Source organism: Lathyrus oleraceus, chromosome 6, assembly GCF_024323335.1.
Source record: "Lathyrus oleraceus cultivar Zhongwan6 chromosome 6, CAAS_Psat_ZW6_1.0, whole genome shotgun sequence".
In the NCBI taxonomy this organism is placed as follows: Eukaryota; Viridiplantae; Streptophyta; class Magnoliopsida; order Fabales; family Fabaceae; genus Lathyrus; species Lathyrus oleraceus.
Window position 1 is genome coordinate 490,680,541 of NC_066584.1, and position 288,358 is coordinate 490,968,898.

Genomic DNA, 288,358 nt, shown 5'->3' on the forward strand with positions numbered 1-288,358 from the left:
CGCTACGGAAGTTGAGTTGCATATCTTCAGATCTAACAGTTGATGAGCCTTTCTGGAAACCCAAACCGGTTCGGCCTTTGTTGTCGGAGACCTTTACCATGTGCCCCCATTGATCAACAACACCTTCTTCAACAATCTTCAGAGCATCTTTCAACGAGGACATAGGTTCCCCAACTCTCTTTTCAGCAGCAATAGATAAGGCTTGGAACGGAGTTCCAACCTCATCCTCAGCTTCAACATAAGAGAAAGATGACAGATGGCTAACCAACACTGCCTTCTCTCCTCCAACAATCACAAGCTAGCCATTCTGAACAAGTTTCAATTTCTGATGCAGAGTGGAGGTAACAATCCTTACCTCATGAATCCATGGCCTTCCAAATAAACAGCTGTAGGCCAGATGGATATCCATTACTTGAAAAGTAATCTGAAAGTCACTCGGACCTATCTAGACTCGAAGGTCCACTTCACCAATTACTGTCTTGCGCGAACCGTCAAAGGCTTTGACGATTACACCACTATACCTCATAGGCGCTCCTTGGTAAGATAGCTTTGACAAAGTTGACTTCGGAAGCACATTGAGTGACAAACCGGTGTCAATAAGCACATTTGACAAAGCATTTTCCTTACAGTTCATTGAAATATGCAAAGCCAGGTTATGATTTCTTCCCTCCTCAGGGAGTTCTTCATCTCAGAAGCTCAGATTATTGCATGAAGTGATGTTAGCCACAATGTGATCAAACTGATCCATAGTAACATCATGCTCTACGTATGCTTGTTAAAGAACTCTCTTGTAGTGCTTCTCTGTGCGCTTCAGAGCAGCTGCTCAACCACGTTAAACTCTCTCCTCTTTATCAATCAGAGTACCTCATCATCATCATTGGCTTTCAATTTGATGGATTCACCAGACTTATCTTCTGAACAACGAACTGGATCTACATTAGGCACCTCCGCCTTCTTACCAACAATCGTTTCTTCTTTGTTTTCTGGGAACACCAACCAAAACACTCGACCACTACGGGTCACCTTCGTAACATCAGCAATGCTCACTACTGAACTAGTCGTAGGTAACGGGACCTCTTGACCATTCTTTATCATTTTAGCATTGTATTGGTACGGTACAGCCTTATCATATGAATACGGGACATGGCCCGCTAACCGTATTACAAACGGCGATACTGATCTTTGACTAACATTATTATTATTGCTGCTGTCATATTGAATTACCAACCACTCTTGTTGTTTGAAAATGGGCACTATGACATTGACATCGTCATGTATATGATGAGATTGAATAATTTGAATCATGCCTTCATCCATCAGACAATGGATGTCCCTTTTCACTACAACATACCCTCTTAGATCCACACTACAAACAACACAACCATCATGCTCATGTTCAGAGTCACTCACCAAATAGATATCCTTGTGCATCAGCATCATGATCTTCGGATAAACCGGATGTCATAAACCTTGAAATCTCCAGGAGAACCGTCCACCATACTCACTGAAGAGTTCCCATGAGCGGGCAAAGGGTTCTCTTTTACATTTGGCGCGCAGTCCTCAAAGGACACCATACCACTCTTCATAAGCTTTTGAACCTCATACTTCAATGGATAACAGTTTTCAATATCATGTTTGGGTGCTCCTTGATGAAAGGCACAACATAGCTCAGGTTTATACCACCAGGGAAGTGGTTCTGGGATTTGCGATGGGTTCCTCGGTTGAATTAAGTTCTTGAGAACTAGCGAGGGATACAACTCTGCATATTACATAGGAATCGGGTCAAAAGAGACCTTCTTCCTCTCAAAGTTCTGCTGATGATAATTGTTGTTGGTATTGTTGTTGTAAGTGTTCGTTCTTTGTTACGGTTGTTGTTGTTGACGTTGATGTTGTTGTTGTTGTTGAATTGGTGTTGCTTGTTGATTAGAAAATACCAAAATTACTGATGACACTTGATGATGATGATGTTGACGGGGTGGTGGATTCCTTCTGATATGAGGCCTCCTCTTCCTCCCACTGATTACTGCGTTGGTCTCACTATCCTTCTTATTACCAAAGTTGCTACCATATCTCTTGCTTGTTGACGCCTCATCTCTTGACAAACGTCCCTCACGGACTCCTTCCTCAAGTCTCATCCCCATGTTTACCATTTCGGTAAAATCACTGGGGGCACTAGCGATCATGCGTTCATAATAAAATGAACTAAGAGTTTTCAAGAAGATTTTTGTCATTTCTTTCTCCTCCAAAGGAGGAGTGATCTGGGCATCCAACTCCCTCCATCTTTGCGCGTACTCTTTAAATGTCTCTTTGTCCTTCTGAGACATAGACCTTAGCTGGTCTCTATCCGGCGCCATGTCCATATTATACTTGTATTGCTTCACAAAAGCCTCTCCCAAGTCGCTGAAAGTGTGAATGCTTGCACTATCCAACCCCATGTACCAACGGAGTGCAGCACTAGTTATACTATCTCGGAAGTAGTGAATAAGCAATTGATCATTGTCGGTCTGAGTAGACATCTTACTGAGCGAACAAGAGTTCCCCTTATACTTTTCAAAGTCAGGCAGTTTGAACTTCACCAGGATTTTGACGTTGGGCACTAAGCATAACTCAGCAGCATTCTTCCCGAACAAATCTTTACCTCTCAGCGTCTTCAATTCCTTGTGCAACTCAAGAAACTGATCTTTCATCTCGTCCATCTTATCATAAATATCCGGACCCTCAGACGGCTCAGAATGATGGATGTTATCCTCTATGCGAGGCAAAGTGTGCACAACGGGAGGTGGCACGGACATGACCGGGCTAGATGCCGACATGGAAGCAAATGTAGGTGCAAAGCCTTCGGGCACAAAGTTGGGAGGCATTCCCCACGGGAATCCGGCAGGGATACTCGACGCAAAATGGGCGGTAGCAGCAGGCATGGTAGAGGTAGTCACCTCTGAAGTAACAGTCCTCGCGGGAGGAGTTATAGGTGTTGGAGAAGCTTGATTTTGAGCAGCAAGAACTGACTCCATCATGGCAGTCAGGCGGGCGATCTCGTCCTTTAGCTCTCTGTTCTCTTGCTACAGATATTCCATGATTTTCAGATGATTGGCTTGGGTATTGTACCGGTGAGTCAGCTTGGCTAAAGCACAAAAGAAACACCAATCAGACATCTGGCGAAAACCTGCTTATGCAAATGATGCATGAAATGCAATGCTTGATTATTTTTATTTTTCAAGGAACTTACTATATCATTTGCAAATATATAATATTTAAATGGTTATTGCAAAAATTTGATATGACCAAAAATATCTTTTTATTTATATAAATTGGAAGGATTACACTGAGTACAATTTCAGAAACCAAAATAAAAAGATACAAGAGAAAAGGAGACTAGTCATCCTAAGGATCCCTAACAACAATGTCAGAAGATCTGGCTGAAGGCGCGTACTTCCTTCGATTGCGACGGATCTCGGTCTCAAAAGAAGCCTTCATCTGAGTGTTCTCGAGGACAAGCTGATCAACAATCTTCTTCCAAGAAATGGTAAGCTGAGGCATGCTAGAAGATGAAACCTCTGGCTCTCTCTTTCTCTTCGTCATTCGGTCTTCAAGTAGCTTAATAAGTGGATCTTTGTCCTTAGACTCCAACTGCAACTCTTCATGCTTCTTGCTGAAAGCATGGAAATGCTCTTCCAACATGTCCTTCTCTTGCTTCATCTTGGCGAGCGCGTCTTCCAACTCCTTTACATCTTGGTTAGGGAGAGTTAATGGCTCAACAACCATATACATAGGTCTTTCGTAAGGATAAGACATCTTCAACTCCAACACTCTCTTCTTCACCCAAAGAGTGTAAGCTTCCAAAGCTACACAATTGCATAGACCAAGCTCGGATCTTCGTTTCGTATGCACATTATGTCAAGCATGCACAATCTTCTGCTTCAAATGTTGGGAATCTTTACCTTCTTGATAGAAAAGACCTTTTAACAACATGTTATTAGGTTTGTCTCTCAAGGGGAACCGAAGTTGACGATGAGCCAAAGCAGGATTGTAGTTAATTCCTCCTTGTGTACCAATGAGAGGCACATTAAAGAATTCACCACAACTATCAATAATCTCGAAACTGCTTTAAGACGGATCATACCAAACTATATCATCATTAGTGAGAGACGTAAGTCTCTGACACCACCTTAGACATTGTTTGTTCTCCACCAAAGCAGGTGTCTGAGGCAAGTGCAAAATAAACCACTTGTACAGAAAAGGAATACAACAAATAATCATTCCACCACCCTTATAATTCCTTAAATGCAAAGAGAAATAAATATCACCCAATAAAGTAGGCACATGATTCCCAATCAAGAAAAGTCTAATGGCGTTAACATCAACAAAATCGTCAATGTTAGGGAACAAAGATAATCCACATATGAGCAACACAAAGATAGCTTCAAAAGCATCCACACTACCAGCTTGAGCAAAATTAGTACCCTCCTTGATGAGGAAAACAAATGGAAACCCAAATAACCCTCCTTTCTTCACCCAATGAGCCTTTATCTCAGATTTCTTCAAGTGAAGAGCTTCAGCAACAATACTAGACCGGAGAATCTCCTCCATTCCACTAAAAGGCACTCTACTAGAAACAGGTATTCCCAAAAGATGAGAATACTCCTCCAATGTAGGCACACGCTGAAAATCTAGGAAAGTGAAACAAAGGTAAAGGGGATCATAGAACTGCACTAGCACACTCAAGAGTCCTTCAACAATATCAGCATACAAGATGGACAGAAGCTTCCCATGACGTTGTTTGAAGTCCAAGGGATCTAATTCAAAAGATGCTAGCTTCCTTAACTCTTTCAAGTCGGGACATCTGAAACCGTACTTCTTAGTGTTCCTTCATCCATAATCCGTGGTCTGAAAAATGTTTGCAAATGATACCTTAGTTCCTGGAAATTTTTGTGTGAAGAGTGTTATGATGCGCATGAATGCAATAATCACAAATAAGGGATCACACATAAGGCAAACAAAGGTCAAGGGATGAATCAAGTCATTGTCAAGATCAATCATCCATTTTGGTGGATTATGGTTTAGACCTTATTAACACCCAACTTCCATTGATATTGAAAATACTTAATTGGATCAACCAAGAATCAAGGGTTTGTTGCAAGTCACGAACATGGAGTCTGGGTAAGAACCATCCCAAAGGAGTGAACAAAGGATAAAAACCTATAGATCATGTTCTAAAAAGTTCCCAGAGTCTTAATTCCATCTATCGGATATTACAGGTTAAGATGACTGACTCATCTACCCATAATATTCTCAAGAGAAACTCGTCTGAGTGTAGTATCGCGTAACAACTTTTATCAAGTCTACACTTGAACAGTTTCCGCACTATGTCTTAAATAGGCCAAGAGGGGTTAAATGTTCTAAGGTCCTCAGCTTCTCAGACCAAATTATAAATAGTAATGTCTAACCACAAATACTTGTGTGACATTTCCAAATCCAAAGGTGTCTCCACTGAGCGGATGGATCTCAAGCCAACTTGTTAACGACTACTCCACACAAGTCAAACATGACTATACCATCCTCCTATCTTAATTGCACTCAAGTTCGGGTTAGAACTTATCTCACCACTCAGAGATCACCAAGTACAACAAGCAGATTATATCACACTACATATATACAAATATCACATATATACAAATATATACACACAAAAAGTAGGCTAAACCCACTGGAGACTACTCCCCAGCCAAGTCACCACTTAATTTTTGTAGCGGGAAATTCATGATCAGCAAGCTATTGACAATCTAGAGATCAAATAACAAGAGTCACCACCACACTTTTATTGTTTCTAAGAGAAAAGGCAAAAAGTACGAACAAAACCCAAAAGTAAGAAGTTTTCAAATCAAAACTAATAAAATGTTAGAGATTACAGGTAAGGGGGTTGGTTACGTAGAGGGAACGTGTTAGCACCCAAAGTATCCTAGGGAGCCCTTTTTGTATGCATATGTACTTCGTATAAAGTGATGTTTACAAACAAATAGAATGGGGGGATGAGAAAAGAATTCATCAATTATATTTTTGTGTTTGATAAGACCTTTAGTCGTGTGCCTACGTACCAACATAAAAATGAGGGATCAAAACCTTGTAGTTCATGATACAAATTTCAAAGTGGATGCATTACTTTTTTTAAATTATTTAAGTTTGAAAGGCACAAAGGCCTAAAATGGTTTGAATGAGTTAGTTCTTTTTTGGATTTTTTTGAATGTTTAAGTCTAGTATAGTTAAGTTTATTTACAAGTTTTATTTAAGAAAAGAAGTTTAAAAATGCAATGGCATAAGGCCAAAGTTACTATCTTTTTGCAAAAGTGGTCAAAGTTTAGAACAAAAGTAGTTCACACAAAGAAGATTTTAAAAAGGGTAGGGAGAGATTTTGAAACTAAAGAAATGGGGAGACGATGAAGAGACTATCCTATGTACAAAATTAAAAGTTTAGAGTTGAAAAGATCTGACCAAATGGGTAGCAATCCAATAGACAAGAATGTCAATAGAAACCCAGAATTCCCTTGGACTTTTAGAATCAATCAACACACAAATGCACAATTATATTATCTTAAAGATCAACGCATCAAATAAAGATGGCCACGTCCAAGCTTATCCATTCCATAGTCTTCTTCAAAGTAGCCCATGTAATAGGTGAATTCCATAAGTCACAGGTTCAAAATAACAACTTCACAATGATCATGTTGTAGATGAACTTAGAGATGTGTTCAAAGATGTATCAGATGAATTTCAAATTTCAAGCACTTGGTTTCTCAAGAAGTTGGCATTGGCCAAGTCCTTTAGCATAGGAAGGTTGCCTAGATTCTAAGTCCATTTGTCCAAGATCATGTCAACAATCCACATAAAAGTCTTTTAGGGTTTTTGTTGTTGTTATTATGTATATTAATGGTCAAAGACCACACAAACAAGCAAAGTATACACAAACAAAATATATATCACACAATATGGTCCAAATGGACAAAGTGAAAATTGCATTAACATAAAAAATTAGAATGATGTGAACAATGGCAAATGAATGAGAACAAAAATTAAATGGCATTAAAGTAAAGAGCTTGGAATTAAAAGTTAGTAGTTAATAGGTTAGAAGTTAGTATTGTTTTTATTTTGCTTTTTAATTGAAGTCATTCTTTGGAGAACAATCAATCCACTTATCACAAGCATGAATCCTTGAGACAAAACATCTTCCAAAGGAAGGAAACAAGGCCAAGTTTCCACACAATACCATGAAAGAGGGGAGACTTACGATCTCACTAACTAGAATGCTTATGCTTTTTAGGTCACAAATTTAGCGCTATGTTAAGCATTGGTAATTGGACTTATGTAGAAGTCACAACTATTTGAGGCCGAGCAATAAAATTTTGGTGTTAATGCATTTTAGAGACATAATATAATGGACTATGCTCATGAAACATACCACACACAAAAGGAATATGCAAAAGGTGTGGCCTAATTTCATCCATACTCATGTCAATTTTTCAATCAACTAGCCTTAAGATTATGAGATATCATGGGCCAAATGGAATGAATGAATGAAGAAAGGGAATAAGATGAAGTCGGAGGGGAATTGATCAAAACACAAATTGGTCAAAGGAGGACTTTTACCAAATTAATATCATCTATTCATTTTGGGCGATGGAATGTATATTCCATCAATCCCCTAAGTCCAATGATATTAATTTGACAAAGTCTAATCAACCTTGACCAAGGCCCAACAACAAGAGTTAACCATAAACAAGTCATCACAATTGCTCAACAAATTTATTTGGAATTTATTCAAATTAAAATACTAAAATAGTGCATTTAAATTAAATATGGTTTGCCCAATTCCTAAAATCTCATCAAAACACCAAATAAATGGCCATGAGATTTATCATAGGTCAAACAAGGTCAAAGCACCTTGGAGAATTTTTTTTCATAATTTTTGGAAATTTAAAAAGATTTTTAAACAATTAAAAACAAATTGAAAATCAATTAATTCATGAAAAATATTAATAATGATCCAAAAAATATTTTTAATTCAGAATATGAAAGAGAAAAATATTTGAAAATTTTGGGTGAAAGTCACATATTTTTGGGATCAATATTAAATTTAATATGAATTATTGAAAATAATGCAATTAAAATGAAAATTAAAATATCAGAAAAAACATGGACCACTTGATCTCCCTCATTAATTGAGGTGGCAGATCAAGTGGCCAGAAATACGTTATCCATGACAGACATTAGTCAGCGCGCCATAACATTGGTAATTCAAATGCACGCTCCAAATTAAAACAAATCAAGAGGCTCATGGAGCTGTGAGACATGCTTGCGCATGGTCGGAGTTGTAGCTCTGGTCTTCTTCTCCGTTGGACCTCACCAGACTGGTCCACCTTCAACCATCACCAAAATTAAAAACAAGGACATGATTTCAAAGTTAAAATGGCATTGAGTTCGAATCTGGCCTCAATTCACTCTAACTCCAAGTATATTGAAAGATACATGGAGTTGAATTTTGAGGTACATGAACTGAGTTGCTTCGATTTGGCCTCTATGCAACTCAATCTTCTTGCCTATATTGGTAGGACTTAAGACAACCAAATAATCAATAGAATTGAGCAAGAATTAGAGAGAATCAAAGAGATCAAAATTTCTGGAAAATACCTTCAATGGAGGTCTGGATTCAACTAATCTTGCTCTTGCTCGTGCTTGATCTCAGTCCAAATACTTGCAAAGGGAGGATTGAATGCTCAAAAGGCTGTGGATTCCTGGGGATTTTAATTTCAAAACAGTGGAAGTTCAAACTCAAATTCAAGTGAATTTCTCAGGTTTATCCTTTGCAATGTGAGGGTTAGATATGGGGGATCAAAGTTGGTGCGAATGTGTGTGAAATGTTGAGCAAATGAGGCTCTATTTATAGCTGAATCCATTGCTTTTTGCACACTTGAATTCACTTTCCAAATTTGGTCATTAATGATGCATGGGTGTATGGGCGTGCATAGGCCCATAAATGAGTGTGAGATAGTTTGAATTCAACTTGGATTGCAAGGCAAGTGTACATTTTGATTTGAAGTTTGATCCTTGCCAAGTGATGACACCACGTTCATGCCATGCACAACCTATGCATTACTTGTCCAAAATGAATGAATTTGAGCTCTTTGGAAAGGTCAGATTAAGAGGAATAGCTTTCATGTTCAACACTTTTCCATTTGGAGTTTGTATCATGCAAAAATTTGAGGTGGAAGTTTGGAAATTTTCGACATATCAAATTTTTTCTAAGTGTCAAGGCATATGTCTCAATATTCCACCTTGCCTAAATTTTTATATGAGAATCAAATGAGAAAATTGTCTTCATTAAAAGTTATATCTGTATCAAAGACCTTCAAAATGGTTACCAATTTCATGTCATTTGGATTTTAATTGATAGAGTTATGCATTTTTGAAGTTTGGAAAAATCACTTGATCAATTGTATAGGTCAAAAGTGACCTATAATGTAACCTCATATCACATGCTCAAAAAAGTTAAATTAGCTCCCACTCCAAACATCAAAGTTGAAGTAGACACATTGAATTTGATTTTGCAACTTGGATATCTTTCATCTCATACAAATTGAGCAAGTTATGGCCTTGGGAAGTTGACTTTCAAATTAGGGTTTAGACAAAATGACCTATAATGTTTCAACATAGAAAATGATTTTCCAAGCAAAACTAGCTCTAGGTTTCAACATGAAAGTTGTTTGGAATGTAATTTTATAGTAATTTGGCTCTTGGAATCATTTTGATATAGTGAAAATTGTAGAAGATAGGGTCATGGGAGACCCAATTTTGATCAGATGAATTCATCTGGCCAACCACCATCAACCAACTTGCTAACATCCAATTCTCTTGACTTTTTAGGCTCATGATAGATCATATATGCATAAGATGATGAATTTTGAAGTGTCCCTTGAGAAATTTGATCAATTGTGTGAGATAGCTTATTGGAGAAGTTACTCAAGATACCCAGTTAAACTAGAAGTTACTCATGGTACCATCTTCTGCTTCAAATGTTGGGGATCTTAACCCTCTTGATAGAAAAGACCTTTTAACTGAGTGTTATTAGGTTTGTCTCTCAAGGGGAACCCAAGTTGACGATGAGCCAAAGCAAGATTGTAGTTGATTCCTCCTTGTGTACCAATGAGGGGCACTGTAAGACCCCAAATTTAACCCTATGATCCCTCATCCAATCTCATCATATGCATTAGCATTGGGATTATACCTTGACATTCGCCTTACTCCTCTTTCATTGGGTTTGTTTGGGAGAGATCACCAAGCACCATGTGATTGTATCATACTTGTATATTATCATTTTTACTAACCAAAATACCCAAAAATATGTATTTGCATTTGCCTAACTCTTTTGTAGGTAGGGCATGAACCCCATTGATCTATCAAGTTCACATCTAGGGTTTAAGACCCTCATTGCTAAGAGCACAACCAAGTAATGATCCATAATCTCTCTAAGCAACATATATGATTCCCAATGATCTTTACATGTTATTTTGATTAAGATTTCTTCAATAATTTGGAATTGGTTTGGCTTGGAAACCCTTGTTTGACTAGGTATCTTGAGTAACTTCTTCAACAAGCTTCTTCACCCATTGATCAAATTTATCAAGGGACACTAAAAAATTCATCATCTTATGCATATATGATCTACCATGAGCTTAAAAAGTCAAGATAATTGCATGTTATCAAGTTGGTTAATGGTGGTTGGCCAAATGAATTCATCTGATCAAAACTAGGTCTCCCTAGACCCTATCTCCTACAATTTTCATCATATGAAAATGATTCCATGACAAAAGTTACTCTAAATTACACTCCAAACAACTTTCATGTTGAGTTCTAGAGTTGATTGTTCTTGGAAAATCATATTCCATGTTGAAACATTATAGGTCATTTTGTCTAAACCCTAATTTGAAAGTCAACTTCCCAAGGCCATAACTTGCTCAATTTTTATGAGATGAAAGATTTCCAAGTTGCACAATAAAATTCCAGATGTCTAATTTGACTTTAAGGTTTGGAGTGAGAAATGATTCAACTTTTATGAGCATGTGATATGAGGTTACATTATAGGTCATTTTAGACCTATACCATTGATCAAGTGATTTTTCCAAACTTCAAAAATGCATAACTCTATCATTTAAAATCCAAATGATATGAAATTGGTGACCATTTTTAAGGTCATTGAGAGAGCTACAACTTTTATGAAGACACATTTCTCATTTGAATCTCACATAAAAAGTTAAGCAAGGTGGAATATTGAGACATATGGCTTGACACTTAAAAAACTTTCCAATATGATAAAATTTCCAAACTTCCACCTTAAAATTCTTCAAGTTCCAAGCTCCAATTGGAAAAGTGTTGAACATGAAAGTTGTTCCTCTTGATCAAACCTTTCTAAAAAGCCCAAATTCATCCATTTTGGATAAGAAATGAATAGGCTGACCATGGCTTGAACATGGTATCATCATTTGGCAAGATTGAACTTCAAACATCCATGCACAATTGCCTAGCTTTCCAACATGACTTCAGCATTGCTTACACTCAATTATGGATCAGATAGAGTGATTTCATGGGCCTACACAAGCCCATGCACTCATGCATCACACATTGCTAATTTTGGAAGTTCATTTCAAGTGTGCAAATATCAACTGAATTGGCTATAAATAGAGCTCTATATGCTCAGAATTTCAGACACATTCGCGCCAGCTTTTATCCCAAACCTCTAACCCCCTTATTCCAAAGGATAATCCTGAGAATTTCACTTGAAATTGAGTTTGAATTCTCACTGTTTTGAGATTCAAAACTCCAGGGATCCAAGACCTTTTGAGCATTCAATTCTTCTACTGCAAGCATTTGAAGTGAGATCAAGCACGAGCCAAGGCAAGAACAGCTGAATCTAGACCTACATTGAAGGTATTTTCCAGAAGTTTTAATCTCTTTGATTCTCTCTAAATCTTGCTCAATTCTCTTGATTCCTTGGTTGTCTGAAGTCCTACCAATGTATGCAAGAAGATTGAGTTGCTTTGAGGTCAAATCGAAGCAACTCAGTTCATGTACCTCAAATTTCAACTCCATGTATCTCTCAATATACTTGGAGTTAGGATAAATTGAGGCTAAATTCATGCTCAATGCCATTTTTACTTTGAAATCATGTCCTTCTTTTTAATTCTGGTGATGGTTGAAGGTAGACCATTCAGATGAGGTCCACGGGAGAAGAAAATCGGAGCTATAGTTCTAGCGATATGTTGGCATCTCTCACAACCATAGGATCCAACTGAGATGTTTTAATCACGAGCGTACATGTTGACGACCACGCGTGTGGACAATTGACTCAAGTGTATGGTGAACCGCACGCGCTCAACCACTTGATCTGCCACCTCAATTAATCAGGCAGATCAAGTGGTCCACGTTTTTTTGATTTTCTGTTTTTATTTTATTTTATTTCCTTTGATTTTTATTAATTCATAATAATTTTAATATTGATCCAAAAAATATGAGAGTTTCACCCAAAATTTCCAAATAATTTCCTCTTTCATATTCTGAATTAAAATTATTTTTTGGATCATTATTAATATTTTTCATGATTTAATTTATTTTGCATTTGTTTTTAATTGTTTAAAAATACTTTTGAATGTCCAAAAGTTATGAAATTTTTTCTCCAAGGTCCTTTGACCTTGTTTGACCTATGATAAATCTCATGGCCATTTCTTTGGTGTTTTGATGAGGTTTTAGGAATTGGACAAACCATATTTAATTTAAATGCCTTATTTTAGTATTTTTAATTTGACTAAATGCCAAATAATTTTGTTGACCAATTGTGATGACTTGTTGGTGTTTGACTATTGTTGTCGGGCCTTGGTCAAGGTTGATTAGACTTTGTCAAATTAATATCATTGGATTTAGGAGATTGATGGAATGTACATTCCATCTCCTAAAATGAATGGATGATATTAATTTGGTAAAAGTCATCCTTTGATCAATTTGTGTTTTGATCCATTCCTCTCCCGCTTCATCTTATTCCCCTTCTTAATTCATTCATTCCATTTGGTCTATGATATCTCTAAATCATAAGGCTAGTTGATTGAAAAATTAACATGAGTATGGATGAGATTAGGCCACACCTTTTGCATATTCTTTTTGTGTGTGATATGTTTCATGAGCATAGTCTATTATACTAGGTCTCTAAGATGCATTAACACCGAAATTCTATTGCCCGATCTCAAATAGTTGTGACTTCTACATAAGTCCAATTATGATTGCTTAACATAGTGCTAAATTTGGGATACAAATGGAATAAGCATTCTAGTTAGTGAGATTGTAACTCTCCCCTCTTTCATGGTATTGTGTGGAAACTTGGCCTTTTTGCCTTCCTTTGAAAGATGTCCTGGTTCAAGGATCTATGCTTGTGATAAGTGGGTTGAGTGTTCTCCAAAGAATGTCTTCAAATGAAAAGCAAAAGCAAAACAATACTAACTTCTAACCTATTAACTACTAACATTTAAATTCAAGCCATTTACCTTAATGCAATTTACTTTTAGCATTTTATTTCATTTGCCATTGTTCATACCATTTTAATTATTTATGTTAATGCAATTTTCACTTTGTCCATTTGGACCATATTGTGTGATATATTTTGTTTGTGTATACTTTGCTTGTTTGTGTGGTCTTTGACCATTAATGTACATAATAACAACAAAAACCCTAAAAAACGTTTGTGTGGACTGTTGGCTTGATCTTGGACAAATGGACTTAGAACTTAGGCAACATTCCTATGCTAAAGGACTTGGCCAATGCCAACTTATTGAGAAACCAAGTACTTGCAATTTGAAACTTCATCTGATACATCATTCAAGATTTTTCTGAATTCATCTACAACATGATCATTATGAAGCTGTTATTTTGAACCTATGACTTGTGAAATTCATCTGTTACATTGGCTACTTTGAGGAAGATCATGGAATGGATAAGTTTGGATGTGGCCATCTTTATTTGATGCCTTGCTCTTCAAGATAATATAATTGTGAATTTGTGTGTTGCTTCATTCTAAAAGTCTAAGCGAATTCTGGGTTTCTATTGACATTTTTGTCTATTGGATTGCTACCCATTTGGTCAGATCTTTTCAACTCTAAACTTTTAATTTTGTACATAGGATAGTCTCTTCATCTGCTCCCCACTTCTTTAATTTCAAAATCTCTCCCTCCTTTTTCAAAACCTTCTTTGATTGAACTTATTTTGTTCTAAACTTTGACCACTTTTGCAAAAAATATAGAAACTTTGGCCTTATGCCATTGCATTTTCAAACTTATTTTCTTAAATTAAACTTGTAAATAAACTTAACCATACTAGACTTAAACTTAAAAAAAAAGCCAAAAAGAACTAACTCATTCAAACCATTTTTAGGCCTTCGTGCCTTTCAAACTTAATTTTTTTCTCATCCCCCCATTCTATTTGTTTGTAAACATAACTTTATACCAAGTACATATTGTAGCACCTCAAATTTGCACCCCCATTTGTACATTCATTTCATTTTTAGGTCATTAACATTGCATAGTGCATTGCCTTTCATCAGTCAAAACTGGTCAGGAGAATTCATATGTGCAAGGAGCCAAGCATTTCCATGAGAAAAAGGCCCTATGGTTGTTCTAGAGAGCTTACATGAACCATGACTCATTTTGAAGCAACTTGACCAAGTGTTGAGAGCTCAAAGTCCACAGTGCAGTTTCAGGTCATCTGGGGCCCATAAAAGTCAACTGCAAAGTCAACTGAGGGCTAGGAGGTGGAGAATTGGTTTGAGACACTTCATTCATGTCCCAAAGAGGTTTATTCAACATGTCAAACATCTACCTTGAAGATTTTGAAGCCAGATCAAAAGTTTCCCAAAATGGAAAGTGACCTGTAATTTCAAGTTTCCAAAAATGACAAGTTTTTAGACCAACTTCAACTCAACTTTCCAACATCAAAGAAGCTTGAAATGAAATTTTGTCCAACATGAAAGTTGAAGATATTTCTCTCCCATTTCCAAAAAGTCCAAGATCATGAGCATCTGATGAATGGTTGAGGAGATATGACCAAATCATTGCCAAGTGTGCATGGAACTTCAAAAGACCATAACTTTTGACTCATAACTCCAAAATGAGTGGCTCTTTTTGCAAAATTCTTCTCATGACATGAACTTCCCAAATCAATCATCACATTGCATGAAAATTCATCATATGATCATATGCATATTCATGTCCATTTTGGAGGGAAAATCATGAATTCAAAATTGGTGCATCATATGGACTTTTTAACCATTCCAACATGTTCATGACATGGTTTTAAGTGAAAATGCATGGCCATTTGCTACTGTTCACGTAGGATTGCATGCATGCGGTGAAAAAACCAAATTTGGCATAACACCTCTTTTCTCATTAAAGTTTAATTAGCCAAGCCTAAGCATGATTAGAAGATGGATTAACATGTCATATAAATAGTTAATTATAATAGAATTTTCACAATTTCACAATTCTAGATCTAGATTGAAAATTTCCATCCAAAATTTCTCTTCTTCCAAATTCAAAAATTCTTCAAAGAACACTTGATTTTTATTGCATATTCTGGATTCTTGATCATCATTTGGTACAGATCAAGCCTTGATTTGCAGAAATTGGTGAAGAATCAAGCAATTCCACTCATGAACATGAACATGGACTTTTGAAGATCTAGCTAGATCCAAGCTATTCCAAGGGTTGATTTGTGCTTAAGAGGTGTTAACAAGGTTGATAGAAGAGGTGTGGATGCTACTGGACACTTGAATCTACCACTGCCATTGTTGGAGCTTCAAGAGGTCAAAATTTCGCATCTCTTAATTCCTGTTTTTATGCACATAATCTTGTAGTTCGTTGCTTGCTGATTCCGCTGATATAAAGAACATGAAATTTGGTGCAATATTCATGGAGTTATGGCAAATTAAAGTTTATAGATCCAATACTTCTTCTCTTTGATGCTTGAAATATATGATGAATTAGAGTAAAATAATGGTAGATTTGGATTCCTCATGTTGCAAGCTTTCCATTGGTGTATGAATTTTAAAATTCTGGAAAAAAAATTTGTTGTGAACAATAACAACCACCGTCTTCATGAAGAAGACGGTGGTTTCCGCCACTAGCGTCCACCTAGCGTCAGCATAGCGTCCGATCTTGCGTTTTGGCAAGGGCACTAATGAAACGACGTTGTTTCATCAGCGAGCCTTCCCTCGCTTCGATTCCGGCTGGGCGCGTTTCCACAATTTCTTCATTTCATTTTATTTTCATGTTTTTTTTCAATTTTTATTTCATTTTTTCCATGATCTTTAAAAAATCACCAAAAATAGAATACAAGTCTAAATAATTCCAAGTTTTTTCCTATGTGATCCTATGAATGTCTAGAATTTTATGGTGTTGATTGTATGATTTTATCATTGCTGGAAATTAATTTGTGTTGCATTCTTTGAACATGTGTACATTTGGACCTTGCTTCATTCTCTCTATCATAAAATGTTCAATATTGATCCAAATGCCATGAAATTTTGCCTAATGTTTCTTAACACATTGAGGGATTGGTGTGATTTTATTTGGCATTTTTTGCTATTATCTTCACTGTTTGGGACACATGTACTTTAGGTGTGACAATTTGTGTCCCACAATTGGATGTCTTGCTTATGCATTTTCATTTCCATATCAACTGAACTTTGATGATGCTGAGTTTTGGTATGTTGATTCTATTGGTCATGTTTTATGCTCACAAAAATTTCCAGAATTTTTGAGTCATTTCTGTTTTGATGTGGAATTTTCATTCATGATGATCACTTATGAGCTTTGAATTTGCCCTTTGCCTTCTCTTGCACATGAAATGGATTTGCCTAATGCTTTTGATTTGGTCCTCTTTAGGACATGTTCATGATTGATTAAAGTTGCTTTGTGTTGAGTATTAGCTTCTGTTTTGAATTTTTTTCCCCACTTTTGACCCTAGGCTTTGACCTAGGGGTTTGAACTCACATTTGAGTTGTGCATTTCAGGTTCAAGCTTCTAGTCTTGATGGATGATGTTGATTTCATAAATTGAGATGGAAAATGATGTGCTTCACTAACATTTGTTATGTTGTAGGTTCCTTGGAGAGGTATTCACTTGATTGTTTGCCACTTGTTGGCTTGACTTGTTGTGTATATTAGTTGTCTGACTGTTGTTGTCTGTTGACTATTTGTCTGAATACCATACTGATTGGTTGGTTGTTTACACAGGTACTTTAGCCGCTTTAACTCATTATTTGAGTTGCTTTGCTTTGTTTGTGGTTGGCATACCACCTAGGTAACTTCCTTGATCTTCATGTAGTCTGGAAGACCTGTCATGTTACTTTGGCAGGCACCTATCTGAAGCCCTCCTTAAGAGGCAATGTTTGTGGTTGTTTATCTTTGTGCCTTGTACATTCAAAGACCTCCTAAGTGAAGAGGCATTGGCAGATACAAGGGATGTGCAATCCATCCCCTGCTATTCAGTTGATGTCATTCATCTTGCTCACACCATGTGTTGATGCACTTTGAATAAAAACCCAAAATCTTGTTGTGTCAGTCATTGTGGAATAGAGTCCCACATTCTGGACTCCCACACTTTCATTGTTTTAAGCTCTCCCAGGCCAGGGATAAGAGCTGTGAGGTCTTACCCTCACTTCCCATTTCATGTGCTTCACCCTAACTCTCAATGTTAGGGTTAAGAGCTCAAAACACCCTTTTCCAGTTGGCTTGTTTGTCGAGGTTGATTTGACCCCTTGACTAAAGCCTAGCCTTGTATGAGCCACTTGTTTGCATATAGTATGTGTGCTTGATTTCTTGTGGTTGTGTTGATTATGTGCCGTTTAGGCTAGCTTGCTCCCTGTGCAAGTTAGGATTAGAGACCTCAACTTAGGGATCGTCTGCATGACAACTTCTAGGCTCGAGTTGTAGTCTCCCTAGTAGCTTGTTATCTCCCTAGTCTCTAGTTAGGATAGAAGTTCTTTCCCTGTTAAGGGGAACTACGTCGCCCTGATCCTCATACCAGATGAGGTACGTAGGCAGGAGATGAGCTGATCTCTCCGGGCGCCCTTTTTCTTCCTTTTGTGTGTTTGGAGTCTGACATAAGTCCAGCGATTGGCAGTCGGTTTCCTGTGTGTTGTTTGTGTGTTGGAGTCTGACATAAGTCCAGTGATTGGCAGTCGGTTTCCTGTGTCTTATTTGTTTGTTGGAGTCTGACATATGTCCAGCGATTGGCAGTCGGTTTCCTGTGTGTGGTTGTTTGTTCGGAGTCTGACGTAAGTCCAGCGATTGGCAGTCGGTTTCCTGTGTGTGGTTGTTTGTTCGGAGTCTGACGTAAGTCCAACGATTGGCAGTTGGTTTCCTGTGTGTGGTTGTTTGTTCGGAGTCTGACGTAAGCCCATCGATTGGTAGTTGGTTTCCTGTTTGTGTTCTAATTGGCCTGCGTTAGCCGAGCTACCAGTGCTCTGATTCTTTCTCTGGTTAGAGAAGATACGTATGCATAGGATGCGATGTCCTAGCGAGCATGTTCCCCATATCCCTTCTCCCGTTCCCTCCGTCTTTCATCTGTGTTTGCTTCCAGTTTTGTGATGTTTCTGAGCAGTCTTTTTAGCAACCTTTCTTCTATTCTGTTGAGCGTGGATCCCGTCGAGTACGACGGATGCGTAGGGGTGCTAATACCTTCCCTTCGCATAACCGACTCCCGATCCTATCAATCTCCGGTCGTAAGACCATTTCCTTTCCAGGTTTACTCGAGCGTTTCCTTTCCCTCCTTCGGGATAAATAACGCACGGTGGAGGCTCTGTGTTCTTTTCCCGCTGGTTTTTTCGCATAATGCGACACATATGCATACAAAAAGGGCTCCCTAGGAGTACCTAGGATACTTTGGGTGCTAACACCTTTCCTCTGTGTAACTAACCCCCTTACCTGTAATCTCTGACATTTTATTAGTTTTGATTTGAAAGCTTCTTACTTTGGGGTTTTGTTCGTACTTTTTCCCTTTTCCCTTGGAAACAATAAAAGCGCGGTGGCGACTCTTATTATTTGATATCTAGCTTATCCATAGCTTGATGATCATGAATTTACCGCTACAGTAGGGAATGAGAAAATTTGAACTCTTTATGCTTAAGGGGATGACACTCTACAATTGAAGGAGGACAATCGCACCAAACCTGCATGGGGAAATAATATCACCGTAGCAGGGGATCAGAATAAGGGAATCAAATGCAATAACATGCATAATGAAATATATGATGCTTTGTTTTAGGTATGAATATATATATGTATATGTTTGTAATTATGCTGACAAAACAACATAAAGGATACAAATATCATAGATTTGAATCATCGCTGCAACACTCGGCTAATTTCAACAAGATGGAAACACCAACTAGAGAAAATGCTGGGGATAAACATAAGTCAATTGGCTCTAAATATCTCAAACCCGGCTGGGGAGAGAGAAAAGATCTACTGAGGATCCAAATTGTCAACTCTGCAGGGAATTTTAGGTCAACACCATATCAAACGGGAGACAACCCCGTAGGGAACCATACACTGCTCAGAATCCAAAACTACAGAGAATGAGGGATCTTCGATATCTGAAGATGAACTCCGTCGGGGAATACAAGAGATAAAACTTTGTATGGGTGATCTAAGAAAATTTCTGGAGATGTGACCTTACAACTCAACTAGGGATACCTGGTGAACTGTTGGGGAGGAAAAAGGGTCCCAAACCAACTGCTTGGGGAAGACCAATAAGGCTTCGCACTTCAAGACTTACCTGTTCTCAGACCGCTGTTGATATTCCTTGCTGAAATCAATTGTTCTTAAAGTAATCATTTTTATTATCTTTTTAAGAAAAACATTTTTTAATCTATTCCAAAATTATCATCACAAAAATTCAATTTTATTTGGCAGAAGTAAATAAGAGGAGAAACAATTGGACAAAAAGCTCAACATTATTTAATAGAATGGTAGTCTGTAAATGACAAGACTCCATAGATCATTACAAAAAGTTGAAAATTGTAATTTAAATGGAAAAGGGATACACTTAATATAATGACCAGTACTCTCCCTACCAACTTCAACATCCACTGCGCACTTGGTTTCCGTTGAGAATGATGAATCAGATTTAGATGACTTGCTAAAAACTGTCTCCATGATCAGGACCAACCTGAATGCAGTTACTTGCCATAATACCTAATTTTTTCCTAGATTATCCCAAGGTGGGGGACTCAATCTACCGGGATAAATTTCTGTTTTATGCCTCTAACTTTTGCCTGGATCTCCCTTTCGGGTTTTCAATCCACTAAGACGCTCATTTTTGCCTAAGCTTTCCTTTCAGGTTTTCAACTTAGTGAGTTGTTCTTTTCTTTTTTAGGAGAAGTATTTCTTGACTACATCGACATTCATAGGACGAGTGAACTCTTCACTATCCATAGTTGTAAGAATCAAAGCACCGCCTGAAAAGGCTCTCTTAACAACATATGGGCCTTCATAATTAGGAGTCCATTTTCCCATAGAATTAGGTTTGAAAGATAGAATCTTCTTGAGCACGAGGTCAACTTCTCTAAACACATGAGGCTGATATAACTGACCATGACACATGGCAGTCAATCTCATCTCTTCAATCAAATTGAATTGATCATATCTGGTCAGGCACCATTCAACTTCTATCAACTTGGCTGCCGTCAAGACACATGATTTCAACCTCTACTGAGAGCACAACTTCCATGCCATAACCAAGAGAGAAAGGGGTTGCCCCTGCTGAAGTGCGGACGAATCTACGATACCCCTGCAAAGCAATTGAGAGCATCTCAAGCCAATCTTTACATGTTACAACCATTTTATGAATGATCTTCTTCATGTTATTATTTGCAGCTTCAACAACCCCATTCATCTTGGGTATGTAGGTAAAAGAATTAAGATGTGTAATCTTGAAGTCTTTACAAAGAGCTTCCACCATATTATTATTCAAGTTAGATCCATAATCAGTAATGATCTTACTTGGCACACCATAATGGCTTATAATCTGATTCTTGATAAACCTCACAACAACTTGCTTGGTTACATTTGCATAAAATGCCACTTCAACCCACTTTGTGAAGTAATCAATAGCCACCAGAATGAAACAATGTTCGTTCGAAGCTTTAGGCTCGATCATGCCAATTATACCAATTCCCCACACGGAGAAGGGCCATGGAGACGAAATGACATTCACCAGTGTCGGAGGAACATGAATTTTATCTGCATAAATTTAACACTTGTGGCATTTCTTCACAAACTTGCAATAGTCAGATTCCATTATCACCCAATAGTAACCCGCTCTCAACTTCTTCTTTGTCATATCTTGTCCATTGGAATGAGTACCAAGGGAACCTTTATGGATTCAGTCATGAATAAGTATGCTTCGTGTCTACCCACGTATTTGAGAAATACCATATCGAAGTTTCTCTTATAAAGCACATCACCATTCAGGTAGAAGTTGCCAGTTAATCTTCTCAAAGTCTTCTTATCTTTCAAAGATGCCCCAGGCGGGTAAATATGACTTTGGAGGAAACACTTGATATCGTAATACCATGGCTTCTCATCTTTGACTTCTTCAACATCAAACATATGAGTTGGACTATTAAGATGCATTACAGTAAAATTGGGAACTTCATTCCAAAATTTCACCATAATCATTGAAGCCAACGTTGCAAGAGCATCTGCCATCCGATTTTCGCCTCAAGGGATATGATGAAATTCAACCTTTGTAAATCAAGTTGATATCCTCCTCGCATAGTCTCTATATGGTATCAAACCGAGTTGATTCGTCTCCCATTCACCCTTGATCTGATTTACAACCAAAGTTGAATCTCCATAGACGTCAAGATATTTGATTCCGAGATCAATGGCCTCTTCGAGCCCTATAATACAAGCTTCATACTCAGCCATATTGTTTGTACACTTGAAAGTTAATCTAGCTATAAACAGAAAGTCAGTGCCTTGAGGAGTGATAATCACTGCCCCAATGCCATTATCATATGAATTAACAACTCCATCAAATATCATGCCCCAACGGGAACCAGTTTCTGGCCCTTCTTCAAACAATGGTTTATCGCAATCTTTCATCTTTAGGTACAAAATATCTTCATCAGGAAAATCATATTGTACTAACTAGTAATCTTCAATTGGTTGGTGAGCCAAATGGTCAACAAAGACACTACCCTTGATCGATTTTTGAGATCGGTATTCAATATCATACTCAGAAAACAACATCTGCCAATGGGCAATCCTCCTAGTTAAAACAGGCTTCTCAAAAATGTATTTGATTGGATCCATTTTGGATATCAACCAAGTACTATGATTCAACATATACTGGCACAAACGCTTAGCAGCCCAAGCCAATGCGCAAAAAATGTTTTCAAGCATAGAATACCGAGTCTCACAGTCTGTGAATTTCTTACTGAGGTAGTAAATTGCGTATTCTTTGTTTCTTGATTCATCTTGCTGACCACGAACACATCCCATAATCTCTTCAAGCACAGTCAAATACATGATCAAGGGTCTTCCTTCCACAGGCGGAGACAGAATCGGAGGCTCAAGCATATACTCTTTGATACTATCAAAAGCTTTATGGCAATCTTTGGTCCACTCATAAAACTGATCTTTCCAAAGAAACTTGAATATAGGTGCACATGTGGCAGTCATATGTGATAGAAATCTTGATATATAGTTGTAGCGGGGTATTCGTTACCATTAGAGATATTGACTAAATCTAAGGTAAACCATACAAGTCGAGTCGCCACCGCACTTCTATTTATCCAAAGGAATGGTTAGAAAGCGAACAAAAACCTAAAAGTTTTATCGAATCAAAAAGTAGTAAAAATGTCAGAGATCAGGGTAAGGGGGTTGGTTATGCAATGGGAAGGTTTTAAGCACCCAAAACATCCCAGGTACTCCTAGGGAGCCCTTTTCATACTTGTTGTAAGGTTGGTTTTTTGTTTGTGAAAAATTTGTTTGTGCAAACATGATTGAAGAGATGAGAAGAGAATATACAAGTTATTTACATTTTGTGTTTAGATGGATAAACCCATTGCCTACGTACCATCTTAAAAAAGATTAGGATCAAAACCTCGTAGTTCGGGGTAAAAATATCAAAATGAGTTGGTGAATTGATTGGTAAAAAAGCCTTAAGGTCTTTTGTCATCCAAGGGAGAAAACTCAACCTAAAACCACAAATCCACCATGTGAGAATAGCTTCAACATGCTAGGGAGGGGTTAACCCTATAATAAGCATGAAAGACTCATTGTCCATCACTAAGGAAATATGTGAGTATTACATCTACCTCAAGTGTAACTCAAACCTAATAGCTAAAGGTTATGAAAAGTTTTGATTAAGGAAGTGGCCATTGAAACCACAAAAGTATTTGAATGAGTGGTATTTTCCAATGAAAAGTATGTACAAAATATGGTCAAAGTTGACTTAGAAGTTCAATTCAAAATAAGTGTTATGAAAAGAAAGTTTGAAAATCAAAAGCATAAGGCTTAGGTTTCTAATGTTTGAAAAGAAGTGTTAAATGTTTTCACAAAAGTTTTGGCTTGGGTTAGAGTGGAGGGAAGAAGAAGAATGGCTAAAGTCCTAATCAAACAAGAGATAAGGGATAAGAAACAAGACCACAAATGGAGTTCCTCTCTTGAGATCATATTGATGATCCAAGTAGCTCCCATCCTTTGGAATTAGCAAACAAAATAAGTAAGCTCAAGCAATCAACATAACCACACAAGATCCTTAGGAGATTCCCAAATGTATCTTGTATCTTTCACTTTGGATGAACATGGAAATGGCTCTTCAATTTGAGCTCTCATAGGATTCCCTAGCACAAGAGCACACACATCAAAAAGTTTTATGAAGCAAATCAAGAATGGACAAGGTTGAGTTTAGAGGTTTGGTCCTTCTAATCCATCTTCAACATTTAAAGTTCTTTTACTCCAATTTGCATAGGGAAAGTCCTAGAAACTAAGTCCATTTGTCCATTTCTTTGCAATTGGTCCACAACAATCAAAACAAAATACAAGCACAATAATATATACACAATTATGTGCTCAAGTGAGCAAAAGACAAATTGCATTAACATAAACATGTGCTCAAATGAGCAAAGGGGGAAAAGCAAATGAATAATATGTACAAGAATAGTAAATTCCATAAATGTAAAGAGCAAGAAGTAAATGTTAATGGTTAATGGTTAGTGTTAGTAGTTTGTGTGCCATAAGGAAAATTTAGCGCTATGTTAAGCAATCATAATTGGACTTATGTAGAAGTCACAACTATCTGAGGCCAGTCAATAATCATGTAGGCAACAACACAAGTTAGAGGTCTTGATTAGTGAATCAAACTCCAACAACTTGCCATGCTAAAAAGAAGATGAGAAATGATCTTGTATTGATTTAGATCCTTTGCATGATTTAGGTCACTTCAAATCAACTTTGAAAAGTCCAAGTGAATTATCCCAAGTTCAACAAGGTCAAACAATGTTTGAATTTTTTTCAGCATTTTTAAAAGTCAGAAACTATTTTTAAACAATTAAAAATGATTAAAAATAACCTAATTGAACTAAAATCTCAAATAAATCTCAAATAAATTAATAAATTGATGAGAATATTTTTCATAGATCTATCATCATTCAAAGAGGTTGAGAAAATATTTTTGTATTTTTTGAATATCAAAAACTATTTAAAGTGAATTAAAAATAACCAGAAAAGAGAAAATTATTAAAAAATAGCAAATGATAAAATAAAAAATATTAAAAATCATTTTTAGAAATTAGAAATTAAAAGAGAAATAATGCAATTGGTCCCATAATTTTTGGACCAATAATAAAAGAGATATGGATTTTAGAAATAAAATGGAATTAAAAGAAATAAAAGAAAATAGAAATCATAAATTAAAAATTAGAAAAAAGGAGAGGCGTTGGATGATGGCTCATTAACTGAGCTGGCATATCACATGGCTCTCAGCGCGCTTCCACAATACCTCCAAGTCAATGCAACCACACGCGGTTTATAAAAAAGTCATAACAATGAGTGGAGGAGATTAGATATGGAAACTGAGATGGACGACTCAGATCCAATCTGGAGACCAGACGGTGGCCAGCACCACCGTCTTCTCCGGCTAGCTCCGGCGAAGGCAAAAAATTACAGAGATTCAAATGTGCACCAAAACGCACGATCTAGGTACCGTTCAAAAGGTGAAGTGATGTACATCACTCCTATGCCACCCAATTCCACTCTAGATCTCTATTGAGAGAGAAATCAGAGATGGAACTTTGGTGGTGTTCAACTGAACTTGCTCGATTTCAAAAATTAAGAACACAACAATGATGCCTCTATGCAGAGGACTTCATATCATATAAAATCAAGGCAAATGGAACAATGTATCGGCTATTTCGAAGCAAATTGCAGTTGAGCAAAACCTTTGAATTGTGAAGAAATGAGTCACGATCTTTGATTCCTTTTGCAAATAGAAGCTTCTATGAATCAAATGAAGAAGGTCTAGGAACTTTAGATCTGAAATTTCAATCGAGGAAATCAAAATTCAGATCTGAAATTTTTAGAGAAAAATGAGATTTGTTCCTTTGGTAGGGGTGTGGATTCAATTCAGCAGAGGTTTAGGCGTCATTAGGTTGAAGAATTGTGAATCTATGGCATGGTATTTATAGATGGAGAGGGCTGAATGCTTGAGCTAACTCGTGTGCATGGGAGAAGAGGGTCTCCATGCATGGGCCTGTACAGGCGCATGGAGGGCCCAATTCTGATTGGAATTGATTGCTATACATCACCAAATAAGAAATGGACGTGCAGATTGGATGTAATCAGCTCATGCATGGCAATCAGAATGATTTTCATAAAATGCACTAATTCATTGAAGCCTTCAAAAATGCCATGTCCAAAATCCAAATGCAACCTTATGAGTAATGGTTGGAAAGCTTATTGCATAAGGAACAAATGTCATGTTGATCAAAACTAGATTTGGGCCTTGGAAATTAATGAAATTTGAGCTTGAAGTGTAGGGTGCAAAACATGCATATGTGAAATTTCCAAATTGGGCATTTGTTCAAGCCCCTCTGTCTCAATGATACAAGCTCCAAATGATAAAATATTCAACATAAAAGTTGTAGATATTTTCAAGACAATCAATTTGGACTTAAATTTTGCATCATTTGGATTTTTTATGAAGAAGTTATGGGAACTTGAAATTGGACTTTTTCACATTTCGATGCATTTGGTCCAAAGTGACCTATAATGTTTTGCATTATCACATGTATTTCTTTTGATATTTTGCAATTTTTCTCAACATAAAATTTGGAGTAGACACATTGAGCTTTCCAATTCATTAAGTCTCACCTTAAAATCATGAGAAATGAAGGAGTTATGTCCTTCGGAAGTTGACCTAAAATTAGGGTTTCAGTCAAAATGACCTATAATGTCTTGTAATGGATGATGACCTTCCAAGCTTCAAATAAATTTTTGATGAACATGAACGTTGTTCATATTGTTCTTAAGATCAAGTTTGCTCTCGGGATCATTTCCATTTGACCAACACATAAAACGTTAGTTCTCAGTGTATTTCAAAATAGTTAGATGAATTGACTGATCAACTTCTCAAGTCTAAAACTCATATCTTGATGAATTGATGATTGAGGACACTCAAATAAGTTCAAATATGCATGAAATGGTGAATTAAAGAACTTCCTTTGATTGTATTTGACCATGGGCGGAGGTTGCTTCATGAGCAAGGCATAGTTGATGAACAGATGAATTAGGGTTTCCTTGGGAAACAAGCTTCAAGCCCCTTTGATTTGCTTTGATCAAAATGATGAATTGAGATGCTTGGGAGGCATATTTGATGGATGAAAGCTTTGGGAAGAATTACCATGCTTGCTTTCATCTTCTCTTGACTATATCATTGCACAAAGGATCTCCTAGAAGCTTTGGATCTTGTGACTGATCAAGCTACAAACAAGAGATGTTAGTGACATATTTTTGTGCTTTTGGTTAGTAAATGAGATGATAAAAGCAATAATATACAATTCAAGCATGCTTGGTGATCTCAAACCACTCACAAGAGAGATCCCACCCAAAGGGTAAAGAGAACCAAGATGCTTGTGATCCTTTAGGCTATGCAAATGCCATGTTATGATGCCATGAGGGATCTTAGGGTCAAAATTGGGGTCTTACAATAGTTCAAGCGGTCGAGAAAACCTTTGGCTTGCTTCGTAGTTTTGGGTGTAGGCATTTCTTGTATTGCTTTGACCTTGGCAGGATAAACTTCAATACCCTTCTCACTGACAATAAAGCCCAACAATTTACCAGAATGAACACCCAAAGTACACTTATTGGGATTCAAGCAGAGTTTGTACTTCCTCAAACTCTGGAATAGCTTCAACAAATGCTCAACATTTTCTTCTTCATCACTTGATTTGGCAATCATCTTCACAAGTCGAACCTCACTATACCATCTTCCTATCTTAATTGCACTCAAGTTCGGGTTAGAACTTATCTCACCACTCAGAGATCACCAAGCACGATAGGCAAATTATATCACACAAACAAATATACAAACATCATATATAAAATTATATACAGATAAAAAAGTAGGCTAAACCCACTGAGGACTACTCTCCAACAGAGTCGTCACTTAATTTCTGTAGCGGTAAATTCATGACCATTAAGCTATGGGTAATCTTAACGTCAATAGAACTAGAGCCGACACTGCACTTTTATTGTTTCCAAAGGAAAAAGGAAAAGTACGAACAAAACCCAAAGATAAGAATTTTTCAAATCAAAACTAATAAAATGCTAGAGATTACAGGTAAGGGGGTTAGTTACACAGAGGGAAGGTGTTAGCACCCAAAGTGTCCTAGGTAATCCTAGGGAGCTCTTTTTTATGTGTGTATGTGTTTTTGTATAAATGATGTTTGCAATGAATAGAGTATGGGGATGAGAAAAGAATTCATTAATTATATTTTTGTGTTTGACAAGACCTTCAGACTTGTGCCTACGTACCAACATAAAAATGATGGATCAAAACCTCGTAGTTCATGGTATCAATTTCAAAGTGAGTGAATTGCTTTTAACAAAAATTTAAATTTGAAAATAGGCACAAAGGGACTTAAAGAGTTTGAATGAGTGTTAGTTTATTTTTGTCTTTTGAAATTTTAAGTCAATATGGTTAGTTTCATTTACAAGTAAGGCATCAAATAAAGATAGCCACATCCAAGCAAGCAACTTCATAGTCTTCTTCTTAATCTTCCCATGTATATGATGAACTACTCCTTGTTTGGCTCAGAATAAGACATTAGACACAAGTTCAAAGTAACAATTGCATCAAGACCATGTAGTAGATGAATTCATGTGGATCCTAGATGGAGGCTCAAATCACAATAACTTGGTCTCAGAAAAGTTGGCAAATGCCAAGTCGTTTTGCATAGGGAATGTTTCCTAATTTTAAGTCCAAAGCTTAGGTCAAATCCAACAGTCCATAAAAACATTTTTTAGGGTTTTTTGTTGTTTGTTAGGTATTTTAAGGTCCTAAGACCACAAACACAAACAGAATACACAAACAAATATATACAATCACAATCTATGGCTCAAGTGAGCAAAGTGAAAATGATATAAATATAAACAAGTTAAATGATATGTAAATGGAAGATGGAATGTTAAATGGCATAAAGTAAATGACTTGAAATTAAAAGCAAGAATAATAAAAGTTAGTCAAATGTTAGTTGATTAGATGTTATTGAATTTTGCTTTTCATGTAATTAAGTCATTCTTTGGAGAACACTCAACCCTCTATTCACAAGCATGGATCCTTGAACCAAGAGATCTTCCAAAGGAAGGAAAAAAGGCAAAGTTTCCATATAATACCATGAAATGGAGGAGACTTACAATCTCACTTACTAGAATGTTATGCCTTTGGGTCACAATTTAGCGCTATGTTACGCAATTGTAATTGGACTTATATAGAAGTCACATCTATCTGAGGTCGGGCAATAGAAATCTTGGTGTTAATTCATGTTAGAGATATGGTATAATGAACCATACTCCTAAAACATTCCACACACAAAAAGAAAATGATCAAAGGATGGACCTAATCTCATCCATAATTGTATTGGTTCATCTAACATGAAGTTATTGATGAATCAATTAGCCTTACGATATTGAGACTTCACTGGTAAATGAAAGGGATGGGATAGAATGGGATTGAAGATGAAGAGGAAGGGGAGATGATACAAACACAAATTGATCATGGGAGGAATTTTATTAAATTAAAATCATTCATTCATTTTGAGAGATGAAATGTACATTTCATCAATCCCCTAAATCAAATGACTTTAATCCAACAAAAGTCAATATAGTTTCTACATAATTAATCAATTAAAAATCAAATTAAAATGCATTAAATTAAATTATGTTTGGTCAAAATCTAAAACCTCTTCATAACATCAAATAAATTGCCAAGGGGTTTATCCTAGGTCAAACAAGGTCAGAGGACTTTAGACAGAAAATTTCATAATTTTTGAAAAGTCAGAAGTATTTTTAAACAATTAAAAATATGCACAAAAACAATTAAATCATGAAAAATATCAAAGTTAATCCAAAAAATAATGTTAATTCAGAAAATTAAAGAGGAAAATATTTGAATTTTTTGGTGAAAGTCTCATATTTTTTGGATTAAAAATGAAATTGATATGAATTAATTAAATGAAATAATCAGAATTTCGAAAAAAAGAGAGCCATCTGATCTCCCTCATTAATTGAGGTGGCAGATCATATGGTTGGAAACGCGCGCTCCACATGTTCTCAATTCAAGGTGTGTACACGTATGCTAATCAAAAGTAACCTATGAGATTAAAACAATTCAAATAGATCAGATGACCTGGATTGATCCAGCGCACCACCGGAGCCCTAGCTCTCGTCATCTTATTTGGCGAGGACCACCAAACTGGTCCTGTAAGACCCTAATTTTGACCCTAAGATCCCTCATGGCATCATGTTATTGCACAAGTGCATTGCCTCAAGGATCATAGCATGTTTGGCTCCTTAATCCTAGGGTGGAACTTGTTTGAGTGTTTTGAGACCACCAAGCATGTTTGTATTGTATATTATTTCTTTTATTATTTGATTAATAACCAAAAGCACACAAATATATCACTAACCCTGTTTGTTTTGAAGTTCAAGTGATCATGTGCTCACAATGCTCATAGGAGGCTCCTAAGCCCAATGCAATGGCTAGATGAAGATGAGAAAAAGCATGACAATGGTCCACAAAGTTCCTAATCATCATATATGCCTCCCAATTATCTCAATTTGCCAATTTGATCAATATAACCCAAAGGGCTTGAAGATTGTTTCCCAAGGAAACCCTAATTTCAATGTGCTTTGACTGTGCCTTGCTCATGAAGCAATCCCAACCTCTGATCAAATTTAATCAAGGGAAGTTATTTCATTCATAATTTTATGCATATGTGAGCCTATTTGAGGCCCCTCAATCATTTATTCATCAATATTGGAAGTTTGGCCTTGAAAAGTTGACCAGTCAAGTCATCTGACTAAGCTGAGTTGACCATTTGAAACTTGGATGGTCATCATTCATTTCAAAACATTACAGGTCATTTTGACTGAAACCTTAATTTTTGGTCAACTTACCAAGGACATAACTTTCTTAATTTGTATGATTTTTAGGTGATACAAAATGCATTGGAAAGATTGAGATGCCTACTTCAAATGTTATGTTGGATAAAATTTCATAATCCTAAAATAAATACATGTTATAATGCAAAACAGTATAGGTCATCTTGGCTCTAATTCATTGAAATTGAAAAGGTACCCAACTTCAAGTGCCCATAACTTTGTAATAGAAAATGCAAATGATGCAAAATTGGATAGTAGGTTGACTATCTTGAAAATTACTACAACTTTTAAGATGTAGATGTTTCCGTTTAAGGCTTTCATCATGAAGACAGAGGGGTTTGATTAAGCTTGCTTTTGGTGAAATTTTTCAAAGTTATTTGAATATGTTTTGTACTTGGATTTTCCATGCCAGTTTTCATCCATTTGAAAATGCCAAATTATTTTTTTCCCAACATGACTTTTGTTCCTTATTTCAAGAGCTTTCCAACCATTACTCACAATACTCTTTTGGATTCACCGATTGTGAGTTTCCAAATTATGTTCATTTAGGTGCATTTTAGATATTTCATGTTATAACTTGATATGCAAGCTTGTTCAGTCCAATGTACACGTCCAATTGCTTTTCACTTGATCTCAGCAAGCTTCTGCGTTCATCATTGGGCCTTCTACACTCTTGCACAGAGCCATGCAATTCAAATCCCATTTCCCATTGCCTCAAGGATCATAGCAACTCAATCTTCTTGCCTACATTTATAGGACTTCAGAAAACCAAAAAATCATCAAGAATGGTGAAGAGCTAAGAGAGAATCGAAGAGATGAAAATTCTGAAAAATCACCGTCATTGGAGCTTCAGATTGACACGATCTTGCTTTCAATTATGCTTGGCCTTGCTTCAAATGCTTGATGGAAGTGAAATGAGTCAAAGAAAGGGATGGAGTTTTGGAGTTTCAATCTTAAAACAATTGGAGATTTGAAACTCGACTTTCAAAGAAAATCTTCAAGCTTATCCTTGAATGGTGAGGATTTGGGGTTGCAGGTTCAAAGCTTGGGCACGAGGTCCTTAATTCTGAGCAATGAAGGTCTTATTTATAGGCCATGAGATTGATTTTTGCACACTTCCAAATTTGGCAAAATTTGAAATTCTCCTTTGCATGGTTGCATGGGCGTGTGCTAGGCCCATGAGATGATGTGATCTAATCCATAATTGAATGTACACCATGCCGAAATCATGTTAGAAGTCCATGCAAATGTGTGTGAAAAATGGAAGTTGAAACTATCCAAATGGTCCTTTAACTTACACCCATGCGCGAATCCCTCATACTTTAGCCAAATGAGATGATCTTAGACTTTTTGGAAAGGTAAGTTCTAGGGGAATAACTTTCATGTTGAACACTTTTTCATTTTAAGCTTGTATCATGATGAATTTTGAGGTGGAAGTTTGGGAAATCAAACATATTTGAAAATTTTCTAAGTCCCAAGTCAAATGTTTCCTTCTTCCACCTTGAATAAATTTTTCTATGGACTTCAAATGAGAAAATCTCCTTCATAAAAGTTGTATCTATTTAAAACCTCTACAATTTGGCCACAAATGTGACCTCATTTGGATTTTGCATGAAGGAGTTATGCATTTTAGAAGTTGAGGAAAATCACTTGTTGAATGGTATTGGCCCAAAATGACCTATAATGTTTCCTCTTGGCACATGCATTTGAAAGTTGAATTTGAACTTAATCTAAACATCAAAGTTTAAGTATACACCTTGAATTTGATCATTCAATTTTAATGGATTTGATATCATAAAAATTGAGCAAGTTATGGGCTTGGGAAGTTGACCTCCAAACTAGGGTTTAAACTAAATGACCTATAATCATTGACCATAAAAATGAATTTCCAAGCAAAACTAGCTCTAGACGTCAACATGAAAGTTGTTTGGAATGTCATTTGGAGTAAATTTACTCTTGTAATTATTTTAATATGACAAAAAGTGTTGGAGATAGGGTCTAGGGAACCCTAGTTTTGACCAATTGACTTTCTCTGATCAACCCCCATGAACCACCTTGCTAGCTTGACATTATCTTGACTTTTGGGACTCATGGAGGATCATATATGCATAAGATGATGAAATATGAAGTATACCTTGAAATATTTGATCAATGGTTGTAGAAACTTACTGAAGAAGTCACACAAGATCCCAAATAAATTAGGGTTTCCAAGGCAAACCAACTCCAAATTCTTGATGATTTCCTGATCAAAATAACATGTGAAGATCATGGGGATCCATATATGATTCTTAGAGTCAATGTGAACCAATTCTTGATTGCACTCCTTCCAGTGAGGGTCTCAAACCCTAAATATGAGCTTGATAGAGCATAGGTGAACACACACACTACCTACAAAAGTAGCAAACTATACATTGACATATTTTTTCGTATTTTGGTTAGTAGAAAAATAAAAATGAAGTATGATACAATAAAATGTGTTTGGTGATCTCTCCCAATGCAAAACAAATGGATGAGGGGTAAAGAGGATTCCAAGGTGTGATCCCAATGCTAATGCATATGATGAGATAACATGAGGGATCTTAGAGACAAAATTGGGGTCTTACAACTGACCCTATTTAAGGACATTCTAGCTGAGGAGGTGAAGGTTAAAATATTCATATCAACTCAGTAGAATGGACTTAAATAACAACATATAGAAACAAATTTTGGTCCCTAAGAGACCTCACGATGCATATTATATGAATGTTAAAAATAACCTCTGTGAGGAATATGTTGCCACTAAGGAAAAGAATCCGGAGAGACTGAAAGTCTGCAGGAGCATAATGCATTCCTTTAGGAAAACTCATTGGGGAGACAAAGACTCTGGGGGATAAAAGGTTATGCGTAGGCTAGGCTACGACTTAAAACTGCTGGGGACACGAGGGATTTCATGAAAATAAATCAATGGAAAGACTAGGCCAGGGATAAAGGGGAAAATATGCAGGGGAAACAGGTATATCAGGACAAAATTGAAATACTCGATCCAAACATGGAACGACGATTTCACTGAGGAAATACACACTAAAACTTAACTGGGGAAGAAATGAACTTCCACAAAGGAGTGACAGAAATATATTATCTATTACCAGTTACTGGGTAAGGAGATAACATAGTCTGACAGAGAGGACATCTATTACCGGTTAGGGTAAACATATCAAGGATGACTCGCTGAGGAACACAAAAGGTGTATTCATTACCGGTTACTGGGTAAGAACCACCTGCTGGGGAAAAACCAAATAGGATTTACAACTACCGATTACTGGGCAAAATACTGCAAAGAAAGAGAATATCCGTCACTGGTTAAAATGAACGTATCAAGGATAGACCCAAAGGGGAGAATATCTGTCATCATTTAAGATGAATATATCAAGGATAGACTGATGGGGAAAAGTAGGAATTGCATCTATCAATTACTAGATAGAATACCGAAAGAGAGAATATTTGTCACCGGTTAGGATGAACATATCAAGGATAGTCTCCGAGGGGAGAAATATGAATTATATATATCTGTTACTGGATAGAAAACCAAAAAGAGAGAATATCCATCATCGGCTAAGATGAGCATATCAAGGATAAACTCCGTAGGGGGAAGCATGATTTATAACTACCAGTTATTGGGCAGAAGACCGCAAAGAGGAGGAAACCCGTCATCGGTTAGGATGAACATATCAAGGATTAACCCTCTAGGGAATGAAATAGGGATTATAACTACCTTTTTACTGGGTAGAAAACCAAAACGAGAATATTCGTCATCGATTAATATGAACATATCAAGGATATACCACATCGGGAAACATAAAATGAATCCGCTGGGGAAAATATGAGGAAGTCGATTACTATTAGCGGTTATTACGTAAGAGTAAAGCACTCACAAATCGAGAAGAATATTACCATTTAATGGGTAATAGACTCTCGGTGGACCAAAAGCATCTATCTAGGTAAGAGCTAGAAAGAAACGGTAAACAAAGACTCGACCTGTTGAGGATATAACTCAAGGGGAGTGGTTCCATCCAGATAATCACTTGGGGAGGAAGCTGAAATAATAATCATCCATGATGACATAACTCAGTGGGGAATGAGAAAGGTTAAATTCTTTCTTCTTAAGGGGTTATCACTCTACAATCGAAGGAGGATAAACACACTAAATCTGTGTGGGGGAAAGGATACCACCATAGCAGAGGATCATAGAATAAGGAATTAATTGCAATAACAATGCATAATGAAATATATGAATGTATATGTATATGTATATGTATATGTATATGTATATATATGATTTATTGATGATTATCCTGACAAAACAATCATGAAGGATACAAATGTCACTGATCTGAATCATCGCTACAACACTCGGCTAATCTCGATAGAATGGAGGCATCAACTAGAGAAAAGAGTTGGGGATGGATATAAACCATCTACATCAAAGGTTCGGCCCTAGCTGGGGAAAGGGAGCATATCCACTGAGGATTTTAACCATAAACTCTGTGGGGAATTTTAGGTAAACACCATATAAAAAGGGAGACAACCTCGCAGGGGATACTACCAAAATGGCTCAAGAATCATTGCTGATGGGGGATCAAGAGTGAAATCCGCTGGTGAACTGAGGTGAAATGAAATCTTGCGCTGGAACAATTCAAACTTATGAGAATGAGTGCTTATAAATCAGCTAGGGAAACAAACTCAAACTCAACTGGGGAGACTAACCTGCTGAATCGACTGCTTGGGGAAGACCCACAATGCTTCGCATTTTGGGACCTACCTGTTCTCAAACTGCTATTAATATTCCTTATTGAAATCGATTGATTAAAATTAATTGCTTTTATTTTAAGAAAAATGATTAAATACAATGATCACTAATCCTTCCAGAAACTGCCATCTCCACTGTGCTCTTGGCTTCGGTTGAGAGTGACGAATCAGAATCGTGCTCAAGAATGTCTTCAAGACTGAAGATCAGTCGAATGCAGTTACTTGCCATAATCCCTAATTTTTGTATAAATTGCTCTAATGTGGGGTGCGCAATTTATCGGGATAAATTTTCTGTTTTATGTCTCTAATTTTTGCCTGGATCGCCCTTTCGGGTTTTCAACCAACCGAGACGCTCATTTTTGCCTAAGCTGCCCTTTCAGGTTTTCAACTTAGCGAGTTGTTCTTTTCTTTTTAGTCAAAGTATTTCTTGACTTCATCCGCGTTCACAAGACGAGTGAACTCTTCACCATCCATAGTTATAATAATTAAAGCATCGCCTGAAAAGGCTCTCTTCACAACATACGGGCCTTCATAATTAGGTGTCCATTTGCCCATAACATCAGGTTTGAAAGATAGAATCTTTTTTAGGACAAGGTCACCTTCTCTAAATACACGAGGCCTGACCTTTTTATCCAAAGCTTTCTTCATTCTCTACTGATATAACTGACTATGACACATGGCAGTCAATCTCTTCTCTTCAATTAAATTTAGTTGGTCATACCCGGTCTGACACCATTCAGCCTCAGTCAACTTTGCTTCCATCAAGACACGCAATGATGGGATCTCAACCTCTACCGGGAGCACAACTTTCATACCATAAATAAGTGAGAAATGGGTTTCCCCTGTTGAAGTGCGATGGAATGTATGGTATCCATATAAAGAATATGGGAGCATCTCATGCCAATCTTTGTATGTCACAACCATTTTCTGAATGATTCTCTTAATGTTCTTACTCGCAGCTTCAACAACCCCATTCATCTTAGGTCTGTAGGGTGAAGAATTATGATGTGCAATCTTGAAGTCTTGGTAAAGAGCTTCCACCAAATTGTTGTTCAAGTTAGTTCCATTATCAATAATGATCTTACTTGGCACACCATAACGACATATAATTTGATTCTTGATAAACCTTACAACAACTTGCTTGATGACATTTGCATATGATGCCTCTTCAACCCATTTTGTGAAGTAGTCAATGGCCACCAAAATGAAACGATGCCCATTCGAAGCATTTGGCTCAGTCATACCAATCATATCAATTCCCCACATGAGGAATGGACATGGAGAGGAAATGAAATTCAACAGTATTAGGGGAACATGAATCTTGTCTGCATATATTTGACACTTATGGAATTTCTTCACAAATTTGCAACAGTCAAATTCCGTTGTCAGCCAATAGTAACCTGCTCTTAACATCTTCTCAGTGATAGCATGTCCATTGGAATGAGTACCAAAGGAACCTTCATGGACTTCAGTCATCAATAAGTTCGCTTCGTGTCTATCCACACATCTGAGAAGAACCATATCGAAGTTTCTCTTGTACAAAACATCACCATTCAGGTAGAAGTTGTCGGCTAATCTTATCAAAGTCTTTTTATCTTTCAAAGATGCCCCGAGCAGGTAAATTTGACTTTGAAGAAAACACTTGATATCAAAATACCACGGCTTTTCATCCTTGATCTCTTCAATAACAAACACATGGGCTGGCATATCAAGACGCAGCATAATCAAATTGGGAACTTCAATCCAAAACTTCACCACAATCATTGAAGCCAACATTGCAAGAGGATTCGCCATCCGGTTTTCATCTCGAGGGATATGATGAAACTCAACCTTTGTAAAGAAATTTGAAATCCTCCTCACATAATCTCCATATGGTATCAAACCAGGTTGATTAGTTTCCCATTCACCTTTGATATGATTCACAACCAAAGCTAAATCTCCATAGACAGTAAGATACTTGATTCTGAGATCAATGGCCTCTTCAAGCCCCATAATGCAAGCTTCATACTCAACCATATTATTTGTACACTTGAAAGTCAATCTAGCTGTAAACGGAAAATGAGTGCCTTGAGGAGTAATAATCACTACCCCAATGTCATTACCATATTGATTAACAACTCCATCAAATACCATGCCCCAACGAGAACCAGGTTCTGGTCCTTCTTCAAGCAATGGTTCATCATAATCTTTCATTTTTAAGTACAAGATCTCTTCGTCAGGAAAATCAAACTACATTGACTGATAGTCTTCAATCGGTTGGTGGGCCTAATGGTCAGCCAAGACACTACCTTTAATTGCTTTTTGAGATCAGTATTCAATATCATACTCGGATGACAACATCTGCCAACGGGAAATCCTTCCAGTTAAAGAAGGCTTGTCAAAAATCTATTTGATTGGATCCATTTTGGATATCAACCAAGTAGTATGATTCAACATATAGTGGCGCAGACGCTTAGCAGCCCAAGCTAGTGCGCAACAAGTCTTTTCAAGCATCAAATACCGAGTCTCACAGTCAGTGAACTTCTTACTGAGGTAGTAAATAGCATATTCTTTTGTTCCAAATTCATCTTGCTGAACAAGAACACAACTCATACTTTCATCGAGCACAATCAAATACATGATCAACGGTCTTCCTTCGACAAGCGGAGACAGAATTGGAAGTTCAAGCAGATACTCCTTGGAATGAGAAAGGTTAAATTCTTTCTTCTTAAGGGGTTGTCACTCTACAATTGAAATAGGATAAACACACCAAATCTGTGTGGGGGAAAGGATACCACCATAGCAGAGGATCATAGAATAAGGAATTAATTGAAATAACAACGCATAATGAAATATATGAATGTATATGTATATGTATATGTATATGTATATGTATATGTATATGTATATGTATATGTATATGTATATGTATATGTATATGTATATGTATATGTATATGTATATATATGATTTATTGATGATTATCCTGACAAAACAATCATGAAGGATACAAATGTCACTGATCTGAATCATCGCTACAACACTCGGCTAATCTCGATAGAATGGAGACATCAACTGGAGAAAAGAGTTGGGGATGGATATAAACCATCTACATCAAAGGTTCGGCCCTGGCTGGGGAAAGGGAACATATCCGCGGAGGATTTTAACCATCAACTCTATGGGGAATTTTAGGTAAACACCATATAAAAAAGGGAAACAACCTCGCAGGGGATACTACCAAAACGGCTCAAGAATCAGTGCTGATGGGGGATCAAGAGTGAAATCCGCTGGTGAACTGAGGTGAAATGAAATCTTGCGCTGGAACAATTCAAACTTATGAGAATGAGTGCTTATAAATCAGCTAGGGAAACAAACTCAAACTCAACTGGGGAGACTAACTTGCTGAATCGACTGCTTGGGGAAGACCCACAATGCTTCGCATTTTGGGACCTACCTGTTCTCAAACTGCTGTTAATATTCCTTATTTAAATCGATTGATTAAAATTAATTGCTTTTATTTTAAGAAAAATGATTAAATACAATGATCACTAATCCTTCCAGAAACTGCCATCTCCATTGTGCTCTTGACTTCGGTTGAGAGTGACGAATCAGAACCGTGCTCAAGAATGTCTTCAAGACTGAAGATCAGTCGAATGCAGTTACTTGCCATAATCCCTAATTTTTGCATAAATTGCTCCAATGTGGGGTGTAACACCCTTCTACCCAAACGACATATTTAAATAGATTATCAGAGTACAACATAACAATTATCGCATCACAACATAAAACATATTGTTTATTTTATTTAAAACTTCGCAGCGGACAACAAAATTAATATTATCATTCATCATATAACAATTCATAATAATGGTTCAACATTATCTCAACAAAACATCTCACATGTTAGTCATCATAAACAACGTAAATAATAATCAATTATCTATCGAATCCCATAACCCCGGTGTCACATGACCAGAGCATTTGACTCGACTCTGTAGAATAACTCTACACTTATTCTTCAAACCTCAACAATAGCTACTCCTCTTTATCTGCACATTGCTCATCATAGATGAACATAAACACATGCAGAAGGGGTGAGAATTACATTATTAAATAATAATATAACGACAGAAATATAAACATAAATATATTTCACATATGCCAACACAGCTCATCATAATCAACATAGTCATGGACATCAACAAAACAACATATCAAATGCAATGCACACACCCATGCATGACTCAACACGACTCGGTATACCCATTTTGTGACCAACTACAGGATCACCACTCCCAGATTCACCACCATAGAATCCGAGTTCCCCGCAAGGAACCAAGCCTCTCAACAAGCCCGGAGTCAACAACATCATTGGAACTCAGTCCGTTCATCACTAGGCATCGGCCTTTCATGAATGCATACACACCAAGCATGCATCATAATCAACATAGCAACAACAGCATCATATAGTCATGTTATCATCATCATTAACACATTCTATCACAAAAGCATATCACATCATGCCACATAATCAAACACAGTATTATCACACTCTACTAATATCTGTACTACTCAAAGCAACGGGAAATGATCCCTCGTATACCATGCATCAGCTAAGTTACCTCGCTCAGCCTAAACAACCAAAACTGCACAACAACAGCCCAGGAAAGACCACAAGTCTGCCCATACGCGTATTGCCTATGCCCATACGCGTATTACCCACGCCTAACCAAATCCATACGCGTATTGCCCATGTCCATACGCGTATGCTACGCGTATCACATTCCCATACGCGTACCAACAGAGACCAAAACACGTTCAAAACATCATCTTCCTCATCCATACGCGTATTGCCTAGTGCCATACGCGTACCAGCAATCTCATACGCGTATTGCCTAGCGCCATACGCGTATGACCAGAAACCAGATTTCCAGATCTGCAATGGCTTTTTCTGCTACGAGATCTATCCAAATTCATCCTTCCACAGTCCAAATTTCACACAAAATCACTCATATCATCTAATACAAATAGTCCCCTATTCGATTTCACAAATCCTAACATCATTGCATATAATTTCTACGAATTCCTTCGATTAAAATCCCAATTTCGTTCATCCAATATTTCACCATTTTCAGCATATTATTGTTTAATAAGGTTCAGACCCCTTACCTCTTTGGATTGAAGGAAGCTCTGAGCAATCTTTGGCCTTTTCCTCTTCCTTCTCTTTCTCTTCAGCGTTTCTCCCCCCTTTCTCTGACTCTGAGGCAAAAACACGTGAAAACAAATTGAGTCTTCACTTTGGCCTCTTTTATCCAATTTCCACTTTTACCCTTCCACTCTTCATATTCCATTTATTTTATTTATTTAATTATTATTAAAATAAATAACATCTATAGTAATAATAAAAATAATCCAATAACTCAACTTTATTTAATTAAATTAATAAAATAATATTAACTCAATTAAATAATTCTCTTATTTTAATCGGGGTGTTACAACTCTCCCCCACTAAAAGAGTTTTCGTCCTCGAAAACATACCTCAAGCAAATAGAGCCGGATACGACTCCTTCATCTGATCTTCACGCTCCCAAGTCAAGCTCTCACCAGCTGGACCTCCCCAAACAACTTTCACTAGAGCAATCTTCTTACCTCTCAGGGTCTTCTCTTCTCGGTCATCTATCCGAATTGGCAACACCTCAACGGTCAAATTATCCCTCACCTGGATATCATCCAACTGAACAACATGCGAAGGATCCGCAATATATTTTCTCAACTGAGATACGTGAAACACATCATGCAGATTCGAAAGCGACGGCGGTAAAGCTATCCGATACGCCACTTCCCCAACCCTCTTCAAAATCTGATACGGACCCACAAACCTCGGAGTAAGCTTTTTAGACTTTAAAGCTCTACCCACACCTGTCGTCGGAGTAACTCTCAAGAACACATGATCTCCCTCTTGGAACTCAAGTGCCTTTCTCCTGTTATCATGATAACTCTTCTAACGACTCTGAGAAATCTTCTTTTCTCCTGAATCATCTTAACCCTTTCAGTCGTCTGCTGCACAATCTCAGGTCCGAGTACAACACTCTCACCTGATTCGTACCAACACAATGGAGTTCTACACCTCCTACCATACAATGCTTCATATGGAGCCATACCGATACTAGCATGAAAACTATTATTATAAGTAAACTCCACCAACGGCAATAACTATCCCAAGAACCACTCTGCTCCAACACACAAGCTCTCAACAAATCCTCCAAGGATTGGATAGTTCTTTCGGTCTGACCATCAGTCTGAGGATGATAAGCTGAACTCAACCTCAACTTAGTTCCCAACGCTTTCTGCAAACTTTCCCAAAATCTAGAAGTAAATCTGGGATCTCTATCAGACACAATACTGGATGGAATACCATGCAGCCTCACTATCTCCTCAATATACAACTCTGCCAACTTCTCTAAAGAGTGATTAATCTTCATCGGCAAGAAATGCGCCGACTTAGTCAATCGATCCACAATCACCCAAATAGAATCATTACCTTTCACCGTCCTCGGCAATCCCGTCACAAAATCCATGGAAATGCTATCCCACTTCCATTCAGGAATCTTCAAAGGTTGCATCATACCTGCCGGTTTCTGATGTTCAATCTTTGACATCTGACAAGTCAAACAGGCATACACAAACTTAGCAACATCTCTTTTCATACCAGCCCACCAAAACAACTTCTTCAAATCTTGATACATTTTAGTTGCACCTGGATGGATACTCAATCCACTCCTATGGCCCTCTTCAAGAATACTCTTTTTCAATTCGGACACCTCAGGAACACAAACTCTACCTTTAAATCGCAGGATGCCATTCTCATCAATCTCAAAATTACCACCATTACCCTGGTTAACCATAGTAATATGATCAACTAGAGCGACATCAACTTGCTGACCATTCCGAATATCTTTTAGAATTCCACTAGTCAACTTCAGCATACCCAACTTTACACTATCAGCGGAAACTTCACAACCCAAACTCATATCACGGAACTGTTCAATTAACTCAAGCTCCCGAACCATCATCATAGACATATGTAGAGACTTTCTACTCAGCGCATCTGCAACTACATTAGCCTTACCGGGATGATAACTCAATTCAAAGTCAAAATCCTTCAGTAATTCTAACCACCTTCTCTGCCTCATATTTAACTCTTTCTGATCAAACAGATACTTCAGACTCTTGTGATCACTGAACACTTCGAATCTGGAACCATACAGATAATGCCTCCACATTTTCAGCACAAATACAACAGCTGCAAGTTCTAGATCATGCGTAGGATAATTCCTCTCATGAACTTTCAACTGTCTAGAAGCATAAGCTACAACTTTACCATTCTGCATCAAAACACCACCAAGACCCATCAAAGAAGCATCACAATAAACAACGAAGGACTCACCAGGATTAGGCAAGATCAACACTGGAGCACTGGTCAACCGCCTCTTCAACTCAACAAAACTCGCTTCACAAGCTGCATCCCACACATACACTTGACCCTTCTTAGTCAACTGCGTCAACGGCAATGCCAACCTAGAGAAGCCCTCAATAAATCTGCGATAATAACCAGCTAACCCCAGAAAACTGCGTATCTCAGTAGCAGACTTCGGAGTCTCCCACTGTAATACAACATCAACTTTAGCAGGATCAACCGAAATCCCACCGCTCGAAATCACATGGCCAAGGAAACTCACTTCCTTCAACCAGAACTCACATTTAGATAACTTTGCATATAATTTCTTTTCTCTTAACACCTGCAAAACAATTCTCAGATGTCCTGCATGCTCTTCTTCCGTCTTAGAATATATCAATATATCATCTATGAACACCACAACAAAATTATCAAGGTACGGATGAAATATACGATTCATATATTCCATAAACACACCTGGAGCATTAGACACACCGAACGGCATCACAGTGTATTCATAATGACCATACCTCGTACGGAAAGCAGTCTTCGCAATATCATCTGACTTCACTCGGATCTGATGATAACCCGACCGCAAATCAATCTTACTGAAAACATGAGCTCCAACCAACTGGTCCATCAAATCATCAATCCTCGGCAATGGATATCGATTCTTGATAGTCACCTTATTCAACTGCCGGTAATCGACACACAACCTCATCGTACCTTCTTTCTTCTTCACTAACAATACTGGTGCACCCCAAGGAGAAACACTTGGACGCACAAACTTCTTCTCAAGCAATTCTTCAAGTTGCTTCTTCAATTCAACTAATTCAGTTGCCGACATTCTATAAGGAGACATCGACACTGGACTCGTACCTGGTACTAAGTCAATGGCAAATTCGACTTCACGTTCTGGAGGCAAATCACTTACATCCTCCGGAAACACATCCTGAAATTCACAGACAACAGGCAAATCTACACTCACCACTTTCTTATCCGCTTGCAGAGACGCAAATAAAGCGAATATCTGAGCTTCATCTTTCACAAAATCCCCCACCTGCTTAGCAGATAGAAATCTTGCCTCATCATTCTCACCAACTTCAGAAAATCGCACCGTCTTCCTATAGCAGTTGATAAACACGCCATAGAATTCTAGCCAATTCATTCCCAGAATAATATCGATTTGGTGCAAGGGTAAGCACACCAAATCAATCACGAACTCTCTCTCAAAGATCGTCAAATGACAACCTCGACAGACAACAGAAGTCTTCACAGAACCATTAGCAGGAGTATCTATCACCATACTTCCGCCTAGGGACGACATAATCACACCAATCCTGGTCGCACACTCATACGAAATAAACGAATGAGTAGCACCAGTGTCAACAATAGCAAGCAATTCAACATTATTAATCAAGCAAGTACCTTTAATCAGATTATCTTCTGTAGGAGCTTCAGCCCCACTCAGAGCAAACACCCTACCAGTAGTATGAGCTGCAGTAGCCGCCTTCTTCGGTTTCGAGCACTGCGAACTGATATGGCCTTTCTCGCCACAATTAAAACATGTCGGACCAGCATCCTTACATTCCGTAACTCTATGACCAGCCTGACCGCATCGGAAACATCTCAGCACTTTCTTGGCACAGCTATCAGCACGGTGGCCTGGCTCGCCACACTTGAAACATTTACCAGCTATGGGAGATCCTCCCCCACTTGGCTTCTTCGCATCTACCACTTTCTGCTTACCTTTACCATTCGGAGATGCATAAGGACTACCACGATCCTTATTCTTCTTCTCACTAAGACTCTTGTAGTGAGCAGTCCTAGCCTTGCTATCTTCATCAAATATCCTGCACTTGTTAACCAGTGTAGGAAACCTACGAATCTCCTGGTAACCAATGCCTTGTTTGATCTCGGGACGCAACCCGTTCTCAAACTTGACACACTTGGATTCCTCAGCATCAGCATTATTATAATGAGGACAATACTGCACCAGCTCCTCAAACTTCGAAGCGTAATCAGCAACAGACATGTTACCCTGCTTCAGTCCCAGAAATTCCATCTCCTTCTTACATCGCACATCAGCAGGAAAATATTTCTCCAGAAAGGCCGTCTTGAACCTTTCCCAAGTCATCTCAGCACCTGGTACTTCAATCCTCTGTCGAATGTTATCCCACCAGTTTTCAGCCTCTTCAGATAACATATGCGTACCAAACTGCACCTTCTGTGCTTCAGTACACGTCATCACCCGGAAAATCTTCTCAATATCCTTCAGCCAAATCTGAGCACCATCTGGATCATAGCACCCCTTGAATGTAGGAGGGTTATTCTTCAGAAACCTTCCCAAATTCCTAAACTCGTCGAACGGCGGATTCTGCTGCGCCTGCATAGCCTGCGCCATAGCAGCCAAAGCCTCAGCAATCGCACGGTCATTTTCTCCAGCCATACTCTGCACGACACAACTACAACCGTTAAATATCGACAGTGTCATTTACACTAATCGACCAACAGGGAAAACATCACATTATGACTCGACTGGACTGACCATGCTCTGATACCACTAATGTAACACCCTTCTACCCAAACGACATATTTAAATAGATTATCAGAGTACAACATGTAGAAGAGTTTACATTTCTTACAACATAACAATTATCGCATCACAACATAAAACATATTGTTTATTTTATTTAAAACTTCGCAGTGGACAACAAAATTAATATTATCATTCATCATATAACAATTCATAATAATGGTTCAACATTATCTCAACAAAACATCTCACATGTTAGTCATCATAAACAACGTAAATAATAATCAATTATCTATCGAATCCCATAACCCCGGTGTCACATGACCAGAGCGTTTGACTCGACTCTGTAGAATAACTCTACACTTATTCTTCAAACCTCAACAATAGCTACTCCTCTTTATCTGCACATTGCTCATCATAGATGAACATAAACACATGCAAAAGGGGTGAGAATTACATTATTAAATAATAATATAACGACAGAAATATAAACATAAATATATTTCACATATGCCAACACAGCTCATCATAATCAACATAGTCATGGACATCAACAAAACAACATATCAAATGCAATGCACACACCCATGCATGACTCAACACGACTCGGTATACCCATTTTGTGACCAACTACAGGATCACCACTCCCAGATTCACCACCATAGAATCCGAGTTCCCCGCAAGGAACCAAGCCTCTCAACAAGCCCGGAGTCAACAACATCATTGGAACTCAGTCCGTTCATCACTAGGCATCGACCTTTCATGAATGCATACACACCAAGCATGCATCATAATCAACATAGCAACAACAGCATCATATAGTCATGTTATCATCATCATTAACACATTCTATCACAAAAGCATATCACATCATGCCACATAATCAAACACAGTATTATCACACTCTACTAATATCTGTACTACTCAAAGCAACGGGAAATGATCCCTCGTATACCATGCATCAGCTAAGTTACCTCGCTCAGCCTAAACAACCAAAACTGCACAACAACAGCCCAGGAAAGACCACAAGTCTGCCCATACGCGTATTGCCTATGCCCATACGCGTATTACCCACGCCTAACCAAATCCATACGCGTATTGCCCATGTCCGTACGCGTATGCTACGCGTATCACATTCCCATACGCGTACCAACAGAGACCAAAACACGTTCAAAACATCATCTTCCTCATCCATACGCGTATTGCCTAGTGCCATACGCGTACCAGCAATCTCATACGCGTATTGCCTAGCGCCATACGCGTATGACCAGAAACCAGATTTCCAGATCTGCAATGGCTTTTTCTGCTACGAGATCTATCCAAATTCATCCTTCCACAGTCCAAATTTCACACAAAATCACTCATATCATCTAATACAAATAGTCCCCTATTCGATTTCACAAATCCTAACATCATTGCATATAATTTCTACGAATTCCTTCGATTAAAATCCCAATTTCGTTCATCCAATATTTCACCATTTTCAGCATATTATTGTTTAATAAGGTTCAGACCCCTTACCTCTTTGGATTGAAGGAAGCTCTGAGCAATCTTTGGCCTTTTCCTCTTCCTTCTCTTTCTCTTCAGCGTTTCTCCCCCCTTTCTCTGACTCTGAGGCAAAAACACGTGAAAACAACCTGAGTCCTCACTTTGGCCTCTTTTATCCAATTTCCACTTTTACCCTTCCACTCTTCATATTCCATTTATTTTATTTATTTATTTATTATTAAAATAAATAACATCTATAGTAATAATAAAAATAATCCAATAACTCAACTTTATTTAATTAAATTAATAAAATAATATTAACTCAATTAAATAATTCTCTTATTTTAATCGGGGTGTTACATGGGGTGCGCAATTTATCGGGATAAATTTTCTGTTTTATGTCTCTAATTTTTGCCTGGATCGCCCTTTCGGGTTTTCAACCAACTGAGACGCTCATTTTTGCCTAAGCTGCCCTTTCAGGTTTTCAACTTAGCGAGTTGTTCTTTTCTTTTTAGGCAAAGTATTTCTTGAATTCATCCGCGTTCACAAGACGAGTGAACTCTTCACCATCCTTAGTTATAATAATTAAAGCATCGCCTGAAAAGGCTCTCTTCACAACATATGGGCCTTCATAATTAGGAGTCCATTTGCCCATAACACCAGGTTTGAAAGATAGAATCTTTTTTAGGACAAGGTCACCTTCTCTAAATACACGAGGCCTGACCTTTTTATCCAAAGCTTTCTTCATTCTCTACTGATATAACTGACTATGACACATGGTAGGCAATCTCTTCTCTTCAATTAAATTTAGCTGGTCATACCCGGTCTGACACCATTCAGCCTCAGTCAACTTTGCTTCCATCAAGACGCGCAATGATGGGATCTCAACCTCTACCGGGAGCACAACTTTCATACCATAAATAAGTGAGAAATGGGTTTCCCCTATTGAAGTGCGATGGGATGTATGGTATCCATATAAAGAATATGGGAGCATCTCATGCCAATCTTTGTATGTCACAACCATTTTTTGAATGATTCTCCTAATGTTCTTACTCGCAGCTTCAACAACCCCATTCATCTTAGGTCTGTAGGGTGAAGAATTATGATGTGCAATCTTGAAGTCTTGGTAAAGAGCTTCCACCAAATTGTTGTTCAAGTTAGTTCCATTATCAGTAATGATCTTACTTGGCACACCATAACGACATATAATTTGATTCTTGATAAACCTTACAACAACTTGCTTGGTGACATTTGCATATGATGCCTCTTCAACCCATTTTGTGAAGTAGTCAATGGCCACCAAAATGAAACGATGCCCATTGGAAGCATTGGGCTCAGTCATCCCAATCATATCAATTCCCCACATGGAGAAGGGACATGGAGAGGAAATGAAATTCAACAGTGTTAGGGGAGCATGAATCTTATCTGCATATATTTGACACTTATGGAATTTCTTCACAAATTTGCAACAGTCAAATTCCATTGTCAGCCAATAGTAACCTGCTCTTAACATCTTCTCAGTGATAGCATGTCCATTGTAATGAGTACCAAAGGAACCTTCATGGACTTCAGTCATCAATAAGTTCGCTTCGTGTCTATCCACACATCTAAGAAGAACCATATAGAAGTTTCTCTTGTACAAAACATCACCATTCAGGTAGAAGTTGTCGGCTAATCTTATCAAAGTCTTTTTATCTTTCAAAGATGCCCCGAGCAGGTATATTTGACTTTGAAGAAAACACTTGATATCAAAATACCACGGCTTTTCATCCTTGATCTCTTCAATAGCAAACACATGGGCTGGCATATCAAGACGCATCATAATCAAATTGGGAACTTCAATCCAAGACTTCACCACAATCATTGAAGCCAACAATGCAAGAGCATTCGCCATCCGGTTTTCATCTCGAGGGATATGATGAAACTCAACCTTTGTAAAGAAATTTGAAATCCTCCTCACATAATCTCCATATGGTATCAAACTGGGTTGATTAGTTTCCCATTCACCTTTGATATGATTCACAACCAAAGCTAAATCTCCATAGACAGTAGGATACTTGATTCTGATATCAATGGCCTCTTCAAGTCCCATAATGCAAGCTTCATACTCAACCATATTATTTGTACACTTGAAAGTCAATCTAGCTGTAAACGGAAAATGAGTGCCTTGAGGAGTAATAATCACTGCCCCAATGTCATTACCATATTGATTAACAACTCCATCAAATACCATGCCCCAACGAGAACCAGGTTCTGGTCCTTCTTCAAGCAATGGTTCATCATAATCTTTCATTTTTAAGTACAAGATCTCTTCGTTGGGAAAATCAAACTACATTGACTGATAGTCTTCAATCGGTTGGTGGGCCAAATGGTCAGCCAAGACACTACCTTTAATTGCTTTTTGAGATCAGTATTCAATATCATACTCGGATGACAACATCTGCCAACGGGAAATCCTTCCAGTTAAAGAAGGCTTGTCAAAAATCTATTTGATTGGATCCATTTTGGATGTCAACCAAGTAGTATGATTCAACATATAGTGGCGCAGACGCTTAGCAGCCCAAGCTAGTGCGCAACAAGTCTTTTCAAGCATCAAATACCGAGTCTCACAGTCAGTGAACTTCTTACTGAGGTAGTAAATAGCATATTCTTTCGTTCCAAATTCATCTTGCTGAACAAGAACACAACTCATACTTTCATCGAGCACAATCAAATACATGATCAACGGTCTTCCTTCGACAAGCGGAGACAGAATTGGAAGTTCAAGCAGATACTCCTTGGAATGAGAAAGGTTAAATTCTTTCTTCTTAAGGGGTTGTCACTCTACAATTGAAGGAGGATAAACACACCAAATCTGTGTGGGGGAAAGGATACCACCATAGCAGAGGATCATAGAATAAGGAATTAATTGCAATAACAACGCATAATGAAATATATGAATGTATATGTATATGTATATGTATATGTATATGTATATGTATATGTATATGTATATGTATATGTATATGTATATGTATATGTATATGTATATGTATATGTATATGTATTATTTATTGATGATTATCCTGACTAAACAATCATGAAGGATACAAATGTCACTGATCTGAATCATCGCTACAACACTCGGCTAATCTCGATAGAATGGAGACATCAACTGGAGAAAAGAGTTAGGGATGGATATAAACCATCTACATCAAAGGTTCGGCCCTAGCTGGGGAAAGGGAATATATCCGCGGAGGATTTTAACCATCAACTCTGTGGGAATTTTAGGTAAACACCATATAAAAAGGGAGACAACCTCGCAGGGGATACTACCAAAACTGCTCAAGAATCATTGCTGATGGGGGATCAAGAGTGAAATCCGCTGGTGAACTAAGGTGAAATGAAATCTTGCGCTGGAACAATTCAAACTTATGAGAATGAGTGCTTATAAATCAACTAGGGAAACAAACTCAAACTCAACTGGGGAGACTAACTTGCTGAATCGACTGCTTGGGGAAGACCCACAATGCTTCGCATTTTGGGACCTACCTGTTCTCAAACTGCTGTTAATATTCCTTATTGAAATCGACTGATTAAAATTAATTGCTTTTATTTTAAGAAAAATGATTAAATACAATGATCACTAATCCTTCCAGAAACTGCCATCTCCACTGTGCTCTTGGCTTCGGTTGAGAGTGACGAATCAGAATCGTGCTCAAGAATGTCTTCAAGACTGAAGATCAGTCGAATGCAGTTACTTGCCATAATCCCTAATTTTAGCATAAATTGCTCCAATATGGGGTGCGCAATTTATCGGGATAAATTTTCTGTTTTATGTCTCTAATTTTTGCCTGGATCGCCCTTTCGGGTTTTTAACCAACCGAGACGCTCATTTTTGCCTAAGCTGCCCTTTCAGGTTTTCAACTTAGCGAGTTGTTCTTTTCTTTTTAGGCAAAGTATTTCTTGACTTCATCCGCGTTCACAAGACGAGTGAACTCTTCACCATCCATAGTTATAATAATTAAAGCATCGCCTGAAAAGGCTCTCTTCACAACATATGGGCCTTCATAATTAGGAGTCCATTTGCCCATAACACTAGGTTTGAAAGATAGAATCTTTTTTAGGACAAGGTCACCTTCTCTAAATACACGAGGCCTGACCTTTTTATCCAAAGCTTTCTTCATTCTCTACTGATATAACTGACTATGACACATGGCAGTCAATCTCTTCTCTTCAATTAAATTTAGCTGGTCATACCCGGTCTGACACCATTCAGACTCAGTCAACTTTGCTTCCATCAAGACACACAATGATGGGATCTCAACCTCTACCGGGAGCACAACTTTCATACCATAAATAAGTGAGAAATGGGTTTCCCCTGTTGAAGTGCGATAGGATGTATGTGTCGCATTACGCGAAAAACCGGCGGGAAAACGAAACAACAGAGCCGCCACCGTGCGTTATTTATCCCAAAAAAGGGAAAGGAAACGCTCGAAGTAAACCTGGAAAAGACATGGTCTTGCGACCAGAGAAAGATGGGATCGGGAGTCGGTTATGCGAAGGGAAGGTATTAGCACCCCTACGCATCCGTCGTACTCGACGGGATCCACGCACAAAAGAAAGGATAAGGTTGCTAAAAGACTGCTCAAACACTGCACAAGCTGAAAGGAAAACACAGAAAGACAAAAGAAACGAGACTCGGCAGGATATCGCATCCTGGGCCTACGTAGTCTGTCAGACATAGACATCAGAGTCGACGTAGTTCGGGACAGGGGAAACGTGCTCGCTAGGATGTCGCATCCTATGCATACATATCTTCTCTGACTGGAGAAGAATCAGAGCACTCGTAGCTCGGCTAACGCACGCCAAACAAAACCCACACAGGAAACGGACTGCCAATCGCTGGACTTACGTCAGACTCCACACAAACAGGCAAACCTGGAAACCGAATGCCAATCGCTGGACTTACATCAGACTCCGAACCAACAAACACACACAGGAAACCAACTGCCAATCGCTGGACTTACGTCAGACTCCGACAAGCAAACAAGACACAGGAAACCAACTGCCAATCGCTGGACTTATGTCGGACTCCAACACAACACAAAGGGTTGAAAAAGAAAAAGGGTGCCCGGAGAGATCAGCTCATCTCCTGCCTACGTACCTCATCTAGTATGAGGATCAGGGCGACGTAGTTCCACTATGCAGGGAAAGAACTTCTAGCCTAACCAGAGACTGGGAAATGACAAACTAGAAGGGAGCCTGACTCGAGCCTAATAGTTATCATGTAATCCACAATGGTCCTAGGTTGAGGTTTCTATCTAACTTGCACAGGGAGCAAGCTATCCTAAACAACACAGTCAAACAAACACAAGCACAATAAACTAGCACACACACTATATGCAAACAGTTTGGGCTCATACAAGGCTAGGCTGCATAAGCAGGCCAACTGGAATGGGGTGTGGTTAGCTCTTAACCCTAACATTGAGAGTTAGGGTGAAGCAGATGAAATAGGAAGTGAGGGTAAGACCTCACAGCTGTTATCCCTGGCCTGGGAGAGCTTGACTCAAAATAGAAAATGTGGGAGTTCAGAATGTAGGAACTCTTCTCCACAAGTGACTGACAAAACATGATCTTGGGTTATTATCCACTATGCATCAACACAAGGTGTGTGAGCAAAGTGAATGACACACTGAGTAGCAGGGGATGGATTGCACATCCCTTTTATCTGCCAATTGCCTCTTAAGAGGTCTTTACCTGCTTGGCACAAAAGTAAACATTCACAAGCATTGCCTCTTAAGGAGGACTTCAGACAGGTGCCTGCCCACATAACAGGACAGGTCTTCCAGACTACATGAAGTCAGAGAGTTATACCTAGGTGGTAAGCAAACCACATGCCAAGCAAAAGCAAGTTCAAAAGAACTCAAAGCAACTTAGGTATCTGTGAAAAATCTAAACCAATCAGTTCAACTGTACAGACAAACAATCAACAAGCAATAACAAACAGACAGACAATGTTCACAATGTGCAAGCCACAAGGCAAACTCAAATGAGTTAGCATCAACCTACAAAACACACAAGTGTTAGTAATCAAGAGCAAACATCAATGCTCAAATGAGGAAGCATCATCAACTATGGACTTGGATGTTTAAACCTGAAATCAAAGCCCACATGTAAGCCACAAATCACTAGGTCAAAGCCTAGGGTCAAAGGAGGGTCAAAAGTCCAAAACAGAACATGAAATTTAACATGAATCATCTTCATTCAATCAAGAACAAATCTCAAAAAGTCCCACATCAAAATCATTAATCATATTCATTTCATGAGCAAAACTTGGCAAGGCATGCACATGGTGATCACAATGAGACATCAGAAGAAACAAATGCACATCAAATCAAAAATGAATCAAATAATCTTGGCAATATTCATGAGTAAACAGGACATATAACATGATCATCACACAAAGAATTAGAGGCATTGGACATCATTTGGCATGGCAATCACATAGCATAAAACAGACAACCAAATGTGTGACACAAATTGTCACACCAAGTTAGCATGATTATAAAACAGAATGGGAGCATGGGAAAAATCTCAAACCAAAGCCAAAATATCACTCAACATGTCTAGAAATCACACACAAAATTTCATAAGCATTGGATAAGAAACAAGCATTTTATGATCAAATGAATAAGGCAATAGCACAAATGGACACATGTTCAATCACCCTAGGACAAATCAATTTTCCAGCCAAGCACAATTTGCAATTTAATGATCATAAAAAACTAGACAGAATGAGGATCATGATGCAAAAAATTGGAGATCATTTGGATTAATTTTCAATTTTATATGATTTTTGGAAGTTTAGGAAAAATTTGAAAAAATGAAATGGAGCCAAGGTATGAAATGTGGAGGGAAAGGAAGAAAATGTATTGCAATTTAAAAAAAACGTCTTCGCTCAGACTCGAACCATGCGCACTTTCAAAATTGGCGCGCTCAACAAAACGACTTCGTTTTGCCTTAACCTTAGCCATGCAGCGTGTTTCCAGATTTCGTAGCAAACGGATGAACTTTCCTAGCTAAATCCTAGCAAAACCGTGGCCAAAACTGGAACGCATGAAGCTCATGAAGATCATGAAGATCTTCATCTGGATTTTCCAGATCTCAACAAAATGTTCCAGAAATGAGAAATGAGCATAGCAATCGGTTCATCTTCACACATACATCAAGGATTCACAAACAAATCATACAAAAACAACATATCCAAGCCAAATCGAAGAAAAGAAAGATTAACATCAAAACTTCAATTGAACATATCTTTGTGAATATTGCGCCAAATCACTCCAAATTTGTACCAGAATTATCACCAATCAACGAACTACACAATTAGCATAATGAATTTGAGAATTAAAGAGGTCGAAAAACTGACCTCTTGATGAACAGAACTGGATTCAGCTTGCTTTAAGGCTTATGATGCTCCAGAACTCTTCCAATATGCTTAGTGAAGTGGATGATGATGAAATTGAAGCTCAAGGATGCACGAAACCAGCTTAATCTTCAACTGCCATGGATGCTTCACACTTTGAACCTAGCTCAATATGCCACGATTTTCTCTGAATCCACGTCCAATTCTACTCAACAATACCTCCTGAACATGAATCAACCAATAGAAAGTGCTTTTGTTTGAAGAAATTTGGAAAAAGTTTGAGAGAATTTTTTTGAGATTTTTGTGATTCTAGATCTGAAATGTTGCTAATGATCAAAAACAGTTATGATTAAGTATATATACTTACTACTAATCATGTTTAAAACCAGCTTAAGCCAAATGCAAGTGTGATTAGCAAGTTGGAAGGTGTTTGTGCAAAAATGAGATTTTCACTTCATGCACCCCATGCACGTGAACAGTGCTCTCTCAAGGCCCAAATTCACATAAAATGAGTTCATGCAAGGTTTTGAATTGATTTTGTATGCCCATGATCAACCAAAAAGATGTTATGCAATTTTCTTCCAAAAACTTCATGAATAAACCAAAGGCCATGCAAATGAAATTCATGTCAAATAATGGTATGCTTGGAAAATACATGTTATAAGGATCAAAATGCAAAAAGAACCACTCATTTTGGAGTTTTGGTTTGAAAGTTATGCTCATTTGAACTTTTGAACACACTTTACCATGATTGGACCATATCTCCTCAACCACACATGAGAAATCCATGACCTTGGACTTTTTGGAAATGGGAGAGAAAGATCTTCAACTTTCATGTTGGACAAAATTTCATTTAAAGCTTTCTTGATGATGTAATATTGAGTTGAAGTTGATCCAAAATCTTTCCATTTTTGGAAAGTTCAAATTACAGGTCACTTGCTATTTTGGGAAAGTCTTGATCTGACTTCAAATTCTTCAATGTTGATGTTTGAAATGTCAAATGAGACTTGTTTGAACATGAATGAACCATCTCTAACCACTTCCCACCTTCAAATCCACAGTTGACTTTGCAGTTGACTTCTGTTGACTTTTGTGGGCCTCAGATGATTTGCACATGGATTGATGAGTTCTGAGCCTTCAGCACTTGGCCAAACCACTTCAAAATGATCCCTGGGTCATGTGAACTCATGGGAATCACCCTAGGGCTTTGATCTCATGGAAAATGCTCTTGTTGCCTTGCACAATTGAATCTCCTAACCAGACTTGCCTGATGACATGCAATGGACTATGCAATGACAATGAAATGTTAATGACCTAGAAATGAAATGTATATACAAATAGGAGGTGCAAATTTGAGGTGCTATAGTATGGTATCCATATAAAGAATATGGGAGCATCTCATGCCAATCTTTGTATATCACAACCATTTTCTGAATGATTCTCTTAATGTTCTTACTCGCAGCTTCAACAACCCCATTCATCTTAGGTCTGTACGGTGAAGAATTATGATGTGCAATCTTGAAGTCTTGGTAAAGAGCTTCCACCAAATTATTGTTCAAGTTAGTTCCATTATCAGTAATGATCTTACTTGGCACACCATAACGACATATAATTTGATTCCTGATAAACCTTACAACAACTTGCTTGATAACATTTGCATATGATGCCTCTTCAACCCATTTTGTGAAGTAGTCAATGGCCACCAAAATGAAACGATGCCCATTCGAAGCATTAGGCTCAGTCATCCCAATCATATCAATTCCCCGCATGGAGAAGGGACATGGAGAAGAAATGAAATTCAACAGTGTTAGGGGAACATGAATCTTATCTGCATATGTTTGACACTTATGGAATTTCTTCACAAATTTGCAACAGTCAAATTCCGTTGTTAGCCAATAGTAACCTGCTCTTAACATCTTCTTAGTGATAGCATGTCCATTGGAATGAGTACCAAAGGAACCTTCATGGACTTCAGTCATCAATAAGTTCGCTTCGTGTCTATCCACACATCTGAGAAGAACCATATCGAAGTTTCTCTTGTACAAAACATCACCATTCAGGTAGAAGTTGTCGGCTAATCTTATGAAAGTCTTTTTATCTTTCAAAGATGCCCCGAGCAGGTAAATTTGACTTTGAAGAAAACACTTGATATCAAAATACTACGGCTTTTCATCCTTGATCTCTTCAATAGCAAACACATGGGTTGGCATATCAAGACGCATCATAATTAAATTGGGAACTTCAATCCAAAACTTCACCACGATCATTGAAGCTAACATTGCAAGAGCATTCGCCATCCGGTTTTCATCTCGAGGGATATGATGAAACTCAACCTTTGTAAATAATTTTGAAATCCTCCTCACATAATCTCCATATGGTATCAAACCGGGTTGATTAGTTTCCCATTCACCTTTGACATGATAACTATTAGGCTCGAGTCAGTCTCCCTTCTAGTTTGTCATTTCCCAGTCTCTGGTTAGGCTAGTCCTTTGTCCCTGCGTAGGGGAACTACGTCGCCCTGATCCTCATACCAGATGAGATACGCAGGCAGGAGATGAGCTGATCTCTCCGGGCGCCCTTTTTCTTTTCCACCCCTTTGTGTGTGTTAGGAGTCTGACGTAAGTCCAGCGATTGGCAGTTGGTTTCCTGTGTCTTGTTTGCTTGTTGGAGTCTGACATAAGTCCAGCGATTGGCAGTTAGTTTCCCGTGTCTTGTTTCTTTGTTTGGAGTCCGACATAAGTCCAGCGATTGGCAGTTGGTTTCCAGTGTGTGTTTGGTTGTTCGGAGTCCATTTGCACATAACACCAGGTTTGAAAGATAGAATCTTTTTTAGGACAAGGTCACCTTCTCTAAATACACGAGGCCTGACCTTTTTATCCAAAGCTTTCTTCATTCTCTACTGATATAATTGACTATGACACATGGCAGTCAATCTCTTCTCTTCAATTAAATTTAGCTGGTCATACCCGGTCTGACACCATTCAGCCTCAGTCAACTTTGCTTCCATCAAGACACGCAATGATGGGATCTCAACCTCTACCGGGAGCACAACTTTCATACCATAAATAAGTGAGAAATGGGTTTCCCCTGTTGAAGTGCGATGGGATGTATGGTATCCATATAAAGAATATGGGAGCATCTCATGCCAATCTTTGTATGTCACAACCATTTTCTGAATGATTCTCTTAATGTTCTTACTCGCAGCTTCAACAACCCCATTCATCTTAGGTCTGTAGGGTGAAGAATTATGATGTGCAATCTTGAAGTCTTGGTAAAGAGCTTCCACCAAATTGTTGTTCAAGTTAGTTCCATTATCAATAATGATCTTACTTGGCACACCATAACGACATATAATTTGATTCTTGATAAACCTTACAACAACTTGCTTGATGACATTTGCATATGATGCCTCTTCAACCCATTTTGTGAAGTAGTCAATGGCCACCAAAATGAAACGATGCCCATTCGAAGCATTGGGCTCAGTCATCCCAATCATATCAATTCCCCACATGGAGAAGGGACATGGAGAGGAAATGAAATTCAACAGTGTTAGGGGAACATGAATCTTATCTGCATATATTTGACACTTATGGAATTTCTTCACAAATTTGCAACAGTCAAATTCCGTTGTCAGCCAATAGTAACCTGCTCTTAACATCTTCTCAGTGATAGCATGTCCATTAGAATGAGTACCAAAGGAACCTTCATGGACTTCAGTCATCAATAAGTTCGCTTCGTGTCTATCCACACATCTGAGAAGAACCATATCGAAGTTTCTCTTGTACAAAACATCACCATTCAGGTAGAAGTTGTCGGCTAATCTTATGAAAGTCTTTTTATCTTTCAAAGATGCCCCGAGCAGGTAAATTTGACTTTGAAGAAAACACTTGATATCAAAATACCACGGCTTTTCATCCTTGATCTCTTCAATAGCAAACACATGGGCTGGCATATCAAGATGCATCATAATTAAATTGGGAACTTCAATCCAAAACTTCACCACAATCATTGAAGCCAACATTGCAAGAGCATTCGCCATCCGGTTTTCATCTCGAGGGATATGATGAAACTCAACCTTTGTAAATAAATTTGAAATCCTCCTCACATAATCTCCATATGGTATCAAACCGGGTTGATTAGTTTCCCATTCACCTTTGATATGATTCACAACCAAAGCTAAATCTCCATAGACAGTAAGATACTTGATTCTGAGATCAATGGCCTCTTCAAGCCCCATAATGCAAGCTTCATACTCAGCCATTTTATTTGTACACTTGAAAGTCAATCTAGCTGTAAACGGAAAATGAGTGCCTTGAGGAGTAATAATCACTGCCCCAATGTCATTACCATATTGATTAACAACTCCATCAAATACCATGCCCCAACGAGAACCAGGTTTTGGTCCTTCTTCATGCAATGGTTCATCATAATCTTTCATTTTTAAGTACAAGATCTCTTCGTCGGGAAAATCAAACTACATTGACTGATAGTCTTCAATCGGTTGGTGGGCCAAATGGTCAGCCAAGACACTACCTTTAATTGCTTTTTGAGATCAGTATTAAATATCATACTCGGATGACAACATCTGCCAACGGGAAATCCTTCCAGTTAAAGAAGGCTTGTCAAAAATCTATTTGATTGGATCCATTTTGGATATCAACCAAGTAGTATGATTCAACATATAGTGGCGCAGACGCTTAGCAGCCCAAGCCAGTGCGCAACAAGTCTTTTCAAGCATCAAATACCGAGTCTCACAGTCAGTGAACTTCTTACTGAGGTAGTAAATAACATATTCTTTCGTTCCAAATTCATCTTGCTGAACAAGAACACAACTCATACTTTCATCGAGCACAATCAAATACATGATCAATGGTCTTCCTTCGACAAGCGGAGACAGAATTGGAAGTTCAAGCAGATACTCCTTGATACTCTCAAAAGCTTCCTGGAAATCTTTTGTCCAATCACAAGACTTATCTTTCCGAAGAAGCTTGAATATAAGTGCACATGTGGAAGTCATTTATGATATAAATCTTGAGATATACTTCAAGCGACCGATTTTTCCTCTGACTTGCATCTCAGTTTTAGAAAACAAACATCTCTTGTATTGCTTTGACCTTGGCAGGATCAACTTCAATACCCTTCTCACTGACCATAAATCCCAACAAGTTACCAGAACGAACACAGAAGAACATTTATTAGGATTCAAGTGGAGTTTGTACTTCCTCAAACGCTGGAGTAACTTCAACAAATGCTCAACATGTTCTTTTTCATCACTCAATTTAGAAATCCTATCATCAACATACACTTCGGTCTCTTTATGCATCATATCATGAAAAAGAGTGGTCATAGGTCTCTGGTATGTTGCACCAACATTCTTTAAACCGAAAGGCATCACTCTATAACAGAATGTTCCCCAGGGTGTGATGAATATGATCTTCTCCATATCTTTGGGTGCCATCTTGATTTGATTATACCCGGAAAATCCGTCCATAAATGAAAAGACTTTGAATTTAGCTGTATTGTCTACCAACATATCAATGTGTGGCAGAGGAAAATCATCTTTTGGTCTAGCTTTGTTCAAATCTCTCTAATTGACACACATGCAGACTTTTCCATCCTTCTTCGGAACAGGTACAATATTGGCCACCCATTGCGGATACTCAGCGGTAACAAGGAAACCAACATCAATTTGCTTTTGTACTTCGTCTTTAATCTTTACTGCCATATCAGGATAAGTCCTCCTCAACTTCTGCTTGATTGGCGGACATTCAAGCTTCAACGACAATGTATGCTCCACAATCTCAGAATCCAAAACAGGCATGTCTTGATAGGACCAAGCAAACACATCTGAATACTCTCGGAGAAGATCAATCAATCCCTTCTTAGCCTCTGGACACAATTGAGACCCAATCTTGACTTCCTTCACATCATCTTTGGAACCTAAGTTGACTAGCCCAATCTGTTATTCGAATGGCTAAATGACTTTTACTTCGTGCTCAAGTAGACAAGATAATTCATCAGATACTTCTTCATTAATCTCTTCCTCAGCCTCAAACACAGGGAAATCAGAGTTTGAAGAGGGAGTAGGATCATTGTATTCAATGGGTTTAGACACCAATCTGCATAATGATTTGAAAATTTGATTTTAGAGAAATGAATTGTGACCAAATATTATACAGATGGATAATTATTTATTTATCCTTTTTGTGATTACCATTTTCAGAAAAGAAAAAAGTAACAATAAAATATCATAGATGTGGATGAAATAGAATTGCACTTTATTGATGATAATTGAGAAATGCCTAACAATGTTCACTTCTGCCTTAGGCATAGGAGAAGGATTTTCCTAAAATAATGAAAAAGGAAAATTACTTAGAATGATGGAAACTAACGGGATTGACTGCAGGTACATCAACCTTCTTACCAACAAACACATCTTCTATCACCTCTTTCAGAAAGACAGGTCCAAAAACACGACCGCTACGGGTCACTTTCGCAATATCTGCTATATTCACAATAGAATTTTTCGTAGGCAACGAAACCTCTTAACCATTCTTCATCATTGTAGCATTATACTGGTAAGGAACAACTCTATTGGTTGTACACGGGACGGGGTCCGTTAACGGTATTACTAACGACAATATCGATCTGTTGATGTTGTTACTGCTGCTGCTTTCAAACTGAATTACTACCCGCTCGGGGGTCTTGAACACTGGAACAGTCACATTCACATCATCTATATCCCTAGACTATTGAATCTGAATTACATTCTCATCCATCAACTTCTGGATATCTGTCTTGACGATCAAACACCCATGGGTGTTTACACTGCAAATTGCACAACCATCATGATCATGCTCACAATCATTAATGGTACCCAAGGTCTTATGCATCTCCACCAAGGACCTACGAATACATCGCACATTAAATATTCAAAAATTTCCTGGACAACCATCTATCATTTAATAGAGGAATTACCATGAGCGAGTAATGGGTTAGCTTTTACATTTGGCGTACGGTCCTCAAGGACACCATCCCACTTTTTACAAGCTTCTAGACCTCATATGTCAACGGGTAACAACTTTCAATATCATGGCCATGAGCTCCTTGATGAAAGGCACAACGTAGTTCGGGCTTATACCACCATGGAAGTGGTTCTGAAATTGGAGGAGGATTTCTTAGCCGGAGGAGGTTCTTGAGAACCAAAAATGGATAGAGTTCGGCGTATGACATAGGAATAGGGTCAAAAGAGACCTTCTTCCTCTCGAAATTTGGTTGTTATTGATTATTGTTGTTGTTGTTGTTGTATGTTCTTTGTTGCGGCTGTTGTTGACGTTGTTGTTGAACTGACATTAATTGATTATTTGAAAATACTGGAATAACTGATGAAACTTGGTGATGATGCTGACGCGGTTGTGGATTTCTTTTGACATGAGGCTTCCTCTGCCTCTCTACCGACACTACATTAGTTTCACCTTCCTTCTTTCTGGAGAAACTGCTTCCATATTTCTTGCTCGATGGCACCTCTTCTTTAGACAAATATCCCTCTCGAACTCCTTCCTCTAATCTCATCCCCATGTTTACCATCTTGGTAAAGTCACTGGACAAACTTGAAATCATGCATTCATAATAAAATGAACTCAGGGTCTTAAGGAAAATCTTGGTCATCTCCTTTTCTTCCAACGGAGAATTGATCTGAGCAGCTAGCTCTCTCCACCTCTGGGTATACTCTTTGAATCTCTCTTTAACTTTCTGAGACATAGACCTCAGCTAGTCTCTATCAGGCGCCATGTCCATATTGTACTTATACTGTTTAACAAAAGCTTCACCCAAATCGTTAAATGTCTGAACACTTGCACTATCTAGCCCCATGTACCACCTCAAAGCGGCATCAATCAGAATGTCTTGGAAGTAATGAATCAATAACTGATCAATATCAGTTTGCGTTGACATTTTCCTAGCATACAAAACAAGATAGCTAAGTGGACAAGTATTTCCCTTATACTTTTCAAAGTCAGGGACTTTGAACTTCATCGGGATCTTGACATTCAGCACTAAGAAAAGTTCAGTAGCACTCAGACGGCTCGGAATGATAGATCGTGTCCTCAACTCGAGGCAGAGTGGGAACGACTGGAGGTGGCATAGACATGACCAGGCTAGATGCCGACATAGAAGCAAAGGTGGGTGCAAACCCTTTAGGCATGAAATTTGGTGGCATTCCCCACGGGAATCCAGCAGGCATAGTCGGACCAGATTGAGTAGCAGCCACAGGCATAGTCGAGGCAGCAACCTCTGAGATGACAGTTCTCTGAGGGGGAGGAGTTGCGGGAGTTGGTGTAGCGGGGTATTCGTTACCATTAGAGATATTGACTAAATCCAAGTTAAACCATACAAGTTGAGTCGCCACGACACTTCTATTTATCCAAAGGAATGGTTAGAGAGTGAACAAAAACCTAAAAGTTTTATCGAATCAAAAACTAGTAAAAATGTCAGAGATCTGGGTAAGGGAGTTGGTTATGCAATGGGAAGGTTTTAAGCACCCAAAACATCCTAGGTACTCCTAGGGAGCCCTTTTCACATTTGTTGTAAGGTTGGTATTTTGTGAAAAATTGTTTGTGCAAACATGATTGAAGAGATGAGAAGAGAATATTCAAGTTATTTTCATTTTGTGTTTGGATGGATAAACAAATTGCCTACGTACCATCTTAAAAAAGATTAGGATCAAAACCTCGTAGTTCGGGGTAAAAATCTCAAAACAAGTTGGTGAATTGATTGGTCCAAAAGCCTTAAGGTCTTTTGTTATCCAAGGGAGAAAACTCAACCTAAAACCACAAATCCACCATGTGAGGATAACTTCAACATGCTAGTGAGGGGTTAACCCTATAATAAGCATGGAAGACTCATTGTCCATCACTAAGGATATATGTGAGTATTATATCTACCTCAAAGATAACTCAAACCTAATAGCTAAAGGTTATGAAAAATTTGATTATGAGAGTGGCCATTGAAACCACAAAAAAACATTTGAATGGGTTATATTTACCAATGAAAAGTATGTACAAAATATGGTCAAAGTTGACTTAGAAGTTCAATTCAAATAAGTGTTATGAAAAGAAAGTTTAAAAATCAAAAGCATAAGGCTTAGGTTTCTAGTGATTGAAAAGAAGTGTTAAATGTTTGCACAAAAAGTTCTGGCTTGGGTTAGAGTGGAGGGAAGAAGAAGAATGGCTAAGGTCCTAATCATACAAGAGATAAGGGATAAGAAACAAGACCACAAATGGAGTTCCTCTCTTGAGATCATATTGATGATCCAAGAAGCTCCCATCCTTTGGAATATGCAAGCAAAATAATTGTAAGCTCAAGCAATCAACATAATCAAACAAGCTTCTTAGAAGATCCCCAATGGCTCTTGTATCGTTCACTTTGGATGAACATGGCAATGGTTCTTCAATTTGAGCTCTCATAGGATCCTCTAGCACAAAAGCACACACACATCAAAGAGTTTTATGAAGCAAATCAAGAATGGACAAGAGTGAGTTTAGAGGTTTGGTCCTTCTAATCCATCTTCAACATTAAGGTCCTTTTACTCCAATTTTCATAGGGAATGTCCTAGAAACTAAGTCCATTTGTCCATTTCTTTGCATTTGATCCACAACAATCAAAACAAAACACAAGCACAATGATATATACACAATTATGTGCTCAAGTGAGCAAAAGGAATATTGCATTAACATAAACATGTGCTCAAGTGAGAAAAAGGAAAATTGCATTAACATAAACATGTGCTCAAGTGAGCAAAAGGAAAATTACATTAACATAAACATGTGCTCAAGTGAGCAAAGAGCAAAAGCAAATGAATAATATGTACAAGAATAGTAAATTGCATAAATGTAAAGAGCAAGAATTAAATGTTAATAGTTAATGGTTAGTGTTAGTAGTTTGTGTGCCATAAGGCAAATTTAGCGCTATGTTAAGCAAATCGTAATTGGACTTATGTAGAAGTCACAACTATCTGAGGCCGATCAATAATAATGTAGGCAACAACACAAGTTAGAGGTCTTGATTAGTGAGTCAAACTCCAACAACTTGCCATGCCAAAAAGAAGATGAAAAATGATCTTGTATTGATTTAAGTTCTTTGCATGATTTAGGAAGCAATCTATCCTTAATGCAAAGTCATCGACTTGATCCATGATCAAGATGAATTAGATTTGAATCAAGGAAGATTAAACTTCCATAATCAATGCTAACTGTAGAACCTCAAATTTTCACCTCCCATTTGTATATACATTTCATTTTAGGTCATTAACATTGCATTGTTCATTGCATAGTCCACCAAGTCATCAGGCAAGACAGGTCAAGAGATTTAACTGTGCAAGGCAACAAGAGCATTCTCCATGAGATCAAAGCCCTGGGGTTGGTACAATGAGTTCATGTGACCCAAGGATCATTTTGAAGTGGTTTGGCCAAGTATTGAAAGCTCAAGGCTCATCAGTCCATGAGCAATTCATCTGAAACCCTAAAAAGTCAACAGAAGTCTACTGTCAGTTCAACTATGGATTTGGAGGCGGGAGATGGTTAGAGAGGCCTCATTCATGTTCAAACAAGCCTCATTTGACATTTCAAACATCAACATTGAAGAATTTGAGGTCAGATCAAAACTTTCCAAAAATAGCAGGTGACCTGTAATTTGAATTTGCCAAAAATGGAAAGGTTTTTAACTCAATATTACATTATCAAGAAAGCTTCAAATGAAATTTTGTCCAACATGAAAGTTGAAGACCTTTCTCTCCCATTTCCAAAAAGTCCAAGATCATGGATTTCTCATGTGTGGTTGAAGAGATATGGATCAATCTTGGCCAAGTGTGGTTTGAACATCAAATGAGCATAACTTTCAAACCAAAAGTCCAAATTAAGTGGTTCTTTTTGCATTGTTCTTGTTTTGACCTACGCTTTCCAAATCATGCATTACATGCCATGCATTATCATCACATAATCATTTGGAAATTCACTTGATTTTTGGAGGGAAAATTAAAGTTTAAAATTGGGGCATTGTTCACACATTCTACCATGACCATTGGCTCCAAAATGACTTTTTGAGTGAAATTCAAGCCTAATTCGTGTACTGTTCATCATTATTCCATGCATAGAGGTGAAATATCCAATTTGCATATGCACCTTGTTTTGGCTAATTCCAATTATCATTGCCTAAACCTGTTTAAGAGAGTGATTAGGAGGGAGTATATAACACAAATCATAACTGTTTTCAGCTAAGGATAATCACTTTTTCAGATCTAGATCCAATTCTTGAAATTTTTTCTCTCAAATTTTCTCTCAATTTCTTCACATAACATCACATTCCATTGCCTGATTCATCACCTGGAAGCATTTTGGAGCAAGTTTGAAGGAGGAATCAAGAGATTTGGTGCAGTTTTGAAGCAGCTTGAAGCTTGAACTCAACAATGGTGGATTCAGATTTGGATGAGATCGTGTACAATTGAACCTCAATTCTTCTTCCAATCATCCATACAAGTGTTCTAGAAGAGCTTTTAAGCATTGCAAGGCCTGGATAACACGAGTTGCCAAAGCTGCTCTTCAAGAGGTCATTGAATCGAGTTTCTTATTTCTCAAAATGATTATGCTATTGTTGTTCATCTTTCAATGCTGAATATTCTGAGCTTTAGATCATAAAATTCCATGTAGAATTGAGTTAGTTAGGGTTGTTTAAAGTTTGATGTGCAAATGTTCATGGCTTCGATTCTCTTGATGTGTGTTGAATTAGCCTTAGCCATGCATGGATTTGTAACCTATGTTGGAAGATCTACATGATGATGTGTTTAATTTCCATTTTTGAGAAATTTGTTCTTGAGCATTGCACTGTTCATGCATGAACACGATGAAAATGATAAAATTTCGTTTCCAGGCACGCGTTTGATCCTTAGAAACCTTTTTCCAGCGTTTGCATGTGTTTTTCGAGAACGCGCTTCTGATTGGTCCATGCAAATGGCCATGCACGCTCCTGATTGGCTTGCCTTGACACGTCATAAATGAAACGACCGTGTTTCATTTCTCTGAGCGCGCCACATTTGAATTGCGCTTCTGTTCGATTCCCAGCTCTTCCATTTATTCAAATGCCATGCCTTATTTTCCTTTTCCCTCCATGTGCTCATGATTGCTTCACATGCATTTTTTTTATTTTTTCCTTACTTCACAAATTCATATCTAATTGAATAATGCTCCAAAAAATATGTGGTTTTTTGCATCATGTTGAATTTTTTGTCTAGTATTTTATGAGCATTTTTTCATAAATTGTGCATGGCTGGAAATTATTTTGTGCTAGGGTTTGTGTACATGTATGCATTCTTGACATTGCCTTGCCATATCTTTTGTGAAATGCTGAGATTTTATCCAATGCTCATGAAATTTTACATGTTGAAACTAGACTGTTGGCTTGACAATTTGGTGTTGATTTGGTATTTTTACCATTTGGGGTTTCTGTTTTATGATCATGTGAATTTTGGTGTGACAATTTGTGTCACACCTTTGCTTGTTCATCTTATGTGATTAATTTGCCATGCCAAATAAATTCCAATTGCTTTGATTTTTTGTATGATGCTTGATATGGATGTTGTGGTTGCTCAGGATTTTTGGTGGAATTTTTAAGATCATTTCTGACTTAATTGAGATTTTTCATTCTGGATGGTCATGTGTGAGCTTTTGAATTGCTTTGATTTTCATTTGAATGTGAAATGCTTGTGGATTATCCAATGAATGTGAAACTTTGCACACTATGTCTAGACATGTTGAATGGTGTTTTGGCTTTGGTTTGAAGTTTTTATCATGATCCATTTCTGTTTTATGCTTATGCTAAGTTGGTGTGACAATTGGTGTCACACATGTGCTTGTTATGCTTGCCTTGACTTATACAATATGATTACCATGCCTAATGTTGTCCAATGCTCCTAATTTTTTGTATGATGATCATGTTATATGTCTTGTTTACTCATGAATTTTGTTGAGATTATTTGAATCATTTTTGAATTAATGTGCATTTGTTCATTCTGATGTTACAATGTGGTCACAACTTGCATACCTTGCCATGTTTGATTCATGAAATGTTTTTGGTTAATGATATTGATATGGGACCTTTTGGATTGTGTTCTTGATTAAATGAGTTTGATTCATGTTAAATTTCATGTTCTGTTTTGAATTTTTTCTCCATCTTTGACCCTAGGCCTTGACCTAGTGGTTTGTGACTCACAGTTGAGCTTTGATTTCAGGTTTACACATCCAAGTCCATAGTTGAGGATGCTTCCTCACGTGAGCATTGATGTTTGCTTTAGATGTTGGCTAACTTTGAGTTGTTTTGTAGGCTTTGAGACCAAGTGGCTTAATAGTTTGTGCCTTGCTCACTGTTGCATTGCTTGCTTCTCTGTCTGATTGTGTGATTGACTGTCTGTTTGTTTGTTTGACTTGTATACTGATGGGGTTAGATCTTTTACAGGTACCTAAGTTGCTTTGAGTTCTTTTGAACTTGCTTTTGCTTTGCTTGGTTGCTTAACCATTTGAGGTATAAATCTCTGACTTCATGTAGTCTGGAAGACCTGTCCTGTTATGTGGGCAGGCACCTGTCTGAAGTCCTCCTTAAGAGGCAATGCTTGTGATTGTTTATCTTTTGTGCCAAGCAGGAAAAGTCCTCATATGAGGCAATTGGTAGATGAAAGAGATGTGTAGTCCATCTCCTACTATTCAGTGTGTCATCCCTTTGCTCACATAACATGTTGATGCATTGTGGATAGTAACCCAAGATCTTTGTTGTGTCAGTCATATGTGGATAGAAGAGTTCCTACTTTCCGAACTCCCACACCTTCTATTTGAGTCAAGCTCTCCCAGGCCAGGGATAAGAGCTGTGAGGTCTTACCCTCACTCCCCATTTCATCTGCTTCACCCTAACCCTCAATGTTAGGGTTAAGAGCTAACTACACCTGATTCCAGTTGGCTTGTGTTTCACAGCCTAACCTTGTATGAGCCCAATTGTGTGCATATAGTGTGTGTGCTTGCTTTTTGTGCTTGTATGTTTTTGCTTGTGCTGTTTAAGATAGCTTGCTCCCTGTGCAAGTTAGATAGAAACCTCAACCTAGGACCATGGTGAATTTACATGATAACTATTAGGCTCGAGTCAGTCTCCCTTCTAGTTTGTCATTTCCCAGTCTCTGGTTAGGTTAGTCCTTTGTCCCTGCGTAGGGGAACTACGTCGCCCTGATCCTCATACCAGATGAGGTACGTAGGCAGGAGATGAGCTGATCTCTCCGGGCGCCCTTTTTCTTTTCCACCCCTTTGTGTGTGTTAGGAGTCTGACGTAAGTCCAGCGATTAGCAGTTGGTTTCCTGTGTCTTGTTTGCTTGTTGGAGTCTGACGTAAGTCCAGCGATTGGCAGTTGGTTTCCTGTGTCTTGTTTCTTTGTTTGGAGTCCGACATAAGTCCAGCGATTGGCAGTTGGTTTCCAGTGTGTGTTTGTTGGTTCGGAGTCCGATGTAAGTCCAGCGATTGGCATTCGGTTTCCATGTTTGCCTGTTTGTGTGGAGTCTGACGTAAGTCCAATGATTGGCAGTCGGTTTCCTGTGTGGTTTTGTTTGGCGTGCGTTAGCCGAGCTACGAGTGCTCTGAATCTTCTCCAGTCAGAGAAGATACGTATGCATAGGATGCGACATCCTAGCGAGCACGTTTCCCCTGTCCCGAACTACGTCGACTCTGATGTCTGTGCCTGACAGACTACGTAAGCCCAGGATGCGATATCCTGCCGAGTCCTGTTTCACTTATCTTTTTGTGTGTTCTTTCCAGCCTTGTGTGCAGTTTGTTTGAGCAGCTTCTAGCAAACTTATCCTTCCTTTTGTGCATGGATCCCGTCGAGTACGACGGATGCGTAGGGGTGCTAATACCTTCCCTTCGCATAACCGACTCCCGATCCCATCTTTCTCTGGTCGCGAGACCATGTCTTTTCCAGGTTTACTTCGAGCGTTTCCTTTCCCTCCTTTGGGATAAATAACGCACGGTGGCGGCTCTGTTGTTTCGTTTTCCCGCCGGTTTTTCGCTTAATGCGACACTAACCAGTTGTCTTTATTTCATTGATCAAAAAAGAAAAAGAAGGAGAAGAAGAAGATGAAGAATATTAAAGTGCATTAAATGAAATGGAATGAGATAATCAACAAGCTATGACCAAAGATAGAGAAGATCAAGGTCAAACGATAGAAAACAGAAGTAAAATGAAGATTAGAAGTCAAGAAAGAAATAAAATATTTTTGGCATTTTTAATATTTAAAATAAAACTTGAATTAAAATAATAAAGAAAGGTCAATCTTCAAATTCACTTCAAATCAAACTTTGAAAAGTCCAAGTGAATTATCCCAAGTTCAACAAGGTCAAACAAAGTTTGACAAAAAATTTGAGCATTTTTAAAAGTCAGAAACTATTTTTAATCAATTAAAAATACATAAAAATAACCTAATTCAACTAAAATCTCAAATAAATCTCAAATAAATTAATAAATTTATGAGAATATTTTTCATAGATCTATCATCATTCAAAGAGGTTGAGAAAATATTTTTGTATATTTTGAATATCAAAAACTATTTAAAATGATTTAAAAATGACCAGAAAAGACAAAATTACTAAAAAATAGAAAATGATAAAATAAAAAATATTAAAAATCATTTTTAGAAACTAGAAATTAAAAGAGAAATAATGCAATTGGTCCCATAATTTTTGGACCAATAATGAGAGAGATATGAATTTTAGAAAATGAAATGGAATTAAAAAATAAAATGGAAATTAAAATCTGAGCTCAGTAATTGAGCTGGCAAATCCAAGAGTCCACAAGCGCGCGCCCAACGTGTTCCTCAATCAACTGAATCACATGGCGTATTAAAATAAGTCATAAGATTGGACAACCATGATTGAATCTAGAAAAGGAAATCCACGGTCACGATTCAATCTGGAGACCAAACGATGGCCAGCGCCACCATCTTCTCCGGCTAGCTCCGACGAAGGCCAAAAATTACAGGGAAATAAATATGCACCAAAACGCACGATCCAGGTACCAAACGAAAGGTGGAGTGATGTACATCACTCCTATGCCACTCAATTCCACTCTAGATCCCTATTGAGAGAGAAATCAGAGATGGAACTTTAGTGGTGTTCAACTGAACTTGCTAGATTTCAAAAATTCAAAGCTCAATAATGATGCCTCTATGCAGAGGACTTCAGATCAAATAAAATCAAGGCAAATGGAACAATATATGAGCTGGTTCAAAGCAAAATGCAGTTGAGGAAAACCATGGAATTATGAAGAATTGAGTCAAGCTCTTTGAGCTCTTTTGCAAACAGAAGGCTCTATGGATCAAGGTGAAGAGGTCTAGGAACTTCAGATCTGAAATTTGAGAGAAAATTGAGATTGTTCCTTTGGTGTGGGTGTGGGATTTCAGTTGCACAACATGTAGGGCGCCTTAAGGTTGAAGAAATGAGAGGGCAAGGCATTGTATTTATAGATGGAGGGAGCTGCAAGCATCATCAAACTCGTGTGCATGAGAGAAGAAGGCCTCCATGCATGGGCCTGTACAGGCGCATGGAGGGCCCAATTCTGAATGGAACTGCAAGCTATACATCACCAAATATGAATTGAACGTGCAGATTGTGATATCATGAGCTCATGCAATGTGGTTGAAATGATTTTCACAAAATGCACTATAATGTTCATGCTTTCGAAAATACCATGTCCAAACTTGAAATGCTACCTCATGAGTAATGGTTTGAAAGCTTGTTGCATAAGGAACAAATTTCATGTTGATCAAAACTTCATTTGGGCCTTGGAAATTAATGAAATTTGAGCTTGAAGTTTAGGGTGCAAAACATGCCTATGTGAAATTTCCAAATTTGGCCAATGTTCAAGCCCCTCTGTCTAAATGATGCAAGCTCCAAATGAGAAAATCTTTAACATGAAAGTTGTATATCTTTTCAAGCAAATCAATTTGGGTTTAAATTTTGCATCATTTGGATTTTCGATGGAGAAGTTATGGGCACTTGAAGTTGGATTTTTTCACATTTCAATGTATTTGGGCCAAAGTGACCTATAAATGTTTTGCATTATCACATGTATTTATTTTGGGATTTTCAAATTTTTCTCAACATAATATTTAAGGTAGACACAATAAGATTTCCAATGCATTAAGTCTCACCTCAAAATCATGAAAAATAAATGAGTTATGTTCTTGGGATGTTGACCCAAAATTAGGATTTCAGTCAAAATGACCTATAATGTTTTGGAATAGATGATGACCTTCCAAGCTTCTAATAAATTATTGATGAACATGAAAGTTGTTCATATTCACCTTAAGAACATTTTTTCTCTTGGGGTCATCTCCATTTGAGCAACACATAAAAAGTTAAGGATCAGTGTATTTCGAAATAGTTAGATGAATTGACTGATCAACTTCTCAAGTCCACACCTCATATCCTGATGAATTGATGATTGAGGGCACTCAAATAAGTTCAAATATGCACGAGATGATGAATGAAATAACTTCCCTTGATTGTATTTGACCATGGGTTGAGGTTGCTTCATGAGCAAGGCACAGTTGATGAACAGATGAATTAGGGTTTCCTTGGGAAACAAGCCTCAAGCCCCTTGATTTGCTTTGATCAAAATGATGAATTGAGATACTTGGGAGGCATATTTGATGGATGAGAGCTTTGGGAACCATTTCCATGCTTGCTTTCATCTTCTCTTGACCATATAAATGCACAAAGGATCTCTTAGAAGCTTTTGGCCTTGTGACTGCTCAAGCTACAAACAAAAAATGTTAGTGACATATTTTTGTTCTTTTAGTTAGTAAATAAAATGAGAAAATCAATAATATACAATTCAAGCATTCTTGGTGATCTCAAACCAAATCTCAAGAGATCCCACCCTAAAGGTAAGGAGCCAAGATGCTTATGATCCTTGAGGCTATGCATATGCCATGTTATGATGCCATGAGGGATCTTAGGGTCAAAATTGGGGTCATACAGATGCCCCTATTTAAGGTCATTCTAGCCGGAGAAATGAAGGTTAAAATCTTCGTCTCGACGAGGTAGAATGGGCTTAAATAATAACAAAGAGACGAATTGTGGTCCCTAAGAGACCTCATGATGCAGATGTATGTAGGAAAAAGGTAATACTCTGTGGGGATATGTGTCCACAAAGAAGAAAAGAAATCCAGAGAAACTGACAATCCATACGAGTAATTCACTACATGGGACAAAGACTCTGGGACTCTCATGGGGATGAGAAAGGAGATAAATTGCGTGAGCAGGTCACGACTTGAGATTTTACTGAGAGACACGAGAGGAATTCCATGATAATAAATCAATGGAAGGACTCGAGCTGACTCAAAGATGCATGTATTGGGGAATATGCCAACACATCCGAACTATCCACACAGGATACTTCGGATGACAATCCGGACTCAGACGGGGAAAATCCACTAAGGGACTTCGTTGAGGAATGTCCAAACAGGACTCCTCTGAGGAAACACCAGGGCGAGGTATTACCGGTTACTGGGTAATATGCTCGGAGGGGCATGTGATCAAAACACCGGTATGAGAGTGAAAGAATAACATGCCCGGGGAGAATGAATATCTAAGACCGGTATAAGGGTGAGAGATATCAAACATCCAAAATCATCTGAGGAAAACCTAAAAGGTATATTTCAACTCAGGAAAATCTGACTCCACAATGGACAAAAAGTCATAATAGGGAGCAAAGAGGAAGGAACATCAAGGATACCGGTTACTGGGCATATAATAGGTGACTGACCAAGGCATGAATTGGAGAATATTTCCAAGACACTCATCATCCAAAAGAGGGCTAAAAGGAAAACTCGATTACAGGATGTGCATTTGATTCCATAAAAGGGGATACGAATCTTACTCGACTGGGGAAGAACAAAAGACTTCAACCAAAGAGTGCATGAGATATATTATCTATTTCCGTCAGAACGTACATAACACATTCGCATGGAAGATTATCCACAACCGGTTACTGGGTTAATGAAGGATAAATTGACCAAAAGAAAAAAGGGCCATCAGGATACCAAAACTAGGTATAGAATGATGACCGATCACAAGGGAGAAACGATCATTGCTGACAAAAGGCAAATGAAAGATGATGTGCAGGGGATACATTGACAAAGGCAATGATCCAGGAGAGGTATATCACCGGTTACTGGGAGATATACTCACAAGGGTGAAGGAATATCAATACCGAATATTGGATAAAGATAACCGTCAAAGAGGGGATTACATCTACCAATACTGGGTAGAAAACCACGGAAGAGTAACCGTCATCGATTAGGATGAACCAAAAAAAGGTTAACTCTGCAAGGGGTTGAAACCGAGGTTTACAACTACCGGTATGAGGGTAGAAAACCACAGACTCCACCGGGGAAAAGATGTATAATTACTGGTTAATGAGCAATCATTCATCTAAACTACGGGGAAGTGCAAGGAAAATCGCAAAAACCACTCTAGGAACAAACTAGAGAGGCACGATGAAACAAGACTCATCCCTATGAGGATATAACTCAGGGGGAACTCCATCCCAATATATGTGTTGGGAGGAAACAGAAATAACCATCATCCACGAGGACGTAACTCAGTGGGGAATATGGAAGGAAGGATAAACACTTTCTACTTATGGGGGCTGATTCTATATGGGGAGATCAGACACCAACATCTGCTTGGGGAAATATATTACCAACTAGCAGGAGATAACAAACGAAGATATATGGCAAAGAATACAACATGAATATCTGAATGTTAAAATTATGCATATATGCGTGGTTTATGTATGATGAATGTTGACAAAACAGACATATCTAACATAAACAGGTCCAACGAATGATGAACAAACATCCGGTACTACATCTCAAGAGAGAAAGCCAGGCCCACTGGAGAACATCCAATCTGATGGGGACCATAGATACCAGGAAACAAAGATCTCTGCAGGGGAATGAACATCAGTCATCCTAGCTGGGGACAAGATCATCGCACAGATAAAATCCGCCGTAGAAACAACTCTTATGGGGAAATTATCAGAGGGGAGGATGGATCTTTGCGGGGAACAACCACCAGTCAGAAGCTTCCAAGGTCACCATCAATTACTGTACTACCAAATAGATCACATCTGCTGAGGAGGAATGATCACTACTCTACTGAAGGAAAGAGGGATGAATATCTTTACCAAATACTATGCTCGGGAGAAAAACCACAAAAGGCTCCGGAGGAAGAGGGTACAAGTATGCCATGAATATGAACAAATGTCTCACCCTGTTGGGAATCATACCATCTTCGGGAGAGCACTGAAGACATTCCAAGTATCTTTTTATCATTGTGAATGTTCACTTTGTTTAAAAACAAGTTATGAAAATTTATTTATTTAAAACAATGATATCTCTCAATTAAAACATGCAAAACATTTGTTGAATAGAAACAAATAGGAGTGCAAATAATTGGATAAATGCTCAAATTTATTTGATGGAATGGTAGTCTGCAAATGGCAAGACTCCATAGATCTTTACAAATTTGAAATTGGTGATATATATTAGAAAAGGGCTACATTGAACATAATGACCATTTCTCCACCAACTCTGAATCCGATTTATTTGATGCTTCAGTTGAAGATGACTAAGCAAGAATCTCTGACAGATGACAGTTTGCAGAACAAAGTCTTGTCCGGATGCAGTTACTTGCCAAATCCATAATTCTTGCCTAGATTGCCCCAGGGTGAGGTACTCAATCTAGCGGGATACATATTCATTTTTTATGTCTCTAACTTTTGAATTGATCGCCCTTTCGGGTTTTCAATCCACCGAGACGCTCATTTTTGCCTAAGTCGCCCTTTCGGGTTTTCAACTTAGCGAGCTATTTTGTTTTTATTTTAGGGCGAAGTATTTCTTGACTGCATCTGAATTCACAGGACGAGTGAAATCCTCCCCATCCATAGTTGTAAGTATCAAAGCACCTCCTGAGAAGGCTCTCTTAACAACGTACGGACCTTCATAGTTTAGAGTCCACTTGCCCCTGGAATCGGACGTGAAAGACAAAATTTTCTTGAGCACAAGGTCACCTTCTCGAAACACACGAGGTTTGACCTTCTTATCAAAGGCTTTCTTCATGCTTTGCTTATATAACTGACCATGGCACATGGCAGTCAATCTCTTCTCTTCTATTAAGTTCAATTGGTCATAACGACTCTGAACCCATTCAACATCAGTCAACTTGGCTTCCATAAAGACTCTCATTGATGGGATCTCCACCTCTACTGGGAGTACAGCCTCCGTGCCGTAAACAAGAGAGAAAGGGGTTGCCCCTGTTGAAGTGCGGACAAATGTACGGTATCCATGCAAGGCAAATGGCAGCATCTCATGCCAATCCTTATACATAACAACCATCTTCTGGATAATCTTCTTGATATTTTTATTAGCCGCTTCAATAGCCCCATTCATCTAGGGTCTGTAAGGAGAAGAGTTATGATGTGCAATCTTGAACTCACTACACAGCTCTTTCATCATCTTGTTATTCATATTAGATCCATTATCAGTAATGATCTTATCCGACACACCATAACGGAATATGAGTTGATTCTTGATAAACTTCACGACCACCTGCCTGGTCACATTTGCATATGACGCCGCTTCAACCCACTTGGTGAAGTAATGAATTGCTACGAGAATGAATCTGTGACCATTGGACACTTTCGGCTCTATCATGCCAATCATGTCAATTCCCCACATGGAGAAGGGCCATGGTGATGAAATCACATTCATAAGTGTCACGGGAATATGAATCTTATCCGCATAAATCTGACACATATGGCATTTCTTCACGTATTTGCAGCAGTCAGACTCCATTGTTAGCCAATAGTAGCCTGCTCTCAACATCTTTCTAGCCATGGCATGTCCATTGGAATGAGTACCACATGAACCCTCATGGACCTCAGTCATTAACAGGTCTGCTTTGTGTCTATCCACGCATCTGAGCAGAACCATGTCAAAGTTTCTCTTATAAAGCACATCGCCATTGAGGTAGAAACTGCCTGACAATCTCCTCAAAGTCTTCCTATCTTTCACAGATGCCCCAGGCGGGTAAATCTGACTCTGAAGGAAACACTTGATATCATAATACCATGGCTTATCATCTTGCACCTCCTCTACTGCAAATACATGAGTTGGTCTGTCCAAGCGCATCACAGTGATATTGGGCACTTCATTCCAAAGTCTAACCACGATCAATGAAACAAGTGTAGCAAGCGCATCTGCCATCTGATTCTCATCTCGAGGAAAATGGTGGAAGTCAACCTCAGTAAAGAATGTTGAAATCCTCCTCGCATAAAATCTCTATACGGGATGAGTTCGGGCTGATTTGTTTCCCATTCACCCTTAATCTGATTAACAACAAGGGCCGAATCACCATAAACATCAAGATGCTTGATCCTAAGATCAATACATTCTTCCAATCCCAAAATACAGGCCTCATACTCAGCCATATTATTCGTGCATTTGAAAGTTAGCCTTGCTGTAAAAGGAAAATGTGTGCCCTGAGGAGTAATAATCACTGCCCCAATACCATTTCCATATTGATTTACAGCGCCATCAAACACCATGCTCCATCTGGAACCAGGTTCTGGCCCTTCATCAAGCGTAGGCTCATCGCAATCTTTCATTTTCAAATACAAAATCTCCTCATCTAGGAAGTCATACTGAACATACTGATAATCTTCAATTGGTTGATGTGCCAAGTGGTCAGCCAAGATACTACCTTTAATAGCCTTCTGAGCTCGATACTCGATATCATACTCAGATAACAACATCTGCCAACGGGCAATCCTTCCAATTAAAGCAGGCTTCTCAAAGATATACTTGATTGGATCCATTTTGGATATCAACCAAGTCGTATGATTCAACATATACTGGCATAAGCGCTTAGCAGCCCAAGCTAAAGCACATCATGTTTTCTCAAGCATCGAGTATCGAGACTCATATTCAGTAAACTTCTTACTCAAGAAGTAGATGGCATATTCCTTCTTCCCCGACTCATCTTCCTGACCAAGAACACAACCCATTGAGTCTTCAAGAACTGTTAAATACATAATCAACGGTCTTCCTTCCACAGACGGAGACAGAATCGGAGGCTCAGACAAATACTCTTGAATACTGTCAAAGGCCTTTTGGAAATCCGCGGTCCAATCATGAGACGGATCTTTCCGGAGGAGCATGAATATCAGTGCACATGTGGCAGTCATGTGGGATATAAACTGGAAATATAATTCAAGCGGCCAAGAAAACCTCGGACTTGCTTCTCAGTTTTGGGCGCAAGCATATCTTGTATTGCTTTGACCTTTGCAGAATGAACCTCAATACCTCTTTCACTGACAATGAAGCCCAATAACTTATTGGAACGGACTCCAAATGTACACTTGTTCGGATTCAGACGAAGCTTATACTTCCTCAAATGCTGAAAAAGCTTCAACAAGTGCTCTACATGTTCAACTTCCGTTCTTGACTTTGCAATCATATCATCAACATATACCTCGATCTCTTTGTGCATCATATAATGAAACAAGGTAGTCATAGCTCGTTGATACGTGGCTCCGGCGTTCTTCAAACCGAAGGGGATCACTCGATAACAGAATGTTCCCCAAGGTGTGATGAATGTTGTCTTCTCCATATCCTCGGGTGCCATTTTAATCTGATTATATCCGGAAAATCCGTCCATAAATGAGAAGACATTGAATTTAGCTGTATTATCTACCAACATATCAATATGTGGTAGAGGAAAATCATCTTTCGGACTAGCTTTATTCAAGTCTCTATAGTCCACACACATTCGGACTTTTCCATCTTTCTTAGGCACAGGCACAATATTGGCCACCCATTGAGGATATGTAGAAGTCACCAGAAACCCCGCATCAATTTGCTTTTGAACTTCCTCTTTGATCTTCACTGCCATATCAGGATGAGTTCTTCTGAGCTCCTGCTTCACAGGCACGCACTCAGGCTTCAAAGGCAAGAAATGTTGCACGCTATCTGTATCCAGACCAGGCATGTCTTCATATGACCAGGAAAAGACGTCGACATACTCTCGTAGCAACTCAATCAACCCCTTTCTAACAGACTCTTCCAAGAGTGCCCCGATCTTCACTTCTCGCACGTAGTCTTCAAACCTCAAGTTGATTGTTTCCAGATTCTCAAGATGTGGCTGAATGATCTTCTCTTCACGCTCAAGTAGACAGGTAATCTCGTCAGAAATCTCTTAAACATCGTCTTCTTCCGCCTTAAATACAGGGAATTCAAAGTTGGGAGATGGTGTTGGATCATCATGTTCAATAGGTTTGATCAACCTGCATAATGATTTTGGATATAAAGAGATTGTAGAATTCAAACAAGACAAATCATTATGCAGATGAAAGATTAATTTTATTCTTATTTGTAGGGTTTTATGTGATCACCAATTTCATGCAAAAGCGAAAAGGGAAAATAATTGGAAAAACAAACATTTAACATGAATTTATTGAATGAAAATATCATTGTATTTATGCGCCAACAATGTCATCACTCCTCCTTTTGGCATGGGAGGAGGGTTTTCAAACACAATGAACATTACTTTGACTTATGGATCACAGTTGGAATATCCACAGCGACCCAATTATTGCAGACCCCTCCAAGGATGACGAAGTTGCCATAATCCTCTGTATCCTCTTCCAAAATGGCAGCAGTCTCTTCATCTTGACCAGTGTGGATGAATCCACCACTCTTGAACAACCCTTGCTTGTTGAATACACCAGAAGAATACCCTATGCCAGCCCGGGAGTTATTGTCTTCCAGCTTAATCATTTGCCCCAATCCAGCAGTTGCACCACATTCAATGGCCAACTTTGCATCTTTATAGGAAGCAAATGAAGAAGTTCCCTTAACAGGTTCAACAATAGATAAAGCTTGGAACAACGTTCCAACTTCATCCTCAGCATCTATATAAGAGAAGGAATACAAATGGCTAACCAGGAGAGCCCTTTCTCCCCCTACCACCACCAACTTCTTATTTTTCACAAACTTCAGTTTCTGGTGTAGGGTGGATGTCACGGCGCCTGCCTCGTGAATCCATGGTCTACCCAAGAGACATCTATACGATGGGTGAATGTCCATAACCTGGAAGGTAATCTGGAAATCACTTGGTCCAATTTTGACTAGGAGATCAACCTCTCCAATCACAGTTTTACGCGACCCATCGAAAGCTTTCACCACCACTCCACTCTGCCTCATGGGAGGCCCCTGATATGATAATTTTGCAAGAGTGGACTTTGGCAACACATTCAATGATGACCTAGTGTCCACCAGCATATTGGACATGGCATCATCTTTGCAGCTCATGGATATGTGTAATGCCAAGTTGTGGTCTCTTCCCTCCTCAGGAAGATCAGCATCACAAAACCTTAAATTGTTACAAGCGGTGATGTTTGCAACAATACTGTCAAATTTCTCTATTGTGACATCGTGATCCACATACGCCACATCCAACACCTTCTACAGAGCTTCTCGGTGTGGTTCTGAATTCATTAGCAAGGATAGTACAAAGATTTTGGATGGCGTCTGTAGAAGCTGATCTACAACATTATACTCACTTCTCTAGATGAGCCTCAGCATCTCATCGCAGTCTTCTTTCGCATTGCCACTCGGGCCAACAGAGACAGAGGTTCTCAATGTAGAGGTAGGTTTGGCAACAAGTTCCAGATTTGTAGCATTCACAGCAATCCCAACTGGGCGTTCAGCATAATCAGCAGTATAAGTTCTTCGGACATCGGCTTGATGTTTCGGCGGGGCCGAGAAGACACGATCGCTACGGGTCAGGCTGCTGACGTCGGCAATATTAACAACAGATGAAGAGGGCAGGGTCACCTCTTTCCCATCCTCTAATGCTACAACATTATAGGGATAGGGGACCGCCTTCTCAGAAGAATACGGTATAGGGCCAGCTGGATTAATGATCAAAGCAGGAGAAGCCTTTTGCTTGCTACCATCATACTTGATAATAACTGGCTCAGGGATCCGGAATACTAGAGAAATTACATTGACTTCATCAGCATCTTCGTCAACATTTCTGTTTTGAAGTATCTCAATGACTCTTTCATCCAGCATTTCTTGAACATCTTTGCGCACTTGGCGACAACCTCTTTGGTTGACAGAACAAACTCGGCATCCATCGTGGTCATGCTCATTATGACTATAGTCACACAGTAGTCTATGCATCTCGACTAGAGATTGTTGAATATGGCTGACATATTTGACTTTGTACTTACCAGGACAGCCCTGGACCATGTTGACAGATTTCCCATGCTCGGGCAATGGGTTCTTCTTTACGTTAGGACCTACGTCCTCGAAACACAGAATACCACATCTCACAAGGTCTTCAACCTTGGTCTTCAGTGGGTAGCAGTTTTCCACGTCGTGTCCGGGAGCACCAGAATGATAAACACAGTGTAATTCGGGCTTATACCACCACTAGGGATTGGTAGGTATAGTCGGCGGGTCTCGTGGAGTAATAAACTTCCTCTATATCAAATAGGGATATAGTTCTGCATACGTCATCGAAATAGGATCGAAGGTGACCCTCTTCCTCTTATAACTTGTGCTGGCTTGATTACTGTTTCGAGGCTGGTAGGCCTGCTGTTGAGGACGATGCTGTTGTTGTTGATATTACGGATGTGATTGTTGCTGATTATTGTTGTGATGCTGTTACTGCTGATTATCTCTGAAAACAGGTGCTATGTGAGCCACCTGGTGCTGATTACCGGCAGGACGCACGGTCTTCCTTCTCACAGAGGGTCTTCTTGGTTTCACATGGGAGGTCACAGCATGTGCCTCGCCATCTTTCTTCTTCCCAAACGTCCCATACCGTTTGGCAGAAGAGCCTTCTTCTTTGGTCAGGCGCCCTTCCCTGACTCCTTCTTCCAAGCGCATCCCCATGTTCACCATCTTGGTGAAGTCCGAAGGAGCGCTGGCAATCATCCTCTCATAATAAAAAGAACTCTAGGTCTTCAGAAAGATCTTGGTCATCTCTTTCTCCTCCAACGGGGGCACGATCTGTGCTGCTACCTCTCGCTACCTCTGGGCGTATTCTTTGAAAGTTTCCTTGTCCTTCTGGGACATGGCTCTCAATTGATCCCTATCAGGAGCCATATCCACGTTGTACTTATATTGCTTGACGAAGGCCTCGCCAAGGTCATTGAAGGATCAGATGTTCGCACTGTCCAAGCCCATATACCAACGTAGGGTAGCACTGGACAAACTATCCTGAAAGTAGTGGATGAGCAGTTGGTCGTTGTCGGTCTGAGTTGACATCTTCCTGGCATACATGACCAGGTGGCAGAGAGGGAAAGTATTTCCCTTGTACTTTTCAAAATTAGGGACCTTGAACTTCACAGGGATTTTCACATTAGGGACCAAGCAGAGTTCGGCAGCAGACTTGCCAAAAAGATCTTTTTCTTGAAGAGTCTTCAATTCCTTGCGGAGCTCAAGAAATTGGTCATTCATAGCATCCATCTTTTCATATACATCTAGGCCCTCAGACGGCTCAGAATGGTAGATGTTGTCGTCTACTCTGGGCATAGTATGCATGAAAGGAGAAGGAACAACTAGGACCAGACTAGATGCCGGCAGAGAAGCAAAGGTGGGTGCAGGACCCTCAGGCATGAAATTAGGAGGCATCCCCCATGGAAATCCAGCTGGCATGGCCGTTGGAGCAAAGTGTGCACTGGCCGTAGGCACAGTTGAAGAGACAATCTCAGAGATGACTGTCCTATGGGGAGGAGTTGAAGGGGTCGGAGAAGACTGGCTATGGGCAGCCATGAATGACTCCATCAAGGAAGTCAATCTGGCTACTTCCTCCTGAAGCTCACGGTTCTCTTGTTCCAAATGATCCATCAGTCTTGAAATGTTGGCTCTGGTGTAGTACCGGTGAGTCAACTTGTCTTCAAAATAAATGAAGAACGCCGAGTTAGACCATAGAACAAGAAGACTGGAGCAAAACCTGCTTATGCATATGATGCATGCAATGCATATGATTTAATTTTTATCAGAGGAACTTTAGAGTCCTATTTGCAAATATTGGAAGTATTAAACATTTATCACATATGGAAATATCACACCAAATAATCTTTGGAAATATTTTTACACGAAAGAAGTACAGTCTTGGTAACCAAATACAAGAGAAAAGGAAAATGATTATCCTATGGATTCCTAGAAGCAATCATCTAAAGCTCTCGACACAGGAAGATAAGATGCATGAAGCCTCTTCACCTCCCTCTCATAGGCTGTCGCCATATCTGCCATCTCTTTGGCGAGTCGATCATACTTCCTTTTCCAAAACTTGGAAGACTGAGGAAGTAGAGAAGTCCATGCATCGTCAGGATCATCAATGACCTGGTGCTCGAGGAACTCTATCAAAGCATCCTTCTCTTTGATCTGCTGAAGCAACTCCTCTCGTTCACGGATCCAAGCATGCAAACGGTCTTTGTCTCTCAACTCCTCTACTCCTTGGTTAAGGAGGGTTGAAGGCCCATCCACAACCAACGGTGTAGGTCTTGGATACTCGTACGGTATGAGGTACTCGGAAGCTCTCCTCCTAACCAGAGAAGTATAAGGCTCCAAAGCGATACAATTCTTCGGACCTAGCTCCTTCCTTCCTTTCCTATGGATCTTGTGCGAAGCGCGAACCATCCTGCCCTTCAAGCCTTGGGGATCTTTACCCTCCTGAAAGAACACACCCTCTAGTAGAATGCTATTGGGTTTATCCTTTAGGGGGAACCCAAGCTGATGACGTGCCAAAATAGGGTTGTAGTTAATCCCACCACATGTACCAAGAAGAGGCACATTGGAGAATTCACCACAAGAGTCGATAATCTGCACACCATCATATACACGGTTGTACCAAAAGATATCATCATTAGTGAGAGACATAAGTCTCGTGGACCACCGTAGACATCCTTTGTTCTCCTTGAAGGCGACCGTCTGCGGCAAGTGCGAAATAAACCACTTGTACAACAGAGGCAAACAACACACAATGGTACCTCCACCCTTTGCATTCCTCATATGCAAAGAAAAGTAAGTGTCAGCAACAGAGTCGGAACGAGATTAAGAGTAGAGAAAATCCTAATAGCATTCGCATCCATAAACTTGTCGATGTTGGGGAATAACACTAGCCCATAGATGAGAAGCACAAATATGGATTCAAAGGCGTCCTCACTCATAGCCTTCCCATACATAATAGGTTGAGCAATGAGGAACTCATAAGGGAGACCTTGAATTCCACCTTTGGTAGTCATATGAGCACCAACCAGAGATTCATCTATATGTAACATATCAGCTATCTCTTGAGAAGTAGGAACACTCTCTCAGCCACTGAACGACAACTGGTCTAGAATAGGTATACCCACAAGGTAGGAATACTCCTCAAGTGTGGGCAAAAGCTGAAAATCCGGAAATGTGAAGCAACGCTACAAGGGATCACAAAACTGCACCAATACACTCATCAATCCTTTGTCCACTTGAGTAGTCAGAACAGATAGAAGCTTCCCAAAACGAGCCTTGAAACCCAAGGGATCTAATACATAGGATGTCAAATTCCTTACCTCTTTCAAGTCGGGTTGTCTGAAACTGTACTTCTTTGTATTCCTTCTTTGTCTATCTATGTCTGAAAATTTGCAAATAGACCTCTTAAGTTCCTTGAAAATTTTCTCATTATTGATGATATGGATGCAAATGGGTGCATGAATGCATGGCTGCAACAATCACACTCAAGGATCAAGCAAAGCACACCAAACAAAGGTCATGGGATGGATCATGTCATCCTTAATATCAATCATCCATTTTGGTGGATTATGGTTTACTCCTTATCAACACCCAAGTTCCATTGATATTAAGGATACAAGAACGGATCAACCGTGAATCAAGGGTTTGTTGCAAGTCACAAGCATGGAGTCTCGGTTAAGAACCACCCAAAGGGAGTGTACTAGGGTTTAAACCTGCCAAACATGTTCTACAAGAGGTTCCCATAGTCATCATCCCATCTTTCGCATATTATCGGAGAAACGACTACCCGTATTCCAAAAATATTCTCAAGAGAGACTCTTATGAGTGTAGTATCGCGTAACAATCGTATCAAATCTTACACTTGAATGAACTTCGCACTACATCCTAAGAATAGGCCAAGATGGGCTTGGTAAACTAAAGTCCTTGGCTTCTAAGGTCTATATTGGAAAGAGTAATGTCTAACCACAACTACTTCTGTAACATTATTGATTCCAACGTGACCTCCACCAAGTGAATGGGCTTGCAAGTCAACTTGCTAAGGAATAACTCCACACAAGTCAACAAGACTATGCCATTCCCCTATCCTAAGTGCACTCGAGTTCGGGTACAAAACTCATCTCACAAAGATCACCAAGCATATAAGGAATTAATATTCAAGCAATTCAATCATTACATACAATACAGTAATCCCAAATTGCACAAAAATATGTCACAAAATAATATACAATACAATACAACACAAATGTGAAAAGTAGGCAAAACCCACCAGGCAAATATCCCCAGCAGAGTCACCACTTTTCGGTAGTGGGGTATTCGTTACCATTAGAGATATTGACTAAATCCAAGGTAAACCATAGAAGTCGAGTCGCCACTGCACTTCTATTTATCCAAAGGAATGGTTAGAAAGCGAACAAAAACCTAAAAGTTTTATCGAATCAAAAACTAGTAAAAATGTCAGAGATCTAGGTAAGGGGGTTGGTTATGCAATGGAAAGGTTTTAAGCACCCAAAACATCCTAGGTACTCCTAGGGAGCCCTTTTCACATTTGTTGTAAGGTTGGTATTTTGTGAAAATTTGTTTGTGCAAACATGATTGAAGAGATGAGAAGAGAATATTCAAGTTATTTACATTTTGTGTTTGGATGGATAAACCCATTTCCTACGTATCATCTTAAAAAAGATTAGGATCAAAACCTCGTAGTTCGGGGTAAAAATCTCAAAACAAGTTGGTGAATTGATTGGTCCAAAAGCCTTAAGGTCTCTTGCTATCCAAGGGAGAAAACTCAACCTAAAACCAGAAATCCACCATGTGAGGATAGCTTCAACATGCTAGTGAGGGGTTAACCCTATAATAAGTATGGAAGACTCATTATCCATCACTAAGGATATAGGTGAGAATTATATCTACCTTAAGGATAACTCAAACCTAATAGCTAAAGGTTTATGAAAAATTTGATTAAGAGAGTGGCCATTGAAACCACAAAAAAACATTTGAATGGGTTATATATACCAATGAAAAGTATGTACAAAATATGGTCAAAGTTGACTCAAAAGTTCAATTCAAATAAGTGTTATGAAAAGAAAGTTTGAAAATCAAAAGCATAAGGCTTAGGTTTCTAGTGATTGAAAAGAAGTGTTAAATGTTTGCACAAAAAGTTTTGGCTTGGGTTAGAGTGGAGGGAAGAAGAAGAATGGCTAAGGTCCTAATCATACAAGAGATAAGGGATAAGAAACAAGACCACAAATGGAGTTCCTCTCTTGAGATCATATTGATGATCCAAGTAGCTCCCATCCTTTGGAATATGCAAGCAAAATAATTGTAAGCTCAAGCAATCAACATAATCAAACAAGCTTCTTAGAAGATCCCCAATGGCTCTTGTATCTTTAACTTTGGATGAACATGGCAATGGTTCTTCAGTTTGAGCTCTCATAGGATCCCCTAGCACAAAAGCACACACACATCAAAGAGTTTTATGAAGCAAATCAAGAATGGACAAGACTGAGTTTAGAGGTTTGGTCCTTCTAATCCATCTTCAACATTAAGGTCCTTTTACTCCAATTTGCATAGGGAATGTCCTAGAAACTAAGTCCATCTGTCCATTTCTTTGCATTTGGTCCACAACAATCAAAACAAAACACAAGCACAATGATATATACACAATTATGTGCTCAAGTGAGCAAAAGGCAAATTGCATTAACATAAATATGTGCTCAAGTGAGCAAAGAGCAAAAGAAAATAAATAATATGTACAAGAATAGTAAATTGCATAAATGTAAAGAGCAAGAATTAAATGTTAATATTTAATGGTTAGTGTTAGTAGTTAGTGTGCCATAAGGCAAATTTAGCGCTATGTTAAGCAATCGTAATTGGACTTATATAGAAGTCACAACTATCTAAGGCCGGTCAATAATAATGTAGGCAACAACACAAGTTAGAGGTCTTGATTAGTGAATCAAACTCCAACAACTTGCCATGCCAAAAAGAAGATGAAAAATGATCTTGTATTGATTTAAGTTCTTTGCATGATTTAGGAAGCAATCTCTCCTTAATGCAAAACCATTCACTTGATCCATGATCAAGATGAATTAGATTTGAATCAAGGAAGATTAAACTTCCATAATCAATGCTAACCACCAATCTTTAACTCATTGATCAAAAAAGAAAAAGAAGGAGAAGAAGAAGATGAAGAATATTAAAGTGCATTAAATGAAAAGGAATGAGATAATCAACAAGCTATGACCAAAGATAGAGAAGATCAAGGTCAAACAATAGAAAAAAGAAGTAAAATGAAGATTAGAAGTCAAGAAAAAAATAAAATATTTTTGGCATTTTTAATATTTAAAATAAAACTTGAATTAAAATAATAAAGAAAGGTTAAACTTCAAATACACTTCAAATCAAACTTTGAAAAGTCCAAGTGAATTATCCCAAGTTCATCAAGGTCAAACAAAGTTTGACAAAAAATTTCAGCATTTTTAAAAGTCAGAAACTATTTTTAATCAATTAAAAATGCATAAAAATAACCTAATTGAACTAAAATCTCAAATAAATCTCAAATCAATTAATAAATTGATGAGAATATTTTTCATAGATGTATCATCCTTCAAAGAGGTTGAGAAAATATTTTTGTATTTTTTGAGTATCAAAAACTATTTAAAATGAATTAAAAATGACCAGAAAAGAGAAAACTACTAAAAAATAGAAAATGATAAAATAAAAAATATTAAAAATCATTTTTAGAAACTAGAAATTAAAAGAGAAATAATGCAATTGGTCCCATAATTTTTGGACCAATAATGAGAGAGATATGAATTTTAGAAAATGAAATGGAATTAAAAAATAAAATGGAAATTAAAATCAGAATTAAAAAAGATGGAAAAGCGTGAGCCATTGGATCTGAGCTCATTAATTGAGCTGGAATATCCAAGAATCCACAAGCGCGCGCCTAACGTATTAAAATAAGTCATAAGATTGGACAGCCATGATTAAATCTGGAAAAGGAAATCCAAGGTCACGATTCAATCTGGAGAAAAGACGGTGGCCAGCGCCATCGTCTTATCCGGCTAGCTCCGGCGAAGGCCAAAAATTACAGGGAAATAAATGTGCACAAAACGCACGATCCAGGTACCAAACGAAAGGTTGAGTGATGTACATCACTCCTATGCCACTCAATTCCACTCTAGATCCCTATTGAGAGAGAAATCAGAGATGGAACTTTAGTGGTGTTCAACAGAACTTGCTTGATTTCAAAAATTCAAAGCTCAATAATGATGCCTCTATGCAGAGGACTTCAAATCACATAAAATCAAGGCAAATGAAACAATATATGAGCTGGTTCGAAGCAAAACGCTGTTGAGGAAAACCTTGGAATTATGAATAATTGAGTCAAGATCTTTGAGTTCTTTTGCAAACAGAAGGCTCTATGGATCAAGGTGAAGAGGTCTAGGAACTTTAGATCTGAAATTTCAATCGAGGAAATCAAAATTCATACCTGAAATTTGAGAGAAAATTGAGATTGTTCCTTTGGTGTGGGTGTGGGATTTCAGTTGCACAACATGTAGGGCGCCTTAAGATTGAAGAAATGAGAGGGCAAGGCATTGTATTTATAGATGGAGGGAGGTACAAGTATCATCAAACTCGTGTGCATGGGAGAAGAGGGCCTCCGTGCATGGGCCTGTACAGGCGCATAGAGGGCCCAATTCTGAATGGAATTGCAAGCTATACATCACCAAATATGAATTGAACATGCAGATTGTGATATCATGAGCTCATGCAATGTGTTTGAAATGATTTTCACAAAATGCACTATAATGTTCAAGCCTTCGAAAATACCATGTCCAAACTTGAAATTCTACCTCATGAGTAATGGTTGGAAAGCTTGTTGCATAAGGAACAAATGTCATGTTGATCAAAACTTCATTTGGGCCTTGGAAATTAATGAAACTTGAGCTTGAAGTGTAGGGTGCAAAACATGCATATGTGAAATTTCCAAATTTGGCCAATGTTCAAGCCCCTCTGTCTCAATGATGCAAGCTCCAAATGATAAAGTCTTCAACATGAAAGTTGTAGATCGTTTCAAGGCAATAAATTTGGACTTAAATTTTGCATCATTTGGATTTTTGATGAAGAATTTATTTGAACTTGAAGTTGGACTTTTTCACATTTCAATGCATTTGGTCCAAAGTGACCTATAATGTTTTGCATTATCACGTGTATTTCTTTTGGGACTTTGAAATTTTGCTCAACATAACATTTGAATTAGACAGAATAAGATTTCCAATGCATTAAGTCTCACCTCCAAATGATGAAAAATGAATGAGTTATGTTCTTGGGATGTTGACCCAAAATTAGGGTTTCTGTCAAAATGACCTATAATGTTTTGGAATAGATGATGCCCTTCCAAGCTTCAAATAAATTCTTGATGAACATGAAAGTTGTTCACATTCTCCTTAAGAACATTCTTTCTCTTGGGGTCATCTCCATTTGACCAACACATAAAAAGTTAGGTCTCAGTGTATTTCAAAATAGTTAGATGAATTGACTGATCATCTTCTCAAGTCCACACCTCATATCCTGATGAATTGATGATTGAGGGCACTCAAATAAGTTCAAATATGCATGAGATTATGAATTAAATAACTTCCCTTGATTGTATTTGACCATGGGTTGAGGTTGCTTCATGAGCAAGGCACAGTTGATGAACAGATGAATTAGGGTTTCCTTGGGAAACAAGCCTCAAGCCCCTTGATTTGATTTGATCAAAATGATGAATTGAGATACTTGGGAGGCATATTTTATGGATGAGAGCTTTGGGAACCATTTCCATGCTTGCTTTTATCTTCTCTTGACCATATCAATGCACAAAGGATCTCTTAGAAGCTTTAGGCCTTGTGACTACTCAAGCTACAAACAAAAAATGTTAGTGACATATTTTTGTGCTTTTGGTTAGTAAATAAAATGAGAAAAGCAATAATATACAATTTAAGCATGCTTGGTGATCTCAAACCAAATCTCAAGAGATCCCACCCTAAAGGTAAGGAGCCAAGATGCTTATGATCCTTGAGGTTTTGCATATGCCATGTTATGATGCCATGAGGGATCTTAGGGTCAAAATTGGGGTCTTATAGTTGGAGAAGACTGATTATGGGAAGCTATAACAGACTCCATTATAGTTGTTAGATGAGAAATCGTATCCTTCAGTTCTCCGTTCTCTTGCTCTAAGTGCTCCATGATTCTCGGTTGATTGACGTGAGTGTTGTATCGGTGAGTCAACTTGGCTGAAGCATAGAAGAATAACCGATAAGACATTTGGCGAAATAAAACCTGTTTTGCAAATGATGAATGAAATTCAATGTTTTTTTTGTTTGGTTTTATTTTCAAGGAACATACAATTTTATTTACAAATATATAACAATTTGATTGACCATAAGAATCTCTTTTATTCATATAATTTGGAAGGATTACACTGCGTACAATTTTATAAAACCAAAGTACAAGTACAAAAGAAAAGGAAACTAATCCTCCGAAGGGTCCCTTAGCAACGGTGTTAGATGACCTGGCTAGTGGCGCGTACTTCCTTTAGATGCGTCGGATCTCAGACTCAAAAGAAGTCTTCATCTTTGCCTTCTCGAGGACAAGCTGGTCAGCAATCTTCTTCCAAGCAACAGAAGGCTGAGGCATGCTAGAGGAAGATGGACCCTTTGGTTCTCTCTGTCTCTTTACTACTCAATCTTGAAGAAGTTCAATAAGCGCATCTTTATCCTTTGACTCAAGCTAAAACTCCTCATGCTTTCGGCTCAAAGCATGGAACAACTCTTCCCACATATCTCTCTCTTGCTTCTTCTTGGCGAGTGCGTCTTCCAACTCCTCTACATCTTGGTTAGGGAGTGTTGATGGCTCAACCACAGCCATAGACAGAGGTCTCTTAGAAGCATACGACATCTTCAACTCGAAAGCTCTCTTCTTCACCCAAGTATTGTAAGCCTCCAAAGCTACACAGTTATACGGACCATGCTCGGAGCTTCCTCTCCTATGCACGTTATGCTAAGCATGTACCATCTTCTGCTTTAAATGTTGGGGATCATTACCCTCTTGATAAAATGACCTTCTAATTAAGTGTTATTAGGTTTGTCTCTCAAGGGGAACCAAAGTTGATGACGAGCCAAAGCAGGGTTGTAGTTGATTCCTCCTGGTGTACCAATGAGAGGCACATTAGAGAATTCACCATAACTATCAATAATATCCAAACTACTCAATACAGATTCATACCAAACTATATTATCATTAGTGAGGGATATAAGTCTCTGAGACCACCGTAGACATTGCTTGTTCTCCATAAAAGCAGGCGTCTAAGGCAAGTGCGAAATAAACCACTTGTACAGAAGAGGAACATAACACACAATTGTCCCACCCCCTTTAGAATTCCTCAAATGAAAAGAGAAATACATATCACCCAATAAAGTAGGCACATGATTCCCAATCAAGAAGATTCTAATAGCGTTAACATCAACAAAACCGTCAATGTTAGGGAACAAAGCCAAACCATAGATAAGAAACACAAAGGTGGCTTCAAAAGCATCAACACTACCGGCTAGAGCAAAGGCAGTAGGTTTCTCAATAAGGAACTCAAAAGTCAACCCAAACATTCCTCCTTTCTTCACCCAATGAGGCTTAATCTCCAACTTCTTCAGATGAAGAGCTTTAACTATAATATGAGATTTGGGAATCTCCTTCAATCCAGTAAAGGGCAACTTGTTAGAAACAGGCATTCCTAAGAGATAGGCATATTCCTCCAACGTAGGCATAAGCTGATAATCGGGAAAAGTGAAGCAACGGTAGAGAGGGCCATAAAACTGAACCACCACACTCAAAAGTCTTTCCACTACATCAGCAGATAATACAGACAGAAGCTTCCCATGACGTTGCTTGAAGTCTAAGGGATCTAATACAAAAGATGATAACTTCCTTAACTCTTTTAAGTCGGAACATCAAAAACTTTACTTCTTAGTGTTCCTTCGTCCATAATCCATAGTCTGAAAATATTTGCAAATAAAACCTCAGTTCCTTGAAGTTACTTTTTGTGTGATGCATGTCATGATGCACATGAATACAACAATCACAAATAATGGATCACACACAAGGTAAACAAACAAAGGTCAAGGGATGAATCAAGTCATTGCCAAGATCAATCATCCATTTTGGTGGATTATGGTTTTCAAGACTTGATTGGATCAACCAAGAATCAAGGGTTTGTTGTGAGTCACGAGCATGGAGTCAGGTTAAGAACCATCCCAAAGGAGTGTACTAAGGATAAAAACCTGTAGATCATATTCTAAAAAGTTCCCAGAGTCTTAATTCCATCTATCGGATATTATAGGTTAGGATGACTGACTCATCAACCCATAATATTCTCAAGAGAAACTCGTCTGAGTGTTATATCATGTAACAACTGTTATCAAGTCCACACCTGAACAGTCTTCGCACTATGTCTTAAATAGGCCAAATTGGGTTAAATGTTCTACGTTCCTCAGCTTCTCGGATCCCAAATCAGAGAAAGTAATGCCTAACCACAAATAACTTGTGTGACATCAATAGCTGAGAAAAGGTCTCCACTGCGTAGATGGGTTTCAAGCCAACTTGTTATGGACTACTCCACACAAGTCGAACCTGACTATACCATCTTCATATCTTAATTGCACTCAAGTTCGGGTTAGAACTTATCTCACCACTCAGAGATCACCACGCATGATAGGCAGATTATATCACACAAACAAATATACAATCATCATATATACAATTATATAGACATAAAAAAGTATGCTAAACCCACTGAGGACTACTCCCTAGCACATGCGCCACTTAATTTCTATAGCGGTAAATTCATGACCATTAAGCTATGGGTAAACTTAACGTCAATAAAACCAGAGTCTCCACCGCACTTTTATTGTTTCCAAAGAAAAAGGGAAAAGTACGAACAAAATCCAAAGATAATAAGTTTTTAAATCAAAACTAATAAAATGTCAGAGATTATAGGTAGGGGGTTGGTTACACAGAGGGAAGGTGTTAGCACCCAAAGTGTCCTAGTTACTTCTAGGCAACCCTTTTTTATGTGTGTATGTGTTTTTGTATAAAAGATGTTTTCTATAAATAGAGTGCGGGGATGAGAAAAGAATTCATTAATTATATTTTTGTGTTTGACAAGACCTTCGGACTTATGCTTACTTACCAACATTAAAATGGGGGATCAAAACCTCGTAGTTCATGGTATTAATTTCAAAGTGAGTGAATTGCTTTTAACAAAAGTTTGAAAAGAGGCACAAAGGGCCTAAAAGAGTTTGAATGAGTGTTAGTTCTTTTTGAAAAGGGGTTTAAGTCAATATGGTTAGATTCATTTACAAGTTTGATTTAAGAAAAGAGTTTAAAAATGCAATGCCATAAGGCCTAGGTTTCTAATTTGCAATAGAGTCTAAGTTTAGAAATCACAAGCAAGGAAGGTTTTGAAAAGGGGAAGAGATTTGAAATTTAAGAAATGGGAGGAGATGAAGAGACTAACGCTAAGCAAAAATTTAAAAGTTAAGAGTTGAAAAGATCTGACCAATGGGATGCAATCCAATAGACCTGGATGTCATATAAAAACCCACTTTTCCTTTGGACTATAGAGTCAAGCAATATCAATAAACAAGTAGCAAGATTAAGAGTAAGGCATCAAATAAAGATAGCCACATCCAAGCAAGCAACTTAATAGTCTTCTTCTAAATCTTCCCATGTATCAGATGAACTACTCCTTAATTGGCTCAGAATAAGACATTAAACAGAGGTTCATAGTAACATTTGCATTAAGATCATGTAACAAATGAATTCATGTGGATCCTAATACTTGCATCAAATGGAGGCTAAAATCACAATAACTTGGTCTCAGAAATGTTGGCATTAGCCAAGTCCTTTTGCATAGGGAATGTTGCCTAATATTAAGTCCAAAGCTCAGGTCAAATCCAACAGTCCACACAAACATTTTTTAGGGTTTTTTTGTTGTTTATTAGGTATTTTAAGGTCCTAAGACCATAAACACAAACAAGACACACAAACAAATATATACAATCACAATATATGGCTCAAGTGAGCAAAGTGAAAATGGCATAAGTTGAAACAAGTTAAATGATATGTAAATGGAAGATGGAATGGTAAATGACTTGAATTTAAATGGCATAAAGTAAATGACTTGAAATTAAAGCAAGAATAATAAAAGTTAGTCAAATGTTAGTTGATTAGATGTTAGTAAAGTTTTGCTTTTCAATTGATTAAGTCATTCTTTGGAGAACACTCAACCCTCTATTTATAAGCATGAATCCTTGAACCAAGACATCTTCTAAAGGAAGGAAAAAAGGCCAAATTTCCAAACAATACCATGAAAGGGGGGAGACTTACAATCTCACTTACTAGAATGCTATGCCTTTGGGTCACAATTTAGCGATATGTGTCGCAACCTGAAAAATACAGTGCGCAAAAAAAACAACCGGCGAAAGAAAAAGACAGAAGAGTCGCCACCGTGCGTTATTCATCCCAAAGGAGGGAAAGGAGACGCTCGAAGTAAACCTGAAAAAGGAAAGGACAAGACGGGGTCTCGCAACCAAATCTTGGGTTCGGGAGTCGGTTATGCGAAGGGAAGGTATTAGCACCCCTACGTATCCGTAGTACTCTACGGGATCCACTTTTGTAGTTCTTGTCTAAAGGGTGTGGGTTTATCTAATGTACTATTTACTAAAAAAAAAGGGTTAAATGAAAATGACTCGTGCGGATGTCGCATCCACTGCATACGTATCTCATTTGAATATGAGAATCAGAGTCTTCGTAGCTCGGCTACCTAGGGGTTGGGGGGATGTGTGCTCGCTAAGACATCGCGTCTTATGCGTACGTATCTCATCTGGAATGAGAATCAGAGCAAGCCGTAGTTCGCCTAACTACGGGGTTGTGGATTGGGTTTTGGAAAAACGACGTCACTTCGCAATCTACCGGATGCTCGACCTTTGGAGACTTACTCGCCTGTAGTAGAAGGAGTAAACGTGTGTTATGGAGAAGAAAAATCAATGAAGGGTTTGTTTGCATTGTAGGAACGCGCATGCAAAAGGGTAATGAGGATAACATTATCAAAGAAAGTGGGTCAGTACAGGTAATCGGAATGAACCTCCAGGGGTTATCCCACAAATAAAGTGGGAAACCACGCAAGTTATCCCTGCAAAAGTCATGTGAGCCCTCACAAAAACTCAACAAAAGGGTTAGTGAAACACAATAAGCATTTTTTTCATGGATAACAGTATGGTTTCAGAAACCTCAAACCCTGTGGCATACACTTCAGAAATCATGTGATTAAACATTCAAGGCATAGGTTTCACCCATTCATAATACATCACACATTTAGAACATTCAAATTGAAGGCGTAAAATAATGGGAATAGGGCAAACCTGATTGGAGAGCTTGATTGAAATAGAGTTGCACCCGTGAGGCCCTTCAGGGTTTGGAGGCTGCTCTGAATTCTCTGTGAGGTTTCTCTTCAGGTTTTGTCCAGGGTTTTGTTCCAAGGAAACCTCAGAGTATTTTGCTTCTCTTCCTTTTTCTCAAGTGAAGCCTTGGTATTTATAGACTGAATTTCATGCTTTTGTGGGCTCAAATGAGAGAGACCCAAGTCCAAAATTTTTTATTATATTTTATTTATTTTTTATTATTGTTATTATTATTATTATTTATTTATTTATTTTTTCATTTTTTTTTTCGGATCTAATTCTGATTGACATGATGAAATGCAATATGAAATGCTAAATGAATGCATGAATGAGGAGGGAAAATTTTGGGGTGTTACAGCTGCCCCTATTCAATCATCAGCTAAACCGAGTAGGATGAAAGCGAACAGCTTATCAGACAAACGGGGTGAGCTGTGATTGAATACCAAAGACAGACCGAAAATTTGCGCTCCGAGAACACCACAAAAACGCGGAAATACACCGTGCTGTTTATTTTTCTTCTGATCCTCTGGCTTAATCTGGAGTTTCGATCCTCTGGCTGAACCTATACTCAATTTAGTCCTCTGGTTGGATATTAATTTTGATCCTCGGGCTGGATATGATTTTGATCTTCTGGCTAGATCTTCTTCGATCTTCTGGCTAGATCTCCTCCGTTTCGATTCTCTGGCTGAATCTATTTCCTTTGATTCTCTGGCTGAATCTACTTCGATCTTCTGGCTAGATCTGAATTGTTGCGATTTTCGATCTTCTGGCTAGATCTTCTTTGTTTCGATTCTCTGGCTGAATCTACTTCGATCTTCTGGCTAGATCTGGATTGTTTTGATGATAAATTCTCGTCATTAGGATCCCGCATCTGAGGCATGCGCTGGTTGACCCTCTTTTGAAATCTACACCCAACCTTCATATTAGATATGCAGCTTCGAGAATATTCCACTTTTGGGCTTCGTACATATTCTTCGGGCTAGAACATGTTGTAACGACTCCTCAATTAGACTTGGGCTTGCTGGGGAAATAAAGTTTGTAGGCGACTTCACTGGGGAATCTTCAAATTGAGCCTTAGGCTGGCTTACTGGAACACGATTCTCAGGCTGAATCTTCGAAATGACCCTCAGGCTGGATCACTTGAACACGATTCTCAGGCTGAATCTTTGAAATGACACTCAGGCTGGATCACTGGAACACGATTCTCAGGCTGAATCTTCAAAATGAACCTCAGACCGGATCACTGGAACACGATTCTCAGGCTGAATCTTCGAAATGGACCCTCAGGCTGGATCACTGGAACACGATTCTCAGGCTGAATCTTCGAAATGGACCCTCAGGCTGGATCACTGGAACACGATTCTCAGGCTGAATCTTCAAAATGAACCTCAGGCCGGATCACTGTGTCGCATTACGCGAAAAAACGGCGGGAAACAAGAACAACAGAGCCGCCACCGTGCGTTATTTATCCCAAAAGAGGGAAAGGAAACGCTCAAAGTAAACCTGGAAAAGACGTGGTCTCGCGACCAAAGAGAATGGGATCGGGAGTCGGTTATGCGAAGGGAAGGTATTAGCACCCCTACGCATCCGTCGTACTCGACGGGATCCACGCACAAAAGGAAGGAAAATGGTTGCTAAAACACTGCTCATAAACAAACAAACATTGGCTGAAAGAGACACAAGAAAACAAACGAGACTGACTCGGGAGGGTATCGCATCCTGGGCCTACGTAGTCTATCATGCATAGACATCAGAGTCGACGTAGTTCGAACCGGGGAAAAACATGCTCGCTAAGATATCGCATCCTATGCATACGTATCTTCTTGGACTAAGAAGAATCAGAGCATCCGTAGCTCGGCTCACGCACACCAAACACAACAGACACAGGCAAACATGGAATCCGAATGCCAATCGCTGGACTTATATCAGATTCCGAACCAAAACACACCCACACTGGAAACCAGATGCCACTTGATGGACTTATACCGGACTCCAAGCACAAAACAAGAGGATACGGAATGCCAATCGCTGGGCTTACATCTATCTCCTGACACACACAAAGACAAAACAAAAGGGCGCCCGGAGAGATCATCTCATCTCCTGCCTACGTACCTCATCTGATATGAGGATCAGGGTGACGTAGTTCCCCTACGCAGGGACAAAGGATTAGCCTAACCAGATAACAGAGGGAGACACAACTAGGGAGACTAACTCGAGCCTAGATGTTATCATGCATAATCATCCCTAAGTCAAGGTTGTTATCTAACTTGCACAGGAAGCAAGCTAAACCTAAGCACAGGCAATAGCAAAGCAAACAATCACAGATAGCACACACTATATACACACCAAGTGGGGCTCAAACAAAGGTTAGGCTGCAAGAGTAAGCCAACTGTATCAGGGTGATGTTAGCTCTTAACCCTAACATTGAGAGTTAGGGTGAAGCTGATGAAAGGTTAGTGAAGATGAGACTTCACAGCTCTTATCCCTGGCCTGGGAGAGCTTCAGACAATGAAGTGTGGGTCCAGAAAGTGGGAACCCTTCTACACTTATGACACAGACTCAACTGATCTTGGGTTAATGTCCACAAGGCATCAACATGTGATGTGAGCCAAGGGACGACTCAACAGAATAGCAGGAGATGGATTGCACATCTCTTGTGTCTGCCAATTGCCTTAACAAAGGTCTTTTCATGCTTGGGGACAAAAATAAACAAGCACAAGCATTGCCTCTTAAGGAAGACTTCAGACAGGTGCCTGGCCAAGTAACAGGCCAGGTCTTCCAGACTACATGGAGAAGAGATCATTATACCTCAATGCTCAAGCCAGCAAAACAAACTCAATGTTAGTCATAAACAAGCGATAAACCAACTCCGATTGAATGCACATCATCAAGTATAAGGAATTGTGCTCTTTGACCTGAAACAAAGCTCAAACATTAAGCACTAACCACTAGGACATGTCCTAGGGTCAAAATGGGAGCAATAAACCAAAACAGAACATGAAACTTATCAAAAGTCAAGATCAATCAATTAGGAAACAAATCCAAGTGGTCTCATTTTCATATCATTAACCATTATCATTTCATGAAGCAAAGAGTACAAAACATGCAATTTGAAGCTCATAGAACCAAATAGAATGATTCCACTCAAATCCACTCACAAACATTTCAATAAATCCCAAAAAAAATTCATGGTTAAACAACATTCATAACATGACCTACACACCAAATTTCAAGTCATTTGGACCAAGGGAAACAAGTCAATTAAATTCATAAAGTCCAAGCATGTTCAAGCAAGCTCATACAAGGCACCAAAACATGCATCCACTTCAAGCAATCATAAAACAAAATTGGCATAAGATAAATGAACCAAATCAAAGCCACGACACACTTCAAGATGTCTATAACACACATGCAAAATTTCAAGCTCATCCAATACACAACAAGAATTTTACAAATCCAATAGAATCATGTCTCACAAGAAGTCCACAATTGAACAAACAGGGAAGAAAATCTCAATCAAATTGGAAATGCACTCAAAAAATCCACAAAAATTCACATTCAAACTTAACCTCCAGAAGATTGAACATCCAAAAATTCAAGTCATTTTGAGTTCATATGGCATGGCAAACAAAATCAAGAAGTTGGACATGAAATGGTGTAACACAAATTGTCACACCTCTATTCAAAAATCATATCTCATCAACCCGAAATGATAAAATCACAAACTCTATACCAAAAAATCCCTAAAAGTGTCTAGATTAAGCACAAAAAGTTTCAGCCTCATTGAATTAAACATCATCATTTCACAAGCAAAATGGCATGGAAGGTACAAATTGGACACACATGAACAAACCCTAGGAAATTTTAAAATCCACACGTGCATAAATTCTGGAAAAATCACCATAAAAAACTAGAGATCATGAGGAACATTATGCAAAAAATCCCACATTATTTGGACAAATATTCATTGACTTATGATTTTTGGAAGATCAGCATGTGAAATGAAATTAAAATTTGAAAACAAAATGAAATTATGGATTTAAATGGAAATAATGGCAAAAGCGTAATTAGAATGCTGAAATGATGAAAAGCCGCGTTTCATTTTATGCGGTGGCAGGGCGTGATTTGTGGCATGGCACACGAACAAGGAAACTCATGCAAACTAAGGCCAGGCGGATCAAAATAACTTCTGGAAACGCAGAATTAGGGTTCGTACGCACATTCATATGTTCTTCATCATCAAGAACTTTTTTGCACAGAAATTGACAAATGATATATCAATAGAATCCTCTCTTCATGCACATGAACAATATAACATCTATTAAACCTAATTCATGCTAACATGTCCAGATCGAGCAGAATAAAATTCACATATGAAACTTAGATTCAATATAACTTTCACAATACTTGATGAAAATACACGATTCAAAGCGCAGTACAATCAGCATGGCAAGATCTATCCAAAGCATATCATGATTTCAAGAATTGTAAGGATCGAATTCCAACCTCTATGAAGATGCAGATGTGAAATCGCAGCTTTCAAGTCTTCAAAGGCAAAAACAGATGATCCTTAGCTCATATATGACGTAATGGATGATGAATTTGGAGTTCAGCTTGCACGATCTAGCTCAAATATGCAGTTGCCATGGATGATGTTCAATGTAACAGTTCCAAATTTGGCTCGAAAATGGAAGATCCTGGCTTCAATCTTCTTCAGCAGTGCTTGGGAATGCTTGAGCAATGAAGATCCAATGCAATGTTCTTGGAGAATTTGCAGAAAAATGAAGAAGAAAAGTTGAGAGAATTTGCTATTTTTGGATCTAGATATGAGATGAATGAATGTTAATCCCAAATTCAGTTAGCATTAACATTATATACCATGGATTAGTGAATTCCTTAATCTCAATTAGCCAAATGTAATGGTAATTAGTGAAATCAAGTTTGTGTGCAAAATGGCCAAAGTGACCTCATGTGTGGAATGAGCTGCTACAGTGCACGAGTTTCTTGCCAAACACAGTCCAAATTTCATTTTGGACCAATTGCAAGTGGTGGGAAGTGTAGAAAATGCATAGTTTTGAAATGGACTTTTTCCCTCCCTTTTTCAAATTCAAACCACCTTGAAAATGCCATTTTTATGTGATGATTTTTGATGAAATGCAATGAATGATTTGGATAGAACATGTCAAATGGATATTGTAGTAAAAAACCCCACTCAATTTGGCTAATTGGTGTGAGAGTTATCCCACTTTGAAGTTCAAAATTTCTTGACAATGATTTGATCATAACTTGCCAACCACAAATGAGAAATGGATGTTCTTGGACTTTTTGAAAAGGTGAGAGAAAAATCTTCAACTTTCATGTTGGATAATATTCCCTTTGAAGCTTTTATGATGATGTAAATTTGAGGAGAAGACCTTTCCATTTTTGGCAGTTTGAAATTACAGGTCACTTACTATTTTTGGAATTTCTTCTGACCTCAAATTCTTCAATCATGATCTTTGAAATGTCAAATGAGACTTGTATGGACATGAATGAGGCCTCTCAAACCATCTCCCACCTTCAAATCCATGAATTCAGGCACAGTTGACCACAGTTGACTTTCTAGGGTTTCAGATGAAATCCAGCTTGACTGTTGAGCTTTGATCATCCAATCCTTGGCCAAACCACTTCAAAATGATCCTTGAATCATGTGAATTTGTCAAACCAATCCTAGGGCTTTGCTTCCTTGGAAAATGCACTTGCTTGCTAGCTTGACTGGATCTCCTGACCAGTTGACCTAATCTTGTCTGATGACTTGCACTTGGGCAAAGGACAATGCAATGCTATGCAGTGGACTATGTAATGTTAATGACCTAATCATGAAAATATATGTACAAAATGGGAGGTGCAAATCTGAGGTGCTACAGCTGCCCCTATTCAATCAACTGGGAACCCGAACGAATGAGAGCAACGGCTGTCAGACTTTCAGGGTAAACAGGGATTGAATACCGAAAGAACCGAAAAATTGGCACACTGCGGGGATCCACCAACGGAAACGTCCACTGGGATCTGATATTATTACTGGGGATTTTGATTTTTCCTGGTTTTTCTCTCCAGGGTACAACCACCTCCAGACATCTCAAGACGATGAATGGTAACAGAAATCACAACTAGACGTCAACAGACGACTAGGAAAAACTCAACGTTTACCGAGACCAACGGAGAGGTAACCAGACATTAACGAATGAACTGGGAAAGATACAAACATACGTCAACGGACGTAGTGGGAAAAATTCATCGTTTACCAAGACCAACGGAGAGGTAACTCTACTGGGGACGACCAGGAAAAACTCGACGTTTACCAAGACCAACGGAGAGGTATCCAGACATCAACGGATGAACGGGAAGGACTCGACCAGACGTCAACGAACGAAAGGGAGAAGCTCGACGTTTATCGACACCAACGGAGAAGGAGAAAACTCGACCAGACGTCAACGGACGAACGGGAGAAGCTCGACGTTTACCAAGACCAACGGAGAGGTAACCAGACATCAACGGATGAATGGGAAGGACTCGACCAGACGTCAACGGACGAAAGGGAGAAGCTCGACGTTTATCGACACCAACGGAGAAGGAGAAAACTCGACCAGACGTCAACGGACGAACGAGAGAAGCTCGACGTTTATCGACACCAACGGAGAAGGAGAAGCTCAACGTTTATCGACACCAACGGAGAAGGAGAAGCTGGGGAAAAAGCTAATCACAACCAACGTCAACGGACGATTGGGAAAAACTCGACGTTTATCGAAACCAACGGAGAGGTAACTCTGGGGGGATCAACAGCCATTAACTAATGATCTGTGGGGAATAAGCAACTATACGTCATCGGACGCATAGGAAAAACTCAACGTTTACCGGAACCAACGGAGAGGTAAATCTGAGGTGCAAGGAATACAACTGGTTATCACCGGATAACTAGGAAAAACTCGACGTTTATCGAAACCAACAGAGAGGTGACCCTACTGGGGGAAGAAAATACAGCCAGTTGTCAACGGACAACTAGGAAAAACTCGACGTTTATCGACACCAACGGAGAGGAGGACTCTTCAGGGGAAGAATAAGGGTATTACGAACATCGAAAGATGATGTTTGCGGACACCAACAGAAAAGCCAGACATTAATGAATGACTGGGAAACACTCGATGTGTACACCAAAAGAAGGTGTTTACCGACACCAAAGAAAGAACATACGCGGGTGCTAACATGACACCGACCAGTATCACAAGATGACATCTACACATGCCAGGATAAGGCAAAACACTTGCTGGGATCTTGCTGGGGAGAAGCAGGCTTTCCTTTCGCCAACGGATGAGGAAATAAACCTCTTTGGGGTACCAATCCTGAATGCTGTCAGGAGCAACTGTAGCAAACATGCCGTACAGATGTTGAACAAATGATCCGCCTCCGCTGGGGATACAGTCTGATTGGTTTCGAACACATGAATGCATATGTTTGAATTTTTCTATGGCGTAATGCTCCATATTGGATGGAAATGCTACGCATTTTGAGGATGCAATGATCACTATATGCAAAATGCAAATGATGAACACTCCGGCTGGGGAGCCAAGATGATCAGATACTCCGACTCTGCGGGGAGACTCTGCTTGAGGAACACTCTGCGGGGAGAGCACCGACTTCTCACTCAGGCTGGAGAAATAACACTGTTGCTGGGGAGAGGATAGACTCCACTGGGGACATCCTTCACAGGACCCAATCCACTCGGGGACTCCGCTCGGGGAAACAACCAATACAACTTTGCTGAGGATTATCCAACGGCGACTATGCTGAAGATTAACCAAAGCGATTGCGCTGAGGAACCATCAATACTCCACTGGGGAAAGTAAACAAGGCACCTCTTTGGTGAGACTACTCGCTGGGGAGTAATAACGTGACTTTGCTAGGTATAACCAGGCGACTTCACTGGGGAGAGCCAACCAATTCACAAATAGGATAAACTCTGCTATAGGGAATAAATGCTACTCCGCTGGGGACGACCCATCTAATCCATAAGTAGGATAGACTCAGCTGGGGGATGCAAATATCATTCCACTACGGAAACTCATCCCATCCACAGGTAGGATAGCTGCTGGAGATAAATTTCTTTGAACCCGCTCCACTCGGGAACTAGCTGGGGAAAATTATTAGCAACTCTGCTCGGAAGATCTGCTAGGGAAAGCACCTCTGTTGGGGATGACACACCAACTCTGCTGAGGAAGAGCGTAACTCTGGTGTGGAAAGTAATATACCAGACTCTGTGCTGGGGAGAGACATACACAACCCTGCTGGGGACAAGCGTTCACAACCATGCTGGGGATAACAATACTTCAAACCCGACTGCTGGGGAACAACGCTCCACTGACAACTCCGCTGGGGATACAACATCCTTCCAACTCAGTGGGGAACTCTCCTGGGGAAAACACCTGCCAGGCACTCAGCGGGGGATCTCAACTGGGGAAATATTCGCTGGGGAATAACCCACTTCCAGGCCTGCTGAGGGATAGGCAATCCTTAGATCTGCTGGGATAGAAGGCACCATCCACAGATGTCTCTGCAGGGGAAAATAGCTCTGATAGCTTCCAAACTTGCTTGGAGAAGTATCTGCTAGGGAAGCATTCTCATAGACAACGACCTGCAAAACAACACAACAAAATGCCCCAGGGGATATATGGACAAGGTATGCTCAAGTGTCCTCAACATTCAAAATTATTTTCAAATGCTTTATCTTTCTGCAAGTTATTGTTAAGCCTTCATGTTTTTATATGCAATGTTTATCAAAAAATCGGACGTTTTTGCGAACAAAACAGTAAAATAAGAACGAGAGAGCTATTTATCTGAATAACGACTTTTATTGATTGAAAATGTGCCTGAAAAGGCGAATACATTGGGAAGCAATTCCTAGAAAGAGGTAATTACGCACAAAAGGAAAAATCTATCCTAATGGCAATGTTAACACGACATCCACTATTTCCCAATTCTATTATAACTCAGAGATCATCAGTTTTCCTCCCAACTTCCTTGCTTTCTGAGAAGAATGACTGGACCGATCACATCTTTCGAGATGGCAGACGACGAAGCGCGATGTGATACAGATAACTCAGACTGTAGTCTTCGCTTTAATCCCTCTTTTGGCTGGATCGTCCTTTCGGGTTTTCAATCCACCGGGATACCCATTTTTGCCTAAGCCGCCCTTGCGGATTTTCGACTTACCGGGTGTACAAATTCTTTTCATTTTTTATCCCTAATTTTTGCCCGAACCTTTTCTTTCTGTTTTTTTTTTTGGTTCGCTGGGATGCCCTTTTTTGCCTGAACTCTTTTATTCTTTTTGTCCAGCGGGTCCATTTACGCGAAGTATTTTTTGACTACATCTGAGTTAACAGGGGACGGAAAATCTTCACCATCCATAGTTGTAAGCTTCAAGGCTCCACCGGAGAAAACCTTCTTCACAACATATGGACCTTCATAATTAGGAGTCCACTTGCCCCTGTTATCTGTACCGGGAGGAAGGATCCTCTTCAAAACTAGATCACCAGTTTGATAGCTCCGAGGATGCATTTTTTGATCAAAGGCTCGCTTCATCCTTCTCTGATATAACTGCCCATGGCACACAGCTGCTAGCCGTCTCTCTTCGATAAGGCTTAACTCATTAAACCTTGTTCGAATCCACTCGGCTTCGTCCAGCTTAACATCTAACAAAACTCTCAGAGAAGGGATCTCCACTTCAATTGGTAGGACTGCTTCCATACCATACACAAGGGAATACGGGGTTGCCCCGGTCGACGTACGACTGAGGTACGGTACCCATGCAAAGCGAAAGGCAGCATCTCATGCCAATCCTTGTACGTCACGACCATCTTCTGCACAATCTTCTTGATATTCTTGTTTGCCGCCTCTACAGCACCATTCATCTTCGGTCTGTAAGGAGAAGAATTGTGATGTTCAATCTTGAAATCTTTACACAGCTCTTTCATCATCTTGTTATTGAGATTCGAACCATTGTCAGTGATGATTCTCTCAGGAACCCCATAACGACAGATGATTTCTTTCTTGATGAACCGGGCAACCACTTGTTTGGTAATGTTAGCATAGGAAGCTGCTTCCACCCACTTGGTGAAGTAGTCAATCGCAACCAGGATGAAGCGATGTCCATTAGAAGCAGTAGGCTCAATCTTCCCTATCATATCAATGCCCCACATCGCGAATGGCCAAGGCGAATTCATGACATTCAACGGGCTTGGTGGTACATGCACCTTATCAGCATAAATTTGACACTTATGGCACTTCCGAGCGTACTTGCAACAATCGGATTCCATAGTCATCCAGTAATAACCGGCTTTCAACAGTTTCTTCGACATTGCATGACCACCAGCATGGGTACCAAACGAACCTTCATGCACTTCCTGCATTAACATGTCTGCTTCGTGTCTATCCACGCATCTGAGCAAGACCATGTCAAAGTTCCTTTTATACACCACATCATCCTGATTCAAATAAAAGCTTCCAGCTAGCCTTCTCAGGGTTTTCTTGTCGTTCTTCGACGCACCTTCAGGATACTCCTGACTCTTAAGGAAGTTCTTGATGTCATAGTACCACGGCTTCTCATCAATCACAACAGACTCGGCTGCAAACACATACGCTGGCCTCTCGAGTCGATTCACCGCAACATGTGGCACATGATTCCACCAATGAACTTTGATCATAGAGGATAAAGTACCCAACGCATCAGCCATCTGATTCTCATCCCGGGGGACATGATACAGCTTCACCTTCTTGAAGAACGTCAGTATTCTTCTGGTGTAATCTCTATACGGAATCAAATGCGGTTGGTTAGTATTCCAATCTCCATTGACCTGATTGATCACTAGAGCGGAATCTCCAAATACGTCAAGCGTCTTGATTCTCAAATCAATGGCTTCTTCTATCCCCATGATACAAGCCTCATACTCAGCTTCATTGTTGGTGATATCAAACGTCAATCTGGCAGAAAAAGGTATATGGGCACCTTTTGGATTGATCAACACCGCACCAACACCGTTACCATTCACATTCACGGCCCCATCAAACATCAATGTCCACTTGTCATCAGGATCCGGTCCTTCCTCGACAAGAGGCTCTTCACAGTCTTTCATCTTAAGATACATGATGTCTTCATCAGGGAATTCAAACATCATCGGCTGATAATCATCAATCGGTTGTTCGGCGAGATAGTGTGACAAAACGCTACCTTTGATAGCCTTCTACGACGTGTACTGGATATCATATTCTGTTAAAATCATCTGCCAATGGGCCACACGTCCGGTGAGAGCTGGCTTCTCAAAGATGTATTTCACTGGATCCATTTTAGAAATCAACAAGGTAGTATGGTTCAACATATACTGCCTCAGTCGGCGAGCAGCCCAGGCCAAAGCACAACAAGTTTTCTCGAGCTGTGAATATTTGATTTCACAGTCGGTAAACTTTTTGCTAAGGTAATATATGGCATGCTCTTTTCGACCACACTCGTCATGCTGTCCCAATACACACCCCATCGAGTTCTCGGTTACTGACAGGTACATTATCAGCGGTCTCCCAGGAACTGGAGGAATCAGGATTGGAGGTTTCTGTAAATACTCTCTTATTTTGTCAAAAGCTTTCTGACAGTCATCATTCCACCTGATTGCTTGATTCTTTCTAAGCAATTTGAATATCGGTTCACACGTGGCAGTTAGGTGAGATACAAACCTTGCAATGTAGTTCAATCTCCCTAAAAACCCACGAACCTGCTTTTCCGTTTTCAGCTCAGGCATTTCTTGAATAGCTTTGACTTTTGCTGGATCAACCTGAATCCCTTTCTCACTAACAATGAAACCTAACAGCTTCCCAGATCGCACACCAAACGTACACTTGTTCGGGTTCAGCCTCAATTTGAACTTTACCAATCTGTCAAACAACTTCTGCAAATTAACCAGGTGCTCCTCCTCTGTCTGCGACTTCGCAATCATATCATCCACGTACACTTCAATCTCTTTGTGCATCATGTCATGAAAGAGAGTCATCATGGCCCTCTGATAGGTAGCACCGACATTCTTCAGCCCAAATGGCATCACTTTATAGCAAAACGTGCCCCAAGGTGTAATGAATGTCGTCTTTTCCATGTCCTCTGGCGCCATCTTGATTTGATTATACCCCGAGAAACCATCTGTCGCATTACGCGAAAAAACCGGCGGGAAAACAAGAACAACAGAGCCGCCACCGTGCGTTATTTATCCCAAAAGAGGGAAAGGAAACGCTCAGAGTAAACCTGGAAAAGACATGGTCTCGCGACCAAAGAGAATGGGATCGGGAGTCGGTTATGCGAAGGGAAGGTATTAGCACCCCTACGCATCCGTCGTACTCGACGAGATCCACGCACAATAGGAAGGAAAATGGTTGCTAAGAATACTGCTCAAACACACACACACACTGGCTGAAAGAGACACAAGAAAACAAACAAAACTGAAACTGACTCGGCAGGATACCGCATCCTGGGCCTACTTAGTCTATCAGGCATAGACATCAAAGTCGAAGTAGTTCGGACCGGGGAAACGACACATGCTCGCTAGGATATCGCATCCTATGCATACGTATCTCCTTTGGACGAAGGAGAATCAGAGCATTCGTAGCTCTGCTAGCACGCACACAAACAAACACAGGCAAAGGCAAACATGGAGCCTGAATGCCAATCACTGGACTTACATCAGCATCCGAACCAAAACAAACCCACACTGGAACCCGAATGCCACTCGGTGGACTTACATCATCTTCCAAGCACACAACAACACACACAGAAGGGTTGAAGATAAAAGGGGTGAAAAAGAAAAAGGGCGCCCGGAGAGATCAGCTCATCTCCTGCCTACGTACCTCATCTGGTATGAGGATCAGGGCGACGTAGTTCCCCTACGCAGGGAAAAAGGACTAGCCTAACCAGATAACAGAGGGAGACACAACACTAGGGAGACTACGACTCGAGCCTAGATGTTGTCATGCAAAGTCGTCCCTAAGTTAAGGTTTCTAGCTAACTTGCATAGGAAGCAAGCCTATCCTAAACATGACTTGCACAGGAAGCAAGCCACACCTAACCTAACTTGCACAGGAAGCAAGGGTCTCGATTGCAACTAGGGCAAGAGAAAGGGGAGATCTCAATCGCAACGAGGGCGAGAGAAAAGAATTAGTGTTAGTTGTTAGTCAAACTCGACGAGACATCGCATCTCGTGCCTACGTATCTCATCTGGACATGAGAATCAGAGTTGCCGTAGTTCGGCTAAACTATTCCCGTTGGTTTGTGTTTTTTAAAGTGGACAACGTCACTGCGCAATCTACCTGATGCTCGACCTTTGGAGACTTACTCACCTATAGTAGAAGGAGTTAACGTATCCTTAAGAGGGAATAATGTTTGTTTGTGTTTTAGGAAAGCTCAAGCAAGAAAGGAAGTCCTATACGAAGGAACCGTGCTACCTTAATTGACATGCAAACGAGACTACGCGGAGTCTAGCAAACCTAGGGGATACAATCACACGACACAAGCACATACAGCATGAAATAAACACACCAACAAGGGGCTCAAACATCAAGGCTAGGTTTTAGTCGAGGGGTCATATCAACCTCAACAAACAAACCACTGGAACTGGGTAGTGTTAGCTCTTAACCTTGCCATTGAGGGGCTAAGGTGAAGCAGATGAAAGGTGAGTGAAGATAAGACTTCACAGCTCTTATCCCTGGCCTGGGAGAGCTTAAGACAAGAATGTGTGGGTTCAGAAAATGGGAACCCTTTTACACATTTGAAACTGACTCAACTGTACAATTGTACAAGATCTTGGGTTTGTATCTGCAATGCATCAACACAGTGGTGTGAGCAAAGCAGATGACACACAGAATAGCAGGAGATAGGTTGCATATCCCTTGGGTTCTGCCAATTGCCTCTTCACTTAGGAGGTCTTTGACTCCATACAAGGACAAATGTAAACAGTCACAAACATTGCCTCTTAAGGAGGACTTCAGACAGTTGCCTGGCCAAGTAACAGGCCAGGTCTTCCAGACTACATGAAGATATAAAGGTATACCTCAATGCAAATTGCTTATAAAGCAAAGCAAAGCAAAAGTTCACAAGGAACTGAGCAACTAAAAGTACCTGAAACCAGTCAGACAACATTAGTACACAAGTCAAAGTTAAATCAAAATGAACAAAAAGTCAATAGTCAACACAAGCAGGCTAAATGTGCAATGCACAAGGCTCAAGGCATGTGAGCCAAGCAACCTACAAAACAAATAGATTAGTCATGATAAACAAGCACACTCAATCAATTTGTATTGGTCTCATTGGGTAATTGTTGGTTAACCTGAAAACATGAACTCAAATGTAAGTAACAGGACCATTAGGACAAGCCTAGGGTCAAAGGGGGATGAAAAGTTTAAAACAGCAAATGGCAAGTGTCCAAAATCATGTTCAAACAATCAAGAAACAATACCAATTGTTTTCACATTCATATCAATCATCATCATCATTTCATGAACAATTTAAGTCAAAGCATGGCATTTAGAAGCTCATAGAAGTCAACAGCAAGACTTGAATCAAAAGCAATCTTAAACATTTCCAAAAATCATCAAATAAATCATGATCAATCACAACCCACAGCATGGTAAGCATGTCAAATTTCATCTCATTTGGACAAGAAGAAGGTGGTCAATGAAAATCAGAAAGGCAAAGCAATTTTAAACATGCTCAAAGAAGTCAACCAAACATGCATCAACTTGAAAAAATCATAAATCAGGGATGGCATATGAGAAATGAATGGGCCTAAAACCATGGCAAAGCTTAAGATGTCTAGTAATCACATATCAAATTTCATGTCCATCTAATAAAGTATGAGGATTTCACAAATGAAATGGGCACATGTATCACAAAAAGTCAACATAAGACCAAACAGGGGAGAAAAATCTCAATTAATTGGAATATGCCATAAACAAATCCACAAAAAATCACATGTAAACTAGACATACTCAAGTGAATTCATGCAAAAAATCAAAGCATTTTGAGGTCAAGAAGCATGGCTATGAAAATCATCAAGTTGCACATCAATGGTGTGACACAAATTGTCACACCCTATTTCAAAAAATCACAACTCAATGACCAGAGAAGATAAATTCATGAACTCTATACCAAAATCACCATGGATGTGTCTAGTTTGTGCACAAAAAATTTCAGGACCATAGGATAAAGTGTCATCATTTCACAAAGGATTTGGTAAAAGGTACAAAATATTGTCACATGTTCAAAACCCTAATACCAAATAAAATCCACTCATCAAAAAAATCAGGAAAAAATATGACAAATAAGTAGAGATCATGATGAATCAAATGAAAAAAATCCCATTAAAAATGGATCAAGCATGATGAACTTATGATTTTTACAAGTTTGACCATGTAAATGAAATTGAAATTGAAAAATGACATTATTTAATGAGTCAGATGCCACGGCAGTGGCAAACTTGTAAATAGGGGAACAACTAAACCAAACGCGGCGTTTTGCATACAGAAATGAAATAAGCTGATTGGCTAAGGGCAATGTAACAGTGCGGTGTAACACCCTTCTAAATACCCCAAAATATTTAATTAAAATAATAACATATCAATCAGAGTAATTATGCCCCGAAGGGTGTCACACAATCATTTCACAACAATTATCAAAATATCCTGTCATGCTCATTTATTAAATCAAAATAAGACTCTTTTGCATAATTCGCAGCGGGTACAAAACATCGACATTCAAATCATGTACTACATTACATGTAAAGTTGAATCAACAACTAAATTAAAACATAGTCAAACATTCCCTCCCGATGTTACATCTACCAGAGCATGACCCACTAAGGACGACACTAGACTCCATAGCACTAGCTTCTACTCAACTCACTGCTCGTTACCTGAAAAATAGATGTAAGGGTGAGTTCCTCAATCAATATAATAAGCATTATAGAACAACATGTAATGCTAAGTAAATAACACATCAATTCACCCTAATCAGACTACGCACTCAGCAACGGCAATATCCGTTCAAACATCATATTCAACAGTAACATATAGCATATGTATAATCTCAACCATACTCAACATCAACAACACAACACATAACACACATATAATACTGGAATACATCCATTCATATTATATGCCATACATTCATTATGAAATGAGACTCCACACATGCGGTACCGACTATTCTTGAACATACAGTTCAAGCTCACCGATCAAATCCAGATACGGCTACTAAGCTCACTAGTCCCACTCATTTGAGATCTAATGACTCACTCACCAATTCCTCACCATGGGAATTAGCTACAGCCCCGAAGGCTAGACTATGCACACTAATCATCTAGCATGCAAACATCAACAACAAACCCACCATGGTTCACTCACTAATTCCTCACCATGGGAATTAGCTACAGCCCCAAAGGCTAGAATAAGCATGCTAATCACCTAGCAATGCAACAACAACAGCAACAATTCAAGAATAGACATAAGCTCACACTCTAAGCCATAAAACAGTCTATTCACAAATGCATACATAACTGACACATTCACAGCATCATGCTTATCATCACACATCATTAATACATTTTATCACAAAAGCATATCACATCATGCCACATAATCAAATACAGTATTAGCACATTCTACTAATACCTATACTACTCAAAACAACGGGAAATGATCCCTGCTACATCATACATCAGCTAAGTACATCACTCAGCCTAAACAACCAAAAACTGCACAACAACAGCACAGAAAAATCACAATTCTGCCCATACGCGTATTGCCTATGCCCATACGCGTATTGCCCACGCCTGACCAAATCCATACGCGTAATGCCCACGCCCATACGCGTATGCTACGCGTACCAACAGAGACCAAAACACGTTCAAAACATCATCTTCCTCATCCATACGCGTATTGCCTAGTGCCATACGCGTACCAGCCATCTCATACGCGTATTGCCTAGTGCCATACGCGTATGACCAGAAACCAGAACTCTCAGATCTGCAATAGCTTTCTCTGCTACGAGATCTATCCAATTTACCCTTCCGCAGTCCAATTTTCACACAATATTACACATAACATCTAACACGAATCATACATTTTCGATTTCACAAATTGTTAACCTTTCTACCTCTAATTCCTACGAATTTCTCATCAATCATCACCCAAATTCGTTCATCAATAAGTCACAAGTTCATCACATATATCATTCAATCAGAGGCAATTCCAATGGTTTCTCACTACCCATCACATACTATCCCATAATACCCGTTAATCGATGATAAACCCCCCTTACCTGAGTTAATCCGGCACTTCCGTTAGCTTCAAGCTTTTCCTCTTCTCTTGCTCTGCCTCTTTGCCTTTTTCCACTTTCAGCCGCTTCTCTGTTCCTTTTCACGTGAAAACCCTTTTTACCACAAATGGGACTTTTTATTATTCCAACTTATTTTATTCCAATAAAATAATAATCCAATAATGATTATTCCAAAATAATAATAATAATCCAAACTTCCAATTATTCAATTAAATTAATAAATAAAATATTAATTTAAATTAAATAATTATCTTATTTTAATTGGGGTGTTACAACTCTCCCCCACTAAAAGAGTTTTCGTCCTCGAAAACATACCTCAAGCGAACAACTCCGGATAAGACTCCTTCATCTGGCTCTCAAGTTCCCAAGTCACATTGCCACCTGCTGGTCCTCCCCAAGCTACCTTCACCAAGGCAATCTCTTTACCCCGCAACTGCTTCAATTCTCGATCCTCGATCCTCATAGGTGATGTTTCCACAGTCAGGTTATCTCTCACCTGTACATCATCTATTTGGACTACATGCGACGGATCATGAATGTACCTCCTCAACTGAGACACATGAAAAACCTCATGCAAATTTGCAAGCGATGGCGGTAAAGCGATACGATAGGCTACCTCTCCTATCCTCTCCAAAATCTGATAAGGACCAATAAAACGAGGTGTCAACTTCTTCGACTTCAAAGCTCGACCAACACCAGTTATCGGAGTAACACAAAGAAATACATGATCTCCCTCTTGGAACTCAAGTGACTTCCTCCTCTTATCATGATAACTCTTCTGACGACTCTGAGCAATTCTCATTTTCTCCTGAATCTCTTAATCTTTTCCGTAGTTTGTTGAACAATCTCCGGTCCAACCACAACACTCTCACCGGCCTCATACCAACATAACGGTGTCCGACATCTCCTACCATACAAGGCTTCAAACGGTGCCATACCAATGCTCGAATGAAAACTATTGTTGTAGGTAAACTCAATCAAAGGTAAATAACAATCCCAAGCACCTCCCTTTTCCAAAACACAAGCTCTCAAAAGATCCTCTAATGACTGAATCGTCCTCTCAGTCTGACCATCAGTCTGCGGATGATATGCAGAACTCAATCTCAGCTTAGTTCCCAAAGCCCTCTGCAAACCTTCCCAAAATTTCGATGTAAATCTAGGATCTCTGTCCGAAACAATACTCGACGGAATACCATGCAAACTTACAATCTTCTCAATATACAACTCGGCTAATCTCTCTAACGGATAATCCATTCTGATCGGAATGAAATGAGCCGACTTCGTCAATCTATCAACAATTACCCATATAGCCTCAAAATTCTTACTTGTCCTCAGCAAACCAGAAACAAAATCCATACTGATACTATCCCACTTCCACTCTGGAATAGCCAACGGTTGCATTAGCCCAGACGGCTTCTGATGCTCAATCTTTGACTTCTGACAAGTCAAACAGGAATAAACAAAACTCGCAATTTCTTTCTTCATTCCCGGCCACCAAAATAACTTTTTCAAATCATGATACATCTTCGTAGCTCCAGGATGAATACTCAAACCACTACGATGTCCTTCTTCAAGAATGCTCTTCTTAAGCTCAGTAACATCCGGAATACACACCCGATTACCAAATCTCAAAACACCATTCTCATCAACTCTGAATTCACCACCTTGACCTTGATTCACTAGAGTCAGCTTATCAACCAAAAGCATATCGGATTTCTGACCCTCTCTGATCTCATCCAAAATACCACTTGTTAACTTCAGCATACCCAATTTAACACTATTGTGAGTACTCTCACACACCAAACTCAAGTCTCTAAACTGCTCAATCAAATCCAATTCCCTAACCATTAACATAGACATATGCAATGATTTCCTACTCAATGCATCAGCCACTACATTTGCTTTACCCGGATGGTAATTCAAACCAAAGTCATAATCCTTCAGAAATTCTAACCATCTCCTCTGTCTCATATTCAGCTCTTTCTGATCAAACAAATACTTTAAACTCTTATGGTCACTGAAAACCTCAAATCTTGACCCATACAAATAGTGCCTCCACAACTTCAGAACAAACACCACAGCTGCCAACTCTAAATCGTGCGTCGGATAGTTCCTCTCATGAACCCTTAGCTGTCTCGAAGCATAAGCTATAACCTGCTTATTCTGCATCAACACACCACCTAAACCCAACAATGAAGCATCACAATAAACCTCGAATAGTTCCGACGAACTCGGTAATATCAGGATAGGAGCAGTAGTCAACCTTTTCTTTAACTCTTGGAAACCTTCTTCACATTTTGAATCCCAAACAAACGCTTGCCCCTTTCTAGTCAACATTGTCAACGGTAACGCCAACTTAGAAAATCCCTCAATGAACTTCCTATAATAACCTGCAAGTCCAAGAAAACTTCTTATCTCAGAAACTGACTTCGGAGCTTCCCACTTAGACACCGCTTCTATCTTAGAAGGATCAACAGCAACACCACCTCTTGAAATCACATGACCAAGAAAACTAACCTCTTCTAACCAAAATTCACATTTAGACAGTTTAGCAAATAACTTCTTTTCTCGTAGAATTCCCAAAACCATTCTCAAATGCTCAGCATGCTCTTCTTCAGATTTCGAATACACCAAAATGTCATCAATAAACACTACCACAAACTTGTCTAGGTACGGATGGAAAATCCTATTCATATACTCCATAAATACTCCAGGCGCATTAGTCACACCAAAAGGCATTACAGAATACTCATAATGTCCATACCTTGTTCTGAAAGCAGTCTTCTGAATGTCTTCAGTTTTCACACGTATCTGATGATACCCAGATCTCAAATCTATTTTGCTGAACACACTCGCACCAACCAATTGATCCATCAAATCATCAATCCTCGGCAAAGGATACCGATTCTTGATCGTCACTTTGTTCAGTTGCCTGTAGTCCACACACAACCTCATAGTACCTTCTTTCTTCTTAACCAACAACACTGGTGCACCCCACGGTGACACACTCGGACGAATGAATTTCTTATCCAATAAATCTTCCAACTGACTCTTCAGTTCAGCTAACTCAACAGCAGACATACGGTACGGAGCCATCGATATCGGTCTAGTACCAGGTACCAAATCAATCGAGAACTCAACTTCACGCTCTGGCGGCAATTCATTCACTTCTTCAGGAAACACATCAGGAAAATCACACACCACAGCCAGATCACAAATCACCAGTTTATCTTTAGCTTCCAAAGTCGCTAACAGCATAAACAACTCTGCCCCATCTGCTACTTCCTCATTCACCTGCCTCGCTGATAGAAACAAACTCTTTCCTTCCTCAATCCCAGGAAAGATCACAGTCTATTCAAAACAGTTGATAGAAACTCGGTTAAACACCAACCAGTTCATACCCAGGATAACATCAATCTGCACTAGTGGAAGACACACAAGGTCCATTCCAAAGTCTCTACCAAAAATACTCAAAGGACAACTCAAACAAACTGAAGTAGTAGTCACTGAACCCTTCGCAGGAGTATCAATCACCATACTTCCAAGCATCTTAGATATCTCTAACTTAAGTTTCACAGCACAATCCAAAGATATAAAGGAATGAGTAGCACCTGTGTCAATAATAGCTACAAGAGGAAAGCCATTAATATAACACGTACCTCGGATCAAACGATCATCTGCAGAAGTCTCAGAACCCGATAAAGCAAAGACCTTGCCTCCTGACTGATTCTCTTTCTTCGGCTTAGGACACTGTGGACTGATATGACCCACTTCTCCACAGTTGAAACAAGTCACAGTCTTCAACCGACACTCTGCAGCCAAATGACCACCTTTTCCACACTTGAAACACTTCATCTCAGCACTGGTACACTCATGAACACGATGTCCAGCCCGACCACATCTATAACACTTAACAGGAGCACTAGAGTCTCCCCCACTAGGCCTCTTCATCCCACTCTGCCGCTGGAAACCTTTGCCAGCTGCATACGGTTTTCCACGATCAATCTGATTCTTACCTTTCCTATCAACCCTTTGCTGATAGCTCTCTGCTCTAGCCTTGGAATCCTGCTCGAAAATCCTGCAACAGTCAACCAAATCAGAAAACACCCTGATCCGCTGATATCCAATCGCCTGCTTGATCTCGGGACGCAACCCGTTCTCAAACTTCACACATTTGGAAAATTCCCCAGTAGCCTCACTATAGGGAGTATAATACTTTGACAGCTCTGTGAACTTAGCAGCATACTCAGTAACAGACCGGTTACCCTGCTTCAATTCCAAGAATTCTATTTCTTTCTTTCCTCTGACATCCTCTGGAAAGTACTTCCTCAAAAATCTCTCTCTGAACACAACCCAAGTGATCTCAGCAATTCCAGCAGATTCCAACTCAGTGCGGGTAGCAACCCACCAATCATCAGCTTCCTCTGACAGCATATGCGTACCGAACCTGACCTTCTGGTTATCGGCACACTCAGTTACTCGGAAGATTCTCTCGATCTCCTTCAACCACTTCTGAGCGCCATCTGGATCGTATGCTCCCTTAAACATTGGAGGATTGTTCTTCTGGAACTCACTCAGTTGACGAGCAGCTCCCATTCCCACAACATTCGGATTTCCTCCAAGCACTCCAGCTAGCATACCCAGAGCCTCAGCAATTGCAGCATCATCTCTACCTCTTCCAGCCATCTCTATTCTGAAAACCCAAACAAACTAAAACAATGAGTACTGATAGGTTACACAACACCTATACCGTACAGGGTAAACAGAATAATTACGACTCGACTCGACCGACTATGCTCTGATACCACTAATGTAACACCCTTCTAAATACCCCAAAATATTTAATTAAAATAATAACATATCAATCAGAGTAATTATGCCCCGAAGGGTGTCACACAATCATTTCACAACAATTATCAAAATATCCTGTCATGCTCATTTATTAAATCAAAATAAGACTCTTTTGCATAATTCGCAGCGGGTACAAAACATCGACATTCAAATCATGTACTACATTACATGTAAAGTTGAATCAACAACTAAATTAAAACATAGTCAAACATTCCCTCCCGATGTTACATCTACCAGAGCATGACCCACTAAGGACGACACTAGACTCCATAGCACTAGCTTCTACTCAACTCACTGCTCGTTACCTGAAAAATAGATGTAAGGGTGAGTTCCTCAATCAATATAATAAGCATTATAGAACAACATGTAATGCTAAGTAAATAACACATCAATTCACCCTAATCAGACTACGCACTCAGCAACGGCAATATCCGTTCAAACATCATATTCAACAGTAACATATAGCATATGTATAATCTCAACCATACTCAACATCAACAACACAACACATAACACACATATAATACTGGAATACATCCATTCATATTATATGCCATACATTCATTATGAAATGAGACTCCACACATGCGGTACCGACTATTCTTGAACATACAGTTCAAGCTCACCGATCAAATCCAGATACGGCTACTAAGCTCACTAGTCCCACTCATTTGAGATCTAATGACTCACTCACCAATTCCTCACCATGGGAATTAGCTACAGCCCCGAAGGCTAGACTATGCACACTAATCATCTAGCATGCAAACATCAACAACAAACCCACCATGGTTCACTCACTAATTCCTCACCATGGGAATTAGCTACAGCCCCAAAGGCTAGAATAAGCATGCTAATCACCTAGCAATGCAACAACAACAGCAACAATTCAAGAATAGACATAAGCTCACACTCTAAGCCATAAAACAGTCTATTCACAAATGCATACATAACTGATACATTCACAGCATCATGCTTATCATCACACATCATTAATACATTTTATCACAAAAGCATATCACATCATGCCACATAATCAAATACAGTATTAGCACATTCTACTAATACCTATACTACTCAAAACAACGGGAAATGATCCCTGCTACATCATACATCAGCTAAGTACATCACTCAGCCTAAACAACCAAAAACTGCACAACAACAGCACAGAAAAATCACAATTCTGCCCATACGCGTATTGCCTATGCCCATACGCGTATTGCCCACGCCTGACCAAATCCATACGCGTAATGCCCACGCCCATACGCGTATGCTACGCGTATCACATTCCCATACGCGTACCAACAGAGACCAAAACACGTTCAAAACATCATCTTCCTCATCCATACGTGTATTGCCTAGTGCCATACGCGTACCAGCCATCTCATACGCGTATTGCCTAGTGCCATACGCGTATGACCAGAAACCAGAACTCTCAGATCTGCAATGGCTTTCTCTGCTACGAGATCTATCCAATTTACCCTTCCGCAGTCCAATTTTCACACAATATTACACATAACATCTAACACGAATCATACATTTTCGATTTCACAAATTGTTAACCTTTCTACCTCTAATTCCTACGAATTTCTCATCAATCATCACCCAAATTCGTTCATCAATAAGTCACAAGTTCATCACATATATCATTCAATCAGAGGCAATTCCAATGGTTTCTCACTACCCATCACATACTATCCCATAATACCCGTTAATCGATGATAAACCCCCCTTACCTGAGTTAATCCGGCACTTCCGTTAGCTTCAAGCTTTTCCTCTTCTCTTGCTCTGCCTCTTTGCCTTTTTCCACTTTCAGCCGCTTTTCTGTTCCTTTTCACGTGAAAACCCTTTTTACCACAAATGGGACTTTTTATTATTCCAACTTATTTTATTCCAATAAAATAATAATCCAATAATGATTATTCCAAAATAATAATAATAATCCAAACTTCCAATTATTCAATTAAATTAATAAATAAAATATTAATTTAAATTAAATAATTATCTTATTTTAATTGGGGTGTTACATGCGGCTCATGCAAACACGTGAGGAAATTCTGGAAAATTAGGGTTTAGTGCACAGTAACATATCTTCATCCCTTCCAATTCGATTCAAACAATTTTTTTTTCAGAAATTGAAATTAGATATACCAAAATGATCAGCGAGCTTCACTCATGCATAATCCATCATCCATTTTCATTAAAACAGGCCAAGCATTAAGAATCGAGTAAAAACATATTTCAAACATCCAACTTAAAACCTAGATTTCTCCTAAACTACTCAACCATTTTCAACCATTCAAAGCTCAATGTGACCAGGGCAAGGAGATGTACACATGGCATAGCATGATTTAGAGAAAAAAAGAAGTCGAAATCTTACTTGATTCTGAAGCAAATGGAAAAACAGTTGAGGATTTGGCTTGTAAGCTTCAAACAGATGTGCACAAGGCTTCCAAATAATGAGTACTTGAAGACCCTAGCTCAGCAAGGCTTGAGATGGCACGAATCTTGAACTGCCATTGATGGTGCTTGAAGAAAACAGTCGAGCAAACAAGCTTTCCAGTTGGTGTGTGATGGTTGAAATGAGCTCAAGATGGATGTTGGATGATGAAGCAACAATAGCCAGCTCGTGTGCTTTACAAGTTTGCAAGGAGAAGTTAAAAAATGCAAAAATGGAGATTTGAGAGAGTGAGAGAATTCTGTGTATTCAGAGGCTGCTAGGGTTGTAAATGAGCAGAAAACAAGCCTTTATACTTCTGTTTATGTTGCTAAGCAAGCTTCATTAACTTGGTAATTGGCAATTTGTCATTTTTGTGTTTTTGCTAATTTGCAACCAAGTTGGTGATGGGTGTATGTGCTGCACGAAAATGGGCCTTCCACAAGTCTTAAACAACATTTCAGACCATATTTGAATGGTAGAATTGGAATGGAAATGGTTATTTGAAAATTTCACTTTTCACCCTTACTTGAAAATAAAACATGTAAGTGCAAAAATGCCATTTTGATCCATGAGGTTTTGGTGCATGAGGGTTACATTTTTGGAAAGAGGAGGTCAAATGTGACTTGTTGAAAAAAAACCCCACCAAATTTGGCCAAATGGTTTGAGAGATATGGCCTTTTGAAGTTCAAGAATTTTTGAAAATGATTTGATCATATCTTGCCAACCATACATGGGAATTGAGTTTTCTTGGACTTTTTGGAAATGGGAGAACAAGATCTTCAACTTTCATGTTGGGCAAAAATTCATTTGAAGCTTGTATCATGATGTAAGTTTGGGATCAAGAAGTTTCCATTTTTGGCAAGTTTCAATTACAGGTCCAATTTCTATTTTTGGAAATTTCTGATTTGGCTTCAAATTCTTCAATGAGGATGTTTGACATTTTATATGAGGCCTATTTGGACATGAATAAGCTCTCTCAAACCAAATCCATCCATCAAAACCATAAAATCAAGCCCAGTTGACCAAGTTTGACTTTTTAGGGTTTCTGACTGACTGTGCATTGACTGATGACTTCTGAACATCCAACCCTTGACCAAAACACTTCAAATGGATCCCCAAATCATGTGAACATGTTGGACCAATCCTAGGGCCTTGGCTCCTTGGAAATTGTGCTTGCTTGCTTGATTGACTGATCTCCTGATCAGTTTGACCTAATTCTCCTGATGATCTTGCACTTGAGGCAAAAGGGACAATGCAATGCTATGCAGTGGACAATGTTATGTTATGACCTAATATGAGAATGTATGTACAATGATAGGTGCAAATTTGAGGTGCTACACCATCCATGAAAGAGAATACCGAGGATTGAGTCGTATTATCAACCAATACATCAATGTGAGGTAATGGGAAATCATCTTTCGGACTCGCCCTGTTCAGATCCCGGTAATCGACACACATTCTGACTTTGCCATCCTTCTTCGGCACAAGAACGATGTTGGCTACCCAAAGTGGGTAAGTTGTTACTGACAAGAAACCCGCATCGAACTGCTTCTGAACCTCTTCCTTGATTTTCACAGCCATATCAGGACTCGTTCTGCGAAGCTTCTGCTTAACCGAAGGGCACTCTTCTCTGAGAGGTAGTCTATGCACCACAATATCAGTATCCAGCCCAGGCATATCTTGATAAGACCAGGCGAATATCTCCACATACTCTCTCAGCATCTCAATCAACCTGCTCTTGACCTCTGTCTTCAAAGCAGCCCCGATCTTAATATCCCTTCTGGCGTCCTCAGTACCAAGATTAACAATCTCCAACTCCTCCTGATGAGGTTGGATGACCCTTTCCTCCTGCTTCAACAATCTGACCAATTCTTTAGGGAGTTCACAGTCTTCCTCACTCTCCTCTTCAGCTTGGTAGATGGGATTGTTGAAATCATACTGAGCCATAACAGATTTGTTCATAGTGGTGCCATAAGATCACTTCTGCATGTTTAATGCTTTGTTTTTAGAAAAAGAGTTCAATAAAGTCACAAAAACAAAAACATTGCCATTTTTAATATTTTGAAAAATGAAAAACAAAAAATAGAAAGACAGGGATCACAAAATTGTTTGCAAAACGTCCTTTATTAATGATAAAAATTGTAAAACATGATGTGGCCCTACAATGAACCACTACGCCTTGGGCAGAACGTAGGGTTTTGTGCAGAATGAAAAAACAAAAGAAAATTACTCTGTTTGAAGAGTAACTTGGACTACATCCTCTGCTGTCCAGTTGTTGATCTGCTCCCCCGGCGCACACGGGCGAAACCAGCAGTCGAGATCATAATCACTGTCATAGTCTTCAACATCAGCTGCAAAGACGTCACCGTGATTCATCAGCCCATCGCTGGTAAAGGTACTTGGACCTGCTGGCATATCCTGCTCCGCTTGCAAAGGTTGATAGCCAATACCAAATTTATCTTCTTTGACCGGCAAGTCCACCATCTTGCCCCAGCCTTCAGCTCTACCGGAGTCAACAACCTCTTTAGCCTGCTTATAAGACGCAATCGAGGCACCCGGCTTCCTCTGATCAGCACACGCCACTCCCTCGAGAGCAACATTCTCAAACGCCTGGCACAAGGTTTCGTGGATCTCGCCATCCACCTCGACATACTTGAACAAGGACAGGTGACTCACCAAGATATCCTCTTCACCGCACACGGTCACAATCTGACCGTTCCAGACATACTTGAGCTTCTTGTGGAGAGTCAACGAGACTGCCCCTGCTGCATGGATCCATGGACGCCCCAACAAACAACTGTAGGCGGGCTGAATGTCCATGACATAGAAGATGATGTCAAACACCTCCAGACCTATCTTCACAGGCAATGTAACTTCACCAAACACAGAATGTTTGGATCCGTCAAAAGCACGCACGATCAGGTCACTCGGAGTAAGCACAACCCCTTCAACAGATATCTTCTTCAGGATTTGCTTCGGTAGCACATTCAGAGAAGAACCGGTGTCCACCAAGACGTGAGACAACACAACACCCTTGCACTCCATGGTGATATGCAAGGCCTTGTTATGGTTTCGTCCCTCAGGCGTCAAATCAAGATCAGTGAACCCCAAACCGTGTCTGGTGCTCACGTTGGCGATCACGCCCTCCAGTTGGTTGACGGATATCTCTTGAGGTACATATGCCATATTCAACATCTTCAGCAAGGCGTTCTGATGTGCCTCAGAGCATAGCAGCAAAGAGAGAATTGATATCTTGGACGGAGTCTGGTTGAGTTGGTCTACGATCTTGTAGTCACTCTTCTTAATGATTCTCATGAATTCCTCCACGTCCTTTTCAAACGAACCCTCAGGCACCTCCTTCTGAGCCGGTTCTTCGTCAACCACTGCCTGCTTGCCCTTCGACTTAGCAGAAACCTCAGCATTGGCATCCCTCAACGGTTGAGGAGCAAACAATCGCCCACTACGAGTAAAGCCTCCTGGTCCACCAACGTTGTCCACAACAGGACCTGTATTCACCACAGGAGTTCTACTAACTGGCACACCGATTATTACAGGCGCTTGATTGGTCGGCCTGACCTGATTCTCAGCCCTTCTGTTGCTTCGGTAGGCATTATCATATTTCCAAGGCACAACCCTACTATTCTCAACAACAGGTCTTCTACCTGATACAGTAATAGTAGTTGGAGTGTTGACAGTTACTGGTGCAGAGATGGTAACAGGAGTACCACTTGTTGTAGGCGCACTAACAACAGTCCTCGGCCCACGTCCTTCAGACGGTTTGAAAAAGATAGTGACAGTTGACACTGCCCCACGATCTCTATTATCAGCCCGGCCAAAATGAACATAGCCCTCGTCAATCAGCTTCTGAATACTAACCCGCAACCGTTCACAACCATTATCAGCTTCACCACAGCCCATACAATCTTCATCACAACCCGGGTAGACACCCCCATCTAACAAACGGCCCTTTACCACAAGCAGAGAAGTCTGAATCTCATCAACACTGACCATCAGATCCTCAGCTTCTTCCCCTTCAAGACATTCACCCGGTGAGCACCATGCGCAGGCATAGAGTTATTAACAACATTCGGTACAGGAGCGAAATTGATAGTCTTGGCATCAATCAAGTCCTGGACTTTATGGTGGAAAGCCCTGCAGTTCTCTATATGGTGTTCCGGCGCACCAGAATGAAAGTCACAATGCACATTGGCATCATACCCGGGTGGTATTTTTGTCAATAGCGCCATAGTCCTCAGTTCCACAAATCCTAGCCTGAGCAACTCCGGCAGTAACTCAGCATAGGTCATGGGTAGTGGGTCGAAACATCGATCAGACATTCGTTTCCTCGGCTGATAGGGACGTTGTTGTTGTTGTTGTGGCATTTGTTGTTGAACCCTCTGTTGTTGCGGTTGTTGACGTTGTTGAGGTGCAGGAATGGTCACTGCAGCAACTTGTCGATACTGATTTCTGTTCTGAGTTCGGCGGTGTTGAACAACATTAGTCTCGCCCTCTCTTCGGCGAGGTGCCCCAGAGAACGGTTTCTTTGAAGAAGAGGAACCAGCATCATTGATCTTACCAGCCTTGATCAAACTCTCAGTCCTCTCTCCACAAATGACCACATCGAAAAAACTACCGAATGGGCAGCTTCCCATTCGGTCCATAAAAACACCTTGAAGTGTGCCAATGAACATATCTGTTAACTCCCTCTCCAGCATAGGGGGTTGAACTCTCGCAGCCAGTTCACGCCATCTCTGGGCGTACTCCTTGAAGCTCTCAGTGGATTTCTGACAAAGACTCTGCAGCTGAGTCCGGCTAGGCGCCATATCCATGTTATGCTTGTATTGCCTCAAGAAGGCCTCACCCAGATCCCTCCAGCATCGGATAGAATCTCTCTTCAACTCCATATACCAGTCCAAAGAAGCCCCAGATAGACTATCTTGGAAAAAGTACATCCACATCTTTTCATCATCTGTAGACGCAGAGATTTTCCGATAGTAAGCCTGCACGTGAGTGCGAGGGCAAGAGGTACCGTTGTACTTATCAAAAGTCGGCGCTTTGAATTTGTATGGGATTCTCAAACCTTCAACCAACCCCATATTGGTCACATCGAACCCAAGAGAGTTCTGGCATTCCATCGCTCTAATCTTCTCAGCCAGGGCATCAACCTTACGATCCCTATCCTCAACCCTTCCAGCAACCTAATCATCTTCACTCAGCAATGTGAACATGTCCTCTTGTCTGTCGATAATAGGAGCTGGATGACGAACAGGAGCCCGGGTAGCTCTAACATTGACAGTCTCTGCAGCAAGAGGCTGTCCATTAATCCTTATTCCTCTGAGTTCATCCCCGACGGCATAGTCGTTAGTGGGAGCAACAACATTGATATTCTCATGAGCAGGTGCAACAACAGGCGAAGCACGGTTGGACGTCTGAATCACGGACTCTTGTCTCTGAACCAGGGCTCGAAGCTCCTCCTGACCTTGCGCAACCCCTTGCATCATCGTCATAAACTGGGCCATGTTCGCCCTCATCTCAGCCAGCTCGGTCTGAACCTGATCCATACTTCTTTGTTGATTGAGTCTGGTTGAATACCGGTGCGGTCTCTGATCAGCTATCCTGCCTGACACAGGAACCAGGGTGAGAAGTCGGGAACGAGAACACCTGTTATGCAAAATGATATGTGTATGATGTGCGTGATGTGTATGCAAGTTAACTTTTTTATGCATTATTATTTTTTTGAAAATAAACATGCTATGATGCAAATGATGGAGCCATGATTGGTCAGCTGAGCATCACGTGGCACAGGATCAAAGCTTCGGCTTGAACTCTGGTATCACAACTTCATCTGAAACCCAAAGTCATCTGAACCCAAATCAACTGAACCATATCCACATCTGAGCATCCTCAAATTCAGCCCAAGGATCCGAAATAAACAGAACCCTCTGATCAATACCAGGGTCAAACCTCCGGCGTCCAGGAATAAATCCATAAATCCGACTTATAAATATGACTCTGATCAACAGCTGTACCAATAGTCACCAACAAAGTCACCATCAGAACATGCATCTGTAAGAATCAACCCTCCCCTAACAGGTAAATTCTAACTAGGTCATCCTAAGGCGGACAATGATCTCGACAATCGGGCAAAGATACTCAACGGGTTTGCCCTTTCGGGTGTGCCGTTGCAGTTCTCTTAAGATCGTCTAAATCAAAGATCCGGGATAGAACGGCCACCGAAGTCAACAGCTCAGATAAGATCATCCAACCTGAGTGGAATAACTCCAAACGGAAGGACTCTCTCAAATGAACCTCGTCCGGCTGTGGTGACACGTTGCAACAATATGCTAAAAAGAGCAAATGAGGAACGTGAGACCACGCTAATCCTAGGTGTATACTCGGGCCTGGGTTTTAGCCCCACTCAGAACACCCACCCCAAATCAGAGAAACCACCTGTACAGAAGACAGCACAATGATAGTATGATGCATTCAAACATTTATGCAAATAACCACAGTACAATAACCATAAATGCAATAAATAGAACAGCAAAAGCAACCTAAACCCTAGAGAACGCTAGGAGAGACTCGCTTAGGGAAGATGGACCAGCAAGAGGTCAACTTCTTTATGTCCCCAGCAGAGTCGCCAGCTGTCGCATTACGCGAAAAACCGGCGGGAAACAAGAACAACAGAGCCGCCACCGTGCGTTATTTATCCCAAAAGAGGGAAAGGAAACGCTCGAAGTAAACCTGGAAAAGAAATGGTCTCGCGACCAAAGAGAATGGGATCGAGAGTCGGTTATGCGAAGGGAAGGTATTAGCACCCCTACGCATCCGTCGTACTCGACGGGATCCACGCACAAAAGGAAGGAAAATGGTTGCTAAAACACTGCTCATAAACAAACAAACACTGGCTGAAAGAGACACAAGAAAAAAAACGAGACTGACTCGGCAGGGTATCGCATCCTGGGCCTACGTAGTCTATCAGGCATAGACATCAGAGTCGACGTAGTTCGGACCGGGGAAAAACATGCTCGCTAGGATATCGCATCCTATGCATACGTATCTTCTTGGACTAAGAAGAATCAGAGCATCCGTAGCTCGGCTCACGCACACCAAACACAACAGACACAGGCAAACGTGGAATCCGAATGCCAATCGCTGGACTTATATCAGATTCCAAACCAAAACACACCCACACTGGAAACCAGATGCCACTTGATGGACTTATACCGGACTCCAAGCACACAACAAGAGGATACGGAATGCCAATCGCTGGGCTTACATCCATCTCCTGACACACACAAAGACAAAACAAAAGGGCGCCCGGAGAGATCAGCTCATCTCCTGCCTACGTACCTCATCTGGTATGAGGATCAGGGCGACGTAGTTCCCCTACGCAGGGACAAAGGATTAGCCTAACCAGATAACAGAGGGAGACACAACTAGGGAGACTAACTCGAGCCTAGATGTTATCATGCATAATCATCCCTAAGTCAAGGTTGCTATCTAACTTGCACAGGAAGCAAGCTAAACCTAAGCACAGGCAATATCAAAGCAAACAATCACAGATAGCACACACTATATACACACCAAGTGGGGCTCAAACAAAGGTTAGGCTGCAAGAGCAAGCCAACTGTATCAGGGTGATGTTAGCTCTTAACCCTAACATTGAGAGTTAGGGTGAAGCTGATGAAAGGTTAGTGAAGATGAGACTTCACAGCTCTTATCCCTGGCCTGGGAGAGCTTCAGACAATGAAGTGTGGGTCCAGAAAGTGGGAACCCTTCTACACTTATGACACAGACTCAACTGATCTTGGGTTAATGTCCACAAGGCATCAACATGTGATGTGAGCCAAGGGACGACTCAACAGAATAGCAGGAGATGGATTGCACATCTCTTGTGTCTGCCAATTGCCTTAACAAAGGTCTTTTCATGCTTGGGGACAAAAATAAACAAGCACAAGCATTGCCTCTTAAGGAAGACTTCAGACAGGTGCCTGGCCAAGTAACAGGCCAGGTCTTCCAGACTACATGGAGAAGAGATCATTATACCTCAATGCTCAAGCCAGCAAGCAAAGCAAACACAAGTTCACAAGGGAACTATAGCAACTAAGGTACCTGAAATCAATCCAACATAATCAGTATACCAGACAAACACAAGTCAAACAGAAAATTACAAGTCCCCAACACAAACAGATAACGAGCATCAATGCACAAAGGTGCAAGCCACAAAGCATAAGTACAAGTCTCAAAGCCTACAAAACAAACTCAATGTTAGTCATAAACAAGCGATAAACCAACTCCAATTGAATGCACATCATCAAGTATAAGCAATTGTGCTCTTTGACCTGAAACAAAGCTCAAACATTAAGCACTAACCACTAGGACATGGCCTAGGGTCAAAATGGGAGCAATAAACCAAAACAGAACATGAAACTTATCAAAGGTCAAGATCAATCAATTAGGAAACAAATCCAAGTGGTCTCATGTTCATATCATTCACCATTATCATTTCATGAAGCAAAGAGTACAAAACATGCAATTTGAAGCTCATAGAACCAAACAGAACGATTCCACTCAAATCCACTCACAAACATTTCAATAAATCCCAAAAAAAAATCATGGTTAAACAGCATTCATAACATGACCTACACATCAAATTTCAAGTCATTTGGACCAAGGGAAACAAGTCAATTAAATTCATAAAGTCCAAGCATGTTCAAGCAAGCTCATACAAGGCACCAAAACATGCATCCACTTCAAGCAATCATAAAACAGAATTGGCATAAGATAAATGAACCAAATCAAAGCCATGACACACTTTAAGATGTCTATAACACACATGCAAAATTTCAAGCTCATCCAATACACAACAAGAATTTTACAATCCAATAGAATCATGTCTCACAAGAAGTCCACAATTGATCAAACAGGGAAGAAAATCTCAATCAAATTGGAAATGCACTCAAAAACTCCACAAAAATTCACATTCAAGCTTAACCTCCAGAAGATTCAACATGCAAAAGTTCAAGTCATTTTGAGTTCATATGGCATGGCAAACAAAACCAATAAGTTGGACATGAAATGGTGTGACACAAATTGTCACACCTCTATTCAAAAATCATATCTCATCAACTAGAAATGATAAAATCACAAACTCTATACCAAAAAATCCCTAAAAGTGTGTAAATTAAGCACAAAAAATTTCAGCCTCATTGGATTAAACATCATCATTTCACAAGCAAAATGGCATGGAAGGTACAAATTGGACACACATGAACAAACCCTAGGCAATTTAAAAATCCACACGTGCATAAATTCTGGAAAAATCACCATAAAAAACTACAGATCATGAGGAACATTATGCAAAAAATCCCACATTATTTGGACAAATATTCGTTGACTTATGATTTTTGGAAGATCAGCATGTGAAATGAAATTAAAATTTGAAAACAAAATGAAATTATGGATTTAAATGGAAATAATGGCAAAAGCGTAATTAGAATGCTGAAATGATGAAACGCCGCGTTTCATTTTATGTGGTGGTAGGGCGTGATTGGTGGCATGGCACACGAACAAGGAAACTCATGCAAACTAAGGCTAGGCGGATCAAAATAACTTCTGGAAACGCAGAATTAGGGTTCATACGCACATTCATATGTTCTTCATCATTAAGAACTTTTTTGCACAGAAATTGACAAATGATATATCAATAGAATCCTCTCTTCACGCACATGAACAATATAACATCTATTAAACCTAATTCATGCTAACATGTCCAGATCGAGCAGAATAAAATTCACATATGAAACTTAGATTCAATATAACTTTCACAATACTTGATGAAAATACACGATTCAAAGCGCAGTACAATCAGCATGGCAAGATCTATCCAAAGCATATCATGATTTCAAGAATTGTAAGGATCGAATTCCAACCTCTATGAAGATGCAGATGTGAAATCGCAGCTTTCAAGTCTTCAAAGGCAAAAACAGATGATCCTTAGCTCATATATGACGTAATGGATGATGAATTTGGAGTTCAGCTTGCACGATCTAGCTCAAATATGCAGTTGCCATGGATGATGTTCAATGTAACAGTTCCAAATTTGGCTCGAAAATGGATGATCCTGGCTTCAATCTTCTTCAGCAGTGCTTGGGAATGCTTGAGCAATGAAGATCCAATGCAATGTTCTTGGAGAATTTGCAGAAAAATGAAGAAGAAAAGTTGAGAGAATTTGCTATTTTTGGATCTAGATCTGAGATGAATGAATGTTAATCCCAAATTTAGTTAGCATTAACATTATATACCATGGATTAGTGAATTCCTTAATCTCAATTAGCCAAATGTAATGGTAATTAGTGAAATCAAGTTTATGTGCAAAATGGCCAAAGTGACATCATGTGTGGAATGAGCTGCTACAGTGCATGAGTTTCTTGCCAAACACACTCCAAATTTCATTTTGGACCAATTGCAAGTGGTGGGAAGTGTAGAAAATGCATAGTTTTGAAATGGACTTTTTCCCTCCCTTTTTCAAATTCAAACCACCTTGAAAATGCCATTTTTATGTGATGATTTTTGATGAAATGCAATGTATGATTTGGATAGAACATGTCAAATGGAGATTGTAGCAAAAAACCCCACTCAATTTGGCCAATTGGTGTGAAAGTTATCCCACTTTGAAGTTCAAAATTTCTTGACAATGATTTGATCATAACTTGCCAACCACAAATGAGAAATGGATGTTCTTGGACTTTTTGAAAAGGTGAGAGCAAGATCTTCAACTTTAATGTTGGACAAGATTCCCTTTGAAGCTTGTATGATGATGTAAATTTGAGGAGAAGACCTTTCCATTTTTGGTAGTTTGAAATTACAGGTCACTTACTATTTTTGGAATTTCTTCTGACCTCAAATTCTTCAATCTTGATCTTTGAAATGTCAAATGAGACTTGTATGGAGATGAATGAGGCCTCTCAAACCATCTCCCACCTTCAAATCCATGAATTCAGGCACAGTTGACCACAGTTGACTTTCTAGGGTTTCAGATGAAATCCAGCTTGACTGTTGAGCTTTGATCATCCAATCTTTGGCCAAACCACTTCAAAATGATCCTTGAATCATGTGAATTTGTCAAACCAATCCTAGGGCTTTGCTTCCTTGGAAAATGCACTTGCTTGCTTGCTTGACTGAATCTCCTGACCAGTTGACCTAATCTTGTCTGATGACTTGCACTTGGGCAAAGGACAATGCAATGCTATGCAGTGGACTATGTAATGTTAATGACCTAATCATGAAAATGTATGTACAAAATGGGAGGTGACAATTTGAGGTGCTACACACTGGAACACGATTCTCAGGCTGAATCTTCAAAATGACCCTCAGGCTGGATCACTGGAAAACGATTCTCAGGCTGAATCTTCAAAACGACCCTCAGGCTGGATCACTCACGCTTGATCCTCTGGCTGGATCTCATGACCTTGGTTGTAAAGTAATTCTTCAGTCTGCTTGGAAGAACCTGTTTATCAGCTTATGTGTATGCTTGATATGATATGCATGCAAATGCAAATGTTATGCATGGTGTAAAAAGAAATCTGCTTGGGGAAGCAAACTCCGGTAGGGAACAGATCGCTGTATCAATCCTTGAATGCTCTGTGGGGAATGATCCGTCTGCCGGGACCAATGAGCCACCAAAAATAAATTGGCTGCTTGAAAAGTTGACCTTGCGGGGGGAGTATCAACTATGGAAACTTTGTTCGGCGAGGCTCTGTGAGGAGAGTCTGTGGGGAAAACACTTCTTGGGGAAATGTCGTAGGAAACGGCCTTTGCTGGGGATATGAACTTGCTAATCTCCCTCAAGCTGGGGATTAACAAATCTGTTAAAAATAATCTGCTGGGGAATGAGATGAACACTTGGAACGCCACCCTCTCATCTGTTGGTTATGCAACCACTCCGCTGTTGCTAGGAAGATACAGTCTGACACTGTCAACTCCACTGGGGATATATAGTCTGGATACTGTCAACTCTATTGGGGATAGACAGTCTGGATACTGTCAACTCTGTTGGGGAACATGCTCTGCTGAGGAGAGACTTTGTCAACCGCTTGGGGATGAGGATTCATGACTTGGCATCCGGTTCCTGTGACCTGCAACCAAAAATACACGTATGCCTTGGGGGAATTACTCGGTTTGAATTCACCGTTCGGGATTAAGCACATTCAAAGCAATTTTAAATGTTTTTCTTGTGCAAATCATCTGCAAAAGCCACCATTATGTTCATATGCAATATGTTTTATCAAAAATTCGGACATTTTTGCAAACAAACAGATAAATGAAAAATAAAGAGGCTCCTTAACTGAATTATTCGACTCTTAATGGGGAGAAAATTTGTGCCAGGAATAGGCGAGGGTATCAGGAAGCTGATCCCTGAAAAGAGGTGATCGCTATAAAAAGAGAACTATCCTAATGACAACGGGGATACGGGGTCCCACTGAGTTTCGACTCTCCTATGACTCGTATGTCCTCGAGACGCTCTGCTCATCTTGCTTTCTGAAGTGGATGATTAGTCGATCTTTAACCTTCGAAGATTGCCAGATTGAATGAAACGGTGATATAACACTGATGAACTCAGATCACAGTCATTCGCTTATTCCCTAACTTTTGCCTGGATCGCCCCCTTTTCGGGTTTTCAATCCATCGGGATACCCATTTTTGCCTGAGCCACCCTTTTGGGTTTTCGACTCACCGGGTGTACTCTTTTTTTATATCCCTAATTTTTGCCCGAACCTCTTTATTCTCTTTTTTTTGGTTCGTCGGGATGCCTTTTTTTTTGCCTGGACTATTCTTTTTATCGTCCAGCGGGTCTATTTTATGCGAAGTAATTTTTTTTAACTGCGTCTGAGTTAATAGGGGACGGGAATCCTTCGCCATCCATGGTTGTTAGCATCAAAGCTCCGCCATAGAAAATCCTTTTAACCACGTACGGACCCTCATGGCTCGGTGTCCATTTGCCCCTGTGATCTGTGTTGGGAGGAAGAAATCTTTTGAGTATCAATTCACCGACTTGATACCCCCGAGATACGTCAATTCTGGGTACGTAGTTCCAGCATAGCACCATTTCCCGTTGGTTTGATTGATGACCAAAGCTGAATCCCCGTATACATCCAGGGTTTTAATTTGTATATTGACGGCTTCCTCAAGTCTTAGGATACAAGCTTCGTATTCGGGTTCATTGTTGGTGCAGGGAAAAGTTATTCTGGCACCAAATGGCATATGAACCCCCTTCCGGTGTGATCAACACTATACCAACTCCGCGACCATTGACGTGGACCGCCCCATCAAACATCATAACCCATTTGGATTCAGGGTCAGGCCCCTCCTCCGGGAGTGGTTCCTCTCAATCTTTCGATTTGAGAAACATGATGTCCTCATCAGGAAAGTCAAACCTCATAGGTTCGTAATCATCAATCGGTTGCTCTGCAAGATAGTCTGACAAGACACTTCCCTTGATGGCTTTTTGTGAAGTGTATTGGATGTCATACTCTGTCAGTATCATTTGTCACCTAGTAACCTTTCCGGTAAGTGATGGCTTTTCAAAAATATACTTGACTGGATCCATTTTTGATATCAATAGAGTCGTGTGAGTCAACCTATACTGTCTTAGTCGGCGAGCAACCCATGCCAAAGCGCGACAAGTTTTCTCGAGCAATGAGTATCTTTGTTCACAGTCGGTAAACTTTTGCTAAGGTAGTATATTGCATGCTCTTTTCGACCTGACTCGTCATGCTGACCGAGCACACAACCCATTGACCTTTCTAACACAGTCAAGTACATGAACAACGGTCTTTCCTCTCGGCCTGTAGACTGGCCCCGATCTTGATCTCTTTCTTGTCGTCTTCGGTACCAACGTTGATGGTCTCAACCACCTTCTGATAAGGTGTAATAGCTCGGTCCTCCTGTTTCAACAATCTGGCTAACCCTTCAGGCAATTCACAATCTTCCTCAGCCCCTTCTTCGGCTTGATAGATAGGATTGCCGAAGTCATACTTGGCCATAGCAGTGTCGTTAGCATTGAGATCCGAGTGGTCGGCTCTGCATGATGGAGGATCATGCTTTACCTTAGAATGAGAGATTTTTTTTTTGAAAGAAAGGAAAAACGAAAAAAGAAACATTTCCATTTTTTTTTTGTAAAAAGTAAAAAAAACTGAAAGAAAGAGAACACAACATTGTTTGCAAAAGCCGTCCTTTATTGATGATAAAAATAATTGCGAAACGTAACTAAATGGATGGCCCTACAAATGAGCCGTTACACCTTGGGCAAAGTGTAAGACTTTATTATGCATGTAATAAAGGAAAACAATAAAAATCACTCTTTCAGCAGAGTAACCCGGACTGTTTTTTCAGACGACCAATTGTCGAGCTTTTCTCTCGGGACACACAGGCGAATCCAGCTATCTAAGTCACAGTCGCTGTCAGCCTTATCTTCATCTACATCATTGACGATGTGGGGGGAAACCAAACCCCCCGCTGGAGAGAGTACCGGTTTCATTCTTCTGAGATCCCGGAGCATACCCCAATCCAAACTTGTCTTCTTTGATGACTGGCTCCACAAATTTGCCCCAGCCTTGGGCATTACCAGCTTTAACCACTTCGACAGCTTGCTTGTATGAAGAGATAGAAGTCCCGACCTTCTCAAACTCAGGTGAAAAGACAGCTTCGGGCGCGACCTCATTGATGTTTGTAGTTTCGAGGCCCTGACACAGCATCTCATACATCTCGCCATCCATCTCTACATACTTAAATGTAGACAGGTGGCTAACAAAAATATCCTCTTCACCACATACAGTGACGATCTGACCTTCTAGTTCATATTTGAGCTTCTGGTGGAGGGTAGAAGTAACAGCACCGGCAGCATGAATCCAAGGCCGACCTAGCAGACAGCTGTAGGCAGGCTGGATATCCATCACATAAAAGGTGCTCTTGAACACCTGCGGTCCAATCTTAACTGGCAACTCAACTTCGCCAAAAACAGATCTCTTAGAGCCATCAAAAGCCCTCACAACTAAGTTACTTGGCCTCAGGATGATGCCATCGCAATCCAACTTCATTAAGGCTTTCTTTGGAAGAACATTCAGAGAAGAGCCTGTATCAACCAAAACATGGGAAAGCACCACCCCTTTGCACTTCATTGTGATATGCAAGGCTTTGTTGTGATTCCTGCCCTCAGGTGTCAGGTCATTATCGGTGAAACCTAGCCCCCGGCTAGCGTTTACATTGGAAACTACCGACTCCAGCTGGTTAACAATTATCTTCTGTGGAACATAGGCCATATTCAGTACTTTCAACAAGGCTGCTCTGTGCGCCTCAGAGCACAACAATAGTGAGATAATGGAGATCTTTGAGGGTGTCTGATTTAGCTGGTCGACTACCTTGTAGTCACTTTTCTTGATAATCCTCATAAACTCATCCACTTCCTTCTCGAATGCGGTCTTAGGAGGATCTTCCTCAGTAGTAACCTCTTCGGTGGATACCTGTTGATGGTGCAAATAGGCATCCACTGCGAGTGAAGCCACCAACCCCTCTAACATTGTCTACAGCGGAGCTACCAATGTCAATGTCTTCTTCGTTAACTTTCTGCCCCTGGAAGTAGATATCAGCCCCATAGTGCCACGGGATAGCACTGTCTTTCTCATACGGAACAGGTCCTGGTACCGTGATGGTGATTGGACCAACCAAAGTCGGTTGAGGGCTGTCAGAGTAAATTGCGACTGGTGCTGAACTTTCGATGTTCACCGCTACTGGTTCTGTACTCTCTGGGAACATATATTTCTTCAGGAGTGAAATAAAACATCACCGTCGATACATCATTCTTCATCGGACGGGCCTGATCGAACTGAAGACAACCTTCATCTATCAGCTGCTGAATACCCCTTCTCAAACTGTCACATCCGTTTTCGGCAGCTTGACAATATCTGCATTCTTCCCCACAGCCCGGGAAAATCTGTCCTTTCAGAAGTCGGTCTTTAACCACCGATAGCGAAGTCTTCACCTTAGTCACATCAAAAACCAAATTCAAAGTTTCCCCACTATCAACAGCATTAATCCTCTACCCGCCGTGAGCCGGCATCGAGTTCTGGATAACATTAGGCACCGGAGCAAAATTGACAGCCTGGGCATCTCTCAAATCTTGTACCTTTAACTGGAGAGCCTTGCAATTATCTGTAGTATGGCCAAGTGCGTTGGAGTGAAAAGCGCATCTGGCGTTGACATCATAACCTCTAGGCAAATTATTGGGATCGATTGGTGGGGCCAGAGTTCTCAATGTAACCAGATTCATGTCAATCAGCTTGGGAAGTAATACTGAATAAGGCATTGGGATTGGCTCGATGACCCGGTCCGTCTGCCTTGGACGTTGTTGATAGTGTCTCTGCTGACCCGGATTACCTCCTTGTTGTTGATTGTTGTACCTGGGTTGTTGTTGCGGATGATATTGCGGTTGAGGAACAGGTGTTGGAATAGTGACTGCGGCCACTTGATCTTGATAATAATTAGGGCGTCCTCTACCCCTGCCTCTGCTGGCATACACAACGCTTGCCTCGCCTTCTTTTCTTCGCTGACCGTTACCAGCAAACGGTCTCTTGGGACCTGATGAGTTGGAAGCACTATAGTCTTGAATTCGGCCCATCTTCAACGGACTCTCGATTCTTTCTCCAGCAATTACTATATCTGCAAAGCTGATTGACGGGCAAGCAGCCAATCTCTCAATATAATTGCCTTGAAGAGTGTTCATGAACATGTCCGCCATCTCCCTTTCAGACATAGGGGGTTGGACGGACGCAGCAATCTGTCTCCAACGCTGAGCATATTCTCTAAAGGTCTCCTTGGCAGTCTGGGACGTACCTTGCAACAAGGTCCGATTTGGAGCCATGTCCAAGTTGTATTGATATTGCTTGACAAAAGCCTCTGCCAAGTCTTTCCAGCTCTTGATGGTAGTACGAGACAAATGAGAATACCATTCACGAGAAGCTCCAGTTAGACTGTCTTCAAAATAGTACATCCACAGCTTTTCATCTTCCGTGTGAGCTCCCAACCTTCCCAGATAAGATTGGAGATGAGTGCGTGGGCAAGAAGCCCCGTTGTATTTCTCAAAAGTAGGGGTTTGAACTTGTGAGGAATCCTTACTCCCTGAACCAGACCAAGATTTGTGACATCAAAGCCTAAGGAATTTTGAGACTCCAAAGATTTGAGCTTCTCAGCAAGCTCATCCATACGGCGAGTGGTCTCGAGGGCCTCGTCGTGCAAAGAAAATTGATCATACTGATAATCTTCAGTAACGGGGCGCCCGTTAATCCGAATTCCTTGATTCACATTGCACCTTCCACCAATACCATTTCCAACATTCCCTGTGTTGCCAACATTACCCGGGTTTCCATCAGCATTTGCGTTACCCGCGTTACCAGTGTTCACAGGGTTATCAGCGTTCCCAGGGTTACCAGGGTTTCCCTCAGCATTTAGTATCTCCACCTCAGGCCTCATTTGCCCAACCAATTCCCTCAGCTTTTCTTGACCTGCTGCCATACCAGTCATCGATGTCATGAACTGATCCATCCTTTCACGCATATCAGCCAGCTCTTTCTGTACTTGGTCCATCGCTAGTCGTGGACGGTTTTCTTTTGTCGGGTATCTGTGAACTCGCTTGGGACCAATAACTGCCTGATACAGGGAAAAAACATTAGACACTGCGGTGACACCTGCAAAACAGACAAGGGTTAATATGCATGGTATGCGATGCACTGCTTGTTCAGTTTTAAGGCACCCCCGTTTTGAAAGGCAATACCCTGCAAATGAATAAGCATGAGATGTTGGATGCAAATATGCAGATGATGTTATGCAATGCAAAGGCATGTCAATCAGAATTGATGGATCCGCTTGAACATCTGTCAGGTTGCACTTCCTGGAGAGAAATTCACTGAGGAATATAATACAAGACCAAAACTCTTCTCCAGAAAACCGGGTTGGTTGGAGGTTAAGGTTTCCTGAATTTAGCCCACCCCTCACTGGTAGGTTCTAAGAACAGAAGTTCGTCAGCTTCAGCCCTTTAGTCGCGAATAATACGTTTACCACTGAAGGTTTGGCATTATTACGGGATAAAAGACCTCCACTAACTCCCCTCAACAGGACATCCTAAAGCAAGTTCCCAGTCTTGGGGTCCTCGAATTGATAAGCGAGAATGCGCCCACTAGAGCTAACATAATCACGTCTCGGAGGAGAGGCCTCGACTGAGTTCTCGGGAAATGGTCACCAGAGTCGACGATTTCTAAAGGAACACCATGTCGTTAAGGAACATCCGTAGGACATAATATATCCAAAAGAAACCTCGTCTGGGTGTGGTTCTTCACGAACGACTTAACATAGCAACATGCCACGTAAGCCTCATGATCATCCACTCTAAAACCTGTGTGTACACTCAAGCCTGGGTAATGGGCTTATCTCTCATAGAACATCCCATCCCAACAAACAGACAAACAGATCCAATAGATACAACAGATGCATGCAAGCAGGTAAGCAAATAAATGTACGAAAGCATGAACACCCAATAAACAAGAAATCACACAAGCTAGGAGGGACTCGCTTAGGGAAGATGGACCAGCAAGAGGTCAACTTCTTAGTCCCTAGCAGAGTCGCCAGCTGTCGCAACCTGAAAAATACAGTGCGCAAAAAAAACAACCGGCGAAAGAAAAAGACAGAAGAGTCGCCACCGTGCGTTATTCATCCCAAAGGAGGGAAAGGAAACGCTCGAAATAAACCTGAAAAAGGAAAGGACAAGACGGGGTCTCGCAACCAAATCTTGGGTTCGGGAGTCGGTTATGCGAAGGGAAGGTATTAGCACCCCTACGCATCCGTAGTACTCTACGGGATCCACTTTTGTAGTTCTTGTGTAAAGGGTGTGGGTTTATCTAATGTACTATTTACTAAAAAAAAAGGGTTAAATGAAAATGACTCGCGCGGATGTCGCATCCACTGCATACGTATCTCATTTGAATATGAGAATCAGAGTCTTCGTAGCTCGGCTACCTAGGGGTTGGGGGGATGTGTGCTCGCTAAGACATCGCGTCTTATGCCTACGTATCTCATCTGGAATGAGAATCAGAGCAAGCCGTAGTTCGGCTAACTACGGGGTTGTGGATTGGGTTTTGGACGAACGACGTCACTACGCTATCTACCGGATGCTCGACCTTTGGAGACTTACTCGCCTGTAGTAGAAGGAGTAAACGTGTGTTATGGAGAAGAAAAATCAATGAAGAGTTTGTTTGCATTGTAGGAACGCGCATGCAAAAGGGTAATGAGGATAACATCATCAAAGAAAGTGGGTCAGTACAGGTAATCAGAATGAACCTCCAGGGGTTATCCCACAAATAAAGTGGGAAACCACGCAAGTTATCCCTGCAAAAGTCATGTGAGCCCTCACAAAAACTCAACAAAAGGGTTAGTGAAACACCATAAGCATTTTTTTCATGGATAACAGTATGGTTTCAGAAACCTCAAACCCTGTGGCATACACTTCAGAAATCATGTGATTAAACATTCAAGGCATAGGTTTCACCCATTCATAATACATCACACATTTAGAACATTCAAATTGAAGGCGTAAAATAATGGGAATAGGGCAAACCTGATTGGAGAGCTTGATTGAAATTGAGTTGCACCCGTGAGGCCCTTCAGGGTTTGGAGGCTGCTCTGAATTCTCTGTCAGGTTTCTCTTCAGGTTTTGTCCAGGGTTTTGTTCCAAGGAAACCTCAGAGTATTTTGCTTCTCTTCCTTTTTCTCAAGTGAAGCCTTGGTATTTATAGACTGAATTTCATGGTTTTGTGGGCTCAAATGAGAGAGACCCAAGTCCAAATTTTTTTATTATATTTTTTTTTTATTTTTTTATTTTTTTATTTTTTTTTCGTTTTTTTTTTTCCGATCTAATTCTGATTGACATGATGAAATCCAATATGAAATGCTAAATGAATGCATGAATGAGGAGGGCAAATTTTGGGGTGTTACAATATGTTAAGCAATTGTAATTGGACTTATATAGAAGTCACAATTACCTAAGGCCGGGTAATAGAAATCTTGGTGTTAATGCATCTCAGAGATATGGTATACCATACTCCTAAAACATGCCACACACAAAAAGAAAATGATTAAATGATGGACCTAATCTCATCCATACTTGTATTGGTTCATCTAACATGAAGTTATTGATGAACCAATTAGCCTTAGGATACTGAGACTTCACTGGTCAATTAAAGGGATGGGATAGAATAGGATTGAAGATGAAGAGGGAGACGAGATGAGACAAACACAAATTGATCATGAGAGGAATTTTATCAAATTAAAATCATTCATTCATTTTGGGAGATGAAATGTACATTTCATCAATCCCCTAAATTCAATGATTTTAATCCAACAAAAGTCAAATCAACCTTGACCAAGGCCCAAACACATAGTCAAACTTCACAAGTCAATAAAATTGCCTCAACATAATTTCTACACGATTAATCAATTAAAAATCAAATTAAAATGCATTTAAATTAAATTATGTTTGGTTAAAACCTAAAACCTCTTCAAAACTCCAAATAAATGGCCAAGATATTTATCCTAGGTCAGACCAGGTCAAAGGACCTTAGATAAAAAATTTCATAATTTTTGAAAAGTCATAAGTATTTTTAAACAATTAAAAATATGCACAAAAACAATTAAATCATGAAAAATATCAAAATTAATCCAAAATATAATTTTAATTCAGAAAATTAAAGAGGAAAATATTTGAATTTTTTTGGTGAAAGTCTCATATTTTTTGGAATAAAAAACAAATTGATATGAATTAATTAAAAATAATGGATTAAATGAAATAATCAGAAATTAAAAAAAAAAGAGCCATCTGATCCCCCTCATTAATTGAGGTGGAAGATCAGATTGTTGGAAACGCGCGCTCCAGATGTTCTCAAGTTAATGCGTGTACGCGGATGGCAATCAGAAGCAAAACATGAGATTAAAACAATTCAAATAGATCAGATGGCCTGGATTGATGCAGCGCACCACCGGAGCCCTAACTCTGGTCATCTTCTCCAGCGAGGACCACCATACTAGTCCAATTCAAACCTCATGAAAAATGAAAAGTGAGTACACTAATTTGAAGGAAAAAAGCTTAGGAGCACGAATCTGACCTCAATTTTGTCCAATTCCAAGTATATAAAAAGATACAGGGATTTGAATTTTGAGGATCATGAACTGAGTTCTTTCGATTTGACCTCAAAGAAACTCAACCTTCTAGCCTACATTGATAGGACTTCATATAACCAAAAATCAACAAGAATGGTGAAGAATTGAGGGAGAGTCGAAGAGATGAAAATTCTGAAAAATCACCTTCAATGGAGCTTTAGATTGGCACGATCTTGCTTTCAATTATGCTTGGCCTTGCTTCAGATGCTTGATGGAAGTGAAATGGATCAAAGAAAGGGATGGACTCTTGGAGTTTCAATCTCAAAACAGTTGGAGATTTGAAACTCGATTTTCAAAGAAAATCTTCAAGCTTATCCTTCAATGGTGAGGGTTTAAGGTTGCAGGTTCACAGCTTGGGCACGAGGTCCTTAATCATGAGCAATGAGGGTCTTATTTATATGCCATGAGATTGATTTTTTCACACTTCCAAATTTGGAAAATTTTGAAATTCTCCTTTGCATGGTTGCATGGGCGTGTGCTAGGCCCATGAGATGATGTGATCTAATCCATCATTGAATGGACACCATGCTAAAATCATGTTAGAAGTCCATGCAAATGTGTGTGAAAAATGGAAGTTGAAATTATCCAAATGGTCCTTTAACTTACACCCATGCGCAAGTCCCTCATACTTTAGCCAAATGAGAGGATCTTGACTTTTTGGAAACGTGATATCATTGGGAACAACTTTCATGTTGAACACCTTTTCATTTGAAGCTTGGATCATGATGAGTTCTGAGGTGGAAGTTTGGGAAATCAAACATATTTGAAAATTTTCTAAGTTCCAAGTCACATGTTCACTTCTTCCACCTTGAATAACTTTCTCTATGGACTTCAAATGAGAAACGCTACTTCATCAAAGGTGTGTCTCTTTTAAACCTCTTCAATTTGGTCACAAATTGGACCTCATTTGGATTTGGCATGAAGGATTTATGCATTTTAGAAGTTGAGGAAAATCACTTGTTCATTGGTATTGGCCCAAAATGACCTATAATGTTTCCTCTTAGAACATGCATTTGAAAGTTGAATTTGAACTTACTAAAAAATATTAAAGTTGAAGTAGACACCTGGAATTTGATCATTTAGTTTGAATGGATTTCACCTCAAAAAAATTGAGCAAGTTATGGTCTTGGGAGGTTGACCTCCAAACTAGGGTTCAGACAAAATGACCTATAATATTTCACTATAAAATTTGACTTTCCAAGAAAAACTAGCTCTAGAATTACACAAGAGAGTTGTTTGGAATGTAATTTTGAGTAACTTTGCTCTTGGAATCATTTTCATATGACAAAAAGTGTAGGAGATAGGGTCTAGGGAACCCCAATTTTGACCAATTGACTTTCTCTGATCAACCACCATGAACCATCTGGATACCTTGACATTCTCTTGACTTTTGGGACTAATGGAGGATAATAATATGAATAAGATGATGAAATATGAAGTATCCTTTGAAATATTTGATCAATGGTTGAATAAACTTGCTGAAGAAGTCACACAAGATACCGAGATGAATTAGGGTTTCCAAGGCAAACAAACTCCAAACTCTTGATGATTTCCTAATCCAAATAACATGTGAAGATCATGAGGATCCATATATTATGCTTAGAGTAAATGTGAACCAATTCTTGATTGCACTCCTTGCATTGAGGGTCTCAAACGCTAGATATAAGCTTGATAGAGCATAGGTGAACACACACACTACCTACAAAAGTAGCAAACTATACATTGGCATATTTTTGGTATTTTGGTTAGTAGACAAATAAAAATGAAGTATGACATAATCAAATGTACTTGGTGATCTCTCCTAATGCAAACCCAATGGATGAGGGGTAAAGAGGATGCCAAGGTGTGATCCCAATGTTAATGCATATGATGAGATAACATGAGGGATCTTATGGTCAAACCTGGGGTCTTACACCATCTTTCTTAGGAACATGCACAATATTGGCCACCCAGTATGGATACTAGGAGGTAACAAGGAAACCAACATCAATCTGCTTCTGCACTTCCTCTTTGATCTTTACTGGCATATCAGGATGAGTTCTCCTCAACTTTTGCTTGACTGACGGGCATTATGGCTTCAAAGGTAATCTATGCTCCACAATCTTAGAACACAACCCAAGCATGTCTTGATAGGACCAAGCAAACACATCAAAATATTCTCGAAGAAGATCAATCAACCCCTTCTTAGATTCTGAACCTAGTTGAGACCTAATTTTGACTTCCTTCACATCATCTTTGGAACCCAAATTGACTAGTTCAATTTGCTCTTCAAACGGATGAATGGATTTTTCCTCGTGCTGAAGTAAACGAGATAATTCATCAGATACTTCTTAATCATTAATCTCTTCCTCAGCTTCGAACACAGGGAAATCAAAGTTTGAAGAGGGAGTAGGATCATTGTATTAAATGGGTTTGAGAACCAACCTACATAATGATTTGATATTTTGATTTTAGAGAAGTGGATTGTGACCAAATATTATGCAGATGGGAAATTATTATTTATTTATGTTTTTTGTGATTACCATTTTTATAAAATTAAAAAGTAAAAATAAAACATCATAGATGTGGATGAATAAAATTGTCTTTTATTGATGATAATTATAGAAATGCCCAACAATGTTCATTTCTCCCTTAGGCATAAGAGAAGGACTTTTCTTTAAAAAAATGAAGACAAATTACTTAGAGAAATGAATAACAGTAGGAACATCAACATCAACCCAATTGTTGCAAGTATAGCCATGCATCACAAAGTTGGCGCATGCTTCGTCTTCATCATCAATGTCTTCAATCACGAAAGCCGAGTGTTGATCATTCTCATGAATGAATCCTCCATGCGGAAACTTGGTTGCAAAACTTGAATTCTGACGTTGAGCGTCCCTTGTTGAAATCCTAATCCAGCCCTATTCTTGTTCTCGGTAATCTCTACCATACGACCCCATTGATCAATGCTGCCAGCTTCAATAGCCTTTTGGGCATCTTTTAAAGAAGACATGCGTGCACCCGTTTTCTTTTCCTCAGCGATAGACAAGTCTTGGAATGGAGTTCCAACCTCCTCCTCAGCTTCAACATATGTAAAATATGGCAAATGGCTCACCAACAATTCTGTCTCTCCACAAACAACGACAAGCTTCCCGTTCTTCACAAATTCCAACTTCTGGTGTAAAGTAGAAGTCACAGCTCCTACTTCATGAATCCATGGCCTTCCCAATAGACAACTGTAGGCCGGGTGGATATCCATTACTTGGAAAATAATCTGGAAATCACTCGGACCTATCTTAATTGGAAGGTCCACCTCACCAATGACATTTTTTCGAGAACCATCAAATGCTTTAAGAAAGTCTTGTAAAAGTTGACTTTGAAAGCACATTCAAAGATGAGCCAGTGTCAACCAACACATTGGATATATCGTCCTCCTGGAAATTCATTAAAAATGCAACGCCAAATTGTGATTTCTGCCTTCCTCAGGAAGCTCTTCATCACAAAAGCTCAGATTATTGGAAGAAGTAATATTGGCAACAATGTGGTCAAACTGATCCACAGTCACATCATGTTCAACATAAGCCTGCTCGAACACTTTCTACAACACCTCCCTATGTGCCTCAGAGTTCATTAATAGTGTCAGCACAGAGATCTTTGACGGAGTTTGGATGAGCTGCTCCACAATATTAAACTCGCTTCTTTTGATCAATTTCAACACTTCATCATCATCATTAGCCTTCAGTTTTCTAGATTCAGCAGACTGACACACTGGAGTACTAACCAGATTCGCTACTGGAATCTCTGCCTTCTTACAAGCAGAAACATCTTCTACCTCTTTCGAAAAAACCGGACCAAACATACAACCACTACGGGTCACCTTTGCAATATCAACAATTTCACCACGGAGTCTAAAATTGGTAGAGGAACATCTTGACCATTTTCTATCACTGTGGCCTTATATTGATAAGGAACAACTTTATCGGATGCATACGAAATAGGGCCCGCTAACCGTATAACCAACGATGATACCGATCTATTGACATTGTTGTTGTTGTTGCTATCAAACTCGATAACTACCCGCTCAGGGGTTTTGAATACCGACACAATCACATTCACATCATCTATATCTCTTGACTGAAAAATCTGAATAGGTCCTTCATCCATCAACCTTTGAATATCTCTCTTGACAATAACACATCCACGAGGGTACACGCTACAGATTAAACAACCATCATGGTCATGCTCACATTCACTAACCAAACATATGTCTTCATGAATTGCCACCAGAGATTGTCTGATATGGCGAACATCATAAACTTTATACTCAATAGGACAACCATCTACCATAATGACAGAAGCATTACCATGAGCAGGCAACGGATTGGCTTTCGCATTAGGCGCTTTGTCCTCAAAGGACACCATCCCACTCTTAACAAGATTTTGCACTTCATAGTTCAAAGATTGTAAGTTCTCTATGTCATGGTCATGGGCTCCCTGGTAAAAAGCACAACAGAGTTCAGGTTTGAACCAACATGGAAGTGGCTCAGGAATCTGTGGAGGATTTCTTGGTTGAATGAGGTTCTTGAGAACCAATGATGGGTACAATTCTGCATACGACATGGGAATAAGGTCAAAGGAAACCTTCTTCCTCTCAAAGCTTTGTTGGTTATTATTGTTTTTGTTGTAGTTGGTTCTTTGCTACGGTTGTTGTTGACGTTGTTTTTGCTTAATCAGAACAAATTGATTGTTGGAATTGTTGGAAAATATGGGAATTACTGATCAAACTTGATGTTGATGTTGTCGATGTTAAGAACTCTTTCTAACATGAGGCCTCCTCTACCTCCTCACGAATATTGAATTAGTTTCTCCCTCTTCCCTCTTAGAAAAATTCCCACTATACTTCTTGATAGACGATGCTTCTTCTTTAGACAGACGTCCTTCACAGACTCCTTCTTCTAATCTCATCCCCATATTTACCTTTTCGGTAAAATCTTTGTGGGCACTTGCAATCATACGTACATAGTAAAATGAACTCAACATCTTCAAGAAGATCTTCCTCATTTCTTTCTCCTCAAGGGGTGAAAGTAAGTGTCCAAGGTACTCCTAGGGAGTCCTTTTTTATGTGTGCATATGTATTTGGTATAAAATATGTTTGAAAAAAATAGAGTGTGGGAATGAGAAAAGAATTAATTGATTATATTTTTGTGTTTGACAAGACCTTCAGACTTGTGCCTACGTACCAACATAAAAATGAGGGATCAAAACCTCGTAGTTCATGGTAAAAATTTCAAAGTTAGTGAATTGCTTTTAACAAAAAGGTTAATAGGAAATAGGCACAAAAGGCCCCAAAAGTTTGAGGGAAGTTGTTAGTTCTTTTTGGCTTTTGAAATTTTAAGTCAATATGATTAAGTTTATTTAAAATTTGATTTAAGAAAAAGATTGAAAAATCAATGGAATAAGGCCAAAATTTCTATTTAAAATAAGGACTAAGTTTGAAATCACAACAAAAGAAATTTTTTGAAAAGGGGAAGAGATTTTGAAATTTAAGAAGTGGGAGAAGATGAAGAGGCTACCATAAGCATAAAATTAAAAGTTAAGATTTGAAAAGATCTGACCAATGGGATGCAATCCAATAGACAAGAATGTTATATAGGAAACCCACTTTCCCTTTGGACTTTAACCAAACAACAAGCAATAAGAAATGAGCAATACCGAAACATCAAGAAGATCAAGGCATCAAATAAAGATAGCCATATCCATGTAAGCAATTCCCATTGCTATACGTCTTATTTGTCTTCTCATGTATCAAATGAAATATCCCTTGATCAACTCAGAACAAAGCATCAGACACAAGATCAAAATAACAATTAGCACCAAGACAAAGTAGTAGATGAATTCAAATAGAGCCCAAGGCTTGCATCAGATGAAGTCTTAGTTCACAATAGCTAGGCTTCAAAATGTTGGGATTAGCCAAGTCCTTTTTGCACAGTGGATGTTTCCTAATCCTAAGTTCAATAGTTCAGGTCAAAATCAACAGTCCACCAAACATTTTTTAGGGTTTCTCTTGTTATTAAGTGTTTTTAAGGTCCTAAGACCAGAAACAAAATCAAAATACACAAAAAAATATATACAATCAAAAGATATGGCTCAACTGAGCAAAGTGAAAATGATTTAAACATAAACAACTTAAATGGAATTCAAATGACAATGAATGATAAATGACTGAAATTTAAATTGCATAAAGTAAATGACTTGAAAGTAAAGCAATATTAACAAGAATTAGTCAAATGTTAGTCAAAAGTTAGTCAAGTGTTAGTAGTGTTTTTTTATTGATTAAGTCATTCTTTGGGGAACACTCAATCATCCATTCACAAGTATGAATCCTTAAACCAAGACATCTTCCATGAGAAGTGCTCCAACTTTAATAATTTAACAAGTATGCCACTAGCTCTCATGAAAGGACAAAAGGTAATGTTTCCACACAATACCACGAAGAATGTGTAAGAACAAATCAAATATCTACAATTTATCTCTAAGATTTTGATGATAACAAAGGATGAAACAAAAATGGTACCCTAACAAAATTTATCTTAGTGTGCATGACTCTAATCATAGAAGTTAGATAGACATTCATCAGATATATATACTAGTCCAAAATAACCAATTAGATGATACTCAACAAAAGCTCTGACTCTGATCAAGGAAGCATACAAAACAAACCGAGATTAGACACTCCTAAGCGGAAGAACACACTCTAGGATCTAAAGCTTTTACACTCTGATGTAATCAATTGGAAGAACCTTCTGATTCAGAATCATTTTTCCAAAGACTTAACTATGAAGACTTCCAATTACGGAAAGAATCTAATTCAGGAAGAAAGATATAGCGCCTCAAAACTGCTTTGGAAAGAACACAGAGAGTAATGACATTAATCATCCATAATTTTCAAAGATTCTGTTATATAACGGTCTCCTCATTCAACTCCTATATAAAGGATGGATCACTTTGCTAAAGTACAAATAAAACACACGAGAATACAACACTACTTTCATATCTCTTATTCATTCTCTTTCTCACACGAGTTGCTGCTCTAAAAGTGTGAACATTTCTTTTTGCTCTTACCTTGTATAATTTATGCTTACCTAGAAGCACTAAGCATTATTGTAATTCTATTTTTTTATTACTCCTCAAGTGACTTGTGAAGTCTGTTAACTTGAGAGGGCTAAGAGATCTTTATCCTCTTAGACGAACCTTTTTGTAATCTTTCAAGATTAGTGGATTGAGTCCTTATTAAAGATGAAATCACCTTGGTCGGGTGGACTAGAGTAGCTTTGAATTTCAAGCGAACCAGTATAAAAACTTAGTGTTGATATTATTTATTTCTGCGTGTGTCTCATTTCCAAAAAGTTTTTATTATCATTAAAAACAATTCAACCCCCCCCCCCCTTTCTTGTTTTTCTCTACCTTCAATTGGTATCAGAGTTTCGGCTCTGTTATTGATTTTCTAATCAAACATTTAACAGTGTAGAGAGATCCAACGTGAGAAAAACACTATGGCTAACACCAATGAAAGAGATAGTTACAATGCTAAACCTCCAATCTTTGATGGAGAAAAATTTGATTACTCGAAAGATAGAATCGAAAGTTTCTTTCTGGGTTATGACGCTGATCTATGGGACATAGTTACTATTGGCTACATACCTCCTGTATATGAGGCTTGTATTGTTATTTCTAGAAACAAGATGACAGATGATCAGAAGCATGACATCAAGAACCATCACAAAGCAAGAACAATACTGTTGAATGCCATTTCCTACAATAAATATGAAAAAATCACCAACAGTGAAACTTCCAAAGAAATACTTGCCCCCCTGAGGATGACTCACAAAGGAAATTCACAAGTCAAAGAAACAAAGGCTCTCGCTCTAATTCAGAAGTACGAAGCCTTCAAGATGGAGGATGACGAAGCTATAGAGGTAATGTTGTCTAGATTTCAAACATTAATTGAAGGACTCAAGGTTCTGGACAAAGGCTACACAACTGCAGATCATGTCAAAAAGATTGTCAGAAGCCTATCAAAGAAGTGGAGACCCATGGTCACCGTATTGAAATTATCAAAGGATCTGAATAACATAATCCTATAAGAACTTGTCAACTCACTCAGAAGTTACGAGATAGAACTTGAGGAAGATGATATCCAAAAGAAGAACAAATTTGTAGCCATGAAATCTAGATCTGAGAGACGTAAACCAGAAAGGAATAAAGCCGTCCAAGTTGAAGAAGAAGACAATGATGACTTTGAAAAGGAAGACTCTGACGATGAAAAAGAGTTATCCCTTTTGACCATAAATGTAAAACAAAACAACTATGGAGAAAAAGGAATAACAACTTTAGAAGACCAAGACCTAAGGGAGATCACTCAGAATCAACTTCCAGAAGAAAATAAAACAAAGAGGTAACATGTTATGAATGTAAAGAAACATGTCATTATAGAAACGAATGCCTAAAACTTAAGAAAGAAAGCTCCAAAAGAGAAAGTTTCAAGAAAAACTCCTTTAAAACTAAGAAGGGATTTATGGCCACCTTGGACGATACAGAATCTGATTCCTCTAAATCAGACTCTGAAGAACAGGCAAATATGGCATTCATGGCTACCACTTCTAGAAACTCATCAGATGCAGAGTTTGATCCTGAAGAGTTTTTTTCTGATCTTTCTCGCTCTGACCTTGAATCATGCCTTTTTGAATCGCTAAACTCATATCAGAAACTTAAACAAAAATTTAAAGCACTAAAAAGGGTTCTTGAAGGAATCATTGAAGAATGTGATAAGCTTGAGATAACAGTTTCTGAATTAAAGGATGATATTCTGACTCTGACAAAAGAAAAAGATTCCACAAATAAACAATGTCTAAAACTTGAAGAAGCTTTATCTCAATCCCCATAAACTTCCAACATAATTATATATAAATATGAAAAAGCTTTTCAAAAGTTTCTGAAAAATGGGATAGAGAGAAGCAGAATGGCCTATATGATTTATGGAGTCAGTCAGAATAAGAAAAGAGGAATAAGATATGATTCTAGTGAAGACAAGTCTTCCACATATGCAAACCTAAATCCCCGTTTTCTTATCATTACACATATGCACAAACAGAACGTTTTACTAATGCTAGAAAACCCAAAGTCTTAAGAAACTCTGGGAAAACTAATCACAAAGGACCCAAAATATTTTGGGTACCAAAGGATAAGATATTTTATGTTGCAGATATCTTATGCAGCAGATTTAAGACACCATTCATGGTACCTAGACTCTGGATGCTCATGACACATGACGGGAAGAAAGAATATGTTCCAAAGCCTAGAATTTAAAGATGCCGGCTTCGTTGGTTTTGTAGGAAATCCGAAAGGAAGAATCAGAGGCTCCAGAACTATTGGTAATTGATCTCTTCCCTCTATATCTGATGTGATATTTGTAGAAGGATTAATGCATAACCTGCTATCAATAAGCCAATTAAGTGATAAAAGTTTTGATATAATCTTTAATAAAAAAACATGTAAAGAAATTAATCAGAACAATGGAACAATTCTATTCACTAGCAAGAGAAAACTAACATTTACAAAATAAATCTTTCAGATCTAAAAGATCAAAATGTAAAATATTTAATGTCTATAAACGAAGAGCAATGGGTATGGCATAGACGCTTGGGCCATATTAGCATGAGAAGACTCTCTTAGCTAAATAAACTCGAGTTAGTCAGAGGTCTACCTAAGCTGACTTTCTCTTCAGATGCTCTATGTGAGGCATGTCATAAAGGAAAATTTTCAAAAACATCTTTTAAAAAGAAAAATGTTGTTTCCACCACTAAGCCTCTGGAAAGAAGTATTAAGACATCGTCAGTCAATGGAAAGAAGTATGGACTAGTCATTGTTGATGATTTTAGTCGCTGGACATGGGTAAAATTTCTAAAGCACAAGAGTGAGTCTCACTCTGTATTCACTAGCTTCTATTGTAAAGTGCAAAATGAACTTGACTCTAAAATCATCAGTGTCAGAAGTGATCATGGTGGGGAATTCGAAAATAAGTTCTTTGAAGAACTATTTGATTCAAATGGAATATCCCATGATTTCTCCTGCCCTAGAACTCCACTATAAGATGGAGTTGTAGAGAGGAAGAATATGACACTCCTAGAAATGGCCAGAACCATGATCAATGAAACAAATCTGGCTAAACACTTTTGGGCTGAAGTAGTGAATACAACATGTTATATTAAGAATAGAAACTTGCAGATTTGGAGATAACTCTTGCAGGTTATGACGAAAAGACTAAAGCATCAGAAGAAGCTGAGAATCTAAGTCCAGAAGCAACTGAAATCTCAACTATCCAGAACAGATCAAGGATTCTCCCAAACATCTCTGAAGAATTGATTTTGGGAAATAAGGATGAACCTGTCAGAACAAGGTCAACATTTAAAGTATTTGAAGAAAGTCCTCTGGGATTAGTATCTCTGATTGAGCCTACTTCCTATGATGAGCCACTTTAAAACAATGACTGGGTTCTGGCAATGAAAGAAAAACTTGATCAATTTTCAAAGAATGACATATGGGATCTTGTCCCAAAGCCCAAAGGAACTCATATTATTCATACAAGATGGGTATTCAGAAAAAAGTTGAACGAAAAGGGAGAAGTAGTGAAAAACAAAGCACGATTGGTGGCACAAGGTTAAAGTCAACAAGAAGACATTGACTACAACGAAAAATTTGCTCCAGTCGCCAGGTTAGAATCCATTCGTTTACTTGTTTCATTCGCTGTAAATTACTCCATTAAATTATATCAGATGGATGTCAAGAGTGCATTTCTTAATGGCTATATATCAGAAGAAGTGTATGTTTATCAACCCCCAGGTTTTGAAAACTCTAAATGTCCACAACATGTTTTTAAACTTAAAAAATCACTGTATGGTCTAAAACATGCTCCTAGAGCTTGGTATGAAAGATTAAGCAACTTTCTTCTGGAACATGAATTCATTAGGGGAACGGTTGACTCTACACTCTTCTGTAAAAACATTAGAAATGATCTCATGATATATCATATATACGTTGATGATATAATTTTTGGTTCAGCTAACCCCTCTTTGTGTCAGGAATTTTTTGAGCTAATGCAGGCAGAATTTGATATGAGTTTGATGCAAGAACAAAAATTCTTTTTGGGAATTCAAATCAATCAAGCTTCGGGAGCTACATTTGTATACCAAAGTAAATACATAAAAGAAATTCTGAAGAAGTTTGAAATGTCACAATGCAAGCCAACAAAGACACCCATGCATCCAACCTGCATTCCGGAGAAAGAAGAAGTTAGTCAAAAGGTTTGTCAAAAGCTCTATCGTGGTATGATAGGCTCTCTTCTCTATCTAATGGCTACCCGTCCTGACATTCTTTTTAGTGTATGTCTTTATGCCAGATTCCAATCAGATCCAAGGGAATCTATTTAACAACAGTTAAAAGATTCCTAATGTATCTGAAAGGATCTCCTAATCATGGCCTGATGTATGAGAAAACATCAGAGTATAGGCTTTTTGGATATTATGATGCAGATTATGCATGGGATAGAGTGGAATGTAAAAGCACATCTGGGAACTGAGTATGATACTTCTACCAGTTAGGAGTCATCTAAATCACAAATCCTCAGGATCCAATCTCTTGGTATTCCTGAAGATTAGATAGATCAACACGTGGTGTATCTTGCGTCTTACCTTGAATCTTCTAGACAGATGTCTAGAAGAAATCAAGAGACAAACCCTTGAGATCTCCTCAAGCAGTATGTTGATTTAGGGATTAGACTTCTCTCATGAGCTGTAATCATGTCTTCCCTAGCGTGTCAACTTGTTTAATGTGCCATCATTTATTTTCTAACTTCTCAACTGCACCTAACACTGTCGTTTTGCATGCCCTCTATGTGTACTTATATGTTTCACAATTCACAATTTGACACATTACACTCACATCCTACACAAACCTCTTTCCTTCTCATCTTCATAAAGTTCATCATCTTCATAAAGTTAATCACCTTCATCAAGTTCATCAACTTTCTCATGGATTCCCAATAATAATCCGTGAAATTCTGGTATCAGATATGAGATGTCAAAGGTAATGTAAACAGGATAAAGATAAAGAATAGTAATGCAAGACACACAAGCAATTGTTAACCCAGTTCGGTGCAACTTTTAAGACCCTAATTTTGACCCTAAGATCCCTCATGGCATCATAACATTGCATTTACATTGCTTCAAGCATCATAAGCATCTTGGTTCCCTTTGCCTTTGGGTGGGACCTCTTGTGAATGATTTGAGATCACCAAGCATGCTTGAATTGTATTATTGCTTTTCTCATTTTTTATTCACTAACCAAAAGCACAAAAATATGTCACTAACATCTCTTGTTTCTAGCTTGAGAAATCACAGGGTCTAAAGCTTCTAAGAGATCCTATGTGCAATGATATGGTCAAGAGGAGATGAAAACAAACATGGAAATGGTTCCCAAAGCTCTCATCCATCAAATATGCCTCCCAAGTATCTCAATTCATCATTTTGATCAAGCAAATCAAAGGGGTTTGAGGTTTGTTTCCCAAGGAAGCCCTAATTCATTTGTTCATCAACTGTGCCTTACTCATGAAGCAACCTCAACCCATTGTCAAATACAATCAAGGGAAGTTCTTTAACTCATCATTTAATGCATATTTGAACTTATTTGAGTGTCCTGAATCATCGATTCATCAAGATATGAGTTTTGGACTTGAGAAGTTGATCAGTCAATTCATCTAACGATTTTGAAATGCACTGAGACCTAACTTTTTATGTGTTGGTCAAATGGAGATGACCCCAAGCGAAAAAGTGTTCTTAAGGACAATATGAACAACTTTCATGTTCATAAAAATTTATTTGATGCTTGAAAGGTCATCATCCATTCCAAAACATTATAGGTCATTTTAACTGAAACCCTAATTTTGGGTCAACTTCCCAAGAACATAACTCCTTAATTTTTCATGATTTTGAGGTGAGACTTAATGAATTGGAAAGCTTAATGTGTCTAATTCAAATGTTATGTTGATAAAAATTACAAAATCTCAAAAGAAATACATGTGATAATGCAAAACATTATAGGTCACTTTGGACCAAATGCATTGAAATGTGAAAAAGTCCAACTTCAAGTGCCCATAAATTCTTCATAAAAAATCAAAATGATGCAAAATTTAAGTCCAAATTGATGTCCTTGAAAATATCTACAACTCTCATGTTGAAGAGTTTGCCATTTGGACCTTGCATCATTGAGACATAAGGGCTTGAACATTGGCCAATTTTGGAAATTTCACACATGCATGTTTTGTACCCTACACTTCAAGCTCAAATTTCATTACTTTCCAAGGCCCAAGTGAAGTTTTGATCAACATGACATTTGTTACTTATACAACAAGCTTTTCAACCATTATGCATAAGGTTGCATTTGGATTTTTGAAGCATCATTTTTGAAGAGATGAAGAATTATGTGCAATTTTAGAAACCATTTGAAAACTCCATGCACACTCATTTGCAATCGTATCTGCACGTCTATTCCATCTAATTATGATATAAGCTTGCCATTCCAATCAGAATTGTGCCCTCCATGCGCCTGTACAGGTCCATGCATGGAGGCCCTCTTCTCCCATGCATGGAGGCCCTCTTCTAAGTGTCAAGCCATATAGTTCAATTATTCCACCTTGGCTAACTTTTTATGTGAACTCCAAATGAAAAAAGTGTCTTCATAAAAGTTGTAGCTATCTCAAAAACCTAGAAAATGGTCACAAATTAGACATTATTTGGATTTGGGATGAAGGAGTTATGCATTTTTGAAGTTGAGGAAAATCACTTGTTCAATGGTATTGGTCCAAAATGACCTATAATGTATCCTCATATCACATGCTCATCAAAGTTGAATTAGATTTCACTCCAAACATAAAAGTTGAAGTAGACACCTTGAATTTGATTGTTAAACTTGGAAATATTTCATCTCATAAAAATTGAGCAAGTTATGGCCTTGGGAAGTTGACTTTCAAATTAGGGTTTAGACAAAATGACCTTTAATGTTTCAACCTAGAAAATGACTTTCCAAGCAAAACTAGCTCTAGACCTAAACAAGAAAACTGTTTGGAATGTCATTTAGAGTAACTTTTATCTTATCATCATCTTCATATGATACAAATTGTAGTTGATAGGGTCTAGGGAGACTAGTTTTGATTAGATGAATTCATCTGGCCAACCACCATGAACCAACTTGCTAACTTGCAATCTCTTGAATTTTTAGATGGTGAAATTTTAAGTATCCCTTGAAGTATTTTATCAATTGGTGAAGAAGCTTGTTGAAGAAGTTACTCAAGATTCCTAGATGAACTAGGGTTTTCAATGTAAACCAACTCCAAACTCTTGAGGAAATCATGATCAAAATAACATGTAGAGATCATTGAGACTCATATATGATTCTTAGAGCCCTTCGTGGATCATTCCTTGGTTGTGCTCTTAGCAATGAGGGTCTTAAACCCTATACATGGACTTGATAGATCAATGGTGATCATGCCCTTCCTACAAAAGAGTTAGGCAAATGCAAAGACATATTTTTGGTATTTTGGTTCATAAAAGGATAAAATACAAGTATGCACTACGCCAAAAATTGGAATAGACAGCGCACCTTAGAAGGCGCTTTCTTAAAGAAGCGCACTCTAAAGTGAAAAGAAAAATAAGGAGGAATAGACAGCGCACTTTAGAGGGCGCTTTTGAAACAAAGCGCCCTCTAAAGTGAAGCAAAAAAATAATGAGGAAATGGAGGGACACCAATAGAGGGCGCGTTTATGAAAGTGCCCTCTAAGGGTACCCTTAGAGGGCGCTTTTAAAAAAGCGCTCTCTAAGTCCATGTACAACAGCGCACTTTAGAGAGCGCTTGTGTAACAAAGCGCCCTCTAAAGTGAAGCGAAAAAATAATGAGGAAATGGAGGGACAACAATAGAGGGCGCGTTTATGAAAGCGCCCTCTAAGGATACCCTTAGAGGGCGCTTTTAAAAAAGCGCTCTCTAAGTCCATGTACAACAGCGCACTTTAGAGAGCGCTTGTGTAACAAAGCGCCCTCTAAAGTGAAGCGAAAAAATAATGAGGAAATGGAGGGACAACAATAGAGGGCGCGTTTATGCAAGCGCCCTCTAAGGATACCCTTAGAGGGCGCTTCTAAGGAAGCGCTCTCTAAGTCCATGTACAACAACGCACTTTAGAGGGCGCTTTATTACAAAAGCGCTGTCTAAAGTGAAGCGAAAAAATAAGGAGCAATAGACAGCGCACCTTAGAGGGCGTTTTTTTTCCACAAGCGCCCTCTAAGGTCCCGTTTAGTAAACATTAAAATTATAACATACTGCGCATTTTGTTATTTCACTCTCTGTTATTTTCGTTCTTTTTCACGTTAGGGTTCTAAGGCGTTCTCCTTCCACCTCTGTTAGATCTACGACGTTTCCTCCTTCTGGCACCAAAGGTACGTTTGTTTCGTTTTAGCTTTGCCTTATTTCTTGCTTTGTTTTAGCTTTGCCCCATTTCAGTTTTTTGTTATTGTTGTCTATGCGTTGTCTATGCTACGTTTGTTTCAACCTGTAAAGTTTCAATATTCATAGTCATTTTAAATTTGATAGCGCATGCGTTAAATTTCAAGCCCTACGTTTGTTTGGGTTTATTAGGAAATTTCAAGCCCTATGAATATCTGATTTTGTGTCAACACCAATATCATTAGAAACCTAGGTCCGAATGTGTTTGAACTCTTCTGAAATTGTTTTTTGTTTATTCTAATTAGTAATGGATAATACATGGATGTCTTCCAATCGATTGTCGAGAGAGTACGAGAATGGGGTATTAGAATTCGTTAAGTTTGCCGTTGCGAACGCCGAAGACCCCAGTAGAATGATATGTCCTTGCTTGGGTTGTTGTTATGGGAAACGGGTTGACGCAGTTCAGTTGACATCGCATCTAATGAGGCATGGAATTGATCGAAGTTATACATGTTGGAATTTGCATGGTGAGAAAAGTAACGAAAATGTTGAACCGGGGGATAGTACGACCTATGCCTCAAACTATAGTGGCGCAGATACATACGATTGTGATCGAGTTGAAGAGATTGCAGAAGCACTTGAAGGAGATCTTAAGGATTGTCCCGAAATGTTTGAGAGGTTGGTAAGTGATGCAGAGAAACCTTTGTATGATGGTTGCACTAAATTCACAAGATTGTCTGCGGTATTAAAGTTGTACAACTTAAAGGCGGGCAATGGGTGGTCGGATAAAAGTTTCACAGAGTTATTAGCCCTTTTGAAAGATATGCTTCCTGAGGATAATGTTCTTGCCAATCGAACATATGAGACCAAAAAGATGTTGTGCTCTATTGGCATGAGCTATGATAAGATACATGCATGTCCAAACGATTGCGTTTTGTTTCGAAATGAGTATGCATCGTTAAATGAGTGTCCTAAATGCGGTGTCTCGCGATATAAGAACAAGTTGTCTCCAGCAAAGGTCTTGTGGTATTTTCCTGTTATTCCGAGATTTAGACGCATGTTTCGTAGTGAAACCGATTCAAGACACTTGACCTGGCATGCAGATGAAAGAATTATAGATGGAAAGTATCGACATCCGGCAGATTCACCACAGTGGTTGAAAATTGATAATGATTATCCTGAATTTGGAGAAGAATCAAGAAACCTTCGCTTGGCATTATCTACTGATGGAATGAACCCACACGGTATCCAGAGTATCTCACACAGTACATGGCCTGTGATTATTATGATTTATAACCTACCTCCATGGCTATGTATGAAGCGTAAGTACATGATGTTGTCTATGTTGATTTCTGGACCTAAACAACCAGGGAATGACATAGACGTGTACTTGAAGCCCTTAATCGAAGATTTAAAGATTTTGTGGGAGACCGGTGTGGAGGTTTATGATGGATATAGGAAAGAAAGTTTCAACTTGAGGGCGATGTTGTTTGGCACAATTAATGATTTTCCTGCATACGGAAATCTATCAGGGTATAGCATAAAAGGTCAATGTGCGTGTCCTATTTGTGAAGATAAAACAGATTGGAAGCGCTTGGAGTTTGGTCAGAAGAATGTCTTTCTCGGTCATCGGAGATTCTTAAATTCAAATCATCACTACCGTGGATGGAGAAAGGGGTTCAATGGAGAGACAGAACAAGGCAGAGCTCCACCTATATTGACGGGTGATCAAATTTTTGAAAAGGTGAAAGATTTGGATACTCAGTTTGGCAAGCCTTTTGCCCACACACTTGTCAAAAGTGGGTGGAAGAAGAGGTCAGTTTTTTTTTAATTGCCGTATTGGAAGTCCTTGTATGTGAGACATTTTCTTGATGTTATGCATATTGAAAAAAATGTATTTGAAAGTGTTATTGGCACGTTACTCAATATACAAGGAAAGTCTAAGGATGGCCTTAAGGCAAGAAAGGACTTGATAGCGATGGGAATAAGAACTGAATTAGGACCCTTGAAGAAAGGAAAACGAACATATCTACCGCCTGCTGCTTATACTCTATCTAGAAAGGAGAAAAAAACATTGTGTAAGTTTCTAAGTGAAGTTAAAGTTCCAGAAGGGTACTCTTCAGATATTAGAAGACTTGTGTCTATGAAAGACCTCAAGTTAAAGAGTTTAAAGACCCATGATTGCCATGTTATAATGGAACATTTTCTCCCAATAGGTATACGTTCTATTCTTCCAGAAAAAGTAAGAAGCTCTATAACTAAGTTGTGTTCTTTCTTCAAGTCAATTTGCAGTAAGGTGATCAATCCTGCGATCTTACCAATGTTGCAAAAAGAAATCGTTATTACTTTGTGTGAGCTTGAAATGTTTTTTCCTCCATCATTTTTTGACATAATGGTACATCTAGTTGTTCATCTTGTGAAAGAGACACAATTGTGTGGACCAGCTTATATGAGATGGATGTACCCTGTTGAACGTTATATGAAAATATTAAAAGGGTATGTGAAGAACCGAAGTCGACCAGAAGGTTGTATGGTTGAAAGATACATTGTTGAAGAAGCGATTGAGTTTTGTACTGAATATTTGTCTAATGTTCAGTCAATCGGACTCCCCAAGTCTCAGCTTGTCGAAAAGAAAGAAGGAAAAAATCTAATTGGAAATAAAATCGTGGCAGTATCAAGGGTCAAACGGGATCAAGTGCATTTGTATGTTCTGCACAATGAGAATGAGGTTGAGCCGTATGTTGAAATTCACAAGGATGTTCTCCGAGGTTTAAATCCCAATAGAAATGAAAATTGGATAGTACGAGAGCACAATCGATGTTTTATACCTTGTTTTAAGGATCATATTTATTCAAAGTATTATTCAGATCCCGCTTCAATAACAGAAAGGTTGAGATGCTTAGCATATGGTCCAAGTTTCCATGTTTTTTCTTATAGCGCATACGCGATTAATGGATACACATTTTATACCAAAGAACAAGATGATAAAAGTACTATGCAGAATAGTGGTGTCACCGTGGTAGCTGAAGCAATGCATATATCAAGTGTGAAGGACTTAAACCCCAAATTTGCAAATCTGTCGTATTTTGGTGTTATCGAGCGCATTTGGGTGTTTGATTATGAGAAGTTTCAGATTCCTATATTTGGTTGCAAGTGGGTTGAAAATAATAACGGCATTCGAATGGATAAGTCAGGATTTTTGCAAGTGGATCTTAATAGGGTGGGATACAAAGATGAGTCTTTTATTCTAGCCTCTCAAGCTAGACAAGTGTTCTATGTCAATGATTCGAAAAGTACGAAATGGTCTATAGTTCTTTTTTCCAACAAAGTAATTGATGAAAACACTGGAGATCAAGGTGATGATATTGATGTTGAGATTGAATCGTTTACCAGAAATGATCAAGATGAGAATAATATATCAAATGTTTCATATATTAGAAATGATCATAATGAGGGTATTTGGATCAATCCAACCGTCCGTGTTGTTAAGAGACATGTAGAACATATTCCAACCAAGAAAAGAAAGAGAACTTAGTGAAAAAGGTACAGGTCAAATGATTTTAATTGTTTTCTTTATTACAGGTAAAATGACTTTTATGATTTTAATTGTTTTTACATTTGTCATCTGATTTTAATTGTTTTCTTTTTTACAGGTAAAATGGCTATTATGAAGTCAATCATTTGTGCAAGGGGCAAGGGATGCTCGAAAGTATCAATTGATATTTGTTTAGATGATGATGCTGGATATTTGAAAGTATCCCTCTACGACATTGGTTTCCTTGTTCGACAACATATTCCGATTACATGTGATAATTGGAGAAGTCCGGACTTGAAGGTTGGCAAAGAAAAAATATGGTCGGAGATACAGGCTTGTGTCTCAATAGAGGATGGGTATCTACTTAAAGTTACTTTTGTAGTGGTCCAAAAGAGACATCACACCCGTCTCTTTCCTGTCAACCCCAAAGAGACCGATAGAAGTGGAAAAATTATGCCAGGTTTTTTCAATATATTTCTCAATGCAGCTGGTATATATTATCATTTGAATTTATCACTTTTTGCTGATTTTGTTGTTCTAAATTGTCAAAGGAACCGTGGTAGACACCGACATTTGTCACCCTAGGGAATTTGATTTTTACCTTAACAGCCATGCAGGAATTCAGGTAATATTAGCTATGTCATTTAACTTTATGCCATTGTTTACTATTTGTTGCTCAATCGCCTTTTGACAGTTCTGTGTTATTTGCATTTGGACGTGTTCTTTTTGTAGGGGACTACTTATGCTGCCATCTGTGGTCCTTGGTTGAGCCTTATTTTGTATGGATGTGCGATAGAACTACTAGACAGCTTTTGGATATACAGAACATGTTTGCCACCATGGGTGGATGGGCGTTTTTGTTTAGTATTGGTTAGAACTACTAGACAGCTTTTGGATACAGTGGTCACTGGGTGTTGGTTGCTATGTTTTATTCTCTTAATTGTAGTACTTTGAGAATATGTTGTTGTATATTGTTGATCAAAGAATCATATATTAATGTTGTATATATGGAGGATTAATGTTGTATATAAATGGATTCATGTTGTATATATCAATGGATTAATGGTGTATAACATTGGATTAAAGGATGAAATCAATATGAATTTTACACTTTTGCAGCATGCGAACAGGTTACCAAATAAATATATATCCACTGTTTTTCAAACAAATTTTTTTAAAATAACTAACACATTAGAGAGCGCTTTCTCCAGAAAGCGCCCTCTAAACACTTTACAATGACAACTTTAGAGGGCGCTTTTTCCTGAAAGCGCCCTCTAAACACTTTACATTGATAACTTTAGAGGGCGCTTTTTCCTGAAAGCGCCCTCTAAACACTTTACAATGACAACTTTAGAGGGCGCTTTTTCCTGAAAGCGCCCTCTAAACACTTTACACTGACAACTTTAGAGGGCGCTTTTACCAGAAAGCGCCCTCTAAGGTGTCCCTCTATGGACCACTCCAGAGGGCGCTTTTTTCTTAAAGCGCACTATAATGTGGCCACTTTAGACAGCGCTTTCTCCAGGAGAACAAAGCGCTGTCTTTACCTATGCCAGCGCCAGATTAGAGAGCGCTTAAAAGCGCTGTTATATGCCAAAATAAGCGTCCTCTTTTCCCTTATTTGGCGTAGTGATGATACAATCACATGGTCCTTGGTGATCTCTCCCAAAAAAACCCAATGAAAGAGGGATAAGGAGGACGCCAAGGTATGATCCCAATGCTAATGCAAATGATGAGATAGCATGAGGGATCTTAGGGTCAAAATTGGGATCTTACAGCTGCCCTTATTTAAGGACATTATAAATGAGGAGGTGAAGGTTAAAATCTTCATATCCCAATGATAATGCAAATGATGAGATAACATTGGGATGATTGAGAAATTCAGGGTGAAACCCTCTTTAGATACCTCTTGGGAAGCACTAAAGAATCAGAGGAAGATTCCAAGCGGCCTCTAGAGGTTATGGCACACTATTTGAAGGATCTCGCAAGCCAAGGAGTTGACATTTCAGAGTTCTTTGTGGATTGGCTTCCTGAGCATCCACCTAACTTCTCTAGGGGAAACTTTTGTGTACAGACCTCCGGTCCCTCTTATCGAATCACCAAGTAATTCTTCGCCTCCTCACTCTCGCTCTATCAATTTAAAGCAAATTCCTTATTCTCTTCCCCAAACCAATCCTATCTACACTCAATCAGAACCCCAACCCTCTACCACCAAACCCTCTGATACTCCAACCCATAACCCACCATCACCTCCGCTTCAAAAATTCAATCTCTCCACAACAACCCTACCAGTTTCTGAAGCTAAGATGCTTAACAAACCCATCTCACATATCTCCTCCACACCTTCATCTCCACCTTACTACATCTTATACTCTGACTCAGAACCACTTGACCCTCAATCCCCCACACTGGCCCAACTTCAGGCTCCTGCTCTTGCAACACAATAACAACAACAACAACCTGAACAAGAAGCTAACACTCCACCATTTAAACAACCCCAAACACCACCATCTGAACAACCACCAAATCCACCACCTGAACAACCCACAACACCACCCTTTGATACTCTTATCATACCACCCTCTAAAAACATTATCATCCCTACCTCTCAGACTCCCGATGACACCAACCAAACACCACGAACATCCCCATCCCCAGACACTACCTTCCACACCCTAGAAGAAGAAATCTATTTATTTGCTGAGTCTTCAGTGGAAAAGATCAGATCTCTATCTGTAAACTCGTGTATCAGTGATGATCCCTCTGCAGTGAGGATTCTAGAATAGAGTAATCAGATGGATGACATCTGAGGCCTTCAAGTTGAAAGACCTCTCTAAACAAGTCCGCAACGACTTTATTAGAGACACTGGAGAAAGGATTTAGGCACGATTGGTCAGAGAGGCAGAGGAAAAGGAAAAAATATAAGTAGAAGAGAAAGCTCGCTTGGAAGAAGAGAAACAGGTTAGAGAAGCTGGAGAGAAGGATGCTACTGAAGCTGCTGCTGACGTTGAGGCAAAAGCAAAAGCCGGCGCTGAAGAAGCAGCACGCATAGCTGTGGAATAAGCTGCAAAGGCTAGCACCAATTCTCTGACTCATGGGGAGCAATCAAACTCTAGCTCGCTTCTCTGGTCCTAAAGACTCTAGAAGAGCCATTGAAGGAGCAACAGATTATGCGAGCAAGATTGGATCACCAGGACTCCGTCAACAACAATTATCAGAACCTGCTGACCCAGCTGCTCCAAAGGATGCCTCCGCCTCTAAACCCTTAGGCACTTAGGCTCTTCTTGTTATTTTCCTTATGTTTTCTGCTATGTATTTTGTGCTCTCTTTTTGAATTGTTGCTTACCTGTACCTATCTTTATCATATATGAACTTTCTTTTACCTATTTTTTTTGTTGTCTTTTTGAGTCTGACAGAAAGGGGGAGAATAAAAATAGCTCTGATGAAAATATATCTAAGCCTTTTGCTGCACTATGCACATTGATATCTTAATATCTTATGAAAACTAAAGTTATGCAAGATAGCAACTAAGGTACAAACTAGCTGCCACACATAGAAAGTATAGTAAGAACTTCTGAGAAATCCTATGATTCATCTCAGGGGGAGTCACCTCTCATCTGACTATGAGATATTATCTTTTGATGTTTATATCACTGTTTCATCATCACTTTGAATCTTTTTTTGTCATCATCAAAAAGGGGGAGATTGTAAGACCAAATCCAATATCTACAATTTATCTCTAAGATTTTGATGATAACAAAGGATGAAACAAAAATGGTACCCTAACAAAATTTATCTAAGTGTGCAGGATTCTAATAAAAGAACTCAGATAGACATTCATTAGATATAGATACTAGTCCAGAATAACCACTTAGATGATACTCAACAGTAGCTCTGACTCTGATCAAGGAAGCGTACAAACCAAACCAAGATTATACACTCCGAAGCGGAAGAACACGCTCTAGGATCTAAAGCTTTTACACTCTGATGTAATCAATTGGAAGTACCTCTGAAGACAGTCAACTACAACAACTATCTGAAGGATACACTTGCTAAATAGAGGCTCTGATATTTGAATCTTCTGATTCATAATCATTTTTCCAGAGACTTAGCTATGAAGACTTCCACTTATGGAAAGAAACTAATTCAGAAAGAAAGATATAGTGCCTCAAAACTGTTTTGGAAAGAACACAGAGAGTAATAACATAAAGGATGGATCACTTCGCTAAAGTACAAAAGAAACACACGAGAATACAACACTACTTTCATATATCTTATTCATTCTCTTTCTCACACAAGTTACTGCTATAAAAAGTGTGAAAATTTATTTTTGCTCTTACCTTGTGTAATTTCTGCTTACCTAGAAGAACTAAGCATTACTGTAGTTCTATTTATTTTTTTTGATTACTCCTCAAGTGACTTGTGAAGTCTGTAAACTTGAGAGGGTTAAGAGATCTTTATCCTCTTCAACGAACCTTTTTGTAATCTTTCAAAATTAGTGGATTAAGTCCTTATTGAAGGCGAAATCACCTTGGCCGGGTGGACTGGAGTAGCTTTGAATTTCAAGCGAACCAGTATAAAAAATCAGTGTTGATATTATTTATTTCTGCGTGTGTCTCATTTCCAAAAAGTTTTTATTATCGTTAAAAACAAATCAAACCCCCCCTTTCTTGTTTTTCTCTACCTTTAGAATGAGATACTTACAATCTCACTTACTAGAATGTCATGCCCTTAGGGTCAAATTTAGCTATATGTTAATCAATCGTAATTGGACTTATGTAGAAGTCACAACTATCTGAGCTCGGACAATAAAAATTTAGGTGTTAATGCATGTTAGAGACTTCGTATGATGAACCAAACTCCTAAAACGTACCACACACTAAAGAAATGATCAAGAGGGGTAGACCTATCTCAGTCATACTTGTATTGATTCATCTGACAAAAGGTCATTAATGAAACAATTAGCCTTAAGACATTAGAGATTTCATTGGTCAAATGAGGGAATGGGGAAGAATAGGGATGAAGATGAAGAGGGAGGGGACGATAGAAACACAAATTGAACAAGGGAAGATTTTTATCAAATTAAAACCATTCATTCATTTTGGGAGATGAAATTTACATTTCATCAATTCCCTAAATCTAATGGTTTTAACATAACAAAAGTCAAATCAACCTTTACCAAGGCCCAAACAAATAGTCAAACATCACAAGACAATAAAAATGGCTCAACATAATTTTTACACATTTAATCAATTAAAAATAAATTTAAAAATGAATTAAAATGCATTTTAATTTGGTCAAAACCTAAAATCTCTTCAAAACACCAAATAAATGGTTAAGAGATTTATCCTAGGGCAGACAAGGTCAAAGGATCTTAGACAAAAAAATTCATGATTTTTGAAAAGTCATAAGTATTTTTAAACAATTAAAAATATACACAAAACATTTAATTTATGAAAACAATAAAAATTAATACAAAAAATAATTTAAATTCAGAATATGAAAGATAAAAATATTTAAAGAATTTTGGTGAAAGTCTCATATATTTTGGATTAAAGATGAAATTAATATGAATTAAACAAAATAAAAGGATTAAACATAAAATCAGAAATTAAAATAGAAATAGAAAAAACAAGGGCCATCAGATCTTCCTTATTAGTTGAGGTGAAATATCGGATGGCCGCACGCGCATGTTCCATGGTGCACCTTGGTCAATGCAATATACATGTGGTGATCAGATGTAACGGTCCAGATTATAACATCCAAGCATGATCAGATGGCCAGGAGTTGTACCAACACACCACCGGCGCTAGGGCTCCGGTCATCTTCTCCTGTGTCCTCCACCGGACTGGTCCAACTTCATCTCAATGGAAAATGAAAAACAAGGACACTATTTCAAAGAGAAAATGCTCAGGATCACGAATCTAGCCTTAATTTTCTCTAATTCCAAGTATATAAAAAGATACAGGGATATGAATTTTGAGGATCATGAATTGAGTTGCTTCGATTTGACCTCAAAGCAACTCAATCTTGTTGCCTATATTCGTAGGTCTTCATTTAACCAAAAATCACAAAGAATAGTGAAGATTTGATAGAGAATCGAAGAAATGAAAATTCTGGAAAATCACATTCGAGTGAGCTTCAAACTTGCTTGATCTTGCTTCTAATTGGCCTTGGCTTGACTTCCGAAGCTTGTAGTAGTTGAATTGGGTGAAGGAAAGGCTTGGACTCTTGGAGTTTCAATCTCAAAATAGAATGAGATTTGAAGCTCGATTTTCAAATGAAAACCTTCAAGATTATCCTTTAATGGTTAGGGTTTGGATTGTAGGTTCAAAGCTTACGCATGAGGTTTCTAATTCTGAGCATGAAGGGTCTTATTTATAGGCAATGTAATTGGTTTTCACACCCTTCCAAAATTGGCCAAAAATAGTAATTCACTTGCATGCTTGCATGGGCGTGTGATAGGCATACCAAATGATGCTACAGGTCCAAAATTACTCATGTGCGATGCTAAAATCATGTCATGTAATCATGCAATGGAGATTGAAATGTGAACATGAAATTCATCCAAATGAAGCCTTGAAGAGAAACCTTGCACAATTCCTCCAATTCTTGGCCAAATGAGATTATTTTGGGCTTTTTGGAAAGGTGAGATCAAGGGGAACAAGTTTCATGTTGAATAAGTTTCCATTTAAAGCTTGGATCATGGTGAATTTTGAGGTGGAAGTTTGGTGAATTTTCTAAGTACCAAGTCAAATGTTCACTTCTTCCACCTTGAATAACTTTTTCTATGGCTTTAAAATGGAAAAAGATACTTCATAAAAGTTGAATCTCTTTCAAACCTATTAAATTTAGTCACAAATTTAACATCATTTGGATTTGTCATGAAGGAGTTATGCATTTTAGAAGTTGAGAAAAATCACTTGTTCAATGGTAATGGCCCAAAGTGACCTATAATGTTTCCTCTTGGCACATGCATTTTCAATTTGAATTTGTGCTTCTTATAATAGTAAAAATTTTAGAGGACATCTTTAATTTGAACATGAAACTTGAACGGATTTAATCTCATAAAAATTTAGCAAGTTATGGTCCTTGGAAATTGGCCTCCTAACTAGGGTCAGACAAAATGACCTATAATCTTTCACCATAAAAAATGAGTTTCCAAGAAAAAATAGCTCTTGATTTAAACATGAAAGTTGTTTTGAATGTTATAAGGAGTAACATTTCTCTTGGAATAATTTTCATATGACAAAAATTGTAGGAGATAGGGTCTAGGGAACCTCAGCTTTGACTAGTTGACTTTCTCTAGTCAACCACCATGGGCAAACTTGAAAACTTGAATTTTTCTTGATATCTTGGACTCATGTAGGATCATATATGTATAAGATAATGTAATATGAAGTATACCTTGAAATATTTGATCAAATGTTGAAGAAACTTGCTAAGGAAGTCACACAAGATACCGTGATGAATTAGGGCTTCCAAGGCAAACAAGCTTCAATCTCTTGATGGTTTCTTGATTAAAATTATATGTGAAGATCACGGGGATCCATATATGATGTCTAGAGTCAATGTGAACCATCTCTTGATTAGTATCCTTGCACTGAGGGTCTCAAACCCTATACACGAGCTTGATGGAACATGGGTGAACACACACACTACCTACAAAAGCAACAAACTATATATTGACATATTTTTGGAATTTTGGTTAGTAAATAATGAAAAAAAAAGTATGGTACAATCAAATGTGCTTGGTGACCTCTCCCAATGCAAACCCAATGAGTGAGGGGTATGGAGGATGCGAAGGTGTGATCCCCAAAGCTAATGCATATGATGAGATTGCATGGAGGATCTTATGGTCAAAATTTGGGTCTTACAGATATCATGAGGGATCTTAGGGTCAAAATTAGGGTCTTACAGTATGTGGTTACTACAATAAAATTAATTAACAAAGAATTAAAAAGTTATTATCTAAACAATTATGATCAAGAGATCAAAGTATATATATATATATATACATATATATATATATACATATATATATATATATATATATATATATATATATGTATATATATATATATATATATATATATAGAGAGAGAGAGAGAGAGAGAGAGAGATAGAGATAGAGATAGAGAGAGAGAGAGAGAGTACACAAGGATTTGTTTAGGAAGTTCCGCAATCAACCTCTCTATGGGTACGTCTACCCTTAATTCAGATTCGAATTGAGATATTAATATAATAAATTTTACTTTTCAAATGTATGAATCCAAGATATGATCAAGTCACCAACAATTACACTTCAATTCACCTGTTATTGCTACTTCCGTGCATGACATCCTTGTCTCAAGGATATCTCCCGGCTAAATTAATCCCAAACGCACACTTGATGAACTTATGGTTTGTCTACACGATCTATCGTTTTACGCTACTCCCTTGTCGACACACCTAGTCTCAAGGCTTTCACTTGATCGTATCCAAATTGCACAATCTTGTATAAAACCTTCAAACCCTAAAAGATCACTACCTAATATTCTCGCTAGAACAAACCTAATTGGACGTTATCAACCCTAATATAGATGGCACCAAACCAAAAATGATTATGTGTAGTTTGATGGTGTGTATGCATATATTAAATCGAAGATGATGAGATTCTTTGAAATCCTAGATTCATGTAGGTTTTACTCACACTAGAAACCTTACTAGAGAATGATGCATGTACCAAGTATATATATTTGCAAGACTTATAACAAGCAAAAGAAATGGAAACAAATGCAATTTTTCAAAAAAATTAATCAATAGGTCGACCTATACAATTGATGTGTCGACCTGTAAGGTTATGTGCTGCCTATAGAACGACCTGAAGACTTGGCACATGAAATAAAACCTACAGAACTTAATACTGCAACGTACGCGTCGACATGTACCATCTATGTGTCGACCTGAAATTTAAAAAATCATTTTATAGGTTGACCTACAATTGTATGTGTCGACCTATAATAAGGATTTTTCACTTAAAACCAAGTTTCTCATGCTCAACACAATATTTTGATGCACAAATATTTTCCAGACCATTTCCGACAATGTTGACATGCTTACATTGTCCCACGTAGAGTTGTTCATGGAATGTTGTTTCTATTTTTGCCCAAGTAAAGATGTAATTTTGGGGAAGGATATTAAACCATATAAAAGCTTTAATAATCAATGAGTTTAGAAAGTACTTGATTTTCAGATTCTCATTGTTATCTAGATCACCCACCTCGGTATGGTATCGAGCGACATGTTTAATGGTGGATTCATTAGTATCACTGGAAAAATTGGTGAAATTTTGGACATTCCAACCCCTAGGTAATTCAATTTTCCTTACATAATCTAATAATAAGGATATATAGTTTGGTCTGGGAAGGCCCATGTTGAGTCCATTTTGGACTAAAATGCATTCAACAACATTAATGATATTTTCCTGTACCACTGCATTGTCTTGTCGGGCTTGTCTAAGGACTTGGTCAGCATCTTCGGTTTTCTTTGAACTAGAACCATGTCGAGGCCCTCTGGACCTAGATTGTTTTCAACAACCATATTTTATATGGGAGTATCCCCATGAGGAATATTAGGAATTAGAGTCGGTGGCTGTAAGACCCCAATTTTGACACTAATATCCCTCATGTTATCCCATATTTTGCAATGGCTTTGGGATCACACCTTGGCATCCTCCTCACCCCTCATTCATTGGGTTTTCACTGGGAGATATCACAAAGCACTTTTGATGGTGTCATACTCTATTTTATTTAGTTTACTAACCAAAATTCCAAAAATATGTCTATATGTATCTTTGGTTCTTTTGTAGGGGTGTGTGTGTCCATCTGTGCCTTATAAAGCTCACATCTAGGGTTTGAGACCCTCAATGAAAGAGATCAATCAAGGAGAGGCTTGTAATGGTTCTAAGTATCATATATGGATCCCCATGTTCTTTATTTATCATTTTTATCAATAATTCCTTAAGAGTTTGAAGATTGTTTGCCTTGGAAGCCCTAATTCATTTGAGTATCTTGTGTGACTTTCTCAGCATGTTTCTTCACCAATTGATCAAATATCTCAAGGGATACTTCATTATACATCATCTAAAGCATATATGATTCTCCATGATCCCAATAGATCAAAGGAACTTCAAGTTTGCAAGTTGGTTCAAGAACGTTGACCAGAGAAAGTCAACTGGTCATATCTAGGGTTCCCTAGACCCTATCTCCTACAAATTTTGTCATATGAAAATTATCTTAATAAAAAAGTTACTCTTTATAACATTCCAAAAAACATTCATATTGGCATCAATAGCTAATTTTTCATGGAAGGGCATTTTTTATGGTGAAAGATTATAGGTCATTTTGTTTGTGCCCTAGATAGAAGGTCAACTTCCAAGAACCGTAACTTGATCAAGTTTTTTGATATGAAGGTGTAGTGGTAAATTCATGACCATCAAGCTATGGATAAGCTAGACGTCAAATAAACCAGAGTCGCCACCTCACTTTTATTTTTTCCAAGGGAAAAGGGAAAAGTACGAACAAAACCTAAAAAGAAAGAAATTTTCAAAACAAAACTAATAAAATGCCAGAGATTACAGGTAAGGGGGTTGGTTACGTAGAGGGAAGGTGTTAGCACCCAAAGTGACCTAGGTACTCCTAGGGAGCCCTTTCTTGTGTGCATGTGTATTTTTGTACAAAATGATGTTTGCAATAAATAGAGTGGAAGGATGAGAAAAGAATTCATTAATTATATTTTTGTGCTTGACAAGACCTTCAGACTTATGCCTACGTACCAACATAAAATGAGGGATCAAAACCTAGTAGTTCATAGTAACAATTTCAAAGTGGATGCATTGGTTTTAACAAAAATTTAGGTTTAACAAAGGCAAACAATGACTAAAAAGGTTTGAATGAGTCTTAGTTCTGTTTGTCTTTTGAATATTTTAGTAAGGTATAGTTAGGTTCATTTACAAGTTTGATTAAGAAAAGATTTGTAAGAATGCAATGGCATAAGGCCAAAGTTTCTAATTGGAAATAAAGTCTAAGTTAAATCACAAGCAAAGAAGATTTTAAAAGGATGGATAGATTTGAAATTAAAGAAATGGGGAAGAGATGAAGAGACTAAGAAAAAATTAAAAGTTAAGAGTTGAAGCGATCTGACCAATGGGCTGCAATCCAACAGACAAGAATGTCATATAGGAACCCAAATTTCCATTGGACTTTAGAATCAAGCAATACCAATACACAAATAGCAAGATGAAGTGCAAGGAATCAAATAAAGATAGCCACATCCAAGCTAAGAAACTCCATGATCTTCTTCACAAATTCCCATGTATCAGATGAACCCAAGGATAGGCATTAGGCACAGGTTCAAAATAACAGCTTCAACAATATCATGTAGCAGATGAACTCAGATGGATCTTCAATACTTACTTCAGATGATGTTTCAATTCACAAGCACTTGGTTTCATGAAAGTTGGCATTGGCCATGTCCTTTTGCATAGGGAGTGTTGCCTAATTCTAAGTCCAATGTCTCAGAGGAAATCCAACAGTCCATACAAATGTCTTTTAGGGTTTTTGTATTTTATTATGTACATTAAGGTCAAAAGACCACAAACACAAACAAGTATATAAAATCACAATATAATACTAAAATAAGGCTCAAATGAGAAAAGTGAAAATGACATTAAATTAAACAAGTTGAATGGTATGAATAATGGCAAATGAATAATGTCTTAAAATTAAAGTGCATAAAAGTAAATGACTTGAAATTAAATATTAATTGTTAGGTGATTAGAAGTTAGTATTGATTTTGCTTTGTTTAAGTCATTCATTGGTGAATACTCAACCCACTATTCACAAGCATGGATCCTTGAACCAAGACATCCTCTAAAGGAAGTTAAAAAGGACAAGTTTCCATACAATACCATGAAAGAGGAGAGACTTAGAATCTCACTTACTAGAATGCAATGCCTTTTGTGTCAATAATTTAGTGTTATGTTAAGCAATCGTAGTTGGACTTATGTAGAAGCCACAACTATTTGAGGTCGGGAAATAGAAATTTTAGTGTTAATTCATGTTAAAGATATGGTATTATGAACCACACTCCTAAAACATACCACACTTAAAAGAATATGCAAAAGGGGTGATCCTAATCTCATCCACACTTATGTTGATTTTGCAATCAACTAGCCTTAGGATATAGATATATCATAGGTCCATAAAATGAATGAGAAGAGAATATGATTGAGATTAAGAGGGAGGGGAAATGATATCAACACAAATTGGTCAAAAGAGTACTTTTATCAAATTAAAATCATTCATTCATTTTTGGAGATGAAATGTCCATTTCATCAATCCCCTAAATCCAATGGTTTTAACTCAACAAAGTCAAATCAACCTTAACCAAGGCCCAACAACACAAGTAAAACACAACAAGTAAATAGGTCAAACAAGGTCAAAGGACCTTGGAGAAAAAATATCATTAATTTTGGAAACTTAAAACTATTTTTAAATAATTAAAAATATTCAAAAAAATAATTAAATCATGAAAAATATTAACAATGATCCAAAAAATAATTTTAATTCATAAAATGAAAGATAAATTTATTTAAATTTTTTTGGTGAAACTCTCGTATTTTTTGGATCAATATTAAAATTAATATGAATTAATGAAAATAAACCAAATAAAATGAAAATCAGAAAATAGTAAAAAATGTGGACCACTTGATCTCCCTCATTAATTGAGGTGGCATATCAAGTGGTCCTTAGTGCGTGTTCCATCATGGACATGAGTCAAAGCGCTGCAGGGATGGTATTCAAAATCAATGCACGAGATTAAAACATTTCAAAAGGATCATGTGGTTTGGATGAGTGCCAGTACACCGCTGGAGCCAAAGCTCTAGTCTCCTTCTCCGGTGAGCTTCACCGGATTGTTTCACTCACAACCACCACCAAAATTAAAAAGAAGGACATGAATTTAAAGTAAAAATGCTCAAGAGCTCGAATCTGGCCTCAATTTTTCCTAATTCCAAGTATATTGAAAGATACACGAAGTTGAATTTTGAGGATCATGATCTGAGTTGTTTCGATTTGACCTCCAAGCAACTCAATCTTGTTGCCTACATTTGTAGGACTTAAGTCAACCAAAGATCAAGAAGAATTATGGAAAGTTGAGTGACACATCTTGAGCAAGTTATGGCCTTGGGAAGTTGACCTCCAAATTAGGGTTTAGACAAAATGACCTATAATCTTTCACCATAACAAATGACTTTCCAAGCAAAACTAGCTCTAGACCTCAACATGAAAGTTATTTTGGAATGTCAATTAGAGTAACTTTTATCTTGGAATCATTTTCATATGACAAAAATTATAGGAGATAGGGTCTAGGGAACCCCAGTTTTGGTCAGATGAATTTCTCTAGTCAACCACCATGAACCAACTTGCTAGCTTGATATTCTCTTGATTTTTTGGAATCATGGAGGATCATATATTCATAAAATGATGGAATTTGAAGTATACCTTTAAATATTTGATCAATTGGTGAATACACGTGTTGAAGAAGTTACACAATATACCCAGGTGAATTAGGGTTTCCAAGGCAAGCTAACTCCAAACTCTTGATGATTTCTTGATCAAAATAACATGTGAAGAACATGGAGATTCATATATGATGCTTAGAGCCATAGTAAACCAAATCTTGATTGAACTCCTTGCATTGAGGGTCTTAACCCTAAATGTGAGCTTGATAGATCAAAGGTGAGCACATGCCCTACCTACAAAAGAGTTAGTTTATACAAAGACATATTTTTGGTATTTTGGTTAGTAAAGATGATAAAATACAAAGTATGATACAATCAAATATGCTTGGTGATCTCTCCAAATGCAAACCCAATGAATGAGGGGTAAGGAGGATGCCAAGATGTGATCCCAATGCCAATGTATATGATGAGATAACATGAGGGATCTTAAGGTCAAAATTTGGGTCTTACAACTGCCCTTATTTAAGGATGTTATCACTGAGCAGATGAAAGTTAAAATCTTCATATCGATTCAGTAGAATGGGCTTAAATAACAATATATAGAAACAAATTTTGGTCCCTAAGATACCTCATGATGCATATGAAATGAATGTTAAAATAATATTTGTGGGGAAATGTTGCCACAAAGGAAAAGAATGCAGAGAAATTGAAATTCCACAGGAGTATAATGCACTCCGTAAGGAAAACTCACTGGGGAGACATAGACTCTAGGGGGAATAAAGGGTTGTGCGTAGGCCAGGCTACGACTTAAGAACAACTAGGGTCTTCGAGGGATTCCATAAAAATGAATATATGGAAAGACTCAGCCGGGGATCAAAAGGAACATCTGTAGGGGAAACGGGTAAATCAGAACTAAGCTGAAATACTCGAACCAAACTGGAAACAACGATTTCACTAAGGAAATACGCACTCAAACTCAACTGGGGAAGCAAAGATCTTCAACCTAGGAGGAGCGGAAATCTAGTATCCATTACCGGCTACTGGGTAAATGGATAACAAAAATATGACAGGGAGGACATCCGTTACTGGTTAGGGTAAACATATCAAGGATGACTCGCTGAAGGCAACCATGAGGTGTATTCATTACCAGTTACTAGGTAAGAATAAACTGCTAGGACAATCCAAAAATAGGATTTAAAACTATCGGTTACTAGGTAGAATATCAAAAGGAGAGAATATCCGTCATCGGTTCAACTGAAGATATCAAGGATAAACTCAAAAAGGAAAGAAAATCTGTCACCGGGTAGGATGAACATATCAAGGATAAACTTCCCTGGGGAAATCTAGGGAGGATATCCCTCACCGGTTAAGATGAACATATCAAGGATAAACTGCCTAAAAAAGTAGGAATTACGTCTATCGAATCCTGGATAGAATACCGAAAAAAGAGTATCCGTCATTGGTTAGGATGAACATATCAAGGATAAAATCTGCAAAGGGGATAAAAGGAGGATTAACACCTACCGATTACTGGGCAGAAGACCGCAAAGAGAAGGAAATGCGTCACCGGTTAGGATGAACATATTAGGATTAACTCTCTGGGGAACAAAATAGGGATTACAACTACCGGTTACTAGGTAGAATACCAAAAGGAGAGAATATCCATCACCGGTTAGGATGAATATTCAAGGATAGACTCAAACAAGGGAAGAAAATATCCTTCATCGGTTAGGATTAACATAATAGGTTCTCAGGGGACCAAAAGCATTTATCTAGGAAAAAACTAGAAAGAAAAGTCAATTAAAGACTCAACCCAATGAGGATATAACTCAAGGGGAGTGGTTCCATCCAAATAATCGATTAGGGAGGAAACTGAAATAATGATTATCCATGAGGAAATCGCTTAGTGGGGAAAGAGAAAGGTTAAATTCTTTCTAGTTAATGGGCTGAGACTTTACAATTGAAAGAGGACAGACAAACCACATCTGCACGGGGGAAAAGTAAACCACCATAGCAGAGGATCAAAACGAACAATGAATCACAAAGTGCAATAATGAAATTATATGAGTGTATATGTATATGTATATGTATATATGATGATTATGCTGACAAAACAATCACAAAGGATACAAATGTCACATATTTGAACCATCGATACAATCCCTAGCCAATCCTCACAGGAGGGAAACGACTGCTGGAGAGAAACAACCATCTTGAAAGCCCAATCCTGGCTCGGTAAAGCACAAGGAGAGGATCTGCTGAGGAAACTACTACAAACTATGCGGGGAATTTTAGGTCAACACCATATCAAATAGGAGACATACCTACAGGGGACTAACACAATAGCTGCTCAAAATCAGGAGTAACTTTTACAATTTGCAGAGAAACAAAATATGTCGAAGCCGTGCTAACTGCCTAAATAACATGCCTACAACTCAAGGGAGGCCAACTAACCCGGCTAGGGAAACCAACAGAACTCGGCTATTGAAATGTTGTTAGGATGAAATAGGGATTACGCCCACTGCTTAAGGAGAACCAATACTACTCTACATTTATGGCTTACCTCTTTTGAAACAGTTGTTGATATTCCTATAAATGATATCAATTGCTTAATTAAAAATTTAATTTCAAAATGATCATAATAAAATTTAAATCTATTTTGCAAAACTAAACAAGAGTAGAAACAATTAGATAAAAAGCTCAACTTTATTTAATGGAATGGTAGTCTGTAAATGACAAGACTCCATAGATCTTTACAAAAGTTGAAAAATGGTAATTTACATGGAAAAGGGCTACATTGAATACAATGATCACTAATCCTTCTAGCAACTTTGGATGTCCACTGTGCTCTTGGTGACTTCATCGGGGATGGTGAATTAGAATTGAATGATTTACTCAAGAATGTCTTCAAAACTGATGATCAGTAGGATGCAATTACTTCCCATAATCCCTAATTTTTGTGTAAATTTCCCCAAGGTGGGATACTCAATTTATTGGGATATTTTATTTTTGTTTTTATGTCTCTAATTTTTTCTTGGATCTCCCTTTCGGGTTTCTATCCACCGAGATGCTCGATTTTGCCTAAGCCTCCCTTTCAGGTTTTCAACTTAGCGAGCTTTTTTTTCTTTTTAGGCGAAGTATTTTTTGACTGCAATTGCGTTCAAAGGACGAGTGAACTCTTTACCTTCCATAGTTGTAAGAAAAATAGCACCTCCTAAAAAAACTCTCTTAACAACATATGGGCCTTCATAATTAGGAGTCCATTTGCCCCAAGAATCTGGCTTGGAAGATAGAATCTTCTTGAGCACAAGGTCACCTTCTCTGAATACACGAGGCCTGACCTTCTTATCAAAAGCCTTATTTATTCTCTATTCATATAACTGACCATGACAAATAGTAGTTAACCTCTTCTCTTCAATAAAATTCAGCTGGTCATACCTGGTCTGACACCATTCAGCCGCAGTCAACTTGGCTTCCATCAAGACACGCAATGATGGGATCTCAACCTCTACTAGGAGTACAATATCCATGCCATAAACAAGTGAGAAAGGGGTTTCCCCTATTGAAGTGCGGATAGATGTACGATACCCGTCAAAAGCAAATGGGAGCATCTCATGCCAATCTTTATACGTCACAACAATTTTCTAAATAATCTTCTTGATGTTCTTGTTTGCAGCTTCAACAGACCCGTTCATCTTTGGTCTGTAGGGAGAAGAATTATGGTGTGCAATCTTGAAGTCTTTGCAAAGAGCTTCCATCATGTTATTATTCAAGTTCGATCCATTATCAGTAATGATCTTACTTGGCACACCATATTGGCATATAATCTGATTTTGGATAAACCTCACGATAACTTGCTTGGTTGCATTCACATACGATGTCGCTTCAACCGACTTTGTGTAGTAATCAATTGCCACCAAATTTAAACGATGTCCATTCGACGCTTTGGGCTCATTCATGCTAATCATATCAATTCCCCACATGGAGAAGGGCCATGGGGAGGAAATGACGTTCAACAGTGTCGGAGGAACGTGAATCTTATCTACATAGATTTGTCACTTGTGGCATTTCTTCACAAACTTGGAGCAGTCAGATTCCATTGTCGGCCAATAGTAACCTACTCGCAACATCTTCTTTGCCATGTCGTTTCCATTGGAATAAGTGCCAAAAGAAGCTTCATGGACTTCAGTCATCAATGAGTCTGCTTCGTGTCTATCCACGCATCTGAGCAGAACCATATCGAAGTTTTTCTTGTACAATACATCACCATTCCGGTAGAAATTGCCGGCTAATCTTCTCAAAGTCTTCTTATCTTTCAAAGATGCCCCAGGTAGGTAAATCTAACTTTGGAGGAAATATTTGATATCAAAATACCATGACTTCTTATCTTTGATCTCTTCAACAACAAACACAATAGCTGGTCTATTAAGATGCATCATAGTCAAATTGGGAACTTCAATCCAATACTTCACCATAATCATTGAATCCAAAATTGCAAGAGCATCTGCCATCCGGTTTCCTCCTCGCATAGTCTCTATATTGTATCAAACCGGGTTGATTCGTCTCCCATTCACCTTTGATTTGATTCACAACCAAAGCTGAATCTCCATAGACGTCCAAATACTTGATTTTGAGATCAATGGTCTCTTCTAGCCCCATAATGCAAGCTTCATACTCAGCCATATTGTTTGTACACTTGAAAGTTAATCTAGCTGTAAATGGAAAATGCGTGCCTTGAGGAGTAATGATTACTTCCCCAATGCCATTACCATATTCATTAACAAATCCATCAAATACCATTCTCCAACGGGAACCAGGTTCTGGCCCTTCTTCAAACAATGGTTCATCACAATCTTTCATTTTTAAGTACAAAATCTCTTCATCAGGGAAGTTATACTGCATTGACTAATAATTTTCAATCGGTTGGTGAGCCAAATGGTCAGCCAAGACACTACCTTTGATTGCTTTCTGAGATCAGTATTCAATATCATACTCTGATAACAACATCTTTCAACGGGAAATCCTCCTAGTTAAAGAAGGCGTCTCAAAAATATACTTGATTGGGTCCATTTTGGATATCAACCAAGTGGTATGATTCAGCATATATTGACGCAAACGCTTAGCAACCCAAGCCAATGCACAACAAGTCTTCTCCAACATAGAATACCGAGGATCACAATCGGTGAATTTCTTACTGAGGTAGTAAATACATGATCAACGGTCTTCGTTCAAGAACACAACCCATACTCTCTTCAAGCACAGTCAAATACATGATCAACGGTCTTCGTTCAACAGGTGGAGACAAAATCGGAGGCTTAAGCAGATACACTTTTATACTATCAAAAGCTTTCTAGCAGTCTTAGGTCCAATCACAAGATTGATCTTTCCGAAGAAGCTCGAATATAGGCGCCCAAATGGCAACCATGTGTGAAATGAATATCGACATATATTTCAAACGGCCGAGAAAACCAATAACTTGCTTCTCAGTCTTGGGCACAGGAATATCTTGTAATGCTTTAACCTTGGCAATATCAACTTCAATACCCTTCTCACTGAGAATAAAGCCCAATAACTTACCAGAACGAACACCAAAAGTACACTTATTGGGATTCAAGCGGAGTTTATACTTCCTCAAACGCTGGAATAGGTTCAACAAATGCTCAACATGTTCTTTTTTATTACTTGACTTAACAATCATATCATCAACATAGACTTTGATCGCGACTTTATGAGTCTATCGGGGTATTAACTGCAAGTGCACAGCCTAATCGCGTAGTTTTAAAAGATATCGATCCCACAGGGACTTAATGAATCGATCTACCGCTTTTCTCGGGTTACTGCGTAAAGCTAAGGCGGATGATACTTTAGTGATTAGGGGGAAAAGTAAAACTAAAGTTAGATCTAGATTAAATATCAAATAACACGGATATCGGTATGTAGTTCGTCGTCATCAGGGAATCGAATCTTCGTTGGTCTTTTTCTTAATTTTAAAATAAGTCTTTTCAGTAGACACTATTAATTAAAAGTCCTATCCTCAAACTCTCGCTATGTTGAATTAGACTATGACTTTATATTTTAACGTACGCTCTCACTATTTCGTCAAATCTAAAATCACTTTTTGAAAATAATAGAATCTATAGAAACTCTTTTTGAGAAAATACTAACCGTTTAAACACCCTCGTCTCAAACTCTCGCTCTGTTGACTTAGGTTATATGATTAAACTTAAATGCTTAACTCTCGTCCTCACATTTAACTTTTAAAAATAATTTTTGAAAATAATTTGAATTCAATTAACCTTAAAAATTGTTTTCGCCCTAATTTAAAGTTAATGTTCAATTTACACTGTCCAGTTAAAAACTCAAACCGTCGTTCTATTGATTTTAACTTCTTTGTATCTTTTACTGTCGTACAAAAACTTTGGTATTAACTCTGTAAATTGAGACCAGAAAAAGAGTGACTATATTTTGAAATAAATTTAAACCAACTCAGTTTTTATTCCTTTATTCCGCTTACTTTACATACCGATATCTAAATTACTTAGCCGGACATGCTAAACACGCATAAACAATAATCATGCATAAATACGGCCATATCAAACAAACAATATATGTAAACAGCGGAGCAAAGCATATGTAAATTAAAACTATAAATCAATTAATTAAGGAACCTGGAAAAATACTAGAATTTTGGAATTTATCTTCTAGCTTTGATGCTCGAACACTCCACCACAAGTCGGTTGGATTTGTTCTTCACAATTCTCAATCAGATAGAAAGAAAATAAAACAAGGAAATAAAATACTATGATCTAACGTAAGGTTAGATCCAGTAAAAATTATACAATAATTTCCGGTGTAGAAACTATCGTGCGCAAATAAATGTATGCTTTGGAAATTAAACTAGAAAAGAAAAGAAATAAATTGCTTGGAAATTATAATGCTGGAAAATTATAAAGCTGAAAAAATATTGCACGGAGAAGAGATGTCCTAATTGGATCTTTTGAGGTCTATTTATATTCATCCATAAAATAACCGTTTTCTCAAAAGTCTCTTCAGTAGGGTTCCAAAGTGTCAACGAGTCAAGAGGAATTTTAGGGGAGAACCTCCTTCTGTTACGCACGTCAAGGCCAAAAAAATAGGAGTGGGGTGTGTGACGTCCGTCACACTATGTGTTACGGTCGTAACACTAGGTAAAGGGGCGTGACGCTCGGCACGTGAGTGTGGCGGTCGTCACAGCCCTTTTCCTTGCCCCAAACGTGGGCTGGGCTTTGGTGAGATGCTTTTCCTAAAAAATCCTCTTTTTTGCACCCCTCTTCTTTCTTTTTCACACGTGCTTTAAATAATGATACCTGAAATAAATAAAAAGAAAATACCAAGTAAAATCGAATAATATAAAATAAATTGAATCAAATAACGATATGATTTAATTAAATTAAGTCTAAAAATGTGACATAGTTTCATGTTATCAAACTCCCCCACACTTAGACTTTTGCTTGTCCTCAAGCAAGATACAATGTAGAAATCGATTTAAAATATTAGCCAGATGAAATTTCCAAACACACATCAATTCGTAATAGGTTGCAAGTAAATCTCGTTTAGAAATAACCTGAGTTTAATCTTAACATCAAAAACTACCGTAACAACACTAGATAACCTCACCTTATGCAAACCAGTTCGAGTCATGCTATTATAGCTCAACCTAGTTCTTTTACTCTTATTTCACCCGTTTTCATTCTAGCGAAATCACATTAAGCCCTTTATCTTTTCGCGCACATAGTCGAGTAATCGGTTAGCGATTATGATCCCCTTTTAGCTAGAAGTTCTGGTACATATGTTGGATAACTTCGTTATTTAGTCCATTGCAAATTGCGGGGGATCGGACCGTAGTTCGCCCTACCAAGTTCAGCACCAGAAACCGCTGAAGCAACTCATAATTGATCATTCATACCATGTTTTTGTAGGGTCGTCAACCTTTAGATCAAATGATCGGGTAAGGATCACCTAACTTAATTAGTGCATTTCCTGATTTTTAATATGTTGTTTTGGGAATCATTCACTTGTATTCGTCGGCTCTCCACGTAGTTTGCTATTAAGATGGTGCCGACTTCTCGTATAAACTACTCGGGGTTACTATAGAACTAAAAGTTCAAGGGATTGGTATAATAGGTACTTAGCTTGATCTAACATGCTGAGGTTTTAGAGTGTTGGGGCGGTAATAATTTTGTCTTAATTTCACTCAAGTTTTATAAAATAGGCAACCTTTATACTTATTGATTGTGTTGAATTTTGTTATAGCTCAAGAAAATTGAGGAGAATAGATAATAAAAATTTTCACACCAGGGACTTGACTTAAAATAATTTTTTTTTTTTAATGAAACGGAAATCACATACTTGAAAGGGAAATAAACATAATTGAGACAAAGTTTTTCCCCCTACACTTAAATGAAACACTGTCCCCAATGTTTCAAAAAAAGCGAAAAAAGGAAAAGAAAATGGAACCCAAACTCAATTCTGCCTGCCGCCTCTTGTTCACGGACCCGGAGATCGTGCACGTATTGCCAAGTCATCAAACCTGTTAAGCAAGTTAGTGAATCTCTGGTCGGTTATTGCATTCCTCTCTTGTTGTTGTTGTTGCATCTGGCGCATCAGTTGCATTACTTCGTTATTCTACGCATGCATGGCATCAAGTCGTTGGGCTTGATGTTCAATAGCATCCATGATGTCATCAGTTGTTGCAGGCCTTCTTCTTTGACGACGTCGGGAGGATGGACCAGCTACATTATCAGAAGGAATATGTGGGACAGACTGTTTTTCAGGACCTTGATCACCCTGCTCCATTTCATCAAACTCGTCTGGGGGCGGGTTTGCTTGTGTAGGCATGCTAGGTTTGGGAGCATTCAGATCGTAGATGAATCTGAGGGGGTTAGTGACATCGGTGAGCGCAATGTTGGGCATAACGACGCTTGGGACTTCTTGGTTATTCACTATAAGATAATAATTCCCGCCGACCCTATTTTTGATTAAGCGGCAGGAGCGACAATAGCTAATATCCATAAACAGGGGTGGCAAAGATTGCAAATTCTGAAGTTGGTCCCCTAGATTTAAACCGAGTGCGATGGTTGTTATTAATCCTCTAATCACAAAAGGTTGACTGCCTCGAGCACAAAGGGTACGGATATGGTGAAATAAGAAAGAGGCGGCGTTTACCTTTGTATCTAATGAAAAGATGCAGTGTAGGAAGAATAATTCTTTCGCGTTGACTTTGTAGTTGTTGGCTCTTCCAACGATGGTGTTTTGCAAAATACGGATAAAATACCGGATAGTGGGGTTGTGTATGTGTGAAGCAAGTAATGCATCCCAATTGGTGGTTTCCACACCGGATATTTTTCCAAAAAGGTCGAATACGTTCGTGTTCCATTCTGAGTTTGGAGGGATTCTTGGGTGGACGCTGTCTCCTGCAGGAAAATGTAGCATGGCACTCAATTGTGTTTGAGTTAGTGCATACTCAGTGTTGAACATACGAAATTTTGCGACACCGGTTAAGTACTCGTCCTCACCGGTTGGAGTGGTGTATGAATAAGAGCTTAAAAACTCCAAGGTGAGTGATGGGTAGGTTGGGTGATTTTGTGTGCACACCCTGAAGTAATCCTAATTCTTGTAAGTAATTTAAATCTGGGTACCTGGTAGATGTGACACCGTGTTGTTGGAACCGAACGAACTGCTCACGTTGATAGTTACTATCTTCAAATCGGAAAATAATATTTCTGAATTGCACTTGATGTTGATTCTCCGCCATGTGATTGGTAGGTAGAAGGGAGGGGAAGGGAAAAGAGGAGGAAATGTTTTTGTATAGAATGGTTTTTTAGAATGATGTGGTGAAATAAGAAATGTAGAGAAGGTATTTATAGAAGGAGTTTTGAAATTGGGAAGAGGAGTGGGTGAGAAAAAAATTAATGTGAATGGAGGTGAGCGGAATGGAGTAAAGAGGTGAGTTGAATGTGGATAAAGGTGAAATGAAGAGGGGGTAACGGTCATGGCGTAACGGTCAACAGCATTTACGAGGAAACAAGCTGTCACGTTCGTGACAGCAAGCGTTACGGGCGTCATGGGATGCAATGCTGCGTGGCGACCGTGACAGCGTGTGTGACGATCGTCACACTGCTGAGTTTTGCAACGGTCGTGACAGCAACTTTTGTGACAAGTTTTGTTTTATTATTAATTTATTATTATTATTATTATTATTATTATTATTATTATTTATTTTAGTTTTTGTTTATTATATTTGCTATTGTTTTCTTTTTTTTTTTGAATTGCCATGAATGCTACTTTACTACACCATAGTGTATATATATTTTTTCTAATAAGCCTTGTAATTAGTAGCATACAATATATGTCATCATTGGGAATTTTAGACATTGCATAAATCAAAATGAAATTTAATTTAATTTAACCAATAATGCCAATAGCTTCATAAAAATAAACATAATGTAATATTTGACTGAAAAATAAAACATGCGAAAAATAAATCCTAAGATTAAAAATATTTTCAAATGAAACTATAAATCCTAAGACTAAAACTAGCTAACTCCAATTCTTCTAGCCACTTGTAGAATCTCTCGTCGGAGGTGCAAAGGAATTGACACGGTGTAGCAACTCGTGGAATTGATTTGTCATTCTGCTCATGTATTCCAAAAATTCATGTCCCATCATAGTTAACTCTTCTCTAATGGCAGCTTATTCTGACATCAAAGCTTGAATAGTGGTATTATAATCAGTTCCGGGCATATGATGTCTAAGATCAGGTACTGTTGATTCTGCAGACGGGATAGGATGAGGTGGAGAGGCAGCATCATGGTAACCAGTTGGTGTCTGCGGATCAGACTCAGCATAAGGAATCTGGTTGTCAAGAATCTCATAATCTTGGATGGTTCCAACAGATCTAACAGGAGAAGGTATTCCATCTAGGTTGTAGAGCCAATTGTTTCGGTTATGGACACTAGTCATCGGGCTAGGCATGGTGAATAGGTAAAAAGCTTGGTTGTTAATTAATAGTTCAAACTCTTCAGGTCCAAGGTTTCCTATAAACATAGTGTTGAAAAGGAAAAGTATATTCATAGGCTGAATACCACAAAAAGGGTTCAAATGAAGCATGGGTTGGCGCAATCCACTAGCATTAGCAATCATAGTTATCAATCCTCCTATTTGAATCGGTGCACGGTCATCTTGAATAAGGAGGTCAAAACTCGCCAACATATAAGTGGCACCATTCACTGGACGGTTATGGGAAGCACAAAATATTATGAAAAGTTCATCACGTGATACTGTGGTAATGTTTGATCGTTTCCCAAAAAGAGTGTGTGCTAGGATCTTGTGGAAATAACGGAACGCTGGGTTATGTATGTTTCCAGAAAGAAACTCATATTCCTCAGGGTCGTCATTTCCCGTCAAATTTCCCCAAAAATGCTCAAGCTCTCGATATTCAAAGAGGTCTTCTTGGCTCATAGTGAATGTGTCAAAAGAAGTAGGGAACCCTAAGAGGTTAGTAAATTCTCTAATGTTATACTGATACTCCATATTGAACATCCCGAATTGAATGAAACCTCGGTTTATTCCTTTTCCATGGTTCGGTAAATAAATTAGAGAGCTAAGGAATTCTAGAGTTAGCCTCCGGTAAGTAACAAATTGTCTCCGAATAGGAGTGGTTTCCCACCCTATTTGACTCAGCAGATATAGGACACTATCTCTTAGCCCAAGAACGGTCATTGCACCATCATCGGCATAAAAACTGGGGTGCATTTCTCTCTCAGCAAGTTCTTCAAATTTTTGTCTCTGAGCTCTCCCTCGGAATTTGATACCCATGCGATCAATATGTCCCATCAGGTTAGTGTTAGCTAAAGAAAAGAAAAACAAGAATTTTAGTCAGGATTTGGCCAGATGCCGAAAGAAGAAAAGAAGAAAAATTTAATAACATAAATAAAATAAAGAATGAAAACTGAATAAAATCAAAAGAATAATCAAAGAAAAAATAAAAATTTGTGGGTTGTCTCCCACGACGCGCTTTGTTTAATGTCGCAAGCTCGACACAAAACTATTAAATGTTAATCTATTAATTTTGGAGACAATACGTCTAAGTGCAGGACTTGCGAGTCTTCATTGTTCTTAGCATAATGATAATATTTTAGACGCTGCCCGTTTACGATAAATGATTCAATAGATTTTCCTTTAATTTCAACAGCTCCACTAGGAAAGACATTAGTGACTTGGAAAGGGCCAGACCACCTAGAGCGTAGCTTTCCTGGGAATAACTTAAGTCTAGAGTTAAACAATAGGACTACATCGCCTTGTTTGAAAGTTTTCCTCGATATACGTTTATCATGCCATTTTTTCGTTCTTTCCTTGTAGATTTTGGCATTTTCGTATGCATCTTGTCTAAGTTCCTCTAATTCGTTTATATCTAGAATACGCTTTTCACCAGCGGCCTTATAGTTTAAATTTAAATTTTTAATAGCCCAATAGGCCTTATGTTCTAACTCTACTGGGAGGTGACACGATTTACCATAAATAAGCTTAGAGGGGGTTGTTCCTATCGGAGTTTTGTAAGCGGTTCGATATGCCCATAAAGCATCGGGTAATTTTGATGACCAGTCTTTCCTCGATGTAGCGACAGTTTTTTCCAATATCTGTTTAATTTCTCTATTAGACACTTCCACTTGTCCACTAGTTTGGGGATGGTAGGGTGTTGCTACTCGATGTTTCACACCATACTTAAACAATAATTTTTCGAGTATCTTAGATATGAAATGAGATCCACCGTCACTGACGACTATTCTTGGGACACCAAATCTTGGAAAGATTGTATTCTTAAAGAGTTTAATTACTACTCGTGTGTCGTTTGTTGGAGAAGCTATAGCCTCAATCCATTTTGATACGTAGTCAACTGCTACGAGTATGTACTTGTTACCAAAAGAAGGCGGAAAAGGTCCCATGAAATCTATTCCCCACACATCAAAAATTTCTACTTCCAAAATGCCTTTTTGTGGCATTTCGTCACGTCTAGATATGTTTCCTGTGCGTTGACACCTATCGCATTTCTTGACAGCGGTATGTACATCCTTCCATATGTTTGGCCAATAAAGACCGGCTTGTATGATTTTAGAGCACGTTTTGGATGTACTTGCATGTCCACCATAAGGAGCGGAATGACAATGTTGGATTATACTTTCTACCTCTTCTTTAGGTACACAGCGATGGAAAATACCATTGGGGCCTCTTTTGAAAAGTAAAGGGTCGTCCCAGTAATAATGTTTTATGTCATGGAAGAATCGTTTCTTTTGTTGGTAGGATAAATCAGGTGGAACCACTCCGGCGGCTAAATAATTGACAAAATCAGCGTACCACGGTGTAGCGCATACAGCCAAGGTGGTCTCTACCTGTTCATCATCTCTATTTTCTTCCAAATTAGCTATAAGTTTATCGTACGAGAAATCATCGTTGATCGATGTTCTTTCCGGTTCCAGGTTTTCAAGTCTATAGAGGTGATCTGCTACTACGTTTTCAGTTCCTTTTTTATCTTTGATTTCCAAATCAAATTCTTGTAGCAACAAGATCCACCTTAGGAGTCTAGGTTTAGCGTCCTTTTTTGTTAAGAGGTACTTAATGGCGGCGTGATCAGTGTAAACAATTATTTTAGCTCCGACCAAGTAGGAACGAAATTTATCTAGTGCAAATACTCCTGCTAAAAGTTCTTTCTCGGTCGTGGCGTAATTCATTTGCGCTTCATCGAGAGTTCTACTCGCATAATATATGACGTGAAGTTTTTTATTCTTTCGTTGTCCTAAAATAGCGCCTACGGCGTAGTCACTTGCGCCACACATTATTTCGAAAGGTTCATTCCAGTCCGGGGTCTGCATTATGGGCGCGGAGATAAATGCTTGTTTAAGTGTTTGAAATGCTTCTAAACATTTATTGTCGAAGATGAATTCAGCGTCTTTCATTAATAATCCGGTTAAAAGTTTAGTTATTTTAGAGAAATCTTTAATGAATCGTCGGTAAAAACCGGCATGTCCTAAGAAGCTTCGTATTTCCCTCACAGTTTTTGGAGTTTGAAGGTTTTCGATTACTTCTATTTTGGCTTTGTCTACTTCAATTCCTCTATTTGATATGATGTGTCCTAAAACAATTCCTTCTTGTACCATAAAGTGACATTTTTCCCAATTAAGTACTAGGTTTACTTTTACACATCGTTCTAGAACTCTTTCTAGGTTTTCAAGACATTCTTCGAAACTTTGCCCGCATGCGGAAAAGTCATCCATAAAGACTTCCATGATGTTTACGAGAAAATTGGCGAATATTGCCATCATGCACCTTTGGAAGGTTGCAGGAGCATTGCACAAGCCAAACGGCATTCGTCGATAAGCGAAGGTACCAAAAGGACATGTGAACGTTGTCTTTTCTTGGTCGTCAGGATGAATTGGTATTTGAAAGAAGCCTGAGTAACCGTCTAGATAGCAGAAATGAGAATGCTTGGCTAGTCGTTCCAGCATCTGGTCTATGAATGGTAAAGGAAAATGATCTTTTCGGGTTGCTTTGTTTAGCTTTCTGTAGTCAATGCACATTCTCCATCCTGATTCAATTCGTTTAGTTATAGTTTCTCCTTTTTCATTTTCGATCACTGTTATACCTCCTTTCTTTGGTACTACGTGTACAGGGCTAACCCATTGGCTATCGGATATAGGATATATGATACCTGCCTCTAATAACTTCGTTACTTCCTTCTTCACTACCTCACTCATGATCTGGTTTAGTCTCCTCTGATGTTCCCTAGAAGTTTCACAGTCTTCTTCTAGCATGATGCGGTGCATACAAATAGAAGGACTTATCCCTTTGAGATCGGTGATGTTGTATCCTAATGCGGTTGAATATTTTCTTAAGATATGTAGGAGTTTTTCGGTTTCGAGTTTTCCTAGGTCTGCATTGACTATTACTGGTCGTTCAAGTTCTAGATCTAGGAATTCATATCTCAAATTTTTAGGAAGTGTTTTCAGGTCGAGGGTTGGTTTCTTAAGGCATTGCATAGGGTCTGATGTTATTGATAAACATTGGTTCAATTTGTCTTCTACACGATAGTCGGATAAATCGTCGTTTTCGAATTCTGTTTCTTTTATGCATTCATCGATGATATCCATGAAGTAACATGTGTCTTCTATTGCAGGTGCTTTCAAAATTTTGGAAAGAATAAACTCAATTTTCTCTTCTCCTACTTCGTAAGTGAGTCGTCCTTGTTTTACGTGTATGATAGCACCGGCGGTTGCTAAGAAGGGTCTTCCCAATATAATGGGGGTAACTTCATCTTCTCTTATGTCCATAATTATAAAATCGGTGGGGATGTAGAATTGACCTATGCGTATGGGAACGTTTTCAAGAATTCCTACGGGATATCTAACGGAACGATCTGCTAATTGCACAGACATTTTAGTTAGTCTTAATTCTCCCATTTCAAGTTTCTTGCATATGGACAAGGGCATAACACTGATACCGGCTCCTAAATCGCATAAAGCTTTATCTACGACAAATTTTCCTATATGACAGGGTATAGAGAAACTACCAGGATCTTTAAGTTTAGGAGGCATATTCTGGATTATTGCGCTACACGCGGCAGTGAGTGTAACGGTTTCGCTATCTTCAAGTTTCCTTTTATTAGATAAAATTTCTTTTAAGAACTTAGCATATGAGGGCATCTGTGTAATAGCTTCTGTAAAAGGAATTGTGACGTTTAATTGTTTCAGTAGGTTTAAATTGGCCCGCGTCTTTGGTTTTAATTAGCCTTTGAGGATAAGGGATAGGTGGTTTGTAAGGCGGCGGAGCTACATAAGGTTCTTTGTTTTCTACGGTTTCCTTATTACACTCTTCCTTTTCCTTAGGTTTACCTTCTTCTTCAGTTCACTTTTTAGAGTTTTGGTTCTCAATCCTTAGGTCAGACGGTCCTTCTACCTCTGTTCCACTTCTTAATATAATTGCATGAGCGTGGCCTTTCGGATTAGGTTGGGGTTGTCCAGGAAATGTACCGGTTGGGGCAGCAGTAGGCGCTTGTTGTTGAGCTACTTGCGAGATTTGTGTTTCCAGCATTTTGTTATGGGTAGCCAGGGCATCTACTTTACTTGCTAGTTGTTTAATCTGTTCGCTAGTGTGTACATTCTGGTTTAAGAACTCTTTATTGGTTTGCTGTTGAGAAGCTATGAAGTTCTCCATCATGATTTCCAAGTTGGATTTCCTAGGAACCTTATTATTAGGTGTAGATGGGGTCGGCTTTTGATATCCAGGAGGTATAGCTGGAGCTTGACTGGGAACTTGACCTGGTGCGTATAATGCGTTGTTACTTTTATATGAAAAATTAGGATGGTTCTTCCAGTTTGAGTTATAGGTATGCGAGTAAGGATTTCCTTGAGCATAGTTCACCTGCTCTGTTTGAATTCCTGTTAGGAGTTGACAATCTGTAGGAGTGTGACCTTGAATTCCACAGACTTCGCAATTTTGAGTTACGACAACCACGGTGGCTGAAGGTGATACGTTTAAACTTTCAATTTTCTGGGCAAGAGCATCCACTTTTGCATTAACATGATCAAGGCTACTTATCTCGTACATGCCTCCTTTTGTTTGAGGTTTCTCTACCATTGTTCGGTCGCTTCCCCACTGATAATGATTTTGGGCCATGCTCTCGATAAGTTGATAAGCGTCGGTGTAAGGTTTATCCATAAGCGCACCACCGGCGGCGGCGTCTATTGTTAACCTTGTGTTGTACAAGAGACCACTGTAGAAGGTGTGAATTACTAACCAGTCCTCTAAACCATGGTGTGGGCAGAGTCTCATCATGTCCTTATATCTTTCCCATGCTTCAAAAAGAGACTCGTTGTCTTTTTGCATAAATACGTTTATCTGGGCTCTCAACATAGCTGTTTTGCTTGGAGGAAAATATCGGGCAAGAAACACTTTCTTCAACTCATTCCATGTGGTGACCTAGTTGGAAGAAAGAGACTGAAGCCATCTTCTAGCTTTATCTCTTAACGAGAAAGGAAAAAGACGAAGTCGAATTGCCTCTGAAGTGACACCATTAGCTTTAACAGTGTCAGCGTATTGGACAAATACGGATAAATGAAGGTTTGGATCCTCGGTAGGATTTCCAGAAAATTGATTTTGTTGCACTGCCTGCAACAGCGAAGGTTTAAGTTCGAAGTTGTTCGCTTCGATTGCGGGTGGAGCAATACTCGAATACGGCTCATCTTGCGATGGAGCAGTGTAATCTCGAAGAGTACGAGCTGGTTCGGCCATCGCAGGTATCGTCGAAGGAAGGAGATTTTTGAGATCAGGAATTTCGATTGGAGGAAGATTGTTTCTAACACGATATTCCCGAATTCGTCGTAATAATCAGAGATATCGTTCAACGTCGTTGATTCGTCAGTAGTACGACTCGCCTTGTGAGTGAGTGTGTGGCATACAAATCCACAAAAAGGAAGGGAAAAAAAATAAAAATCGCCTTAGTCTCTACAACGTAACAGAAGAGTTACGATACCGACTAAATAAAAGTCCCCGGCAACGGCGCCAAAAACTTGATCGCGACTTTATGAGTCTATCGAGGTATTAACTGCAAGTGCACAGCCTAATCGCGTAGTTTTAAAAGATATCGATCCCATAGGGACTTAATGAATCGATCTACCGCTTTTCTCGTGTTACTGCGTAAAGCTAAGGCGGATGATACTTTAGTGATTAGGGGGAAAAGTAAAACTAAAGTTAGATCTAGATTAAATATCAAATAACACGGATATCGGTATGTAGTTCGTCGTAATCAGGGAATCAAATCTTCGTTGGTCTTTTTCTTAATTTTAAAATAAGTCATTTCAGTAGACACTATTAATTAAAAGTCCTATCCTCAAACTCTCGCTCTGTTGAATTAGACTATGACTTTATATTTTAACGTACGCTCTCACTATTTCGTCAAATCTAAAATCACTTTTTGAAAATAATAGAATCTATAGAAACTCTTTTTGAGAAAATACTAACCGTTTAAACACCCTCGTCTCAAACTCTCGCTCTGTTGACTTAGGTTATATCATTTAACTTAAATGCTTAACTCTCGTCCTCACATTTAACTTCTAAAAATAATTTTTGAAAATAATTAGAATTCAATTAACCTTAAAAATTGCTTTCGCCCTGATTTAAAGTTAATGTTCAATTTACACTGTCCAGTTAAAAACTCAAACCGTCGTTCTATTGATTTTAACTTCTTTATGTCTTTTACTCTCGTACAAAAACTTTGGTATTAACTCTGTAAATTGAGACAAGAAAAAGAGTGACTATATTTTGAAATAAATTTAAACCAACTCAGTTTTGATTCCTTTATTTCGCTTACTTTACATACCGATATCTAAATTACTTAGCCGGACATGCTAAACACGCATAAACAATAATCATGCATAAATACGGCCATATCAAACAAACAGTATATGTAAACAACGGAGCAAAGCATATGTAAATTAAAACTATAAATCAATTAATTAAGGAACCTAGAAAAATACTAGAATTTTGGAATTTATCTTCTAGCTTCGATGCTCGAACACTCCACCACAAGTCGGTTGGATTTGTTCTTCACAATTCTCAATCAGATAGAAAGAAAACAAAACAAGGAAATAAAATACTATGATCTAACGTAAGCTTAGATCCAGTAAAAATTACACAATAATTTCCGGTGTAGAAACTATCGTGTGCAAATAAATGTATGCTTTGGAAATTAAACTAGTAAAGAAAAGAAATAAATTGCTTGGAAATTATAATGCTGGAAAATTATAAAGCTGAAAAAATATTGCACGGAGAAGAGATGTCCCAATTGGATCTTTTGAGGTCTATTTATATTCATCCATAAAATAATCGTTTTCTCAAAAGTCTCTTCAGTAGGGTTCCAAAGTGTCAACGAGTCAAGAGGAATTTTAGGGGAGAACCTCCTTCTGTTACGCACGTCAAGGCCAAAAAAATAGGAGTGGGGTGTGTGACGTCCGTCACACTATGTGTTACGGTCGTAACACTATGTAAAGGGGCGTGACGCTCGGCACGTGAGTGTGGCGGTCGTCACAGCCATTTTCCTTGCCCCAAACGTGGGTTGGGCTTTGGTGAGATGCTTTTCCTAAAAAATCCTCTTTTTTGCACCCCTATTCTTTCTTTTTCACACGTGCTTTATATAATGATACCTGAAATAAATAAAAAGAAAATACCAAGTAATATCGAATAATATAAAATAAATTGAATCAAATAACGATATGATTTAATTAAATCAAGTCTAAAAATGAGATATAGTTTCATGTTATCAGACTTCGATCTCTTTATGCATCATATCGTGAAAAAGAGTAGTCATTGCTCTCTGGTAAGTTGCACCAGCATTCTTTAGACCGAAAGGCATCACTCTATAACAAAATGTTCCCCAGGGTGTAATGAATTTGGTCTTCTCCATATCCTCAAGTTCAATCTTGATCTGATTATGTCCGGAAAATTCGTCCATAAACGAAAAGACTTTGAATTTTGTTGTATTGTCTACCAACATATCAATGTGTTGAAGAGGGATATCATCTTTCAGATTGCCTTTATTCAAATCTCTATAATCAACGCGCATACAGACGTTTTCATCCTTCTTTGGAACAGGCACAATATTGGCCACCCATTGCGGATACTCAGCGGTAACAAGGAAACCAACATCGATCTGCTTCTGCACTTCTTCTTTGATATTTACTGCCATGCCAGGATGAGTCCGACTCAACTTCTGCTTGGATGGCAGGCATTCTGGCTTCAACGGTAATCTATGCTCCACAATCTCAGAATCCAACCCAGACATGTCATGATAGGACCAGGCAAACACATCTAAATACTCTCGAAGAATATCAATCAACCCCTTCTTAACTTCTGGACACAGTTGCGATCCAATCTCGACTTCCTTCATATCATCTTCGGAACCCAAGTTGACTACCCCAATCTGCTCTTCGAATGGTTAAATGGATTTTTCCTCATGCTCAAGTAGACGAGACAATTCATCAGATACTTCTTCATCACTTCCTTCCTCAGTTTCAAACACAGGGAATTCAAAATTTGGTGAAGGAGTAAGATCATTGTATTCAATTGGTTTAGAAACCAACCTGCATAATGATTTGATATTTTGATTTTAGAGAAGTAATTTGTGACCAAATATTATGCATATGGACAATTATATTTAGTATGTTTTTTGTGATTACCATTTTCCAGAAAAAAGCAAAAAGTAAAAATAAAAACATCATAGATATGGATGAATAGAATTGAATTTTATTAATGATCAAATTTGAAAATGCCAAAGAATGGTCATTCCTCCCCTAGGCATGGGAGAAGGATTTTAAAAAATAATAAAACAATGGATAATAACAGGAACATCAACAACAGTTCAATTGTTGCAAGCTTTTCCATGCGTCACAAAATTTGCGTAGTCTTCATCTTCATCACCCTCGATCATGGAAGTTAAGTGTTGTTCATTACCATGAATAAACCCTCCGCTATGGAAATTGGGTTGCACAACTTCAACTCTAGTCTCAGATGAACCTTGTAGGAATCCCAAACTGGTTCTACTTTGGTTCTTGGTGACTTCTATCAGTTGTCCCCACTGATCAGAAATACCGATCTATTCTTGACATTGTTACTGCTGCTGCTGTCAAATTGAATCACCACTCTCTCTCTGTAGTTTTGAATATAGGAACTATAACATTCACATCATCACCTAAGTGATGGGACTAAAGAATCTGGATCATACCCTCATCTATCAACCTATGGATGTTTCTCTTCACAACCACACAACCTCGGGGATTAACACTACAAATTGCACAACCATCATGGTCATGCTCACAATTACTTACCAAACAGATATCCTTGTCCATCATCACCAAGGACCTTCCAATGAAACAGACATCATATACTTTGAACTCCTCAGGACAACTATATACCATGTTAACAGAAGGGTTACCATGAGCAGTTAGTGGGTTAGCTTTGACATTCGATGCACGGTCCGCAAAGGACACCATCCCACTTTTAACCAATTTATGAACTTCATACTTCAAGGGGTAACAATTCTCAATATCATGGCCAGGAGCCCCTTGATGAAAGGCACAGTGAAGCTCTGGCTTGTACCACCATGGAAGTGGTTCTGGAATTTGTGGAGGATTTCATAGTTCCAAAAGGTTCTTGAGAAACAATGATGGATACGATTCAGCATAAGACATAGGAATCAGGTCGAAAGAGACCTTTATCCTCTAGAATTTTTGTTGTTGATGATTGTTGGTGTTGTTCTTGTTTCAGTTTTTTGTTCTTTGTTGTGGTTGTTGTTGACGTTGTTGTTGAACGAACATTGATTAATTGTTTGAAAATACGGGAATAACAAATGATACTTGGTGATAATGTTGACAGGGTTGTAGATTCCTTTTAACATGAGGCCTCCTCTGCCTCCCAACGGATACTGCATTAGTCTCGCCTTCCTTATTTCTGGCAATTTGTAATGGTAAATTCACATTCATCAAGCTATGGATAAGCAAGACATCAATAAAACCAGAGTCGCCACCGCACTTTTATTGTTTCCAAGGAAAAAGGGAAAAGTACGAACAAAACCCAAAAATAGGAAGTTTTCAAATCAAACCTAACAAAATGCCAGAGATTACAGGTAAGGGGGTTGGTTACATAGAGGGAAGGTGTTAGCACCCAAAGTGTCCTAGGTACTCCTAGGGAGCCCTTTCTTGTGTGCATATGTATTTTGTACAAAATGATGTTTACAAACAAATAGAATGGGGGGATGAGAAAAGAATTCAATAATTATATTTTTTTGTGTTTGACAAGACCTTCGGGCTTGTGCCTACGTACCAACATAAAAATGAGGGATCAAAACCTCATAATTCGTGGTATAATTTCAAAGTAGATGCATTAGTTTTAATAAAAAAATTAAGTTTGAAAGGTGCAAAGGCCCAAAAACGGTTTGAATGAGTTTGTTCTTTTTGGATTTTTGAAAGTTTTAAGTCAAGTATAGTTAAACTTATTTACAAGTTTGATTAGGAAAAGAGGTTTGAAAATGCAATGCCATAAGGCCAGAGTTTCTAGTTTGCTATATGGTCTAAGCTTTAGAAAAACAAGCACAAGCAAAGAATTTTTTTTAAAAAAGGAGGGAGATATTTTGAAATTAAAGAAATGGGAAGGAGGTGAAGGACTAATCCTAAGCATAAATTTAAAAGTTAAGAGTTGATAAGATCTGACCAATGGGTTGCAATCCAATAGACAAGAGTGTCATATAGAAACCCAAATTCCCTTGGACATTAAAATCAAGAAACAAACAATGCATAATATATCAACTTGAAGAGCAGGGCATCAAATAAAGATAGCCACATCCATGCTAAGCAACTCCATGATCTTCTTCAAATTTTCCTATGTAGCAGATGAATTCCACAAATCACAGGTTCAAAGTAACAACTTCACAATGATCATGTTGCAGATGAACTAAAATGGATCTTCAATGATGTATCAGATGAAGTTTCAAATTACAAGCACTTGGTTACATAAAAGTTGGCATTGGCCAAGTGCTCTGTATAGGGAGTGTTGCCTAAATTCTAAATCCAATTATCTAGATCAAACTAAAAGTCCACACAAGATATTTTTTAGGGTTTTTGTTCTTATTATGTACATTAATGGTCCAAGAACACACAAACAAACACAATATACACTAACAAGATATATCACACAATATGGTCCAAGTGGACATAGTGAAAATGGCATTAACATAAACAATTAGAATCGTATGAATAATGGAAAATGAATAAGGCTTTAAAGTAAAGTGCACTAAATTAAATGACTTGAAATTCAATGTTAATTGTTAATGGGTTAGAAGTTAGTATTTCTTTTGCTTTTTCTTTTTTCTTTTAAGTCATTCTTTGGAGAACACTCAACCCACTTATCAGAAGCATGGAGCCTTGAACCAAGACATCTTCCAAAGGAAGGAAGAAAGGCCACGTTTCCATACAATACCATGAAAGAGGGGAGCTTACAATCTCACTAACTAGAATGTTATGCCTTTTGTGTCAAAATTTAGTGCTATGTTAAGCTATCGTAATTGGACTTATATAGAAGTCACAACTATTTAAAGTCAGGCAATAGAATTTTGGTGTTAATTCATGTTAGAGACATAATATAATGGACTATGCTCATGAAACATAGCACACAAAAAAAGAATATGCAAAATTGGTGGTCTAATCTCATCCATACTTATGTTGATTTTTGAATCAACTAGCCTTAGGATATAGAGATATCATGGGTCCATAACATTAATGCATAAAGAAGGGGAATGAGATGAAGAGCGAGGGGTGTAAGACCCTAATTTTTACCCTAAGATCCCTCATGGCATTATATCATTGCTCATAGCATTTGCCTCAAGGATCATAGCATGTGTGGCTCCTTAACCCTTGGGTTGGGGCTTGTGTGAGTGGTTTAAGACCACCAAGCATGTTTGAATCGTATATTATTGCTTTTCTTATTTTGATTACTAACCAAAAGCACAAAAATATGTCACTAACTTGTTTTGTTTTAAAGTTTAAGCAATCATGAGATCCCTTGCTCCTAGGAGGCTCATATGCTCATTGAAGTGGCTAGATGAAGATGAAAGCAAGCATGAAAATGGTTAAAAAAGATCTCAATCATCATATATGTTTCCCAAGTATCTCAATTTTCCAATTTGATCAAAATAACACAAAGCATTTGAGGCTTGTTTCCCAAGAAAACCCTAATTCAACTATGCATTGATTGTGCCTTGCCCATGGAGCAACCTCAACCTATGATCAAATTTAATCAATGGAAGTTATTTAATTCATTATTTTATGCATATATGATATTATGTGAGTATCCTCAATCATTCATTCATCCAGATTTGATGTTTGGCCTTGAGAAGTTGACCAGTCAAGTCATCTGACTAAACTGAGATTCATTGAGACCTAACTTTTGAAATGTTTGTCAAATGAAGATGACCCCAAGAGAAAAAATGTTCTTGAGAACCATATAAACATCTTTCATGTTTATCCAAAATCCATTTAAAACATGGAAGGTCATCATTAATTTCAATATATTATAGGTCATTTTGACTAAAACCCTAATTTTGGGTCAACTTCCCAAGGACCTAACTCACTCATTTTTCGTGATTTTGAGATGAGACCAATTGCATTGGAAATCTTAAGATGTTTAATTCAAATGATATGTTGGACAAAATTTCATAATCCTAAAATAAACACATGTGATAATACAAAACATTATAGGTCACTTTGGATCAAAGCCATTGAATCTTGAAAAAGTCCAAATTTAAGTGCCTATAACTTTCTCATCAAAAATCCAAATGATTCCAAATTTAAGTCCAAATTGATAATCTTGAAAAGGTCTACAACTCAAATGTTGGGGATTTTTCCATTTGAGGCTTGAATCATTGAAACAAAAGGGCTTGAAGTTGGTCACTTTGAAAATTTTTTCAAAGGCATGTTTTGTGCATCAAACTTCATGACCAGTTTTCACAATTTTCCAAACTCCAAATGGATTTTTGTTCAACATAGATTTTGTTCCTTATGTCAAGACCTTTCCAACCATTACCCACATGCCAATGTATGAAATTTCTATGCATGACTTTCAAAGAGGGGAACATTTGTGACCATTTATGCATTTCATGATGAAACTTCATGCACAAGCAATTCTAATGCGAACTACACGTCCAAAACAATTCATCATACTATCAGCTTGAAAAACCATTAGCTTTTGGGCCTCACGTACGCCTGTACAGGCCCATGCATGGAGGACCCAAAGCTTATTGCACACGAGTTTGTCACACTTTGCTTGCAGCTGCAACTATAAATAAACACCTTGCTTCATTCATTTCTCAACCTGAAGGTGCCTAAAGCTTTGCTGAAGTCCATTCCCAACCTCTCACCAAAGGAATTTTGAATTTTCAATTCTCTTTTCAAGTTTGAATTTCAACAAAATCAGTTGATCTTCAACACTTATTCCTTAGCCTTGCACTCATACCGTACCTCAAGATCAATCTGCAAGCAAGAGTTTAGTTGGATCGTGCTCATCAAAGTTGCACTTCAAAGGTTTACATATCAACTGTTTTGATTCGAATCTCATCATATATTGTGCTTTTCTTGTGTTTGTTTGGTTCTCTGAAGTCTTTGTGTGAGAGGCAAGCCAATGGTGGCTTTAATTTCATAAATTGATGCATTTCAGATTGAACACCTGGATTTTCCATATCAGATTTCTCCTTCCATAGGGATCTTGAGAGAAATCCATGGTTACAGGGGTGATGTACATCACCCCAACTTTAATTTGCTATAAAGATCATGCAATTTGGTTGAGGTTGCAAAACCTACAACTGGTGGCTGGTTTCTGTTTGCTCGTCGGAGAAGATGGTGGTTTCCACCACATCCCCACGTGGAACCACCCTGAGCCATTGGATGATGATTACACGATCTAATTTTGGCCTTTTCTCTTTATGACTTTTTTTAATCCAACGTGTGATATGTTTGACTATGGAACACAATGAGTGTGCGCTTGAGAGCCTTAGGATCATCCACGTCAATTAATTAATGTTGATCCAAGCGCTGTGGATTTTCCAGATTTTCTTAATTTCTGTTTTATTTTCTTTAATTCCTTTTGTTTTCAAAAATTCATAACTCATTTTATTTGGAATCACAAAAATATGGGACCAATTGCAAAAATTTTCTTTTAAAATCTAGTTTCATAATCTGATTTTTAATTATTTTTGTGATTCCATTTAATATTTTTTGTGAATTATTTTGTTTTTAATTGTTTTTAATTCATTTTAAATACTTTTTGATATTCAAAAATGCCAAAAATATTTTCTTAACACATTTGGATCATGATAAGTCTATGAAATATATTCTCATCAATTTCTGAATTGATTTGAGATTTTAATTCATTTGTGTTATATTTTAATGCTTTTAATTGATTTTAAAATAGTTTCTATTTTCAAAAAATGTTGAGAAAATTTGTCAAACCCTGTTTGACCATGTTAGACTTATGATGATCCAATTGGACTTATCCAAGTTGATTCCATTCACATTTGATGTTGATTCCATTCACATTTGATCATTGTTTTTTGGTTATGTCATTTGAATTTCCATTTTGTACATTCAATCTTCATCTCTCATCTTCTTCTTTTTCTTTTGACCAATGAGTTAATGATTTGTGGTTATTCTTGACATATGAGAGGTTTAACCTTCTTTGATCCAAATCAAATTCAACTTGATCAAAGATCATGTGAACTGCTTTGTGTCTAAGATAGGTTGCTTCTTGGTCAAGCAAAGAGCCTGAAATCCATACATGGTCTTTCTTCTTTTCTTTTGGCATGGCAAGTTGTAGGAGCTTGGCTTACTAGTCATGATCTCTAACTTGTGTTTGTTTTCCTATAGTTTTATTGACCGGCCTCAGATAGGTGTGACTACTACATTAGTCCACCTACGATTGCTTAACATAACACTAAATTGCCTTATGGCACACTAACACTAATTACTAACACTAACTTTAATTCAAGCATTTAATTCTTGCAATTTACTTTAATACAATTTAATTTGTTGCTCATTTATTCATATTGCCTTTTCCCTTTGCTCATTTGAGCTCATGTTTATATTTATGCTATTTTCCTTTTTTCTCACTTGAGCATATTATTGTGTAAATATATATTTGCCTTGTGCTGGTTTTATCTTTGTTTGTGTGAACCCAATGCAAAAAGGAGAAAGGACATAGAATTAGGACCTTAACTATGCTTAATGGAGTTCAAGAGCAACTAGGCCCCATGCCTTTGGAATGCTAAATTTGTTGAATAGCAACTAGGCCTCATGCCTTTAGAATGCTTAACTCTTGAAGTTGACTTGAAAGGACCCCTAATCTAAACTCTCTTTGTCCATTCCTCTTATTGCATTGTGAACTTTTTGATTATTTGTTCTTATGTGATAGGGATTTCAAACTTGATATAGTTAGAAGGACCATTGTCATAAGCATCCAAGTTAAGAGAGACAAGCCAATTCGAGATCCTAGGAGCTTGAATGTTTAATTGTTTTGATTGCTTGTTACTTGATAAGTCCAAAGGAGCATCTTGAATCATCTTTACGATCTCAAGAAAGGAACTCCAAGGGTTTTATCTCTTCTCTCATATTTGCATGTTAAGGACTAGCCCTTCTCTTCTTCTCTCCACTCTAACCCAAGCCAAACTCATTTTTGCAAACATTAACATTGTTTTCAAACTAGAAACCTAGGCCATATGGCTTTGATTTTTCAAACTCTTTTCATTAATACTTATTTTGAATTGAATCTTAAGTCAACATTGACTTCATTTTGAAAATACTCCTAACTTGTAAACAAAACTCACTTCAAGTTGTTTTTGTGGTTCCAATGGCCACCTTTGTTAAAACTTTTCATAAACATCAGCCATAGGTTTGAGTTATCATAGTGGTTGATGTAAAACTCACTTTATCCTTAGTGATTGGACTATAAGTCTTCCATACTTATTATATGGTGGATCCCTCACTAGTATGTTGAAGCTCTCCTCACATGGTGGATTGTTGGTTTAGGTTGAGTTTTCTCCCTTTGATAACAAAAGACCTTAAGGCTTTTGAACAAATCAATTCACCAACTTATTTTGAGATTTTTACCCCGAACTACGAGGTTTTGATCCTACCTTTGTGATGGTACGTATGGAATGGGTTCATCCATTCAAACAACAAATTGTAAATAATATGTATATTGTTTTCTCATCTCCCCAATCATGTTTGCACAAATATTTTCACAAATACCAACCTACAATACACTTTGCAAAAAGGGCTCCCTTAGAGTACTAAGGATGTTTTGGGTGCTTAAAACCTTCCCATTGCATAACCAACCCCCTTACCCAGATCTCTGACATTTTTATTAGTTTTTGATTTGATAAAACTTCTTGGTTTTTGTTCGCTTTCTAACCTTTCCTTTGGATAAATAGAAGTGCGGTGGCGACTCGAATTATATGCTTACTTTTGATTTAGTCAATAAATCATAAGGTAACGAATACCCCCCTACAGAAAAGTGGCGACTCTGCTGGGGATTGAATTCCTAGTGGGTTTAGCCTACTTTTTACTTTATTGTATTGTGTGCTTATATTTATTTGTGACATATATTTATGCAAATTTGGGATAACTGTATTGTTTGTAATGTAAGAATTGCTTGATATATATTAATTGCTTGTGTGCTTGGTGGTCTTTTGTGAGATGAGTTCTATACCCGAACTCGAGTGCACTTATGATAGGAGAATGGCATAGTCTTGTTGACTTGTGTGGAGTTATTCCTTAGCAAGTCGACTTGCAAGCCTACTCGCTTGGTGGAGGTCTTATTGGGATCAATAATGTCACACGAGTAGTCGTGGTTAGGCATTACTCTTTCCAATATTAACCTTAGAAGCCAAGGACCTTAGATTACTTAGCCCATCATGGCCTATTTTAGGATGTAGTGCGAAGGTCGTTCAAGTGTAAGATTTGATACGATTGTTACGCGATACTACTGAAGGTGAGAAAAACAAGAAAGGGGGGGGGGTTGAATTGTTTTAGAAAATAAAAGGTTTTTAAAAAAATAAGAACACACAGAATATTATACTGGTTCGCTTAGAAAACAAAGCTACTCCAGTCCACCCGGCCAAGGTGATTTCGCCTTCAAAAAGGACTTAATCCACTAATCTTGAAAGATTATACAACCAAACGTCTAAGAGAATGATCTCTTAGTCCTCTCAAGTATACATTCTACGCAGAGTCACTTGAGGAACAAAAACAATTTAGCAAACAAGATTTGTAATAGAAGGTGCGTCTAAAAGTAAGCAAGTATTACAGCAAAATATTTGAGCAAGAGTTTTCACGTATGAGCAGCAGCTCGTGAAAATTGAGAGAGAATGTGAATAACTTTTTCTGTGCGTTGTTGTTGTATCTCTCAATGAGGTAGGTTGTCCTTTACATACTAGTGAGAAGGACCGTTGGAGTGATGACAGAATATTTGTCTTTGATGAGCATTCAATGTCATTACTTCTGTGTTTCTTGTCATAACCAATTTGTCTCCCTGAATAACTTCTTTCTTAAAATACTTCATTTCCATATTGAGAAATTCTTTCCGTTACTCTTTCTGGATTTGGTGAATCTTCATCAGAGTCTTGTTATATCAGAGTCATGCTTCAGAAGGAGATTATGTTAAAGTTTCATCAAAGCTTCTCAGAGTACTAGTCTTCTAGATCATCAGAACTCAGACCATTAGTTGTTAGAGCTTCTGGTTTCTTTTTACTGTCTTGCTTTGCTCAGATTCGAAACTTCTTGGGCGCACTTCCTCCTCAGATGCGTATGATCTTCTAGCACTTTGTATCTGATCAATGTTTTTATCTGATAAAATGATCAGAGTCCTTTGTTGTTGTTCAGAGTCCTGCACACTAAGAAAAATTTCGTTAGGGTGCCATTTTTGGTTTCATCCTTTGTTATTATCAAAATCCTTGAATTCTATTGTAGAACTAATTTTGTTCTTACAATCTCCCCCTTTTTGATGATGACAAAAGAATCTTAATTCAGAGATGAAACATTTTTAGATCAAATGGAAGTGAGCTCCCCCTAAGATAAGTCTGGGAGTTTAGAAGTTCTTACCTGACCTTCCATGATATGGTGTTTCTAGCTACTCTCCTGCAAATTTCTAAGTTAAAAGGATTAGAAACAATGTTTGCAGAGTTCTGATATGAGTTAGATATGTTTTCATCAGAGCTGTTTTTAGTTCTCCCCCTTTTTGTCAGAATAAAAAAGACTTAGTGGAAATGAAAGAGCAAAAAGATATATAGATATTTTCACATAGTAGGTACAAATGCTAGAAACACAGACAACAAACAAGCAAATCAGAAAACACTAGCAAATTAGAGCAACAAGAAAAAGGAAAAAAACACATAAACAAGTCCTAGGTGCCTAAGGGTTTAGAGGTGGAGGCATCCTCTAGAGCAGCTGGGTCAGCAGATTCTGAATGTTGACATTTACTGTGTCTTGTTGATCCAATCTGGCGCGGACTTCCTGTTGTTCTTTCTGAAGTTCCTCAAGAGTCATTAGAACCAGAGGGACAAAGGTGAAGGACTCCCCCTGAGTCAGAGCATCCTGTTCTACCCTGGTGGTAGACTCTTCATCTAGGCGTGCTTCTGCTTCTGCGGCAGCTTTGGCTTGTGCTTCAGCTTCAGCGGCAACAACGACATCAGCTAGAGCTTTGGCTTCAGCTTCCTTGATCCTTTGTAGTTCTTCTTGCTTGGCTTTTTCTTCTGCTTCTTTGCGTGCTCGCTCCTCAGCTTCCCTGGCTAGGCGCTGCTGTAGTCTGATCTCAGCGTCTCTGATGAAGTCGTTGCGGACTTGCATAGAGAGGCCCTTCAGCTTAAAGGCTTCAAAGGTCATCCAACTAATCACGCTGTTCCAGTGCGTCCTTACAGCGGAAGGATCGTCACTGATGCCAGAGTTGATGGTCAGAGACTTGACCTTATCAACTGAAGCTTCTGCAAACACCGTTATTGCTTCCTCAAGGGTTGGAAGGGTGTTTTCAGGTTCAGAGGCTAGGGGTGGAGAAGTGGGAGGGCTTAGGTTGAGTGTGGGAGTTTGTGGTTCAGCGAATGTATTTGGTGGGGGTATATTAGAGTTGGGTGGTTGTGTTTCAGCGTGAATTGTTTCAGATGGTAAAGGGTCAGATGTGGTTGTGTTTGGTTCTTCTGTGGGTGATGAGGTGACTTCTGGTTCAGGTATGGATTGTGTTGGCTGTTGAGAGGCCAGGGCATGTGTTTGGAGCTGAGCCAGAGTTGGGGAGTGAGGGTCAGATGGTTTAGTATCTGAGGAAAGATTATAGTAGGGTGGTGATTCTGGAGAGGAAGATGAAGAGGGTGAGGTTGTTTCGTTTAGCATTTCTGCTTCCGAAAGGGGTAGAGAGGTGGTGGCTAGGTTAAATTTTTTAGAGGGTTGGTTAGATGGTCTGGTGGTCGAGGGAGGAGTTTATGAGTTAGTGTATATGGGTGTTGGTTGAGGGATAGAGGAAGCAATATGCTTAATTTGTATAGAAGGAGGGAGAGAAACAGTTTTACCAGAAGATTCAATCAGAGGTACTGGAGGTCTTGATTCAGAGGATTCTCCCAACTTCTCTTTCTTTGCCTGCTTCGCCTTCTCAGATGGTCCTCGTGGTCGCTTCATGAAGTCTGGAGGGCGTTCTGGCAGCCAGTCTAAGTTGAAGTCTGAGAACTCAACTCCTTGTTTTCGCAGATCATCTAAGTAATACATGACTACCTCTGGAGGGTCGATGTTTGAGAACAGATAGAGTTCATTTAGAATCTTTCTATGATCTTTAAGAGCTTCCCAGGAGGTGTTCCGAGTAGGTTTGACCCTTACTTGATTCAAAATCCCCATGCTCTTCAAATTGCGGGCGTTCAGAGCTCTTCCAGTGCCGATCATCACGTCTTTCATGAGTCTGAAAGTAATCAGATGATCTACGAGACTGCTTTCAATTAGGACGTCAGAGATGAGTCTGCCCAAAGGAATGTAGTTTATGGGCTTCATGTTGTTTCTGGTATCTCTCACGGAGTCTTTGAGGTACTTGAAGAGAAGTGCCGGAAGGCAGAGCTTCAAACCCTTGTGGATGTAGTATAGGATGCACTTATGGTCTGTGTTGATATAGTCTGAGGAGTTGGAAGCTGGACGATGATGGATTATGCCCAAGATGATCTTCAGCCAGACCCGGAGGTTCTGATGTAGTTCCTTGTTCTTTGAGTGTTTGCCTTCAGCATTCTGTTTGAAGATAGTTGGATTAATCTCATGGGACAGATATTTTTCCTTAGGCTTAATGTTGTAAATTCTTCTTCCTCCATCTTTCTCCATGCCCAGAAGAGAAGCAATGGACTTCTCAGTGATCACCATCTTAACTCCCAGAACATAGGAGACGATGTAGTGATCGTCAGCATCAGTGAATCTCGAGAATTCCTTAACCAGTTTTGTGTAAACTAGACCATAGAGACGTTGGAAGTAGTTTTCCCAACCTTTATTCTTCAGTTCTTCAGCGAGGTCAACACCATCCCTTCGCATGTTTTCAAAATCCACCAGTGATTCACACAAAACTTCCAGTTTCTCAAAAGGTGTTGCAAGGTTGATATGAGGCTCACGATCAAGAATGTGAGGCTCTTTATAGATGGGAGTGGAGACGACACCGGTAACAGTTGGGTTTGGAGTGCTTGAACTTGGAGCTTGCTCATTGGAATTCATCTGTTGAGAGAAGTTATACACTGATTGTTGTTGAGAATCCATGAATGTTGTTGATGAACTGAGTTGAACGTTGAGGAACTTGAATGCACGTTGCAGGAATGCCTTGAGGGAGAAAAGAACTTGCAAGAGGGTTAAGAGTATTTGTGAGAGTGAAAAGTGTGCAATGTGTGAAGAGAAGAGTTTAAATACCCAAATTAGGGCGCATGGAAAATGACACACAAAACATGAGTTTAGCACAAAAACCAAGTATGCACGTTAGAGGGAGAATGACTACAGCTCATAAATGATGTCTAATCCCAACAGTCAGTACACTGCTCGAGGAGATCTCAAGAGACTGTTTCTTGATTACTGCTAGACAGCTGTCTAGAAGTTCCAAGGTCAGACGCAAGGTGCTCCACGTGTTTGCTCTATCCGATCTTCAGGAATACCAAAGGGTTGGTTCCTGGAGATTTCTAACTCAGATGACTTCTAATTTGGTAGGAGTATCAGAGTCAGATGGAGAATCCTCTTTGTTTACATCAGAATCTAATGTTCAGATTCTTTAAGATGAAGAGGAATCTCTCTTCAGCAAGTGGTTTGGTAAAGATGTCAGCCCATTGATGGTCTGTATCGATGAATTTCAACATTACTACCCCTTTCTGAACATAGTCTCTAATGAAATGATGTTTTATTTCTATGTGCTTATCTCTGGAGTGCAAAATAGGATTCTTGCTTAAATAAATGGCAGCAGTATTGTCACAGAAGATAGGAATGTTACTCTTAAAGATTTGAAGATCCTCTAGTTGATTCTTCATCCAGAGCATTTGGGTAGTACACAGTGATGCTGAAATGTATTCCGCTTCTGCAGTAGATAGGGCTATGGTTGATTGTCTTTTGCTGCCCCAGGATATCAGATTCTTTCCCAAGAGCTAACAATTTCAAGATGTACTTTTTCGTTCCATTATGTCTCCTGCGTAATCTGCATCACAAAAACCAGATAGTCTATACTCTGATGTTTTCTCATACATCAGGCCCAGGTCAGGAGTTCCTTTCAGATATCTGAGTATTCTCTTAACTGCTGTTAAATGAGATTCTCTAGGATCTGATTGGAATCTGGCACAGAGACAAACACTAAATAGAATATTAGGACATATAGTAGTCAAATAGAGAAGAGAGCTTATCATACCACGATAGCGCTTCTGACAAACCTTTTGACTAACTTCTTCTTTTTCAAGAATGCAAGTTAGATGCATGGGTGTCTTAGCGGGTTTGCATTCAGCCATTTCAAATTTCTTCAGAATGTCTTTTATGTATTTACTTTGATGAACGTAGGTGGCTTCTGAAGCTTGATTAATTTGAATTCCTAGAAAGAACTTTAGTTTATGCATTAAGCTCATTTCGAATTCTGCCTGCATTAGCTAAGAGAATTCTTGACAAAAAGAGGCGTTAGCTAAACCAAAAATGATATCATCAACGTATATCTGGCATATCATGAGATCATTATTAATGTTTTTACAGAAGAGTGTAGAGTCAACTTTCCCTCTGACAAAATCATGTTCCAGAAGAAAATTACTTAATCTTTCATACCAAGCTCTGGGAGCTTGTTTTAGTCCATATAAAGATTTTTTAAGTTTAAAAACATGTTCTGGACAATTAGAATTTTCAAAACCTGGAGGTTGGTTGACATACACTTCTTCTGATATATAACCATTAAGAAATGCTCTCTTGACATCCATTTGATATAGTTTGATAGGATGATTTATAGCGAATGAGACAAGTAAGCGAATAGATTCTAACCCGGCGACTGGGGTAAAGGGTTCATTGTAGTCGATGCCTTCTTGTTGACTATAACCTTGAGCCACCAGCCGAGCTTTGTTTCTGACAACTTCTCCTTTCTCATTCAGCTTGTTTCTGAACACCCATCTAGTTCCGATAATGTGAGTGCCTTTAGGTTTAGGAACAAGATCCCAGACGTCATTCTTTGTGAATTGATCATCTCTTCTTGCATGGCTAGAACCCAGTCGCTATCTTGAAGTGCCTCATCACAGGAAGTAGGCTCGATCAGAGATACTAGTTCCAAAGGAGTTTCTTCAGGTGCCTTAAAGGTTGACCTAGTTCGGATAGGTTCATCCTTGTTTCCCAGAATCAGCTCTTCAGATATGTTGAGGCGACTTTTAGCTTTCTTTGGGATTGCTGGGATTTAGTTACTCCTGAAGTTTGAGTGGCAGCTGCTTCAGGTACTTTGGTCTTCTCGTCAGAACCTGCAAGAGTAATCTCCAGATCTGCAAGTTTCTTATTTAGCTTTGACTTTTTAGGGTCAAGCTTATCATCAAATCTGACTGATTAGTGCATTTTGATGCACGTTCTTCCATGTTTGGACTTAAGCATTTCTTCGGTTTGCTTTGATTATTTTATGTTTTAATGTGTTTTCATAATTTATTTTATTTTTGCACTTATTTAATTTTCGTATTTAATTTTCAGCGTTAGCAGCTTTCACGAGAAAAATCATATCTTCAGCTAGGAGTATTGGATTGAGACGTGCTACTAGACGTTGGAAAGCTAAGAGAAAGGGATACAACTTTTATGTTGAAGACAAAAGCTGATTCGGAGTGAAGATGTCTCAAATAATTCGTTGAAGTTTCGTACTTTAGGAAATATTTTCTTTTGGGCCGAATTTAGGTTTTCCGGCCCAGTTTGAATTATTCGTGAAACCCTTATTCTGTTTAAAAGGGCAGCCGCGGTACTGTAGCAAGCAGACATTATTGACGATAACTTTTTGCTTTTGTATGATCATGAAGAGGAACTAATCTCCTAGAGTCAATCTGCTGTAACCGAATTTCCAAGGCTTTGAGGTTTTTATTCTATCAATTTAATTTCGTTCTCTTTCAATTCTATTCTATGAAATTTCATTTGCTTAATTTGTATTTTGTGGAATGATTTTGATTAAATTCATATGATTACATTCCTAACTATTAATCGCCGTTTTGGTCGCTTTGTCGTTAAATTGCGTTTGTAAATCGTGTTTGCTTAATTCACGATTGTATTTATCCGTTTGCACAGTTCATAGGGAGTCTTCTCCAGAATAGGTCTTATGGAGATTATATTCTGAATGTAACACGCTGTATTTACAGCTTCAACCCAAAAGTGCTTAGCCACATTTGTTTCATTTGTCATGGTTCTGGCCATCTCTTGGAGTGTCATATTCTTCCTCTCTACAACTCCATTTTGTTGTGGAGTTCTAGGGCAAGAGAAATCATGGGATATTCCTTTAGAGTCAAATAATTTCTCAAAAAAATTATTTTCAAATCCCCTACCATGATCACTTCTGACTCTGATGATTTTAGAGTCAAATTCGTTTTGCACTTTGGAACAGAAGCTAGTGAATACAGAGTGAGACTCACTCTTGTGCTTTAAGAATTTTACCCATGTCCAGCGACTAAAGTCATCAACAATGACCAGTCCATATTTCTTTCCATTGAATGATGCTGTTTTCACAGGACCAAATAAGTCAATGTGAAGAAGTTCCAGAGGCTTAGAGGTAGAAACAATGTTTTTCTTTATAAAAGATGATTTTGAAAATTTTCCTTTCTGACATGCTTCACATAGAGCATCTGAAGAAAACTTCAGCTTAGGTAGACCTCTGACTAACTCGAGTTTATTTAGCTGAGATAACTTTCTCATGCTAATGTGGCCCAAGCGTCTATGCCATACCTATTGCTCTTCGTGAACAGACATCAGACATTTCATATTTTGTTCTTTTAAATCAGAAAGATTTATTTTATAAATATTGTTTTTCCTCTTGCCAGTGAATAGGGTAGATCCATTGCTTTGATTTATGGCTTTACATGTTTTTTGATTGAAGATTACATCATATCCGTTATCACTTAATTGACTTATTGATAACAGATTATGCATTAATCCTTCTACATATAACTCATCAAATATAGAGGGAAAAGTACCATTACCAACAGTTCCGGAGCCTCTGATCCTTCCTTTCTGATCTCCTCTGAAGCCTACGAATCCAACGTCTTTAAGTTCCAGGCTTTGGAACATATACTTCCTTCCCGTCATGTGTCGCGAGCATCCAGAGTCCAGGTACCATGACTGGTGTTTTAACTCTGCTGCATAAGATATCTGCAGCATAAACAATCTTATCCTTTGGTACCCAGAGTCTTTTGGGTCCTTTGTGATTAGTTTTCCCAGAGTTTCTTAAAACTTTGGGTTTTCTAGCATTATTAATTTGTTGTGCTTGAGTATGTGTATAGTGATATGAAAATGGAGATTTAGGTTGGTCATTAGTAGAAGTTTTATCTTCACTAGGATCATACCCAATTCCTCTTCTATTGTTCTGACTGACCCCATAAATCATGGATGCCATTCTGCTCCTCTCTATCCCATTTTTCAGAAACTTTTGAAAAGATTTTTCATATTTATAAATTATTGTGTTCGAAGTTTGTGGAGCGTGAGATAACACTTCTTCAAGTTTTGAGCAATTTTTCTTTGTTGCATCTCTTTCTAATGTCAAGGTTCTGTTTTCATCTTTTAGTTCTAAAATTGTTATCTCAAGTTTGCCACATTCTTCTAATGTTTCTTCAAGAACACCTTTTATAGCTTAATTTTTTTTTGAGTTACTGATATGAGCTTAGAGTTTCAAACAGACATGATTCTGGGTTAGGTCGGGAAATTTCAAAAAATACCTCTTCTGACTCAGATTCTTCATCTGAAGTATTCTTGGATGTGGTAGCCATGAGTGCCACATTTTCCTGTTCATCAGAGTCTGATTCTGATGAGTCAGATTCACTATCGTCCCAGGTAGCCATCAGTCCCTTTTTGGTTCTGAGGGAATTTTTCTTGAAGTTCTCTTTTCTGGAATTGTCTTTCTTTAACTTGGGACATTCGTTCCTATAGTGACCTGTTTCTTTACATTCATAATACGTAACATCTTTGTCAGTTTTATCTTTTGAGGTTGATTCTGGTCGGTCCCCTCTGGGTCTTGGTTTTCTGAAGTTATTATTCCTTTTTCTCCAGAGTTGTTTAACTCTTCTGGTCAGAAGGGATAATTCTTACTCATCGTCAGAATCTTCCTGTTCAGAGTCATCAGCGTCTTCTATTTCGGCCTGGAAGGCTTTGTTTCTGTCAGACTTGCGCCTTTCTGATCTGGACTTTAATGAAACATACTTGATCTTCTTTCGAGGCTCATCTTCCTCCAGTTCTATCTCATGACTTCTGAGTGAACTGACAAGCTCTTCAAGGTTGATGTTGTTCAGATCGTTTGATAGCTTTAAGGCTGTGACCATGGGTCTCCACTTCTTTGGTAAGCTTCTGACTATCTTTTTGACATGGTCCGCAGTTGTGTATCCTTTGTCTAGCACTTTGAGACCTGTAATTAGAGTTTGGAATCTATAAAACATTACCTCTGAGAGTTTCCTTCATGAGTCATCCTCAGGGAGTCGAGTATATCTTTAGTTGTTTCCCTATTTGAGAAGTATCGTTCTGGCTTTGTGATGATTCTTGAATTCGCGCTTCTAATCATCTGTCATTTTGCTTCTGGGAACGGCAACTCCAACATCTGTTACAGGAGGTTTGTATCCAACTGTGACAATGTCCCAGAGATCAGCGTCATAGCCCAGAAAGAAACTTTCAATTCTATCTTTCCAGTAATCGAATTTGTCTCCATCAAAGACTGGAGGCTTAGCATTGTAACTATCTTTTTCATTGGTGTTATCCATTGTTTTTCTCGTTATGGATCTCTCTACACTGTTAAGTGTTTGATTAGAAAATCAAGAACAAAGACGAAGCTCTGATACCAACTGATGGTGAGATAAACAAGAAAGGGGGGTTTGAATTGTTTTAGAAATTAAAAGCTTTTTCAAAAGTAAGAACACACAGAATTTTATACTGGTTCGCTTATAACACAAAGCTACTCCAGTCCACCCGGCCAAGGTGATTTTGCCTTCAAAAAGGACTTAATCCACTAATATTGAAAGATTAATACAACCAAACGTCTAAGAGAATGATATCTTAGTCCTCCCAAGTATACAGACTGCGCAGAGTCACTTGAGGAACAAAAATAATTTAGCAAAAAAAAATTTGTAATAGAGAGTGCTTCTAAGAGTAAGCAAATATTACAGTAGAATATTTAAGCAAGTGTTTTCACGTATGAGTAGCATCTCGTGAAAGACTGAGAGAGAATGTAAAGAATTTTTTTGTGTGTTGTTGTGTCTCTCACTGAAGTAGGTTGTTCTTTATATAGTGGTGAGAATGACCGTTGGAGTGATGACAAAATATTGGCCTTTGATGAGCATTCAATGTCATTACTTCTATGTTTCTTGCCATAACCAAATTGTCTCCCTGAATGATTTCTTTCTAAAAAAAATTCCTTTCCATTTGAAGAAATTCTTTCCGTTACTCTTTCTGGATTTGTAGAATCTTCGTCAGAGTCTTTGTTATCTCGGAGTTCTATGTTAGAAGGAGATTGTGTTGAGATTACATCAGAGCTTCTCAGAGTACTGGTCTTCTAGATCATCAAAACTAAGTCCAGTGGATGTTTAGAGCTTCTGGTTCTTTCTACTGTCTTGCTTTGCTCAGATTCAGAACTTCTTGAGCACACTTATTTCTTAGATGCGTCTGATCTTCTAGTACTTTGTATCTGATCAAAGTTTGTATCTGATAAACCGATCAGATTCCTTTGTTGCTGTTCAGAGTCCTGCACACTTAGAAAAATTTCGTTAGGGTGCCATTTTTGGTTTAATCATTTGTTATCATCAAAATCCTGGAATTCTATTGTAGAACTAATTTTGTTCTTACAAGGATTGTGTTCGTGAGGTGAAGATTGGGGCACTCCTTGAAGAGTTTGTAAAGAAGGGGTTGATTGAGTTGCTACGAGAATATGTCGACGTCTTTGCTTGGTCATATGAAGACATGCGTGGTCTAGATACTGATATCGTGCAACATTTCCTACCTTTGAAGCCTGAGTGTGTACCTGTGAAGCAGAAGATCAGAAGAATTCATCCTGATATGGCAGTGAAGACTAAAGAAGAAGTTCAGAAGCAAATTGATGCGGGGTTTTTGATGACTTCTACATATCCTCAATGGGTGGCCAATATTGTGCCCGTGCCTAAGAAAGATGGAAAAGTCTGAATGTGCATGGACTATCGAGACTTGAATAAAGCTAGTCCGAAGGATGATTTTCCTCTACCACATATTGATATGTTGGTAGATAATACAGCTAATTCAATGTCTTCTCATTTATTGACGGATTTTCCGGTTATAATCAGATTAAAATGGCACCCGAGGATATGGAGAAGACAACATTCATCACACCTTGGGGAACATTCTGTTATCGAGTGATGTCCTTCGGTTTGAAGAACGCCGGAGCCACGTATCAACGAGCTATAACTACCTTGTTTCATGATATGATGCACAAGGAGATTGAGGTGTATGTTGATGATATGATTGCGAAGTCTAAAACGGAAGTTGAACATGTAGAGCACTTGTTGAAGCTTTTTCAGCGTTTCAGGAAGTACAAACTTCGCCTGAATCCGAACAAGTGTACATTTGGAGTCCGTTCCAACAAGTTATTGGGCTTTATTGTCAGTGAAAGAGGTATTGAAGTTGATCCTGCCAAGGTCAAAGCAATACAAGAGATGCCTGCGCCCAAAATTGAGAAGCAAGTCCAAGGTTTTCTTGGTCGCTTGAATTATATTTCCAGATTTATATCCCACATGACTGCCACATGTGTGCCTATATTCAAGCTCCTCCGGAAAGATCAACGTCATGATTGGACCGAGGATTTCCAGAAGGCCTTTGACAATATCAAAGAGTATTTGTCCGAGCCCCCGATTCCGTCTCTTCCTGTTGAAGGGAGACCATTGATTATGTACTTAACGGTGCTTGATGACTCCATGGGTTGTGTATTTGGTCAGCAAGATGAATCCGGGAAGAAAGAGTATGCCACATACTATCTATCTGAGTAAGAAGTTCATTGATTGTTAGTCTCAATACTCAATGCTTGAGAAGACATGTTGTGCTTTGGCTTGGGCTGCTAAGCGCTTACGCCAGTATTTGTTAAATCATACGACTTGGTTGATATCCAAAATGGATCCAATCAAGTATATCTTTGAGAAGCCTGCTTTAACTGGGAGGATTGCCCGTTGGCAGATGTTGTTGTCTGAGTATGATATTGAGTATCGAGCTCAGAAATCTATTATAGGTAGTATCTTGGCTGACCACTTGGCACATCAACCAATTGAAGATTATCAGTCTGTTCAGTACGACTTCCCTAATGAGGAGATTCTGTATTTGAAGATGAAAGATTGCGATGAGCCTACGCTCGATGAGGGGCCAGAGCCTGGTTCCCGATGGGGCATGGTATTCGATGGCACTCTTAATCAGTATGGAAATGGTACTGGGGTTGTGATTATTACTCCTCAGAGCATACATTTTCCTTTTACAGCAAGGCTAACTTTCAAATGCACGAGTAATATGGCGGAGTATGAGGCATGTATTATGGGTTTGGAAGAGTAATAGAGCAAAGATGAAAGAGTGTATTGTTAATCAGATTAAGGGTGAATGGGAGACGAATCATCCTGGCCTCATCCCATATAGAGATTATGCAAGGAGGATTTCAACTTTCTTTACTAAGGTTGACTTCCATCATATTCCTCGAGACGAGAATCGGATGGCAGATGCTCTTGCTACACTTGCTTCGATGATTGTGGTGAAATATTGGAATGAAGTCCCTAATATCACTATGATGCACTTGGATAGACCAGCTCATGTATTTGCAGTTGAATGGGTGAAAGATGATAAGCCATGGTATTATGATATCAAGTGCTTTCTCCAAATTCAAATGTACCTGCCTGGGGCATCTCTTAAAGTTAAGAAGACTTTGAGGATACTATCTGGCAATTTCTACCTTAATGGTGATGTGCTTTACAAGAGAAACGTTGACATGGTTCTGCTCAGATGCGTGGATAGACACGAAGCAAACCTGTTGATGACTAAAGTCCATGAGGGTTCATTTGGTACTCATTCCAATGGACATGCCATGGCAAAAAAGATGTTGAGAGTAGGCTACTATTGTCTCACCATTGGCGGACTACCATTCTATCAAATAAATTTGAGCCTTTATCCAATTCTTGGCACTCTTATCTGGTTCTGTCTAACAAATGTTTGCATGTTTTAATTGATAAATATCATTGTTTTAAACAAATAAAGTCTTTATAAACTTTTTTTAAACAAAGTGAACAATCACGATGACTAAAAGGATATAGGGAATGTCTCTAGTGCTCTCCCAAGGATAGTATGATCTCCGAAAGGGTAAGACATTTGTTCACATTCCTAGCATATTTGTATCCTCTTCATCATCTTTCAGGTTGTCTCCTCAGCGAGCGCAGAGAAAGGTGATACGTTATCAAGTCCTCAGGGAGTCTGATGTTTTGGCCTTGATCTTTTTGGAGATGTATATACCTCCGTCCTCAGATCCTCAGGGAGTTTGAGTCTATCATTTGTGTTTTATCAATTATATGGTTGTCATCCCTTGTATGGACTGACCTAAAATCCCTTATATATTGATGAAAATTGATATGCTATCTACTTTCGAGGAAGTAGGTCCTCCCTTAATAAATGGAAATCTCCCGCAAGGTGAGCAGGAATTCCTAGCTTGTGTGGAAATCCTCAGCAGGTTGGCCTTCAGTTTATCCCCGGCAGGGTTGCTCACAACAGATTTTCCCCAGTTAGATCGCCTTCAGTCTTCCCCAGTGGAGTTGCCTGATCAGAGCCTGATATTTGTATTCCCCTCCTTATTGGAAAGTTTCCTCCTAGCAGGACTGGTGGTGGTGATGTTGTGTCCTTCCCCAGCGGAGCATTGGTTCTCACTCATTGGCAGAGATGTCTCTCCTGTAGGTGAAAGGAAGGGTTTTGATTGAAACTTCTATTTGGTGGTTGTTCCCCATAGAGCTTTATATATTTCCCCATGATAAGATCCTGTTGGTGTAAGCCCTAGAGGCCAATACTTTTGGTACTTGTATCGAATTATTTAAAGGCATTTTCTTTATTAATGTTGATTAATAAAGTCCCTGGAATAGATAGTCCGTTTAATGTATTAAGTGTGACTTAATCATGAGAACACATTAAACATAAGGACACTATTCTTAAAGTATCCGTAGTCGAGCTGTAGTGTGAAGTGGGATAACATTAAAGCATTAAGACTATTATGTTTGTAGACTGATGATCACATCTCATGGATCATGGATAAAGAGTTATCAAGTCTTAAACATAGGTATGAATATTAGGAGTAATATTTATACCGGATTGACCCACTATGAGAATACTATATAGAAAGTTATGCAAAGTGTCATAAGTTATTCTCATGGTGATAATAGTGTATACCACTCTTCGACCTGAAACCACTATGGATCCTTGATGTAGAGTCGAGTGCTTTATTGCTGATCCAACGTTGTCCATAACTGGATAACCATAAAGACAATTGATGGGTACTCCACGAAGCATGCTGAGGGACATGAGTGTCCTAGATGGAATTTACCAATCCTGCGTAACAGGATAAATGTCTATGGGCCCAATATTGAACTGGACAAGGGTGACACGGTCTATACCTTGTGTTCAATATAGACATAAGGGCAAAGGGGTAATTATACACATAATTATTATCACAGGAGGTTTTGTCAGATCACATGACATTTTCGTGACTTGGGTAGCAGTGATGTGTTGCTAGATACCGCTCACTGTTTATTATGTTAAATACGTGATTTAATATAATTGCCAACGTCGCGAAAACCTATAGGGTCACACACAAAGGACGGATTGATGAGAGATAGAATAATTAAGGAACATCGTAAGGTACGATGTACTTAAGTAGAATACGAAATATGGTAATGTACCAAATACTTAAGTGATTTTGGCCTATTATGAGATATGGGCCAAAATGCACTTAAGTGGGTTTTTTGGCTTGAAGCCCACACAAGTGGTTCTATAAATAGAACCCCTTGGGTAGAAGCATTGTCACTCCCCAGTAACTCACTGAGACAGAAAACACAACTGAAGAGTTGGAATTTCGGATCTCTCTCTCACTCAAAGCCTTCATTTATAACGGCTAGCACTGCGATTGAAGGAATCCGTTTGTGTGGACTGAGTAGAGACGTTGTCATCGTTCAACGTTCGTGATCGCCCCGTGGATCTGTATCAAAGGTTTTGATCATTATCAGAGATCTGCACCAAAGGTTTGAATCGCCACAAGAGGTAACGATTCTATCACTGATCATGCCCATTCGTAAGGATCACTAAATGGAGAAATTTTTAAATTCCGCTGCACCTTGGATGGCAATTCTCCAACAGTGGTATCATAGCCACTTACGAAACCATGAATCTGATAACTGTTTTTGTTCTGTAATAATATGATTAAAGACAGAATAAATCAAAGGTTAAATTGAGATCGATCAAATTACATATATGTGATATATGTAATCCTGATGCAAAATACATTATATATGATATAGTGTTCTTGTTTCGTTCATTCAAACCCTCCATGATTGTTTTCCTTTGAGCGATCAATGGTCGTTTGCTTCTTGATCCGACATTAGTATGGTGAAGCAATGACGTGTTGATCAATCATACTGAATTAACAATCGAGATGTGTTTGACGGTCTGAAATTGGTGCATCAGGGTTCGTGACGACACAAGGGTTGTGTTGTGAGAGAGTTATGCAATTGGGGTTTGACTGCACAAGAGTTGTGCGTTCTAAACACTTTTCCGAACAGTGTTAACCGGTTAACACGTATGGTTAACCGGTTAACGCAATGCGAAATTAAAAATTCTAAGTTTTCAAACAGTGTTAACCGGGTAACGCATATGGTTAACCGGTTAACACAAGGCGGAAAACAGCTTTCCAAGACATTTTCAAACAGTGTTAACCGGTTAACGCATATGGTTAACCGGTTAATGCAAGGCAGAAAAGAATTTTCTAAAAGTTTTCAAACAGTGTTAACCCGTTAACGCATATGGTTAACCGGTTAACGCAAGGAAAAATTCACCCGTTCGGCTAGAAAAAGTGCTTTGAAGTATCAAGTGTTGATACGAAAAACGACGTCAATTTTAAATGAATTGTTCATTAAAATTTTCGAGCAGGGGCACTGCCCCTTCGACCCCGCAAGGGGCGCTGCCCCCTTGACCACCGTCCGCAGACTGGGCAGCGGAACACCCGTTCCCGCTGTCCGGGCAGCGGACCCCCGACTAACTCTGCGTAGTGTGATCGGTCGTCGAAATTTAATTTGTTTTTAAATAATTAAAGGAATTAATAATAATAATAATAATAAAGTGTTTATTATTGTCTTGTGGTGATCGGTTATGGCCTTAGTTTTCCTTTATTCTGCTTTGGTTTTTTAAATACGACCTGCGTGTCGTGCCTCTCTCTTAATCTCCCAAATGTAACTTCTTTTCTCATCTCACTCCCTCGTATGTAAAACGAGTTTCTTTCATGTAATGTAATGATATGAAGAAAGCAAAGAAGTCAGTTTCTTTCATGTAATGTGAATGTATGTTGATGCATGTGAGAGACGGTTTATATGATAAACAAGCCGGTGAGATCAGAATAATTGCAATTCCCTCAAATTAAATATTAAGTTTATGCTTTCCAACTTTTAACACTCATCAAGACTAGTAATGGATAATGTAGGTTTCGCCTACACGAGGTGCATGATCTATATATTAGTAAGGTGCGATGGGATAATTGTAATATCCAACTGTTAAAACAATGGGTCAAACTTAACTAAACAAATTATGAGAATATTATATATGTTTGCTTTCCAAGTTTTAGCACTCATCAAGACTGGTATCGAATAATGTAGGTTTCGCCTACGCGAGGTGCATGTTTTGTATTAGTTAAGGTGCGATGGGATAATTGTAATATCCAACTGCTAAAACGATGAGTGAAACTTGATTATAATTTTCTTATATATGTTTAGAAGCAAGAGTTGGGAATAATCCATATGATGGATTGGAATAAGGAGTTATTCACCCAACTGAAATTTTCGAGAGTTGTATGAGATACAATTGGAAGGAGTTCCTACCTAAATAACCTAGTTTTGTGTAATCCGCCTACGCGGACTTAGAAAGAAGTGAAATATGGATCTCGACCCACTAGAAAATCTTCCAACGGGATTTTCCGAATCAAATGATGAGGGTCATTTGTTTTGAGTAAAATAGTGGGAGCATATTTAATTAAAGGCCTAATTGAATATGTCAATGATACATATATTTTCATTAATCCTTATGTAGATTACCATGACAGCAAACACCTCTAACAACATCCTACGATCAATCCTTGATAAGGAAAAATTGTCTGGGACAAATTTTCTGGATTGACACCGAAACCTGAGGATTGTCCTCAAACATGATAAAAAGCTGTATGTCTTGGAGACACCTGTTCCTGAAGAGGAACCTCCTAGTTCTGCACCTAAGGCAGAAAGAGATGCTTATAAGAAGCATGTCGATGATGCCAATGAAACTGCTTGTCTCATGCTGGCTACCATGAACTCAGAATTGCAAAAGCAACATGAGAACATGTCAGCGTTCGATATGATCGAACACCTGAAGTTGCTCTATCAAGAGCAAGCAAGGCATGAGAGGTTTGAAGTTTCAAAAGCCCTTTTTCAAAGCAAGATAGCTGAGGGAGCCCCTGTAGGTCCCCATGTACTCAAGATGATTGGGTATGTGGAAAACCTTGAGAGATTGGGTTTTCCCCTCGAAAAGGAACTTGCAACTGATTTGATCTTGCAATCGTTGCCAGATAGTTTCAGTCAATTTGTCCTAAATTTCAATATGATTGATATGGACAAATCTCTTCCTGAACTGCTCACCATGTTAAGAACTGCCGAGCAGAATCTGAAGTCAAAAGGGAAGTCCATTCTGATGATCGGAAATGGAAAGAGACATAACAAAAGGCCCACTAAGCAGAGTGATAAGGGGAAGGGCAAGGAAGTTGCCAATCCTAGACCCACTGCTGCTTTGAAGCCTAGTGGAGGCATAGCAAAAGAAGGCACCTGCTTCCATTGCGGTAAGACTGGACACTGGAAGAGGAACTGCCCAAAGTACCAGGAAGATAAGAAAAATGGAGTAGAGACTTCAACTTCAGGTATTTTTGTTATTAATTTATCTACTTCTGCATCATGGGTATTAGATACTGGATGCATTTCTCACATTTGTACAAATGTGCAGGAACTAAAAAGGAGTAGAGATTTGGCAAAAGGTGAACTCGACCTACGAGTTGGCTATGGAGCAAAGGTTGCTGCTTTAGCCGTAGGAACTTTTGTATTGACTTTACCTAGTGGTTTAATAATTCAGTTAGAGAACTGTTATTATGTACCTGCAATTAGCAGGAATATTATTTCCATTGCTTGTTTGGACAAGTTTGGTTTTTCATTTATAATAAAGAACAATTGTTGCTCAATTTATTTGAATGATATATTCTATGCTACTGCACAAATGAACAATGGACTATATGTCCTTGATCTTGAAATGCCTATTAATAACATTAATACAAAAGGGTGTATTTGAGAGAAGAAATCGAACCCTGTTGGACATGGTCCGATCCATGATGACTCACACCAATCTTCCAAACTCCTTTTGAGGACATACAGCATTGACATCAGCTTACACACTTAACCGTGTTCCATCCAAAAGGTTGAAAAGACACCATATGAGATATGGAGTGGTAAGAGACCACATATGTCTTACATGAAGATTTTGGGTTGCGAAGTTTATGTGTAACGACAAATTTCAACTAAGATTCAGCCCAAATCTGACAAATGCTTATTTGTGGGGTATCCTAAAGAAACAAGAGGATATTATTTCTACAATCCTTCTGAGGGCAAAGTGTTTGTCCCTCGAACTTGAGTTTTCCTAGAAAGGGATTTTATTTCCAAAGGAATCAGTGGGAGGAAAGTAGAACTTGAAGAAATTCAAGAATCACAAAGTATCGATACACCTATGGAGGAATTAGAGCAGGATGATGTATTACTCATGGATCAAGATGAGCCTGTGACCTACTCATGGAATCTTCGTTTTGATGAAACAGTAAAACTGTATGGATTCATCAAGAACAAAGATGAGACTTGTGTCTACAAGAAGGTTAGTGGGAGCATGATCATATTCCTGGTATTATATGTAGATGACATATTACTCATTGGAATCGATATCCCTACCCTGCAACAAGTAAAGTCTTGGTTGGGGAAATGCTTTTCTATGAAGGACCTAGGTGAAGCAGCCTATATATTAGGAATCAGAATCTATAGAGATAGATCACAAACCTGCTTGGCCTAAGTCAGAGTACATACATAGACAAAGTGCTGAGACGCTTTAATATGAATGATTCCAATCTGGTTATGTGTTTTGCTTAAATGGTGGCACTATGAGCTTGAAAAGTTCAACGCAAGATGCAGTTGCTGATTCTACAACCGAGGTCGAGCATATTGCTGCCTTAAGTGCAGCAAAGGAAGCTAAATGGATCAACAAACTTGGCATAGTCCCTAGCATTGTGGATCCCATTGGTCTCTATTATGATAACAATGGTGTTATCTCACAAGCTAAGAAGCCTAGATCTCACCAACGATCCAAACACATACTTAGGCGTTGTGTGAAAATATGTAAAGTACTTAAACTTGACAATGTTGCTGACCCAATGACAAAGCCTCTTGCGCATCAGAAGCATGATGGACGTACTAGATCAATGGGCATACGGGGTATGCGTGATTGGCTCTAGTGCTAGAGGGAGATTGTTGGTGTAAGCCCTAGAGGCCAATACTTTTGGTACTTGTATCGAATTATTTAAAGGCATTTTCTTTATTATGGTTGATTAATAAAGTCCCTGGAATAGATAGTCCGTTTAATGTATTAAGTGTGACTTAATCATGAGAACACATTAAACATAAGGACACTATTCTTAAAGTATCCGTAGTCGAGCTTTAGTGTGAAGTGGGATAACATTAAAGCATTAAGACTATTATGTTTGTAGACTGATGATCACATCTCATGGATCATGGATAAAGAGTTATCAAGTCTTAAACATAGGTATGAATATTAGGAGTAATATTTATACCGGATTGACCCCCTATGAGAATACTATATAGAATGTTATGCAAAGTGTCATAAGTTATTCTCATGGTGATAATAGTGTATACCACTCTTCGACCTGAAACCACTATGGATCCTAGATGTAGAGTCGAGTGCTTTATTGTTGATCCAACGTTGTCCGTAACTGGATAACCATAAAGACAGTTGATGGGTACTCCACGAAGCATGCTGAGGGATATGACTGTCCTAGATGGAATTTTCCAATCCTGCGTAACAGGATAAATGTCTATGGGCCCAATATTGAACTGGAAAAGGGTGACACGGTCTATACCTTGTGTTCAATATAGACATAAGGGCAAAGGGGTAATTATACACATAATTATTATCACAGGAGGTTTTGTCAGATCACATGACATTTTCGTGACTTGGGTAGCAGTGATGTGTTGCAAGATACCGCTGACTATTTATTATGTTAAATGCGTGATTTAATATAATTGCCAACGTCGCGAAAACCTATAGGGTCACACACAAAGGACGGATTGATGAGAGATAGAATAATTAAGGAGCATCGTAAGGTACGGTGTACTTAAGTAGAATACGAAATATGGTAATGTACCAAATACTTAAGTGATTTTGGCCTATTATGAGATATGGGCCAAAATGCACTTAAGGGGTTCTATTATGATATAGAACCCCTTGGGTAGAAGCATTGTCACTCCACAGTAACCCCCTGAGACAGAAAACACAACTGAAGAGTTGGAATTTCGTATCTCTCTCTCACTCAAAGCCTTCATTCATAACAGCTAGCACTGCGATTGAAGGAATCCGTTCGTGTGGACTGAGTAGAGACGTTGTCATCGTTCAACGTTCGTGATCGGCCCGTGGATCTGTATCAAAGGTTTTGATCATTATCAGAGATCTGCACCAAAGGTTTGAATCGCCACAAGAGGTAAGGATTCTATCACTGATCATGCCCATTCGTAAGGATCACTAAATGGAGAAATTTTTAAATTTCGCTGCGCCTTGGATGGCAATTCTCCAAAAGTTCCCCAATAGAGTTTCTTCTATGATGGATCCTATCCGTGTTGAGCTCCTCGATAGTTTTTCCTCTACATCGGATCTTTTGTCTGTTCAGCAGCAAATCCCTGGCGGTGACTCTGTAGCTTCCCCAGCGGAGTAATTTGTTCCATTCTCTTGACGACAGAAATTTTCCTTCAGCAGTTCCCGAGAATTATTGGAAGATCCCCAACCCCTTGTAGTCGTGACCTTTGCTTACCCCCAACAACGGTCTTTGATCCCCAGCGACCCTACTTGTTCCCCTAGCAGCAGTTTGTGTCTCCTGGTATTTGATGCTCCCCACCAGATTGGATTTCTCCTATGGGCCTGGTGTTCTCTTTTGAGATGTTATATCAGATGTCTGTCCATTGATTCTTGGACCTGTTTGTGTTAGATATGTCTGTTTGTCAGCATTAATCATACATAAACCATGCATATACATGCACAATTACAACATTCAAATATTCATGTTGCATTCTTTGCCATATGTATTTGCTTGCTATCCCCTGCTAGTGGTGAAATGTTCTTCCCCGAGCAGATGTTTGTGTCTGATCTCTCCATTTAGAGTCAACCCCATAGGAATAAAGTGTCTATCTATCCTCCATCATTCCCTACTGAGTTATGTCCTCGTGGATGATTATTGTTTCAGTTTCCTCCCTAAATATGTATTGGAATGGAATTACTCCCCTGAGTTATATCCTCATTGGGTCGAGTCTTGTTTGATTGGGTCTTTCTAGCTCGTCCCTAGATTGACTCCTTTATTGTTATTACACCCTGCAGCTCCCTGTCGTTCGGTTATTCAATTACTCAGTAACCAGTAATTGTTCATCTTCCCCAGTGGATATTTCTGTGGCCTTCTATCCAGTAACCGATAGTTGTAAGTCCTATTTTTGTGGTCTTCTATCCAGTAACCGGTAGTTGTAAGTCCTATTCTTGTGGCCTTCTATCCAGTAACCGATAGTTGTAAGTCTTATTTCTGTGGTTTTCTACCCAGTAACTAGTAGATGTAATCCCCTCTTTGTTGGTTATCTTTATCAAATATTTGGTATTGATATTCCTTCACTTTTGAGTATGCCACCCAGTAACCGTTGATATATCTCTTGGATCATTGCTTTTGTCAATGTATCCCCAGAGAGTCATCTTTCATTTACCCTTTGTTTGGTAATGGTTGTGTCTCCCCTTGATTGGTCATCATTATATACCCAGTAACCGGTATCCCAATGTCCTTTCTTTTCGGTCGATCTATCCTTTATTAACCCAGTAGCCGGTTGTGGATAATCTTCCATGCAGGTATGTTATCTACGTTCTGACTGTAATAGATAATATATCTCATGCGCTCTACAGTCAAAGTCTTTTTCCTCCCTAGTTGAGTAATATTCGTATTTCCTTATGGAATCGAATGTCCATCTTGTAATTGAGTTTTCTTTGTCAGCCCTCCTTTCGGATGATGAGTGTCTTGGATATATTCCCCAATTCACGCCTGGTTGGTCACCTATTATATGCCCAGTAACCGGTATCCCTGGTGTTCCTTCCTTATGCTCCCTATTATGACTTTTGGTCCCCTGTGGAGTCAGATTTTCCTGAGTTGAAATATGCCTTTTAGGTTTTCCTCAGATGTTTCGGATGATTGATATCTTTCACCCGTATACCGATGTTAGATATTCTTTCCCCCTGAGCATGTTGTTCTCTCACCCAGTAACCGATGTTTTGATAACATGTCTCTCTTTGAGTTTATTACCCGGTAGCCGTGTAATATCCCATTGTTTCTTCCTCGGCTGGGTCCTTCGTGTCTCCACGCAAGTATTTACGTCGTGACCTACTCACGTATTTTATCATATCTTTCCCAGAGTCTCTGTCTCCCTAGTGAGCGTATTACTCCTATGGATTTTCAGTTTCTCCTATTTTCTTTTTCTTTGTGGCCATCTTCCCCATAGAGTATTAACTTTTGCATGCATACATCTGCATCATGTGGTCTCTTAAGGACCAAAATTCGTCTCTTTGTTATTATTTAAGCCCATTCTACCTCGTCGAAATAAAGATTTTAACCTTCATATCTCCGGCTAGAATGACCTTAAATAGGGGCATCTGTAAGACCCTAATTTTGACCCTAAGATCCCTCATGGCATTATATCATTGCTCATTGCATTTGCCTCAAGGATCATAGCATGTGTGGCTCCTTAACCCTTGGGTTGGGACTTGTGTGAGTGGCTTGAGACCACCAAGCATGTTTCAATTGTATATTATTTCTTTTCTAATTTAGATTACTAACCAAAAGCACAAAAATATGTCACTAACTTGTTTTGTTTTGAAGTTTAAGCAATCATGAGATCCCTTGCTCCCAGGAGGCTCCTATGCTCATTGAAGTGGCTAGATGAAGATGAAAGCAAGCATGACAATGGTTCACAAAGATCTCAATCATCATATATGTTTCCTAAGTATCTAAATTTTCCAATTTGATCAAGATAACCCAAAGCATTTGAGGCTTGTTTCCCAAGAAAATCCTAATTCAACTGTCCATTGACTGTGACTTGCCCATGAAGCAACCTCAACCTATGATCAAATTTAATCAAGGTAAGTTATTTCATTCATTATTTTATGCATATATGAGCTTCTGTGATTATGCTCAATCATTCATTCATCAAGATTTGAAATTTGGCCTTGAGAAGTTGACCAGTCAAGTCATCTGACTAAACTGAGAATCACTGAAACCTAACTTTTGATATGTTTTTCAAATGAAGATGACCCCAAGATAAAAACTGTTCTTGATAACCATATTAAATATTTTCATGTTCATTAAAAATCCATTTAAAACTTGGAAGGTCATCATTCATTTCAATACATTATAGGTCATTTTGAATGAAACACTAATTTTGGGTCAACTTCCCAAGGACCTAACTCACTCATTTTTCATGATTTTGAGATTATACAAATTGCATTAAAAAGATTAAGATGTCTACTTCAAATTATATGTTGAACAAAATTTCATAATCCTAAAAGAAACACATGTGATAATACAAAACATTATAAGTCCCTTTGGACCAAACCCATTGAATCTTGAAAAAGTCCATCTTTAAGTGCCCATAACTTTCTCATCAAAAATCCAAATTATGCAACATTTAAGTCCAAATTGATCATCTTCAAAAGATATACAACTTTTATGTTGGGGATGTTTCCATTTGAGGCCTTCATCATTGAAACAGAAGGGCTTGAAGTTGGTCACTTTGACAAAATTTTCAAAGGCATGTTTTGTGCATCAAACTTCATGACCAGTTTTCACAATTTTCCAAACTCCAAATGGATTTTTGTTCAACATAGATTTTGTTCCTTATGTCAAGGCCTTTCCAACCATTACCCCCATGCCTATGTTTGGAATTTCTATGTATGACTTTCAAAGAGGGGAACATTTGTGACCATTTATGCATTTCATGATGAAACTTCATGCACAAGCAATTGTAATGGAAACTACACCTCCAAATCAATTCATCATGCTATCAGCTTTCAAAACCATCAGCTTTTGGGCCTCACATGCGTCTGTACAGGCCCATGCATGGAGGACCCAAAGCTTCATGCACACAAGTTTGTCACACTTTGCTTGCAGCTGCAGCTATAAATAAACACCTTGCTTCATTCATTTCTCAACCTGAAGGCGCCTAAAGCTCTGCTGAAATCCATTCCCAACCTCTCACCAAATAAATTTTGAATTTTCATTTCTCTTTTCAAGTTTGAATTTCACCAAAATCAGTTGATCTTCAACACTTATTCCTTAGCCTTGCACTCATACCATACCTCAAGATCAAGCTGCAAGCAAGAGTTTGGTTGGATCGTGCTCATCAAAGTTTCACTTCAAAGGTTTACATCTCAACTATTTTGATTCGAATCTCATCATATATTGTGCTTTGCTTGTGTTTGTTTGGTTCTCTGAAGTCCTCGTGCGAGAGGCAAGCCAATGGTGGCTTTAATTTCATGAATTGATGCATATCAGATTGAACACCTGGATTTTCCATCTCAGATTTCTCCTTCCATAGGTATCTTGAGAGAAATCCAAGGTTGCAGGGGTGATGTACATCACCCCAGCTTTAATTTGGTATAAAGATCATGCAATTTGGTTGAGGTTGCAAAACCTGCAACTGGTGGCCGGTTTCTGTTTGCTCGCCGGAGAAGACGGTGGTTTCCACCACCGCCCCCACGTGGAACCACCCTGAGCCATTGGATGATGATTACATGATCTAATCTTGGCCTTTTCTCTTTATGACTTTTTTAAATCCAAGGTGTAATGTGTTTGACTGTGGAACACAATGAGCGCGCGCTTCAGAGCCTTAGGATCATCCACGTCAATTAATGAATGTTGATCTAAGCGCTGTGGATTTTCCAGATTTTCTTAATTTCTGTTTTATTTTCTTTAACTCCTTCTATTTTCAAAAATTCATAAGTCTTTTATTTGGAATCACAAAAATATGGGACCAATTGCAAAAATTTTCTTTTAAAATCTAGTTTCATAATCTGATTTTTAATTATTTTTGTGATTCCATTTTATATTTTTTGTGAATTATTTTGTTTTTAATTGTTTTTAATTCATTTTAAATACTTTTTGATATTCAAAAATGCCAAAAATATTTTCTTAACACATCTGGATCATGATAAGTCTATGAAAATATTCTCATCAATTTCTGAATTGATTTGAGATTTATTTGAGATTTTAATTCATTTGTGTTATATTTTAATGCTTTTAATTGATTTTAAAATAGTTTCTGTTTTCAAAAAATGTTGAGAAAATTTGTCAAACCTTGTTTGACCATGTTAGACTTATGATGATCCAATTGGACTTATCCAAGTTGATTTGATATGGATTTGAAGTTTGACCTGACATTGTTCATTTTATTTTATGTATTATTTTAATTCCAAAAAATACCAAAAATATGTGTGACCTTTCTTGACTTCTCATATTCATTTCACTTCTGTTTACCATTGATTGATGTTGATTCCATTCACATTTGATCATTGTTTTTTGGTTATGTCATTTGAATTTCCATTTTGTACATTCAATCTTCATCTCTCATCTCTTCTTTTTCTTTTGATCAATGAGTTAATGATTTGTGGTTAGCCTTGACATATGAGAGATTTAACCTTCTTTGATCCAAATCAAATTCTACTTGATCAAAGATCAAGTGAATTGCCTTGTGTCCAAGATAGGTTGCTCCTTGGTCAAGCAAAGAGCCTGAAATCCATACAAGGTCTTTCTTCTTTTCTTTTGGCATGACAAGTTGTAGGAGCTTGGCTTACTAGTCATGATCTCTAACTTGTGTTTGTTTGCCTATAGTTTTATTGACCAGTCTCAGATAGGTGTGACTACTACATTAGTCCACTTACGATTGCTTAACATAGCGCTAAATTTCCTTATGGCCCACTAACACGAATTACTAACACTAACTTTAATTCAAGCATTTAATTCTTGCAATTTACTTTAATGCAATTTAATTTCTTGCTCATTTATTCATATTGCCTTTTCCCTTTGCTCATTTGATCTCATGTTTATGTTTATGCTATTTTCCTTTTTGCTCACTTGAGCATATTATTGTGTAAATATATATTTTCCTTGTGCTTGTTTTGTCTTTGTTTGTGTGAACCCAATGCAAAAAGGAGAAAGAACTTAGAATTAGGACCTTACCTATGCTTAATGGAGTTCAAGAGAAACTAGGCCTCATGCCTTTAGAATGTTAAGTTTGTTGAAGAGCAACTAGGCCTCATGCCTTTAGAATGCTTAACTCTTGAAGTTGACTTGAAAGGACCCCTAATCTAAACTCTCTTTGTCGATTCCTCTTATTGAATTGTGAACTTTTTGATTGTTTGTTCTTGTGTGATAGGGATTTCAAACTTGAGATAGTTAGAAGGACCATTGTCATAAGCATCCAAGTTAAGAGAGACAAGCCAATTGGAGATCCTAAGAGCTTGAATGTTTAATTATTTTGATTGGTTGTTGCTTGCTACGTCCAAAGGAAAGGAGCATCTTGAATCATCTTTATGATCTTAAGTCAACTTTGATTTTTCAAACTCTTTTCATTAATACTTATTTTGAATTGAATCTTAAGTTAACTTTGACTTCAGTTTGCAAATACTCCTAACTTGTAAATACAACTCACTTCAAGTTGTTTTTGTGGTTCCAATGGCCACCTTTGTTAAAACTTTTCATAAACATCAGCCATAGGTTTGAGTTATCATAGTGGTTGATGTAAACCTCACCTTATCCTTAGTGATTGGACTATAAGTCTTCCATACTTATTATAGGGTGGATCCCTCACTAGTATGTTGAAGCTCTCCTCACATGGTGTATTGTTGGTTTAGGTTGAGTTTTCTCCCTTTGATAACAAAAGACCTTAAGGCTTTTGAACAAATCAATTCACCAACTTATTTTGAGATTTTTACCCTGAACAAGTATTGACCAAAGATTGAGAGGATCAAGATCAAACAATAGAGAACAGAAGCAAAATGAAAATTAGAAGTCAAGAAACAAATAAAATATTTTTGGCATTTTTTAATATTAAAATAAAACTTGAATTAAAATAATAAAGAAAGGTCAAACTTCAAACTCACTTCAAATCAACTTTGAAAAGTCCAAGTGAATTATCCCAAGTTCAACAAGGTCAAACAAAGTTTGACAAAAAATTTCAGCATTTTGAAGTCAGAAACTATTTTAAATCAATTAAAAATGCATAAAAATAACCTAATTGAATTAAAATCTCAAATCAATTAATAAATTGATGAGAATATTTTTCATAGATCTATCGTCATTCAAAGAGGTTAGAAAAATATTTTTGTATTTTTTGAATATCAAAAACTATTTTAAATGAATTAAAAATGACTAGAAAATAGAAAATTACTAAAAAATATCAAATGACAAAATAAAAAATATTAAAAATTATTTTTAGAAAGTAGAAATTAATATGAAAAGAATGAAATTGGTCCCATAATTTTTGGACCAATAATGAGAGAGATATGAATTTTTAAAATGAAATGGAATTAAAAGAATAAAATGAAAATAAAATCAGAAAATAGAAATAAGGAAAAAACGTGGAGCGTTGGATGAAGGTTCATTAATTTATGTGGATCATCACACGGCCTAGAAGCGCGCGTTCACCATACATCTTGGTCAACTGAAACACACCAAGCCTTTAAATAAGTCATAACAAAGAACGAGTGTGATTGAATCTGGAAAAAGCAATGGACGGATCTGATTGAATCTGGAGACCAGACGGTGGCCAGCGCCACCGTCTTCTCCGGCCAAGTTCCGGCCATGTCCAAAGTTGCAGAAATAAAAATGGTAATCAAATGGCACGATCCAGGCATCAATCGAGAGTTGGGGTGATGTACATCACCCCTATACCATTCAATTCCATTCTAGATCTCTATATTGAGAGAAATCAGAAGTGGAAAATTTGTGGTGTTCATATGAACTTCATGATTTTCAAAAATTGAAAGCATAGCAATGTTGCCTCTACGCAGAGGACTTCAGATCACACAACAACAATGAAAATAGAGCACTATACAAGCTGGTTTGAAGCAATTAATAGTTGAAGTAAACCTTTGATTTGCAAGGCTTTCAGTCACAATCTTTGGATGTTTTTACTTACAGTAGACACTATGGATCAAGGAGAGAAGGTTTAGGAACTTTGAGATCTGAAGATTGATCAATGAAATCAAAATTCATATCTGAAAAAATTTGAAGAAAAATGGATTAGTTCCTTTAGTGATGGCTAGGATTTCAGTTCAGCAGCAATTGGGGTGCCTTAAGGTTGAAGAAATGAAGAGCATAGGCATGGTATTTATAGCTGAGCAAGGCTGAGTTGCATGAACAAATCATGTGCATGGATGGAAAGGGCCTCCATGCATGGGCCTGTACAGGCGCATGGAGGGCCCAATTCTAACTGGAAATGAAGGCTAATGCATGAGGTAAGCAAAATGGACGTGCAGATTGGACTGTATTAGCTCATGCAAGGAAAATGACATGATTTTCAAAAAATGCACTATAACATTCAAGTCTTCCAAAAGGCCATGTAAAAAATAGGAACACCACCTCAAGATTAATGGTTGGAAAGATTACTGCATATGGATCATTTGTTATGTTGATCAAAATTCCATTTGGGCCTTGGAAATTAATGAAAATTGGACTTGAAGTGTAGGGTGCAAAACATGCATATGTGAGATTTTCAAAATTGGCCAAAGTTCAAGCCCTTCTGTCTCAATGATACAAGCTCCAAATGGCAAACTCTTCAACATAAAACTTGTACATATTTTCAATACAATCAATTTGGACTCCAATTTTGCATCATTTGGATTTTTCATGAAGAAGTTATGGGCACTTGAAGTTGGACTTTTTCACATTTCAATGCATTTGGTCCAAAGTGACCTATAATGTTTTGCATTATCACATGTGTTTCTTTTGTGATTTTGAAATTTGTCTCAACATAACATTTGAAGTAGACATATTAATCGTTCCAATGCATTCGATATCACCTCTAAATCATAAAAAATGAAGGAGTTAAGTCCTTGGGAAGTTGACCCACAATTAGGGTTTCAGTCAAAATGACCTATAATGTCTTGGAATGGATGATGACCTTCCAAGCTTAAAATCAATTTTTTATGAACATGAAAGTTGTTCATATAGTGTTTAAGAACATTTTTTCTCTTGGGGTTATCTCCATTTGACAAACACATACAAATTTAGGTATCAGTGTATTTTAAAATAGTCAAATGAATTGACTGATCAACTTCTCAAGTCCAAACCTTATATCTTGATGAATTGATGATTGAGGACACTCAAATAAGTGCAAATATGCATGAAATTATTAATTAAAGAACTTCCCTTGATTTTATTTGACCATGGGTTGAGGTTGCTTCATGAGCAAGGCACAGTTGATGAACAGATGGATTAGGGTTTCCTTGGGAAACAAGCCTCAAACCCTTTGATTTGCTATAATCAAAATGATGAATTGAGATACTTGGGAGGCATATTTGATGGATGAGAGCTTTGGGAATCATTGTCATGCATGCTTTCATCTTCTCTTGGCCATAACAATGCACATAGGATCTCCTAGAAGCTTTAGACGTTGTGACTGCTCAAGCTACAAACAAGAGATGTTAGTGTCATATTTTTGTGATTTTGGTTAGTAAAATAAAATGGGAAAAGCAATAATATACAATTCAAGCATGCTTGGTGATCTCAAACCAACTCACAAGAGATCCCACCCCAAAGGGTGAGGAGCCAAGATGCTTATGATCCTTGAGGCAATGTAAATGCAATGTTGTGATGCCATGAGGGATCTTAGGGTCAAAATTAGGGTCTTACAAATGCCCCTATTTAAGGTCATTCTAGCCGGAGAAGTGAAGGTTAAAATCTTCGTCTCGACGAGGTAGAATGGGTTTAAATAATAACGAAGAGACGAATTTTGGTCCCTAAGAGACCTCATGATGCAAATGTATGTAAGCAAAAGATAATACTCTGTGGAGATATGTGTCCACAAAGAGAAAAGAAATCAGGAGAAACTGACAATCCATATGAGTAATACACTCAATGGGACAAGGACTCTAGGGACTCTTATGGGGATAAGAAAGGGAATAAAATGCGTGAGCAGGTCACAACTTAAGACTTACTGAGAGACACGAGAGGAATTCCATGAAAATAAATCAATGGAAGGACTCGAGCTGACTCAAAGATGCATGTATTGGGGAATGTGCCAATACAACAAAACTATCCACAAAAGATACTTCGGATAAAAATTCGGACTCAGATGGGGAAAAATCCACTAAGGGACTTCGTTGGGGAGTGTCCAAACAGGACTTATTTGAGGAAACAACAGGATGAGGTATTACCAGTTACTGGGTAATAAGCTCAAGGAGACATGTGATCGCAACACCTGTATAAGGGTGAGAGAACAACATGCTCGGGGAGAATGAATATCTAAGACCGGTATGAGGGTGAGAGATATCAAACATCCAAAATCATTTAAGGAAGACCTAAAAAGGTATATTTCGACTCAGGGAATCTGACTCCACAGGGGACAAAAAGTCAAAATAGGGAGTAGAAAAAGGAAGGAACACCAGGGATACTGGTTACTGGGCATATAATAGGTGACCGACCAAGCGTGAATTGGGGAATATTTCCAAGACACTCATCATCTGAAAAGAGGGCTGAAAAAAGCAAACTCGATTACAGGATGGGTATTCGACTCCGCAAAAAGGGAATACGAATCTTACTCGACTGGGAAAGAGCCAAAAGACTTCGACCGAAGAGCGCATGAGATATATTATCTATTACCGTCAGAACGTAGATAATATACTCACATGGAAGATTATCCACAACCGGTTACTGGGTTAATAAAGGATAAATCGACCGAAAGAAAAGGGCATTGGGATACAAGATACTAGGTATAAAATGATGACCAATCAAAGGGAAAAACAATCGTTGCCGACAAAGGCAAATGAAAGATGACTCGTTGAGGATACATTGACAAAGGCAATGATTCGGGAGATATATCACCGGTTACTGACATACTCAAAAAGGTGAAGGAATATCAATTACCGAATATTGGATAAAGATAATCGTCAAGGAGGGGATTACATCTACCGGATACTGGGTAGAAAACCACAGAAGAGTAACCGCCATCGGTTAGGATGAACAAAATAAGGTTAACCCTACAAAGGGGTAAAAATGGGGTTTATAGCTACTAGTATGAGGGTAGAAAACCACATACTCCGCCGGGGAGGAGATGGACAATTACTGGTTACTGAGCAACCATTCACCTAAACTACAGGGGAGCGCAGGGAACATCTCAAGAGGCCAAATCTAGGAACAAACTAGAGAGGCGCGATGAAACAAGACTCATCCCTATGATTATATAACTCAGGGGGAACTCTATCCCAATATATGTGTTGGGAGGAAACAGAAACAACCATCATCCACGAGGACATAACCCAGTGGGGAATATGGGAGAAAGGATAAACGCTTTCTACTTACGGGGCTGACTCTTCATGGGGAGATCAGACGCAAACATCTTCTTGGTGAAATATGTATCACCGAATGGCAGGAGACATCAAACAAAGGTATTTATGGCAAAAAATGTGACATGAATATTTGAATGTCAAGCTTATGCATGTATATGCGTGGTTATGTATGATGAATGCTGACAAGACAGACGTATCTAACACAAACAGGTCCACAAATCAATGATGAAACATCCAGTACTACATCCCGAGAGAGAAAGCCAGGCCCATTGGAGGACATCCAATCTGATGGGGCAAAAGATACCAGGAACCAAATATCTTAGCAGGGGATGAGCATTAGCCACCCTAGCTGGGGACAGGATCAACATACAGATAAAATTCTCCGTAGAAGCAACTTTACTGGGGAAATTATCAGAGGGGAGGACGGAACTCTGTGGGGAACAACCACCAATCAGAAGTTTCCAGGGCACCACCATATATACTGCACTACTGAAGAAATCACATCTGCTGAGGAGGAAGGGACATTACTCCACTGAAGGAAGGATAAACATCTTCATCAACCACTCTGCTCGAGAGGAAACCACAAAGGCTCTGAGGGAAGAGGATACAAACATGCTGGGAATATGAACAAATGTCTTACCCTGTTGGGAATCATACCATCTTTGGGAGAGCACTGAAGACATCCTAAGTGTCCTTTTGTTATTGTGAATGTTCACTTTGTTTAAAAACAATTTATGGAAAACTTATTTATTTAAAATAATGATATTTTTCAATTAAAACATGCAAAACATTTGTTGAACAGAAACAAATAAGAGTGCAAAGAATTGGATAAAGGCTCAAATTTATTTGATGGGATGGTAGTCTGCAAATGGCGAGACTCCATAGATCTTTACAAATTTGAAATTCGTGATATATATTGGAAAAGGGCTACATTGAACATAATGATCATTTCTTCACCAACTCCGAATCCAATGTATTTGAACCTTCAGTTGAAGATGACTGAGCGAGAATCTTTGACAGATGACAGCTTGTAAAACAAAGTCTTGTCAGGATGCAGTTACTTGCCAAATCCCTAATTTTTGCCTAGATTGCCCCAAGGTGAGTTGCTCAATCTAGCGGGATAGATATTTATTTTTTATGTCTCTAACTTTTGCCTGGATCTCCCTTTCAGGTTTTCAATCCACTGAGACGCTCATTTTTGCCTAAGCCTCCCTTTCGGGTTTTCAACTTAGTGAGCTATTCTGTTTTTATTTTTAGACGAAGTATTTCTTGTCTGCATCTGAATTCACAGGACGAGTGAAATCATCCCCATCCATAGTTGTAAGTATCAAAGCACCGCCTGAAAAGGCTCTCTTAACAACATATGGACCTTCATATTTTGGAGTCCACTTGCCCCTGGAATCGGGCGCGAAAGACAAAACTTTCTTGAGCACGAGGTCACCTTTTCGAAACACACGAGGATTAACCTTCTTATCAAAGGCTTTCTTCATCCTTTGCTGATATAACTGACCATGGCACATGGCAGTCAATCTCTTTTCTTCTATCAAATTCAGCTGGTCATAACGACTCTGAGCCCATTCAGCATCAATCAACTTGGCTTCCATCAAGACTCTTATTAATGGGATCTCCACCTCTACTGGAAGCACAACCTCCATGCCGTAAACAGGAGAGAAAGGGGTTGCCCCTATTGAAGTGCGGACAGATGTATGGTATCCATGCAAAGCAAATGGCAACATCTCACGCCAATCTTTGTACGTAACAACCATCTTCTGTACAATCTTCTTGATATTCTTATTAGCAGCTTCAACAGCCCCATTCATCTTGGGTCTATAAGGGGAAGAATTATGATGTGCAATCTTGAACTCGCTACACAGCTCTTTCATCATCTTGTTGTTCAGATTAGATCTATTATCAGTAATGATCTTATCTGGCACACCATAACGGCATATGAGTTGATTCTTGATAAACTTCACAACCACCTGCCTGGTTACATTTGCATATGATGCCGCTTCAACCCACTTGGTGAAGTAATCAATAGCTACAAGAATAAATCTATGACCGTTGGACGCTTTCGGCTCTATCATGCCAATCATGTCAATTCACAACATGGAGAAAGGCCATGGTGATGAAATCACATTCAGAAGTGTCGGGGGAATATGAATCTTATCTGCATAAATCTGACACTTGTGGCATTTCTTGACATATTTGCAGCAGTCAGACTCCATTGTCAGCAAATAGTAGACTGCTCTCAACATCTTTCTAGCCATGGCATGTCTATTGGAATGAGTATCAAATGAACCCTCATGGACCTCAGTCATTAACAGGTCTGCTTCGTGTCTATCCACGCATCTGAGCAGAACCATGTCAAAATTCCTCTCGTAAAGCACATCGCCATTGAGGTAGAAACTGCATGTTAATCTCCCTAAAGTCTTTCTATCTTTCACAAATGCCCCAGGCCGGTAAATCTGGTTCTAAAGAAAGCACTTGATATCATAATACCATGGCTTATCATCTTGCACCTCCTCTACTGCAAATACATGAGTTGGTCGGTCCAAACGCATAATAGTGATATTGGGAACTTCATTCCAAAGTCTAACCACAATCATTGAAGCAAGTGTAGCAAGAGCATCTGCCATCCGATTCTCATCTCGAGGGATATGATGAAAGTCAACCTCAGTAAAGAAAGTTGAAATCCTCCTCGCATAGTCTCTATATGGGATGAGGCCAGGCTGATTCATCTCCCATTCCCCCCTAATCTGATTAACAAATGGAGCCGAATCACCATAAACATCAAGATGCTTGATCTTAAGATCAATACACTCTTCGAATCCCATAATACATGCCTCATACTCAGCCATATTATTCGTGCGTTTAAAAGTTAGCCTTGCTGTAAAAGGAAAATGTGTGCCCTGAGGAGTAATAATCACTGCCCCAATACCATTTTCGTATTGATTTACAGCGCCATCAAACACCATGCTCCAACGGGAACCAGGTTCTGGCCCTTCATCAAGCGTAGGCTCATCACGGTCTTTCATTTTCAAATACAGAATCTCCTCATCCGGGAAGTCATACTGGACAGACTGATGATCCTCAATTGGTTGATGTGCCAAGTGGTCAGCCAAGATACTACCCTTAATAGCTTTCTGAGCTCGATACTCAATATCATAATCAGACAACAGCATCTACCAACGGGGATCCTCCCAGTTAAAGCAGGCTTCTCAAAGATATACTTGATTGGATCCATTTTGGATATCAACCAAGTCGTATGATTCAACATATACTGGCGTAAGCGCTTAGCAGCCCAAGCCAAAGCACAACATGTTTTCTCAAGCATCGAGTATCGAGACTCACACTCGGTGAACTTCTTACTCAGGTAGTATATAGAATATTCTTCCTTTCCCGATTCATCTTGCTGACCAAGGACACAATCCATTGAGTCTTCAAGAACAGTCAGATACATATTCAATGGTCTCCCTTCCACAGGTGGAGACAGAATCAGAGGCTCAGACAAATACTCTTTGATACTGTCAAAGGCCTTCTGGCAATCCTTGGTCCAATCATGAGAATAAAGTCCAATGACTTACCGGAACGGACTCCAAAGGTACACTTGTTAGGATTCAAACAAAGTTTATACTTCCTTAAACGCTGAAAAAGCTTCAACAAGTGTTCTACATGTTCAACTTCCGTTCTTGAATTTGCAATCATATCATCAACATATACCTTGATCTTCTTGTGCATCATATCATGAAACAAGGTAGTCATAGCTCGTTGATAACAGAATGTTCCCCAAGGTGTGATGAATGTTGTCTTCTCCATATCCTCGGGTGCCATTTTAATCTGATTATATCCGGGAAATCCGTCCATAAACGAGAAGACATTAAATTTAGCTGTATTATCTACCAACATATCAATATGTGGTAGAGGAAAATCATCCTTCAGACTAGCTTTATTCAAGTCTCTATAATCCACACACATTCAGACTTTTCCATCTTTTTTAGGCACGGGCACAATATTGGCCACCCATTGAGGATATGTAGAAGTCACCAGAAACCCTGCATCAATTTGCTTATGAACTTCCTGTTTGATCTTTACTGCCATATCAGGATGAGTTCTTCTGAGCTTCTACTTTACAGGCACGCACTCAGGCTTCAAAGGCAGGAAATGTTGCACAATATCAGTATCCAAACCCGACATGTCTTCATATGACCAGGCAAAGACGTCGACATATTCTCGTAGCAACTCAATCAACCCCTTCTTAACGGATTCTTCCAGGAGTGCCCCTATCTCCACTTCTCACACACAATCTTCAGGCCCAAAAGTTGAGACTTTCCAGATTCTCAAGATGCGGCTGAATGATCTTCTCTTCATGCTTAAGTAGACGGGTAATCTCGTCAGGAATCTCTTCAACATCATCTTCTTCTTCCTCAAATACAGGGAACTCAAAGTTGGGAGATGGTGTTGGATCATTATGTTCAATGGGTTTGATCAACCTGCATAATGATTTTGGATATAAAACACATTTTAGAATTCAAACAAGGCAAATCATTATGCAGATGAAAATATTGATTTTATTCTATTTTTAGGGTTTTATGTGATCACCAATTTCATGCAAAAAGTAAAAAGTGAAAATAATTGGAAAAACAAACATTTAACATGAATTTATTGAATGAAATATCATTGTATTTATGAGCCAACAATGTCATCACTCCTCCTTTTGGCATGGAAGGAGGGTTTTTAAACACAATGAACATTAATTTGACTTATGGATAACTGTTGGAACATCAACAGCGACCCAAATATTGCAGACCCCTCCAGGGATGACAAAGTTTCCAGAATCTACCTCTCATCCTCTTCCAAAATAGCAGCAGCTTCCTCATCTTGACTAGTGTGGATGAACCCACCACTCTTGAACAACCCATGCTTATTGAAGACACCAGAAGAATACCCTATGCCAACCCGGGATTTGTTGTCTTCCAGCTTAATCATTTGCCCCAATCCAGTAGTTGTACCATGCTCAATGGCCAACTTAGCATCTTTATAGGACGCAAATGAAGAAGTTCCTTTCTTAATAGGCTCAACAATAGATAAAGCTTGGAACGGAGTTCCAACTTCATCCTCAGCATCTATATAAGAAAAGAAAGACAAATGGCTAACCAGGTGTTTTCTTCCCCTACCACCACCAGCTTCTTATTTTTTGACAGACTTCAATTTTCGGTGTAGGGTGGATGTCACGGCGCCTACCTCGTGAATCCATGGTCTGCCCAATAGACAGCTATATGATGGGTGAATATCCATGACCTGGAAGGTGATCTGGAAATCAGTTGGTCCAATTTTGACTGGGAGCTCAACCTCTCCAATCACAGTTTTACGGGACCCATCGAAAGCTTTCACTACCACTCGAGGCCCCTGATATGACAATTTAGCAAGAGTGGAATTTGGCAACACATTCAATGATGACCCAGTGTCAACCAGCACATTGGACATGGCATCATCTTTGCAGCTCATAGATATGTGTAATACCAAGTTGTGGTCTTTTCCCTCCTCGGGGAGATCAGCATCACAAAAACTCAAATTGTGACAAGCGGTGATGTTTGCAACAATACTGTCGAATTGCTCTATTGTGACGTCATGATCTACATACGCCACATCCAACACCTTCTATAAAGCTTCTTGGTGTGGCTCTGAATTCATCAACAAATATAATACAAAGATCTTGGATGGCGTCTGTAGAAGCTGATCTACAACGTTGTACTTGCTCCTTTTGATAAGCCTTAGCATCTCATCACAGTCTTCTTTCGCATTGCCATTCTGGCAAATAGAGACATGAGTTTTTACAACAGAGGCAGGTTTAGCGGCAATAGGTGTCGGATTCGGAGCATTCACAGTAGTCCCAACCGGGCGTTCAGCATAATCAGCAACATCACCCCTTCGAACATCAGCTTGGGGTTTCGGCGGAGCCAAGAAAACACGACGGCTACGGGTCAAACCGCTGACGTCGGCAATATTAACAACAGAGGTAGAGGGCAAGGGCACCGCCTTCCCATCCTCAAATGCCACAGCATTGTAGGGATAGGGGACTGCCTTCTCAGAAGAGTATGGCACAGGGCCAGCTGGTTTAATGATCAAAGAAAGAGAAACCTTTTGCTTGCTACCATTGTACCTCATGACAACAGGCTCAGGGATCCGAAATATCGGAGATATTACATTGACTTCATCAGCATCTTCATCAATATTTCGATTCTGAAATATCTCAATGACTCCTTCATCCAACATTTCTTGAATGTCTTTGCGAACTTGGCGACATCCTCTTTGATTGATAGTGCAAACTTGGCATCTGTCATGGTCATGCTCGTAATGACTGTATTCACACAACAGTCTGTCCATCTCGACCAAAGATTGTCGAATATGACTGACATATTTGACTTTGTATTTACCAGGGCAGCCCTAGACCATGTTGACAGAGGATTTCCCATGCTCGGGCAATGGGTTCTTCTTCACATTAGGACCTACGTCCTCGAAACACAGAATACCATATCTCACAAGGTCTTGAACCTTGGTCTTCAGTGAGTAACAGTTTTCCACGTCATATCCGAGAGCACCGGAATGATAAACACAATGTAACTCGGCCTTATACCACCACTGAGGGTTTGTAGGTATAGCCGGTGGGTCTCGTGGAGTAATAAATTTCCTCTCTATCAAAGAGGGATACAATTCGGCATAGGTCATGGGAATAGGATCGAAGGTGACCTTCTTCCTCTCATAGCTTGTACTGGCTTGATTATTGTTTCGAGGCTGGTAGGCCTGCTGTTGAGGATGGTGCTGCTGTTGTTGATATTGCGGATGTTGCTGTTGCTGATTATTATTGTGATATTGATACTGCTGATTAACTCTGAAAACAGGTGCTATGTGAGCCACCTGATGCTGATTACCGGCAGGACGCACGGTCTTCCTCGTTACTGAGGGTCTTCTTGGTTTAGCATGGGAGGTCACAACATGTGCCTCGTTATCTTTCTTCTTTCCAAAGGTTCCATACCGTTTGGTAGAAGAGCCTTCTTCTCTGGTCAGGCGTCCTTCCCTGACTCCCTCTTCCAGATGCATCCCCATGTTCACCATCTCGGAGAAGTCAGAAGGAGCGCTGGAAATCATCCGCTCGTAGTAAAATGAGCTCAAGGTCTTGAGAAAGATCTTGGTCATTTCATTCTCCTCCAGCGGGGGCACAATCTGTGCTCCTAACTCTCGCCACCTCTGGCCGTACTCTTTAAAAGTTTCCTTGTCCTTCTGGGACATGGCTCTCAATTGATCCCTATCAGGAGCCATATCCATGTTATATTTGTATTTCTTGACGAAGGCCTCTCCAAGGTCATTGAAGGATCGGGTGTTCGCGCTATCCAAGCCCATATACCATCTTAGGGCAGCACCGGACAAACTATCCTGGAAGTAGTGAATGAGAAGTTGGTGATTGTCGGTCTGAGTCGACATTTTCCTGGCATACATGACCAGGTGGCTAAGAGGGCAAGTATTTCCCTTTTTTTTTCAAAGTCAGGTACCTTGACTAGCCACACAAGCCTCATGACTATCCACACTAAAACCTGTTTGTACGCTCAAGCCTGGGTAGTGGGCTTATCTCTCACAAAACAACCCATCCCAACAAACAACCAACCCAGAGAACCCACAGATACAGCAAACATATGTACATGACTGCAATAAGGTAAAGCAAGTAAATAAATAAATGTACAAAAGAATAAACACCCAACAAATAAGAAACCACAAAAGCTAGGAGGGACTCGCATAGGGAAACCAGGTCCCCAGTAGAGTCGCCAACTGTCGCAACCTAAAAAAATAGAGATGTGCGAAAAAAAACAACCGGCAAAAAAGAAATGACAGAAGAGTCACCACCGTGCGTTATTTGGATGTCGATTATGCGAAGGAAAGGTATTAACACCCCTACGCATCCGTAGTACTCTACGGGATCCACTCTTGTTGTTCTTGTCTAAAGGGTGTGTGTTTATCTAAGGTACTATTTACTAAAAGACAGGTCAAAAGAAAATGACTCACACGAATGTCGCATCCACTGCATACGTATCTCATCTGAGTATGAGAATCAGAGTCTTCGTAGCTCGGCTACCTATGGGTGAAAGAGAAGTGTGCTCGCTAAGACATCGCGTCTTATGCCTACGTATCTCATTTGGAATGAGAATCAGAGCAAAACGTAGTTCAGCTAACTACGGGAACAAGGGTCTCGATTGCAACAAGGGAAAGAGAAAGGGAAGCTCTCGATCGCAACGAGGGCGAGAGAAAATAATCGCTACGAGGGCGAAAGCAAACAAGGATTAGTTGTTAGTTGCCAGTCAAAACTCGGCAAGACATCACATCTCGTGCCTACGTATCTCATCTGAACATGAGAATCAGAGTTGTCGTAGTTCGACTAACTAGGGGTTAAGGATTGCCATCTGAACATGGACTTACAAAGGAGGACACCAACTGTGTCAAAGGAGAGTGGGCAATGTGTTCACGTCCTAGCAGCAGGTGTCGCAGCTCGCTGAATCGACTCTTAGGCAGTTACCTCTTTGCAATAGAATAGAGTGACATGCCACAGGATCGGAGACGCACAGAAGGTCTAAAAATGGGGAAGCTCTGCCCTAGAGTTGTCATGCAATGTGGACCTATGTGTTAGGATTTACAAATGGGAAAATCTACCTAATGTTAGCATGCAAAGAATGAGGAAATTCTACCTATGTTATCATACAAAGAATAAGGGAATCCTACCTATGTTATCATATGAAGAATAAGGGAATTCTACCTATGTTATCATACAAGGGGTTCTACCTAATGGATGCTACCTAAACGGAACAAGAGTTGACAGATGGAGCAAAGAGAGGAGTCACGGATAAGGTTAGATGGCGATGCCTGAAGCAATCGACTTACAGGTAGATGGCGATACATGAAGCAATCGACTTACGAGAGAAATGGCGATGCATGAAGAAATCGACTTACAAAAGAATGGATGAATACGTGCTGGTTCTGTTAAGTTTTGAAAATGATTACTCGACGTTGGATCGAGGTTTTGATCTTGTTTTGAAATGGTTATCGAATGTTCATTTTAATTCTTGTATTAACAAATGAATAAAGAATGAAAGAATAAACATTATACACTTTATGGGAGAGGGGTACATTTGTTATGAATGGGGATTGTTCGTGGCAATCAAACAATAATAATATATGCCTCATACACCATACAAGTAGGCAACAATTAATCAAACAAAACAGATATAAACAGGTATGTACTTGAATCAGAGAATCAAATAATGAAGCATTAAACAATGCATGAGAGGTATAAACATGTTAAGCAATCAATCAATAGAAGCATGGATGAAAGAAACAAGTATAAAAGATGACAAATGAATCAGACAGATGAAACTATGCACACAAAGGATCACTGAATAATTTAATCGGGAAATAATGCAAGGATCAAATAAAATCAAGATGAAAGGCCTCTAATACATGGCATATGAGATGAACAAGGGAGGATCAAAAGATCACTTGAATTTCCATAAGCAATCCCTAAGTCAAACATCAATCATAGAAAAGTCAACTGAAAAGTCAAGTCAACTTTAAAAACAAAAGGAATAAATAGTAAATTAATCAAGAGAATTATGAAAAATTAAACTAACTAAGGTGGGGTTAGGACATCATCATCCCCCAAAAAGATTTTAAAAATAATAAACATTAGTATATAAATTAATTGAAATAAAGCAGAAGTCAAATGAAAAGTCAACCAAACAAACTAGGTCGAAAATAAATCCAAAATAAATTAAAAATGAGAAATAAAATTCCAAGAAAAGATCAGGTTGACCATGAGACATTGGTCAACCCTCATCCCAAAAATCAGAACCTAAAAATAATTCTAAATAATGAAAATAAAATTAATAAATAAATGTATATCAAAATGATCCACTTGAAATAAATAATTGAAATAAATAATTGAAATAAAATATTAACATTAAATAAATATGAAAATAAAAATTAAATAAAATTAAATAAAACATTAAGAAATATGAAAAGTATTTTTTGGTATTTTTGTGAATAAAAAAAATATTTTTATTATTTAAAACCAAAACAGAAAATAAAATGAATTAAAAATGAAAATGCAAATAAAATGAATGGACCGTTGGTGGGCCTGGCGAAGCGTGGGGTGCGAAGAGCAGGTGGTGGAAAGGCCCGGTCCAAGTGATTTATTTAAGTGTGACACTTAATAAAATGTACATTTTATTAACTCATGTAACATGCGCATCAATCGGTCCAGTTGGTATAAGTCACAAAATGACAAAAAACGAACCAATGGCCAGGATCATATCACGCGCGCATGATCTAACGGCTTATGCAGCGCCACGTTTCAACTCCTTCATGAAACGTGAAACCCTACAGCCATGCACTATTAGATTCGTGAAAAAATAACATGCTTTCTCAATCTTCCAACCAAGATTACAAATGCTACGGTACACCAAATGACATGAAGTAAAAAGCAAAGTTCAAGTGCGAAATGAGTAGAACACCATGGTATTATATTTCATTAAAAAGAATGGCCTTAGCATAGATAAATATGGACAACAAGGCAGCCACACACACACGGATATGAATAGAAAACAACATCACCAACTCAAAGTTAAAAGCAATGCCTCATGTTGAGGGCTTTATAAACAAGCATTGCATAATATTTACATAGAACACAACATGATGTAAGCATGGCATAATGGAAAAATAACATGAAGTAAGCATGGTGAGCATGGATAACATGATGAGCAAGCATGAATATGGCTATGGAAGAGAGTGAGTAAAGGTTTACCTAGTGGATGCAAGGTCCACTGCCTCTTGGTATTGGAGAAGATGGAAGGAGAAAGGAGCTGCTCTTGGTGCTTGTGCTTTAGCTTGAGAAATGGAAAAATGAAATGAAAACCAAACTTGCCTTTGCTTTCCTTGCTCTAAAGTTTTGCAGTCACCACTTTCAGATTAGGGTTTCTTGTGTTTATATATGTTGGAAAAGTGACTTGTTTGATTATGTGCAACATGTGCCAAAAGTGAGTTGCTGAAAGCAAGCTCTAATTGTGGAAAAACTTAAGTTAATGAACAACAAAAGTACATGGCCAAATGAGGTAAAGAGTGTGTTGGTCGATTTTGTGGTCTGGCTGCAGCAGGGCATGGCTTGAAAGTAAGTCCAAGAGGGTGACTTTAGAACTATGTATCTTGATGAATACATGACCAAATGACAAGGCAATGCAAACAGTAGGAAGAGTGCATGGAGCTTAACATATTTCATGTTGAACAAAAGTTGAAATGATGAGTGGAAAGAGGTGAAAAATGGCCTTGAAGTTCAGGTTTCATCATGTGCAAAATGGCTGGGCCAGTTTGGCCTAAATAGTGCCTAGAAATTCAGTTCATGAGACCAACTTTAGATGAGTGTATCTTTCAAACCAATGATCCAAATGGGATATTCCAAAAGGATGTGAAAGAGGACATGGCAAGGTACAATTGTCATTAAGAAAGTATTTTCAAAAGATGCCTTGAAGTGCAAGAAATCTGGCCAAGAAGTCTTGACAAATTTTGCAGATTTTGGACTTAGAAAATTTTCCAAGTGTTCTAAAATAATGTCCCACTTTGACCAAGCATAACTTTCTCAATATTGATCCAAATGGAGCAAACTTTATATATCTAGAAAGCTTGGAGCAACAAGAACAACGTTCATGTTGGAGAAATTTTCAAATGGAGCTTGCATCTTGATGGAAAATGGGCTTAAAGTGAGTGCAACAACCATGAAAACTTGCCCTAAATGGAAAGTTAACCATTTCCAAATTTAGAACTTTTCCAACTCATGATTAAATGATAAATCCATGATCCAACCTTGGTCAAATTTCAAATGTAGGCTCCCTTAGGCATGAATTTTGAGATTTCACTCTTAAAATGTCAGGAGTTGACTTTTCTGGCACCACAGTTGACTTTTCCCAAACTGTCTGATTCCCGATTCCATTGATCAATTGAAGCACCTCTGGCTCAAATGAAGAGCTGATTTTTTGTATGTAGACCCTTGTGGACATATGGAGGGCCATGGAAAAGAGTTTCACCCAAGGAATCAGAAATAAACTGATTTTATACGAAACCCTAATTTTAGGGCAAAATGGTCAAGAACTGATTGCACTGATTGCCAATGGATCTTTCTGAGATAATTGTGAATCTTCCTAGGCCAAGATGCCTCTCTAATCATGACATGAATGAGCCCCTCGACTTCCAACCAAACATTGCCTGTTGTAGGTAGCCATGAAACCCTAATTTCTGATTAAATCCAGATGCACACTCTGGGAGCTCTGAATCCTTCATTGATGAACTGTAGACCACCATAAGATACCTGGACCACCTTGAGACTTGTATATTTGGAGAATGAAGTTCAATTCTCAGTCTTGCTTTGTGTGGGCTCCCTCTGGTTCAGGAGTGATCAATCAAACCCTGATTTCCAAGTCACTAATGCAGTATGCAATGAGTATGACATAGTATGATGCTAATGAAATGTAAGACGAACCCATGCTTCTAGGGAAAAATGAAAGGGTAAATTTTGGGGTATTACAGCTGCCCCTATTCAATCAGCTGGAGACCCGAAAGGAAGATAGCAACGGCTTTCGCACTTTCGAGGTATCAAGGGATTGAATACAATAAAAGCCCGAAAATTTACACTGAAGTCAAAAGTTAAATAATAATGCCTGTCAGAATCGGCAAAGAGGTAGTCTTGAAAAAAGAATCCGTCTGGTACGGTGAGAGTTGGTCTGAACACCGGAAAAAAATGTTTGCTTGAATACCAAAATAAATGGTAACACAGAAAGTAACTATGGCCTGAATGCCGCTCATCAGTCTGAATATTGGAAATGAATTCGATCTGAGCATCGGAAGATATTAGATTATCAAACATCGGTCTGAAAACCGAGAAACTGGCCTGAACGCCACTTCGGTCTGAATACCGGAAAAACTGGCCTGAATGCCACAAGCTGCGTCGACCTGAACGTCGGAAACTTCTTCGATATGAACATCGGAAAATTGGCTTGAATGCCACTTCGGTCTGAATACAGGAAAATTGTCCTGAATGCCACAAGTTGCGTCGACCTGAACGTCGGAAACTTCTTCGATCTGAACATCGGAAAAAATAGGCCTGAATGTGTAGCACCTCAAATTTGCACCCCCCATTCATGCATTCATTTCATTTTTAGGTCACTAACATTGCACAATACATTGTATATCATAAGTCAAGACTGGCATCAAGAGGAATCATATGTGCAAGAGACCAAGCATTTCCTTGAGATGGAGGCCACATGGTTGTTTTAAAGAGCTTATATGAATCAAGGTTCATTTTGAAGTAATTGTACCAAGGGTTGGAGGCTCAAAAGTCCACAGTGCAGTTTCAGGTCATCTGGGGCCCATAAAAGTCAACTGAAAGTCAACTGAGGGCTAGGAGGTGGAGAATTGGTTTGAGACACTTCTTTCATGTCCAAGAGAGGTTTGTTCATTATGTCAAACATCTACCTTGAAGATTTTGAAGTCAAATCAAAAGTTTCCAAAAATGGAAAGTGACCTGTAATTTCAAGTTTCCAAAAATGGCAAGTTTTTGGAACACTTTCAACTTGACTTTCCAATATCAAAGAAGCTTCAAATGATATTTTGTCCAACATGAAAGTTGAATATATTTCTCTCCCATTTCCAAAAAGTCCAAGATCATGAGCATCTGATGAATGGTTGAGGAGATATGATCAAATCATTGCCAAGTGTGCATGGAACTTAAAAAGGCCATACCTTTTGATCTAGAACTCCAAATTGAGTGCCTCTTTTTGCATAATTCTTCTCATGACATGTATTTTCCAAATCATTCATCACAGTGCATGAAATTTCATCACATGACCATATGCTCATTCATATTCATTTTGGAGGGAAATGTAAAGACAAAGTGTCATACAACATACGATATCAAGTTTCGATGATGACAACACGTCTACGAACAAATGCAACACATTACCCACCATATCCTTTTTCACGTTATCCTAAAGCTACTATAATCATCAAAAACATATAGACAAAGTGTGATCATGACCAAATACATGAAAATCACTAATCACAGCTTTTTTGCAGATTTGAAGGCTTTGAGTCGACCATAGGGGTCAGCTCAAAGCTCACGGGTCGGCGCAAAGGCTCTGCCCAAACTGGAGGGAGGCAGCGCAAAACCCCTTGCGTCGACGCATAGGGTCGACGCTTAACTCACGGGTCGGTGCAAAAATCCCTGCGTCGACGCATGCAGTCGGCGCGTGCCCCACGGGTCAGCGCACGCCGACCCTATGGTCGACCGTTCGCGCGCAAACTCAGCTTTCTGAGTTATTTCCAAGTTTAAATTTCTGTTATGTTGTTTGGTTTTGTCTGTTACTATAAATAGAAGTGAAAACACTTCTATTAACTAACATTTGCTATTTTTGAGTACAAGTGTTCAAGGAAACAAGAAAGAGTGAAATAGTTGTCAAAGATTCATCATCTTCATCTTCAACAGTCCACAATACATCAACTGCACACAATAACTTTTGATGCGATTTGTGATAGTTTGAAGGTGATAAGGTTTGAGGTAGCGATTGAAGAATCGGGTTCGAGTTGAAGTCTTGGCAGGTTCTTTCTTGAATAAAACCATTAGGGTTTTATCCTCCAATACCGGTTTGCGTTTGGGGGTTTTTGGACGGGTTGCTTCATTATCTTTCAGCTGAGCGAAGGTAACTGATAAGAGAAAGTCTTCATCAGTTTAGTAGCGGAGTCGGTGTTTGAGTAGTGAAGAATCCGGGTTTGATTCGTTCGTGTTCGTGATCAGCCGGGCCAAGGGGTTGAAGAACGGAAGGTTCATCAACAAGTGGCAGGAAACGGAGGTCAAGCATCAACAATCAAAGGTCTTGATTCATCTTGAATCAAGGGGCAAGGAAAAGAAGTATCATTCAACATATTGGAAATTCTGTTGTTTACATACTTTGCACTCCTTGTAAAAACGAATAAATCTCACAGGTGATATCTAATTAATCATCTCAATTCTATTTTTAGAATTGAGGGCAGACGTACCCCGAAGCGAGGACGGCGGGGGAACTGCCTCACCAAATCTCTGTCTCCTTTAATTTTCTGCATAATCTGTTTTTCAGCTTAAAATTTAAGTGATTTTAGTTTAAGCAATTTTTGCCAAACTTTGATATAAGTTGAGTAAGTGATTAAAACAGCTGTTGGAATACTAAGTACAATAACATATTGTACTAGGATAAATTGACTTACTTACTCAACTCAAATATCACTTGGAGTGTTTATGCACACCAAGTGTTTGTAAAATTGCCTAAGCCAAAGTTGCCTTAAGTTTGCACTGAGTTTCAATTTGGTATTTTGGTTCATTGGAACTAGGCTTGCTAGTAAGGGAACTCTATCATTGATTGTGATACTAGTGTAGCGAATTGTATCTCGTTTTATCTCTTATCCATTAGCTTAACGCATATCCGGTTTTCCAATAACGGTTCGTTTTTAGACTAAATTTTCCTCGGTCGCTTCCGCACCTAAAACATTTTTAAAACCAATTTTTCGTTTAAATTGGTAGCGCCGACTCAAGTTTTTAACTGGGATCTATTCAACCCCCCCTTCTAGATCCGTGCCATAGTCTAACAAGTGGTATCAGGAGCTCCGGTTCACTCCGTGCTTCAAAATACAACGTTGATAGAAAATGGCTAACGAACCTAAAGGGGCTTACAATAGAGCTCCCGTTTTCAATGGTGAAAATTATAGTTATTGGAAAGACTGTATGCGGGTGCACATAAATTCCATAGATAGAAAAATATGGAATGTTATTCTCAATGGTCCAATTGAAATAACCATGACCAATGAGAATAATGAAATAGTGCCTAAGCCCGAAGCACAATGGACCGATGATGATGAAAAGAAATACAACTATGATTGGAAAGTCAAAAACATCTTAATCTCCTCATTAGGGGTAGACGAATACTATCGTGTATCCCATTGTCCTACTGCTAAGGCCATGTGGGATTCACTTCAAATTGCCCATGAGGGGACGAACGATGTTAAATTGTCTAGAATCAATACACTAACGCAAGAGTTTGATCTCTTTTTCATGGAGCAAGGGGAAACCATTGCCGACATGCAAAAGAGATTCACTCATCTAATCAATCGATTACATTCACTAGGTAAACCTATTTCCAATGATGTTGCTACTAATAAAATCTTAAGATGTCTTAACAGGGAATGGAAGCCGAAAGTGACCGCCATCAAAGAGGCAAACGATCTTACCATATTGGACTTAACAACATTGTTCGGCAAACTACAAGAGCACGAACAAGTTCTATTAAGCTTGGAACAACATGAAAAGAAAGATAAGAAAGACAAAGCCAAGGTGAGCGAAAAGAAATCAATAGCTCTAAAGACTTCCTCCTCAAAGTCTCAAGCAAAAGAGCAAAGTGATTATTCATCAAGTGACGAAGAAGAAGAGGACAAGAGTGAAGATATGGGGCTGTTCGTCAAACGCTACAACTGTTACGTGAGAAAGAACGGCATCCAACATTCCGAGAAGAACTTAGTTAACTTCCGGAAGCAATCTAGGTTCTCCAAAAATGATGACTCCAAAGGAAAAACAACTAGAGGGTCGTGCTACAAGTGTGGAAAGCCGGGTCACTACAAACCGGACTGTCCGATGAACAAAAAGACAAAAGAAAAAGATTCATACAAATCACATAAGAAACCATCAAAGCCAAGGAGGGCATACATTGCTTGGGAAAGCGATAGCGACTCCTCCGATGATGAAAGCTCTAGTGATGAAGATGAAAATGCAAATCTATGTCTCTCTGCTCATCAAAAGAATAAGAAGAAACAGGTACGACATGCTAAATATGAAAATTCCTCTAGTATGTCTCATCATGAATTGCAAACTGTTTTTGAAACTTTACACTGTGAAGCAAAAGAGGCCTTTAAAAGGCTTGCCTCAAATAAGAAATTTTTTTCTCATTTAGAACAAAAAATTCAAGAATCCGAAAGGAAACTTGAGGCACTTAAGGCTTCTATAGTGGAAAGCACAAAAACTAGTTATGAGGACCTTAAAAGTAAAATGATGAACTTTGGGTGTGATACTTGTTACATTTGGCAAAGTGAAGTAAGGAACCTAAAAGCCAAACTTAACAAGGCTCTCGAGCCCAAGATTACTTTTGCTATTGATAAATCTAATTTTCGATCAAGTATGGTTAATCCATATCAAAAATATAAATATGTTATAAAGGATGAAGATAGCAAAAGTAATCAAAATGAAAAGTTCTCTTGTCTTTATTGTTGCAAGAAAGGTCATTCCATTGCTAAGTGTAGATTTAGGAGATTTTTGGTTCCTAAAGGCATTTATCAATGGGTGCCCAAATGCAACCATCTTGTTCCTCACCACTCAGGACCCAATAAGCCATTGGGTACCTTCTTTTGTTAATTATCTTATCACAGGTACAATGCCTCGAGACTACCGAGAGAAGATGGGTTCTCGATAGTGGATGCTCAAGGCATATGTCAGGAGACATATCTCTCTTCATTGACTTCGTGGCTAAGAAGAAGGGGTATGTAACTTATGGTGACAACAACCGAGGAGCAATACTTGGTAAAGGTAGTGTAGTGTTTTTCATGGTGCAGGTACATCTACCGAAGACATACTCAAAGGTGGCGAGCCGGGGATTGATCAACCCGACATAGTCAAAATTGAGGAGGACAAAGATGTACACCATAATGAAACAGAAGTAGATCATCCGCCTTCAAACGATGATCTTCCTCAAGCTTGGAAGTCTTCCAAAGACCATCCAATCGACAACATTATCGGAGATATCTCAAAGGGTGTAACAACTCGATCTAAGATAAGTAATTTCTGTTATCACTTCGCTTTCGTTTCGCAGATGGAACCTAAAAACCCTAAAGAAGCCCTACTCGATGAACACTGGTTTTTATCAATGCAGGAGGAACTTAATCAGTTCACCAGAAATGAGGTTTGGGACCTTGTCCCTCCTCCGCGAGATCATCGAGTAATCGGCACCCGATGGGTGTTTAGGAACAAGCTGGACGAAAACGGGGTAATAACCCGTAATAAGGCGCGTTTAGTCGCGCAAGGGTATAACCAAGAGGAAGGCATCGACTATGAGGAAACTTATGCGCCGGTTGCCCGACTCGAGGCTATACGCCTTCTCCTTGCCTTCGCTTGTGCAAAGGATTTTAAGCTATTCCAAATGGATGTTAAGAGCGCTTTCCTTAACGGTCACATTAATGAAGAAGTTTATGTCGCACAACCTCCGGGTTTCGAATCCCATGAGTATCCTGATCATGTTTATAAACTGAAAAGGGCCTTGTATGGTCTCAAACAAGCTCCTAGAGCTTGGTATGAGAGACTAAGCAAGTTCCTACTAGATCAAGGTTACTCAAGAGGAAAGGTTGACACAACCCTCTTCATTAAACGTCAAGGAAAGCACTTGATATTAGTGCAAATTTATGTAGATGATATCATTTTTGGATCTACTAACATGAATCTTGTGAGAGAGTTTTCTGACCTTATGCAGGGCGAGTTCGAAATGAGTATGATGGGGGAGCTCACATACTTCCTCGGTCTGCAAATCAAACAGCTCAAAGAAGGAACCTTCGTGAGCCAGACAAAGTATTGTTTGGACCTTATCAAGAGATTTGACATGGCAAAAGCTAAGGCCATAGACACCCCCATGCCTACGTGTACCAACTTGAACAAAGATGAAGACGGTAAGGAAGTAGATGTGAAACGGTATAGAGGTATGATTGGTTCACTCCTTTATCTTACTGCTTCCCGTCCCGATATTATGTTTAGCGTATGCATGTGTGCAAGATATCAATCATGTCCCAAGGAATCCCATTTAAAAGCCGTTAAACGGATACTTCGATATTTATCCGGTACTCCGAAGTATGGTCTATGGTATTCCAAAGGAAATGATTGTTCCTTGGTAGGTTTTTCCGATTCCGACTTTGCTGGTTGCAAATCGGATAGGAAAAGCACAAGTGGCACTTGTCACCTATTTTCAAACTCTTTGGTTAGTTGGCATAGCAAGAAACAAGTTTCTGTTGCCTTGTCAACCGCCGAAGCGGAATACGTTGCCGCCGGTAGTTGTTGTGCCCAAATCCTATGGATTAAGCAACAACTATTGGATTTCAACCTCAAACTTGATCGTATTCCCATCTTTTGTGACAACACGAGTGCTATTAACCTGACCAAGAATCCTGTGCTACATTCCCGCACCAAACATATCGAAATTCGACACCACTTTCTTCGGGATCATGTAGAGAAAGGTGACATCGTGTTTGAACACGTAAATACTGAAAATCAACTAGCGGACATTTTCACAAAGTCGCTAGCCACTGAACCTTTCTTTCATATTCGCCGAGAACTTGGCATTCTCGATATTTCGGAACGGACACTATAATCTGCTGTTTACATTACTACACTTAAAACCTTAATACTGTACTTCTGACAAATCTATGTTGTTGTAAGCACATGTCTACTGTTCACTAAGTTACTACGGCATTAAGGTGATATTGTTCCTCTTCCCCTCTCTGCAAAATCTCATGACTGCAATAATTCTATCTCAAAATGATAGTGTTTATATATATACGCCTGATATATCTCTTTGGTTGTGTATTGCTGTATGTGGTGTTAATTATGCATCAAACTGGTCATTGCATGTACTGAGTAGTGAAAAATGAAAATTTTAAACTGTATGAGTCGACCGCAGCAGGGCTATGGTCGACGCATGATTAAATAACTTTTGCAATTTCTTTAAAATCAAACAGTATGCGTCGACGCATACAGGGGTATGGTCGACGCATCGCTCAAAGATTTCGTTTTTCTGCAGAAAAATTTTAAATCATCTCTCAAGCATTCACATCATTAAATGTGCAATTACATTCCATTATCTTTCAAACTACCCACTACTTTGTAACTTGCATCTACCTAGTGGCTATTGCTCTTTGATCTTCCATCTTCCCAAAACCCTAACCTTTCCACTATAAATTAGGAAAAACCCCTCTCTAGAGGAATCACTCTCAAAACCCTCATTAAACCCTCTCTCTGTATCCAAACACTCAATCTCAAACCCACTCAAATGGCTTCCTCATCACGCAGACCCTCCGGCAAAAGACCCCGAGAATCATCCGGTGCATCTCTTCCCGTATCTGCTGTATCACTCGTTCCACCTGCTCGTGTCGAAATGTTCAACAAAGACATCGGTAAACGAGGAGTTGTGCAACAACACGCATTCTATAGACTTGAAGCTGAACGCATGCACTTACCGGAAGTCCTGTCTCTGCTGCAGCATCAAGGTCTCATCAACTTCTTGGAGTGCAACACTCAATATAGTGAAGACCTTGTCCGAGTCTTCTACTCCGGTCTTCATGAGAACTTTCGCGGACACAAGCTTTCCTCCAAAGTTGGCTCTACAAAGGTATCAATTAAATCAAATTTCTGGAACAAATATTTTGATTTGTCTGTGGATGATGCTGGAAATCCCCTGCCTGAGGTGAACTGATTCTCACCACATAGATGGCTATGAGTTTAAGAGTGCATTAAATGACATGTTGGAACGGCCATATTCTGATGATTTTGTGCAGAGTGACTTGTTCCCACGAACCGTCACTGCGGGCAAACTGAGCGCCGGGGAAAGAATTCTCCAATGGATTGTCTCACGCATCCTGCGGCCCAAGAAGGGCGGTCTCTCCAGAGTCGAACAGTCGGAGGTGCATTTGATCTACATTCTGAAAAATAAGATAAAAATCAACTGGCCATACTACATTGCTAGTAGAATGTATAATCTTCGGGATTCCGGACGAGGAACTGCTCTCGCCTACGGATCCTTCATCCAAGAAGCCCTTACAACAGCCAATGTTAGTCATCCGTCTTTCCCGTTAACATCAATCACACCTGACAAAGAATTTAGCACAAAAACCATGTCTATGATGGGATATATATGGTGCAAGGAGCGGAAGAAATATAAGTTTGTTAGAAGAGGATACGTTCCTCCAAGGGCTGACAGTGATGAAAGCGAAGAACAGGACGATGAAGTGGAAAATGAAGAAGAAGAAGAAGATGAAGAAGAAGAAGCAAGGCACGATAATGCTCACAATGGTGGAGACGACAGTCCTTCACCCATTGGCACATACGACTACTCCGGCTCTGCTTGGGTACAGCAGCCGGATACATATGAAGAAGCTGTTCCACGATGGGGTGGCTCGGGTGAATGGCAACATACGGGTTGGACAACTCGACGTGAATCTTACCAACCGTATCACCATCCTGAGGAAGAATTTCTTCCATCCCCTCCACATCCTGTTGACTCTTCAGAGCTGTTGGAGATGATGCAAAGCATGCAACTTGCCCAACAAACCTTCATGGAATCCCAGGATGACCGACTTGCTCAAATTACCAGTCAACTTCAAACCCAAAATGAGCGGATCGAAAACTTCTCCACAAGCCTAAATGAACGATATGCAGATTTGGATAGGCAGGTCACAGGGAGTCTTAGGCATCTGGAAGGTGTTTGTGATTACCTAGAAACTCTGGCTGACCCTAGCAGAAACCCAGGCGTATGCTACCATCCCGGCCACCGTCACTTAAGACAATAGCCATTCATATGCACTTACATGTTGCTTGTTGTTTTTGCATGTATTTTGTTTTGCTTTGCCCGTTTATGCACCACAACTTCCTTATGTATTTTCTCCTTCTTAATTAATGACTATTGTTAAGAAATGATATTTGTGTGATATTATTTCGTTGGTATCTATATTTCTACTACTGCCTGTGAATTTATCGTTGCAATCTTGAATAATTACTCTGTCTCTCTTTTTGATGTTGTCAAAGGGGGAGAAAAATGCTGACATGCTGACAAACTAACAGTCTGACAAACTGCAAATGGCCTTAGATTACAAAAGAAAGGGGGAGTGTGCAAAATGTGTCAATACTGCATGATGTTCGTCACGCTGAGCTATACGGGTTGTCATCATCAAAAAGGGGGAGTATGTAAAGACAAAGTGTCATACAACATACGATATCAAGTTTATATGATGACAACACGTCTACGAACAAATGCAACACATTACCCACCATATCCTTTTTCACGTTATCCTAAAGCTACTATAATCATCAAAAACATATAGACAAAGTGTGATCATGACCAAATACATGAAAATCACTAATCACAGCTTTTTTGCAGATTTGAAGGCTTTGAGTCGACCATAGGGGTCAGCTCAAAGCTCACGGGTCGGCGCAAAGGCTCTGCCCAAACTGGAGGGAGTCAGCGCAAAACCCCTTGCGTCGACGCATAGGGTCGACGCTTAACTCACGGGTCGGCGCAAAAATCCCTGCGTCGATGCATGCAGTCGGCACGTGCCCCACGGGTCAGCGCACGCCGACCCTATGGTCGACCGTTCGCGCGCAAACTCAGCTTTCTGAGTTATTTCAAAGTTTAAATTTCTGTTATGTTGTTTGGTTTTGTCTGTTACTATAAATAGAAGTCAAAACACTTCTATTAACTAACATTTGCTATTTTTGAGTACAAGTGTTCAAGGAAACAAGAAAGAGTGAAATAGTTGTCAAAGATTCATCATCTTCATCTTCAACAGTCCACAATACATCAACTGCACACAATAACTTTTGATGCGATTTGTGATAGTTTGAAGGTGATAAGGTTTGAGGTAGCGATTGAAGAATCGGGTTCGAGTTGAAGTCTTGGCAGGTTCTTTCTTGAATAAAACCATTAGGGTTTTATCCTCCAATACCGGTTTGCGTTTGGGGGTTTTTGGACGGGTTGCTTCATTATCTTTCAGCTGAGCGAAGGTAACTGATAAGAGAAAGTCTTCATCAGTTTAGTAGCGGAGTCGGTGTTTGAGTAGTGAAGAATCCGGGTTTGATTCGTTCGTGTTCGTGATCAGCCGGGCCAAGGGGTTGAAGAACGGAAGGTTCATCAACAAGTGGCAGGAAACGGAGGTCAAGCATCAACAATCAAAGGTCTTGATTCATCTTGAATCAAGGGGCAAGGAAAAGAAGTATCATTCAACATATTGGAAATTCTGTTGTTTACATACTTTGCACTCCTTGTAAAAACGAATAAATCTCACAGGTGATATCTAATTAATCATCTCAATTCTATTTTTAGAATTGAGGGCAGACGTACCCCGAAGCGAGGACGGCGGGGGAACTGCCTCACCAAATCTCTGTCTCCTTTAATTTTCTGCATAATCTGTTTTTCAGCTTAAAATTTAAGTGATTTTAGTTTAAGCAATTTTTGCCAAACTTTCATATAAGTTGAGTAAGTGATTAAAACAACTGTTGGAATACTAAGTACAATAACATATTGTACTAGGATAAATTGACTTACTTACTCAACTCAAATATCACTTGGAGTGTTTATGCACACCAAGTGTTTGTAAAATTGCCTAAGCCAAAGTTTCCTTAAGTTTGCACTGAGTTTCAATTTGGTATTTTGGTTCATTGGAACTAGGCTTGCTAGTAAGTGAACTCTATCATTGATTGTGATACTAGTGTAGCGAATTGTATCTCGTTTTATCTCTTATCCATTAGCTTAACGCATATCCGGTTTTCCAATAACGGTTCGTTTTTAGACTAAATTTTCCTCGGTCGCTTCCGCACCTAAAACATTTTTAAAACCAATTTTTCGTTTAAATTGGTAGCGCCGACTCAAGTTTTTAACTGGGATCTATTCAACCCCCCCTTCTAGATCCGTGCCATAGTCTAACAGGAAAATCATGAATTTGAATTTGGTACATCATATGAGCTTTTTAATCATTCCAACATGTTCATAATATGGTTTTAATTGAAATTGCATAGCCATGTGGTATTGTTCACGTTCATGTTGCATGTGTAGCGGTGTATTCGTCGCTATATGATTTATTGATTAAACCATAAGCAAAGCATACAATGAATTCGAGTCGCCACGGCACTTTTATTTATCCAAAGGACTGGCTAAAAAGCGAACAAAAGCCTAAGAAGTTTTACGCGTAGAAAACTAATAAAAAGATCAGAGAGTCTGGGTAAGGGGTAAATTACGCAATGGGCAGGTGTTAGGCACCCATCACGTCCTAGGGAGCCCTTTTCACACTTGTTGTATAAAATTGTTATTTGTTATGACATAAGTATTGAGCAAACATGATTGGGATGATGAGAAAAGAATGTACAAGTTAGTTATTTTTGTGTTCGAACGGATGAACCCGTTGCCTACGTACCTTCTATCAAAGGTAAGGATCAAAATGGCGTAGTTCGGCTAAAAGATTTCCAAAAGTTAGTGAGTTCAATTTTAAACAATAGCACTGAGGCTCTTCATTATCAATGGGAGAAAACTCGACCAAGACCAACATCCACCATGTGAGGATAGCTTCGACGTACTAGAGGGGTTAACCCTGTTTTCAGTACGGAAGTCTTATAGTCGACTCACTAAGGATAGGGTGAGGTTTACATCAACCACAATGATAATTGAAACCTATGGCTAATGCATGAAAACATAGCAGGAATGGACAAAGCCAAAACAATTGAATGGGTGAAGTTAATTAATTATGATTATGAAAGTAGGGTCAAAGTATGATTAAGATTGATTCAAAGAAGTATTATGAAATGGAGTTTGAAAAAGGTCAAGGACTTGGGGTCCAGGTTTTTAATTTAAAAGCATGAAGATGTTTGCACAATATTTATTTCAAGTTTGAAAGTAATGTGTGAAAAGGTTTAGGACATAATGGGGATGAATGGATGAAAATGGATTGTAAAACTTCCTAGAATGTTCACCTCTTGAAATCATATTGAAGATGACTCAAGTGTGTCCTTTGGAATAGGCAATGAGCAATAACAAAATAAGCAAACAAATGATATCGGATGCCACTCAATGGTCTTACTCCAATCTCACAAACAAAAGCGGATACCGGATACCAATAGATGGATTTACACCAATCTCCTAAACAAAGAAACAAGGATGTCGGAAGCCAATAGCTGGACTTATTCCAATCTCCTAAAACAAAACGAAACTTGGATACCGGATGCCAATCTGTCTGGGCTTATACCAATATCCAACATATGATCATAGGAAAGCAAATGCCAACTTGCAGGGACTTACAATTGCATCCTCACATACAACAAATGCAAATGCATCAAGCAAAGAGAAGATGAGTGGCCAATGAGATGGTCTTATACTCACTTCCATATCATAGGAACAATGGCCAAAGGATGGTCTTACAATTGTCCTCAATGGGCAAACAACAAGGATATGTCACAAAGACAAATGAGATGATCATGCACTGATGAGCAATTAATGATGATAAATGCACAAAGCATACAAGCAAACATGTGTATATGAAGTGAGCAACCAATCAATTGAAGTCATTCAGCACACACTATAACCAGACAATGAGGCTCACACAGAGGGTTAGGCATTGAAGCCAACTGGAATAGGGTTAATGGTGCTCTTAACCTTGCCATTGAGGGGCTAAGGTGAAGCAGATGAAAAGATATGAGGGGTGTGCCTCATTGCTCTTATCCTTGGCCAGGGAGAGCATTTGAATATTAAAAGGTGTGGGAGTTCAGAAAGTAGGAACTCTCTCCACAAATTATTGACTCGATAGATCTTGGGTTTTTACTCACTATGCATCAACACATGTGGTGTGAGCAAGGTGAGTGACACACAGAATAGTAGGAGATAGGTTGCATATCTCTTGGATTCTACCAATTGCCTTATTCAAAGGACTTTTCCTGCTTGGGACAAATGTAAACACACACAAGCATTGCCTCTTAAGGAGGACTTCAGACATATGCCTGGCCAAGTAACAGGCCAGGTCTTCCAGACTACATGAAGATAAGGAATTATACCTCAATGCAAATTGCTATTAAAGCAAAGCAAGTTCTTAAAGAACTAAGCAACTAAGGGTACCTGAAACCAGTCAGACAACATCTGTATACAATTCAAAGTTAAATCAAAATGAGATAGAGATCAACAGTCAACACAATCAGTTAAATGTGCAATGCACAAGGCTCAAAGCATGTGAGCCAAGCAACCTACAAAACAAACAAGTTAGTCATGATAATCAATCAAGCTCAATCAATTTGTATTGATCTCTTTGGGTATTTGTTGCTTAACCTGAAACAACAAACTTAAACATGAGCAACATGACCACTAGGACAAGCCTAGGGTCAAAAAGAGATAAGAAAGTCAAATACGCAAGTGACAAGTGTCCAAAATCAAGTTCAAACAATCAAGAAACAAACTCAATTGGTTTCATGTTCATATCAATCATCATCATCATTTTATAAGCAAATTAGGTCAAAGCATGGCATATAGAAGCTCATATAAGTCAACAGAATGATTTAGCTCAAAACCAATCTCAAACATCTCAATAAATTCTCAAATAATTCATGATCAAACATCATCCATAACATGATAAGCATATCAAATTTCAGCTCATTTGGATAAAGGGAAGTTGGTCAATGAAAATCAGAAAGGCAAGGCAAGATCAAGCATGCTCAAAGAAATAAACCAAACATGCACCAACTTCAATAAATCATAAATCAGTGGCAACATATGAGAAATGAGTGGGATCAAAACCATGACAAACTTTAAGATGTCTACTAATCACATGTCAAATTTCATGTTCATCCAATTAAGTATGAGAATTTCACAAAGCAAATGAGAACATGTGTCACAAAAAGTCAACATATGACCAAACAGGGGAGAAAATCCCAAACAAATAGGAAATGCCATCAATAATTCCAGAAACATTCACATGTAAACTAGACATTCATAAGTATGTTCATGCAAAAATTTAGACCAATTTGAGTTCAAGAAGCATGGTAATTAAAATCATGAAGTTAGACATCAATGGTGTGACACAAATTGTCACACCCCTAATCAAAAAATCATAACTCACAAACCAGCAATGATAAATTCACAAACTCTACACCAAAATCACCATGAATGTGTCTACTTTAAGCACAAAAAATTTGGGAAGCATTGGATAATGTATCATCATTTCACAATTGATTTGGCAACACATACATCAAATGGACACATATGACAAACCCTAGCACAATTTAAAATCCATTCATGCAAAAAATCTGGAAAAAACATGATAAAAAACTAGAGATCAAGATGAACATTTTGCAAAAAATCCCATGAAATTTGGATCAAAAATGAGTGTGCTATGATTTTTGTAAGTTTGGCAATCAAAATGAAATAAAAAGAAGAAATAAAATGATTTAAATAAATAAATAAGCACGGAATGGCATTATTGTAATTACGGTGTTCATTTAGTGGAACGCTGCGTTCCAGTTAGCAGCGTGGCAGCCAACGATTGGCTTCATGGCAATCAAACAGTGATTTCATGCAAAAATACAATTCCAGCCAGCCAAACACGGGAATTCTGGAAACATGAAATTAGGGTTCGTATGCTACAGTGTATCATCATCTAGTCCATCATTCTCAAATTTGCAGTAAGAACTTTTTGCGACCAAAATCGAAAATCAACATATCAATGGAAACATCTAACAACATACATCAACATTCTAACAACCATTTTCATTAATTCAAGCTATTATGAAAGAAACAAACACCAACATATTTGAACATCAGTCTTTAAATCACTATAACTTCCTTAATATCCAACCATTTTTAATGATTCAAAGCTCATTGTGACCAGCAAAGCAAGATCTATCTAAAGCATGGCATGATTTTGGAAATAGAGAGATTCGAAAACTCACTTGATTTGAAGTGCAGTGGTGATGCAGTGGTTGTTTGGTTATGCAAGGCTGAAACAGATGACCAAAGTTGATTTAGATGATGAATGGTCGAGGAATTTTAGCTCAGCAATGTCGATTCTAGCTCCAAACCAAGTCTGCCATGGAAATGCTCTTGATGCAACAGTGATAGTATCCTTGCTTACAGTTGAGAAATCACACTTGCAACAGCTTCCAAATGGTTGGTATGTGATGAAACAAACAAGCCCAACTCGAGTTCTTTTGAGTTTTCAGCAAAAAATCAAGATGGAGAAAATGAGTGTTTGAGAGAAAAAATGGTTTTGGTCTGTTTGTGAATTGTGTGCTGCTAGGGTTTCTGCAGAAAATGTCCATATATAGTCTGTTTAGTGGAGTATAAGCATGGTTAATGAATGTGTTAATCATAATTTGGTTAAATGAGTGTTTTTGTCACATGTTTTCGGAACAATTTCAATTGGTAGAAATGGTTAGAATTGGTTATTTTGAAAGGTCACTTTTTCACCTCACTTAATTTAATTCAAACCACTTTAAAAATGCCATTTTGCTTGGTTGAGTTTTGGTAAAATGTGATGAAAGATTTAGATAGAGCACATCAAATAGGAGTTGTAGCAAAAAACCCCACCCAATTTGGCCAAATGGTTTGGAAGTTATGGCCTTTTGAAGTTCAAAAATTCTTGAGAATGATTTGATCATAACTTGCCAACCATAAATGGGAATTGAGTGTTCTTTGACTTTTTGGAAATGGGAGAACAAGATCTTCAACTTTCATGTTGGGCAAAAATTCATTTGAAGCTTGTATGATGATGTAATGTTAAGGAGAAGAAGTTTCCATTTTTGGCAAAATCCAATTACAGGTCAACTTTCTATTTTTGGAAAATTCTTGTCTGACTTCAAATTCTTCACTGTGGATGCTTGACATGTTATATGAGGCTTATATGGACATGAATGAGACCTCTCAGACCAATTCCCACCATCAAATCACTGATTAAATGCACAGTTGACCAAGGTTGACTTCAGTTGACTTTGCTAGGGTTTTGCTTGACTGAACCATGTTCTGATGGATTCCAAGCCCCTAACACTTGATATCTTGATCCAAAATGATGTCACAACTCATATGAACTCTTGATGAATGACCATGGTGCCCAAATTCTGCAAGAATGGTCACCATCTATCTCAATGACTGACTTTGACTAATTTGACCTAGTTTGCTTCATTTGCAAGTAACATGGTTAGATGACAATATTTTTGTACTTTTGGGTTAATAGACAAATGAAAAGTAATGATATACAAATGCAAAACATGCTTGGTGATCAAGAACCACACTCACAAGGTACCCACCCACTAGGAGGGAAGCTAGGGCATGCAATGATCCTTGAGGCCATGATATGATATGATATGGGCCATGAGGGATCTTGGGGACAAAATTGGGGTCTTACAGATGCCCCTATTTAAGGTCATTCTAGCCGGAGAAGTGAAGTTTAGAAATCTTCATCTTGACGCGGTAGAATGGGCTTAAATAACAGTAATGAGACAAATTTTGGTCCCTAAGAGACCTCATGATGCAAATGTATGCATGCAAAAGACATAAATTCTGTGGGGAATATGGTTCACACAGAAGAAAGACGATCCATCGGAGTAATACACTCACCAGGAATAGAGACTCTAACAAGACTCTTGTTGGGGATAGAAAAAGAAAAAGAATGCGTGAGCAGGGCACGACTTCAAGTTGGGGAAAAACAAAACTGACACAGCGTGAACAAGACACGACTCTGGTTAGGAGATAACAGAAATCAGACTGGAGACCTCACTGGGGAGTGAAGAACTCACACTGGGGAAAAGAAAATTCCGCAGGAAAAAACATCCATTGGAGAGACACAAGCTGACTCTTGGGAAGAAGCAATAGGGAACTCCACTGAGGAAGCACCAAAGAATGAGATGTTACCGGTATAAGGGTAACAACCTCAGGAAGAATGAATATCTAAGACCGGTGTAAGGGTGAGAGATATCAATCAACCAAACATCTGAGAAAGACCTGGAAAAGGTACATAAACTCAGGAAAATCTGACTCCACAAGGGACCAAAGTCAAAATAGGGAGCAGAAAGGAGGGAACACCAAGGATACCGGGTTGTAGGTATGTAACAGGTGACCGACCAAAGACGTGAATTGGTGTGTGTTCCAAAACACTCATCATCCTGAAGAGAGCGAAAGCAAACTTGTTTATAGGATGGATATTTGATTCTATAAAGAATGCAAATCTTACTCAGTTGGGAAGACAAACAAAGTGTTCGACAAAAGAGTGCATGAGATATATTATCTATAGCCGTCAAAACGTAGATAATGTACTCGCATGGAAAATTATCCTGAACCGGGTTGTAGGTTGTTTATAGGATAAGATCCGAAATCGTGAATTGGTTTGTGTTCCAAAACACTCATCATCCTGAAGAAAGCTAGAACAGCAGACTTGTTTATAGGACGGATGTTCGATTCCACAAGGAATATGAACTTACTCTGCGGAGAAAACAATCAAAAGATTGACCCAAGAGTGAACGAGATATAATATCCATTGCCGTCAGAACGTGGATAGAATACTCACATGGAAGATTATCCTGAACCGGGTTGTAGGTTGTTTATAGGATAAAATCCGAAGACGTGAATTGGTTTGTGTTCCAAAACACTCATAATCCTGAAGAAAGCTAGAACAGCAGACTTGTTTATAGGACGGATATTCGATTCCACAAGGAATACCAATCTTACTCGACTGGGGAAGATCAACAAAGGACTCCAACCAAAGAGCGCATGAGACATATTATTCATTACCGGCAGACCGTGAATAATACACTCGAAAGGAAGAGACACCAGAGATACCGAAGTATATAATAGGTGACTAACCAAAAAGAGAGACAATCGATACCAAGCATACGGGTAAACGAAAGACAATCTCAAAGGATAAATTGCAAGCATCCGACAATTATCCAACAATAAAGGATATTCGATTCCGCAAAGGGAAATAACGAATCTTACTCGACCAGGGAAACACGAAAGGCTTCGACTGAAGAGTACATGAGATATATTATTCATAGCCGTCAAAATGTGAATAATAACCTCGCATGGAAGATTATCCTTAACCGGGTTGTAGGTTGTTTATGGGATAAAATCCGAAAAGAATGACATCGGGATACCAACTAGGTATATAATGATGACTAGTCAAAGGGAGCAACAGACATTACCAACAAGAGGGTAAATGAAAGAAGACTCGCTGGGAATACATTGATGAAAAATCAATGATCCGGGGAACACAATTCACTGACAAAAGGTGAAAGGACCCGTTGGGGATAAAATTGCTAGCATACGGCAATTATCCACAGAAGACTTGCTAGAGATATAAGTGCTTATCTGAGCAACTTATCCAAGCGAAGGGAAGATCGACATCAAGTATTGAATGAAGATAACCACAAAGAGGGGATTGTCATCGGTTGGGATGAACAACAAAATTAACTCTGCAAGTGGAGAAAACAGGGTTTATGACTACCGGTTTGTAGGTAGAAAAACCGCAAAGATAGGACTTACGACTGCTGGTTTGTAGGCAGAGGGCCAAACTCCGGTGGGGATAACCACAAAATTAGGGTTTGCATCTACCGAATACGGGGTAGAAAACCAACAACTCCGCCTGGGGATAGAACAAATCACAAATCCGCACGGGAAACCAAAATAGGGCTTATAACAAACCACAAACTGTCGGAGAGCAGGAAAATATAGGATTTACAACTACCGACTGTTAGGTAGAAAACCAAAACTACTCCGCTGGGGAACAACCCACTGGGAAGCACAAGACTTTTGACAAATAGCCAGTTCGGGAATAATCCGAAAAGACAGACTGAATCAAGACATGTCCTAATGAGGATGTAACTCAAATAGGAAAATCCGTCCCAATATATGTGTTGGGAGGAAACGGAAGAAACCGTCATCCACGAGGATATATCTCAGTGGGGAACTGCAGAAGGACAGACAACAGACACTTTCTGCTTATGGGGCTGACTCTATATGGAGAGATTTAGACACCCGACTTCTGCTAGGGGAGATCTATTAGGGATCTGCATCACCCGTTGCAGGAGACACAACAATCAAAAGATATATGGCAAGAAATGCAACATGAATATCTGAATGTTTATGAATTTGCATGAATATGCGTGATTTATGTTTGATGAATGCTGACAAAACAGACATGTCTAACACAAGCAGGTACAGGAATCAAACGCCCGGTATTATACTTCCAGGGAAAAACCAACTGGAAAGCCAATCTGCGGAGATCTACACGCTGAGAAGCAAAGATCTGCGGGTACTGCTGAGGAAGCAGAGAATCAGAGATATCAGGAAACCAAATCTCTGAGTGACGGATCAGCAAACAAATCGATCAGGGCACAGAAAGTCACAACAGGAAAAACAGCCATCAAGACGAATCTGTTAGGGAACAAGAGAAATCCCAAGATATCTGCAGGGGATCTCAGTGTCAACTAAGAAACAAAAGGTGCATTGCACAAGCACGAACTGCTGTAGAAGCAACTCCACATAACTCCGCTGGGGAACAACCCACTGAGGGAGAATGTACCACACAAGTAGATTCTGCAACAAGCCACTCTACTTGGGGAGAATACACAAAGCAAACTGATCGCAACAAGTAGATTCTGCAATATAAGAGTGCAAATAATTGGATAAAAAGCTCAAGTAGAGTGGCCCTAACATTATCTGCACTCTACTGGGGATCACAAACAGTCAGGAAATCAATCCGTTCTCTGGATGTTAGGGCCCTCGTCCGACCGTACTGGGGATTGAAGGAGTATCCAACAGGCGAAACTGCCACAACAAACGTTCTGCAGACTATGTTGAGGAAAAGATGGTTGAAATACTGGGATGTCAACCCAATCAACCACTGAATAAGAAGATAAATCCTGCTCTGCTGAGGAGAACAAACACTCTGATAGAGAGACAGCAACAACTCTACAGACGACTTCGCTGGGGAAAAGGTAAAGTACCGGGTATCAAACCGCCGACTTACCGAGTCTTTTAAAAGGAAAACGATCGTGCTGAGGAAACAGACAACTCTGCTGGCGCCTGCACTGGGGAGAGTGACAACAACTCTGCTTGCGAATGTGCTTAGGAGACAAATAAAGTCTGGGGATGTCGACCCACTAGAGAAAGTGACGGGGCACCAAGATGACAAACCATCAATCGCCGAATCTTCTACAAGAAGAGCACCCATGCTGGGGAAAACTGCTGCTGGAGAAAACGAAGCCTTCAACAACACTCTGCTTGGGGAACAACCCCATCAACAACTCTGTTTGAGGAACAACCCTAACAAAGATCTGAAGAAAGAAGATACAACCAAACCAGGAATATGAACAAATGTCTTACCTGTTGGAGATCACGCCACCCTCGGGAGAGCACTGAGATATTCTTGAGTATCCTTTCAACCTTGTGAATGTTCACTTTGTTTAAAACAATTTTTTTTTGAAAAAATCATTTGTTTAAAACAATGACATTTTATCAATTTAAGACATGCAAAACATTTGTTGAATTGAAACAAATAAGAGTGCAAATAATTGGATAAAAAGCTCAAATTGATTTGATGGAATGGTAGCCTGCAAATGGCAAGACTCCATAGATCTGAAATCAGTGATATATATTGGAAGAGGGCTACATTGAACATAATGATCCTTTCTCTACCAATTTGAATCTCGATGTATTCGAAGCTTCAGTTGACGATGAATCGGGAATCTTCTGACGAAATGACGACTGTGGACCAGAAAGTCTTGTCCGGATGCAGTTACTTGCCAAATCCCTAATTTTTGCCTAGATTGCCCCAGGGTGAGGTACTCAATCTAGCGGGATGCAAATATTCTCTTTTTTTTTCAAGTCTCTAATTTTTGCCTGAATTACCCTTGCGGGTTCTCCACCGAGACGCTCATTTTTGCCTAAGCCGCCCTTTCGGGTTTTCAACTTAGCGAGCTATTCTGTTTTTCATTTGCATATACTTTTTTTTAGGCAAAGTATCTCTTGACTGCATCTGAATTCACAGGACGAGTGAAATCCTCCCCATCCATTGTTGTAAGCATCAAAGCTCCGCCTGAAAAGGCTCTCTTAACAACATATGGACCCTCGTAGTTTGGAGTCCACTTGTCCCTGGAATCGGGCGCGAAAGACAAAACTTTCTTGAGCACGAGGTCACCTTCTCGGAACACACGAGGCTTGACCTTCTTATCGAATGCTTTCTTCATTCTCTGCTGATATAACTGACCATGACACATGGCAGTTAACCGTTTCTCTTCAATCAGATTCAACTGGTCATAACGACTCTGAATCCATTCAGCATCAGTCAACTTGGCTTCCATCAAGACTCTCATTGATGGGATCTCCACCTCTACTGGGAGAACAACTTCCATACCGTAAACAAGAGAGAAAGGGGTTGCCCCTATTGAAGAGCGTACAGATGTACGATATCCATGCAAGCAAATGGCAGCATCTCATGCCAATCTTTGTACGTGACAGTTATTTTCTGGATGATCCTCTTGATATTCTTATTAGCAGCTTCAACAGCCCCATTCATCTTAGGTCTGTAGGGAGAGGAATTATGGTGTGCAATCTTGAATTCAGCGCATAACTCATCCATCATCTTGTTATTCAGATTAGATCCATTATCAGTAATGATCCTCTCTGGCACACCATAACGGCAAATCAGCTGATTCTTGATAAACTTCACAACCACCTGCCTGGTTACATTCGCGTACGAAGCGGCTTCAACCCATTTGGTGAAGTAATCAATTGCTACGAGAATAAACCGGTGTCCGTTGGACGCTTTCGGCTCAATCATGCCGATCATGTCGATTCCCACATAGAGAAAGGCCATGGTGATGAAATCACATTCAGAAGTGTCGGAGGAATATGAATCTTATCCGCATAAATTTGACACTTGTGACATTTCTTCACATACTTGCAACAGTCAGACTCCATTGTCAGCCAATAGTAGCCTGCTCTCAACATCTTCTTAGCCATGGCATGTCCATTGGAATGAGTACCAAATGAACCCTCATGGACCTCAGTCATCAATAGGTTTGCTTCGTGTCTATCCACGCATCTGAGCAAAACCATATCAAAATTTCTCTTATACAGCACTTCACCACTGAGGTAGAAACTGCCTGACAACCTTCTCAACGTTTTCCTATCTTTCACAGATGCCCCAGGCGGGTAGACCTGGTTCTGGAGGAAATTCTTGATATCAAAGTACCAAGGCTTGTCATCTTTCACTTCTTCGATTGCAAATATGTGAGTTGGTCTGTCCAAACGCATCACAGTAATGTTGGGGACATCATTCCACCATCTGACCACAATCATGGAAGCAAGCGTTGCAAGAGCATCTGCCATCCGATTATCCTCTCGAGGAATGTGATAAAATTCAACTTCTGTGAAGAATGTTGAAATTCTCCTTGCGTAATCTCTGTACGGGATGAGACCAGGTTGATTCGTCTCCCATTCACCCTTGATCTTATTGACAACCAGGGCTGAATCACCATAGACATCAAGATACTCGATTCTCAAATCAATGCATTCTTCAAGTCCCATAATACAGGCTTCATACTCCGCCATATTATTCGTGCATTTGAAAGTTAGCCTTGCTGTAAACGGAATGTGTGAACCTTGAGGAGTAATGATCACTCCCCCAATTCCATTTCCATATTGATTAACAGCGCCATCAAACACCATCGTCCATCTGGAACCAGGTTCCGGACCTTCATCAAGTGTAGGCTCATCGCAATCTTTCATCTTCAAATACAGAACTTCCTCATCAGGGAAGTCATACTGAACAGACTGATGATCTTCGATCGGCTGGTGCGCTAAATGGTTAGCCAAGATACTACCCTTGATAGCTTTTTGAGCTCGATACTCAATATCATACTCAGACAACAACATCTACCAACGGGCAATCCTCCCGGTTAAAGCAGGCTTCTCGAAGATATACTTAATTGGATCCATTCTGGATATCAACCAAGTTGTATGATTTATCATGTACTGGCGCAAACGCTTAGCAACCCAAGCCAAAGCACAGCACGTCTTCTCAAGCATAGAGTACCGAGACTCACAATCAGTAAACTTCTTACTGAGGTAGTATATAGCAAATTCCTTCTTCCCTGATTCATCTTGTTGACCGAGTACACAACCCATCGAGTCTTCAAGAACTGTCAAATACATAATCAGAGGTCTTCCTTCCACAGGCGGAGACAAGATCGGAGGTTCAGACAGATATTCTTTGATACTGTCGAAAGCTTTCTGGCAATCCTCGGTCCAATCATGAGACTGATCTTTCCGGAGGAGCTTGAATATCGGCGCACATGTGGCAGTCATGTGGGATATAAATCTGGAAATGTAATTCAAGCGGCCAAGAAAACCTCGGACTTGCTTCTCAGTTTTGGGTGCAGGCATCTCTTGTATTGCTTTGACCTTTGCAGGATCAACCTCAATACCTCTTTCACTTACCACAAAACCCAACAACTTGCCGGAACGGACTCCAAATGTACATTTGTTCGGATTCAGGCGGAGTTTGAACTTCCTCAAACGCTGAAAAAGCTTCAACAAATGCTCAATATGCTCAACTTCCGTTCGGGACTTAGCAATCATATCATCAACATAGACTTCTATCTCCTTGTGCATCATATCATGAAACAAGGTAGTCATAGCTCGTTGATACGTGGCTCCGGCGTTCTTCAAACCGAAGGGCATCACTCGATAACAGAATGTTCCCCAAGGTGTGATGAATGTTGTCTTCTCCATATCTTCTGGTGCCATCTTGATTTGATTATATCCGGAAAATTCGTCCATAAAGGAAAAGACTTTGAATTTGGCTGTATTCTCTACCAACATATCAATGTGTGGTAGAGGAAAATCGTCTTTCGGGCTAGCCTTATTCAAATCTCGATAATCAACGCACATACGGACTTTTCCGTCCTTCTTAGGAACAGGCACAATATTGGCCACCCATTGAGGATATGTAGAAGTCACCAGAAACCCCGCATCAATTTGCTTCTGAACTTCCTCTTTGATCTTCACTGCCATATCTGGATGAGTTCTTCTGAGCTTCTGCTTCACAGGCACGCACTCAGGCTTTAAAGGCAGGAAATGTTGCACAATATCTGTATCTAAACCCGGCATGTCTTCATAGGACCAAGCAAAGATATCTGAATATTCTCGTAGCAAACTGATCAAATCTTCCTTGACAGACTCTTCAAGAAGTGCCCCAATCTTCACCAGACGAACACAATCCTCAGACCCCAAGTTGACTGTTTCCAAGTCTTCGAGATGCGGCTGAATGATCTTCTCTTCGTGCTCAAGGAGACGGGTAATCTCATCAGGAATCCCCTCAATGTCATCTTCCTCTGCCTCAAATACAGGGAATTCAAAATTGGGAGATGGCGTTGGATCATTATGTTCAATGGGTTTTAGGATCAACCTGCATAATGATTTTGGTTAATGAAAAACTTTAGCATTTAAACAAACAAATCATTATGCAGATGAAAAATGTTTGCTTTTATTCTTGTTTTTTATGGTTTTTTGTGATCACTGATTTCATGCAAAAGCAAAAAGTGAAAACAAAGGAAAAACAAATGTTTAACAATGCATTAATTGAATGAAAACATCATTGTATATATGCCTTGCCAACAATGTCATCACTTCTCCTTTTGGCATGGGAGAAGGGTTTTAAACAAAGTGAACAATTACTCTGATCTATGGATGACTGTAGGAACATCTACAGCGACCCAATTGTGGCAGACACCACCAGGAATAACGAAGTTGTTCAGGTCCTCTATATCCTCTTCCAAGATAGCAGCAGCTTCCTCTTCTTCAGGTCGATCATCATGGATGAATCCCCCACTTGTGAACAAACCTTGCTCATTACATGCCCCAGAACAGTAGCCAATGCCAGCCCGGGATCTATTGTCTTCAAGTTCAAGCACCTTCCCCAAACCAGCAACTGCACCACATTCAATGGCCAGCTTCGCATCACGGTAGGAAGTGAATGAAGGAGACTTCTTCTCGATTGGTTCATCAATAGATAAAGCTTGGAATGGAGTTCCAACTTCGTCCTCTGCGTCAATGTACGAGAAAGAAGACAGATGGCTAACCAGGAGAGCCTTTTCTCCCCCTACTACAACCAATTTCTTGTTTTTCACAAACTTCAACTTCTGGTGTAGGGTGGATGTCACGGCGCCAACCTCGTGAATCCATGGTCTGCCTAAGAGACAGCTATAAGATGGGTGGATATCCATTACTTGAAAGGTAACTTGGAAATCACTTGGTCCTATCTTGATTGGGAGATCAACTTCCCCAATCACGGTCTTGCGCGACCCATCGAATGCTTTCACAACAACCCCACTCTGCCTCATAGGAGGACCTTGATATGACAATCTGGAGAGTGTGGATTTTGGCAATACGTTTAGAGAAGATCCAGTGTCCACCAACACATTGGACATTGCATCAGATTTGCAATTTATGGAGATATGTAAAGCCATGTTGTGGTCTCTTCCCTCCTCAGGGAGATCAGCGTCACAAAAGCTCAAAGTGTTGCAAGCGGTGATGTTTACAACGATACTATCAAACTGCTCAAGGGTGACGTCGTGATCTACATACGCCAGGTCCAAGACTTTCTGCAGAGCCTCCCTATGAGGTTCTGAATTCAGCAGCAAAGAAAGAATGGAAATCTTGGATGGTGTTTGTAGAAGCTGGTCTACAATGTTGTACTCACTCTTTCTGATGAGCTTCAGCATCTCATCAGATTCTTCATCTACAATGCTGCTCGGGCCAACTGAAGAAATAGGAGTCTTTTGTACGGAGGAGGATGGTTTGGCAACATCAAGTGCCGGATTCTGAACATTTACAGCGGTCCCAACCGGACGCTCAACAGTATCAGAAGCAACAGCCTTAGGAGGCGCAGAAAATACACGACCACTTCGGGTCAACCCACTTACATCAGCGATAGTGGTTACGGAAGTGGAAGGTAAAGGTACTTCGACCCCATCTTGGACAGCAACAGGGTTATATCTGAATGGCACAGCTTTATCTGAAGAATAGGGCACAGGGCCGGCAGGTTTAATGATCAGGGAAGGGGAAGCCTTCGGCTTGTTGCTATTGTAACGAATAACAACAGGCTCGGGTAACTTGAACACTGGTGAGATGACGTTTACTTCAGGCTCAGCTTCATCAACATTGCGTTTCTGCAGAATCTCAATGGTACCTTCATTCAATAGCTTTTGAAGCTCTCTGCGTACTTGGTCGCAACCCAAGCGGTTAACCGAACAGACGCGGCACTTGTCGTGGTTATGCTCCAAGTAGCTGTACTGACACAGCAAACGGTGTAATTCAACCAACGACTGCCTGATGTGGCTCACATATCTGACCTTGTACTTCCCAAGGCATTCCTGAATCATATTGACAGATTTCCCGTGCGCAGGCAATGGGTTCTTGGTGACATTTGGACCTGAATCTTCAAAACTTAGAATACCACATCTCACAAGGTCTTGAACCTTGGTCTTCAGCTGAAAACAATTCTCTATATCGTGGCCCGGAGCGCCAGAATGATAGACACAGTGCAAGTCAGGCTTATACCACCACTGAGGGTTGACCGGTATAGCCGGAGGATCTCTTGGAGTAATCAGTTTCCGCTCTATTAGAGAGGGATATAATTCTGCATAAGACATGGGAATCAGATCAAAACTGATCATCTTCCTATCATAACTCACATTCGCCTGATTACTTGTGCTACCACGAGGCTGGTAAGCCTGTTGCTGTGGACGAGACTGTTGCTGATATTGAGGTTGTTGATATTGTTGTTGATGCTGATACTGTTGATGTTGATATTGATGATGTTGCTGAGCATTGTCTTTGAAGACAGGTGTTATATGAGCCACCTGATGCTGATGTCCGGCACGACGTGCGGGCTTCCTCTGAACAGAGGGTCTTCTATGCTTGGGCTGGGATTGCACAGCATGTGCTTCGCCTTCTTTCCTCTTAAACGCTCCATATCGTTTAGAAGAAGAACCATCATCCTTTGCCAACCGTCCTTCACTGACACCTTCTTCGAGACGCATCCCCATGTTCACCATCTCGGTGAAATCAGAGGGAGCGCTTTCTACCATCCGCTCATAATAGAATGAGCCAAGGGTCTTCAGAAAGATCTTGGTCATTTCCTTCTCCTCAAGCGGTGGAGTGATCTGAGCTGCCAGCTCTCGCCATCTCTGGGCGTACTCTTTGAACGATTCCTTGTCCTTCTGCGACATGGACCTGAGTTGATCTCGGTCAGGCGCCATATCGACATTGTACTTATATTGCTTGACGAAAGCTTCGCCAAGGTCGTTGAAGGATCTGATGTTGGCACTGTCCAAGCTCATGTACCATCTGAGCGCGGCACCGGACAAGCTGTCCTGGAAATAATGAATCAAGAGTTGATCATTATCAGTCTGAGTGGACATCTTCCTGGCGTACATGACCAGGTGTGCGAGTGGACAGGTGTTCCCTTTGTACATTTCAAAGTCAGGCACTTTGAACTTAATCGGTATCTTCACACCGGGAACAAGGCAGAGCTCGGCTGTAGACTTGCCGAAGAGATCTTTACCTCGAAGAGTCCTCAATTCCTTTCTCAGCTCAAGGAATTGGTCGTTCATGGCATCCATCTTTTCATGAACATCTGAGCCCTCAAATGGCTCGGAGTGATAGATGGTGTCGTCTACCCTTGGCATGGTATGCACGACAGGAGGAGCGGGAACAGGGACCGGGCTTGATGCCAGCATGTGAGCAAATGTTGGCGCTGGCAGATCAGGCATAAAACCTGGAGGCATCCCCCAAGGAACCCGGGCGGCATAGCATTGGGTGCATGAGCGCTGACTGGCACAGTCGAAGTGGAGACTTCTGAGATGACTGTCCTCTGAGCAGGAGTTGTGGGCGGCGGAGTAGGTTGATTCTGAGCAGCGAGGAGTTGCTCTATCAAAGCGCCAAGTCTGGCGACCTCTTCCTTCAATTCTCTGTTCTCTTGTTCTAGTTGCTCCATGACTCTCGCAGAATTGACTCGTGTATAATACCGGTGAGTCAGCTTGTCTTCAAAATAAATGAAGAACACAAGGTTAGGACAAGAAGACCAGAAATAAAGGGTACCTGCTTATGCAAAAATGATGCATGAAATGCTTGTGCAGATGCTTTGTTTTTTCAAGGAACCCTTAGGGTATCGTTTGCAATATTTTGAATAGTTGAAACATTTTAATTTTTCATGGAAAATATTTCATTCAATATATCAAACCAAAGAAGTACAACATTTTTAATTATTACAAAGAGAAAAGGCAAATAACATCCTATGGATCCCTAGAAGCTCGGGGTGCTGGAAAACGAGAAGTACACAACTTCTTGATCTCTCTCTCATAGGCCGCTTCCATATCTGCCTTCTCCTTTGCAAGTCGATCATACCTCCTCTTCCAGAACTTGGAAGACTGAGGAAGCAGAGAGATCCAAGCGTCATTCGGATCGTCGATCACTCGGTGCTCGAGGAATTCAATCATAGCGTCCTTCTCCTTGAGCTGCTGAAGCAATTCTTCTCTTTCACGGATCCAAGCACGTGAAAGGTCTTCTTCTCTCAACTCCTCTACACGTTGGGTAGGGAGGGTTGAAGGCCCAGCCACATCCAACAGTGTAGGTCTCGGATGATCGTACGGCATCAAGTAGACGACAGCTCTCTGTCTGACCCAAGAGGTGTATGGCTCCAAAGCAATGCAGTTCTTTGGACCCAACTCGTTCCTACTCTTCTTGTGAATACTGCGCCAAGCACGGACAAATCTGGCTTTCAGGCCTTGGGGATCTTTACCCTCCTGGAAGAACACACCTTCTAACAGAACGTTATGAGGTTTATCCTTCAGGGGGAACCCAAGCTGACGTCGTGCGAGAATAGGATTGTAGCTGATCCCACCACATGTGCCAAGAAGAGGCACATTAGGGAATTCACCACAATAGTCGATGATCTGGACGGTATCATACACGCGATCATACCAAGTGATATCATCATTGGTGAGAGACATAAGTCTCTGAGACCACCGTAGACATCCCTTGTTCTCCTTGAAAGCAACTGTCTGCGGCAAGTGCGAAATAAACCACTTGTACAGCAGAGGTAGACAGCAGACAATAACTCCTCCACCCTTTGCGTTCCTCAGATGCAAAGAGACATAGGCATCGCCCAGCAAAGTCGGAACGGGATTAAGAACTGAGAAGATCCTAATGGCGTTCATGTCCACGAACTTGTCGAAGTTGGGAAACAACACTAATCCATAGATGAGCAGCACAAACAAAGCTTCAAAGGCATCCTCACTCATGGCCTTCCCATAAAAGGTAGCTTGATCAATGAGGAACTCGGAAGGCAAACCCTGAATTCCGCCTTTGGTAGTCAGATTAGCCCTAATCAGATCTTCATCTATGTGCAACAAGCTGGCAATCTCTCGAGCGGTCGGAATACTCTCTAGGCCACTGAACGACACTTGATCCAGAATCGGAATCCCAATAAGGTGAGAATATTCCTCCAAGGTTGGCAACAGCTGGAAATCCGGAAATGAGAAGCAATGATACAGCGGATCATAAAACTGAGCCAGAGTACTCATCAGCCCTTCGTCAACCTGAGTAGTCAGCAGAGGTAGAAGCTTCCCATAGCGAGCTTTGAAACCCAAGGGATCTAATACATAAGATGTCAGATTCCTTAACTCTTTTACATCAGGCTGTTTAAAGTTGTACTTCTTTGTATGCCTTTTTGGTCTTTCCATGTCTGAAAATTTTGCAAATAAACCCTTTTAAGTTCCTTGAAAATTTTCTCTTTTTCTGATGACATGAAGTGCAGATGAATGCATGAATGCATGAATGCAACAATCACACTCAAGGATCAAGCAAGTCACACCAAACAAAGGTCATGGGAAAGCTCATTGTATCCCTAATATCAATCATCCATTTTGGTGGATTTAGGTTTTCACCTTATCGACACCCAAGTTCCATTGATATTAACGGTACATGAACCGGCTCGAACATCCTTAATATCAACCATCCTTTTTGGGGGATTTAGGTTTTATACCTGATCAACGCCCAGGTTCCATTGATATTAAGGTTGTCTGAACGACTCAACCACGAATCACGGGTTTGCTGAGAGTCACGAGCATGGAGTCTCGGTTAAGAACCACCCAAAGGGAGTGTACTAGGGTTTAAACCTGCCAGACATGTTCTATCAGAGGTTCCCATAATCATCGTTCCATCTTTCGAATATTATCGGAGGAACGAATACTCGTATTCCAAGAATATTCTCAAGAGAAACTCTTATGAGTGTAGTATCGCATAACAATCGTATCAGAACTTACATCTGAACGACCTCCGCACTACGTTCCTAAAAAATAGGCCAAGATGGGTTTGGTAAACTACGGTCCTTGGCTTCTGCGGAACATGATTGAAAGAATAATGCCTAACCACAAATAACTTGTGTGACATTATTAAATCAACACGACCTCCACCAAGTGAATGGACTCGCAAGTCAACTGGCTAAGGAATACTCCACACCAGTCAACAAGACTATGCCATTTCTCCTATCCTAGAGTGCACTCGAGTTCGGGTATAGAACTCATCTCACAGATCACCAAAGCAAACAGCAATTGTATATCAAGCAATTCAAACATTACAATCAATACAGTCATCCCAAATGGTACAAAAATATGTCATATAACAAATAACAATATATCACAACAAGGGTGAAAAGTAGGCAATACAACCAGGGATTGCTTCTCCCCAGCAGAGTCGCCACTTTTCTGTAGCGGTGTATTCGTCGCTATATGATTTATTGATTAAACCATAAGCAAAGCATACAATGAATTCGAGTCGCCACCGCACTTTTATTTATCCAAAGGACTGGCTAAAAAGCGAACAAAAGCCTAAGAAGTTTTACGCGTAGAAAACTAATAAAAAGATCAGAGAGTCTGGGTAAGGGGTAAATTACGCAATGGGAAGGTGTTAGGCACCCATCACGTCCTAGGTACTCCTAGGGAGCCCTTTTCACACTTGTTGTATAAAATTGTTATTTGTTATGACATAAGTATTGTCCAAACATGATTGGGATGATGAGAAAAGAATGTACAAGTTAGTTATTTTTGTGTTCGAACGGATGAACCCGTTGCCTACGTACCTTCCATCAAATGTAAGGATCAAAACGCCGTAGTTCGGCTAAAATATTTCCAAAAGTTAGTGAGTTCAATTTTAAACAATAGCATTGAGGCTCTTCATTATCAATGGGAGAAAACTCGACCAAGACCAACATCCACCATGCGAGGATAGCTTCGACGTACTAGAGGGGTTAACCCTGTTTTCAGTACGGAAGTCTTATAGTCGACTCACTAAGGATAGGGTGAGGTTTACATCAACCACAATGATAATTGAAACCTATGGCTAATGCATGAAAACTTAGCAGGAATGGACAAAGCCAAAACAATTGAATGGGTGAAGTTAATTGATTGTGATTATGAAAGTAGGGTCAAAGTATGATTATGATTGATTCAAAGAAGTATTATGAAATGGAGTTTGAAAAAGGTCAAGGACTTGGGGTCCAGGTTTTTAATTTAAAAGCATGAAGATGTTTGCACAATATTTATTTCAAGTTTGAAAGTAATGTGTGAAAAGGTTTAGGACATAATGGGGATGAATGGATGAAAATGGATTGTAAAACTTCCTAGAATGTTCACCTCTTGAAATCATATTGAAGATGACTCAAGTGTGTCCTTTGGAATAGGCAATGAGCAATAACAAAATAAGCAAACAAATGATACCGGATGCCACTCAATGGTCTTACTCCAATCTCACAAACAAAAGCGGATACTGGATACCAATAGATGGATTTACACCAATCTCCTAAACAAAGAAACAAGGATGTCGGAAGCCAATAGCTGGACTTATTCCAATCTCCTAAAACAAAACGAAACTTGGATACCGGATGCCAATCTGTCTGGGCTTATACCAATATCCAACATATGATCATAGGAAAGCAAATGCCAACTTGCAGGGACTTACAATTGCATCCTCACATACAACAAATGCAAATGCATCAAGCAAAGAGAAGATGAGTGGCCAATGAGATGGTCTTATACTCACTTCCATATCATAGGAACAATGGCTAAAGGATGGTCTTACAATTGTCCTCAATGGGCAAACAACAAGGATATGTCACAAAGACAAATGAGATGATCATGCACTGATGAGCAATTAATGATGATAAATGCACAAAGCATACAAGCAAACATGTGTATATGAAGTGAGCAATCAATCAATTGAAGTCATTCAGCACACACTATAACCAGACAATGAGGCTCACACGGAGGGTTAGGCATTGAAGCCAACTGGAATAGGGTTAATGGTGCTCTTAACCTTGCCATTGAGGGGCTAAGGTGAAGCAGATGAAAATATATGAGGGGTGTGCCTCATTGCTCTTATCCCTGGCCAGGGAGAGCATTTGAATATCAGAAGGTGTGGGAGTTCAGAAAGTAGGAACTCTCTCCACAGATTATTGACTCGATAGATCTTGGGTTTTTACTCACTATGCATCAACACATGTGGTGTGAGCAAGGTGAGTGACACACAGAATAGTAGGAGATAGGTTGCATATCTCTTGGATTCTACCAATTTCCTTATTCAAAGGACTTTTCCTGCTTGGGACAAATGTAAACACACACAAGCATTGCCTCTTAAGGAGAACTTCAGACAGTTGCCTGGCCAAGTAACAGGCCAGGTCTTCCAGACTACATGAAGATAAGGAATTATACCTCAATGCAAATTTCTATTAAAGCAAAGCAAGTTCTTAAAGAACTAAGCAACTAAGGGTACCTGAAACCAGTCAGACAACATCAGTATACAATTCAAAGTTAAATCAAAATGAGATAGAGATCAATAGTCAACACAATCAGTTAAATGTGCAATGCACAAGGCTCAAAGCATGTGAGCCAAGCAACCTACAAAACAAACAAGTTAGTCATGATAATCAATCAAGCTCAATCAATTTGTATTGATCTCTTTGGGTATTTGTTGCTTAACCTGAAACAACAAACTTAAACATGAGCAACATGACCACTAGGACAAGCCTAGGGTCAAAAAGAGATAAGAAAGTCAAAACAGCAAGTGACAAGTGTCCAAAATCAAGTTCAAACAATCAAGAAACAAACTCAATTGGTTTCATGTTCATATCAATCATCATCATCATTTTATAAGCAAATTAGGTCAAAACATGGCATATAGAAGCTCATAGAAGTCAACAGAATGATTTAGCTCAAAACCAATTTCAAACATCTCAATAAATTCTCAAATAATTCATGGTCAAACATCATCCATAACATGATAAGCATATCAAATTTCAGCTCATTTGGATAAAGGGAAGTTGGTCAATCAAAATCAGAAAGGCAAGGCAAGATCAAGCATGCTCAAAGAAATCAACCAAACATGCACCAACTTCAATAAATCATAAATCAGTGGCAACATATGAGAAATGAGTGGAATCAAAACCATGACAAACTTTAAGATGTCCACTAATCACATGTAAAATTTCATGTTCATCCAATTAAGTATGAGAATTTCACAAAGCAAATGAGAACATGTGTCACAAAAAGTCAACATATGACCAAACAGGGGAGAAAATCCCAAACAAATAGGAAATGCCATCAATAATTCCAGAAAAATTCACATGTAGACTAGACATCCATAAGTATGTTCATGCAAAAATTCAGACCAATTTGAGTTCAAGAAGCATGGTAATTAAAATCATGAAGTTAGACATCAATGGTGTGACACAAATTGTCACACCCCTAATCAAAAAATCATAACTCACAAACCAGCAATGATAAATTCACAAACTCTACACCAAAATCACCATGAATGTGTCTAGTTTAAGCACAAACAATTTGAGAAGCATTGGATAATGTATCATCATTTCACAATTGATTTGGCAACACATACATCAAATGGACACATATGACAAACCCCAGCACAATTTAAAATCCATTCATGCAAAAAATCTGGAAAAAACATGATAAAAAACTAGAGATCAAGATGAACATTTTGCAAAAAATCCCATGAAATTTGGATCAAAAATGAGTGTGCTATGATTTTTGTAAGTTTGGCAATCAAAATGAAATAAAAAGAAGAAATAAAATGATTTAAATAAATAAATAAGCACGGAATGGCATTATTGTAATTACGGTGTTCATTTAGTGGAACGCTGCGTTCCAGTTAGCAACGTGGCAGCCAGCGATTGGCCTCATGGCAATCAAACAGTGATTTCATGCAAAAATACAATTCCAGCCAGCCAAACACGGGAATTCTGGAAACATGAAATTAGGGTTCGTATGCTACAGTGTATCATCATCTTGTTCATCATTCTCAAATTTGCAGTAAGAACATTTTGCGACCAAAATCGAAAATCAACATATCAATGGAAACATCTAACAACATACATCAACATTCTAACAACCATTTTCATTAATTCAAGCTATTATGAAAGAAACAAACACCAACATATTTGAACATCAGTCTTTAAATCACTATAACTTCCTTAATATCCAACCATTTTTAATGATTCAAAGCTCATTGTGACCAGCAAAGCAAGATCTATATAAAGCATGGCATTATTTTGGAAATAGAGAGATTCGAAAACTCACTTGATTTGAAGTGCAGTGGTGATGCAGTGGTTGTTTGGTTATGCAAGGCTGAAACAGATGACCAAAGTTGATTTAGATGATGAATGGTCGAGGAATTTTAGCTCAGCAATGTCGATTCTAGCTCCAAACCAAGTCTGCCATGGAAATGCTCTTGATGCAACAGTGGTAGTATCCTTGCTTACAGTTGAGAAATCACACTTGCAACAGCTTCCAAATGGTTGGTATGTGATGAAACAAACAAGCCCAGCTCGAGTTCTTTTGAGTTTTCAGCAAAAAATCAAGATGGAGAAAATGAGTGTTTGAGAGAAAAATGGTTTTTGGTCTGTTTGTGAATTGTGTGCTGCTAGGGTTTCTGCAGAAAATGTCCATATATAGTCTGTTTAGTGGAGTATAAGCATGGTTAATGAATGTGTTAATCATAATTTGGTTAAATGAGTGTTTTTGTCACTTTTGCTAAAAACCAACTCAAGTTGCATGGGGTGTATGAGACTGCACGAAATTGGGCCTTGAACACATCCAAAACATGTTTTCTGAACAATTTCAATTGGTAGAAATGGTTGGAATTGGTTATTTTGAAAGGTCACTTTTTCACCTCACTTAATTTAATTCAAACCACTTTAAAAATGCCATTTTGCTTGGTTGAGTTTTGGTAAAATGTGATGAAAGATTTAGATAGAGCACATCAAATAGGACTTGTAGCAAAAAACCCCACCCAATTTGGCCAAATGGTTTGGAAGTTATGGCCTTTTGAAGTTCAAAAATTCTTGAGAATGATTTGATCATAACTTGCCAACCATAAATGGGAATTGAGTGTTCTTGGACTTTTTGGAAATGGGAGAACAAGATCTTCAACTTTCATGTTGGGAAAAAATTCATTTGAAGCTTTTATGATGATGTAATGTTGAGGAGAAGAAGTTTCCATTTTTGGCAAAATCCAATTACAGGTCAACTTTCTATTTTTGGAAAATTCTTGTCTGACTTCAAATTCTTCACTGTGCATGCTTGACATGTTATATGAGGATTATATGGACATGAATGAGACCTCTCAGACCAATTCCCACCATCAAATCACTGATTAAATGCACAGTTGACCAAGGTTGACTTCAGTTGACTTTGCTAGGGTTTTGCTTGACTGAACCATGTTCTGATGGATTCCAAGCTCCTAACACTTGATATCTTGATCCAAAATGATGTCACAACTCATATGAACTCTTGATGAATGACCATGGTGCCCAAATTCTGCAAGAATGGTCACCATCTATCTCAATGACTGACTTTGACTGATTTGACCTAGTTTGCTTCATCTGCAAGTAACATGGTTAGATGACAATATTTTTGTACTTTTGGGTTAATAGACAGATGAAGAGTAATGATATAAAAATGCAAAACATGCTTGGTGATCAAGAACCACACTCACAAGGTACCCACCCACTAGGAGGGAAGCTAGGGCATGCAATGATCCTTGAGGCCATGATATGATATGATATGGGCCATGAGGGATCTTGGGGACAAAATTGGGGTCTTACAGCATGCATGGGGGTGAAATTTCCAACTTTCACTACACCTCATTTTTGAATTAAAATTTCATTAGCCAAGTTAAGTGTGATTAGCAAATGGATTAACACAGCATATAAAAGGTTAATCATAACAAAAAATTTCAGATTGATGATTCTAGATCTAGATCAAAAATTTCCCTCCAAAAATTCTCTTCATCATAATTCAAAATTCTTCCACATAACACCATAACTTTCTTCCATATTCTGGTTCTCTGATATTCATTGGGTAGAATTCAAGTCATTTATTGAAGAAATTAGTGAAGAATCAAGCAATACCATACATGAACATGAACATGGAGTTTTGAAGATTTAGCTAGATCCAAGCATCTCCAGGCTTCAACTTCAACTTCAGGATTCATAACAAGGTTACTAGAGCTGATCTACACACTTGCCAAGCCTTGAATCTACTACTGCCGTTGTTGGAGCTTCAAGAGGTCAGATTTTCGAGTAGCCTAATTCTCCATTTTATTACTATAATCTTGTATTTCTTTGCTTCCTGAGCACACTGATATAAAAATCTTGAAAAACGGTTGAGTATTCATGGAGATATGACGAATTGAAGTTTTGAGTTCATGTATGTTTTTTGTTCGATTCGCATGATATCCAATGTTTTAGGCCAAAATATTGATAGATTTGAATTCCTCATGCCATGACCGTTCCAATGATGTATAATTTTCATGTTTCTGGATTTTTTTTTGCATGAATGTTACTGTTCACCACCGTCTCAAGGTAGGAGACGGTGGTTTCCACCTTGCCTCGCCGCATGAGCCGCCCTCTGCAACATGCAGAGTTGGCGCTAGGGTTTGTACACGCGAGCATCCCGTTGGAACTTCCATAGGCTCTCGCTGCTTTGACCGCGTCCACTTGTGCATCGACTATTGATGTGGCTGCTACGTCACTTAAATGAAACTCAGCGTTTTGATACGCTACCAGGCTTCGATTCCATGTTGTTGCACTTTTGGATTTTTATTTTCTCTTTCAGTGCCTTTTTGATTTGCACATGGTTCGATTCTAGCCTGAGACATTTTTCAAATTAACTCATCTTTTTACATTTCCCTCTCTTTCTTCATGTATTTTGTTCATTAATTAAATGTTTTTATCCAACTTTGAAAATTCATATCAAATTGAAAATTCATCCAATTAAATCCATTCTTTTTGCTAAATGTTCATGTGAGTGTCTATTATTTTTTGGTGGTAATTTCATGATTTTATCCTTTCTGGTTTTTGAATTGTGATTGGTTGATTGATCATATATGCAAAATGTACCATGCTTCCTTATTTCTATTGTGAAATGCTCAATAATGATCCAATTGCCATGAAATTTTGTGTGATGATTCCTAACATGATGCTTGACCTTTAAGGCTTGGTTTGGTATTTTTCTCATTTGTCATTTCTGTTTTGCATACATGATTGTATGGTGTGACAATGTGTGTCACACAATTTGATGTCATACTTGTGCATTTTCATTTCTAAGCCAATTGAGCTCTGTTGATTCCAATTTTTGGCATGATGATTATATTTGACATGTTGTGTGCACATAAAATTTTTCATGATTTTTTGATTCATTTCTGTTTTGATATGGAATTTTCATTCTCAATGATCAATTGTGTGCTTTGAAATTGTCTTTGCCATCTATTGCTCATTTCATGACCTTGCTTAATGATTTTGATTTGGTCCTTTTTAGGACATGTTATCATTTCGTTAAAGTTGCTTTATGTTGAATATCTACTTCTGTTTTGACTTTTTGCTTTGCCTTTGACCCTAGCCTTTGAGCTAGTGGTTTATACTCACATTTTGAGTTGTGCATTTCAGGTTCAAGCAATAAGTTCTAATGAATGATGTGATCCCCTTGCTTGAGATGCAAGTCACTTTGTTTAACTAATGTTGATTGTGTTGTAGGTCTTTGGTGGTGAACTCAATTGAGTTTATGGCCTACATGTTGTGTATATTGGTTGTCTGACTGTGTTATCTGTTAGTTATTTGTCTGAACATGGTACTAATTGTTTAGCTTTTCTTACAGGTACTTTAGCCGCTTTAACTCATTGCTTGAGTTGCTTTGCTTGTGGTTGGAATACCACCTAGGTAACTTCCTATTCTCCATGTAGTATGGAAGACCTGTCATTATCTTTGGCAGGCACCTGTCTGAAGCCCTCCTTAAGAGGCAATGTTTGTGGTTGTTTATGTTTGTGCCATGTACTTCAAAGACTCCTAAGTGAAGAGGCATTGGCAGATAGAAGGGATGTGCAATCCATCCCCTGCTACTCAGTTGAGTCTTTCATCTTGCTCGCACTACGTGCTGATGCATTTTGAACAAACACCCAAGATCCTTTGTATATAGAGTCAGTCAAGTGGAGTAGAGTCCCGCATTCTGGACTCCCACGTCTTCATTGATTCAAGCTCACCCAGGCCCGGGTTAAGAGCTATGAGGACTAATCCTCATCACCTTTCATCTGCTCACCCTGACGGTCAATGTCAGTGGTTAAGAGCTTCATCAGAGACCCATTCCAGTTGGCTTGTTTGTCGAGGTTGATATGACCCCTCGAATAAAGCCTAGCCTTGTATGAGCCGCTTGTTTGCATATAGCGTGTGTTGCTTGATTGCTTGTTTACTTAGCATGTTTGTTTTCTTGTGGAGTCAGATGTAAGACTAGTGATTGGCTTTCTGTTTCCCATCTGTTTTTGGAGTTGGATGTAAGCCCAGCGATTGGCATTCCATTTCACGTTTTTGGTCTCCCTTGAGACTTGCTTGTTGTATTCCCCATAGGATTGCTAGACTTCGCATAGTCTCTCGTTTACGTGTCAATTAAGGTAGCACGGTTCCTTCGTCTAGGACTTCCTTTCTTGCGTGAGCATCCTAAAACACAAACAAACTTGATCCCCTCTTAAGAACACGTTAACTGCTTCTACTACAGGTGAGTAAGTCTCCAAAGGTCGAGCATCCGGTAGATTGTGTAGTGACGTTGTTCATCTAAAAAACACAAAACAAACAGAAATAGTTTAGCCGAACTACGGTAACTTTGATTCTCATGTCCAGATGAGATACGTAGGAACGAGATGCGATGTCTTGTCGTGTTTGACTAACAACTAACCTTATCCTTTTCTCTCGCCCTCGATGCGATTGAGACCTTCCCCTTTCTCTTGCCCTAGTTGCAATCGAGAACCTTCTTCTTCTTGTGTGTGTGGTTGGAGTCTGACGTAAGTCCAGCGATTGACAGTTGGTTTCCCGGTTGTGTTTGTTTGTTTGGACTCTAACGTAAGTCCAGCGATTGGCAGTCGGTTTCCTGTTTGTTTGGTTGTATGGATTTGGATGTAAGCCCAGCTATTGGCATTCCGTTTCCAGTTTGTGTTTGTGTAGTTTTAAGCAGTTATCTAGCAACCTTTCTTCTATTCTTTTTTAGCGTGGATCCCGTCAAGTATGACGGATGCGTAGGGGTGCTAATACCTTCCCTTTGCATAACCGACTCTCGATCCTATCAATCTCTGGTCGCAAGACCAATTCCTTTCCAGGTTTACTTTGAGCGTTTCCTTTCCCGTCTTTGGGATAAATAACGCACGGTGGAGGCTCTGTGTCTTTTTCCCGCCGGTTTTTCGCGTAATGCGACAGCTGGCGACTCTGCTGGGGATTAATAGAAGTTGACCTCTTGCTGGTCCATCTTCCCTAAGAGAGTCAATCCTAGCGCTCTTTAGATTAGTTTTGGTTGCTTTTACTGTTTATTTATTGCATTCATTATTACGCTGTGATTGTATATATGTGCATATGTGTTTGCATGCATCATATTATCATTGTGCAGGATTCTGTACAGGTTGGTTCCTCTAATTTGGGGTGAGTGTTCTGAATGGGGCTAAAACCCAGGCCCGAGTATACACCTAGGATTAACGTGGTCTCATGTCTCCTCACTTGCTGTATCAGCATGTTGTTGCGACGTGACATACCACAGCCGGACGAGGTTCATTTGAGAGAGTCCTTCCGTTTGGAGTATTCCACTCAGGTTGGGTTATCTCATCTGAGCTATTGACTTCGGTGACCGTTCTTTCCCGGATCTTTGGGTTAGATGATCTTATGAGAGCTGCAACGGCACACCCGAAAGGGCAAACCCGTTGAGTATCTTGTCTGATTGTCGAGACCATTATCCGCCTTAGGATGACCTTGTTAGAATTCACCTGTGAGGGGAGGGTTTGATTCTTGCATGTATAGGTTCTGTCAGTGATTCTGTCATGACGACTAAGGTTCAGATGGATTTATGGGTCTTTATTTCTGGACGCCGGAGGTTTGACCTTGGTATTTATCAAAGGGTTCCGTTTATTTCGGATCCATGGGCCGAATTTGAGGGTACTTGCTCAGATGGTGACTTGGTTTTGAAGTATGGGTTCCAGATGACCTTGGGTTCCAGATGATTTTGATCTGTGGTTTCCGATGCCGAATTCATGCCGAAGTTCTGATCTTGTGCCGTGTGATACTCAGCCAACCTGCCATGGCTTCATCATTTGCATCATAGCATGTTTATTTTCAAAAATAAAATAAAATAATAATGCTTAAAAAAAAGAGAAGTTAACCCGCATATGTATATCCTTTTCAGGATCATTCATGATAAACAACATACGTAAACATATCATTCTTGCATTACAGGTGTTCTTGAACAAGACTTCTCACTCTGGTTCCTGTTTTAGGCAGAATTGTTGATCGTCATCCGCACCGCTACTCTACGAGACTGAATCAACAGAGAAGTATGGACCAAGTTCAAGCTGAGTTGGCAGAGATGAGGGCTAACATGGCCCAATTCATGAGCATGATGCAAGGGGTTGTACAAGGGCAAGAGGAGCTGCGAGCCTTAGCCCAGAGACAGGAAGTTGTGATTCCACCGGTCAACCGTGCTTCACCAGAGGGAGTCCCTGTTAATGACAACGTTGTTGCTGCTACTATCCCCGTCAACA

The 288,358-nt window shown here is 39.0% G+C and overlaps 1 protein-coding gene and 1 pseudogene across 1 annotated transcript; one reads left to right on the top strand and one right to left on the bottom strand.

The window, feature by feature from the left end:
* The first annotated feature begins 190,654 nt into the window (after positions 1-190,654).
* LOC127099197 (uncharacterized) lies at positions 190,655-190,754 on the top strand (annotated as a pseudogene).
* Positions 190,755-203,567: 12,813 nt separating this feature from the next.
* Positions 203,568-204,821, bottom strand: LOC127096400 (eukaryotic translation initiation factor 4 gamma-like). The gene is made up of 2 exons (XM_051034974.1): positions 203,922-204,821; positions 203,568-203,579 (listed from the first exon to the last, which is right to left on the bottom strand). The coding sequence occupies exons 1-2, from the start codon at positions 204,819-204,821 to the stop codon at positions 203,568-203,570; spliced, it is 912 nt and encodes a 303-aa protein (XP_050890931.1).
* Positions 204,822-288,358: the final 83,537 nt, after the last annotated feature.

What these genes read in the sequence shown, in the direction of transcription:
- LOC127096400 (XM_051034974.1), bottom strand. Translation starts at nt 204,821, where the DNA reads ATGCTAAACGAAACAACCTCACCCTCTTCATCTTCCTCTCCAGAATCA.